Genomic DNA, 274,905 nt, shown 5'->3' with positions numbered 1-274,905 from the left:
AGCATCACATAAAGAACATGTTTCCACCGCAGAAGCCCTGCAGGCGCTGCTGTGTCTGCACCAACAGGTGAGATCAGAGACCAACCTGCCTGTTTACCTGCCGGTCTGTCAGCACCCACATGGGACAGCATGCACACACACATGCACAGTCACACGTACACACACACACACAGTTAAAGCACCCCAGGGGGTGCGTTAAAGGACCATTTGCAGAGATGGCTATTTAAAGAACCACTTGCTAAAACGTTCTTTGTGGAACTAAAAATGGTTCATCACTCCGAAGAACCATTTTTAGCACCTTTATTTTTCTGAGTGTTTATTTTTCTGCTAAGGCCAGTGCTAAAAAGGTCTACAGTGACTAAACCAGACTTCATATTGCACATATGTGTGCACACACACACAAACACACACACCTGCATTTGACTTCCTCCACACCTTCATTGTCATCTCCACCCCACTGGGCCACATATATATCATCAACACAGGAAGCTTCAGCACAGGCAGGTGAAGAAGAAACCATTTATTATCAGCTATTATAACAGGCTGGATTCACTGAGGAACCAGTCCTGGGTCAAAACCTGTGTATGCAAATAATTATTTGTGCTGTGGTTTGGCCTGCTGTTCCACTTAAAAGGGCTGAGTTTACCACACGGGACTATACAACAGAAAATTACTGAAATTCATATTTGAAAGTATCTAAATGTTTACTGTCTTTTTTTGATATGCTAAGCCATGCTGGGGAGAGTTGGCATGTCAGACTGCGGCTGCAGCATGTTTGTGCTGTGCTTCATTTGCAGCATTATTGTGCAATGTCAAGAATAAGGTCGTCACGCCCAGCACACATACACACATCAGCTGTTGTTATGGCAAAGTTTTTCTGTTACACTGGCAATTTCTTACACATGCAGACATTCACAAATCCAAACATGACAGTGTTACATGAATGCACATGAGAAAAATACTTTAATTATCTAAAATAGCAACTCAGAACAGGACATTAATAAAATGTGTGTCCTTTTTTAATAAAAGGGAGATGGAATAGAGAGAGAAAGAAGAGGAGAGAGTGACAGAGGGGTCATTTCATTCTGTAAAAGTGTGTCAGTGGCCCTCAGGCTGGATGGGACTGCTCCAGTTAGGACCCGTGTGACTAGTCTGTGTGTGTGTGTATGAGTTGTACTGTCACTACATAAGAGTTCCACTAGAGAGAAAAAAAAACGATAACGCAGGACAAAAGAATCTTCAGGTGCAACCTCCAAGCGACATAATCTGACTTGACCCATCTCATGTTTGTTGTCTTATCTGCTGCATTTCACAACAGGCAGAACTCGTACTGCTAAACCGCTGCATCGCCATTCTTCAGTGTGACCTCAGATACCACTGAAAGGGGGTGAACTGCCACTTTTCAGCGTGATTTTGCATTTAGGTATAACATGTGTTAGACTAATGTCTCAGAGGCCATGGGGGAAAACCACATGCCAGTTTCCTGCAATGAATGATGTTTCCCCTCAGCTGGTCTTCGAATCCGTTTGAGATTTTCAAGAAGTTAGCTGTAATTTGGACTTTCCAGCACTTATGTGCATCAAGTTAGTGCAAGTAAATCCCCTGCAGTTTGCTGTTTAGATGACATATTGCAAAAGTCATTCTCACATCTGGTGTAGCGCTCAACTGAACCCCCTCGCACCACCGACTACCCCTAAATACACACACACACACACTTTTGTCTCTTTCTTTTTCTAAACCCCCAGTATTTATTTATTTATTTATAAATTGATTTATTTATATGTGAACATGTGAAAGTGTGACATTTGGGCCATCTGTCTTTGATAGAACAAGAAAACAGCATGAGATCTCCTCCTTGTCTGACAAATTGTTGCTAAAGTCAGGATCAAACTACAACATGTCAGGCCAACAATGACCAAAACCAATAGAGGTGGGGCACTGAGAACTTAGATTAGTATCAGATATGACAATTTTATACCACTGTAGTGTGTCATAGTGGAAATAAACTCATTCTGTATCTACAGTATTGCTAAGAAAGCCCCAGAGGAAACATAAATATACCAATTTTTTTTGGCTTTCTTTTGCCAAGTTTGATCATCTTTACAACAAACTCTGTGATGATTTGGAAACAGTGATTGCCGGCATTCTCAATCAGAGAAGTCTGTTACTGTACCCTCCTGACTGATCACCTTGGTCTGTGAACTACAACTGGTCTCATCCATGTTACAGCAACACTATGATCACCTGATCTGACACAGTAGCCATCTGGAAATGCTAACACACTGTTTTCAGTCACTTTTACAATACTGTGTTTGGTTATGTATAATGTCTCAGTCACAAAACAGAAATATAGCACTGCAAAAGAGTCTCTTCATAGATGTTTATCCAGGTTACCAACCAAAATTAGTGAAAATTTTAATCCAATTTCCAGAAAACTAGCAAAAGAAAATGCAAATTAATGTGCATCTCGTGTGGATATTAGGAATTAGCCACATCAAGATAAACAGCTGGAGGCATTAATTCTCAGCTACTGCAGAAGAAGAGGGCACCGCAGATGATAAGTTCAGAGATGTAATTGCATTTTTTTTAACAGCATTTCCACTCTGGTAAATTGAAAATGTGCATAAAACCAGTTGGATGGAAATGCACTTAGAGACTTGGTTGCCTGTCTGCAGGTGACCGTGGAACAGGTTGATGATGGCAGTGAGAAGTGTGTTAAACATGTCTGCATGGGTTTAGGAAGTGTTCATAATGCTAGTCTGTAGGAATGTATGCTCGTATATGGGGCAGAAATGGCAAGTGCACGCTGTTTGGAAATGGAACCCCTGACATTTAGACCTGCAGACTGCAAAATCCTATCACCACACACCACACACACACACACACGCACACACATGCCCAGATGTAGAAACACACACAGTATCTCCTCCTCTACCCCCTCCTTTCTCCTCCTCTCTTTCCTCTGTGGAATTCAAAAGTAAAATGAACCAAAGTGTGACAGGACGGCTTCAGCTGCAGGAAAAACACACATTTCAACACTCAGGAAGTGGCACGCAAAGCAGGGAGGAGAGGCGCAGGAGCTGCTAGGACAGTTGGAGGAGGAGGAGAACAGGGAGCGAAGGAGGAGCGGTTGTTCAGGAATCTTAGAAGCTTGTCTGATTTAAAGTCCATGCGTGCTAAAATGGTCAATGAGAGGCTCAGTGTGTTTGAGCTACAACTGTAGATAAATCAAAAACATCTAGAAGTTTTTCAAGAATAATTGAATCTTTGATGGCTAACATCTAAATAGTTTTCCATTCCAGTATGTCAAAAATGAAAATGGTGGTAGTGGCACATGTTTTTTTATGGGACAAAATATTACTCAGTTCATGGCTTAAGCGATCCTTTGAGCCTGCGGAGGCGAGAGAGGAAGAAAGACAGAAAGAAGAGAAGAAAAGAGAGATTAGCCATGATTTTTAGTGCCGCAGTTGCCTGCCTACCAACAAGTCAGCCAGGCAGTCAGCCTGTCCACCATGAAGCCAGTCACCCAGCCAGCAAACAAGCCAACCGGTCCATTTCATTCAGCGGGGCCACTGGCATGGGACCAAGTAATGCCACAAAACAAAGAGCCACTGTCTTGCATCACTTCCCCTCAGAGAGGCCATCCAGGCCGCAGCCTCTTATCACCAGGCACTGCCAGTCTGCAGCACACCAAGGCCTCCACCGTGCAGGCCTCTTTACAGCTTTCTGTTGCAGCCCTCTCCCATTATACCACCATTATACTAACCCTGTACCCAGGGGGAGGGTTGTATGTCAACGACGGGGGCAGCACATAAAAAGACAAAACAAATTAAATCCATCAAACAGCATTTTTAACTGAATGCCATCCAACCTCCCAACATAAGGGAGAACAGTTTTCCACTTGGTTTTATTAGATATGTAGATTTTTGTACACTTCTAAAAACCCACATGCTGTTACACAATGTTCATACTGTATGTATTAAAAGTTTAGACAAATAACTTGTGCAATGGAATGCACAAGCCAAGTCTCCCACTTTTTGTCAGTGGACTTCTGCTTCAAGACCGCAGTCTTGGTTCTCAGATTTACAACTGATGGAGAAACATTTTAAAATATCTAAAACATAAAAATGTGGTATTCCACTGATTATTCTATTCTATTCTACTGTGATCCTATTATTTTCTTATTGCAGAAGTTAAGCAGTGAAAGTCTGGAATCTTAATGGGCAGCTTTGCTCCTCGGTCTTGATAAGTATTCTGCCGGTGTAGTTTGATACTTCCTTCCATTCCACAACCTCTGTGTTTGCATGTGTGTGTGTGTGTGTGTATGTGTGTGTGTCATGGATGCGTGTCTGTTTTCAACAGGCCCTGTGGCTGCCTAAGGGGGGTGGACATGTGTAAAGGAACAGTTGCATTCCTTTCAGATCCTCCTCTCAAAGGGAAAACACACACATACACACACACACACACACACACTCTTTCAAATCTATACAAACTGAGCTTACAAGAACACACAAACCTACACCCTCTCTCCCTGCTTTTTCTCCCTCTTTTCGCCCTTGTTCTCTCTCTTTTCGGAACAACAGTGGAGCAGGACGGTCCCCCGAGGCATCGGAGGGGCCAAAAACTGAACCAACCAAACTTGGCTTCCGACCCCAGAGCAGCGACACGCCCACTTGGCGGCGGCCTGCAGTGCATTCCTGGTGAGAGCATTGTCAAAGCCAAGCACTTCCTCTGGAGCAGGGCCAGCCCCACCACAATAACATTTCATACATTTATCTCTTGGCTTGAGTCTCTTACACTCACTGACACAAACAGCGAACACACACGCACACACACGTGTACACGCACAAGAAAGAAATTGCGTGTACGTGCATGCACACACGTACAGAGAGCAGTATTGCAAAACACTGTTTTGATTCCCATCTTTGCTTTCATATCTCTCCCTCTCCTCCTTTCAGTCCAAGTGTTCCTATCTATGTTCTTTCTCTAATCTTGTTTTCTCTTTTCTGAGGAGTGAAGTGAAGCTGTTACACCGATTTTTTCTCTCAATCACAGTTTCACCAGATAGTGAAAAACATCACCTTCAACCTGACCTCCACTTGTTACGAGATACAACTGATATCATACTGTAAACTCCTCGGCCTCATGGGTCTCCACGCATGGGCTCTCACACAAAAAGCTTGAGAAATTCACTCAATCCTATGTTTAAAAAAAAGTACACCAATAACTGTATAAAACTGCTCATGAGTCACAATCAGATTTAGTGTCTCTTTCTGGGGAAAAGGTTAGACACTCGGTTTGGACTCGTTTAGGTCTGGTAAAGCTTTTGACAAGATTTTGCTTTGGGTCAGCACCAACATTGAAGAGTGTAGACCAAAATTACCTCACAGACAACTGAATCAGTCTTTAGAAGCTGCATGGATTGGTCCATCTTCAAGTTACCACATTGTTTCAATTTTCAGCTGGATGTTTGTGATATCATATATGTATATATATGTGTATATATATATATATGTGTGTGTGTGTGTGTGTGTGTGTGTGTGTGTGTGTGTGTTGAGACTGGTTTCAAGTAATTACAAGAACTGACAATGGTGAACAAAAACAAAAAATACATACATTACAAATTTGTCTGGGGAGGAAAAGAAACAGACTTTCAGGGTCTTGTGAGCTATGAGGTAATTCTGTTAATAGTTGCTAATTATTTTTGACTTTTTCCTCTGCATGTAAATGGAATTTGGGAAAATAATGTGCTTGTCTCAATCAAGTAAAACCCAATTAGCTTGAGTTGAATCAAATCAACTGGGGATGCAACTAACAATTATTTCATTATCAATTAAGCTTCTGATGATTGATCAATTACTCATTTTGTCTATAAAATATTAGAGTACAGAGAAAGGTGCCTGCTATCATTTCCCAAGTTGATTTAAATTGCTTAATAATTGATTTTATTTGAATCCAAAATATTTGGTTTACAATCATACATGACAAAGAAAAGCAGCAAATCTTAACACTTGAGAAGCATTAACCAGCAAATATTGCTTGAAAAATGACTAAAGAAAATATCATTATTAATATTCTGTTGACAAGACTACTTGGCTAACCACTGCAGTTCAACAATCAGTCCAAACTGACTTGACTTGGAATTATATAAAATTTCCACAAATTTTGAATTGAAGTGAATTTGAAAGATGTAATAAAGATGATAAACAAAGCAAAAGTTATTCATAACTGTGCAACCACAGCGTCACATACTGTTTAACAGCTGTCCTCATGTCTTGCTTGGTTAAAAAAGACATGAATGTTTCAAGCCAATAAGGGTCATTCAATATCATGATCAACTTATAGAGTTAGAGCAAGTGGTGGAGTGGAATATAAAGACAATCTTAAATTTAGGTTAGTGTTTCCAAAATTACCATTATGTTCAAAGTCACCACTAGATGCTTATTCACACAGTTCTTATTTGAAGGTCAGATCTGCTTAATTCACATGTCTGCTTGCCTATCCATGCTCCAGTTTCTACTCTGTCAGAACAAACACAAAAGCAGCCAAACACACACAGAGAAAGAAAGAGAGAGAGGGGGAGAGGGAGGGGGAGAGGGAGACAGAAAGCGACTTATGTAACAAGTATGACTTCACAGGAAGTCAGCACAATTGTATGTATGTGTGTGTTTGTTTGTTTGTTTCTTCCCTGGCTTGTGTTGTCTTGTATGCATAAGTGTGAGTGTGATTTTAAATGTGTATGTGCATGTTTGTGTGTGAGTGCGTATGTGGGCAGATTGTGAGGGCTGAACCATGTATGTTATGTATGTGTTTGTGTGTATGTGTGTGTGTCAGCTTTGTGGTCCACAATGAGGCTCTGTTGCTGGACTCAGGAGGAGAGGAGACAGGAGGACAAATCAGTGTCCAGTTTGACTTGTGGTTTTCAGTTCCCTGCGCAAACCACAGCACTGATTGGACAACAGAGAGTCATGTTACTGTTCAAAGCACTAAATACATAATGTAGAAAATGGTCTTGATTTTTAGGTTGGTGTTATTATATTCTAAAATATTGGTGTTGGTCTTGAAATTTACTGAGAAATGGTGGAACATTTCTCTGCTGGCCTGTAATTTATGAGGTTTTTCCTTAAGTTTGTGGGTTAAAATGCTGTCAAACAAAATCCCCTGTTCTGAAACAAGACATATGGAAATCTGATGGACTGTTAGCAGTTGGTGCACATGAAATTCAGTCATGGCCAACTTTTTTTTTTTTTTTTTTGGTAACCGCCACTGAGGCGAAAACCAGAATAAAAAAATCCAGGTCCACACAAACACCCTGGGAGACTTGTAGAGTTGTGATGTGCTGTGATAAACTTGCAGCAGCTTTGTATTACAAATCCAACTGTGGTCATGCCAGAGACTGAAATAATGATGTTACACACATCTGTTACTCCACTGAATCTGCCAACTCACTCTCTGGCAGAGGAGGGGAGGAGAGGAGAGGAGAGGCACTTGTGAAACTTTCCTCTTGTGAATTTCACATGGTCACATCCTCCTCTTCAGTCGATCGCTAATGTAGCTCTACCCTGAGATGCCCTCCTTCCTTCCTGTTAACATACATCTGTTTAGTCAATATCATGAGCAACAAGGAAAATCACCATGGCAACCCATCAGAAACAACCAACAACTCCCCATCTCTCACATTAGCACACCTGTTGGCAAAAAGAAAAGAGGTCAAGTCATGTTTTCACAGATATGTGAGATTTGTGTGCACTGGTGCGTATGTGTGTTTGCATGCTTATGTGTGTGTGTGTGTGTGTGTGTGTGTGTGTGTGTGTGTGTGTGTGTGTGTGTTTGCATGTGCATGCTCAGGACCTCAGTGTGGGGTATCTTCGCATGTCTCACTGTGGTTCAATGTTTCCTTTTAGCTCTGTTGGCACTCTCATGCTCCTGTTGGCTGACCTTTTATCTTCCTGTGAAGTTCCTGTCATGCATTTTCTGTTCTTGAAGGTCTGAGATCTCGTAGCTGAAGCCATCTGTACTGTATAATAGTTTAGAAAGAGGTATATTATCCTAGATAATATAGATGAATATTTTAAGTATATGTTACAGTTAATGAATAAAAATTCTTTATCATGCCAATCTCAAGTCATGTCAAGGTTTGACAAGAAAATCTTTAAGGGAAATTCTGGTATTCTGGAGTCTTATTCTTATAATTGTAGCCATTATGAGTAAAGGGTCATCATTTGCACCTCATGTGTGCAGATTTAAGAAACACAAATCCAACACAACAACATGTACTGACACAATCAGTCTGGGGCTGGGGGAGGGGTAATGTGAAGGGGTAGAACCCTCAAGATACATTGTGTAGTTGGTCATTACCTGCCAGTGTGTGTGACCAACAACACAATGATAGCATGGTCAGTTCCCAGTGAGTTTAGTGACAAATCAACTACAGACTCATGGTACTGAACAGCAACACACCAGTTTATATTTAACATGTGTATCAGTGATGCTGCGATTTTAAGAGACTCTGCTTTACATGTGTAGTGGACCTGTGAGAGATCAACTTTGCATGGCGCACAGAGAATATAGGACCGCCAAAACTTTGGCATGTGCTCACGAATAATGCGAACAGCTGGTGTGTTCACTGTTGCTCGTTGACATGTAAGGCAACATGAAGCAGGAGGAGTTCAGTGAACATTTTTTGATTCAGTTTAACACTGAATATTGAGGGGAGAAAACCTTTTTTTTAGCTTCTAGAGACAATTGATGATTCATCATGACAAATACTAGAGGGGAGTAAAAGTACTTTCCACCATGGGAAAAAAAAGTGAGTAAGAGCTAAAGGGTAGGATGTTTCTGGTTCTATAGCAGTAATTTTGAGAGTTCTGGCTTTTTTTTTTTTTTAAGTTTGTATGTTGTTACCCTCTGACCTTAGATATATGCAACATTAAACTGAACCAATAGGCCTCACAGTGCATAACCTCTGAAAAGATGGAGAGAGGGAATGAATTCCCTGAATTCACTTCCTGCCAGCCATTGTGAAAAGTGATTTAGTTAATGGTTTCCAAGAAAGGGAATCTCTAGGAACTACAGGAACTAGTTTAGCTGAACCACATAGTTGCACGCTCACACACAACACACACACACACACACACACATTTGTGCACAGACATACAAATGTAGTTTAATGTATATTAGCATTAGATTTTGTGGCTGTAGTGTTGTCTGTGAGAAGTGGTGTGGCCTGTGAAGCCCTCTGGCCCATAATACTACTCCTGTGGCTGTGTGTGTGCATGTGTGTGTGTGGCTTAGTCAAGGATGTGGTTGGTCTCACTGAAATGCTTACGAGACAGATCCTTCAGACCCCCCCAGTACATATCTTGTGTGTGTGTGTGTGTGTGTGTGTGTGTGTGAGAGAGAAAGAGAGAGAGAAAGAGAGAAAGAGAAGCATCATTCAACAGCCGCTCCTCCATCCAGGAGCATCGGATATTGGATTAGTGCGTTAATCTCCCTCTCGTTCTTTTCTCACGTTCTTCTTTCCAGGGCGTGTGTGTGTGTGTGTGTATGTGCATGTATGAGTTTGCATGTGTGTGAGTGTGTGTGTGTGGTTGCGTACAATTGTCTTCTTCAACCCTTCCCCGCAGTTCTGGCCCATCCTTATCTGGCAATGGCCAACGATGCTGTAAACAGGAGGCCCGTACCTCCATGTACGTCTCACTATGAAGAATATAATTAAAATGCATGTAAGATTTTATCAGCTGGTTTTAAGTGAGGCCTCCACAGGAAAAATGGAGGAGCTTTTAAGTAATAAATTAGCTATTATTACTCTGATTTAATGACTTCAGAGGAGAATGTTGGCAAGTTTTATGGATATAAATGAAACCAAGTTATGATGACATGGCACCTGTAGCCTTTTTCATGCTCATAAAGTGATTGTTAAAATCACAAACATTTGAACTGATAGCAGCTGTTGTAGTGGATGGTGATTTGTCTCAGAATATGAAAGAAGATGCTCCATTATCTGTGGTTTAAAGTTACACCTAATAGGTTTCACATCAGGAAGATAATCCTTAATTGTTTGTAATTACATGTGTGAGGGGAAAAACAGTTAGAGATTTGGAGAGTGAGTGAGAGACAGACAGAGGCAGAGAAAAAAAGAGAGTGAGTGACTGAGAGACACTGAGGGAACAAAAACAGAGCACCTGTTCAGCGACCTCAGCCCAGACAAAGACACCTCTGTCCCGCAGTACAATGACGTCCGGGACACTGTAACTTCCTGTGTCTGGTGGGACGACCAAAACAGCACAGCAAGCTAGCTGTTTGTCCAGGCTGAATCTATTTACACACACACTCACACACACACACACACACACACATACACACACAAGCTAGCTTCAGTGGTCATTCTCTCTAGAGACAGACACTATGTCCTTTCAGTCATTTTAAACATTTTAAACTTATACTTCACGTGATTGAGCAGATAAGTCTGATTCTTAAAACATTTTCTGTCCTTTGAAGAATTCATGTTCATAATAAGCTATAAAAAATATATATATAAAAAAGAAAACAGGAGTCTGGTGCAAAAAAAGAGAAGAACTTAAACTTATTATGAGCCACAAAAGTTGGCCACCCGCCCTGTTCAGTGCTAACTTTCGGATGCTAAACTTGAGACTCCCATTGCCATGGAAACAGCTCAATGGCCATGATGAAATGTAGGTAGCGTTTCTCGAATACTGTAATTACCAGTAGGAGCTCAAAACCACAGAATAATAGGGAAAAGTTTAAAAAAAACAACAAAAAAAAAAAACCAACAGGGAGATTGCATTAAAGCTTACATCAAATGGATTTCCTCCTTTCGTTCCTTTCTTTTCTTTGGTCTCTTTGAATTCAGCTCAGCAAGTTCATAATATGCAGAGACTCAACCTTTTAAAATCAACAAACCAATCCTTGGATTTTTATTTTATTTTTATTTTTTTAGCTGCGCAGTTCAAGGAAATCAAAGCATAAAAATTCCTGAACTCCTTTTCCTGCTTATAGACTTAGAAACTAAAATATATTTTAGTTTTTAAACTGCTGCATCCGTAGCTTTAAATCATTTACTTTCAAAATGTATAAACCTTTAGTTTACTGGTTAGCTTAATCAATAACTGAGTCAAACATAAGATTTATTCCTTATTTCAGGTTGTAATTTAAGGCAGCCACAAGCAGCTTCTTTATTATAAGTAACTTTATGTAACTCTCTTTAAAATAGATACAGAGATGTACATAAACGTGGGTGGATAAACTATGACCATAAGGAAACAAAGCAGACAAATGTATTTCACAAATTTGAAACAATCTGTCTCAACTGTTTCCTCTATTCACTGTAACTTTAAACTCAATAAACATTAAATTTGTACTCATGATTTATGTTAGAAAAAAATAATGTTCCCCTAAAAGGCAGGTAAACAGATTTTTGGTGAGTTTAGCTTCCACTACAACAGTGAGTACATGTCAGTGATTACAACCTTGCAGATTTTTTTTTTTCTTAAATGCAACTTCTGTAAACCAATTACATACATTCCAACTCAACCAAACCCTGTAGTAGCAGAGCTGTGTCACAGTCATTATGGCACAAGATATATGGGAAAAGAACAGGGAGCGGAGCCTCGCCGATAGGACGGCATGATTGAAGTTTGATCCTGGTCACCAATTATGTGGTTGCTATGTTTCCTCTGTTGCTGCCCCGGTATCTTCCTTTCACATGACCGAGAGGAGGAGGAGGAGGGGAGAGGAATGGATTCTATAAACACATGTTGTATGTATAGGTGAAGAATACATTACTGGTGGGACTAAAAATAGAGCAGCCACATGAATTTACAAAATAGTTTTGTGAAGTACTGCTCTGAGAGATTCTAAGAGGCCACTATTGTGATATTTTTGTACAGCACTTTGCATTTATTGATGTCTTTTTCCTTCAAATTTTGTTTATGAATTTAAAAGTTGTGTATGTGTCAGCCCTATCTTTTTCTGTTGAAACACATACATAATAAAAACATAGTCACATGCACTGCAGGTAAGCAAATACTATAAATACTTCATCATGCTTAAGTGTTTGCTCACTTACACACCAATGAGATGACGGCCTGCTGCACTTTCTGTAAAAACAAAATCTTCATAACCTGACAACAAGAAAATAACGTGAGCAAAGGAGTTGATCTCTCTAATGAGGTATCCTTTATGAAGGGCCTCCTTATGTATGACTGATGTCTTTATTAAAGGATAACAAATCTAAATAAAGCTTTATAGATCAGTTATAAGCCATTATCAAGAACAACTTTTAGGTTGCAAAGTTGTGAAAAATTCAGTTGCAGGTGTTTATCCTTTCCACTGGGTAATTATGTAGTTATAAATGTTTGGAATCCATCAGTAAATGCTTGTGGATTTCCCACACTATCATCAACTCTACAGCTATGTATGTTAATAAATCATTAATAATGAGTTTTAGTCATGAAATCTGTGGTTGTAAGTGCCAAAAACCTGTGAATAAACAGATTTTGATCCAGACTGTGTTAAGTCCTTTTCTAGAAATATGTGTCCAAACAGTGAAAGGAGTTTTTCACAGTCTAACAACCTAAAGTTGTTCTTACTAATTATTAAGGATTTATAAAGCACCGGCTGATTATTCATTAATCATTAATAAAGTCATTAGTTTCAACTTATAAACCTTTATGAAGGTGGTCTTATTAGAAAGTGTTAGCTCTTATGAAGCGGTCCTGGGTTAAAACATAATATAACACAAAGGAGCATTATTCACATTTGTGTAAACAGGTGCCTGCTAATATATTTAAACATAACAACATGTCCACACAGGGGCAGTGTCAAATCTAACAAACTATGGATGTATTTTAAAAACTCTGATACATAAAAACAAATAAACGAATCCTTCTGTGTATACTCAACTTTTGGTTGTTTGTTTTAGTCCCATGTTGGGTGTTGGCGTGACCCCAGTGATACCACATGATCGTCTTCCCTGCACGACTTATCACAATTTGTTTGACACAGAGAACCACAGATTTGCACAACGAATATTTGACATTTTGGAGGCGCGCACGGTGGCTTGTTTGGAAGCCTATGGGAGCTATGGTTACCCAGAAACCACTTCTCTCAATCCAAACTCAGAAATGCTTACATCCAACTGTGCTGCCACAGTTTCGGTCTTAAACCAATATATACCCATTAAATCTTTGCTTTTGCCTTGTGGTTCATGTAGCTGACATGACAGCAATTCATTTTCTAAGACTTCTGTTATTTATAAAACACACATACCGTGGAGCCTATAGATAGTTGGGCAATGACATATAGTTTGATGTGTCATCTCTGTACTACATCCATCAGGTGAATGGGGGTGGTAAATTTAGCCTCTTTTATACTCAGTCTAGGCAAAAACGAACTAAACAAGTAAAAGACATAATTTGATATTTTTGGAAAAGACTTGCTTAGCTCCATCCAAAGGTTAATAACTCACTTACTTAAAGGCTTAAAGGATACCACATACTAATGCATGTATCATTAACTTTTTAAATGAGGAGTCTAACACTGTTATCATAAGTCATGATGAATTCATAATGATAAAAAATACTCCTAGTCTGACTATAGTAAAGGAAAACTTGCAGAGAATGGAAAAGAAGTTATGCAATTTCAGTACTTAATTGTAAGAAACACAGTCGGAGAAAGCCAAAAGAAAACTCATCCTCTCTCTCCACTCCTCTCTGTGACCTTAATCATCTTGTGGACACACAGTTTCCCTGATTTTCCAGATTTAACCTCTAAAATATGGGCATTAAATCTTTGCGGAATCGCTGGTTATCTCCTCTGATTCCACCGTTCCCTCTTCCTGTAACGGAAGGAGACGTTCACCCCTCAACTGTGGAAACCTCGGGACACCGAGTCCAAGCCCACAGGCCTCTCAGAGTGTCAGCTCGTAATATTGCGGCTTAATGAGGGAAGAAATAGCAGTGGTTACCCATTTGGTCTGAGTCCTCTTTCAGTCGCAGAGTGAGCTGTGTGTTTGTGTCCGCACATGCCTGAATGCTTGTGTGTGTGTTTGTGTGGGTCTGTGGGTATGTTTGCAGCACGGCTGTGCACGAATGAATGCTTTTGTGTGGTTGTGTGCGTGTGTGTGTGTGTGTGTGTGTGTGTGTAGGGGTAAATGAATGTGATTGTGTTTATTTGCTGGCTGTGTGTAGGATACAGGAAGCCTTGGGGGCCCGGGCTCTTGCTGTTTGTTATGGAGTGAGGAGGAGGTAGAGTGTGTGTGTGTGTGTGTGTGTGTGTGTGTGTGTGTGACAGACAGAGAGAGAGAGAGAGAGAGAGAGAGAGAGAGAGAGAGAGAGAGAGAGAGAGAGAGAGAGAGAGAGAGAGAGATGCAAGCAGTGGAAGTTATAGCCGTCTCTGCTGTCTGTAACTGCTGGGCATGGAGTCTCAGTGGAGCCAGAGCACGGTGCAAGGGCATGAACACATAAACGAACAAACACACACACATACACATACACACACACACACACACACACACAGTCACAAATGGTAACACTTTATTTGAAACATATAGCAGTGATTTATAGGGGCCTAATGAGCCACTGGGGCCTCGAGCTGATTCATCCCTCATGTCAACTCTCTCAGCGTTTTCATGTTACATCTTCCTCTTAAATGACATGAAACTGGAATCCTGCATCAGTTTAACAGGCAGCAATGTCAAAATAAAAGCACTCTTTTAAGACCAGCGCACTACCTCTGGTAGTGTCTTGTGACCAAAATGTTTTGTGAGTAAACTTTTCATAAATTAAAATGTACAGGGGTAAAAAGATTCCAAACGAGCAGCACCTCCAGCATACAGTATAGTGTGGTCTGCTGTTATGGGACATCCTGTAATGTCTGGACTCCATAAGCAGCAATCTCTGAGGAAGCTTTTTTTTTCTCATTACTGTCGCTGGAAGGCGACGCACTGTTGCACATTCCATGTTGAGACATTCAGTGTTTTTACCACTCAGTGCTGTGGAGCAGCAGAGGGAATTCATTGCTTGTCTTGTACAAGTGCATATGAACCAGTGACCAGTATTATTGTATTTATGCACAATTTCAGATAACCTGTCTCCTAGAAGTTACAATAATACGTACACTACTAAACTGCAACAGCACATATGTTTTGAAAGAAACATAATGCCACCTGAATTAGCTCTCATACCAACAATGAATGTTTGTTGCATATGTCGCAAAATGTTCATCCTCAGTTTGACATATCTGCAAAACTGACAACGTACAGTATTTCATTTGTTTTCTAACAATATCCAATCACAGCAACTTAAGTGTTTTTATGCAATGACAGCACTTGGTTAAGGGTAAAGAAAGGATTTAACTATTGAAAAAGTCAAAAAGTCAAAAGCATAGGACACAATGTGTTCACTTGATGATGTCTGAATGATAAGGAATGGAAACTCCAATCTTTCCATAACCTAAACCAAAGTATATTTTACTTTATATTATATTTTACTCATAAAATAATAATATAACATAATCTCTAGGAGACAGGGCTGCAAATGGATGTGGTCTCGTTAGGTTTCCTCTCTAAATAACTTCATTTTCTATGTAAAACTTAGACAAGCTTTTGTTGTGTTATTGTCACTGAGGTGCCAGCATTGTGATTGCATCATCATTAGAATTTATACCACTGCCACACTGATGTGGAGAATATCTGTGTATTCGACTCCCAATTTCAGGTAATAGACAATAAGATTTAATTTTTTTAACCTAAACCATTACCTAGAGATGAACACGTTTATATATTGAATGTGGCCTTAGTCTTTAAATTCATTTAAATAAATACCTTTTTGAAAGTGTTTAATGTATGAGTGTAAGTGTTTAATTCCCTTATTAGAGAGCTGACATGTCATCCGGTTGCAGAAGCAGAAACCAGGACACCAAAATAAATACTTTTTTCACTAAACTACAAATATTTTTGCAAAGTGATCTGGGTAAAGAAGGCTATTCTTATCGTCCATCCTAGTAATGGAAAATGAATACTGCAAGATATTGATGAAATAATGCTCTGTAACAGCCAGGCCTCCCCACTGACAACTTTTTTAAATCATAAATTCTTTTACAAATACCATTTTGCTTTGCTTGTTTTGCAACACACTGAAAAAAAGAAAAAAAAATCTCCTCTCCCTCTCTGTTTTTCGCCTCCTGAGGTTTTGCTGCAGTTTCCTTAAGTAATTTGACAGTTTCACCACATCCAGTTTGGTTTCTGGCTGGTGTCTTGGCTGGGAGCACCAGCAGAGCTTTTTCTGGAGCCTTCTTCGCCTTCTTCTTCTTCTACCCCCTGCTACAGCTCCAATGTGTGGTTTCATCTCTGAGGGCCTCCAAAGCACATGGCTCCTGGCCCAGGAGAGAGAGGCAGAGGGAGTTGGAAAGAGTGAAAGAGTGAAAAAGAGGGCAGGAGACAGAAGGAGAGAGATAGAAAAGAGAGAAAGAGTGAAATGACCACAGCGAGGGACATTTGTACTCTGAGCAAACAGGCTGCAGAAAGTAAAGGCCTCTCTTCTTTCTTCCAGGTCATCTTCACTTCCTTCCTACATCCCTCCATCACTCTTTTCTTGATCCAAGGACATAAACACCAGATAGGCAAAGAGCCTGACCTAAAGAAGACTAAATGTTTCATTTAGCAATTTGTCCTCGTGTTCCCTGACCTCCACTAACCTAACCCAACCCTGTGCTTTACAATTCAATGCTGGACTAGAGACAGAAAACACTCCCTGCGGCTCAAAGCTGAAACATTTCATTGTAACACACGTTGTTTTACTGTTTAAATGCAAAAACAACAAAGATTTCTCATAATCACAACTTAGTCTGGATATGTTTTTATAAGCTGAAGTTAAAAAAAAGTTAATCAGTGAGGTCTGCTTTTGTATGTAACATTTTTACTCCACTACATTCAACACTGCAGAAACTCATCAGACATTTGATGAAATCAGTCAAATGAAAAGTCTCACATTGATGAAGTTACATTAGTAAAAGTGTAACAATGGTGAGATGGAAAAATAATAATACCTGGATTCAAGTTATGTAATGTGCTTCTGATTATAACTGTTATGCAACTTCTTGGTAAAGCTCCATATGAACAGTACACAAATTACAAAAACAAATTGTAATGAGCAGAATTTGGATTGCAAGATCGGATGCTGTAGGAAAAATAAATTGGGTGAAAATTTTGCAAACTTGATACATTCTTTAAAAACCTATAGAAATGTAATTCAGGTGGCAGAACATTTCTCTCAAAATTTATTTCCTGTTGCAAATGAGTAATCTGCTGTATAAAGGTAATTTCTGGGAAACAGTGTTTGGCATTACCAAATAATGACTCATATGCTAAAGGATATCAATTAACTAGCAAATCTGATACTAACAACTGAGGATTTCAAAACTTTACAAAAAGTGAGAAGCAATATTTTTCCACTAGTTTCTTGCTGTTGCTATTTTTCTGAGCTGTTACACAACTGTCCACATATTTTCCCCCACATCTGATCAGCTGTAAAAAGCTCTTCTTCTGTTGTGCATCACATTGTGGAACACAAACTAAAAAATGGTCTATTCTAAGTATATAGCTATTTTTGTAATTTTTAATGGGTGAACATACTGCATAAGAGAACAGCATGCTATCAGGCTATGCAAATATAATCAGAAATATTTTGTCCATAAGTGACTCAGAAGAGATAGAGAAAGCGAGAGAGAGAGAGAGAGAGAGAGAAAGCGAGAGAGAGAGAGAGAGAGGCGGAGTGGGAGGGGGGAGGGGTGAGTAATTTACACCAGGAAGTAATTATGTAAATTCTAAGCTGGGTCTTCTAGTTTACAGTCCAGCAATAAACCCACTGTGATGTCTGGCTCGCAATAAACATTATTTATTTCTTTGTTTATTAATGCTTCAACTGCTAGTCCTCCCCCATGTCACAGTGTTATTTTTTAAAAGACAGAAACTAATACAAAACCTCACTGACTGGGAGGCACGACTAAGTGTACTGCTGAAATAGTGAGTCCACGTTTAAAAGCAAAGGAAAAAAATAGAAAGGGGGCATGTTAATGTAATTATTTTTTATGAAACAAACATGAGTTCTTGATGTGGGTTTGTTACATGTGGTTTGATATGTTTTGGGTTTGTGGAATGAAAAGCTGAACTTTTTCAAAGTGGGTATTAAACAGATTTAAAAGGCCTTGGGACAAAGAAAGTGAAATGTTAAAATAGGATGAGGTCAAACATTACCGAGTTGTGTGTTTACGTGTAGACCAATGTCTTGTAATGAGATGTTCAAAATGTTTTACTCAAAAATGGAAAAAAAGAAACATCCTGAATACATCAACTCTTTTCCCAATTTTGTAAAACAAGGGCAGCAAGGGCATCTACCCATGTTATCCCTGTTGCGTTTGACTCCAAACAAATCCAAATTCATCTTTTTCTCATAACACCCAAATCAGAGGGTTTTTTTTAATGGGTACAAATGAGAAAGCTGGGCTCACATTTAAGTTTGGATTGTTAAGAGAGCATTTGGAAAACACTGACGTAAGCCTGCTGTGTGGCAGTTAAGAGGACCGCTTCCTGTCGTTGTTTACTCATGACGTATTTACAGCCATGTTTACTCAACAAATAACAATACAAAGACTCTTGATTAAATTATTATTTTAGTAAGTTCAGGTCAAAGAAGGAGCATTTGCCTGCAGGCTACAATCCTGCACCACCATGCACTTGTTAACCTGGTTTAATACTTCATGTCCTATTTTCATAACATCTTGGTTGCCCTGTCACAACATCTGCAAACCTCAGTCGGGTGCTAATAAGCCACCTGCTGAAAAACACCCAGCAGAGGTTAAAGTCCGCCGAGAACCGGCAGCTTGTTTTCAACTGTCAGGGAGGCAGGATTCCTCAATGACATGTTGTATCCCATCCTAACTGTAACATCCTCCCCACAGGGTAAATAAAATCTTAAAGTTTATGTGTGTGTGTGTGTGTGTGTGTGTGTGTGTGTGTGTGTGTGTGTGTGTGTGTTTGTAATCAGAAAGAGATATATGATCTGTCCTCCTCAAAGGAAAGAGCCTCCGGTGACGTAGAGAAAGATAGAAAGAAATGTCCACATATATGAATCCATGTGCAGTGTACTGATGTGTGTGTGTTGGTGCACGTGTTCATGCACAGCAGATAGCCTCTGTGTTTATTTAGTTTGAGGTGACAGCAGGAAGGAAGGCAGGTTAACAAGCTGCCGGCTCCAGGCACCCAGGCACATGGTGATTACGCAACCCGAGCCAACTCCTCTTTCACTCACTCACTCACACACTCATACACACACACACACACACACACACACACACACACACACACACACACACACACACACACACACACACACACAGATAATGCACTCACCTGGATAGGGAAACACACACACTCACAAGTATGTAGGCACATTCTCAATAGGATTTTGACTCTGCACAATACTTAAGAAACAAAACAAAACAGCTTCACTTTTTCTGACACGGATGGTCACTCTAAAGGCTTTTGTCATGAAAAACAAAATGTACAGAATGGTGTTACTAAAGCTGGATTTATGCTGTTATGCCTGTTAACATGTTCGGGTGCCTCAGAAGTAAAAACAGATTTTTACCAGTAAAGGATTTGATGTAGCACTTATCTTGGCACTATCACAACTCTGGCAATGAGTTGGCAATGTTGGCTGCAATACAACATCATCTAGCGAGGTGCTGCACTGGCCAATCACATACATGAAACCGCATAGTCTTGATATATTACTTTATGACATGAGTGCTGAATTTCTGTTTATTACTGTTTATATCACAATCTTCCGATGAAAGATAAAACAGTCACCACCTATTGTTATCAATTCCCTGTTTAAGTATTTTTGTGTCTAATAAGTCTTTTAATGCATCCTGGATCATTTTTCATTGTCACGCCCCCACTAACGCACTGTTTTAACACAGGGCTGCTTCCAGTCTGAATCCCCGCCATCTTAAGGTTGCATTCAAGTCATAACGTACAGACCATTACAACAATGGACAATGAAAATAGTTAATTCCCTTTTCAGATATGAGGATTTGCAGCTTTTCTTTGTTTTATGCATAATCTTAATTTGAAAATCTTTGGATTTTGAACTGTTTGTTGAACATGGTGATGAGCACCATTCTGTATTTACTGACTTTTTAAATTTTAAATTATTATCCAATGAATCAAAATGTTTTCAACAGATTAAATGGTGATTAGTGATTACAAATTATTAGCTTCAGTCATGATATACTAAAAACATCTGTCATAACAATTCATATAACAGTGTAATATGCTTGTATGTATTAGTTTTAACAAGTCTAACAAGACTTATTTATGCAAAACCCACTGTACCAACAGAAATGAGACCAAATGTCCCTAGTACTTTATATTCAATTTGTATTGTTTTAGTTTTGTAACATAAGCATGGTTAGCATTACAGAGTCACTGGCTAACAGGCATGCACTAATACATTCTCACATGTACTACATGCACATGCTCACTAACATGTCTACCAGGTGCAGCGTCTGCATTTGTATTTTGTGCTGTGTTGAATTATCCAACCTGATTTACAGACCCAAAGTCAAAGCACAGAGAGAGAGGAGGACAGACACAGACAGAAAGAGGTGGTAGTGGAAAAGAATGGATTATTTGAGTATAATTCATAAATATATATGGTGCTTTATTTGTGTGTGCGTGTGTGTGTGTGTGTGTTTGCACGCACATGGCAGTGATGGTCAACCAAGCAGAAAAGACCCCCCACATCACCCATTAACACACTGTCACCTTTGACCCCCTCACCCAAACTCCACTGAATGGCTCTCTAATGGAGGCCAGACTTTTCTGTGTGTATGTGTGTGTTTCCACATGCTCTCATACTTGGTTGCATGTGTCCATCCGTATGTGCAAGAGAGAGACAGAGAGAGACAGACTGAAAGGAGAGTTTTTGAGTACAAAGAAAAAACAACTCCAGAAAGTGGAGGAAGTTTACACAGCCGACTCTGCAGAGCTCCAGGAGCTGCTCTATTTATAAAGACAGCAAACCCTCACTACATATGTGTGTGTACGTGTACACAAGAGTATGTTTTCATGCGCTGTTTGTGTTTGGGTGAGTGCAGTGCACAGCCATGAATGTCTGCGTAAGTGCATGTGTGTGTGTTAAAATTAATAAATACGCACAATTGAAGGCTTCCTGTTATTTGGCGGTGAGGCCAGAGGAAGTTATTTTGTGGTACACTGATAATTTTGGTCAGAACACCGGGCTATAAATACTGTCAGCACTACGCACTCTATCCCGCCTTCCACTCCTCGCTCCATCCCTCCATCCCTCCCAGAAATGAAAAACTGGTGTGCTGCAGGAAAACAAGAGCAAAATAAGCATGCGGGGAGTTGTTTTTAGATTTTTTACAACATCCCTCTCTCCAGACTGCTCTGGGGTCAGGTTCATTGTGAGGTACAGGCTTTGTGTGGCAACAGATATTTCCAAAAAGTTTCTAAAATGCAAAGATAGTTTCCACGTGAGCGCAAACCCACACATTTGTATTATTATTCTGGAGTGCTGTATGCATACTTACAGTACATTAACTCCTCCCTCAAGCTAATGCTAATTCTTAGTGGCCAAACCATAACTGAACCTTTATCTTTACTCTTACCCAATCCAAAACATAATTTTGACCCAAAATTCTAAATTCTAAGCCTGAATTTAATCCAAACCCAATCCTAATACTAACAAGTATTTCCTGTATAGCCAAAGCCTGATATAGCTTATTCCTCTATACCAGAGACCTCCATTGTTGCCCAGAAACAGTGCAGTTGCACTGGGCTGTAAGAAACATTATAAGGAACATGGACACTGTAGTGAATCTTGAGTTAGTCCCACATGCATCAGTCTGATACCATAAATACTCACCAGTTCACTAAAATGTGTATGTATCCACCACTAAAAATAGGGACACACAAATGCAAAGTGCCCAGATGTTTAAGGATATTACTGGGCCTTTTTAATAATGAAATTATATATCTGTGAGTTGTTTTGTTTTAAAAGACTTTCATTATGAGTAAGAACAAATGGCCTTGTTGTCACAAACATGGCAGGCTAGTGTACTGTTGGTTTTGGTCCTTTGTGAAATTTGTTAATAGTAATGAAAAATATAAAATGAATAGTGCTAGCCTTATCCTTGAAGGTAAAACAACTAAAACAACTGGGAAGAAAAGGTAGATCATTTAAACAAGAGTTAAAAATGACAAACTTTAAAGAGGCACTGTATGTGGTTGTCAAATACCCTCATAGTTGAGGGTTTTACAATAATGAGGACTTTGGCTCTGCACACGTAGCTAAATACCAGAATACATGCCGACACACACACAGTATACAACACAGGAACATTTTCACAAATATGTACACTCACACACATACACACAGTGGGACATGGCCTGCTACACATGCACACACTCGCACTAATATGGCACTCAAAGACACATGTGGTCACTGCATGAGGCATGCCAGGAAATTCTTTCAAGGGCATGTTAATATTCCAGATGCTTTTGGATAAAAACAAGCCTCCAAATCAGAGAGCGGAAATTCGATTTGAACGCAGTTCTGCATGGCGATACAGAGATGTTTATCTCTCCCTGCCTATCTCCGCAGTCGGATGGCTGAGTGGCCACTTAGTGTTTACCTATGATAAGGGCTTTCTGTTTGACTACCAGTTAAGCTGCAGTCAACAGAGAGGCCACACTGGGGAACACAGTTTTTATAAAAAACCTAATTGCAGTTCTTAGCTGAGTCCAGTTTGGAGCTCCACACTCCAGACCGGGGTCAAACAGGGTGGGCTAATAATTTCTATGATATCTTTTATTGTACTTTGGCACAGGATAGGTGTAGTGTTACACACAAGAAATTACAGAAAATTAATAAAGTTTAACATAAACCTTTAACTTGACCTGTTTATAGCCTACACATATTAAATCACATTCTAACAAATCGATGAATATATTACAACTACTATTTGATGTAGATCGAAAACACACATTATTTAAAACAAACATAAATGCACAACAGTGTCAGTATAACAGTAGAGTGCCCTCTCATGTTTGGCATGCACATCATATGCACATACAGAAACACATAAAAATAAAAAATAAAAACTGTGACATAAGACAAAAGCCACAGACCAAATAACAGGCAGCATGTAGTTTCAGTTTGTTACATTTCTATTCCACTTATACCAAATGGGCTGATTTCACTTTTTGTTAGAGAGTGGAATTGTTTGAATAAACTACTAACTACTACTAATGACCAAACTAACAATGCTCAAGGCAATGGTGACATTATTAAAAGTCACTTACTTAAGTACTTAACATGCAAAAGTAAGTATGTGGTACTGATGTATATAAAAAAAAAGTATCTATCTATAAATTGTAAACCAAGTGTCTTTATTATTTTGGCTACCCCAGTTATAAATAACACAAACACTCTCTACTCTCACAGCTTGAACAAAACCTAATAATTATAGCCCTCAGGAAGGGAGGTTTTATTGCAGGACTGTTGTATTAGACTGTATTAGCTTTAGCTAAGTGTACCTAATAAACTGCCAACTGAGTGTACACAGACAACTGCTGCAAGGTATATAATTATACAGATTTTTTTTTTTTTTTAAGAAAACATAGCTATCTGTGCATTAGTCGCTATGCCAACTGTTACAGTAACCAGTGTTTAGTAATTCTCAGGCCCTTGAAAATATCCATCAAAAACCTCTTACTAAACCCAACACTTACGTAGCATTACTTTTTTATTTTTTAGTTCTGAAATGTCTGTTTCTCTTCCTCCCTAGACATCAACAAACAGTAGTTGTAAATGACAAGGTTTCACTGTGCCATGTCAGTATCGTTCTTCTCAATCACTTCCTGGTTTGTCCCGGGACTTCATCCCCAGGCAATATCGGAACTCACTGTTTACTCATCCCATAATAAGGCTCATTCAGCTGAGGACATCTTGATTAGGTCTGCTGAACGTCTGGTTCTTATTTAGCACGGAGGATGGGACAGAGAGAGAGAGAGAAAGTTAGAAAGGGGGCTAGAGAGGGAGAAAGGGACAGAAAAAGAGAGGTGAGTGAAAAAGGAGAGGTGAGTGCCTAGCAAACAAATTGATAGATAAAAAAACAACAACAGATTTTTGGATTGCGAGCAAGATGGCTTCTTCTGATGAAATTGGGTTTATCCATACAGAATGAATGCTGATAGGAATTTCAGAGTGTCCCTATTTTTTTCTCCCCTGAGCTACTGAGCTGATTTGGGACTAGACTTTGACACAGAATGTATATTGATTTTTAGACCTTATGTCTGAGTTGACCTTATGTCTGAGTTGCCTCTGGAATATCCATGAAACACCTGCATGTCACCTGGCATATCATAATGCAAACAAGCAAAGGACAATAGTGGGAGGTTTCCAGAAAGATCAATCAGCCTCTCCTATCAAGCTACATACATCACGTTTTGTTTGCCTGTACATTTGCTTTGATTCTATTTTGCATACATGTTGTAGGCTCTGGGCAGTGGTACAGATAAACGGCGTTCCTATACTGAAAACAGAAAGTTCCCCTCACTGTCAGTGTGGTTTAATAGAACATTCTGAGAGATTGATATTACTCCCACATCTGCCTGTTAAATATGAAGCTAAAGCCAAGAGATGTTTAGCCTAGCTTAGCATTAAGACTGTAGACACGGGGAAACAGTTATCATCGCTCTATCTAAATCTCCAAAGTTTAAAAAATGTGCCTGCCAGTGCCTATATGGCACACAAATGAACATGTTATATCATTACATGATTAATTGTGGTTTTACAGGTGGTGATGTGATAGTGCTTATGGGAGCTTTACGGAGCTTTAAAAGTGCTGGTAGGTGGATAAAACTAGCTGGTTAGCTTAATTTTTAATGGACAGAGTATGGGAGGGCAGGGGTGTAGAGTCCTGAGTGGAAGAAACTACAAAAGAATGACAGTGAAGTATCACAAAAAACATTCAACTGAAATAATTCTTAATTTTGGAGAGAGAGAAAAAAAATGCTAACTGAACGAGACAACAATGACATAAAAGTGAAATGCAGCAAATCTCATATTTGAGTTGCTGGGTCCAGAATGTTTTGCATTTTTCTTGATAAACAATTTAAGTCAATCAACCACCAGATTGTTGTCAGGTAAATATGTCTCAGTATGCTACAAGTATACATGATATTCTGCAGGTGAATCTCCCTTTCATAGGAAAAGATAGTGGCCATGACAAACAACAAACAAAAGTGAATCCAGCAGCATTGTTGCATCAGAAAATGCTGGTGTCACATTCACATGTCCTGTAGTATTCATTCAACCCCAGCAGAACACACAGACACACCCGCCTACACAGAAACAAACACGCAAATATACACCGTACCACACTAATAGGCACCGAAACTCATTCAAACACACTTGCACACATGGACACACAATACATTTATATAATGTGTAGCTAAATATGCAACGAGTGGACCATACACACGCCCTCGCACACATACAGTTCCACTTGATCATTAAGTAAACAAAGGGCAGCGGAAGCTAGGGAACACTCTATCAGCAGGCTATCTACAGAACTGTTGACTCTACCATCCCTTATCTGTTACATGAACTCTACACTGTCACATAAACATGCTGTGTGTGTGTATGTGTGTGTGTGTTTTTATGTGTGTGTGTGCACGTATGAACACTTGAGGTTATATGGGTGTTTTCAAGCTTCCATTGTGACACAACCAGGGGCCCACATTATGAAGTGAGTTCAGATTAGTCTGGCTCTCTTAGGGTTATCAGGCCTCAGCAAACCAAACACCGGCCATCCTGGATAAACTGGTATCACAAAACTAGCTATCAGCTGACTCAGTTAACTCTGAGTTTACCAATCTACTAGCATGTTCATGTGAAAGAGGTGGGATTGTTGATGAGAGGCAACATTGTCAGAACCATGAATAAAGTACTAATATGATATGAGACAGCAATACCTGTTGTGCATTCGGTTATACCTCCCCTGATTTCACTGTGTGAGAAATACAGTAACAGAGATACATGCAGTCAAATAGACAAACAGGATAACAGAATACAGATAGACAAATTAAGTGGGTGAGACTCATCAGCAAAAAAGAAGAGTTCCAATAAAGTAGAAAGAGACAGACAGTCGGACAGACAGGCAGTTGTCGTACTTTTCCCTCTGCAGTCTCCGATTGAACACAGAGCGGAGGAGTCATGCATCAGCGGAGGAAATTGGGAATGTGAAACATGCCAGATTAGAGAAGAAATCTGAGGGCCTGCAGACAAGCTCAATAGTTTCAACCATGGGAAAAAACGCGCACACATACACACAAACATCCTCGTGCACGTACACACACAACCGCAAAACCCATTCAGATTTTGAACCACCTGCTGCATTCCACAGCCAATAAGTCAGCTACTTAAGGAGCCAGCTTTTAATCAGCCAGTCAGTCAAAGAGCCAGGCAGTAAAGCAACCATCCATTCCACCAGTTAATCTGAAAGACAACTAACCGGCCAATGTATAAGCCATCCACTCAGTTAGTAGGAGTTCACATTTGCTGCTAAAATAATCTACTAGCAAGCAGCCATTTGCAACATCAGTTTGTGACACAAAAAGACATCAGTACAGTGCAAGAAGCAAGGCAGCAGGGGGAAGAAATTCTGAGATTACTTGATAATTTCCTTTTTCATTACAATAGTCACCAGTGAAATGTGTATAATCTGCAGGTAATTAACTGATTAGACAGTGACATACTGCTAAAAATACAAACTATGACAGACCTTCACCTACAAGGACAAATTCTAGGAGACAATAGTGTCGTTTTTAGTGATACCGCAGATGCGAGCTGAGCATTGGTCAGCCTGTCAGGTGGCCAGCAAGCCACCCACACATCCAGCCAGGACAGGACAAGAGCAGAGGAAGCAGTCATTATGGAGGAAGCCAGGGCGTCTTAAAGCCATTATATGCCCCTCAGAGAGAGGCAGTCAGAGGCAACACAGCTGACTGGAGCGCTTCAAAGCAGGAAGGAGCCCAGCCACCACCACCACCTCCACCAGCCTGCATGTTCAAGGGGAAGTGAGGAGTTTACAGGGTGAGATGGAGGGTTACAGGGCAGGGTGGATGAGAAGAGATACAAGAGTATTTGAAAGGAAGGAGATGATTTTGTGGGACTTGTTTTGCAGGAAATGTGGTTTTGTGCAGGTTTAATGGTGTCTAGCCTTGCGAATAGTTTTGGTTTCTGATATCTGTTTCTGAGATTTCTGCCACCATCACAAAACAATGGAGCTGAATGGGTTTAGTTTGCGGTACTTATAACACTGAAAAATGAATGGAACTACTTTACTAATTAAAGTTGCACTAACATACATTTTTATATTAACAAAGGGTCAAATGATTCACCATGTTAAAAAAAAAACATGAAACCCCATGAATATCAAGAGACAGAAGGAAAGAGAGGGCCTTGAAGTTTAAAAAAACATACTGGATTGGCTTATGACTTCTAAAATCAATCAGGCATGTGCTGCAGCTAAGTCATAGAAACAACCCTGCAGTCACATTCATGCACATAATGTGAGTATTTCCTTTCAACTGTTTAGGTTAATTAAGTTTGAGTTGGGTCAGGTTTACACCGATGACTGATAACTACTGAAGTTGTTTTTTAAGTTATTTTATTTAAAAACTTAACACCACCTTTAAGAGCATAGAGTTATTTTTTTATTTTTTTTTTCTTTGAAGAATTAAATGAATGAGAAGGGATAGAAATGATCTGAAAGGATGACTGTGGTGGTTATGGGACGGAGCAGAAAGGAAGGAAGTGATGGTTGTGAATTATAGCAGAGCTTAAGGACGGAAAGTAGGAGGTGAAGGATGGGGAAAAGAGGTTTTGATGGATTGGAAAATGGCTTGGCTGTAGAATAGTAAAGCCATAAATAAGAGGAAGAGTTGAACTGTTGAAGGCTGTTGGGACAAAGTGGTGCAGAAACAGACCACTTCCTGCCCCATTTCCAAAACAAAACATTGTACTTTTGAATATTTAGGAAGCACCAGATATTTTTCAAGAATTCTTCCTTCCATGTCTTAACCATAATTTGGCTTACGCACAGACATGAAGCACCAAAGGGTGTTCTTTCCTTCTCTTATCTTCCCCAATAAGCTCAGCATCCTTGTGCCTATTACCTCTGTTTTGTTGGTTTTTCCATGCCTTTTTCCCTTACCTTATTTCCGAGACTGCCCTCCCATAAAAAACAGCCCCATAGGTTGTTTGTGGAAACAGCTTATTACAACCGATAGTAACGTTTTATTGTAACTATGACTTGTTTGAGACAGCATAAGTGGTTTCAGCAAATGCCCCAAAAACCAAATATGTTTATGTTCAAGTGACAAAGGGAGAGAGGAGGTCGGAGTAGATGGATGGATCAGTGATGACAACAAAAGTTTTCTAATCTTAATAAAGTACTTATCTTTATCCAAACCGTGATCTTATCCTAAACCTAAACAAACCCTAGCTATTGTATTGTCATATCATAAAATGATGATTATTTATGAGTGGTTTTTAAATATTTTTTTCTGTTGGATATCACCTGCCATCTATAGGGGCACTAATTTAGGAGATGCTCCCATGTGTCATAACAGAGGTGAGGGACAAACAACTTATGTGGATGTTTAGATTAGAAGACTTGTTATTTCCCCATCTTCCATATTTCCACTTCTCTCTCTAATCCTTCTCATCTGTCTCCCCTCTGTCTGTTTTTCTTTTATTCCCTTATGTTTCCTTCTTTACCCCCCTCCCTTTCCCTCTGTACCACTCGCCCTCACCCCCTCCTCCTCCTCCTCCTCCTCCTCTTCTCTCCAGCACCTGTGCCCCTGCGGAGGGGGAGTTCCGGAGAAGAGGAAACCCCCAGGGCAGCCAGGCACCTCACAGATGGTTAGCAAATTACACCTTCATTACCTCTCCTCTCCTCTTCCTCTCTTCTTCTGGCCAGTGCTTCACAATGACTCGCTGTTCCTGTGGCACTTCACATCTGTCAGCAGCTGACCTGTCTTCTCATAAAAGTAGCATCTATTTAGAAAAAATTAGAAAAAAAAATAAAGCTCAGATGTGTTTTTATCGTTTTCTTCTACTATTTTTCAAGTAAAACACAACATAGGCTCAGGAAAATATTTAATCTACAGTTACACTACTCCTATATAACCATAGTAGTGTTGAACACATCTTTGTTAGGACAAAGGACAACTTGCTTTATGGCAGTTAGTCACTAAATTGTTGTGCAAATGACATATAACACAAGTACAAAGACATGAACACGTAATGCCCAGGGGGCATTATGTAAGCTGCAGTTTGAAATCAATCATTATTAAGGGTGTGCTTATACAGTGGAAAAATTACAAGCCTGGCATGTAATTTTATCTTGCACCTTTTTCCATTGCATTACATTATTGTACAGAGACATAGTTTTGTTATTTCCAGCTATGTATCCAAGTCAGTTTTATTTATATAGCACCAATTCACAAAAGTAGTTATCTCGAGGCACAATATCAAAGCATGAATTTCAATTTCTTATTCATTTTGTATTTGATATAATTTCCCTAAAAAGAGTTACTTTATCTCAAATATATTGCATTTGTTGAAACCAGAAATATCGTGCAATCCTTCTAACACAAGTGACTAAACTATAAAATAAACTGAAATTAGCTTTATACCCAGATTTTTTTGCAGTGCACAGCATTAACCACAGAGACATGTTTTAATTGTGTGTGTTTTTTCTGCAAGGGAACACTGGAAACAGAAATGTGCTGCACAAATTAAAAAGGTAAATCATAATGGCAACTCTTGCAGGATTTTTACCAATAAATCACCACCATATTTGGTAATAATTTAAACAATATCACTTTACAAGTAGCAGAATGATCTATGAGAACAATGACCTGCCTTGAGCTTACTTTTGGCTCACTCTTGTGGGTTCAGGCTCCATTTCCAACAAGATTTTTACACATTACCTTCGTTGGACTGGAAAGTGAACGTGTCAAAATGAGTGGGGAGGTAAAATAATAAGACAGTCTGATAGAAAGCTGCTCATAGGAACTATAAAATGGAGCACTAATCATGATTCATTGGGGTCTGATATATGACAAAACATCAGCCTGAGAGGGCTGTTTTCTGTTATTTCATCGAGTCAGACGATGTGTATAAATCAGAGTTTCAAAGCTCTTAAAAGATTTCTGAAGAACTTTCAGACAACCCACAGTGCAATGTACATGACCTTCACTCCAAACACAAATAGGTAAAATAGACAAAAATGTGATTAGTGCTCTGTTGGTCAAATACTGTTATTCACGAACCACATTTCTTTCTGAAAACCACATTAGCTCCTCATTATGAGAACACTCCTGACAGTGATTATTGTACATATGAGCCATGGTTTGAATATTTGGCATAACAGACCATATTAGCACATACAGTACAGCACTGTTCTGGGACATTGTGGCTCACTGTTGAGCCCCTTTGAGGTGGTTATTTTACAAATGTTTACACTGTTTTCAAGTCAAAGACTGCACTAAATATCAAAATCTTAAAAGCTGCTTTTCTGCCAAAAAGTGAAAAATAACTTGCCAAAAGAGGTCACCAGAAAAGGTCAAATAACAACCACTGTAATGCTGTGAAAAAAATTATGATGCTAGTTAAATGAAAGGTTTAGCTTGTAAAAAGTGCCCTCTACATAGTACACTGACACTGTATTGTATACTAAAGCATGATTCCCTCATAGCTAATGATTAACAGTTCTGCACAGACATCATGAAAAACATGGGAACACAAGACTTTCCAAGTTCCCCTAATTAAAGAGTTTTTGGTTGCATACAGTGTGTAGGTTACCAGCTGTTTGTTAATTTGTAATGACCACTGACTGACTCGCACACCCTGTATCTTATTTCCATGCCTCCTCCAGCCCAGCGTGAAAGCACAGGGCCCAGTGCACCCATTAGTCAAGCCGAGGAAGGCATGGAATAATAATGAACACACCTCACACGCATGAGCAAGTTAAAGCCCCCCACCCAACTACCACCACCACTGCCAATGAGTTTCCAGGAGCTATTTCTATCATGTAAAATGTATGTCCCTCTCACCTCAGCAGATCTCTCCATCCTATATCAAGTGAGGAGACGTTCTGTTTTCAGCGCTATGACGTGGACCAACTGAAATGAAAGAAAAAAATCAATCACCTCTTGCATATTTCTGTCTCCCAAAGGTTGTTTATGTTACATCATGTAGCCATCATCTTGATCTATATTTGTCATCATCATCATTATTAATCATCATGGTCACATCACTGTATCTAATTGTAGTCTTGCATTTGGTTTGCTTATCTTCCTACATTCTGTTGATTTTGAGGTGAAAGGTTTTTATACATTCCTTGCTGCTGCTGTGTCAAGAGTTTTTAAGGTTTTATATTATTGTTTTCCACTACTGTATGACTATAATATGCATTGCTGTTTTGCAAACAAACTAATAAGACCAATATTGTAGCTATAGGGAGAAAACAGTTGTGCCTCCAGCCATTACATCTTTCCCCATGTCAAGCTGTGCTCCATGCTGCATCTGGCTTTTCCTTTTTGGATAAAATGTAAAAGAACAGTCCCGACTCTAAACTATCATTATTATTATTATTTAAAGCCAAAATAATAGCATTGGAAGACAGCTGCTGGACTGAGCAGCACATTTAAGAGAGCGGAAAATCAGAGGGAAATGATTTCCTCGCAGCTACGCTTGGCAGCTCTGCACAGTGGCAGCTCTAAACAGGAGCAAGTTAGTATGAGGGTTTTTTTTATCACTCAGCATTTATTTCATGTGATGTGAGGAAAGTGAAATGAAGTATATGCTAAGTTTCGCAACATCATGAGAACAGTTGCAATTTTGGATTTCACCTTTCATCACCAATGAAAGAAATGCCAAATGAGAGTCTGCAATGAGTTACTGAGACTAGCAACACAGAGGCTAGAAAACGCATCTGAAAACGACACTATGAAAGTGGTAAGTGTGGACCAGTGCAATAAATTTGCAAACTGGACGGCTGGACAATGAGCTGAAAACCTCTGCAGTTTTACACTACACTACGAGCAACCTCATTCACACTGTCACAGTTTTTACATTGTTGACTGATACATTGTAATTATGTATTGATTATGGCCACTTTAAGGTTGAAAAATGTATCCTCTATTTGACCGTATCTCTATCAGCTTGTTCCACTTCTTCATTGGAGCGGTGATGTTTGCTCTGAGTGAAATATTTAAACTCCAGACTCCATGTTTTTATGGCTGCACCATTCCATCAGACGGAAATGTTCTTGAAGTCTTCAAAGTTACCAAAATTAAGTCTGACATATTTGGTATATTTGGAAACTTTGGGATCTCCACTGGAATTTTAAATAAAGTTCTGTGGGTTTCGACGACGTTTAACAGCACAGCATGAGTTCGTACTGATGAGCTTGGGGTCAGTAGGTTTAAAAGTTTAAAAAGCTCCCTCATTACCTGGGACAGACATGCAGATGAGACAAAGTGACAATGCAGTACCAGAGAAGCAGTGGAGCAAATGCAGAGGCAGACGGGGAGATAGAGATAAAGGGGGGAGAGCCCACAGCAGGCCAGAAGTCCTCTGCTACTGCTACTGCAGTGGAGTGACAATGAGAGAGGAGAGAGTATGAGTCATACGCAGACCCCTCCTTCTCTGCTTTTCTCTTCCCCCCACCTCCGACAATGAAGCTGGGTTACGTCGAACCTGACTCATTCATTCACAGCCGAGTCTCAAGCCTACTTTTGTTATACAGATGAAATCGTGCTACTTAAGAGACCATCTCAGCTCTTATTATAGTGGTCTGACATACTTTACTGTGCTGGCTGCCTGAACTCCATTCATAAAAATTCTCCAGTCTCTGAGTATGTGCAGAAGACACATGTGCACAAATACACACACAGTTCCAATCCCTAAATTTGTTGTCTTGTCTTGTACAGCTGAATGGGTTGAGGACGAGTTGTGTGTCACTGCTAGGGGTTGCTGTTTAATGCTTCCTGGGGCCACCCATGCTGGGAGTGTGTTCATCCAAAGTACTATAACATACTTTGGATAAATTCCTCTGAATGTGCCTCATCTCTCCTGTATCATATGTGACTTTCCCTTCATGAAGATTCAACTCTATCTAGTTATTTTTCCCTCCTTACATTCCCACCCTCCCAACATTCTTCCTCCTCTGTCCTCCTCTTCCTCATCTCTCAGCGGAGCAGCATCTACCTCCATGTGGTTAGCTCATCTCCTTTCCTTCCTCTGCTTCTCTCTCTGGTTAGCTCATCTCATCTCTAGGCAGTGAGCTTTGCAGGCAGCTAATTATAGGCTACGCTGTGGAGCGCAGGGCCGGATGTGACAGCATGCTGTGTTTGTGTGTGCGTCTGTGCACGGTATGCATGCTTACGTGTGTTAAGTGCAGACATATATGTCACTGTTGTTGTTTGTCTCCTCGTATGTCTTTTGGCATATGAGGTGTGTGTGTGTGTGTGTGTATTGTATGTGTTCATATGCTCATGTGCGTTCTTGTACATCCATGTTTGGGAGGACCGGTTTGAGTTTTATACCCTCATTTTGGTTATCTTGCTGGTCCTCACTTCTCAAGGTTTGAGAATGTGTTCCATCACTGATGGTTCTCACAAGTGTAATAATACAAAAGTGCATGTGTATGTATGTGTGTGTGTGTGCGTGCGTGTGTGGACGAGCCACCAGCAGGATATCCAATCCCAGCCCCTCCCACACTGTACTGCAGCTCTGACTCATACAAGGTGGAGGCACAGACAACCAGGGTCTGATGACTGGCAATGTGCATGCGCGCGCGCGCACACACACACACACACACACACACACACACACACACACACACACACACACAGGTACATATACGCACATCCACTCATACATATGGTCTATTAGGAAAAGTTAATAGATATGAAAATAATATACATATGTACATGCATGCATACTACATATAGCGCTGTGCATACTTTACATAGACATGAATAGAGGCTAATCAGTGTACCCCGTTAACAGTATTACATATACATATTTATACCTATTTAGTGTAACTGATCAAGCTTCAACTGAACAGAAATAAGTAAACACAGCTGTCAAATAAAAAAATCTTATCAGTTGAGTTTTGGAGATTAAAATTCCTACTGGTCTGGGTCCAGTGAAACTCAAAAGATTTCAAAAGATTATTGGATAAACTTTTAATTGTTTCTTCAATGGCCACATAAAATATTCATCTCTGATTGGCTGGCAGGTGTCTGTTAAAATAATATCACATCAAGTGTAGTTCCAGTTAACAGTTTAAAACACTGTTTGAGTCACTATGAAAAGTAGATTAAATTGCAGGTAACCATAGAAACTGCACTTCTGTGTTGCACAACTCTTACTGGTGAAACAGACCTAACCATGAACTAAACTGACTTCATCTATTTCTACTGTTTAGAACACACATGCACCAAGGTGCAGACCAGTTTAAGCGTCACATGATTGCACCATTACATTATGGTAGGGTAATATGTTAAGAGGTTAACAAACAGCTGCAACTTTGCACGTATACACCAATTAGCCACAACATTAAAACCACTGACAGATGAAGTGAATAGCATTGATCATTTCCTTACAATATAATGTTCTGCTGGGAAACCTTGGGTCCTGGGATTCATCTAAATATTACTTTGACACGTACCACCCACCTAAACATTGTTGCGGACACCCCCCCAGTGGCAAAAGCACTCCCCAATGGCAGGAGCCTCCCTAAGCAGGACAATGCTCGCACCACACCTCCTCAGAAATGTCTAAAGGAACATAACAAAGAGCCCAAGGCATTGATCTGGCCTCTAAACTCCCCAGATCCCAATCTGATCCGGCATTTGTGGGATGGGTTGAAACAGGTCAGATCCATAGAGGCCCCACCCCGCAATCCACAGGACCCAAAGGATCTGCAACCAATGTCCCAGTGCCAGACAGGTGGGTGGCCCGTGTCAAAGTAACATCCAGATGAATCCCAGGACCCAAGGCTTCTCAGCAGAACATTGTATTGTACTGAGATGATCAATGTTTTTTACCTTACCAGTCAGTGGTTTTAATATTGTGGCTGATCAGTGTTTAGCAGAGATGGAGCAACATAAGCATTCTTTTGACACTGGGTGTCTGTCCACCTGGAAAATTTAAGTCAAACATTCATTTCTCTTTTTGGCTTTGCTTTGGTCTCCACCAACAACTGAGCGGCTGCCTGCTACGCCTGGAAATGAGGTTGAAAGAGACTGGGCCAAAACAGCACAAAGGTGTGGGCAGTAAAGATGCTAAAATGCTTTATAGAGCTAAGGGGACATGCAGATACAAGAAGCCAATAAACACGTATAGCTCAGGATATACAGAATAGTAATTCTCTGTGGGTTTGTCACTGTGAAACCTCTGACATTATCTGTAGTTATTTTTTTCTGTTTTGGTCTACGCCAACTTTTGAGGAAAATATCTGTCTCTTCAGCTGCTAAATGTTCGACTATGTTCACCAGCTAGCTACTAGCTTTGGCTGCCTGCTGAAAACTGCTGAAAGCTGCCTGATGCTGGAAATAAATTTGAGGAGTGGTGAGACTGGGTGAGACAGTCCAATTCCTGGTCATAAAACCATAACAATGAGATGAAAAATAATAAAATGCCCTGTAGACCTGAGGGAACCTACAAAGTCAGCTGATAATTCTTCATGGGTTCATCACTTCAAGGGCCACGTACATTTATATGAAAATACTGAACAGTGAAGTTTAAAATTTGATACACTACGGTTATTTCATTAAGGTGACAATCTCATTGTCATTTTCCCTTTCTCCTCTAGTAAGTGGCCATGATATAAGTGTGATAATGCATCATGTTTACTGATACAATAAATAATGAACTCAGCAGAAGAAAAATCTGCTTTGCATCACTGTGTTCTTCACCTCTGTCTTGTCCATTATTGTGTATCAGTGCACCTCATTGCGTATTACTGTTTATCTGGATCTTGGGTTTTAAAAAAATTCTACTGTCATATGAAAACCAAAAAAAACTTATTTGATAAAATTAAAAAGATACAGAAGTCAAGGCTATTTTTGCAGGTCTAACAATTCATCTATATTTACTTGGATGTACTGCCTACCGCCCTCTTTAATAGTCACATTTTAATAGTCACTAAGCACTGGTTTAGAAGAATAATTTGTTCTACCATGTGATCCTTTTACAGGAAAATCATGACATACATGTTGACAATGACCTAATTATCACCTAAGAACTGTGCATACGCTAAACACTGGGTGTGTATTAAATTTTTTACCTATATTCTTACACAGATCCAGTAAAGCAGATTAAGGTGACATGCAGAGGAAGTGTCCGAGTTAGAAGAGGCAGAGAATGTGCACAGATTTCTCAATGAAAGAAACAAGGTTGCATCCATTCATACATTACGCACATAGGCACGTATGCCTGCACAAACACATACATAGGCAGACAGACAATAGCAAGAGCACACGTAAAGGATGAGATCAGCAGTCAATGAGTTTCCGTCCAGATGCCATGGGAACTCTCTCTCCTCCTCCCTCTCTTTCTTCTTTATCACTCACTCTTTCTTCCTCTCCTGCTCTGCATCTGCCTCACAGCTTCCTGTGTCATCCCCTCCCCCCACGCAATAAAAGGAGAGAGGCCTGTTCATTCAAGCATTCTGCCAGTCAGCTGAGCAAGGAGAGAGGAAGGAGAGAAGGAAGGAGGGAGGGAGGGAGTAGGGGAAAAAAAGAGATAAAATGTGAGGAGAGGAGAGGAGGAAGGCTCCCTCCCTGTGATGAATAGGTCACCTGTATTACATCACTGATGGGGGATGGAGAAGGAAAAAAAACCAAAAGGTAGGACAAAAAAAAGACCAGACCCCTCCTTTCCCTTTTCTCTCTTCCTCATCCTCTTCCTCTCTGTCTCCTCCTCCTCCTCCTCCTCCCTCTGCCCTTCTCTGTCTCTCTCTCTCTTTCGCTCTCTCCCCTCACCATCACGCCCCCTCCCCTCCCTGATGGTATGAGTCACAGACAGACCAGTTCCCTTGATGCACTGCGGAAACGTAATGTGACGTAGCCTCCATCTCTCCCTCCCTCACCACACGCACCCCTCCATCTCTCCCATTCATCGGTTCGTCGCTCCCTCCCATTCATCCACCCTCTTGTCATAGCACAGCAAGTCTCCATTCACAAAAAGCCCTGGAAGACGGGAGGGAGACGGCAGGTAGATTCACAACACCAGAACCAACACAACCTGTGTCACACCGGTAGAATATTATACATTTTAGTAGAGTACAATAATACGATACAACACAATAAATTAAAATACAATACTGCAGCAGGAAGTAGAAGTATATTATCAGCACTTATTATTATGACTCTTTACCTAAAAATCCTGGCAAATGTAATGAGTATCTTTGGCTCAAAAGAGACGTTTCACCAACACTTGAGTTTAATGTTGTGCAAGGTTTATTGTTGCCATGGTTACAGCTTGTGCAGTCAAATATGAGCTTGACTGATAAGAGCACTGATGTGTAACAGTAATTAAACTGTTGACAGGAAGTATGTTTGAGGTGTCCCAATATATGATAAAAATGGACAATGCACAATCTTAAACTGTGAATAGGACAGACATGCAATTAAGTATAATACAATATGCAGTAGCACAGTGTGGTCCAGCTCAGCATGGCACATGTCCACCTGTTTGTGCATTTTCAGTATGTGTCTATAGCTAAAAGCAAAATGTGTAGGTGTGCAATGGAAGGTTAGTGAATAAATCATGAGGTACATGAGGTATGTAGCTTAAACGTGCACTAAACCTTTCACTCTATTGAGAAGAACACATCAGATCAGTGTGGAGTGATGAGGAGAGTGTAACCCTCCTCAGTTTTTGAGAATAACATAAATGCCATATTTCCATAATATTCTCTACATTGTTGTTTTTTTTTCCCCAATGTTGGACTGGAGCTCTTCTAATTGCATCATCTCTTTGCACCCTCAGCTGCTTATTTTGACAACACCAGCTCGCAATTTTCACATTATGGTAGCAGATGGAAACGCACATTTTCTTTTGCAGACTTTATCATCACAGCCTCTAACCAATTGTTTCAAACAACATGTAGAACTGATAAGCAGCTTAAAGACAAAAAAGCCAGGTGACTTCACACTCTCGTCTCTGACATCACTACAGGATGAGGTCATGGATAATCTCATCTTTCTGGGTCTGATACAGCAGCATGTCATTTAATCAGTGGCATTCACAGACACTCTCCCGGGTAATACACATAATACACATGACGGATTTGTGTTTTATGACATTCAGAAATGTCTGCAGAACTTAACTCGTCAGCAGTCTGTGGAGGTAAGCAGTAAAGTGAGAAACAAGGGTCATTTTTCATATATAGACTAAATAATGCCACCCAGCAAGAAAAATAGAGGGAGAGATGTGATGACATTACAGTATTGCCAATGGATGATTACCAGAAATGCACTGAAGGAACAGTAAACCATTTATTGGAAGGCGGCAGAATCTGGATATGATACATTAACAATGAACAATATCAGGGAAAAAGAGTCACAGCAGCCAGGAAAAATGTCTCAGTAGGGTTAAAATTATAACATGATACTAAATTAAGAAAGACAGACATAACTAAAATGTCATTCAATATTTCTTACTTCTTCATTATTGTTTTTTTAAAAAAACAAATATGGTCAATTAGCTGAACAATTAGAGACTGTCAGCTTGAAAACACTGCTCAGTAGTGTTACCAGTGGTCAGAAACTATACAGGGTACCTTTAGACTGGTCATCTCATCCATCTTTGGACATGTTTAACTTTTGGTTGCTCTTCCCTTACAGCTTCAGATTTTATAGACCTCCAATAAAACAGCTTATCTTTTCATGAAGTGTACTTTTAACACAGAGATGTTTTCATGACTATTTATGATGATATGTGAAAAAGCATAATAAGGCTGTTTAAATAAGAACAACGGCATTTCATCTGTGGTCGAGTTACTGTGTTTGTATGAAAGGCCCTGAACGCATTATTACATTGCTATGTTATAATGGATGACATCACTAAGGTAACCCACCTACCTAACAGTCACAGTCGTCAGAGACAAGTGCTTCAGCTACTTGAGTCTGATTTTACGAATGAACGGCTGACATTCAGGTTTGCCCTGCTGGTTGGCTGAAGACAGGAGCAGAGAAAATCTCAATGTACAGTATGATTCACCACAACAAAGTGTTAGGGAGGGGGTAGTGATGTCATTGGTGGTGGTGGTGGGGGAGTCAGCTGTGAGTCAGAGAGGAAAAAGAGGAGGAGGAGATGGAGGAGGAGGAGGAGGAAGAGGATAAGGAAGAGAGGTGGGTAAGGGAAAAAAAGGAGCACATGGGGAGGTGGGGTACCTGCTGTGTGTGACCCATGGTAACAGGCAGTGCTGGCCTGCGGATGACTCACTACTGCTTTACCAACCTCACTCACACACACACGCACGCACGCACACACACACAATACACAGGGATGCTCACGCCATACGCCATGACACACAAACATGTAAAACCATATCATGCATGAACACATAGCTTGTTTTATGGCATTAAAGACAAGAAGACTTCCACACAACATAAACATGTCGCCTACAGGATACTTGCACACACACACACACACACACACACACACACACACACACACACACATACATACATGCACGCACCACATGAAGTGCAGGGAGAGGAGGGGAGGGTCAGGATGACTCACACATCAATGATAACACCCCTCCCTCTGCCCAATCACTCACTCTCACACACACAGAAGGACATATCATTTGGATGCAACCCACATCCTCCCCACATCCTGGGGAACCTCCCATCTGAAACTCAGACTGACAGCGGGAGGCTCTGACCAAATGCAGTTTGTCTAAGGTGATGGAAATTCTCTGGCTGGGTATTCTACCCTTAAATAATTAAGGATAAAGTCAAAATGAGATGTTTGCAGTATGTCTCTTGAGGCCTTAAGGTTTCTTTTCTTGAAGATTGTCTATAAATATCAATATAAAAATCAGAAGCAATTTGTGATTCTGAAGAACTCTACAAAGTGATGTGTCCTGTTTACTGCTGTGCTATTTCGGTTGCTCTGTTTTTGAGTCTGCACCGTGAATTTATTTCTCTTTGAAATACTAAAAAACCATAAGTACCATGTGCCATATTTATAAGGTACCACAGCTCTAGCAGTTGGACACATCTGATCCAGAGGTGAGGTACATAATGTGAAAAGTAGTGGCAGCTGGTGGAGTCTGCCAGTTGGCCATATGCTTTTGACAGTTGCACAAATGGTCTTATAATTCATTGATTTTTGAAATGCAAATTGGGATTTCTAATTTTATGAATCCCATATGTTCTGTGTGAAGGTGGGATCTCATTTGTATCCTGTCTTTATTCATCCTCCTTTTTTTCCTTGTCTTTTTCCTTTTTTAAAAAAACCATAGAAGCAGTAGTTTAAGATATGGCAACTGCTCAATATGGCCAATATGGTGCCACTCACCACACCCTTAATTAAGAGTAGTTCAAGGATTTGGCAACTACACAGATGCCACAATCACATCTGAAACATAGCTGGTTAGCTTTAGCTTGGTAAAAATACTGGAAACTGGGGAAACAGCTGGTTCTGTTCAAAGATGACTAAATACAACTTCCAGCACCTCTAGAGCTCACAAATTAATGCAATATATCTTGTTAGTTTAATTCATACTTTAACCAAAGTGTAAAAATTATAATTGGTCGTAGCTCAACACAGAGCCATGCTAGCTGCTTATGGTTTTTGAGCTAAGCTAACCAGCTTGCGGCGGGTTGATATGTAACACAGACACAGCAATGGTATTAATCTACTCATTTAACGCTCAGCAAGAAGTGAATACGTCTACTTCCCGAAATGTCGGGAACTAGTCTAAACAAGATTCAAAGGTGCTAGCTAGTTAAGTGTTAGCATTAGTAGCCGTTTACTTACAAGTCTAGAGGGAACGTGCGAGTTCATTCCTCTACCCGCCACGAGCTGTCTCCAAGCGTGGAAAGTATCGCTAGTGTTAACTCTTGATTTGCTTCTGTTTCTTTCACTTATTTTCTTCTACTATTTAGCGCATTAATAACTAGCTTTGGCCGAACCCGTCTCGTGACATCACTTTGCGGTAGTAACTCACTGTAGCGTCTGGTCTGCTCCCAGGCCATGAGAGGATGAAGAAGTAGCGCTGCCTAGAGGACGTATTGTAACGTCTTGTGTTGTAAACGTAACGAGGGCAACTAAGCTAACAGTTACTAATGCTAACTTTGGCTCTGTTGTGATAGCAAAAATTTGCACAGGCCTAGTACCTTTGCTAAAAAATGAATAATTCTTCTCGTATCACTGAAAGGGAAATAATCATCAAAAGGCAAGTTGGAAAAGCACAGATGTAACCAATAAAATTAATGATGACTGAATTCCATTTAGCTGTTTCAGTTCCAGTGGCCTGGTGTTGTACAGGCTGGCACTAGTTCTGATTTTTATAGGTAAAAACAGCTTGATAATTAGTGTCTTGTTCAGGCTTTTTGCCCTAAACAAATCATATGACTTTATCAGCTATTGTAAATTCAAGTCTAACAGAAGCCAGAAAAGTTAAGCATGTTTTTTTTTTTTGTTTTTTTGAGAAATATGGCTTACTCCTAGGTTCTCTAAATCAAAAAACTCTCCTCTTATCTTTTGATAGCTAAAACATGCAAGCAGTGCAGGCAAGCACTTGGCAAGCACACATATTTCCCATCAATTACTCCAAGAAATACTTCGATCTCTGTAAATCGGGGGCAGCTGACAAGACACAGACAGCTCTTGGCACAATGGAGTTGTTTTATGAATGACATCTGGATAACAAGAACACCTGCACTGGGTGACCCTGCTGGAGCAGAGGAGGAATGACGTTACAGAGGGATTCAAGTGGACTGAGGCAGAATTTGTCTAAGATGTGGACGATAAGGAATTTTGTTGTTTGTGTGCTTTGCCAGAATTTACAGCTGAAAGACTGTCAGCGGTTAAACCCATCTGCACCTGGCAAAATGAAGTTTGTTTATCCAAGGTCATCTGGTGACGTGGTGGTTCAGTGGACTGGTGTTGACGGTCTGGCATATGACCTTTGCCATACTTGTCTTTCTCTTTCTCCCACTTTTATGGGCTATTTGTGCTGTGTAAAACATAAGAAATGAACGAGAGGCTATTCTAAAATATCCAAGTAATGAGTTTTCTAAAGCTTAGACAGTTCAGAGTTCACATTTTCAGCCCAGAGCTACTGAACATCTGTAAATTCTGACCAACAGCTGTTTCTGTTTTTCCAAAGGCACACTGCAGAAGAAAAAAAGACTTCAGGAAATCCGATTTTCAAGAAGTTCCAGTGGTAGAATCGCACAAACACACAAAAGGCAAAATCTATACTTCACGAGAGAAATATTTACTAAAAATGTCAACCAACAGTCAACAGTTGCTTTTCAGTCTGCAGTAAAGCTGTCAGATTCAGAGTTTCCTTTCATCAAATCTCTAATGATCTAAATAATACTAAAATACTAAATACTAATAAAGTATGGACCTCGTGGCATGAGTTTTTACAATTAATGTTCCCTGTAAACAGTTCCTGCCAAAGGGCTAAGCACGCCTTTAGAATTTTAAACTGCATGAAAATCTGATTTGCCTGACTTCTCCATTCTGCTCTTGGGAACAGTTCACATTCATATGCTGTAAAATAATCATTTCAGTGAATTGAGAGTGACATTTTACCCCTGTGAACTGTGAAAGATGAACTGAATGGAGCCAATATCACATCAACTGAGCACCACTTGAGGCCAATATCCAGCTACGATCAGGGGAGGCCTGCAAGATGATGATGTGACACACTGTGACAGTAAAAGTTTCCAGTGAAACCAAAGACTGTCTGAGCTGGTGTGACATGTCTTCCAGGTGGGGTGACCTTTACTTCCTGCTCCAACTGCAAGGAAAAACACTGCTGACATGTATAATTAGCCACCACCAGTAAATCATCTTGATTCTTGCGTGCATGCACGCACACACACGCACGTCTCGTGTGTTAAAATTAGCATGGCTAAAAGTACGTCTCATGTCAGTAACTGAACATCGTGGTCAGCAAGGCTTCCACTCCCTGTGGCTGGTTTTAACCTTTCAAAAGCCTCCACACACCAGCCACACCTTAAAATACTGAACATGGTAGATTATGTTTTTATCTAAGTAAGATCGGGTAAGATAATCAGGTTGAATTCAAATTTAACTTGATCAAAGTCTAAAACTACTTACTACTCATCGACAGAAAATTATTTTGCAAACTTCATGATACTGTTCTATTTAGGCATGTTGGACATAGAACTACTCTGGAATAACTGGACTGAAATGTTTATATGTCAATGAATATGTTCAATAAATCTTCAACTCTTAGTTTATATGACAGACAGAAGAAGTGGTATCCTACAACGTGAATAACTAACACATAATGAGATATTTTCACAGGAACTGTGATCAATTGTATAGCACCAAAATGTACTTTTACAGTTTAATTCCAAACATTTTCCAAGCCAGGTACTTAATATGATAACAATAAAAATAACCATTCCACTTCCACTAGAATGAGGTTAAAAATAAAAACAACTCTTAATATTTCACTTATGTCAAAGAAAATAAAAGTCTCTGCTCTGAATAAAAATATTCCTTAATCTTCTCAGGTCAAGGTCTCCAAATCACATCGACAAAATAGTTTTTTCTCCTTGGAAACCAATTGGGTGCCAGTGACTAAGACAGAGCGTTGAAATCATTTATTTGACCAAAGTCGTCCGATTGCACATATAAATCCAGTGACAGACTATCAACTTATTCCATCTTTATCACTGTGCCCTTGAGCAAGGCAGTGACCCCCAGCATACCCCAGAAGTTCTGCTCCTGGCTAAACCTGGACATACATCTCCTGCACCTTTAACCCACTAATGAAATACATGTATGGTCAATAGGGAAAAAGCATTCCTGATTACACTGAGTGCATAGACAAATACACAAGAAAAAGATGCTTGGGGGGGGCTGATCTTCTACACAAGTGGTCCTCAACCTTTTTTAGCCCCAGAACCCCAAGAATGAATGATTTTCCCTTTTTAGCCTTATATTACCTGAATTATATACTATTTCACAAGGAGCAAAAAGTGTTTGTCAGAAAGGTTAAAAACACATTAAATTGATATACAGTATTTAGCATAGTGAAAATCAACCTGTTTCCCCAAAACTACCCCCTGGCCCTTGGGCTGAAGACCACCTTTTTCTAGACAAATGGTTTCATCAGATTGAAGACTAGTGGAAAAAATAACAAAAACAAGCCTGCCCTCTGGTGGCTAAACAGGAGGACAGTGCATGCTGCTGCTACCAACAGTAAAATAGTAAATAAGGCATTAATTTATACATCACACACTTCATAACTGCAAATAGCACTTGACAGTTCACCACTAACAACTGAAGGGTTTTACAGATTTCTCTGTGTTCACTATTTTACACCAAAATGGGACAAGAGTTGTATTGTCCAAATTGTGTCAAGAGGAGGGGGAAAAAAATCCTTTCTGCTGTTTTGATTGAATAAAGCCAGACAGTATGCCTTACTGAAAGAGAGAGAGAGAAAGAAAATGATGGACACTGAGGGTTTGCAGGCTCAGTAGATAAAGAGGACTCGGGTGCGGGGCAGGGTGGAGAAAGTGTCAGCCATCTTGCGAATTCTGGCGTAGTTGATGAATCCTCGCAAGAAGAGCAAAAAGCCTGAAGAAGAAAAAAATGGGACCATGAGACTGACAGTACTGACTAGGTAACAAACACACACTGGCACTCTGACTGGGTTTTTAGATTGAAATTATAAACCCAAATAAAAGGAATATAAGAAAAAGAAAAATGCATAACTGGTCATACCAACTGAAGTCCAAGAATAATACATACAGGAGTTTTGAACCGCTCACACCCAAATACAGAGTAAACAGAGTCACATCTGGCTGATATGAACTGAACTCAGTGAACTGGTTTGGCAACATGTGAATGAATGAGTAATAACCAGGACACACAACAGAACACACAACACAAAAATAGTCTGAGGTTAAGAAAGACTGTCAGGGACATGAAGCTCACCCACTTGAATCAACATTACAAAAGATCAACTACATTATAAAATATCTGTCTCTTTGATAAAAATTTATACAAGACTGTTGAGGACAAACATTAAGTTGAAATTAATAAAACTGATCAAATAAAACCAACAGCACTGCTAAACCTCCATTAACCGATTTCTCAGCCATTTGGAGGGAATTCAATCAACTGTAAACAAAACACTGACCTGTTGCAACATTATAAATTTGATAAGGTACACGTGTAAGCAAACAGTTCTCTAATTACATGTCCACCAGATACAGAGCAACATTAGCATTTATGTTTCTGTCCACCCAACAAATCCCTTTTAGCTCTGTTTGGTTTTCACTACCTCCTGCAGGACATATCTGGCTCCTTACAAAAAAACTTACAAAATGCTCCACTATGTTGAAAAGCTAGTCGCTAGCTTATATGTCTGTTATATCACTGAAACTGTTCTATAAACACAGTATATATACACAACATATGATGCCTCAACACTGTTACAATGGAGTTCCAGAGAGTCTCACAAGCAAAACAGAACCATTTGATTCCCTGTTTGATTCATTTAAATGCAGAGGTTGGCTACTTACCCAACACCAGGAACACCCACCACAGCCAGTACTGTCCATCAAAGTAACCAGGGAAGTATGTGGAGAACTAGAAACCCAACAGAACGACAGAAATGAATGGTTAGAATAAGTATGGCCTGCGCTGGTTTCACTCAAATGAGTCCTGCATTTTAAAAGTGAATGAAGAGAGCGGCAGAGTTCTTAAGAAAAAAATCTTTGAGGATACAGCACAGTGCCAACAAGCCAACCACTACAGACACAACATTAAAATACCAGAGTGGTGTTTGGGGCTTTTGAGTTGTTTGTGTGTACATAAAACCACATTTTATGTGTTTGTATGTGTGGTGTGTAATGTGTGTGTGTGTGTGTGTTTGGGGGTGGGGGGGCTCATACCCGCACTATGAGGATCCATTTGATGAGGGAGAGGCCAAAGCCTGAGATGGCTCCATAGCGGCCAGCTGCAGAGGTGGTCAGACAGAAAGACAGGAAGAAACCAATCCAATTGAAGAGGAATGCCACTGGAAGGAAAAGAGAGGGTGTTAGACATGTCATCATTAAAAAAAAAAACATGAAAAGGCAGGAAATATAATTTTACTAATTTGCGGCTCAAAGAGGGAGACATTTCTGCGCAAATGTTGGAAGAGAACAGACAAGCTGGAGATAAAAACAACATGTGAAATGCGAGAGAGAAAAACAGAGGAGATTGGGTGACTAACTGAAGAAAGTGAGCATGAAGATGCCGTCGTTTCCTATCCTCAGCTGATCAGCATCCTCAAAGTCATCTCTGGTCACAAAGTCTTCATCCTGTGATGGAGGAAGCAAGAGAGGGGAAAAACAAAAACAGAAAAGTGAGCTATTTAAGCACTCAAACAGTCTTTCCACAGTCAAGCAAGGAATTAGCAAAGCTTTCCAGGGCTTTACCTTTAATTAATTTGAAAGTATCTACAATCTTTATCTATTTGATAAAGTTTGTCTTATTTTAACCAATTTACAATGATGTATATAAAATTGTGCCACTACAACACAGTGATCGAGATCAAAGTGAACGTGGTTAAGCATGGGCAAGCACCTGCTAGGGGAAACCAAGCTCTGCTGGCAACAGACAGTAAATACAACACAAACAACCACAGAAACATCACAACACAGCAAGTGATAATGACTATCACTGTCACTTTACCCAAAGGTCTGGAGTCAGTCAAATACAATCTCTTGATTTTGTATATCTATCAGCTAAGCACTAGCTAGCACTATATATATATATATATATATACACAAACATACAAGAAAGGTGGGGTACTGAATACATAAACACTGTAGGTACATCTGTGTCTTCACACACCAAACCAAATACACTTCCTCTCATCATACACTCTCCTCCCATCCCTCCCAGTTACCTCCAGTGAACTGCGAATTACATCATCAAAAGTCTCCAGGCGTTCCCTGTGCTGAGGCTGCTGCTGAGCGCAAGGCAGTGAGTGGCAGAGAAACACAACACCAGCAATCAAACAGGGTGGCCCCACATGCAGTAAGGTGCAATGCATCACAGTGACCACTAGAGGTCAGAGATTAGCTGTCATTTTCCAGCAAGATAAGATGGTTTTGTTTCACGATTCAACTCTAACAGAAACTGCAGTTTTCAGGACAAGTCTGCTGCAAAGCATGTATGACTCTCTGCTGCTTCTAACAGAGAGATGGCATTTGTGCATGAGCTGTATCTGGCAAGCCTGCACATGGGAGGTTAGGAGTTATTGGCATGCTGTACAGGATGAGGTGTGCACTGCCTTTTGTAAATAAAAGGTCAACTACACAATTACTGGAGAGGAAACAGTTCCCAAATAGAGATTTTAATAACACAAAATTAAGAACACAAATGTTTGCTAGCACAACTGTGTCATTAAAGCTTTGGCAACTGTTAATGTGTCTAATTTCAAATACAATATATCAACAAACATTACCTAATGCAATTTTTAAAAGATATCAGTAAAGATGGCTCTTTAGTAATATGGCTCAATGGGAAACTAAAACATGAACAGCTGATAGAGAGATAAATCCTAAGGTATTTCATAACCATTTTCAGAGTGCCTATCCAACACTGCTACTAACTAGCAGTCTCACTAGCTAGCCAAACAAAAAATAATTAGTGTGCCACTGGAAATATTTGTTTATGTGGCTAACGTTAGCTACATATCTGGTTCAATATCTGTACAAAACATGTAATCAGTACCGATTTTACCACATAGAACTCAATTTAATACCCCTTTCATGTTTTTACCAGTTAAAGCATGATGTACAACTATAAGCAACAATGAGGCCTACAGTTATTTATTGACTGAGTTCAGTGATTTTACCTACAGACACCCTATTTTATTCTGTAATTTTCTAGTCAGTGCATTGTGCACACAGTGGTGCTGGGAAACTGAAGCATTTAACAAAACACCTGGCACTGTGACATAGACTGTGCTTATTACGTGCAAAATCGCCTTTAATATGAGTGATGACAGAGGTTTTTCTCAACCTCTGAGAATCCACAGGTGTTCAAACCATCAGTTCATGCAGGAAAGACAAAGAGTCACAATCAGATAAGTGAAGTACACAACAGAACTTTTTGTGGTGGCATGCTTAGCACTTCCTGCCTTGCAGAGAACATAAGAAACCTTTGAGCACAAGCTACAGTGAGTGTTTATATACACAGTGAATGTTATCACAGACGTATAGGAAAAAAAAGTGAGACACTCACTCTTCCGGTTACCAGGGGAACAGTAGTCTCAGCTTTGCTTCTTTCTGCTTCATCATAGGATGGTAGCGTAGTTGCTACGTTGTATGATGGAGGCTTGGGGAAAACACAGTCTTCTTTGTAGTCAAAGTAGGCTGAAGAAGAAACAGCTTGGTAACAAACACAAAGACAGCAGTCTTTCCAATACAAAGTCTATTTCAAATTGACAGATAGCTGTTTAGTAACTACGTTACATATTTACACTCAGTGGCCACTTAATCAGGTCCAATTCAACTGTTCTGCCATAAAGTTTACTTTTATGATATCTACAGTGTTAATGTTTTTTTGGCACAGATGTGTTGATTAAATTTTATGTTTTAGAATTTCGGCCATAGTTAGTGTAGGTAGTGATGTTCTGCCCTGCTTATGTCCTGTTCATCTATACATATATACATACACAGAGTATATATTCACCTTTCAGCCACAACCTTAGAACTGATTTTAGTGTTGTGATATTTTCAATGATAAAACTAAAGCCAGTGTTTAATGTGATCTAATGTGTTCACATAAAGTCAGCCTGTGAAGTGTGAGGCGGAAACACACTTGACAAATGGAGAATTATTAGCCACAGTTTCCTACTAATCACCACTGACAACAAAACAACCTCATAGAGTTTGTTAGATTACACCAACAGTGCCGTTTATGCAAACTCTGATATAGTTCACAGACCAAATGTTTGACAGCCCCAACAGTGTTAATATAACTTAGAACTAGCAATTATTTTTGTTATCAATTAATCTGCTGATTGTGTTCTCTCTGATCATTTTGTCTATATAATGAAAATACATATTAAGTTGGAACCAGAAAAAGTTTCTAGGCTGCTTTCTAGGCTTCAAACATGACTAAAATAATTATGTGGTTATCAGAACAGAATAATCATTAACTTTCTGTTGATTGACTAACCAATAAATTGACAAAATTATATTGATAAAATTAAATTGGAACTGGTTAATTAGGAATTGGAGTAATCAATACAATTATGAGGTCCACATAGGGTGCACATTACTGAGTTATTTATTTATCCTTCTGGAGCTATAAAACAGTCATGTTTCCTCAGGTTGTCTCTGTGCAACCAGACACAAATATGATTCCCCAGTGTGCCACCATTACATATGACCTCAGCACCATTGAAACATCTGGATGAGTCATGGTCTTACCAGCATTGTCCACTGCGATGCTGCTGTACGGTGGTGGAGCATCAGCTGCTACCTGTGGACTCTCTTCTGGGTCCTCCTCATTGGGCAACTGCGGGAGGTAAGAAAACCACTTCCCCATTTATTTAAGGTTACTAGCATATGTGTCAGCACTAGCTGCCTCTTATTTTAAATAGATAATTTTAGATCCCCAAGAACTTTCACACTGCCTGTCTGGAGTTAAATGACACTGTAACACCCTAAATGAAGTTGCACATGAAGCATCAGTTGACCAGAGAAGGGGAATGGAAACTGTCCATACATCAAAAAAGGTTCTCAAGTACACATGAACAAGAAGAAGAAGAAAATTAAAAGGAAGCCACAACATGTTTCTCACTCTATAGCTCATTAAAAGCAGGAAACAAATTAGCAGCTCAATCAATTAAAAAAAAAGCCCTGACCACAGTTTGGTCAGTCACTTCAAACACAGAACAAGCCAGACTCAGCTACTTCTTACTCCTGACTCAGCTAAACAAGAATTTAAAAACCAAGCACTTTTTGTCAATTAACACCTACTGTCTGTTTCCTGGGAAGGTCACTGAGGTGGTACTGAATACCAAGTAACAGTCTGCACCAGTGGGCTTAAAGAGGTGTAAATTACAAGCTAATTAACAACACCTTCATTTTCCTTTGGTAAGGTTAATACTTTATTTTACAGGTCCCATAGTTTGCTACAAAGGAACTTATATCCAGCTGTAAACTCATAGGATTACATTACAGGAAAATGGGGACAATGGTGACTGACAACTAGTACACTTTCAAGTAATTAATCTTAATTACTTGCTACTGTAACCGTATGAGTCCTGTTCTCACCTGAACATACAAAGATATTGAATCTGACTGTGGGCATGTTTCAACGTTCTGAATGAATTTAATATTTGGTTGGGTTAAAATAAAGGAAGTTCAAAATAAACACTGTGCATGACCCAACCCCAGGAACTTGTTCCTCTTCAAGAAGCACTAAATAAAGTAGTACTTTTCAGAAAACTTTACAGGAAATAATCAAGAAGGTTCATTCCCTTGGATAAAGCACTAACTACCCATTTGTACACTCCTCTCCTGAAGCCGTTTTAGGCACTCACCTCTTAGTCAAGTTTGATAGTGTGTTTATGTGTTGCCAAACAGGTTTTTAGACAGCCACATTTCTAATCAGCCACAGAACTTAACTGGCTTTCTACCAGAGCTGTCTCTAATGCGTCTGCACATTAATTATTACTGCAATCAACCACATGAGTAGGCTTATAATAAAGACTGTCTGCCCCAGTAAGCAGGTCAGCTGGCAGATTTGGCAGTTAAGCTAGATGACCAACAAACACACCCACTGCTGCTGGTCATGTGCTCTCTAGACATTAACATTTAACAGCAGTGATAAATTTCATTTCTAATTTGTACTCGTTCAGTGACATGCTTCACACTTCTTGTTACAAGATACAGACTGATTCATTAAAAACAGACAGATGAAATACACTTAGATTTGTTTTAGGAACCTGGTTTTGGGGTCCCAGTTATAGCCAGAATTATCTCTATAAACCTGGGGCTTGTGCACTGTTAAAGATGGGACTGGCCAAAAGAACATAAAGTAGTTATAACAACAACCAGCCACAACAGTAAAAAAAAACACCACTTACACATTAACGCACCAGTAACATTAATCCAGTGATATAACACACTGAACGAGAGCATTCTTCAGTACTTTCACTATCGATACTCTGAATAAATGGTTTTTACTTGTAACAGAGTATTTTCACACATAGTTTTTATTACTTTTATTTAACTAGTGGGCACCGACATTATTATACACAAAGGGTTTTTAAAAGCGTTTGCTAGCACAATTCATCACTAGCTAAACGCTCACAATCAGAAAACGCCCGAACAGACACTCAAGTTCATATTCACATTCAATTTATCATTTAGTATGTGAACAACTGAAAAGCTAGCCAGCACGATGTCGTTAGCGTCAGTGTAGCTAGCATGCTAACATCTGCAGATGAAAATAACGAGGTTCACGGCAACATCACTGACCTAATTGACACCAATATTGACACTCCGCTTCCCCGAAAAGGAAACCGTCATGTTTAGCAGGGTGCCACCAACCCAAAGCGACACACCTGTACGGCTTCCTTAATCAGCTTTATTAACGCGTGATGTTAAATCTTTAACGTGTTGGCTCGCTACCGCTTTGTCGTACCTGCTGATATCTGGCGCTCGGTTCGGCCATTCCGGTTTGAACGGCTCCTAAACAACGACAGGAGAAACACGCCGCCGACAAAACCCAGCAAACACGAAATTATATAACAGTACAAACTGTAAACTCAGTCCTCGCCACAATGAACAGCTGCTTCTCCCTCGACTGCTCACACTACTGTCAAGCTATAGTAAGAAGTCAACATAAAACACTAGGCTTCCTGTTTGCTTTTTCAAATATTATCCATACTGAGGAGGAGTGCTGCACCTGTATTACCTTATTGGAAAAACACTATCATTAAAAACGCTAAAATAAAAAAGGAGAGAGAAAAAAAAACTGACTGTTCTGTTGAGGTAGGCTAGATTTAGCTGAACCCAGTTTACCAACTTTATCCTGTTTCACAGAATTTAAAAAAATAATAACTTTGATGCGAGCACACCTTATTAATTGAAGACGTTTCTACCACACCAATTTGACAGTGGCTACTGAAAAAAATGACCTTGTAACATTTGTGCCTCAAACACTAGTCTAATAGACTAATTTTTTAGACAGATACAACGTTATTAACACTTTACTGGGGTTTTTCCAATAAAGTAATGCGCAGGCTCCATTGTTATAACTTTGTTGTATTTTCGTTGTCATGAGGAACCGCTCATTTCTTGTGCTTTTATTTTGAAAACAATACCTACCAAGTTCCGACTTATTTCCGTTAGCGTGACGCAGCTCTTGCTTTCCGAGCGATTGACGTCATTGGCCACAACAAACCCTGCACTGCCCCCTTTTGAAATTAAGTGAAACAACCATGATGATTAGTACAAATGTTAATCTTAAATGTTAAGACACAGCTTCAGCCAGGAAAATTAAAATAAGACAAAGTAAAAATGAGCTGTAACCCGAAGATAATCGGGTAAAGTATTTTTTTCTCATTTACTTTATCTGCTAGGACAATTTAAAATAATAAAAATAATAATAATAAAATTGTTCTGCTTTTCAGCTCTCTGACTTGAGGATGCCTGTGAACTGGACACGGGCCACTGGACAACTCCATCATCAATTAGAATGACAGCTTAACTATGTTATGAAGCTGCCACTCATACTTGCTACTACTCTTATCAATTTGCAGACACAGACTAGGTGGGGAAATAACTGCACAAATATTAGAGATAGGTGTATTTTATTGTTTGTGCCTGGGAGACTCCATCTGAACTGACACTGACTGACATCAGTACCCATCTTCAGACTCATCATACATTTTTTTCAGAGTGGGCAACAAAAACAGAGAAATGCAAGTGGGTCTTGTAAGGTTTTATTGTATCTTTATCTAAAATAAAAAGGCAACAACAATACCTATGACACTTTGGATGCAAGCTTAAGTGTTGAAGAGGTTTTATATCTCAATTTGACACCTAGTCAGGTTACTCAGGGTTCTGGTACCTGAGGAGCACAGGGTAAGTGGTGCCTATGTGCTTTTGGTTGTAGTGGTGGCAAACAATCTCCACATCGTAGAAACTGAACTGGACTTTGACACGCTCATTGGGCGAGGTGAGGAAACAGAGAGTGTAGAGGGCAAACTCGAACTCGGGACTGACACCGATGAAGATGCTGCCCTTGGGTTTTATACCGTTCTTCCAGCTGAACTGTAGTGCCAGGATGTGTTTGTTCTCGTCTGGCTGCAGGGAGAGAAAAAGAAAAACCAAACAAATGGCAAGCAATGAAAGAGAGGAGGAGGACGAGGAGAGGATGGTGACAGATGGAGAGACGAGTAGGACTGTTTGACAATAGCAGCTGTGGGCTTGGTCTCATCAGCATGAAGAGAGGAGACAGGGAGGAAAATGTGAGGCTGAAACAGGCTTGTGCCGTTTACAGCGTCAGCAAGTCATTATCAGTTGTTATAAAGAAAATATGAAAATAGTATGAACAGGTGCTGAAAATGACACTACAAATTAGACTTAGAGAAATGAGGAAAAATAGAAAACTACTTAAATGCACTACCTGAGCATGGAAATACTGTATAGAAGCCCATTTTTGCCAAGAAAAAAAAAGATTAAAAATTGTAATTACAATTTCTGAGATAGTATCAGTCAGAATTTTGACTTAAATCAAGCTTTTGACTATGGATCTCATAATTTTGAGTTAGTATCCCATAGTAATTCATGAGTAAATTAAACTTTTGACTTACCATCTCATGATTTTTACTTTTTGTCCCACAATTTTGACTTAGCAGGTCAAAATCTTTAACTTATCTCATACTTTTGACTTAGCATCTCATATTTATTACTTAATCCCATAGTTTTTTTTATGACTTTTATGACTTTTTCATAAGTCTACTCAGTTAATGGGCATCCATGAAGACTTAACTGGAAGAGATACACAACTTCTGGTAAGACTGCCCTGCTGGTGAACTCAGCCATCCAATGATTTGAACATAATCGAGTTCCTTAGATCCAGTGTTCTATGAAAATATGTTGACATGGAGTATGCAGCATAATACTTGGAAACTACATGGGGGATCTGTGACACTTATGAAAAACAGGATATGCAAAAATAGAAGACCTTTTTAAATGAAATGTGTGTAAACTCACCTCAAAGAGTGAACACAAACCTGGCTATACTCAATAAAGACTTCACATAAAAAAATTAAGTGCAGATAATTCAACTAAGTTTGTAGTTTACTAAGACGTCTATAACTCCTGCCCCTCATCGTAAGCATGGGGCATACACAGATGACCTGGCATATATCCTACAATTCAAAGATTTAACCGACCCACAGGCCCAAAAGGAGGTGAGAGACCATAACATGACCGTAGCAGGATGTGAGCTTTCTCATCAATGCGCAAGAAGGACGATGAGAGCAAGATAAGAGTGCAAGACAACGTGGGTGAATAGAAAAAGTGAGAAAAAAAGGAAGAGTGATATGTCAACTATGGATGCTTGTGTTAGTGGAAAATTACAAATTTAGCTGTTGTAAGGAACACTGGAGGATCAAAGAAGAGACAGAAAACAGTCAACAGTCTTTCTCACACACATTATATACATATATATATACATATATATACATATATGTATAATATAGCCAGAAACACACAATAACAGTATACCTGGGGTGAATTTGCATTGACGCTGTAGCCTTTGTAATCAATGTGTCCCAGCTTCTCTTGTAGGTAGAGCTGGATCCAGTTGTGAAAGCCGATTACAGTCCGCCCTCCTCTCGTTTCCCCAACAAACACATGTTCAAACCCTGAGGAGTCTGGCCTAGTGGGGGGCAGAGAGGAGAACATCACACCACTTACACATTTGCTGATATGTTGTTGTGCTAACATACTGTATGTATATTGTCAGTAATTTGTCCTGTGGTACTTGTTAATACATGAAGAAACAGATTTTTAAAAAGTGTCATTTCACCAGCTCGTGGTCACACCCCGATAAGGTGTTAATTGGCTGTCTCCATACTGAACATGCTACAAAAAAACATCCTCGCTGACAATATGTTCCATTCAGAGCAATGCTCACTGGCACGTGTTACACAGAGCCACTTTCTCACAGTCAGTTACTATAAGAGCGCCAGATTCCACCGGTGAAGTTAGTGTACATTTAGGCACTGTGCCAGAATCCACCCACCTGCTGGACCCTCTCCTCGCATAAAGCTCAAACCAGATCCTGTACAGCTGCTCCTTGAACTGGGTCTCATCCTCTGGAGAGAGGTGCTTCTCTACCAGGTATTTATGGGCTATCTGCAAACAAACAAGGACAAAACTGGTTTCGGATCTTGTTCTGCGGTTGTTTTCATTCACTGATGCCACTATTAGATGTTTATGAGACAGTATATTAGGCTTACACCTAAAGGATAATATGAAAAACCATTCAGAAAATGAACCAGACCCAATCTAATAGAGTTATGAGTAATAAAAGTAACAATTCAGTCTTTGTGAGAGTCAGTTTAAATGTATTGTATGACTATTTAACAACTGAGGAACTTCTGATTAGTTCTCATTAATTCTTTAGTAGAAATGGACCTTTATGAGGCACAGGAAAATAAGACAAGTTTATTTCCCAAAGTCTCCACAGGTACCTTCATAGTCGGAGTCTGAATGATGGAGTCCAGGAACTTGTGGTTCTCTGCCACCTCCTCAGGGGTTACAATTTCTGGCTCACCAGCGTCACTCTCGTAGTTATCCAACAGGGAGATAAAGGCTGCAGAAACAAACACAGACATTCCTCAAAAAAAGTGATTTTGACCAGTCTGGGACAATAAATAATAAACAATTTTTGTCTGACAACCTTTTTATGTCTCTAGAATTAGAGACATTAGATCACAGTTTTATGCATGGAATATTCTTTTTGCATTTTTAGAGCCTGTTTTACTTATTTTTTTAATCAGCATGTTGTTAGTTTTTCTATTAATGTGACTGTTGATTTTGGCACACACCTGACACTTTATTTTGAAAAGCCTGGATTCAAGAGTACAATCATTGTTGCAGTTCATGAAAAGAAGGCACCTGCTGTTTAACCAGGTCAGTGGACAGTGACGCAAGTTGCTAGAGACTGTGGACAAACTAAGTACAAAAATAGCAGAGAGGGAGGAATTCTCCTTTTTTTCAGTGGGACATCAGCCTCAGACTGACCTCTTAATACCAACTGTTACATAACTCAGTTCTCTATGGAGCTCTGTATGAAGGCGCTGCTTTCTCTAACAAGCTGCACAACATGAATGTGTGACAAGAATCATCAGAGCGACGTGTGCCTCAGCAGATATCATGCAGGGGAAGACTTGAATGAAATGCCTATAGTTGTAGTTGGAGCATCTTTCTGCATCCAGCACAGTGAACTCTGTCTGCTCTGTGGTTACGCAATGTGCCACCGTTTGTCATAAGGAGATTATGAGTTGGTGAAAAAGCTGTACTCTGAAGGGAGGAGACGGGGGGGGGGGCATCAGACTAGCAAATGGGGCAGTGGAATGTGTGAAGAGATCATGTCAATTCAAACATTTTTTGGCAGTGCAGTTGCATAAGAGGCAGCCACAGACGAGTGCCACATTCAGAAATAAACAGTTGGAGGTTGCTTCATCCCTCAGACATAAGGGGAAAACACAAAAGAAATATAGCTCACTCTGGGCTAAAACACAGTCAAATGATTGTGTTAGAAAAACAACTCTAAACATTCCTCTATCTTCACACACTTACCTAAAAACGTCTCCTTTTTGAAAATGTTCTCGTCGACAAATGTAAAAAGAGGATATCCAGCCCCATCATTGTTGTCGTTGATGGCCATGCTGTCTCCAGCTTTGCCCTACAGCACGGAGAGCAAAACAAACTTTCAAATCGGATTTGTGCAAATAGGTTATGTAGGCTCACTGCTCTCTGTTTTTCCATAAAGATCATAAATCACTGTTCAACAGATGATCTTCTTGTGTGCCTCCAATGACATTATGCACTCAGTCAGAGCTAATTTCTCAAAATGTATGTTGCCACTGACTACAACTAAACCAATTAAAATATAAAAATGGAGCAAAATATATACTCTCCAGAAACCATAAAATGGTTCTGCCACCTAATTGGAGATGGCAGATTTCCTGTAATCTCCATTGTTTCCTGTCACTTAGAGGTTCTATATTAATATCTTAAAATGAGTGTTGTGGCTGTTTATTGAAGTTGCATGTGATAAGATGGCACATAAAACCAAGATAAGGCCTTTAAAGTAAAGATCACTAACTATACATCAACTGCAGATGTGTTTAAGGACCACATGGGATGTTAAAGGTCAAACATGTAGGCAGCAACTGCAAATAATAATATGTCTTAAGTCATGTGTGTGTTTGGTGCACCTGCAGAGAGATCCTGTAATCTTTTCCAGGCTTGAGTCTGTTGATATCATTGTCCCATAGCTCCTGCACCATGGCCGACAGCTCTCTGTCACTCTCAATCATGATATGACTGCTCGCTCTTGTTCTTGGCCCCGCAGTGGATGAGCTGTGGATTGTTTAGTCTCACAGTAACACTTGTCTAACAGGAGAGAGAGGAAAAAGTTAAAAGAAGTGTCTGCTAGGTTTTCACTTTACCTTGGCTAAAAATGTAAGGGTTTCTCAATGAAAATTTGATATAACATATTTGCACTCATTATAACAGTTGTGACATTTTACAAAGTTAATACTACAAGACGAATAGTAGCTTACTTAGTTCTTACTGTCCACTTTACTCTCTTTTGAGATTATATTAGGTTATATTGACACCCTGTGGACAAAATTTTGTAAATGTAATTAACTGAATCTGTCATGTTGTTATATTGTACATAGAGATTATAAAAAATATTTTTATTTTATTATAAACTCCACAGTCACGTCTACCAAGAGATCTCAAACATCACACACTTGTTCCCTGATACAAGTATAATAGATACAAGTTAACATAGGCCTACGACAGTCCGAAATACTGTAAAAACACAACATGCTCCACATCCAGGCAGAGTTTATCCATCCAACTTGACACTTGTGCACCAGCACACCACAGCCACCACTGCATTCCAAACACACACACAAAAAAAACAGCACAGACAACAGACCACACATCCATAACAGTGAGATCTGGGAACTTCATCATCGCCATCCAAGCCACTCGGGGCCCCCCCATCATGGAACCACATCAAAATCCACTGACCTTTTCACTTGGTAAAAAGTCTAGCCTCGTCCCGTTTCTATGGCTCAGTGAGGTGGAAACGGTGGTGGTTAAAAAGGGTCAGTGAAGTTCCTCAGCGCTGGTCAGGTGCTGCTGGTGCCACTCTCCTGTGTTTGTGAGAGCAGGTGTCTTTAGGGGCATAGTAACAGTCGAGCCGGTCCTGTCAGTCAGTGTGTATTGGAGAAAGACAGGCAGGGGCTGGCGGGGGAGAACAGAGAGCACGAGGCAGGGGATGGGACAGGACAGGAGAGAGGGGCCATTTTAAAGGGTTATCCCCTGTCAGCAACTCTAGCCAAAGGGATTACACCATGTTGTCGTCTCTTTTCAATCTCAGGCTAAAACGTGGGCTCTTTGTTTCTTTAGTATTTCATTGTTTCTCTCTGTCACAGCATAACCTCTGGATTACACGGTAAATGTGGGTCATGTTTCAGGTAACAAGATGTTGTAAAGGAGAGAATACTTAAAGCGCTACAGAGACCAAGTGTTTTTTAATCAAACAGAAAAGAGTTTTATATATGCATACATTCATTAATAATTGTATTTTTAAACTTTTTGCACTGACGGCCATCTTTACACAACCATTAAAAGAGCAGGGTTTTCCTTTTCTTACATAAATAATGTATTATTTGTGTGAAAATAAACATTTACATATCATCATTTTACAGCAGTGCATAGGAAGTGGAACTCCTAAGTCTTGGTGCTCTAATTCACCCCTTATCCCCCACCCCCTGCTGACTCATACAGGTTTAATACGTGGATGAGTCAGCAGTGTATTTGTGCGTTTGTTTAAGACACAATACCAACTCTCTGCAGGTGAAAAAACTGCGATACACAGGAAAAGTGAACCTCTGCATGACTGGAACAAGATCACTGTTAATGTAACCAGTAGTCACCAAACTGTGGAAAAACCTGGGTGAAATTATAGTAATGTTATATGCAAAGCCTACATGTGGTCTTTCAGTATGGTTCAATAGCAACTTAACTGACATTGTTACATCCACTATTTTGGCTGACAGACTGTAGATTACTAGATTAATTAGTGCTGTTCTTTCTATGAGATCTTAACATAGATCTTTCACTGTTTTTTCTTCCAGGCATGAAACACAATGTAACTAATTTGACAGTTACCATTAGTCACTTCTGTGAATCCAGTTTCCATTTTTTAACACCTTTCTTGTAACTCTTTTTAATGGAGTCTCATATTTTTCTGCTTCGTAATCACAGTCAAGTGTGAATTTGTTGTCCAATATTGTTTTTACCATTTCACAAGCTTTTCTAGTAAAAACCTCAGAGCCCAATTACTACCGTCAACCTTTATTTGAAGTGTGTTAAGCTTGCTAAATAGCATCTATACCCACAGTGAGAGCAGAAGAGCTGTGCTAGCACCAAAGGAGCATTTTTCAGATTCAGATCCAGAGAGTAAAACAGCCAACATGTTAACTGGTAACATTTATTTTGAGGAACAGTATGCTGAATGCATCTTGACAGGAATCTGCAGGTCCTGTACTCAAACATTTTTTTCTATGGGAAAGTGAATCCATATGCAATTCAAGACTGAACCACAGATTGTCCTTTTCCAGTCCAGACCAGCATCAGTTCTCAAAGTATTCTGTACTTTTGAACAGTGAGGAGCAAATGATCCAGTGTTGAAAAAGAACTGATTTGATGCAGGGTTCAATTTCAAACAGAACTGCTTGCATGAGATAGTCCTTTTGAATTTGAAAAAAAAAGAAAAAAAGTTAACATTATACAAAATTATTTTTGTATCTAGACATTATCAAGGTTCTGTGGCCTCTCTTTGACACTAATATTTGGCAAAATTAAAAGAACAGTTGTACAAAGGAGGTTGTAAATAAATCTAGTCAAAATCATTCCTCAAAAAATTCCTTTTAACCCCACAATCCCTAAATGACTTTCCAACACACACAATCTCAGTGACCCATTCAGAGGACCTACTGTCATGAATAACTGCAGCCTCAATATTACATTCTGTATGGACAAATACATGCGACTCTTAAAAAAAAAAAAAAAAGTAAAAAAAAACCTATTCCCCACAACCGATCTCATTAAAGTCCTCTTTCCAACCACCTGACTTTCATCACAGGGTGTGCAAAAACATGTTTCTGTAAATCTAAACACAATTTTCAGTTGAGAAAAAAAAAAGCATCCCAGGAAAAGATGACCTCTCTACATAGCACATAGTGTCTGTCTGAGGGAAATGTGTTTCCCCACTCTGGTAGTCAACCAAAGCCTGAAAAAAGGAAGAAAAAAAACTAACTCTGTCTTGGCATTTTGTCTGGGTGATGAAACCCCAGTTTCCCTCCATTGCTTTAATCATGTATCATTGTGTTTGTATAAGAGTGGTGGTTAGATCATAACATTCACTTACACCTTGAAGTTTGACTGAAGAAGTTAGCTGTGTCATCATTTTGACAAGTGACAAAAAGCTAGCCAGAGGGTAGATACTTTATAGAGCGAGCAGGGTATTAAATATGACAAAGAAGAACAAACGCAGCATCCTTCTTTTTCCCTGTAACACTCACAGGGGGTAGTTCGATAGCTGTTTAAAAGCAAACGCAATTTACCACACTGAGCTTAGTCAGTGGCTCCTGGGTTGTAAGCCTGCAAGATGAGATGTATGTCCAATTAAGGAGAGTGAAAGTAGATCTGTGGACATAATCTACAGTAAAATAAAGAGAAATCCAACCGATTAGTCTTGAATTAAAAGTTCAGCCCTATGACACTGTCATATTTAAAGGGTCTGAAAGAAATACTGTATGGTCGCTAACCACAACTCTGTGTGTCTATCCTTGACGGTTATACCCAAAAGAGTGAATTGAATTTCTAAGATTACCAGAATTACCACAGCTTTCTCTCTTCGGGAAAAAAAGCTAAAATTGTTCTTGCTATTCTTGACTAAATACTTCTGACATCTGTCATATATTAAGTAAAGATGAACAATTTTGATCCAGGCTTTGAATGTTTTATACCCAAGATGCAACATAAATGATGGTACCGATGCAAATGGCTGTAGGGGCACCCTTGTGCTAATCCAGACATAATGTGTGCCATAGGTGAAGTGATGGTTAAGTGAGTTAAAGTGCATTCAAATGGAGCATACAGCTGCGAAAGCACTGATCTGGTGTCAGTCCTCCTCATCACTCCAGAAGGCATCTTCTTCATCAAGATCCACACCGTGGAAGAGTCTGCAACAAGAAGGAAAGGACACGTTCAACCACTGTCTTTACAGATAGACAGGAAGTGTCAGTGACTAAATGGCTGAAAAAAGAAACAAATCACTCACTGGTTGTAACAGGGCGAGTGTGGGTTGTTAAAGTGACTGTATGGGTTGACTCTGCTGAGGAGGCCCAGGCACAGCCAACAGAAGTATTGTTTACACGAGGTACAGGTCATCTTGTTACAGCCATCCACTTTCTAGAGGGACACAGAGACAAGGCATCAGAGGGAGAGGACTCAGCAAACATGAGTAGTAACTGACATATTCTGGGACTGAATATTAGCTACAGTTCAGAATAGGTTATAACAATTTAGAGAGAGTTAGTGCAGTTTAACAGAGGTACTAAACATGGCTTCTGGAAAAGCTAAGGGCTACTTTGAACTGAGCTGTGCATCAAACACAGGTTACAGTTATATTTGTGTTATGCTCTGTTTATTTCATATCTAAAACTGATGGCAGTAAACACGGATCCCTAATGATAACGTTCAAAGCCTGTTCTAATGCACTGTTACCAGCAGGGGGAGCCGGACCTGTATATTAGTTCCACAGCGAGGGCAGCATTTGCAGTTCTCATTGAGCCAGTCTCTGCTAAAGGACTCTTCCACTGCTTTCTGGATCACCCTCTTCCCATAGCGCTGCTCCATGAACTTTTTCCCCTCAGCCGTGGCTGACAGGTACTCATCTTTGAGGTTACGCAATTCATCTGTGGCACAAGACAGAAAGCAGGGTTATAACCTGGTAAAATGTGGTAGTAACTGATTCCTCTTTAAAAGCTTAACCATTCCTTTGTTGGTATATTTGACCATTACAGCACCTAAAATTATTATTATTCACAATGTTTCGACGCCACAAGAAACTTCATGATGCATGCTTAGCATTCAAAACCAACCATTAACCTCCACCACTATAGAACACTTAACAAAATAACTACTAACTACACTTTTTGTTGTAACCCTTGAAAACCAAGTGACTGTATTCCCAGTAACATTACCTGCATTGATTTTACAGTGGGAAAGACCATGATAGCCCAACTTGCACAATGTGCAAAAAGCATACTGGCAGGCCGAGCAAATGCCCATGGTTGTGTCTGGCTCCACCATAACAGCGGTGCCACAGTGCTGGCGGGGACAGTAGACCACGTCGGCCATGAGGTCCAGAGTGGACTGGAGCAGTAAACGGTCATAACGGGCAAACAGCTCCTCATCCACCAGCTGCTTCACCTGAAAGAAGACAACAACTGTAAAGTGACTTCTGAACTACAAAAAGATACACACACACAAACACACTCAATCTACTGTACAGCTCTCTTACCTGCAGTGGTGTGGCTATGGAGGTACATTTGGGCTCAGGGCAATTAAGGCACTGAACGTTGCCGTCCCGTATTTGGATCTGGAAGTATTCAGTCATACAGGCCTTGCAGTAGACGTGCTGGCACTCCTTAAAGCAGAGGCAGTCTGAGCCCAGCTTCTCCACAAAGCAGATCCCACAGCAGAACACCTTGCCATCGAACACCCTCTGGCGCTGCACCTCATCAAAGTCCAGGAGCTGAGGTAGGAGGTCGACACGCGGGTCCATCAGCAGGATGGCCCGCGGGTCCAGTTGAGAAGTCAGCGGTTCAGACTTCTCCTTCTTCACTTCTCTTTTCTTGTCCTCAGCATTTTCAGAGTGACTCCCACACTGCGTCAGAGCTGAACATAATGGGCAAATGTAACAGTGAATCCCAAAAAATAACCAAAACAATGGTGTTTTACATACATTTCTATTTTTGTAAAACTAAGCAAACTTAGTAGTATCACAATTCACAGGACAACAGTAGTAAGAGAAAAGTGGAAGAGCATAAATGTCCTTGTGCTGACCTACTTCTCCTTTCAGCTTAACTCTAAATGAAATGAGATTACAAAATATAACGTGATCAATTTTTACATATAATTTGCTCCTTATATTAGCTAATGCAGATGTACCCACACCTTCATTCATGTAACAAAGCACATACTGTACCTGTGGCTGCGGGGTCCATTTTCCTGCGTTCACTACCTGCCTTACTTCCTCCCCTGATCACTTCAAGAGGAGACTTGATGCCCAGAAAGTCCAGGGCTTCTTCTTTGAGGAACTGGATCCATGTGAAAAGAATCACACAGCCTTGGTTCTCTTCCCACAACTCATCCAGGCGTCTGCAGACAAAGCTCATCTGAGGGGGTAAAATGGAAAACAGCAGGGAGCAGGTATTGAGAATAATGCACACAGTAATTAACAGTCATCCACAAAAAATGTGGTATTGTGTGTTTGTAGCCTTCATGTTGCTTGGCTAGTGTGTGTTTTCAAGTCCATTTATATGGAGTCTTTTGTGAATCTGTCAGACATTAAAGTTGTGCGTTAGTCCAGTTTAACCAGCTGGAATTTTGTATGGCTCATGTAACACCTTTTGCTGCCACAAAGGAAATAAATGCATGGCGATGCTCTCCTGACGTCAGCAGAAATGAACCACAGAGAAAATCTTAAAGAATTACAGCAATCACAGCTGCCTGAAAAAATTACTTTGACCACCTCCACGTTTCCTACCCTCAACGGTCTCCTGTCCTCAGAAAGTCTTTTTCACAAAAACAGATGATGGAGAAGGGGTGGGGGGTCAAATTGTCACTCAATATTCAGGCCAATTCTCACCTGTGCTCTCGTCATCCATTTAGAGCTGACGGTGAAGATTGGTGCAGATGTGGATGGATAGTCTGCAGGAAGCTCAAAGTTGAGCACCAAAGGAGGTAAGAAGCAGACATTATAATCTGTTTGCTTCTCTCCTGCAACAGACAGAGGAGATATCATTACATTCCTCATTAGAGCGTGTCAAACAAATTGCAAGATTAGGACAGAGGAACTTTATGAAAATCATCTACAGTACTGTGTAAAAGTTTCAGATATTAAAAGTGCCTAAAATGAGGAGGCCATGAACAGTTTTTATTTATCAATTAACTTCACATAAAGTGCACCCTTTGCCTTTAGAACAGCATTAACTCTCCTTGACACACTTGTGTACAGTTTTTCAAACTACTTGGCAGGAAGGTTGTTCCAAACATCCTGGAAAACTTGCCACAGTTCTTCTGTGGTTTTACGCTGTCTCAGTGTCTTCATGTATCCCACGCTGAGTCCATGATGTTGTGTTGAGCAGACCATCTGCTGCAGAACTCCTTGCTCTTCTTGTGGCTGAAGGTAGTTCTTTTTGACTGTGGCTATGTGCTTGGGGTCATTGTCATGCTACCGAATGAATGTGTGACCAACCAGCAACTCCTAAATGGTACTGCGTGATGGATAAGAATATGAACATCTAATATGACTGAAACTTTTGCACAGTACTGCACATTGCAGACTTAAATCACTACTGCAAAACAAGCTGTGAATGAGTTGTAGGCCTTGCTTTTATGGCTTTTTACACAGCTTCCCTGACAGCTCTACCTTTAACAACAATTTTGAAATCAGGAGGAAGCTCCAGACAGAGTTGGATCTCTCCCCCCTGTGCCGAGTCTGCTCTGCGGAATACCTCCTCATCATAGATACTTGCTAAAGCAAGCAGCTCATCCTCCTGGGCTTCCTTGTCCTCAGACATTTACATTCCTGCAATAACAATAACACACGCGACATAGATCCACTGTTATAAAAGTGCAGCCATAGCAACTAACTACAACTACCAGACTACCAGAGAGCTGTAGCTTATTGTATCAGCACAAAAACAAAAGCAGCATTTGACATTTGTACATTTGTAACACACTTTCATACATTGATTTTTAGATCAAATGTTGGCTAAATATTAACCTGGAGACACTCGTAAAAGTGGACCATACCGTTTCTACCATTTAGCCCAACCTCACTGATGTAAGTGGAGTAAACAAAACAATACTCTGTTTGTATAACGCAATACCTTGCAACAGCACCGCAAACTATAACCTTCAATGAAGTTGAATCAACACCTGTCTAAATCAGTTTCAACACAAACTTAACATTACAACTGTTATGAAAATATGATTTACTGCAGGACTGCTGTTTTAGACTGCTTTAGCTGTAGTTCTGTATTTAATAACCTGACAACGAAGTGTACGTACATGTAACTAACGTAGCTTCGTTGTGACATAACATCAGTTAGCCTTCGCTGCCACTGGGCTAACGCGGTAGCACGCTAGCTAACATAAGTTAACTTTATCCATGTAAGACGCGATCGTCGTTTACTGACAATTTAACAGTCTCTCAGATCACGTTGAGTGCTGTTGCGGTCAAGGGTGAGCTGGCAAACTTCACGCCAGGAGGACAGTTAAGTTAGCGAAGTAGGTAGGTAACATTAAGGGAAAGCGTTCAAGCTAACTAGCATGTTAGCTAATGTAAACAGCGGCTATGGCTACAGTCGGAGCTCGGCCCTGCTGTAACTTTTCCTCAGCCGCAGCAACCAACACTGCCACTTCTCTGTTACTGCTGAGTTACTGCTAACACGATAATAAAGTGAAAATAACACGTTTCTTACCTTCTTACCGACCCACACACTACTGACTCTTGCCCTCTGACTGGGTCATGGCTGTGGAGGCAATTTGCAGCGGTGTTGCCAGGTTTGACAAACGAAAAGCAGTCCAATCAGAGCTCAGACCCGACCCAGTCGTCATAGAAGGAGCCCGATTTGTACTTCTCATCTGGTGGAAGGGGATTTTTGTTATGGGACGTACTGATAACTGTCAATGAATAACTGTGACACTGAAGAATTTTTTTAAACGTGACGATTTTCAGTCAAATCCTTAATTTACAGGAGCGACTTTTCCCCATGATTTTTAAGCGGATTTATGGGTAATATAAAAATATGTGTATCATGCATGCATGTACTTTATATCATGTATGTATCAGATGCGGCTGACTTGACTATATCGCGACTGCTCTCAGCTATTACAACGCGATAAATATGTATGTCGTATGAACGTTAAATTATGTTTTGTTAAATCATGACAGTATATGGTTAGAACGGGAAAAACATATATCAACACATTATATTTTTAGATTAAATTGCTCAATGGCAGTATTTAAAATTACCTCCACCTACATTAAATGCCGCTTACATGATAACGCATCAATTATAACATCCCAGTAATACAGCAGTTTATATATAATAAATAAGCAGTCTGAATGTGGCCATTGAGAATAAGTACTTTGACTTTTGATACTTCAAGTGTATTTGCCTAATAAAACGTTGTATTCTTATGTAAGTACAATTTTGAATACAGGACTCTGACTTGTGTACACCACAGCACTTCTGAAATGAATGACAAAGATTTGTTTTTCTTAGGTATTTTGCTAATGAAGGATTGGGCAACTAACCCTTCAGCATATTTTGATTATTGCCCATTTATTTTTCCTGAGTAATCATGTGTAAGGATTTTTTTTCCTGAATTAATTATTTCTATAATTGAGGACTTAGAAAACAAGGATGTATTCTCATTTGAAAAACTGAAAAACATTTTTTTGCAGGTACAATGCCAAAAGCAAATGTCTACAGTTTCCAAAGTTACATGGTGTTACAGGTAATTCACAAAACAGGAGGCAGGTGACAGCCACTGTGTTCACTTATAACAAATAACTATTCCTGGTCAATAAGCCTTTTCTCACATCATATGCTTTTTTTTTGTCAAGATTTATTTTTGCTTTTTTGGTGATGTGGCAACCACAGCAGCACCTGGGAAGGTGATTTGTTTCACCAGCATTCACACTGTTAAGTAGAAAAAAAAAAACAATACAAAGCTACCAGAGAACAATCAACGGACCAATGCTTTTGAATGAGAAAAGCCAAACAATGAAATACTGCATGACAGTAACTTGTAGTATCTAGTTTCAACATACAGTATGAGTAAACTCAAAAACTCCATCCACCTTTTTAAACTAAATACATAATAATCCAGCTGTTACAATTATCTGTAGTGAAAAAAATGCACTATTTGTCATGTACAATTTGGAACAATCCATGTTCGTTTACAAGTGCCACTGTATCTATACCGTATTTAGACATACTGCAATATTTTACATTTCCATGAATCCTGTGTTTGTTACTAGTTTTCTTTCTGCGGATCCACTTTGCCTACAGCTCTTCAAATCTGACATTCTTAGCTTAGAGATGTGCTCAGGAGCGGCTGAATAAAAACAATCTTTAACGTAATGGCCATTAAAGAAAACAGAGAAAGCAGTTTCCCATCCCACACTTACAACTTTTATGTCATAAAGTAGTCCATTCAATATTAATATTATGCAAGATTTTTTGTATTCATCAAAGAAAGTGAGAAATGACATGCCAAGGAGGCCGACTGACGAACAGTACTGATAAGGTATGCTGCTGTCTGTGTCTTCAAGAGAGAGAGAGGCTACCGTCACCAATAACAATCTCAGAAGAGCGACAGAATTGAAGGGCGAGTAGCGGGACAGACAGAGGTGAAAGCTCAGGGGCAACAGCTGCAAAAGTTAGTCAATGTCCATCTCAGGGAGTTTGTTCTCTGCTGTTTCCTGTTCCGTTCCTGCAGGCATGGCTTTGTCTGGGTTACATGGCTGGTTCTCTGTTCCCTCCTGCCCATTGACTGGTCCGTTCTCTGTCTTCTCCTCCTTAGGAGGCTCCACCTTGGGCTTGGGTTTGGACACCACGGGGTTGCAGGCTGAATAAATCTCCTGAGCAGGGAAAAAGAAAGCATTTGTTAGAAGAAGGGTGAAAAAGTAACTTTCTCCAGAGACCATTTTTGCTAAATTGATCAGAGATTTAAAAGTGAGATTAATTTCTACAACCAATTTGTACAATAAAGACCTGTTTGACTATTTCACACTTGCTTGTTGCTACAACAAAATTTCAGCAGGGCTTTTGGTGTATTCATTTAAAAAGCTTGGACAGTGACAGCTGCTGTTCATTGTGAATGAGACCTGGGTTTGCAGCCCTATACCCCCCCTCTCTGATTATGAGTCTCTGGCTTCCAAATTCTCTACAACATGTCTTTAGAATTTGCTGCTGGGGTATAAAAATGAAAAATGCCATGTGGAAACAAATTGCAGACATTGTTAATGTGTCTGGCAGCAGCAGAGACACTAGAAAACAGCTGTCAACTCATCAGGGCCACAGATTCATGAGAGGCCAGGTACTGCCCTCCACTTTGTATCAGTATGTGTGTGAACCAACCATTAAGAGGAGGAAGTGGTTTGTGTGGGGTCAGCAGCTGTGAGGTGTTAACATTTTCTGCTGCTTTGTGCAAAACATAAGAAAACAATACTACAGTTGTACATTGCCCTAATTACTTCACGTGGAATTGCGTGCACACACGAAGCATTCTCATGTACAAACATGACAACACAATACAATGTTCTAATCGTGGTCCTACTGAACAAGTACAATCAGTACCTTAGTCTTGGCCTTGATCTCCTCAACTTTAACCACTGGGTCCAGGGTGAGGTCCTGACTGTTCTGCTGGTTCATCTTGCTGTTCATCCAGACCATGGCATCGTTGACGTGCTTGTCCACCCGAGTCACCTCCAGTTCATCCAGGTGATCATACTGCTCATCCTGTTGGGAGAGGCACAGGTCATTTATGACACCTGTTTTAGTGTGGTTACACATAGAAGTGGTGATGATCTAACCTACCATCACTTAAAAATGCTTTAAAGCAATATTAGTTCCTCTACATATTAACATTTCACCCACAAGACATCTAAGTACAATTAATACAGTGGATGAGAACTGCCGCTGTAATATATCACCAACAAAATCTGACTTAACAGTCACTTTGTAGGTCAACAAAGTTGCTCTCTGTGCCAGATTACCTTTGCCTTGTAAGCTTCAATGATTTTCATGTACATCTGGATTTGTCTGCCAAGATCCTCAAATGCTTTTGGCCTCTCCTCAGCTTCCATGTATCTCTCGTGGATAGGCTGGCCCATTTTCTGCAGAGAGGAACATCATGTTTAGTCAGCCAGTAATCCAGCAAGACTGAACAAACAAGATTTAGCCCATATTTTTTTCCCAAGTTAGTGACAAAATTAGCAAGTTATGAGAGACTATTTCTTACATTGTTAGCTGTTTAAGATGTAAAGTAACTGTCTAATTTTAAATACTGAATTATGAATGCAGAAGTACAGCAGATAAACATTTATCACACACCCCAGAAAGACTGCTAAAAGCCCCCACAAATAGTTAACTTCATGTTTAAACCTTTACAAATCAGTTAATAAGTGCCTACAACTTTGCTACTGTTACTGCCAAAATCTGTACAAAAAACATTTAATGTCTTGTTAAAATCTGAAAGTACCCTTTTAAATGGAAATATTACAATTTCACTTAGTAAAAACTGCCCAGTCATACAATGCATGCCTGGTTACCTTCAGTTCGGCCAGTTTGTCAATGTAAACTTGTTTCTGTTGGTCCTCTCCGTCCTCATACAGCCAGTTCTCTGTGTCCTCCAGTTTTAATGAGAACGTATCACGATCCTACAGGTTGCAGGAAAAGGGTAGATTAAATTCACATTTTGCAAACATCAACAGTACAAACAAGAAAGCCTGAGATACATGAGCTAGTATTTTGGCATTTAAGGTCTAAATCAACTGAAAGTTAAAAGTGCTGCTATTTCTACTGAGAGGATTAGTGTCTGTTTAACTTGTGTTATATTGCCATCTAGAGGACTGAGTGATCTATACTCACAGCTTCATTCACAAACTTCTCCAAGACACCGTGCAGTTTGTCTCTCATGTCGTAAACGTACTCCTCTACATTGTTCTTTGCGTCGTTCCTCTCCTTCTCCAGCTTATCCTGCATGATCATCTTACCCTGGAAGAGTCACAGTGAAGGTCAGTCAGCTTAAGTGTTGCATTGCAAACAAAGACAGGACATCAGCTGAGGAATTACTACTTGGGTCATATGCAGATCTAGAACGTAACTTACTACTCAAAATCTTCACAAGTATAAGAGCAAGATTTTACATATTAATGGTTTTAGAGAATTATTATTAGCTTATTATATCATCAGATAATATACAGTTAATATATTTTGACTAAAAATTATAGAGTGAGCAACAGTCATTCCTCATTTATTCTAAATAAAAAGGATAAGTAAATCTCTCTAAAACACTGCTTGGACAAATACTGTGTGTGCCTGCTAGACATTCCTTGTGAGTTTAGAGCATTACCTCATTCTCTACAAACATATTTAGCACTTCACTGGACAGCTGCCAGTCCAAGTTGTTCTCTATGGGCAGCTCCACTGTCTTCGTTTTCACTTTGGGTTTCTTGGCCTGAGGGGGCTGGTCGTTCTTCTTCTCCTGCTTGGCATCCTCTGTTGTTGTCTGAAAAAGAAGAGATGAAAATGATTTCAGTCTGGGTAAATACTGCTGCTTTAGTGTGGGGAAAAACATACGACTATGACATACCTCAACGGCATGTTAAACATGAAAGCTGCATGCGTTTTAGGTGATTGGTTACGCAATTTATCTGAGGACACATGTTTAAAAAGCTCAGTGCCCAATCTGACTGAGCTTGGAATTCTCAAAAGATGCGTTTTTATTTCACAGTCATTTGTCAAGAAGTAACATGTTAAAATACAATACATTCCTCCTGTAACGTATGTGTGTGATATTGCACAATATCCTTTGCTGATTGCTAATCAACCAGTGTGACACATTATGTTAATATAAATGCTAGTATTCTTAATGCACCGGTCACCTTTGTGCTGGGCGATATGGCTGAAAATGCTACCATGATAAAAAATTTCCATATCATGCCAGAACAATATTTATCACAACGTACGCTTCCTCTATTAAATGTTTATATTCTCAAATTAAAAACTGGACATATGTCGTGTAATGTTAAAAAAGTTTTAAAAACTACACAGATTTAGAAAAAGCACTTCCCTGCCCAAATTATCAATATAAAACCTTTTTACTATATTTTAATTTTCTGATTAGAAGAACTTGCTGTTTCTGTCCTAAACCTAAAAAAAGATTTAGAGCCTTGAGTTTCCCCACACTTTTAACTTATTTTTGCTGAATCTGCAGACAATACACTTTTGATGATTGTTTAAATTATATCCTACTCGGTTTACACTGTTACATAATATATAAATGTTTTATTGCCTCTTTCACTGGCAGAGCTCGGTTTTAGAACACTTAAATGTCCTCAGTGTCTCAAAATGCATTATCAAGACTTGTTAGAGTGGCTTATTTTGTAATGCGTATTTCGAATGAAACACTAAAAACACTGACACACTGGAATATTTTTTCTGTCTACAAAGACATCAAGGTTTGTTGAACCTGCTTGTTAATGGTGACACTGATGTTATCTCTACATTTTCACTTAACTGGCAACTGCACTACACTTTCACTTTAAAATATGCCAGCTCTCCTTGACTTTGTAGTGTGCATTTGTTTACACTTAAAGTAAGTGGACTTCCTTTCGCAGATGGCTTTTGAGGTTTTGGGTTGCCACTTGCCTAAGTACTTGTACAAAGCAGTGTAATTTTGCTACATATAATATCATATTAAGAGTAATCTGCCATCTAGTCAAGTTGCAAGAAATATGGCCACAATTTCCCCCTCTCTTCCTGAGTTATGGTTTTGAATAATAGCCAGAAAAGTGTTTTGCAGAACATCATGATGTCATAGTGAAGTTGACCTTTGACCTTTTGGATATAAAACGTCATCACTTCATCATTTTGTCCTATTAAGACATTCAATTAAAACATAGTCATAATAAACTTATGAATCCTTGAGTTATGGCCAAAAACATGTTTTGTGAGATCACAGTGATCTTGAACCTTTGACTTTTAACGACCAAATTCTAATCAGTTCATCCTTAAGTCCAAGTGGACGTTTGTGCCAGATGTAATTAAATTTCCTCTAGGCATTCCTTGGATATTGATTTCACAAGAACAGGATGGACATGAGGTCAATTTGATGAAATACCCTCAAGGTTAGGGTTGAATGATTTATCGGATTTTAACCAAAATCGCGATTTGAACTAATGTGTTTTTTCCCGCTAAAACTGCGATAGAGTTTGATACTTAATGAAAACAGAGGGCACAACAACAGTGTGATGCAGGCAGTGTGAGTCGCTCGATTCTGTCAGCGGAGTTCTACCTGCCTGCTGAGAGCTGCATGCTAGTCGTGAAAACAGCCACAGCTAAAGCTGTAACTACTGGTGTTAAAACAAATTAAAACTGGCTGACAGTGTCAGCAGTCCAGCAACAAAGATAACTGAGCATTGACAAAGACACCATCTTTATGCCTGCAGACGGCCGGACAGACAACCCAAAGAACATAATGCCTCTGGCCATGGCTGTAACTGTCGTGGAGGCATTAAAAAAAAAAAAGATTGCTGTATCGCCCAGCACAAGGTTACCTCCATCTCCTCGGACTCTGATTTCTTGTCTCCGTTGTCTCCAGCCTGAAGTTTCTGTTCATCCTGGTCCACCTGCATTTTGTTCTGACACACGGTAACACAAGAGAGGACATACAGAGATGATATTACATGTGTGCCATTTTGTGGCTGTTGTTTTCCTGCAGACTCTGGGTTCAGACGGTTTGAGCATGAGTCAAAACCAAATGCAACTGAGAAATGCCGCATTTGTTACAACACTGACACAGACTTGATGTGATTCAGTGCATTTGTGCAAATCATTCTGGTTGTCCATTTCTCTTTGAGCCATGTTCAAAATATTATGCTGTTTTCCTTCTATTCAGAAAAGGCTGCCTTTTGTGTTGGCTGCCTTTCATCACACCACAAACTCCCAAATGAATTAAAACCTCTTGGACTCCCAGATAGCATTGTTGCAGATGTATTGTGTCTGACAGCATTAATTCTCATGAGTTTATACTCATGGTTTTTAGAGTCACATCCAATCAAATAAACAGTTATTACACAGTATTTTGAGGGAAAAAAACAAATGAGCACAAATGTGGTTCAACAGTTGGCTCTGCAGCACAGATGGTGACAAACAACCCAAAATAAAATGCCACACAAACTGCAAAGAGGCATTAGAGAGAGATAAATACAACCCCTTGAAGCTGTCTTAAGCTTGTTAAGGCAAGACATCTAAATTCCACCACGATGACAAGACTGGCTATTAAAAACCAAGGTGTGGCCAGACCGACATACTGTGTGAAAGTGATCTCTGATGGGAGACAAAGCAAACAGCACACAACAAGGCAGGAATATCTCTCATTTCTGTCATACACCCAGTGCATAAACACACAATACACACACCTCCTCTTCCTTCGGCGTCTGGTCCGTCTCCATCGGCTCCTCGCCCTCAGCCGTTTTTAGGACTTCTACCAGCGACGCGCTCGATACACTGAACACACCATGAACATTAACCCGAACTTTCACCTTGACCTTTGCGCTCTCCCCAGATGCCTGAGGAACCACGTTCTGGATCAGGAACCGGCCTGCAGGGCGAAGGAAAGGGCCAAAGGTTAGAATAGGTGAGAATATCTATAAATCTATTACTGAGGACGGGCACAGAAGTCCAATACATGAGAATAAAAATATGCAAATATGATCAGGAAGCTACAGTGAATCACAGGAAAAGATACTCAAATTGTTTTCCAGAAAAATGAATAATTACAGTTAACATATTGAAGCAATCAACATGATATTGAACATCTTGTCATTAAAAGCTGAATACAGGTGGTAAAGTACAACATATACGTTACATACATTACATATAACTGGCACCTTTCAGACCATTTCTCAGTTACAGCTTTTTCATTAAGTGTAGATTTTTGATATTACCAAAGTAAATCAAAAAGGACCTGTTCCATACTTCATATCCACTTATTTCTTACAAGTAATACATTTCTGCTGAGGCTCATCTTGCAGTACCTATAGTGGCGCTGGGGTAGGGCAGCTCCTTGGGGCTGTTGTAGTAAGCTTCGAGGGTGAAGGGCTCTTTCCGGTAGAAGGTCAAAACTTTGGAGAAAGGAGCTGCATGGTTCTTTGGGAAAACTTCACAATCACTGTGAAAACACAGCAGCAGGAAGGTAAATGAGATTCGTAAAGTTCCATATACAGAATCTTACAAGATCAGCATTTTATATCGATGTGGAAATCATCATTAGTGGAATGCATGGAGCGGGGGCTGGCTCATAGGTTGGCAGCAAATGATACTCAAGCTTATTTTTAGCAACGGTTAATGAAAGTCTCTTTCAGACTCATAAAAGATTTATTTTCCAGAGCTGAACAGCAGTCAGGATTTAGACTGTGAATGCAACTGAGGTGTCAAAAAGTGGGTTTGTGTGGTACAAATGAACTATAGGTGTGGGCAGTTGTGGAAGAAAATCCTACAGGTACCGATAAATGTGCCTGAAACAACAGTGAGAGTAGGGAGGTGTTTCCCATTATTTGAACCTCTGATCTTGTCGTTTCTGCAGGCAAATTATTTTGATATTGGTTTGTTTCTACAATCTACAGTAAAGCAGTCTGTAAAGTCTAACGCTCCCCACTTTTTCTGTATGATCCAAACATGGAGTAAAACAGAGTCCCAACTGCATTTCCTCATTAGATGTTTGTCAGGTGACACTGACAGAGATCGTACCTCAGTCCTTCTTCTGCAGCTGAATTCCATTTTAGCGAGATGGAGTAGGGGACAACATCTGTGATGGAGAACTCCCTGACTTTGAATGCCGGTGACAAGATAGCACACTGAGGTGGAGAGAAAGAAAATACAAAAGTTATCAAAGCTCAAAGTTTTGTCTTGAAGCCGCTTTCTTACTCTGACCAACGGCAAAATATTTTGTTGTGTATTTGTCAAGCTACTACCAGAGAATGTTTGGTATTTCTTTCACTTGATAAATTGAATGAATTGGGAAAACTTTTTTGGACTACCCAAACACTGCATCCAACTACAAATCAATATGTGTATATGTATAGATGTATGGGATCTTTCTCCCACGGAAAGTGAGTGTGCTGCGTGAGTCACTAAGCGTTGGTCATAACAGGTGAGCTGTACCTGCAGAGCGCAGCCTCTGGCCACGGCCTCATCTGCGTTCAGGGTGGTGCTCAGCTCTTTGCCAAAGAATTTGCTGATTCGCTCTTTGATGGCGGGGATTCTGGAGGCACCGCCGACAATCTCCACTGCATAGATATCTTCCTTTTTCAGCTCTGGATACAGGAAGCAGGAGATAAGGATGACACAAAACAGCCACAGCTTCTCTTTCCAAAACACTCTCAATAAATACAGTAAATAAATACTAAATACAGTAACATTTAGTACCTATTTAAATCTGCAATCCTGATGTAATCGGATATATTTTTGCTACTTTGGCTATATCACTGCTTAGAATGGACAAGAAAGGGCAAGCTGAGATACAGAGCAAGCAAGGAAGGATTAAAAGGAGCCAGGCGTGCTGCCAGTGTTTGGAGGGAAGGGCTGTCTCAGCAAATGACATACGACAGTACCTACATGAGTGTGCACGTGCTTACAGGGATAGTCCAGCTGCTATTAAAGTCATATGTACTCACTGGTTTGTTCCATGACGCTGCGCAGGGGACCCTCTACTTTGGCCAGCAGCCCCGCACACATCTCCTCAAACTGACCTCTGGGGACACATGGTCATAGATTATTAATAGATGCAGACTCACACACACAAACGCACTCAAGAGAAATTCACATGTGCAGAGAAACTGTGTCTGGCAGGGAAATGGATGCTGAGTACTTCTACAAGCAACTTCTAATTTTATCAACACAATTTTTAATTCATGCCGGCTCAAACAGCAAACTTTAACATTCTTACACTAGTCCAATGAAAAGAAAACTGCACAATTTCATCTATAAACACAGCAGATAATTATTTTCACTTTTTAATATAAAACAACAATGCCACAAGCAACCCAAATAACATAGTGGTTCTCAGACCTCATCAATGATTTTTGTTTTGGCTTTTCCAAAGCAGGCTTTGTCCTCTAAATTCTTACAGTAACTTTGCAGCTCACCTGTTAAGTTTACTGGAAACATCGATGTCGTTCATGAAGCACTCAATGTTGAGAGGCAGGTCAGATGAGTTGGCACTCATCAGCTTCTTGAGCTTCTCACACTCTTGGTAGAGCCGCACCAGTGCCCGGGGCTTGGACTTGACGTCCAGCTTGTACTTCTTCCCGAACTCCTCGCAAAAGTGGTTGACCAGGATGTCATCGAAGTCCTTCCCGCCGAGCTCCGAATCAAACGCTGTGGCCAGGATCTGATGGCGGAGGGAGAGAAAGGTGCAAACATGTGGGTTTAATGTCTTTGACTTATGATCAAATGTTTTAAACTCATAGCCAACTTGTCAAACCTGACTGACAAGAATCTACAGCATTGCTATATCCTCCTAACCTGCCCTAACACCCTCCACCCCACCCCCACAGTATTGCTTTTCAAAATGGGCACAAATTATTTATTACTCACCTTGAGCTTTCCCTTGTTAAAGGCACAAACTGACACCTGGTAACCGGAGTGGCCCAGGTCCACAAACACCACTATCCTGGGCTTCTCTTCTGGAGCTGGCAGGTCCTGCTTGTAGATGCCATATGCCAGAGTCACTGCAACAAACAGGCATAAGACAAGCTTAGTTTGCATTCGCCACTGTACCAATGTACTAGTTAGTGTGCTGCATTTCAACTGTACTATACTGAACTAAATTTGACCTACAGAAAACAAACAAATGACTAAAATGTAAGCCTAGTTTTAAGACATCCATCTATTCCACTGTATCTGATGGGAAAGTAACTAAAATTCACAGGGTTTCTGCATGTTTATAAAAATATGCTGTAGCACCAATGTGATATGTGCATGGATTTAGAGCTGTAGCACAGTTCAAACTTCTACACACTCATAATTTATAGACTACATTCCACCATAACATATCTCATACAACACAGCACCTAAATGTTATTTCACAGCACAGTGTTACAATTCCCTTGCGTGGCTAAAAAAGACCAATAAGGGAAAGCTACTCAAAATGATTCAGATGCTGCCTGTCCACCACAGAGTTTACTGTGCTTCCATGTACCTGCAGTGGTCTCATTCATTAGTCGTAGACAGTTGAGGCCGGCGATCTGAGCTGCATCCATGACAGATCTCCTCTCTGCATCAGTGAAATAGCTTGGAACCTGGGGGGGAATACAGTGAGGAATGAATGAGTTTGACAGTCCCCGAATCAGGCATCTGACTCAAGCCACCAATAATTAAAAGTGATACACATGGTATTACTGTATGGCACTGATAACACATCCATTATGTCCACAAGCAATAACATATCCTTCATTTCCTTAACATGAATTATCACTTTGAACACTAATGATGCATGATTCCCCTGCATCACAAGATGTCTGGGTAACATTACCGTGTTAGTTACTCCGGGTGCCAAAACAAAACATCTCCTTGTGGAAAAGCTCAAGGGCTAAAATTAGCCATTGGCCACAGTAATAATAACATGTTATCCATCGCTAGGGCTGATGTAAACTGTAGATTTAGGCCCAGTGAAAAGTAACAGCCTCACTGTGCGAGATCTGTAACATTACATAACAGATGCTGCTGGTTTCATATACTGAGCACAGCAAGGAACACACACTTCCCACTCTTCACCAACAAGGTGCAAGAGAGGAAATAAAGCCTTCAGACAAGACATCTGGTTAAGTGCTTAGAGCTCAACATGTCACATGAACAGGTGGTAATACATTTATACACCTTGAAGAAAGATTTCACTGGTCTTTTTTTCCCATCCAAAGTGCTTGAAAATACAACAGGATGACATTAATAGCTGACAATCAAAGGCAATGCAGTTCTCTATTTAAGTGCAGAAAAGGGCATAAGGTGCGGTACGTAAAGTGAGTCATAGGTCTCTTGAAGCCAGGGCAATGTCACATCTTTAAATAAGCTGTGTGCAAGGATCCAACAAGTAAATTAATACCTCCTTAGACATTTAAAGGGAGTTAGATAAGATATATTGCCATATACAAAAGCCTAAAAAAAACAATCCAGTTGGACCTGGAGAAGCAGACAGATTTTCAAAAGAAAACGCACAGTAAGAGTCAAAATCGATTTGAGGGCTTTTATTGATTTTCAGACACCCTGCTGAAGCCGTGAAACGGTCACACTTGTCTGCAGGAATGCTTACCGAGATGACACAGTCTGCAACCGGTTTCTTCAGTGCACTTTCAGCAGTCTCCTTCAGTTTGGTCAGCAGCATGCCGGTGACCTGTTCAATGCTGAACACTCTCTCCTCCTCCATGTACATCACCTGGAGTTGACAGGAATAAGAGGATGATTACTCAAATAGACAAATGGTTCAAATAGCTAAGAGGATTAAAAAAAAACGTGCACTTACATGTATACACATTTTTAAAAACAGGTAATACATTTAAAGGAGGCTACCCCCCCCCCCCCCCCCCCCCCCAAAAGGACCTTTCATTTCTTGAGCACTATGAAAAATATGTAAATGTAATAAAACATGTAAATATGTGACCTGACAACTCTTTAATGCGAGGAGTGATTGTTGCGGGCAACAACAGGTTGATGCAGACTTCTTTGATTTGACATTTCTTCTACTCTGATTTGCTCCGAGGACTCTCATTAATTATCTCCACAGGGACATAACAACATGCCGGGCTGTGTGTTCGCACAGCGTGTGAGCCACTAACTGTCATCTGTGTCCTTGGGAGAACTTTTGGGTATGCTTTGTATCTTACACTAGTTACCTGATGGCACCAGAAGTTACTAAACTTTTGATACTTAAGCATTCAGCTCAGTGCAAGGTTCAGAAGGATAATGCAATGATCGTTTTTTTAACCACAGAATATTGTCAGAAGAGACAAAAGTTAATAAATATAAAAACTTAATAGAGATGTAGAAGAGGCCATTTCAAAAGCATAAAAGCATGGGTAGAATGGGGAGATAAAGTAGAAGAGCTATGATTCAGAGGACAGAGCATTACGTGAGGCACTTCTTGGAGCACAGCAGGTAATAATGGATAGAGCAATGTTGTCAGGAAAAAGCTGTTGTGTTTCCTATGTTTTCACTCTGTTAACATTTCTTATGACTATCCCTATTTCATTTTTTTTCATTTTTACTGCATACAGTACAGCTGATAAATTCAGAACAACATCCCTGTTATTAAGAGTTACTGTGACATTCTGCTATAAATGACTGCATCTCTTACTCCTGCTATTTATGTTTATCTATGCAGTCTCTAATAAAGAAGAAGCATCTTAACATCCTTAATCTTACTTTTATACCGGTGGATCCAGAAGGCATCTGTGCCAGGTCATACACCAAGTTGGACTTGGCTGACTGGACGTAGGAGTCTGAAAATGCCCTGCCATGGAATTGTTTGAAGCTCTGCACTGTGTTCTTACAGTTAGTCACCACCTAGATGAATGAACAAGGCAAAATACAGGGGAAATAAAATAAATCTAGGTCACAATAATGAGCATTAACCTTGGTGTAGTTTCCACTTTTTGCAGTTTAATTGTGAAGAACTGTAAAGAAGGTGGCAGGGTGACTGAACCAGTTTTACCTGGCTCTTTGCAGCTGCTCCTATCGATCGATTTCGCGGCCCAAACGATACAAATGACCTGGAAGACAACAAAACAGTTAAACCACACAACTGACATGCTTTTACAAGCAAGCACACTAAGCTCTTTTCTGTAATCCATCTGTTTGTGAATACACCCCAAAATCTAGACAGATTTGCTTGCCAGTTTATCACATGACATCATTCTCATACCTACACATGGCATGACATTTCAGTGCCCAACCCACATAAAACTGGACAGACCATTTTCTTTGCAGCAGCATCACTAGCAGCTTGTCTTGATTGGCATAAAAGTAAAATACAAGAAGTTATATGATCAAGGTTTAAGATATCTGTTAACAGTAGCAAATGTAAAAGTGAAATCTTTCACAATCAAGACAAATATGTTTTTGCTGTTGTTTGTTTGTACCCAATTTTGATCCCAGCATTTTCTTATGAAACCCTTGTTGAAACAAAATAGTGGCTGCACACAAGCTTGTTAAGATTCATCTCTCACAGTTCACACGATACTGTATAAACACAGTCTGAAGTGCTGTGGTAAGTCCACTTGTGTCCCAGCAGGTTGTGGTCTAAACATGCCTGTTATCGTCATCCCTGTTTAACACAGATGTCAGAGCTACAGTCGCTGTCAACACACAAAGTGCAGTTGGTGATGTCAAAGACAGGTCAACACATCATGTCTCTGAGGAACTTGACTCAACAGGCAATGGGCCACAACTTGACTCAGGAACAGAGTAGTAAGTTGTACAATGTGATGTTTTTGGCACATTTCTAGTGTCGTATTAAGTATTCAGATATAATATTAAGAAACTGAGAGAAGCTGCTGTAGTCAGAGAGAGTTTGGCACTGCATAAAAAATGATTTGAATTATTATTTAATTTAATTGTTTCAGCATAAATGTCAAAGATACCAAATATCACTGATTAAGACCCAGGAGATCTAAGTATTTATTAATACATACAGCCAAAGGACCTCTCTCTCTTCTCTAACAGAGTCACCATATTATAAATTGAAAAACAGGTATCATTTTATTTTCTGTTTGTTTTTAACTTCTTTTCTCAACAGGGAACAAAAATCTAAAACTTTGATCAGTGTTTATACATCAGATAATTCTGTTTTTAAAGATGTTTTAATGACAGGGGTACCTAAATATTAACTTAGCATTTTTTGAGCAAAGCTTGTGCGTTCCTTTCTGTTTGTATAATTGTAAATTGCTTTAGAAGAACGACAAGACCTTAAATTGTATTAATTATGATTAATTTTCATTACATATAATGACAAGACCTACAACTACTGTAGGTACAAAGTGTGCTGTGTCAGCCAAATGAGTTGAACCTAGGACAAACACTTTAATGAAAACATTCTTTAAAAAAAAAAAATATATATATATATATATATATATATATATATATATATATATATATATATATATATATTTGTAAGTCAATATAAACAATCTAAATCTTTGGGACAAGTCATTAAACTTTTGAAGGGACTACAAAATTTGCTAGAATGTTCCAACAAGCAATTGGCTGCTGTTGTCATCGAGAACGTCACGCAAGACGCACACTTTGCCACACGGGACACACCGGTTGGTCGGAGCTGAACAACAGTGACTACAACGGTGGTGGGAGGGAAACACCGCCCGCTCGTGTTTGCCGGGCAACAAAACCCCGTCTACAAATCGCACAGTAACGTTAGTTATAAACTAATCTTAGCTAACTGACTAGCCGCTGGGTGAACAAGCTGTCTAGGTTAAGGTTTAATTCTAGATTATACCACATTCGGTATTGAACTATTAACAAATGTTTCGCTATTTTTTACTGAGAAATTCAGATTAATTAGCCGACACAACACACAAGTTACGCTAACAGCAGCTAGTCAGTAAAGCTGCATTCACGTGCATTACCCCAACACCGGCGAGACAACAACTGTTAAAATAACACCACTGTTCTCTGCAGCTGTTTCCTCACAAGTTCAGTAAATAACATCTGTATTTTAGGTACTTACGGTGTACATCTGTCGCTGTATTCGTTAGCGACTGTCTCGATCCCTCCGGCTCGGGCAACAGCTACATAGCAGCTTTGAAAGCCCAAGTCAAATCCCACCACTGACATCTTCTGCGATACGTCTGTCTTCTAGCTTTAACGTTATCTACAGTACGGCGTAGATAAATAAAAACAAAGGTAGAACTACAGCTTTAAATTCAGGCGGAGTAGTAAGTTGTTTAGCGCCGGTGTTAAGTAGGTACACTTCTTGTCATAATCCACACCGCTGACTATTACCGGTGTCTCTGATCTGTGCTGGCAGGCTGCAGTATCAAGGTGGTCTTACTGACTTCTCGCCGGGAGTCATCGCGAGATTTGCGTTGTTCTAGATATCTCTGGACCTTTCTATAACCATGTGAGAGATACTTCTCCAATAATCGAGGTTTTGGTGGAAATATCGGGAGGTTTCTTAACATTTCGAGATCATTTTATTACTGAAGACGTACTCTCAGAGCACACTATGTTGTATGTATGTCCAGGATAAATAATGTAACGATGCCTGGGATCAACTGTAGGTGGGAAAACAAAAATAGACTGTGCTGCATAAGGATGTTGAAAGTATGAAGTCATAATGTAAAAAGCCTGCCACACGACTGAGTGAGCGAACCAAAGCTACACATGCATTTCTCACAATATATTTATCAAAATAATATTTGATATATTTTTTTTTCAAACCAATGATAAGTATAATTCATCATTTAGAGTATTTAATTTGGTTTCTGTCATAAAAACACCATTAAATACACTTGTCCACAACAATGGCTGAAAGTAGGAAAAAAAGACTATGGTGACACTTAAGACCACCTATTTATAAGCAGCATTTAAACATCTGATAATTTTTTTTAACACACTATAATATAGTTATGCATCATGTTTATTAGTACTTTTTTAATGTAAACTGTCTACAATTACAACTTATATATTTAATATTTTACAGGTGTTTTTGCCACATTCTCATTTATTTAAGTTTATGTAACAGCCTCCATTTGTGGGTGACAATGAGGTATAACTGCTGCCTACAAATACATTAATACACACTTACATCTACATTGCAACTGCATTAAAAAAGTGTCATACACCATTTATCACCTGCTCATATACTGCTTATAAATGGTAAATATGGAGGTTTAAAGTAAACTTTGTCTGTGTTCTGCGATTACTAGGTAAGGATTGAACATGTTTTTTTTGGTGGCATGAAAATTCTGTTTGAGAACCCTTGAAATAGAAATGAGAGATGATCACATGTAAATGCAGCTCTGACAAGAAGTAAATATGGGTGGGTGTAATGACAGTTGAATAGTGGGAGGGTGCACTGCATTGGTGACACAGATAACCAAATGCTCAACCTCAGCAACTGTTTGCCCAGTATCTGAATATATGGAATTAAAACCAAGAAGGGGAAAAAAACAATATTATATACTATACTAATCTAGTACAATATTATCAATGTGTTCATTGTAACTAATAGTGGTAACACTTGAAAACACTACCCTCTTGTTTCTTTCAAAGAATATCCGCTTACTAAAATTAAATTCTGGGAAAAAAGTGTCCTCAATTAGATTTTTATTATTTTCACTGTAGTGACAACAAATGGATAAAAACCAACTGAGTCTCATGTAGCCAAAAGTATGGAGAGGGCCAAGCCTTGATGTATCCAGTTTACAGTGAGGATTATGGGTTTTAAATAGGCTGTCCTAAAAACCTCTGCAGCCTTAGCAAACTGTGATCAATATGCAGATCAAATGTGTAAATCCCATCAAATCTGCTGCCTGCTACTGCTGGCTTCTGTGCTGCAACTAAACCCATCCATATGTTTTTGAATAGGGCTATGAATTTCTATAGTAGTGTGCACCAAACACTGTGCCCTGTTACTGACCTGGCAAATGGCTGGAGGATACAGTAAACACCAATGGGCTGTTTATTTTTACAAATCAATATGGGTTAGTGTGAAGTTTGTGTTAACTGATATACACTGAATGAACACTAATACTCCTGTGCTCCTGAAGTGAAATCCATTACAGTTCTGTAATCAATATCCTGTAAAGCAAGGATCACTGCTGATAAAATGTTTGTGGCTATAGTTTGTGGCATTATAATCAATAGTTTGCATTTTATAAAATGGTGACTCTACTATTTAGACTCAGAATGTTGATGGTTTGGTAGATTAAACACCTTTTTAATATAAGGCAGTCCTCTGTAACATGAGTAAAGTTATATATAATATACATATCTCAACAACACCGAACAAGAAAGGCAGCATTTTAACTTTTAACTGCCCTGCATTGTAAAACGTTATCTAATAGGCTTATACACACGTGCAGTGGACCATCTTGGCCAACAGGGGGCGCCGGATACGTTAAAGTTGCCGGAAATACAGACTGATTAGTTACCGACGAAGGAGAAAAAAAGTAAACTGCAGCATGGCGACTCCCATGCATAGAATAATAGCCAGGAGGCAAGCGTGAGTATAATTTAGTTAATTAAATATAACTGCTTCGTTTTCATATTCTGCGAATACCGCTGTTTTTATAAAAAATTAACACACAGTCACATTGAGTTTCGTCGAGCTTCGTGTCATATATATGATGTAAACAATGAACGATGAAAGGGCTGAATGGCAACACAAACGCGCCGCTGTCTTTCACAACAAAACTGAATTATCGTTCAACTTTAGGATTCTTTTCTGTTATTTAGCCTTTGAGCTCATGACTTATGTGTTTCAATACAAAAATGACCGACAAGTATTCCGTTTACGTGCGATTACAGTAAGCTATGTTAAGTTTTAGTAATAGTCAATCAGTGTGGGTTATTGTTCAGTCGAAGTGACTTTTTAGACTATAATGTTTGTCTTGTTTACGTTTGGCTGTCAAAGTATTAGTTTAAGTTATACAGCTACTGCTAACCAGAGCAGGAAGAAGGGCTTTACTGTTTACTATATTTTGGAAATAACAAAAGCAGATAGACCCTTTCCTAAAACCTCTACAGAAATGACAACTCCATGCTTTGATTTGTATATTAAAATGAAAAATTCCGCCGATTGAAAATGAGTTTAGAGTGGTTTATGGACCATTTTTTACTGCATACATTAATTCGTTTCTTTTGGTACATTCAGGCCCAGAGAATAAATGAATTAACTCTCGATCTTTGGAAATTACTCCCTTCCTCAATGGGATTAGGAGAACTGCAGAGCTATCCGTATTATTAGTGTTATATAATGTATTTAATCAGGTAATCTCTTTGAGATCAAGGAATCTTTTACAAGAGAAACCTGAGTATGGCAGAGCAGATAAGGCACACAAACACAGCATCACCAAAATATGAGACATCAGTTTGAGGAGGTTGGGGTGGTTACATGGCAAACACAAAAATATTTGAGTTTGGATCCTCATGGAAGGCACTGCAATCAGATTTGTTTGCTATATTACACACAGAGAGGCGAACAAACAACATGTGCGATGCCAGAAGTGTTTGGAGATGGGACACTGGACCTACGAATGCACAGGGAAGCGGAAATATGTGCACAGACCATCAAGAACAGTTGAGTTGAAAAAGAAACTCAAGGAGAATGAAAACAAACCCCTCAGCATCACTGGGTAAGGCGTCTGCATTGGTTCATCACCAGTGGGAGAAGGGCAGGTCTCTGCAGATTGTGCTTTATGCTGCTTAAATTACACGTTTAAGATTTTTTATATACATGTGCATTGTTAGCATTTGCTAAACATTTGCTGGTTGGCTTTGTGTTTTTGGGCTGTTAGTCTCACAAAACAAAGGCATTTGAAGATGTCATACTGGGCTGCGGCAGTGAATTGGCAGTGAAAATAACCTCGCAGCCCTGATTTTTCACAACTCCAGAAGAGTCTAAAATGCCTGTGAGATTCCTCTAAACCTCCCGTGCAGCAGCATTCAAGTGATATGTAGGCAGAAGGGCACAGGATGGGGGCTGCTTTGGTTGCACATACACCCAGCAGTGCTCTCACAGAGGCATTTGAAACAGAACTGTGTCACTGTGGAAGATGTAGAAAATGATAAGATAAACATTAGTTCTTTAGCTCAAGGCACAGCCATTTAGCAATCACTAACTTACGTGAGGATGTCCCCATAAAGGCTGGAGTTTCATTTAAGGGTGTACAGTTTAGTATTTGAGGAAGTACACAAGCCTCATTTGACAACTCCTATTACCTAATCTTTTGTGTATGTGAGAAAGAGAACCATTTTGGCTCAGTAATCATGGGGCCATAATTCAGAAGCCTTTGGATAGAGAGAGGAGCTGGTGTTCACACCTTTTTGGCTTTACAGTCACCTGCTCACTGCCCTGGTGGGCGGTCAGGCTGAAATAGTTTTCATGGTCGTTTTAGTCAGCAAGGGAATTTGGCTTGTCAGAACGGCGAGGGTGTGAAACTAAGCTTAGATGTCATGTTGTGAGAGACTGTACCATGGTGCGGTTAAAGACACTCAGCATTTTCTGTCTCATGTTGAGGGAAACTTAGTCTGTGGATTAAATGGAGCTGCTGTTGCGTTTAGTAAATGACACATAGGTAGTAAAGGAGTCTTTACTATGGAAACATCACTGTGCAAAAACCGACCAACCAAAATGCTACAGATTTTTACTGCCATCTAGAGAATGTAGTGATAAATACAATGTACTGTGTTAAGATCTCTAAAATATCAGAATTGATTTTTTTCCAGTCACATTGATTTAATAATTATTACTGGTGCTTAGGTTGGGCTCTGTGAGGATTCAGGCTAAGCTTATTGTCAAAGAAGTGTCACTAAATCTGTTGCTTTTTTTCTCTTTACAGACCAGGAAGAGAAGGCTCCAGTGAGAAGAAAATTAAAAAGAAGTATGTAAATAACCATATTTTTGACATGCAATAAATGTTTTGACACAGTTATTAGGATGTAAGATGAAATTTCCTCAGAAGCAGCTAGGTTGAAAGTTTTAGTCTTGACGATGTTGCACCAAATTCCCTTGGCATGTCAGTTAGTTTGGATCATTCATCCATCGTTGCATGAGTTGTGGTAGTCATATGAATTAAAGTTTGGAGTCAGGATGGCACTGTGATCAAGCTGTGTCGTGATGACCTCTCCAGCATTACTCTTCCACTATTGTTTCAAAGCATTAACTGTAGATATCTATCTGAGCTTTGAGGACAGAAACGGGATACAACAGCTCCCTCTAGTGGAGGCTTTTGATGATCTTGTAGAAATAATAATGTCTGTAGAAATAGTGACGTTTTCAAATGTCTAAAGATTAAGCTGTTCTAAATCAGTCCATTCAGATATAGAAGTCATATTATGGCTGTGTTGGTTGGACATATTCCAAAAAATATGTGTACTGATATTAATTCTTAGTCATGCTTAAGATAAGATAGACTTTATTTATCCCACTTGTGGGAAATTTATAACAGCTTAATTGTTCTGGGAAAGTGTAGGTCACATCACATCTAAATATTTAAGGTGTTGGCAGTATTCCTTTTTCACAGCAGACATGTTGACTTGACATAGCACAGGTGGAAGTAATAACCTTAACGATGGCTCTGCTCTGCTCAAGTGTCCCAGTGAACCATGACAGTGAGCCAACATATGGAATACAATATGATGCACAGTACCAGGGCACTGAGACTGTGGTGGCTAAACGAAACTGAGTCATCATTAATAATGTGACACGTCAAATTGTCTCCCAGGAAAACTACATTTTTCTCCCCCACTCATCTTTTTCTTTTCTTTGAGTCAGATGCTTAAGTCTTTTTTCACAGCATATATTTTTTGACTTGTTGTTGTAGGAAAAGCACAGGTGGAACCAATAACCTTAACAATGGCTCTGTTCCTGCAGTTACCGCAATGCTATGCAGCCAGTAATAATGTTATTAGTTACACCTGCCTCTGCCAAGTCAAAATGTCTGCTGTGACAAAAGGTCTGGTTAACTCAGGGTTCACTCCCCCCTGGATTGTTGTCACAATAATAAAACCAAAGTGGTGTCGAAGATTATACACCCATTTATTTAGTGTGGAATTTACCTCTGTGTGGATTTTTAAAATCTTTTTTTTAGAGTGGCGAGGCCATGCTTGCCTGTTGGTGGGTGGGAGGGGCAGATGCCATCAGTCAAGAGATATCAGAGGGCTGGTGGCTGCTGGGAATTGATGTGCGGGACAGCACATCAGTGACTGTTTAGCACTAAAAGTGTCGCTCCCTCCTCACAGGAGACACTGATGAAGCCCTGATGGGTGAAACTAATCTGATTGCTTTTCCGATGATGTGACCACTGGTTTATGCAAAGTCCAAATTAGAGAACAAGTATGTATGTAATTTTCCCCGTTTTATCAGGTCTTCCAAAGTAAAACAAGAAAAGAAAATCCTTGCAGAACCTTGCAAACACCTTTTTGTTTCACTCAAAGGAGGCAAACTGAGCGTGTTGAACAGTCAAGATAAAAAGCAATTCAAAATCTTCTTTTCACCTTTGCTAAGCCACACCACAACAGCCACCACAGCCCACAGTGACAGGTACAGCATGAGGCTTAACAACTACAAGAGCCGCTCTGTTTTCTGCATTCACGTTTTTGTCCTTTGTGCTCTGCCCACTTCACCTCTCAGGGCTAAAGACTCGAGTGACAGCAGCAGCGATTCAGACGGCTCCTCCAGTGACTCATCGTCAGACAGCAGCGACTCCTCCAGCTCCTCTTCAGATGACAGCGACAGCAGCAGTGACAGCGACGATGACAGCTCCTCCTCATCCCCCTCCTCCTCCTCCTCTTCATCTTCAGACAGCTCAGACTCAGGAAGCAGCAGCGATTCAGATCAAGGACCTCCAAGGAAGAAGAAAAAGAAGAAATAAATAACTAAGTGGGTTCTCTTGGTGTTATTTTCCCTGAGTTAATTTTAGCTGTCTGCTTTTTTTTTCTCAAACCTATCACAGTTGGTTGGATCTGCATGGATAGGACACAGTTTTAATGGACTAGGATGAGAGGAGAAGAGATTATTTTGAGTTGATTGTTGTGTTATACAGTACGTTCTGTTTTCAAAACACTTTTCCCCTGTTACTTCTACTAATGAGAGATTTTCTCAAGATTGTAGGTCTACTGAGGAGGATATACATCTTAAATATCTGACAAAAAGTAGTGTGCTTATTCATGTTGAATCTTGTGATTTTGTACTAAAGTATATTTTTAGTCAAACTGAATATGTACAGCTCAGAACCTTAATAAAGCAACACCATATTTAGTAATGAAAAGACATTAGAATGAGACCTTTTAAAGGACACTGAAAAAATACAGTTTGTTAAATTTTAAATTTGTTTGAAGTTAAATTGTCTTGTTATGAAATTGCAGTTGCTTGTTTCACTGTAAAATAAACTTGGCTTGTTTTTGCTTTCAAAGCTCTTGTGTATTTGCTGTATTTGATTTATTTTGTGTCAGTGATACAGATTATAATGGCTTTAAGTATATGAAATTGAGAATAAAACAGTACTGAATAGTATTTTCTGGTAACTGTTTTACATATAGGATATTTTCAAAAACAGCATCTCACAGTGACAGACAAGGTTGGTAGACAGAATAATATACATTTAAAGTGTTTTTAAATGCTTTGTTGTTATTTTCAGTCATTAAAATGCAAAAGTGAATAATACTCATTAAGCCTGAAATGCAAGTTTTGTTCAAAAGAGTCAAATTTATTCCCAGGATATAGGATAATTTTCATAACTGTTTAAGTTTTTAGGTGTGGCATAAAACACAACAGCATTATGCCACAGCTTAGTCATCAAATATACATGCATGATATTTTATGCATCAGGAGCCAAAATTGCAGAAACCAATTTCAATTTATACTAATAAAAGTCACTCAGCTGTCAAGGTTTTTAAAACTTTTGTTTTAAACCATTGTGTCAAATGTGCCTGAAAGCCATAAAATGCGAGGTTCTGGTGTCACCTGAGCATGCAATATGCTGACTCCAAGTCCCCCCTAAGTCCTTATGCAAACAACCCTCCTGTGCTGGAACAATACTCGGTATGTTTAATCAAGTCATTTATTACTGATTCATTTATTGGCTTAAAAATACATGACAACTGAATTTAGTGGTGCATTTGTGTATGTAAAATTCCATATCAATCTACAGGAGGGAACAATGAAACGCTGTTCTGAACGTCAAGTATGAGCAACCTGTGCGTCACAGAAATGTTGCATTCACAGTATGCTGGAATTATTCTTATCATACAATATTGTATGTCTGTTGATACATGATCGTGCTGTTACTGTGAAACTGAAAAATCAAAATGATTCATTACATTTGACTCAGCTTTCTTATCGGTGGTTTAGGAATATGAATAAACTGAGAATATGTTCGCTGTCAAAATAATGATTTCGCTTAAGTTGAATAAATCCGCATAAAAGCTAAAGTATGTGGTGTTTTTGAACCTTTTATATTGCTTCAAAGGCCATCTACTTTCCCTGTCACGTCTATAAAACATTAACTCCCTTCTCATGTTTACTCGGTTTGGTGGTTGGGTTTAGATTTTTCCGACAGCAGCTGAAAGTAGCACCGCTTGCTGCCATCCATGCATCCAGTCCTGTATGTGGTACCTGCTGGCTACTTAACTTAGCTAGCAGCTTTACCTATTAGTCACTTCTGTTTAGGAATAATAAAATGAACGAGAGACAAAATGATTTCCTTTCGTTTTCCGCTCGGTGTGCAGATGCGTTTTAAGGAAAACATGGAGACCATCCATTTGATTTTAGTATTTTAGCTGTTACGGCGTCTTGCTGAGTCCATTTTGCGTGTAACTGGAAGTGGAAAAGACAAAGAGAAAAGAGCTTTCCAATAGCTAGAATGGTTTGGGCCTAAAAAGAAGACAAGAGGTAAGGATGCTCAATGTCACAAAAGATGCTATTTGGGGATTGGTTATTCATGATGATTATCTGACATTTGGAGTGACTGTTAATTTAAATCTCCGCAGAAAAATTAAGTGGTTTCGAGGCTAGCTAGCCGCTAGCCTAGCCTTTAGCAGATTCAGCTAGCTAACGTTATGCTAAACCGAAGATGCAGGTAGTCCCCTAGGTAGCGTGTTAGCCTTTTGCTAAATTGATAGACACTGTAGCCACTTTTGAGTTTCGATGACAGTAAACTTTACTAATAGTTGAAATGATAATAAAGGTTAATGTTCATTTCATTGGAGCGGAGGCTTTCGGTTCCTGAAAAGTAAGTCAGACACCGTAGTGATAGCGATCGTGTTTTTGTTCCTGTAATGTTAGCTAACAGGTCATGACGTCTGGTGTTTGTGTTTTTTTTCTGTTAAGCCATGGTTGACATAACTTACACATCTAAGTTTGTCAACTAGTACTACTTTGTGTTATGGACAAGGGGATGTTTATTATGGGATGGCACGAAGTTGAATAAAAAACAGAAGCTGCTCACAGTTTGTTTATCATGTATATATACAGTTTAGTCTAGTACATTAAACTCTCTAAACTGGGAAATTGAAGTATAAGCAGTAATTGTTTTATTTGCTTGCAGTTTCTCTACCGTAAACAGATTATTTTTTAATAATCCAGTGCCCACATCAGTCGTCAGTTTGCTCACAGTGGCTAGCAGAAACTTTGGGTTTGTTGTCTTGCAACCAGCGCACATCGTATTCTGCATTTATTATGCTCACGAGATTAGTCTCGGTGCCACTCCTAGCTGTCCCAAGCTTAAATCCTAACCATTTACCTCAAAAATTACCACTGCGTAGGAAGGCAACACAATAGCCGATGTGTCTAGCTTAGATTTAGCAAAGGGACAGCTGATGTGCTTTTCTAGGAAGCCATTTTACGTGCCACAGTTGGGGGGGAAGGGCCAGTAAATACATCACAAGTCCAGAGTAACTCTCAACAGTTATCACCAGTGCACGTATACATTTAGCAAGACACATTTGGTGCATAGAGACAAGGGAAGAGCAATCAACTTGTTTATCTTGGCTGACACATCTTGGTGGGGAAGGCCTAAGGTCATGAACTCATTTATGGCAGGTAGCTGTTAACTGGTGCAGCAACTGTAGTCAGGTGGTAGATGGAGGTTTTAGGCTGTTTGAGTTGTGGGTGCAGTTGTTTACGTAGTACACTGTGTATTCCAAGAGTGTTTTCTTTTCACGTAGACATACAGTAGCAACGATATTGCTTTCATGTTTAACTTAGACAGAGAAAACACTTCCCTCCTCTCTTAGACAGTGACGCTAACTGCAGCTTACTTACCAGACTAAAACATTACTTTGTATAAGAAATTGCTTAGCAACACAATTTCTTGATACACTTGGCTCCTAGACATGCTTAATATTCTAACTTAATAATTTTCACATATGTTTTTTTTAAACGATTAAGGTGATATTTCATCTTTTTGTGGCATGTGGAGATGTTGAAGTGTGAGATGACCAGGTGTTGTATATTTGGATTAGGGCTAACACAGAAGCACCAAGGGAAATCTTAAGTAGCCATGTGAGAAACTAACAGTTATGTGATTCTATAATGTCAGTATTGTTAAAATGTGAGGATACTAATAAAACAACTTTTTTAAAGCAACCAGATGAATAGGTTATTTCCTGAAATATTGTTTGTCGTTCCATAATAAAAGTCCTTATTCAAGCTAATGCAGTCCATGCAAACATGGTCAGTGTGTTTTGGCAGATAAAAGGTTTTTACTGCGTCTTGTGCTCCCTGTGACGCAGCACACTGTGAAATCCTCTTCACTTCCTGTTTAGGTTTTGCTCTATGACTTTTAGTATAACTGCTTCCTCTGCAGCCAAGCAAAGGGCACATGCACATGTTTCTGCTGAGATGTTATGCTGACTTGTTTGTCCGTTCCAGACAGAAGAGTGGGTGCTTGTTTTCTTTGGCTTTGACACATCCATTGTACATTGCGGTAGTGGTACAGTAGGATTTTGCAGGCTGGATATTTGGGAAATGGGCAGTCGCTAGTTTCAGAGTGTTCAATAACAAGTGCTTGTACAAGATGGTTGAGCTGGCCTCCACAAACTGGGTAGCTCTTGTCTGATTTAACCAAAGTTTCAAGATTACTCCTGTATCTAGTCTCACCATCTTTGTCTTTAGCTTTCTTTGATACCTAATGTGAAGTCAAAAACTAATCATTGTAATCATAGGGTTTGTTTATTGTTCACATGCTGCTGTTTTTTTCAGTTCTGTTCTTTAACACTACCCACAGTAAGAACTAATTGTATTTCTCAGCTAAGGTCTGTAAGTTTATAATCAAATCTTATTTCCTTTACAAAGAGAAGCTTGTGGAAAGAAAGTTGTTTGAAGGCTGCCAGTTTAATTAGCTCAAATCTAATCAGACATCAGCAGCTCTTTTTTTTTTTTTTTTTGTCCCTCGCTGCTGTTGCTCACACAGCAGAAAAATATGCTACTCACTGTGTCCTGACCTCATGCATCTGTTCTTCAGCTTTTGTTCTCTAGTATGTGAGTTAAGCTCTCATGTGGCTGTATAGTCCGGTGGAGGTGAAGCTCATTAAGGCCATTTCATTTCACAGATATGTCATAGATCTGCAACCTGCAGTACTGCTTCGTCATATTAGTCTTGTAATTATAACATCAGTCATAGTTTATTGTAGCAGTAGTGCTTCTGATGAACCACAATGAAATTCATTGGCACAACTTTTTTTAGAGCAAGTTAAGTGCTTTGCAGTAACAAATGGATCAGTGACATGAACAGTAAAAATATGACACAATGAGAAGTACAGGAAGTACAGCAAGTGGTAATATATACAAACATGCATAAAACATTAGTTATGTAAGTATATAAGTGTTTCAAAAGACACTAGTGTTGCTAACTTAAGTCACTTCTGCAGAAATGTTTGGTCACAGCATGTATCAAAGCGTCAAGGGGATGTAGACATGTATTTTGAGGTTCAGCGTAGTAAGCTACAGTTGAGCATGTTTCTATTTGTGGGTAGGCAGATACTCCAGTGTCAAATTTAGTCCAGACTGTTCTCAGAGTAATAAGATTGTGAGTGATTTATGGAAAGCTATACCACATTACAGAAGTACCTGTGGCTCCTAATATAAAGTTGGGGTAATGTTTGACCTTTGTTGTTGTTGTCGTATGTGATACTCAGCGCAACATGGATTTGTATGATGCCTGCAGTTTTAAATTGCTTAGGTTGTGTTTCAGCTGGGTAATTGTGGTTTCCAGAAGGTAAAATTACCATAACTAAGGAATGGGTTTCAAATGTTTCAATTAGGTAAACGTTACTGTCACAGGCTAAGCCTGAAGTTTAGGGTAGATCTGTATGACTAAGCCAAGGTTAGTCTTACAGATCTACTAAGGTTAAGGAAGGAAGGAAGTAAGGTTTATTTAGTATAGCACTGAGTATTTCACAGAGCAAAGTCACAAAGTGCTTAACACCATAAAAGTAGTAAAGAAAGAAAACAAACAAAAAAATATAAAAAACAGACACAAAATTACAAACAGCAGTCTCCACAAGGTGAGACAAGTGTACTGAACATCCTAGAAACTGCTGAATTTAAACTGTATCACATGGTGTATACACCATGGTATGGTGAATCAATATTTACTTAGGGCCAAGGGTGGGGTTGTAAATTTAAACCCTAGTTCAGATATGGATGTAGTCAGTATCATGCCCAAAAAAAAAAAAAAAACACTTCTTGACAAGCTTGGTGTGCACATAGAAGGGCTTGAATGACGCAGGTTCTTAGGAAATGTTGCCAAGATAGTTGAGGGTAGTGTGTCATGTTCCATGAACAATGTGTCAGAAAAAAATCTGAGCGTTGTGTTCCTTGTGTCAAAGCTGATATCGAGAGCCTTTTCCTTCTGAGCTCAGCTGATGTTATTTTGAAGATTATTGTTTAAGTTCTATTTTATGATCTTTGTGTGAAGACGTAACCATCCTGGGGGATTGTAGTGTAGTCTTTGAAATTTACATATACATGATACATCAGCATCAGAGTTTTGTGTTGACTGAGAACAATCCCTCTCGCAGCTCAGTAAAGAGGTTTGCTGGATATCAGATGTAAAAAGGCTCCTAAGTGAATATGATTAATTAGTTTGTAAATGCTGAGCAGTGACAGTGCTCGGCTCTGATTGGTAAATGCTACCAGCTCCCCCTGATTCAGATAATGCACGCCTGCTGAGTGGAGCCATTCTAGACAATGACTCGGTTCAAATGCTTCAAACCTGCCTGAATGAAAGGATATAAGCAGTTGTTTAGAGAACATGCCAATCAAGACTTTTGATATGTTAATTGGAGCTAATCTGAAGCTGTGTAGAAATATTAAAGGGCTTTTTTTTTTACTGCGGAATGAAGCAGGAACTAAAGAATTCTCAACAGCCAGCCTTAATCCTAATTTTCACATTGTCTTCTTCAAACATCCTAAACACAGAAAGTCTTATTCACTATACCCTGTGGTTTGAATGAGACAAAGTTTCTGCTGTACTGATACAGGAATATATCTTTGCACTTGCAGAAACTTTAAAAATTATAATACATTGTAGTTTCTGTTTATTTTAACGTCCCTGCATTTCCAACAATCATAATTTTTTGTCAATTTCTGACTAAGTCCTTGTTTGAGTTGCTTGTGTTCTTGACAGCATTCCTTGCCAAACAGCTGCTTATATGAGGCAGGTTTACAGCATTTGAATGGACACTCCCTCGGGAATTCCTGCCGTCAGCAGGTTTGCTTCAAAAAGCACCAGGGGTGGTGGCACTGGCTGCCCATCTGTACCCGCTACTGAGATCTTGTTGTTCTCTTTGTAAACTGCATTTATGAGACACAGGAAACCATTTATAACAAGGTGGTAGTTTTGGGTTTGTTGTATGAATACATTTGACTCAACATTTTTTTTACATCCACAATTCTCATGTGAAAAACTTTGAGTGAAAAGGTTTTATGAGCTGTTAATGCAAAAGTGGGACTATTTGTGATCCTCATAGATGGTGCTGAGTGTCAGAAACCTGCGGCTGTTGTTGAGATGTTTAGATTCCATACCAGATCAGTTGTTTCACATAGCTTCTAAAGTGCCAAGTTATGTTTTCTACTTCATGGGCCTTATTATTGATTAATCAACCAAGAGTATTAGCTTGCTTCTATTTATAAAGTTAAATGGTTTATATGATTGATGTTCTGAAAATAACTGACTACTCCATGCAAGTAAACCGAGAGAGAGGTAGAGATAATAAAATGCTTTTGCTGTGTTTTTGATTAAGTATTGAATTAAAATGATTCAGAACTGTACAGGTTTCCAAGAACATCTGCCCTGATCATAAAGACCTGATACGCATTTCAAAATTTCACAATAAAGTGATTATAAACTGAGTCAAAGGGAGTTTCCCTGACTTTGGACATTTTAGGTCAGGTTTTTCTTGTTTTCAGGATTGTTTTTCTGTTATTCACTTATCTGGTAAATGACACCATGATTAATTAATACATCAAAAAGATGAAAATGATCTGGAAGAATCACTATGCGTGGAATATTTGTCATATTTGAAACAATGATAATCGTTATTACTTCATACTTTGAGCCGTTAAGTTTATAAAGAATTCCTTAGTGACCAAATTAAAGCAAACATTCATATATCAAAGCAAGTGCAAGAGAGATTAAACTAGAAGACCAAGATATTGGGGAGAGAACTAGACCATAAGAAGAAATGATAACATCACAGATTTAAAAGAATACACAAAAATATGTTTTTCAAAGAGATTTAAAAGGTGGTATGGACTCGGGTAAGTGATTCCAGAGATTGTAAAAAACTGGTCATTAGAGCTGAAACGATTTATTGGTTAGTTATCTATGTGTATCTAACTGTGTTAGTCATTTTTCAAGTGAAACAGCATGTTTACACAAGTCTGTTTATTTGTATAACCCAAATTCACAAATTACATTGACAGCTTTAAAGTCTGGACAGCATTCAGTTCAGCCTATCCTTTTATAATCCTTAGGAACTGTGTTTCCGGCTAGCATCTGAAACCGCTTGTGTCGGACTATTTCTGTAATTTTCCAAAACTGATAATTCGACATATATGCACACTTCACATGCCACGATTGGTCAGCTATGTGTAGATGGGAGAGCGTCTCTCCTCTCTCTATCAAGGCCAGAGTTTTGTTGTGCCTTTCAGTGCAGCCTTTCAGAACAACTTTAAATACATTGGATTTCCAACTTGGTCAGACTGCATGTCTCAAGCTAGTTCTGAAAAACCATAAACCAACGACTGCTGCCTTGATCTGGACATGGGAAAAACTCCACAAAAGAAAAAAACACTTTAATGGATGAAAAAGGGAGTAACAGAGGAACAGAGGAAGTCTGTTCCTCTGTTGCTCTTCTTCCAGGACTGACAGACATTGTACACACAGCAGATAAAAGTAGCATTAGTAACATTACAATAATATTTTTTGAAGAAAAAAACTGCTAACATATAATGGTGGGTAAATATAATAGAAATACGTCAAAGAGTTTCAGACAAAGTGTATAAGATGTTATCCATGCTGTTTTTGTACCAGATAAAAACCCTTGCGACACGTGATAACATATTTGTCAGCATGTGTCATCATCATATGTGGCTGATGAAAATGTCTCTGGTTTGTTAACAACCAGCACGCCGGAAACTGCGCGCTGTGTCTTTAACAGTGTTGCTTTGCCCTGTGCTCAGGGCATATTGGGGGGAGGGAGGGAGGGAGGGAAGGAGGTTGTTGATGGAAAGGCGGGCTCTCATTGGCTGGGCTTTACTGAGGGCAGTGACATCACTTCGGAGGAGAGGCCCTGTGGTGTAAAATAACATCTCCTTTTATGGGACGAGGCAGACCGTTCCATTCTCGGAGAGAGGGGAGATTAATTCCGTCAATGCTGCTTTGCTCCCCAATGAACCTCTCCCTAATTGACTGTTTTGTAAATTAATATTTACTAAAACCAATCTAATTTTTAATGACTTTAATTTTGAGTTTAAGTTGAAGGTGCACTAAATTATATCTTTTCTCAAAGTATCCTCAACACCCTGAAAAAGGGTTTTACAGTTTTAGGCTGGATGGCAATTGTTTAACAGATAGAGATGATATAGTGCTTTCATTTAATGTGTTTTTAGGCTGAATTTATCCCCTAAAAATTATTCCCACTGAACCAAGATGTTTTCCCTCAGCTTTCTTTTCTATTTTAACTAGTTTGTGTTACCTTATAGTCCATAGCTTAAAGGAATGAAGTGTTTATGGGTTTGGTTTCTGCACAAGTTTCTATCTGTCCAAGCACTATTAATATCTATAGTCAAGCTGATATTATATATTAATTTACAACTTAATATATTAAAGAATGTTCAAAACAGCTCAGATTGGTTATATTAAAGTAGATAACCACACCAAATCACATGAATTTCACTAGAGCCAAAAAATGAAATGGCAGCTTTAGCAGGACTTCATCTGTTTTGGTTCCCTTCTCCATCATGAACTGATTTAGCTGCTGCCTTATTTACTTATGTGGATTAACAGACTGAGTAACCAAAATGTCATTTCATCAAAATGGATCATTTTCATTCACAGATTAAAATTAGAGGAACCACACCCAGCCAAAGTACAGACACTGCATTTTGGTTTTCAGCTTTGCCAGATAATTATTAACTCTGTTTTTACCAAATTATGTAACTCCTCTGTTTTGCCTTTGTAGTGCAGCAATAGTGCTTTGACAGTTTTTACAAATGCCTCATCCTCAAAACTATGCTCATTTTCCCTGTGCTGCTTTCCAATAATTCATAGGTTTAATTAATTGTGATTAAAGATTCTTCTACTCCTCACTGAGCAGTTTTTCTCATACCTGAATCTTAAAATTGGCACAAAGTCACTCATGGATAGGAGACAAGCCAGATCTCTCTTGTTCTCTTACATTCACTGTTTACATTTACACACCACACACACAAACACAAACCCTTACACTCCCTGAGCTTGCTTTAACCTCACAGCACCGCACAGATAGAAAGAAAAGTTAAGGCCGCCTCTTGACTTCACTTAGCATGTGACTACCCCTGCTGTTAGCGGACATGGTATCTCCCGAGAAGGAGCAGTCACCTCCCCTCCCTAAGTCAGATTTGTCTCCACTCCAAGGAAATACACTGTACCATCGAGTGGAGTAAAGGAACTGTAGTTACACTCTTCCAGCTGGACGCCCACAGATACATTTAGAAAAGGGCCAGGTTGTCTTCACTGAAGGAGGTTGGCACAGAAATTTAGGCTGACAAGTCATGACGAGAGTACTTCTGAATCCCTGGGAGATCCTCTGAACCCTCCTCCCCTCCTCCTTCCAATGTTTCAGTGGTTGGGGCCATGGCCTCTCAGTCAGGGTAAGAAATGCACAACTAGTTGGCTGCTTTACTTATTTCCTTTGGTGTCTGGTAGAAATAAAGCACTTCGTTTTCTGTCTCACTCTATGTATATATACACATAAGTCATTTTACAAAGTCATATTAAAATGTTTTTGGTTGACTTTACATAATGGTTGTGTCACAGAAGCCCAGTCCTGTATTCATGGTGCTCAGATAACCATCAGTTCTTCCCCTTTTTTTTTTTTTTTTTTTTTGCCTGTGTTGAAGACGTGGCCTGGCTGTTTTGTTGTTATGTGACTGAGAAAGAGGCAGATGAGCTGGTTAATTTAGGTACAGAGTGAACTGCCTTTTCAACCCAGCAGACTTTGACCTTTTCAGTCTGGCACACACTGTTGAATGATTACAATAGACGTAGCTGGCTGGTACTCTTTGATAATAATAAATGTCATTTAGAATCATGTTGTCTAAGAAGAGATTTGCTTAGGCAAGATTTTCTTTGTTTTGAAGCAATCTCCTTTGCCTTCCTTACCATATTGGCAACTTATGGTTTCGCTCCAGGTGTATCCCACATGGTCCTGATATTGGGATTAGACATGAGTGTGTGGTTTTCTCAAAGGCCACAGGTAGATAGTGGTTCAACTTGCGGTTATTGAGTCACATTTTGTTTTTAGAGCCCACCGCTTCAGCTACAACCCTCACAAAGAAATAAAACAATATGGGCAAGGGGAAAACCCCAATACTTAGCTTAGGAAATTAAAGATTAAATTTGAAACTAAGGTAGACGTGCTGTCTGGCATTTGGCATTAAGTGATTCTGGGGTGTTATGACACCCTGGGGGACATCCCATCCACCATGCTGCAGCAGTTACTTATCCATTGCGTAAGATTGTTCTCGCGCAGTGACGCTGTCTTTTTTGACAATAAGCTACACATGCACATGTCAGCGCCTATGCACCATATTGTTGGTGTGTTGAAAACCAGCGATGTATACAGAAGTGCATTTTTCAACCTGTTTCAGAAACTGTTCTTTATGCCCAACTACACTAAAAAGGTTTATATCAGTCCACTGTAGCAAAACAAGGTCCACTGTCATATTTCACTACTATTGCCTTCTTTAGCTCTGTTCATATTTACCTATCTTCAGAGACACATGATTTCTACAGTTAGTCAAAAGGGATCTCTTAATTTTTTGGCCTTACTAATTAATGCAGAAACTCTTCTTTAGAGTGGACATATTTACAGAAAGGCATATGGTCCTCTTGTAACTTTTTGAACTTTGTTTTGGTTTGCTTCTCCACATAACCTAGTTTAAATTTTGTTGCTGGTCTGAAGCCAACTTCAAAACAGGTCAATCTCAGAGGTTTGCTCCATATTCACACAGTCACATCATAACACCAACATGACTTTTTTTTACAGTCTTTCTTTGATTCGGGTACTTGGTGTACTTCCTTTTTTATTTATTCAAAAACAAAAGCACACTTAGTTTTTTTTCCCACACAGAGAACAAGAGTGACCTTTTAAAAAAAACACAACATAGGAGAGGAAGCCTGCATTTTGTTTTTCATTTTCACTAAGCCGGATTACTTGAAAGAGGCAGAGGTACTTGTCAGTGAAGTTATTTTGATGTTTGGAATAGCACAAAATAAAACTGACTGTTGGCTGGTAAATACTAACATTTATGCTCCAGTATTGTTGAAATTATCAACAAGCAACTGAGCCTTTCCATTGACAATTCCTTTAAGTGCTTTACTACAGTGTCACAGGGTGTAACCTCCTGTTCAACTAATAAAAGCCAATAGATCGGTCAATTAGCTGGCCAGAATGGACATGGGCAGTGTTTACAAACGACTCTGGGCCTGGGGCATTAGCTCATATAGCACCGTGCTAACAGTGACCCATTCACACATGCAGTCCCACTCCAAAACTGACATCCAAAGGCTCATTTATATGTACATTTGGTACCAGCATACTAAAAGCACCCTTGGCACATCATTCAGTTTCATTATTTGTCTGACCAATGAACATGTAGAGAGCTTTATTTCCAGGGCATGAAACTGGCCTTTTCTTTGAACAGTTTTACAGCATTTATAGCATGAAAGACCTTCAAATGATAGTTGGTACTCAGCTATGACTAATTCACTAGCATGTGGTTGGAATCACTCTTCCACACTGTTAGCTGTAGCAGACACTTGAGTTGTTGCAGGTTTGTTATCATTGTTACTCCAAAAGTGTGTCTTGTTTAGTTTTTGACAGTGTAATGTCTGGGTTTGGTTCTTTACTGTGCTTTAAGTCATGTAAAAGCCAGAGGTGATAACAGTGGGGTGTTGATGGATGTTTGTGTGATGGATACACCCAAACAATGTTTTTTTCTTCACTTTACACATCTGCTGATAAGAGTAATAGTGTCTCATATGGCCTTGATCACTTCCTGAGCTTTTGTGTAATGTAGCCCAGTGATAGTATGTAAATCACCTTGTCTGTTATATGTAATGACTCATACTGTAGTTTGGTGGTGTTGATGATGTAAAACGGGCAAAGGCTTACTAAAGAGGTTAGTTGGGAAATTACTGGTAAGCTTTCTGTCTGATGTTGTAAAAAAGTTTGAACTGTTTTGCTGAAGTGCTGGTAAGATTTAGTCTACGACACTACCTGCTGATTGGTCGACTGATGTGGTGGCGATATGCGTTGGTGGACTTTTTATGTGGGAGCTGTGTGAATTCTTCTAGGAACCTGTCATCATCCCATATATGCAATGTAGTTTATCTATCTTAGTTTTGTTTGACTTCCCTGTGTGTAGTGTTTCCCCCCCCCCCCTACTCTAGAATCCGTTTCCCATCTGCTTCTTTTCATCTTTTCAGTCATACTTAGTAAGGATTGAAAAACACCCTTGTGTGTTGTGTTTATAATCTAGGAGGGGGCCGTGTGGTTGATGCATAATCACACTCTGTCAACAGCCTTAAAATCACTGTTGTCACTGGCAGAGCCTGAAGCTTTCGGCTTAGAGCAAGAGGCGACACGCCTGGCTGATAATTTGCTTCTTTCTAGTTTCAAAGCTCTGTAGTTGCTTTCTGTTAAACAAGGTGCACAGCAGACACATTTTGTTCTTTGTCAGGGTGGCTGTTCCTAATGAACGCACACTTGTTCTGTTCAAATGTCTGTATTTTGAAATTCCAGGTGGCAGACAGCAGAACATTTTTATCTCAGTGCTTAAACAGTATACACAGTTGTATTTAATGTTCATGCTGTTGGCGTTGTTTGTCCCCCTGGTGTCAATCCATACATCCATTTATGAGGACGCTGCCCTAAAATAGCTCTCTACTTTTATGTTTGCACTACAAATATTATGCTCAGACAGACAATAAGGGCACAGATGTATGTTTAGCTAACCGTGGTGGAGTCAGTGGCTTGAAGCAGCAGTTTGATAGCAGTGGGATATTACTTAATCCTGATTACACTGTGCATTTGCCTTCATGCTATTCCTGAGAAGACTTTTCTGTTCTTTGCAGATGGTGTCAATGAGCGTCCAGGATGCTTTTAAAGTCAATTCCAAATACTTTTCTGTTTGATTACTGTAGTTGGTGAGGTAGCAGCTGTGCAGATTGTATTGAATAAACCTGCCATAGCACAAGAATATTGAAAAATCGCTATTAATTGTTTCAGATGGGGTACAAATTTACACTGACCATCTGTGCAAGGAGATTATTTGCAAGAGAAGTAGGCTGCGGCATAGTGTCTAGACTAGCCTAAGCCTATTAGAGACTACTTTCTCCACAGGTCATCTCTGTGATGCCCCCTGTTTATGATGTGTGGGGTTTCACTAATGATAGTGCTATTTGTGGTTTACCCAAAAAACTGCGACTCAGAGTAGAGAGTAGGTGGTGGCAGCCTGACAGTATGATTTGCAGTGAACAGTTGGAAACTTGAGCTTGTTGGTATTATTCTAAGAACAGAATTATCATAGCATAAAAAAGACAACTGAAGGGCTGATGGTGTTTCGTTATGCTGCTTCACTTCTGACCGAGACTTAGTTTTAGGTAAATTCTCACAGACTCGTCAGGTGTTTCCTCTATGACCGTCTGCTTCTTTCCTATCCATCCTTGTGAAGCCATGTGATGAGAAGTCACTTTATTTTCCCTCTGCTACATGTTTTTTTATGTTGACTTTTTTGTTGTTGTGCTTGTGTGCCATCAGCAACATGAACCGTGAGGACCGGAATGTGCTCCGAATGAAAGAAAGAGAAAGGAGAAATCAAGAAATCCAGCAGGGAGGAGGAGAGGCTTTTCCAGCAAATTCACCTCTCTTTCCTGAACCTTACAAAGTGGTAAGTTTATTTACCTCCCGCTCACCTTGGGCATGCGATCAATTAGTCAGTTTAGAGGAATTTGCAACAGTGACAGGAAGTGAGCACTGAACATACCATGCTACCAGGAGCATTCATGTCAACACAGCATTGTCGTCACTCACGTCTGTGCCTCTGCTGAGAGGAATGCTTAGCTTCAGGCTTCCGTGGAAAAAAGGAAACCCTCTTCTTTTTTTTTTTTTTTGGTGTCTTCCAACAGGTGTGTGTTCACGTTTTGTATAGTATTTATTACATTGCTTCAGTCTGAAAAAAATCTTTTAGTTGTTAAGGCAGTTAGTTAATCCCATGAAAATACCTACCTTTTACTAGACTTAAGAAAAAGATTTTGTTGCTGTCTAATGAATGAATAGTGCGATTTGGGGTTTTTTGTTGTTTTTTTACAATGACCTTCCTGCAGTCTGAGTTTTGTTTACTGTTGGTGTGGTGAAAGCTAAATAGGGCAAGATGTGCTTTAATATCCATACAGGTTGTCTGAACAAGACCCTCTTACAATGAGAGTCCACCTTCTTTTAATTGAGATGATCTCACACAGATTTTAACAACATGCATGTAGCACAGTATGTGGTTGTGTTGATAATGGGATAACAGTATCAGATGCTTGAATTAGATGATCGTTTGTTGTCAGATAGTCAGCTGTTGACTAACTCTGCAGAAAATACACAATGAGTCGGTTGAATTGACAACACCTGTTCTTGCTTAGCTGTTTTGTAGTGCAGCTGTAGAGGGTAAATGGAGGAACCCACCAGCTTCCCCTCCTCCTGCTCTTCCTGCGCCTTCATCCTATGCTCACAGACACATATATAGATGTAGGCCAGCCAGCTCCCCAGCTCCTGCCCAGCCAGTATAATTGTAAAGAGGATTTGAGTTCTCTGTACTGGTCTAATCTTTGCCACTAACCAGATTTGAGCAGGGCTAAGTGGCTCCTCTCCTTAGCTAAAGCTAGCCATCAAAGCAGCAGTGAGGAATGTGTCCTGACAGGTTGGGGATAGAAAGGGTACCGGAGGTGAGTGATGAGTGCTGGCCTGTGTGTTTTGGACCACAACAAAGTGAAAGGTAAAAAGCTGACATTGGAGAAGGAGAAGTCCTTGACCTTTTCAGAGGAAGAACGGCATTTGTAGCAAATAATTCTGTTGTACGTGTTGGTTCTCATGTTTTTAGAAACTGATTTAACAAAAAAAGGAGGTGACATGTTGGAAAAATAGCCAACTGTTTAAGTCACTGGCTTTTCTACACTTTTTACCTCTTGTCTCCTGCTTGCCTGAGTCTTATGTAAGCCTCAGTTTGACTTCTTTTTTTCCCTCTCTGTCATGCTCCGCTAAGTGGAAGTTTACTGTGTTCTGCATTAAAGGCCATGTGTGCGCGCAGCTGCAGCTGTGGCCTCCCAGATGTAGACCAGCAGAGCAGTAACATTTTTATGGTGCAGAGTTCACGCACTTGTAACTTAGCTGCACAGAATCAAGAGCACAAAATTATTTATTGAATTATTATCATCAAATAGGCCCTTTTAACCAAATTGTGCCAAGATTTAACTAGCTCCAGAAACCAAGCAAAGTTCAGAACTCAGGAAATCAAAAGTTAGTTGAGCACATTTATGCTTTTATGCTTTTTGACTGTATCATAAGAAGCACAAAGACTAGGCAAATAAGACAGTTTAAGAACTGATGACATGGTTTCATTTTTGCGTGTGAAAAAATAGCGGGAGAAAATTAGCAAGAGATGGCAATCCGTGTTTTTTTTCTGTTTCTGTTCTGTTTTTTTCTGTTGTTGAAATGCAATGTTTGAAGTGATGTTTGTAAGGATAGTTCCTGGCTGGCAGGAAAGTACTGCCTCAGGACCGGAGGCTTTTTTGTGGTGCCGGAACCAAAACTTGGAACAATGTCTCTCTAGCCAACATGGAGGTAAAGTTCCTGAGTTCCTAAAAAGGTTCCTGAGAAAGTTTCTATGGATGAAAAGAGCGAAAGAGAGATTCTGAGACAGGATTTTTGTTACAGATATGCAATACACTACACAGTGTACAGCACAGTGTGTATATATTGTGCATGTAATACAATATTTACAGTACAATACAACGTTCTTGTCTTTACAGAATGGTTTTATTCTGCCAACACATTGCAGTGTTGAAATCAATGTCTTTGTAAACAGTGAGTTTGTTGAACAAACTGTGTAATGATTCAGCTGTTCCTAATTTACCTCAAGCACTTTCTGTTTAGTCTTTCTTTTAAGCATTCCCAGCCAAAGTACATGCCAACATCAGTATATGTGATAAACCATTACATCAGCCTTTGGAAATACTCGTACTGAATACTTATAATAATTAAAAAAAAAACAATGGTAGAATGTGTACTGTTCCACTGGAGGTTTGATACAGTCATAATAAAACATGTAATTTGTGCTCGGACTACAAAGTGAAACCGGCCTCCCCTAAGAAAATGCATATTGCTACAGTTCACCAGCTGCACACATGTGAGCCAGGCCGTGCTTAGCAGGAGGTAGTGGAGAGCACATTATGACCAAGCTAGTTACATTTCCTGCCAGCAGATAACGGCTTGCATTTCCTCACCTTCTGTGTGAATCTGTCAAATAAAACCGAGGTCTGAGGCCACATGTGAAACTGGATATTCTGCACAGACTCTTGTCACGGGCAGATTGCAAACAGGTTGGCTGGAACCTGTGGCCTCAAAGTGATTGATTAACCTCTGTGTTGGGACTATTGGGTAGACTCTTATCTGTGTACACAGATGGGTGTGGACTGATCTGGTCTGATCTGTGTGGACTGTTTGATTGGCTGATTAGGCCTCTCTCTATGTTCTGTTAATTATTTCAAATACAGAACTGGTGACTCACAGGATTAAGATGTAATTTGTTTCATCTCATTTTGCTGGTTTTACTGATTTAGCATGTTTTTATGTAGGAGCTATACTTTGTTTCTCTCCATATTCAGTGTTTTTGATTGAAAGCAGTTAACCCAAGTGCTGAACTTGTGCCCATAATGACTGTTTTTTTTTCTCCCCACTCTTCTCTCCTTTCTGCTGTCCCTCTGTTCATTTTTCTCTCATTTATTTTCTGTCTCTTCCCTCTCTGTGACTATCCTTTTTCTGTTTTTTTTCTTCATCATCACACTGTCCTCTGCCCAACCTCTCCTTTTCCCATCCTCTACTTCTCTCTCCAGTCCAGCAAGGAAGATAAACTGTCCAGCCGTATTCAGAGCATGCTGGGCAATTACGACGAGATGAAAGAACCGATTGGTGACACACTCCCAAAGCTTGGCGGTAAACCTTCTAACAGCTCGTCTTCCTCTGAGGAGAAATCAGGCGCACCTTTGTTTGGCGGGGACCAGCGCGGCGTCAGTAGCGGTGGCAGCAGCCAGAGCAGTAAGTGGACTCCCGTTGGTCCCGCGCCAGGTGGATCTTCATCCCAGTCCCAGAAACGCTCAGGACTCCAGGGGGGGCACGGCAGCCAGAGGGGCAACGGAGGCAGTAGCGGCAGCAGCAGTAGCCAAAGACACGGAGGAGAGGTGCGGGAAAAGAAATCAAGTAAACACAGCGTAGGGTCAGAGCACTCAAAGTCACACACATCGAGTCCAGCCAAGGGCTCTCTAAGTTCCTCTAGCAGCAACAGCCACTCACGGAGCTCCTTGTCTGCTGAGCAGCATCACAGCAAGGAGCGGTACCGCTCCAAGTCCCCGCGAGACAGAGAGGCCAACTGGGACTCTCCCTCAAGGGTTCACACCTCTTTCACCAGTGGACAGCACTCGAGTCAGGCCTTTCCCCCATCTCTCATGTCCAAGCCCGGCTCCATGCAGCAGAAACCCACGGCCTATGTGCGGCCTATGGACGGCCAAGAAACGGCAGAACCCAAGAGCTCGCAAGCAGAAAGCTATAGCGGACAGTCGCACAGCAGCACCATGGGAGAGATGAAGTCCAACAGCAAAGCCTCACTTTCCAAACTCAAGATCCCCTCACAACCTGTGGAGGTAAGGCTTCATCTACAGGCCTTCAATTTCATTCTATTTTTAATGTATTCTAAATCCTGCAGCCTATGTTCACCACAAGGGCGTACTGTGTATTTATGTGGCACTTACGATATAAATCTAAAGTAGTGGAGGTTGTATGATGAATAGAAGAAGAGCACTGTTTATGTATGGTGCATACATTCATAATGATGTAATAACTGTATTAAATAACCTCACAACCTAATACACATGGTCTGGTTTGAGTGAACTCATAGTTCTCATAAAACGCATATAGAATGACTCATGGTACTCAAAATGGAAGCCACCCCTCACCTGCTGCACTGACATCATGTTGTTTATGAGCCCATGTGCTGAGCATGATGTTTCTGTCTTTAGGGCTCCGGTGACGCCAACTGTGTCGATGAAATTCTGAAGGTAGGTACAAGATGATGTTTTGCACTAAGCTCTCTCTCTGAGGCGAGCAGTTCATCATGGGTATTCAGAAAATTCACTGCCTCAAGTCAGTGAAAGAGCATTTTGGATTACTCACACCTTACAACTCATTTGCACATTTTTCCCTCTGTGTGTGTGTGCGTGTTTTTTCTATTTTCCACTTTCTTTCAGGAAATGACTCAGTCGTGGCCCCCTCCACTGACAGCCATCCACACCCCCTGCAAAACAGAGCCCTCCAAGTTTCCATTCCCTACCAAGGTCAGCATTGCACCAGTGCCTGTGTTGACAGTTTGATTCAAATGATTGTGTCATGATGAGTTAATGAGGCTTAACTATTTGTTTCTTTCACAGCCAATGCAGAAATATATATAGAGATGGAATTTATTATTGATAAATATGTAAAGTACTCACAGCCAGTTTTGTTTTTTTTTCATTAATGTGTATGTAAACATGCATTCCCACAAACACAGGAAGGAAAAACCCTCATTGATTAATTTCACTTATTCTTAAACTGTTATTAAATTTCTGAAGGATGAAAAAACAAACAGATTCATGAATTTATTATTATTATTTTTTTACTTCAGGACTCTCATCCTTTTCCAAGTGGACACAGTGAGTATTGCACACATCACAGATCCAAACTTTGACACACACAAGTGTTTCCCAAAAATATGTTTACAGCACATATGTTTACATTTTTCTCATTAATATTTTTGTGTGTTTCTTAGAGCGAGGCAGTTCTTCCAAGAGCTCCAGCAGCCACCAGTCCAAAGCTTGCGATGACCAGCCCACGTAAGTACTTCATCCGTTTCCTCTTTACCACCTCTTTCATCCACTGTTTTTCCTAGTATTGATTCAGACACCAGAGAGCAGGATATTAAAACAAATATTTATGATGAGGAAAGAAACCTCACGTAACCAGACATGCATATCTGGCCTCTCTATGTAGACGCATCCAGCACTCCTGACCTGCAGTAGTTACTCTGCTCTAATAAAATACAAAGATTTAATTATGTTTCGTTCCTGTATCTCAGTATGCTGGAGGATGACCTGAAGCTAAGCAGCAGCGAAGATAGTGATGTAGAACAGGACTCTGCCAAGAATGCCTCAAGGAACACGTCAGCAAGGTAAAGCACAGAGCATAGTAAATTCACTTTTGAGAAATTTAAATGCTGAGTTTTTGTTATGACAGTTTAAAGTTTTGAGGCTGCAGTGGTATTTTGGCTTTAATTTTATTAAGTGGTGCTTATTACATTCTGTTGCTCATCTTGATAGAGATGTTGCACTGGTAGGTAACATACCACCCACTGTAAAAATGGAAAGGATAGTAGTATTGTAGGGATATTGGATTATCTTATATTGACAGTGGATCTGCTTATATATATCAAATAATCAATCAGCTTATGTTTAACTGTTGTGTCCTTTTTTTATCATAAGAATGGGAATATATTAAAGAAAGACAATAGTGTTTCAAAGTCTGCTGCCCTTTGAAAAACTATACAAAGTTTTAGACTGTAGGTTTTTTGTTTGATCAGAAGTAGAGTTTAGAGGCTTTCTCCATAGCTGTCGAGGGACCTTAAGTGTGAAAAATGAAGTCAGCAATTTGCATATGTTGACAGTTTTAGAAAGTGGGTCCTTGTTGCTGCAGTAGGTGGTTTGACAGGGTGTCTGTGTAGAATTGTGTGGGATCTCTTGAATGTTTCCCCTGATAGAAAATGTGCTGTTTAATATTGAGTTGATCAAAACATGACTGAAAGTGCATTGTAACTGTTTTGCACACAATATAATATTATCTGACTCCCTCTTCCTGTAACAACAGCAATAACAGTGAAGGAGCGGAGCAATCGAGGGATGACTCCAGCAGCCACAGCGGCTCCGAGAGCAGCTCAGGCTCCGACAGTGAGAGTGAAAGCAGCACGACGGACAGCGAAGCCAACGAGCACCCACGGCCTGCCTCTCCTGAAGTAATGATTTAACTGTAACTTTGTACAAAGCTATAGTGCTGCTTAATATTAATTAGGCCCTGTAATAATCTTTTTTTCAGTGGCACTAACTATTGTTATGTCCACCTGTATTTTGGGTTGAGATAATTTTGAGACATTGTTCTTTCTTCTGCCCAAAATGCCATATTTATTTTTAGATTTTTCTATGATTGACTTTGTTTCATACATGATTTTTGCTCACCAAGGCAGTTTCTTTTCTCTGCCTGTTCTTCTGCACCCATTCAGCCTGAACAACCCATGGCCAACAAGTGGCAGCTGGACAACTGGTTCAAGAAGGCCAAGCAGTTCTCCCCAGCTTCTCCAGTTGACAACAGTAATGTTCCAACCAAGTGCAAGAAAGAGGGCAGAGAGAACAGCTCAGGACGCGGCTATGGTAGCCAGGGAGGGGGGTCAAAAGACTCAGTGGCACCCACCCCAAGTAGGGACCTACGGGCAGCGCAAAAGGGCACAGAGGGTGGCCGTGGCCGGCAAAAATCCCCTGCCCAGAGCGAGGGTGGTGCTAATCCTCGAATCCGCGTGGGTAAAAAACAGCCCAAAAAGTCTGAGAAGCCCCCAGTGGTGGAGGAACCCAAGGGAGGTCTGCGGGTGGAGAGCGAGCCGGCTCCAGAGATACCTCCTCATCGGCCCAAAGCCGCTACTAAGGGTTCCCGCAAACCAAGCATTAAAAAAGAACCCAAATCCTCTCCGAGGCCTACCACCGCCGCTGTCACCACAACTACAGATAAACGCAAGGCCAAGGCACCCACGAAGACTTCACAGCAGAAGTCTCGCGAGTTTGTCGACACGGAGTCTTCGTCGTCCGACTCCGAGGGGAACGACAGCATCCCGTCCTCGTCACAGACGCCCAAGTACACAGAGAGCATCAGGACGCCTGTGTGTGTTTTTTCTCCGATGGAAGAGAAAGAGCTGTTGTCTCCACTGAGCGACCCTGAGGAGCGCTACCCTGCCAGGCCGCCTCAGCAGCAGGTTTTACTAGTGAAGATAGGTCAGTTGACACTGCTCATAAGGATCAGAAGTCTTAGAATAATGCAATGCAAATACTCACTTCACTCTGTGCATTTGTTTTACACTCATGTAGATGGAGTGTACACTCCTGAAGCTTCTCTTTACTTTTTAACTACCAAGTTAAACCATGCATCACCCTTCCCTTCCCTTCTTATTTCCTGCAGATCTCAGTTTGCTGTCCAGGATCCCAGGGCGGCCCTACAAGGAGCCTGCAGAGATAAAAGTGGAGAGGGATGACTCTCTAGACAGGGACAGCAAAGACTTCAGCAAGCAGAACTCTGAGAAGAGCTCTAGCAAGGCTAAGAGGAAACACAAGGTAGAGGATCCATTTGATTTTATTTCTTGCTTTAAGGAGGGTAAAATGTCAATATAAAATGTTCCTTTCACGTAAACATCACAGAATGTTTTTCCAGTTATCCGAAACAGTTATGTTTTATGTATGACCTTGCATCTTGAATGGTGATTTATTTTGAAGGAAGTTGTAAACTTGGGATAGCATCTTCTGCCAGCAGGAAATGTCTTACAGTAAACTGCAAACAAATTTCCATCAAAGCAAGAAACTGCTTTGAGCCAAGGAACAATTGATTCAAATTTGGTGATGATCCAGACCTGGAATTTTTGCCATTAGATGATTGTGCCTTTTTTTTTTTTTTTTTTATAAAAAAATGGCTATGGCTTTTTTTTTTAGCTGTGAAGCTACCAGGGAAAGAGGTTCAGAATTCATTTGATGTTTCCACGTGTAACAGCGATGTTGAAGAACACTGCGCACTAGCAGAGGGTTGTACTGTGCCTCCTGAGAGTTTAAATGCTTGGCTGCAATTTTCTATACGTCTACAGATTAGGTCCTACGGAGGCATTTTACACACACCTATAAATCTTGAGTATCCTTTTAATGTGTCTTTGCTTTTAATTTTCTGTGATCTTTGTATCTTTAGAATGATGAAGATGGCACCAAGCCAGAGAGCAAGCGATGCAAGCTGGAGGAGAAGTCTCTATCTAATCATAAAAACAGCAGTAAAGAGTGAGTATTCTTCCTTTTCCTCCAGGTTGTCATTCACAGTAAACCCTTCTGCACACCAGGAACACTTGGCATACTTGATGTGACAGTAGTTCTTGCCAGATGTCTTCTTTATTCTTATAATTCGCAAAATAAACCCAATAAACTCTGATGAGAGTCATAAAATCGAAGTGTAATAGCTCAGTGACACAGCTTGTTTATTACATTGCAGTCTCTTTAAGCTGCACCTGTTAACCTTTTTTCCATTGACATCTCTGCTATATTGTTAGTGTTGAATTACTTGGAATGTTAATCATTTTAATAACAACAATATTGATTCATATCCATTCAGGTCTAAGAGGTCATTGGAGAAGAAAGAGGAGCCGGTCCCCTCTCCTTCCATGTCAGGTCTGCAGCGGACGCCCAAGGCAGAGCATCCGAGTCGGAAGAGGACAGTCAGCCAGTCATCCACCTCTTTGTCCAGCGGGACCGGAAGTGGAAAGGAGGGGAGCCACAGCACCAAGGGCAGCTCCACCTCCAAACACAGAAAAGGAGAGGACAAGGGACGCAGCACACGCGACGGCAAGGTGGGTGCGGGGTAACCTTACCGCAGGGCATTTGCTGTCCCTGTGAATACCTGGCAAACGCTTTGGAGGCTGTGAAGCACGAGCGCAGTCTTTCATCATGTTTGCCAACTGTGCATTATGTTTACCGGGGGGGGGCACTCAAATAACATAACAAAGCAAGCATGAAAAGAAGTTGTGGGGAGAAGGTTGCGAACATAGCTTGATGGGTTTCGGTGTATATGCTTCAGGTGTATGTTTGCGCATAACATTTAAACATGATGATGAGTATGAGTATAATAAGTATTTACCCTGTGTCTACCCAGCAGCTAGTTATGGAATTATTTTGGTCAATATGTTGTATACGTCCAATATCCAAAGACAGCAGTATATTTCAACCCTCTGACTATTTCACAGTCACCCTTTTCTCCATTTTATCCTCCACTTCAAACACCAGGCCCCCCCTTTTTTTCCTGAAACTTTATTCCCTCTCTCGCTTGCTGTCTCTACAGGAGAAATCCTCAAAGGCCTGCGATAACCAGCTGGCTGTGCCACCGCTCTCAACGGACGGCTCCAAGTCTCAGAGATCCAAGCTGGTGTTTGAGGACAGGTAAGAGGAGCTCTTTCCACTGTGGATAACCCCACAGTGGGACATGCAGAAAGAACTGCTGTGGGGATCTAGGGTTGCCTTTGATGCGTAAAGCTGTAGAGGGTTGGGGAGGTCATGAATAGATGTGCCTGCATGCAGGAAAGATGATGTAAATTTCCATTTTAAAAGGGTCTCTGCTGGGAATCTCTGTCCTTTTCACGCTAGTAAAGAAACAACATAGTCTTGCTTCTTATTTTTGTGTCTTTTTTTCAATGGTTCTATGTAAAGGAAGAATCAATGATTAAGGAGATGAGAAATGTTTTTATGTGCACTTTTCAGATTCTGGGCAGTTTCATGAAAGTATTTGTTAAATGGCTGGGCTTTTTAAAATATATTTCAGAGAAGTAATCAGATTTATTTAACATCTTCATCTTTGTTTCAGGGTCCATTCTGCTGATCACTACTTACAAGAGGCCAAGAAACTCAAACACAATGCAGATGCACTGGTAAGAGTGAGAGCCTTAAGGCTATTTACATGTGTAATTGAGATGTCATGGTATCAGCTGCAGCATGGGAGGAGTAGAAAACAACAAAGCCTAATGTAAAGCCAAACACACCCTGGTGAGATTTTGCATGGAGCTTAATGCTGACTTGACTAGGAAATGTACCTCAGTTTCTATGGCCCTTTGTCCCCCCCCGTGTGTTCTCACAGTTTGTGAGCGAAAACATACATGCTTTTGTTACCTGGTCACTGTAACTTGAGTTGGTGGCTATATTTAACTGTAGGTCTGCTATCAGGTACTTACCTCGGGATAATGAGATACCTGATTGTGCTGCTGAAACAGATGGGAAAAGAAATGTAATGTGATTTCATTTTTGCTGTCCCTGTTCCTTCTTTTACAGTTGGACCGTTTTCAGAAGGCAATTTACTACCTGGACGCTGTGGTGTCTTTCGTTGAATGTGGTAATGCTCTGGAGAAGAGCGCCCAAGAGGCCAAGTCTCCCTTCCCCATGTATGCCGAAACTGTGGAGCTTATCAAGTAAGTAAGAATGAATGAATGAATACCTTCAACCATAGCTGTAGCCCAGCTGAAGGCTAGATTAGCCACTATTAACGTAACACTTTCAAATCTCTGAATAAAACTGACAGCGGTCGAGTTTTATTGTGGGTAATATAGGTGCCAGGTTATAATAAGGAAGATGGATGTTTGGGGAAAAAGCTGTTCAGTTTTGATCTGTGTATTTAATGTAGCTATTGCTGAAATAAAATGTTTCCACAGTGACTTGAATGTTTGTTCTGTCTGTGTGTACAGATACACTATGAAGTTAAAAAGCTATATGGCCCCAGATGCTACTTCAGCAGACAAGAGGCTAGCTGTGCTTTGGTACGTATGCTGACTGACATCAGGTGGTGGATTTCCTTTCAATGTGGTAAAGGTCTTTCATCTCAGAATCCTTGATTTTTGAAGAACTGTGTATTTAAGTGGTCCACATATCTCTTGATTATTGCTTTCATTTTGGAAAGTTTTAGATCAATAATCACCCATTTCTTTTTTCAGCCTACGATGCCAGTCCCTCCTCTACCTGCGGTTGTTCAAGCTGAGGAAAGACAGTGCACTAAAATACTCCAAAACACTCACTGAACACTTAAAGGTACATATGTTTCCCAGAAACTGACATCTTGTTTTTCTTGGCAAACCTTCAAAACCACAGGAACCCAATATAAATTCCATGAATCCAGTTATCCTCTGTGAATGCGTAACCTGCTTCCCCTCATTTTGTTTGACAGAATTCTCTGAGTAACACCCAGGCTCCCTCTCCTGGAATGGGAAAGTAAGTCATATCCTCCTTTTGCTAGGAGATTAAAATTAAGTAACTCAAATGAAAACCACTGGAAATACAGTTTATTATATTATCTATACATATACTTCAACCTGTTGTCAAATATTTTTTGCATCTTGTTGTGAGGAACATTTTGAAGTTCCTTAGTCCTATTGGGCAGCAATTAGATACATGAAATAAACTGGATAAATACTGCTATCGATGATTTTTCATTTTGTGCTCAAGTTTGCTTAAATATCAATGCCACGTCTGTCTGTTTCTGTTTCCCGATGCAGTAAGGCAGCGGGTATGCCCTCTCCAGTGTCTCCCAAACTGTCCCCGGGCACGGCCGGTGGCTACTCGTCAGTCAGCAACAGCAGCAGCGCCAGCTCGTCTGTGACCATACCTCAGCGTATCCACCAGATGGCTGCCAGCTACGTCCAAGTCACCTCCAACTTCCTTTACGCCACCGAGGTTTGGGACCAGGCTGAGCAGCTGTCCAAAGAGCAGAAAGGTAAACCTAAAAAACTAGGTTTCACATAAGATTTTGTTATTGTTAGGTTTTTTTTGTTTGTTTGTTTGTTTTGTTTTGTTTTTTTTCTCCTTCAAATGTTAATGCCCAGTTACTTGTATTTCATTAATTTAAAAAATAAAACTGTAATGGTGGCATGTGCCCCCCAGACACGTCCATGTGACTGTTACTATAGCAGAATGCACTGTATAGCATGCAGCAGGACTGTGTATCAAGAACCTGTTCTGAATCAGCTGAACTGGCTCCAGATATAACACTTAACACCATAAACATTTACTGTGATGTCTTGTCAGGAATGTCCGAACAACTCTGCAACAGCTGCTGCATTTCCACAGGGGTTTAAACTATACTCAGTTACATTTGAACAAACTATGTTAAAACAGACTGTTTCAGGAAGAATCAGTAATTCATTTCAATATTTGCAGCATCTTGTTGTAGGGAGACCATCTCATCTTGTATCATATAATTATTATCAATATTACTTTAACTGAGGATATGATTTGAAATACTGTGATATAAATCTTCTATCTTAAACCGCCCTGAGCTTGCCTCATAGTTACTGGCTTTTAAACTGACACTGCTCCCTGTCGCTGTGTCTTTTGTTTTACCAGACTTCTTCTTGGAGTTGGACAAGGTGATGGGTCCTCTGATCTTCAACACCAGCAGCATGACAGAACTGGTGCGTTACACACGGCAGGGCCTCCACTGGCTGCGCTTGGACGCAAAGCTTATTCCCTAACGAGGACTCCCCTCACCACCACCACCACCACCACCACCACCCCCACCCCCTCCCCTCCCTCCCCTCCCCGCCTGCTGCTTCCACACAAACACCCACCACCTCAGCCTCTTGTGCTCAGCAACATGTGCTCAAAGACGCATATCCTCAACAACACACAAACACACACAGGCACACAGATAAACAATGTACTGTATGCACACACACACACACACACACACACACACACACACACACACACACACAGTCCACCTCTGGTCCTCCATGTACACACAGGTGATGAACCTCTCAGACATATCTCCAACACTGTGTCCATTTTCTACACCAGCTTGCCAAAAACACTGAGCAATCTAGAAAACATCTCACACCTTCGACGGCACCACACAGGGAGAAGCATCGAAAACAGCACCACAGGAATCAAAAGAGCTTATCGCCATACTTCATATATTGGCATTCTTACAAAATCTTTGAAGGCCATGTTTTTAATCTCTTTGGCATGGAAGCTCTGGATGAATTATTTATTATGAATACACTAAAACTGGGGTTTGGTTTATAGGCTACTTTGGCTTTTAACTTTTTCTTTTACTTTGTTTCACCAAAGTACCTCCCATGAACACCAAAGGTGCTTTAAAATGAAGGTTTCTCTTTATCATTTTTGTGCCTTGTATGTGAGCTACAGGAAAACAAACATCATATCTGAATAAATTATTTTTCTTTTCCTCCTTTTTTTCGTTGCTACAGCCACAGTTGTCATTTTATGCTTTTTTCCAAACATTTAGCAATTAATGGAAGCTGGCAACAATTATGTGTTTTATTGCACTCTGCAAGTCAAGTCCTCTTAACACATTTGACATTTTAGAGCAAAGATGGTGTGGGCCACTACTAATTAATCTTCATTGGTCTTTCCTTCAAGTCTCTAGGCAGGTTAATCTTGGAGCATGCCCACAAGGTTTAAGGACTGTAGGAAGGGCTACTGTGCACAGCAGATTAATACTTCTGACACACACGTAAATATATATATGCGCTTCTAGAAGTTATATTGACCAGTGTATGTTTTTAAACAGTGTCATTTTATATTTCTGAATCATGAACTTCTATTTCACCCTGCTAGAACATGAAATGTTGGTCAGTTTGTTCAAATCACTTTGGTCCAGTTGGATGTAAGGAGCAGCTTGGCCTCTAGGGGCTGCTAGCGGGGGCTTTTAGACTCTCAGCCTTAAAGAAATTGATCATGTTAACATTCAATGTAAGAGATTTGCTGCTTCTTTGAAGCCTCAAAATACAAGTCTCTTCTTATGAAATGTTTTTACCTGCGTAGCTACATTGTTCACTGAGCAGTTTTCTCAAGGAACAGTCACTTCCAGTCAGTGTTATTCTTTTTTTTTTCTCTTTTGTCTTTTTTTTTTTTAGATTCCCTTGTTTGCTCTGAGTGCATTTTTCTAAGGAACAGCAGGGAGTGTCTTAAGTATTGAAGATCGTATCCAGTTACGTATACAGTGCAGTTATTTACATCACAGTTTATAGAAACTAGGCCTGTGTGACCACTAATTTGGCACAACAAAAGTAAATTCATCTGAAGAGAAAAGAAGTTCTTCAGAGAGACAAACTTGCCAGTGATGCAGATTAGCAGTGTTGCAGTTATATAACAAAGACTTTTAAATCTATGATTATATATTTCAAATAAGAAGTATAACGGCCAATATAGATTTTATTTATATACCAAGCAGTCTTTTTTTTTCTTCTGGCCAAGCATAAGTATAACGTTTCAAATAAAGTTTAAAACAGGGTTGAACAGGGGTCATAAGATGCAAAGTATTTGTATATGTAATTGTTCCTATTTAAATATTAACACCTTAATCATACTTGTATTACAAGACAGTAGATTTAAAATGTTTAAGCTAGTTGTTGTTAATATGGTTCAGCAGGCAGCAGGGGAGAAATGACAGTAACTGTTGTATGTCAGCTGTCCAGATATGAACATTTTTCTGTTATTTAAAATCACTGGTTGTCATCAAATCAAATGGTGGATGTCTGTGGTTTTGAATGAAGACTTTTCAGTTGACATTTTGGTATTTGGTCATGGTCAGTGACACGATGGACTTTCTGGTTTATGGTTATTTTAAGCCCACTTCCTATTAAAACATGCTGGAAATTAAAGCCTGGACCAAGTAGTATCCATAGAAACTATTACTGGCTGATTTTGTTATGGAAGATGAGTTTGGATAAGACTAAAGTGCCAGACAGTTAAAGAGCTGTCTAGTCTTTAACTTTATTGCACTTTCCCTGTGTTTTAAAACTTAAATTTGGTAAATTTGGTGGTTGACGCCACCACTTTCATCTCAGCGAAACTAATCTTTAGGATTACTATGTGGCCCAGGTTTTATCTTTTTTGTTGTGTTTTGTATTTTCTTTCCTTCACTGGCTCCCTGGCCTTTACTGTAGGAGGGGATACTGTTATTTCCTCTTGCACTTGAAAAAGAGAAAGTCAGAGGAGGTATTATTTTAATCTATGCAGGATTTTTACAAAAAAAAGGATCTGTTTCTGTGGAAAAAATTTAATTTTTAGGCTTTGGGATTTTTTTCCCCCACTTTTTTTTTCGCCTCAGCGAGAAACCTGTTTAACTCAAGTGTCCAATGCCTTTAGCTTTTGCAATTTTTGTGTACTGGTTTAGTATATATGTGTATATAGATCTGTTTTTATAACCAAACACCAATGGCTTGAGCCATTTTGTACTTAAAGCTGGAGGACACTTTTCTCATAGGAAATCCTCTGTGGGTTTTGCCAGCCCAGTCAATGTCTTCATACACTGGTACACTTTGTAAGTACAGGTCCGCGCCTCTTGTAGTCAAATGTAAAAAATTTAGCATTAGAATAATTTTTAACTGTTTGCTACTCACACTTATTTATTTTTCTGCCCCTTTGCTTAATATTTTTTTTCTATTTTGCCTTTTTAAGGAGTACCATTTTATGAAATAGGAAGATGTAAATGTATTGGGGTTGTTCATGATGAGATTTCATTGTAAGTAGTAATTAATATTAATTCTAACTTTAAAGAATCCAGGGTAAGATGAGGTTTTTTTGACATTCAGTAGGATGATGTTAACACTTGCATGTTTCTATTTAAATACAATTGTATAAATTGTAAATATAACATTTCTTTAAGGGTGAATTTCTACTACAGGTTGACATTTTTATTAAATTTAAAAATCTTGTAAATACATTTGTGAGATACTTTATGCACATTTTTTTTCTCTGTGGGCTTTTCTGTTTTTTCCTCTTCTTCTTCCAAGCTGTTACAGATGACATCTCAGTCTCTTTAACACTGTATATCAAATTGATTTCTCAGTCTTTTTCTTCCCGTGCTCGTATACATGTCTTCTGCTTCACTGTCTCTCAGTATCATGTCTCCACATAATCATTAATGTCTCTAGATCCAAGTGCGAATATTTTGTCTTCTCTGTATTTGATATGGAGGCGCGTACTTTTCATGAAATGTATATTGTTGATCTCATGGGATGGATGGATGGCGTGTACAGTCCTGTTATGTAAAACCACGTCTGTTTCTTCCTCGAGAGAGAGAGAGATGTATTTACTATATGTCCCTTTTGAACAATTGGTCCAACATGTCTTTTGAAACAGAGGTATTTCTCTACACATCAAAACAGTTGTAGCAGTTTATACAGTATGTTGTATAACACCTTTTTTTCTAAAAGTCGTCTCTAAAGTGAGACCCGCAGCATACACTATGTACAATAGTCTAAATTGGATTAGTTTTAAGAGAACTGATGATAGAGATACTATATATGATGGATGCAATATGATTAAAGGTACTCATTGAGTTTGATCTTCAAACTTAGGTTATGTAATTTAAAGCATTCTTGTGAAGTGAGTATTAATTGTGACTAATGAGAGTCTGTCCTGAATATTCTTTGTATTTTGCCGTATTGAGAATAAAATATATATGGATATGTTTAATGGAGCTTGTTTTATTTTAGCACCATGAGATCGCCTGCTTGAAGCAACTGATGCTTTCATTTCGTGATTTATCACTTTGTGTTATTACTGTATGCAAGGACATAAAACCTTTTAAAAACTGATATTTCTTAACTTGAAAGTCATTGAAAATGAAAAATAAACTTAGAAAGCTTAGAAAGAAGTAGGTACGTGAAAAGAAGTAAGCCTAACTCTTTGACTGCCTAATAAAGACTACAGACTTTCTGTGGTTTTCTATGATTTACTTAACAATAAACTTGTTTGTTGTTGTTGTCATTACAATCACTTTGGCTATTAGTGGCAGTCGGAGCACTGTGGTAGAAGAATAAGCAATAATGACATTATGAACAGGGAGGAGTGACTTTTACATGTTTTAACTGGGATATTATGAAGGCTTCCAGCTATCCAGCACTTTGTGTTTGTTTGTGTATATATATATATATATATATATATATATATATATATATATGTATGTATGTCATATACAGTATGTGCATGTAACACATAAGAGATCTCAGTTGTGTAAGATGTGAATATACCCCATTACAAGTAAAGGCCCCAAATTTTTACTGAAGTAAAAGTATGTTATGAGAAAAATGTAAAAAAGTAATTCAAGTATAAAGGTTCAATCACAATCATTTTGACTGTTAATGGTGGAGTAGTGTGGTGTATATATTGTACTGTATTATTACTAATGCATTAACATATAGGCAGCATTTTAATAATAGTAATAATAGCTGTGGTTGACCTAAAATGGAGTTTTTATTTAGTGTATGAAAAAATATATTTTCACTAGCTCCATACAGGTTTTTAAACTAGTCCTGTGTAAAGTAACTAACGATACTAACAATAGTTGTCAAATAAACAGAGTAAAAGTACATTTTCAAGTATAAAGAAAATTAAAAGTACAAGTATCTCAGGACTGTACTTGAGTAACTGTACTTGGTTATGTCAACTACTGCTTCCCCAGGTATGATAGTCATGATAGTTGGTGTTTCAACAAGAAATAGATGTTGCTGAGTTAATCTTTCTGTGCATGAAACAAAGGTATTCAAAGTAGTTTATATAGCTTTGCATTGCAGAGCCTCTTAGAAATGATTAGCTGCTTTCAATCCACATTGCGCTGCCCTGAGAACATTAACTCTTGTGTGGACTGATATTTTTTCATTGTCACTTTGTCTTTTCACATTTTCAAATTTTTCATTTTATTCTGAGTGTTTTTCTCTCTGTCTCTGTATTTATAGTTTATGGTTCTGACATTTAAAAGAAAGGCATTTCTTTAGTATTGCTCACAAAGCAGTGGTGGAAAGTAACTAAATATGTTCTCTCATGTACTGTATGTAGTTACTATTAGTAATATAGTCCACCTCAACCAACTACAACATTAAAGTACAGTTATGTAGGCTGTAATTACATCAGTAATAATGATCCATTAATAAATACTCCAATGATATATGAACGATTATGCACATTTTCTCGATTACAATTTCACACGTTTATTCAAGTAACATTTTTAATGCAGGACTTATATTTGCATTCTTGCAAATTATATAAATTTTAAACTCACATTGTGAAATAACGTGCCACCCATCACTAGTCAAATACAAATACTCGCAGACTGTATATACTGCACAAAGACATGTATATTGTGCATAACCACCTTCATATTGTAATTTCTTACGTTACTTCCATAATTACTTCTACTTAGGTAACTGATTCAAGTACTCCCTCCACCGCTGACTATAACTTCTCCGTCTCTGCCGTAGCCTGTAGAACATCAAAACAATACAGAGAAATTCCAGCTTTCACTGCTCCTCCATTAACACGGACTGACCAATAGGATGTCGTGTATTCCCAAAGTGCCCGCCTCCCGCCGCATCTGATTGGTGTACTTGCTCCTCAATTACCTTTCATCCGCTTGTCTCTCTCCAGGGAACAAGGTAAGCTAACTTCGAGCGGAGGAAAAGGAAAGCTCATTACCGGCGGGAGGGGGTTTTGTGAGACACGCCAGCCATCGATAGATAAAAGTGAATTCTGCCTGTCAGTGTATGTCAGTGTATATTTTGTTTTTAGCGTTATTCATTCGAGATGAGGACTCAAAGATTCCGAGAGGACTACAAGTTGAAAACCGCGAAGTGACCGGGAATCATCAGGTACGTGAAGGGGACTTTGGTAGCAGCAGGTGCATCTAGTATCGCTGTGGTAGCCCGGTTTCGGTTGTCAACTGTCAACCTGTTGCTCACTATTTCTATGGATGGTCATAGGGATAGCTTTATTAAACATATAACAAACATCTATAACAAACTTTTTTTAAAAAATATATAATTTGTAACACGTCTCATGGGGTGAAACAGACGATGTTACGGCTGTTCTCAGTTCAGTTGTGTTAGGAGCTAACGTTAGATAGCAAAAACCCCTTGTCACTGAGTGATATAACTTGACCCCTCTCTTACTGAATTATTTATTTGATATCGTTTTATAACTAAGCAGGTCTTTTGTAAGTGTTGTTATTATTCTTATACCATCCTAAGATTTCCTACTGGTGCAATGATTGGTGAAATGAGGTCGATTAATCGCTCACGACATAAAATGACTCGGCAGCAATTTTGATAATCGCTTCATCACTGGAGTGATTTTTAAATGTGCCAGAACTTTACTTGTTCACACGCCATATTAGGTTTCTCTGTTCTTAAACTGAGTATTTTTGGAGTGTCGATCAGACAAAAAACGATGTTTGTGATTTTACAATTAATCACTTAATTAATAAACCACTGGGAGATCAATTGATAATGGAAATAATTGTTAGTTGCAGCCGTAGGTGCACAATTTCACATTTACTCTTATGGTGTAATGTTGTTTTTTTAATACCAGGTCTGTTCTCAACAGTTAATAATGGATTGCAAAATTGTGTTGCTTTATTGATGACGAATACACAAAAATGGTATCATCTGTTAATCTTTTAAGTCATTTATCTTGTAAAATTAAAAAAAAATCTGTTTTTACCTGAAATATTTTGGGTGTTTTGGACTTGTAGTGGGACAAAACAAACTATTTTTAGACATTACCTTGTGCTCTCGGCAATACAACTGACAAATCAAGCAATGATGAAAATTATGTTTAGTTGCAGCACTGTAATGGATACTTTGGACAGGAGGGAGACAAACAGCAACCCAAATTACTGTTATCACCACATTTAATTGCCATTGGCATACTTTTTGTGTTGCACATTACTTATGCAATGCCTGTTGTATGCCAGAGTTGTGAGAACAACATAGTATTGTCCTTCCCTAACCTTACCTCTGTGCCTCAAATTGATACCTGGCCCTGAATTATGCACAGGAGGGCCTCTCTTCCTAATGACTGAACTATGTTTTATTTAAAGTGGGAACAAAAGGCGCCACGGCCGTGGCAGGGTTGCTTTGGGGGAAACCAGACACTGGTGTTTTGTGCTGTGGCTGAAACTGAAGCACTCATGCAGTGCGTTGGTCAGATGGTGGGAGCAGGAGGAGCACACTGGCCTCTCTGTGTGCTGCTGCTGGATGCCGTGCTCCGGCCGTTGACCTGACTCAACTCTGCTGCACCCACAGAGTCTGACCTGGAGGCTGCAAAGAGAGAGACTTTTAAACAGAAGTCAGTGTGGAGTAGACGTGCATGTGGGTGTAAAGCATGCCCATGTACACACATAGCAAAGACAAGAGACTCATATGTGCACTGAGGGAGGAAGAAACACAAGAACCCAAAGGCCGCCATTCACCTTCTATACACAGGCACCCTCATAAACACCTGTTGATCCGAAACTCATCTTATGTTGCACTGCTTAGATAGTTATGCACCAGTGGATGTCAGATACAGTACTGACTCAGCGACACACTGCATAACTTGGCTTGAAACTAAAACATACAGACGTGGCAAAATACACATTTGGTAATAGTTGCATACAGGTGGTATGTATGCTTGAATAGGTGGTGTGTGTGTGTGTGTGTGTGTGTGTGTGTGTGTGTGTGTGTGTGTGTGTGTGTGTGTGTTTGTGTTTGCAGGAAGATTAGAGAGGAAAGGAAGCCAGAAACAAAAGATGGAAGCAAATAGAAGGGCAAGGCTATAAAATAGAGTAGGGTCACAAAGCCATGGGCCATACATGTAAACTTACCCTGGGTGTTGAAACATGAGCTCTTTCTGTCTCTGTCTTTCCTCCTCCTCAGGAAACAAAAAATGTGTGCTTGGTATTGGAAAAAGCAGAACAGATTCGTATAGTGCAGTTATTTTGGACATACTTTTGCATGCTGCTGTAACCATACCCAATTTTCAGACACAGAACAGCACTACTCAGAGTGTGGGGATCTGATATTGTGTGTTGTCGTTTGACTTGATGGAACTGGTCGTCTTTTTAACAGTGGAAAATTACTCATACAGTGCTCGAGTGTGTGGTTTTGACTCGGATGTTTACATTCTTGCTGTGACCTTTTGCACAGCCCACCTCTGAAAGGATGAACTAACTGGTTTGGCTATGGGGGTTAGATTAAGTTCAGATAGGTTTGCAGAATTGCTGCAGCAATAAGAAACCAAAACTTCTTTTGCAAAATTGTGGCTGAATTTGGTCCAAATGAAATGGTTGGATTGCACAAAGCTGATATTTGATTTCAGATTAAAAACAACCAATGAAACCCTAGAAATAAAGCAGCAAATAATTGAAGGTCTTTATTAAATGACCTAATGCAGCTGTAATTAAATCATTATCATTCTTTATGGTTTCACTTTGAACTCTAGTGAAAGTGTCAGTGACATAATAGAGAAGGATGTAGCAGGAACGTGTCAGAGGTATAAATCAGTTAACAGCTCATTGGTTTCCGTTATTCTTATCTGTATTGTTTACATATTCCCGTAACATAAGTGTGATGTTGTAGTAATTCCACCTCTCCCTTTGTACCTGGCATTATTACCTGCATGTGAGGCTTTCACTGGCATTGTTGGTTCCAGGAAAATAAATCTTTATGAAGGAAGAAGTGGATGTCTTGAATCACTAAGGGATGAGGAATTCACTGGTGTGTTTTTTTTTTAAATGGTGACATGATTGTCTCAGACTGGCTATAATCAGGTATAAGAAAGGATTTGTAATGATGATATTATGTGGAAATTACTAGCATGTGATTTAGCACAGTTTGAATATGAATATGCTGTAATTAAGCACTATCAGTTACAGTGTATTTTTTAATAATTTGATTAACAGGAATGAAAAGAGGGAGACATTTCAGTACCACAAGAATGAATTTTTCCTTGCAAGATAGAGCTACAAAAAAAAAAAAAAAAACTACTTGGCTGGACAAAGTCCATCAGACTTGTTATTACCCAGGTTTAATAGGTAATAAAGTTCAGGGTGACCTATTGGTGATACTGAAGATAAGACATGAACATTATGTCATGCAGGAGTAAGTGTATATTTTAGAACTTTTTTTAAAATCATTTTCATACTATAACAATAATTAAACCCTAGTTAGCATGGTGGCTAGTTTGCACAAGGTGTGTGTTGCATAGTTCCTGAGAGTCATCATGCTGTCATGCTCTTTTTGAAAATGATGTCCTTGGAAAGGCTGATAACACGATGAATGCATGTTTTAGAGTACATTGTAATGTACAGGTGTTCAGGTACACTTAACGTAGTATGACATCATTGCAGACATCGTATCAGGAAGGTAACTACTTCAAACTGATAAGGAGATCAGGGTGAATTGATTCTCTAGAAAAAGAGCACAGAGGAGGAAGAGAGAACAATATTGTTTAAGATGCCAGATTCAAGTTAAAATTTCCCCTCAGGGATTAATAAGTAACAGGAAATAACAGAAGGGAATTCTGAGATTGTTATAACCAGCAGGCATGTTAAAAGGAGAATGTTAAATAGCATGATTGATAATCGGGATGAAAGTGGCAGTAAGTAAATATTGCTTTAACATTACATTAATATGGCTGACCTTCAGCTAATCGAAGAGTGTGTATATGTGATCTTTCTGGTTGCTTTGACAGAAATCAACCAGTTCAGGTGTGTGTTTTTGATGGTCTTGGAGAGTGAATGTGATGTGCCTTGCTTAGAAATACACTGTACCATACTGTGGAGGTGACCACTACATTTGCATTATCTGAAAAGATTTCTCTCAGGTCTATAAAAATGATAATGGGGAGAAAGATTGCTGGTTACCACATAAGTAGGTCTGAAATGGCTACTTGTAAGGTTAAAGGTGAACGCACAAAAAACCTACAAAGAAAGATGTGTTGCGTTTTAGCATCTTTCAGCTCATTGTTTTGGTTTTGTGCTCCACAAATGTATTGTTTTTGTTCACTCTCACTGCTCTGTTTCCAGCTATTTAAATTAGAAAGCTCTAAAAACTGACCTGCAGCATACAGCAGACAGACAAAGCTATTTAGCAGCTAAAGAGCTAGACATTTCCTTTAGGGGTTTGTGAACAGCAAGACAAGGGTTAAAAGGGGAGTAAATATTGGACTCAATTTCCTCAGGTGTCCAGAAACATAATTCCAAATGAATGTAAATGTTGCTCGGTGTCTCCTGGATGTGCGCGCATGCAACTTTTTTGAAAAGTATGTCACTGTTGTGTTTACAGCTCGTTTCTGCTCCCCTTGAATAGGTAATTGTTAATGCTTTTTGCTGTGAGCTGTCACACCCTCATTGCACACACCCAGTTGTAAAAAAATGTACAACACAGAGTTCCTGTTAATTATTTGAAAGATGCAAATATATTCCTCCACTTTTACCGCATGGACCAGGCTGAATGTGTGTTCGCAGTTTTCCTCCTCCTCGTGCATGACTAATATTTCTGCCACCGCAAGGGTCCTCCTTGGAGAGGACAGCCAAATCACATGGCGTAATTTTCAGAGTCTTCTGTGTTCAAGGACCTAGCGAGAACAATCTCCTACACCAACTACCAGACTCAGACATTCACAGCCTTTCCATGTCTCCTTCCCCACCCTCAGTCTGGTCTCCTCTCCTCATTTATCATTTCAGAGCTCTTCTCCTCAGGCAGAGGCTGGGGATGTTTTATTTTTTACCTGGGTTTGACCACTCACTTGTCTGGAGTCGTGAGTTACTGTCAGATCCTCCTTCTATTGTCAGAGGAACAGAAAGCCCTCTTCAGGTCCTATAGAGCAGATGGATGTGAAGGAAACAAATGGCTGCCAAAGGTTATCACTGGTTAATACGAGACCCCCTGAGGGCAGGCGGGAAAGCGTGTATGGTTATGTGTGTCTGTCTGCCTATTCTGGTTATCTGACAGGACCACACCTATGCTATTGTATGGCCCTGTAGGACCCTCATTGTGACATGAAAGTGTCATATGTCATGTGGGTAGATGTGCGTGTGTGTTAGTAACTTACCTGAAATATAGTTAGATAGGAAATAGCAGAAACAATGAACAAAACTCTTTATTTTAGCAAATATAAATACATCCTTATACAGTCGTCAAAGGTGCCCTGTGGAATTTTTTTTTGAACAAACGAAAGCTCTGTTTACATTTTGCATTACTCAACAAAATGTATTGTGTGTATTCTTGAGCTCATAATACACTTGCAAAACCAGTTTTTTAACCAGTTTTTAAACCTGCATTGTTTATATCTGTGTTTACGAGCTAGAAGTTTTCTTCTCCCCTGCTTTTGTTGGCATATTGCAGTGTATTTTGATGCATTACTGCCACCTGTTGATCAGTAGAATAATGTGAAACTACTGTGTATCGCGTCACTTGTATACTTGTGTGCTTTCCTGTGTGCATGCTAAGAAAATGCTTTAGCTTTTCTAGCTTTAAGAAAATACACATAATGATTATCTGGTATTGTGGTATTTTACACTCCCACCACTGGTTAAGGTTCTCCTGTACTGGTGAAAAGAAACTAATGCTGTATATTTTCGTGCAGCAGCTACAACAATTTCTGTAGTTAAAAATTAATATAATGCCGCCTGCAGAACAAAGTCCATCAGGGAAAAATGGTAATGTTGGGATAATCAAGGGCTTTGGATGCATCAGAAAAGTCTATACAGAGAGGCAGAGAGGGGGAATAAAACTGGGCCTGAGACTGTTGCTGTTTCACCATAGTTTGGACAACAGAGCATCCCTTCATCCTTTGTGTGCTTTTGAAGGGGAAATGTGGACAGGCAGACAGACTTTGGGGTGTGTGTGTGTGTGTGTGTGTGTGTGCGCTGTACCGCCATAATACACCATGCCACTGGTGTTGCCGGAGGGCTGTCTCAGGTTTCATACCCCCTGATGAAAAGGTGTGGGTGAGGGGCTGTCACTGAGGCTTGAGCCGACCACAGACGCAGTAATATGGCTGTGATATTGACTAATAAAAGAGGCATTTACAGCTGTCTGACATGGCTGGTAGTAGAGGCTTGATGTCTTCTTTTTTTGTGTCTGTGTGTGTCCAGTGGGAGCTGTCTTCGACACCTGGGTTGTGACTCAGGCATATTGGGATTTGTCTAGAAAGAAAACGGCTTAATAATTGAATATTGGTGAAAAGCAGTGGATCAGTTAAGTAGATGAAATTACACAATTCTATGTAATTTAGTGCTATCTGCAAATATTTTTTCAGTTGACTAATTGTTGCAATGATTCAAGCAATTATAGTGAAAACTTGTCAAACATTTAGGGGGAAAATAAGAAGGAAGTTACTGTTTGCATTTTAACACTATTTTTTGACATTTAATAGACTAACAACTGAAAAAAAATCGTCAGGTTAATTGATAATAAGTTAAGTCATTTCAGACACACGTTTTATATTCTGTCTGCAAATAATGGTGCCATTTAACATGTATTTTTTTTCCAATTGGACCTTTGAAACCAATAATTTATCACTGGACTGGAACAAGCCAAACAGCCACAGACAGATGTAAAACAAATGTTAAACTTGCATGCAGCCAACAAAAACAGTTATATGTTATAGTGCAGTGTAGAAAAAGCAAAGTAATAGTGGAAGAACATTTTCCTATTATATTATGAGAAAGAGTAATGATCCCCCTCAATAATCCCATCAAGGCTTCCTCAGGCAGCACCACATCTGACTACCATGCTACATTTTTCTTTCCCAGGTTACAAAGTCCAGTGTGTTGCACTGTTTTCTGGTGAAGTTTAATCTCTGCGTGATTTGTTTTACAGCCTTACCACCACCACTGCCACTTCCCCTCCTCCTCCTCAATTCTCTAAAGTAGGAAACCTGCACTGCCAGCAGTAAAAGGAGCCCATTGTGATCAGCTCCCCAAAATTAACCACGGTGGCACACAAGGTGCTGGGAAACACAATGGAGATAGAAATCACTTGACTCCTTAGCATGATGATCGGTACTATTAGGTTACTGTATATGTTTCAAAAGCAGGACAATTAAAAGTTAACACTGACTGTTTCGTCTCAGAGGCGTCAGTACAATAGGAGATCATCTGCAGCCTGTAGTCTATAGCCTGAGGTGGAGGTGGGACTCTGTAATTATCAGCACATTAGACACACATTTGTTCTTTGGAAGTGGGCTAAATGCAAAAACCAATCCACCAATCCATGTTGTAATGCAGTTGCGAGCTAACAAAGAACCACTGTATCCGGGATAAAATAATATTTTTTGTATTCATTGTTACATTATTTTCATTATATAGCTTTCTGCAGCATAAAGCAAGCTTCTCAGGGGAAAATTGCTTATCCAGGATTACTCAGTTTGAGAGACTTATCAGCCTGCTCTTGGTAAAAACTGTTGGCTGTGTACCTTTGATCATCTGCTTCATAACGGCCTGAGGAATGACAAACTAGCTAAATGCTAACTCAGTGTGTCCACCTGGAACAGATTAATTAAATGTCAAAAGCTGTCAGTGCTTTAATGCCAGAAAAATCTGAGTTTTGTTTTCATGTCTACAGCAAGGCTGAAGGAAGTAGATATTATTTTAATGTGGTGTGATTTTAAAAAATGTAGCAGGGTTAGTTTGTACAGCATCTGGCCATGGAAAAGCAATTGAGGAACATGTTGAGAGCCAAGATCTTTGCACTTAAAACGGCAGTTTTGCTTTTCTAGCGCTAAGCTATCCACTAAATCAAATTTATTCTAGATTTATTTTACAGGAAAATTCCCCCAGTAGACTTGATTGAGAGAGTGAGAAACAGGAGAGAGGAGGTGAATTCATGCTTTGCCAGATGTTTGGCTCTTAATCAAACTTTCCCTTTGGTTTTTTATTTAGACTTTATATAGTTATGATAAGTAATACAAAGGCTCGGTTGCAATACATGTTCATTTGTTACTAACATCTGGTCAGGGATCATGTTGAGTAATTTTCTTGACTAAGGTTTTGAGCTGATTGTTATTTCCTTGATAACTTTTGGATAACATTTGATTGTTTTTTCCCAGTGATCAACAAACGTGTCTAAAAATGCATCAAAACAAGAACCAAGTCTGCCAAAAATGTGTAACAACAAATTTTTAAGTGAATGCAAGCTATGCATTGAACTTGAACCAGCAAAGTCCGCTTCAGTGCAGATATTAATGCCAGGCTTGGTGAAATCAGATACCTTGAGAGATGTGATAGGTCAGCTGTTATTTTGTGTGCTTTGGGCTTTTTCCATATCAGATTTTGCCTTGCAAAACAGGGAGAAAAATGTTTGCTGTGGTATGCTCTCGACCAGTCAATACCTAAAGTCTATATGAACAAAAGCACAAACTTGTGTAGGAAAATAAAAACCCAAAGTCGAACTTAAAGTGATCTCTGACCAGTAACTGTGATACTATGAAAACAGCCAGTGATTTGCCCCAGTTTTTTTTTTGTGTATGTGACTGTGATATTTCACAAGAAACTAAACCAGGTAAATGAATGCAAAGTAAATATTTCTCTCAAGTATTTAATTCAGGATGACAGTCTGCTCCAGTCTCAAATGCTGAAATTCATCTTTCTGTATAGGAAAGCTGTGAGCATTCCCCTGACCTATGTTAACCTCAAGTGGGTGTCTGAGGAATGAGTGGGAGGCAGAAGTGTTAATAGAGGAGAAAGAGATGAGAGAGTGGGATTTGATCCTGGGCTGTGCAGGGCAGTAAATTACTGGGTTTGGAGGAGTAGTAATGCGAGAAAGAAACATTCTGCATGTCAGACACCTTAGATATCCCTGTCTTCCATCTGCTTAATTATGGATCTTCACTTCCACTTAGGTTAACCTGGTCGCCAGGGTAATTGTGCAAAAAAAAAAAAAAAACATGCAGAGAATGTTAAGAATCATTTTAATTTGCTTAATTTCACCTGACATTGAGTTTTGTTAAATTGACTGGGCAAGTACGCTATCCTCAAGTGTATTTTTTTTTAAAAAGAGGAACAAATTCATAATCTCAAAAATATTGCTTGGCTCCGGTCTGCTGTTGACTTCATCGGCAGCCATGATGAGGTCAGTGGGTGGGGGGAGTGAATATTAACCACTGGCCCTCACACAGCGTCTCTATCTGTCTGGCGGGTTAGTTTGCAATTCAGATCTCTGGTGCAACACTGAGCAAATGTTCCCTTGTTGTCCTGCTGCCGCTGCTGCTCCACAAGGCGTATCGTGTATCTGGACTGTCCCTTTCATGCTTCTTAAAGCATCCTGGCAGGTATAAAAAAGGGAAGATTAGAGGGATGTCTGTTCGCTGTCATCATGCCATATTAGATAATGGACAGCAACCCGGTTTCTCACACCTTCTTCTTTTTATCCTCATATTTCTCTTTGTTTTCTGGCGTTTTTTGCTTCTTTTACCAGACATGATGTCACTGACTTGCCTGTGTAACAGCAGGAGCTCCATGTGTGAATGACTCCTGCTGCCAGTAAGCCTCTGACGTTAGTGACTCTACAATTTGTGTGGAGAGTAAGTCACCTAAATTAGGGCAAGCAAGAGACGTGTTATTCTACCGGCCATCCATTGAAATGATTGAAATTCACTCCACTCTTAGGTTAAAATTTATGTTTGAGTCAAAACAGGTTTGCTCATATTTTACGTCAATGGACCTACATAGTCAGGCAGGTGTTTTCACTTATTCTGGTTAATTAGAGCACTGCGCAGGTTCAGGTTGGCGTGGCGGGAGGAATTGCACAAGCTTGCCAAACTCAGCACACCAATCAGAACGATAAAGGTGCAACGGAAGATCAAGCACAAACGTCCACAGTGTCCCAAGACAACGTCTAATCAGGCAGAATAAGCACAAACGCCTGCGGGGATGCACTATGGGTGTGAAGAGCTGAAAACTGGCGTGACCTTAGCATTATTAGTGCATGGGTGGAGCCCTATAACCTTGTATGATTTCCAGCATAACTCCACCTACAGTACCTTCAACCTGATCAGAACTCTAATCAATGAGAGCAAGGGAAAACACCTGTAGGGCTGTGTCGGGGAGTGCAAGACCCTTAGTAAAAGCAAAGAACAATGGTTTTAACAAGTGTAGTTGTCACTTTACCTGATGTCCAAATCTGTGCAGTGTGTAGTATTTTTTTGGTAGCAGTGGGGGAGTGCCCCCCCAATATTAGTCCATGTGTAGCTTGGATTACTCTCTATGGTCTGCAACCGTCCATCCACTGACTGTAATTGCCTCATATTAGATGGGTCTCAGACGAGGAATGCTGTTGTCTTGGAGCTCAGCAGGTCATTTAGTACTGTAACCTGACTTTAGCCACTCCAGGAGGTCGAACGATTACTGGAGGGGAGAACACCCAGTTCTAATTATGTCGTCTGAGTGTCTTAAGGTGAATAGGATAGTGTGTTGATGTGGAGACTTAGGATTTGTGTGGCTGCAGAAGGATGGGGATAAAGTTTTGTGTGTTTTCCCACGAAAGAAGCTGGTGTGCAATATCTGAATAACTCAAGGCTATAGCCAGGGTACATCCATCTGTTGCAGTTAAATAATTGTCTGCAGAGGGCCTGGCAGAGTCAGAATAGTCTGACTATTCTATTTAGTCTGTCATTCAGTGCCGTTGCTAAACACTTAATGGCAAATCATTCCTTCATGATTGTTGCTAAGGCGTCTCTACAAAAAATCGCCCTTGGCGTGTTATTAGCTTGGCACTTTTTCCATTGCATATTCCCCTCAAGACAGGATTAAATATCTAATATCATTATGTAATGGGTATTGAAACAAAAACTTTGTCCATATGATCTAACAAAGTCTCATGATATGAAATAATCAGGATGTCTTACTGAATAACACCCCGGCCTGTTTTTCCTGTCTCGATGTGAAAAAGGCAAGACAAAATAGAGCAGCGTTCAAAAAGTTAAACAGAAAGAAGGTAGTTAACTCTGATACCTTTGAGCTTGTTTCTCTCCAAGTATGCTTGTAGGTAGAACCACAATTAGCTGATTGATAGATGAGGAAATGTATCCTATTTTAATAAGAAAATTAATCAAGGGCTTTAGGTTCTCATGCAGGAATATTTTCTTAGCCCTCTATGATAGTAATACTGTTAATTACAAGAAGAAACATTTGAAGATAGCACCTTGGACCTTGGAAAAGTTGTGATGGACATTTTCCTCAATTTTCTAACATTTCTCAGACCAAATGGTTATTAGATTTAATCAAGTAGGTAAGCAACAATTGAATACATAATGAAAATGTCACTCTTGAACAAGCCACCGCGTTGCTTTATTGCATGTGTCCCCACAGGTTTATATCCCTGTGATCCTCTGTGTGCACAGCTGTTTGTTCTACCAGGAAGTGTCCAGCACACTATCCTCTTATCAGGTATAGTCACCTGCCGTCTGCAGAGGCTATAATAGATGACTGGTGAGATCATTGCAGATAAATGTCATCAGTTATGTAAGAGATAACTTGAATAGAGCAGTGTACTCGACAACATTATATTTTCAAAAAATAGTGCAGAATTTGAGATCAGATAGACTTAGCATTATTTGTGAACAAGGGCTGAAAAATAGAGGACTGTTCCATTGCGTAACAACTAATTACCCAACTGATAACTGAATACTGAATACTACTGGACTGAGGTATGGATGTGTCAGATAAACATAGCATTAAGCAAGTAGCTAAAAATTTGAATCTTTGAATAAGGTTTGCATATTTAACTTTGAGCCATCAAACTGAGGGCTGTGTCCTGCAACCTGTTTGCTTTGTTCACTGTACCTGCCAAGCTGCTTATCAAACACATTCCTTTCCACGTGTTTCTGTCAAGCACCCAAACCAACCAAACCCTCAGTGATAAGTTGTCGAGGGTCATAGCGCCATTCTGCCATAAAGTGTCAGGTGTTCGTGCTGCTGATAGATATTGTCACCATGCTTACCCAGTACAGACACTAGACTGTTTTACTGAATGGTCTTTATATTCTCAGTTGTTGAAATTGCCACCAGATAAACACTTTTTCTTCTCTCTTGAGGACCAGAAAGGCCGGAGGACCGCCACACTTTTAACTAAGACTAAGTGTCACAGCCATGCAGTGTGGAGTTCTGTAAAGTTGTACTTTGGTACAGTGGTGCTCTGCGCTGAGTACTAACATCACTATGCTAACATGCTGATGTTTAGCAGGTATAATTGCCACCATCATAATTTAGCTTGTTAGTATGCCAACCTGTGCTGATTAGCACTAAACACAAAGTACAGCTGAGGCTGAGAGAAATGTCAAGTAGAATATTTGGTCATAAACCAAAGTATATGATGGTGTAAAATTGTGACCTGGTGATGTGCTAGATGAAAAGTTAATGGGTCCCCAAAGTTATTACATTTCATCCCGAGGGGAACGTGTGTACTCATTTTTATTGTTGAGATGTTTCACTACAAACCCAAAATGTTACCTGTAAGGTGCAGCTAGACAAAAAGTCAGGGGGTCACCAAAATCATTAGGATTTATCATCTGGAAACCACGAACGTCTGCACTAAATTTTGTCCCAGTACATCCAGTTGATGTTGAGATATTTCACTAAAAAAATAATTATTACCAGGGCAAACAAGAACAGCAGAACACACAGCCACTTCCTGCTAATTGTAAGAATCATGACAAAGAACCAGGTTGTATCGTATGGCCTTAATGCCACACTACTCTTGTATAAGGTGTGATAAGTCCATTAACAGCTTTTGCATTGGGTTTTACTAGCATTAATACATTCCATTACTAACACAATGAATACTTGAAAGGGTCACTGGGACATTTTATGAAACACAAATTGATGCTCATTTGTGTGTTCCCATTAACAGTTGTTGTGGTCTTTCCTATAACCAGTGTTTTATATGATATTAGTGTCTGCAGCATTTTTTTTTTTGTTTGTTTTTTTTGTTTGCCCTATTCATTGGTTCAGATAATAAAAAATTCAAACTCAGTCTTGAGTCAGAAATTGCAGTGACACTAATTAATGAATATATTACATGAACAATACATGCACTGTGGAGTCAGTGTCTCTGTGGCAAGTCGATGATAAACCTCATGCGTTCTTGGTGAAGTCACGCAGTGCGTCATGGCTGTCACAGTACCAGCTCAGGGGCCACTGTGGGTGCATTCCTGCATCTGTTATGTGTCTGTGGTCAGCTGGTCAGACCATGGCTCATTATATAACAGGACAGAGATGGTTGTTGCAGCCTGCCAGGGCAGAGACAACTATAGGCAGGAGCTGCCACAGGCTGAGCTAACTGGTCGGGATGATGAAGTGCCACAGTGCTCTCTGGCACACAGTGGACACTACAAGTTTTAAACCATAATGGGGTATTGAGTGACAGATGTTGTCCAAAGAAAAAGCAGGTTGGATTTCAGGTAAAGGCCAAACTGAGCTCCATATGATCTATCCTGCTTTAACCGTTGACAGTGTGTCTTTAGGGACTGTTGAGAGATGAGTGCTGAGCTATATAAGAGACACTTGGGACACAAGAACAATAGATGTTTTTTCTTCAAGGATAGTAATTTTCCATTATGATGAAGTCATTGAGACTTTTCCCACCTTTGAACAGGAAGTGGGTCATTTATCATTGTGTGTTTTTTTTTTCCTGTGGTGTTTGTGCACAGCTTCCTGGCGGGCTGGATCTCTTCTTTCTCACTTTCAGTGCCTTTTTTTTTCCACCTTTCACGCATTCCTCACCTTGGCCCTCTATTGTCACTGTGGCTCTCTTCTTGTTGTTGGCGGTGTCACACATTTGCTCTAAATAAGGTAATCCCCTATTTTGTAGAGATCCTCTAAGATGCTGTCACTGTTTGGATCCAGTGAAACATGTTATCCTCAAGCTCTGACAGTTACCACCTTTGCTTCAAGAAAAGTTTGTTGACTTCTGCAGAAGTGGATGGTATTTCTTCTGCAAGGTTATTTGTTGCGCCACTTTTTATTTCATGTATAAAAAGAAGTGTTTCCATAATTGCCCTTTTTATAATCACTTCACGTCTGACTTTGGCCCAGGTTAGCATGTTCTCAGATTTTAATACACACACCAAAGAGCAAAAACAATATGTTGCAGTAATGATGAATTTGCACGGCCCATTTTTAGACTAAAGTCGCACAGCTTTGTGCTGTTCTAGTGTGGAGGAATTCCTACAGTATCCTGTTTAACTCACCGTGACTAGATCATATTGCAGCCCCCCGGGGGGTCCTTAATACAAAAGTAATTGTCTTCTCCAAAGCCACTTGGAAGGCAATAAGAAGTTTATCATTTGCAGAGGCCTGTGTTTATTTTTAAACCTAATGCAGCTGCCAACATTTCCTGGTCAACCAGTTCCTGGTTAATGGTTGACCAGGGAGGATACAGAATGCCTCACTGTTTTGTTTTTCATAGCAGAAAATGTTTTTAAATATACTCTCGCTGACCTTACTGGATTTTGTGTTTGTGCGTGCGTGTGTGTGTGTGCCATTATATAAGCATTAATTGTAAAAAAAAAAAAAAAAAAAGCCACATACGCAGGTGGTAGGGCTGTTAGGAATTTGCATCCCTGCAAATACAGAAGAAGCAGTGTTGTAGCTAAAGTTGTACATACATGCTTTTAATATTCAGTGGTGAAATCAAGTACACTAAATGTTAATATTGTCAAGTTAAGTATTTAGGCCAGATCAGCGCAGGAATGCAGAGCTTATTTGAGTGTGACAGCTTGTCTTGGTCAGCTAAGATTTTAGACACTGGTGTGAGCACTGCCCAGCAACACAGCAGCCACAGTTCCTTTCTCCAGCACACACGGACGCAGTTAAATCTCTCTTGTCTTTTTCTGTGTTTGACATACACATACAGGAGGAGTTACACCGCAGGCGCTGGTGATAACACTGCATGGCAACACTGCTTTCCCTTTCCCGCTACTGGATGCTTTGCTCTGTCACTGCTCAACACCCGACCACTTCCACCTTTTCAAAAACAGCTTCCTCTCTGTTTCTGTTTGATCGGAGACAATGGGAATGATGTCTTTCAGGTCCTGTGGGAACCTGAGAGTCCAGAAGTGAAGTCATAGCCGAGCATTTGCACTGTTGTGATGCCTACCTCATCCGTTTTATGCTCCCAGATTTGAAAAGATGTCAAACAATGTAGTGGTTTATGTTCTGACGAAGGTCTTCATGAACCAAAAGGTTTCTTTTAGTCAGACCTCTGCACTATGAATGTCTAATCTGCTTTTCCTTGAGTTAAATATTAGTATCATGTCTGTTATAGCTCTAGTTAACACAGTATAAGACACACAGTCATCCTAGATCTGATTTGCTGTTTGGGTTTTGATTCGTCGTAGCAGAAAAAGCATAGGTGCAATTATTAATGTTACCAATGGCACCATGGAAGCACAGTACTGGGAAAATAAACAGACATTTTCCTGGGAAAAGTTAGCAAAGAGTGTAACGGGGCCAAAAAACTTGTAGCAGCAAGAGTACAACTGCTAGGTCATTAGTCAAGTCATTAGATAATTAACACATGATAGTTGCTGTCTCTGTGCTCGCTCCACAACTTTGTTAGGAAACCACAAGTTATGACATGTTTTTTTTTTTTGTTTGTTTGTTTGTTTGGTACTGGTGTTCAGCAGGTGTCATTAATTGTTTCCATAGAAACGCAACTCTTGTTTCTGAGTTAGCCTGGGGGTTGGGTAGCTAACTTTAAAATGAGCCAGTCTTTATTTGTATGAAACTGTCGAACTTGCATTAGACTAATCTGAGAACACAAATTAAGACTAAGACCAGTCTAAGATCTCTCTATGAAAACAGCCCTCCTGTCACACTAAATGCCATGATGCAGCCATTATTAATCCTTTTAATTACACCTGTTTTTGACATGTAAATGTGTCTGCAATAAAAATTGTTTTCAGGATTTTAGAGCAGGTTTAAAGTCGTGCTTCTCATCATCTTCTGATTCTTCTGATTGGACAGTCTTAGCAGTAGATTTTTGAGGACACAGCCAATCCATTTAGCTCTTCAGTCACACGTCCGGAGGTCTGTCAACCCATCATCATCTATAACAGCAGATGTAGCAGGGCCAGTGGGGTTAACAAGATTATAGGTTTTGGCTTGCTAGTTGGCTGGCAGGCAACTGTGGTATCAGCGACTACAAGTCCTCAAATTCCCTGCCTCTTTCTTCCTCTCTCATCTTTGTCTTCCCCATTTCTTATTTTACCTGTTTGGTACTGTGGTACCTTTTTTTCATCCGGCCCTCCCCGGTGTCAGTCTCTCCTTCTCTATTCATGTATCTGTATCTGCCTTCTGCTTCTCAGACGCCTGGTGGTCCAGTCTCGTGGCTGCATGGTGAAGGTCATGCGGGAACACATAATCACCAATGAAAGAAAAAAAAATTCTACAAGAATTTCACCCCCCCCCAATCCTTCCTTCCTCCCTCTCTCCATCAGTCTCACACTGTGTTCACTCTCTCTCATTCATCGGTTTAATAAATGCAATCTTCTTTAAGGAAATGTGTCCTTGCCTGACACTTTCTGACTAAGTTGTATTTAGTTGTTTCAAATACTCTTTAAATTCTTTTGATTCTTACGGCTCACTCTTTCCTCGGTCCGCTGGAGCTTTTAGCTCCGTTGCCAGGCAGGAAGTGGTCATGAGCTTATCCTTGTTTACACATCTGTATTTAATGTTGACCACTGATCTCCTGCAATCATGTGTAGAGATGATGAAAACTAAAATTTAATTGTTCAGCTCCTAAATTCCACAGCATTCAGACATCAGTCATCAAAACATAGATAAGACACACATCTAAGTGTCTGGTGTGTATTCAGCTTGATATTTACACGGACATTAAACTAGGCCTAGACATTTTTTCAAAGTGATAGCAGATAAAATCTATAAAACAAGTCTCTGGCTGTAATTAAATCAACAAGTTTCACCTCAGATTCTCTTTAGTTTTGCACCTTGAAAAATAAAATCAAGGCCACACCTGCAGATATTAATCTCACAGTGTGTTTAAAATGCTTCTCGCTGCCTCTCAGTCCCATAAACATCTGTCAGTGACTTAGAAAAGTCATGTTATCATCAGGTGGAGTCAGTAAGAGCAGCAGTGAAACCAACAACAGAACCTGGATGCAGTTCTTTGCTCCACTTTGACTAATACTGTTCAAACAGTAACAGAAACTCTGCATAGCTGAGTGCCAGCGCTACCAGCCACAATAGAAGACAATAGAGAAGGCAGCGAGGGTCTTTGTCTGACAATAGACAATCACACAGGAGTTTAGAAAGCTGATGGTGTCATTAAGAGCGAGTTTGACCCAAGCAACAGACAGATCAGTGTTAAAATAATGTGTTTGAATGTTTGTTGTGGTTTATGGCATGGCTAATTGGTGTGAATTTAGTACATCCTCATGATGTAGTAAACCAATAAGTTTGTTCATTCATGTTCACGCAAAGTTTTTAAAATAGATTACAGTAATGATGAGCTTCAGATCAGTCTGCTGTGTAGTAATTACCAGTGGATTTCTGCAGTGGGTTAATGATCAGCTGTGTAACTTCTGTCAGCTTATTAACGGTACTGATAAATGTTACAAATGAGAGAGAAAAGGGAAAATGAGGGTAATGGTGGGGGATAGTTGGTCTTTGTGGCTAGGGTTTTTTTTTTTTTTTGGGTGGAGGCTGGGAGGTCACCCATCCAACCACCACTACCCCCTCCCCTCCTCCGTTCTCTCCCTCCTGCCTTGGCTAGTCTCCATGTGCCGGGCTCAGGGCCTTGGGAATGAATGGCGCCCAGGCTGTGCTCCGTCTTTGAAGCCAGCCAGGAATGCGAGGCCTCTTTTTTTTTCGCTCCTCTCTCTCTCTCTCTGTTGTTCAGGCGGCCGGCAGCACTAGCAGCTATCTGCAGCAGTGAAATATTCCCTCCGCTGCGCTCATTGTGCATCGGAGAGCCGGACGTCATAGGCTGGCCAATCAGTGGCTCCCACTAGGCAGCCTCGGGTCTTGGTGGGGGGAGAAGGGACTCACTAGAAGTCTTCCCTCTAATATCTGGCTCTCCTGGTTACTTGGTCTGGTCCCTCTTCAGAGGAAGAAAGATGTTCTGAATGAGAAAAGGACGGAAATCATTTGGCTAAACCTTATTTAAGTTGAAACTTAGGAAATATAGTTCTTTCTCAGATGGAAATCCGGAAGGTCAGCGACTTAGCCTCAAAGTTTAGGTGAGTTTTTCAACTTTTTTCTCGCTAACTCTTTTTGTTAGAGTTCATAATCTTTCCTGCAAGCCAGTCAGCAAGTAGCTGACCACTAAGTAGTTCCCAGTCTGTCCCGCTATTGTGACTGTTGATCCAGTCTTCCCCAACTTTGTGTTCAGTTTTCCTGCTGTCATTGTTCACTTCTCTTGTCTCTTGTTGTTGTGGTTTGCGTGTGAGGGTATTTGTCTGGGCCGGTCACCCTCTGCCTCACCCTCCCTCCCTCACCCCCTACCCTCCCACCCTCCCTCCTCTCTGTACATTTTGTCACTGCCTGTCCCCTCCATCACTTCCACTTGAACGCTCCCCTGTTTGGGAGCCTCTCTCTGTTAGCGGAGGGAAGAGGAGGGCTGGAAACCACACACACACACTCACACAGAAACACACACACGGACACACCACAGATCAGAAGGCCCTTCATAAACACATGGAATCCCCCTTAATACTGTAGTTTGAAAGGCTCTTGGGAGGTGGGTTTTGTGTGTATGCAAAACGACCACCTAGGATCATCTTTGATTCAGGTTTTTCAGCTCAGCCAACAAACTTGGCAATACTGAGAATATTTTGCTCATTGGATTTAATTATAAGGGAGTTTTCAGTTGTCAGTCTAATTTACTAAGTAGTCATTCACTGTAGGATTTGTATATTTGTTGGATAAGATTGCTTTTGGTTGGTAAAAGCCTTAAAAGAAAAGAGGCATAACGGGCACAGTACCTCTTGCATTTCCCATCAACGGTGAGGCCCAGTTTTAATACTGCAGTGTCAGAGCTGATGAACTGGTTGGATTGTCTTTGTTTTATTGGCAACACTGGCCTGTCTTTATGCATGACAGGTCTGTAACTTCAACTTGATGACAAAGTCAACAAAAGGCATGCAGGTCACAGGAGATAGAGGCCATTTGCTCTGTCATACTCCGTCCGCAGTAAAACCTAAACCTGTCATTAACTTGCAGGGCTTCATTGAGGATGAGTTGAGTCCTCAGGATAAGTGATGATGACAGGTTTCCGTGCATTACTGGACTGCAGGAATTTTATACCTGCAGGTTATTAAATTCTGTGTATTTTTACAGTGAGTAAGGACACTGTTATGAAGAATCTGCTGTCATCCTGATGAGGGAACTGAAAAAAGGACTGAGGTTAATTGGTATATGGTCATTAAAAGATTTCTCGAAGTCTAAATGAATGCCCTGCCCAGTATGATTGTGCTTCAGCAAATTCAGATTGAAAGGCCCTAAAGATTATTGATCATGTGGTGTTTGCAAGTATTTTATGGGTTTATTTTACTTGGCTGTGTCTCAGTTGGAAATAAATTGGGTTTACAGCAAAAGAAAACATGATGGATGCTTGTGTAGTGAAGAGAAAGTTTAATCTTGCTTGAAGTGATACATTTTAGTTAATTATTTAACAAAAAATAGACAAAGCAAATACTTACATGTCCTAATAATAATAAGGGAATAGTCTTTATGGGCCTCAGTGCTGTATAACAAGGCATTATACATCTGTCACCTGACTAATCTTCCCTTATTTCCGTAATTCCATATGGAATTCCTGACATTTTTTCATGTGTGTGGTGCAACGTGCACCACCGACCTCAAGGCCCTTAATTAGAGGCCTTGATGGTGCAAAACAGCAGACAGACTTCTTCAGCAGGTGGTTAACTGTACTGACCTACAAAACCGAGCTGCAGTAAACCGTGTCAGCCATGAAACAAACAAATGGTGTAAAACTTTATATCTTGCTCACATGATAATCTTAGCATTGACTTTGTAGCGTGAGGGGAGGTGATGACCTTTAAACCAGTCAGGCGTAGTTATTGTTGTGTTGGGGAATGTACTTTAAATCCCCTACCTTCATTGCTTTTAAATTACTATTTTGACACAGCCTTGTCAAACATTACACATTTGTTTTCAAACAGCCTTAAAGCTATAAAATTCTTTGGCTTTTAATAACAAAATGTGATTTAAAAAATACCTTTGAAATTACCCTATGGCTATGGTATGTGTTATGTGTATCAACAAAGTAAAATTCTAAATGAAAGAAGAATAAAGGGTAAAATACGTTTCATACAAATCTTAATAAGTAGAATTTAACCCCCCCCCGGCAGTGCTGCCATGTACCAGCATCTCTACTCTGCTGGGTATCAGCATTTTTTAACCTGCTTCTCTTAAGTTGTCTACTGGAAAAAAGAAAAATGAACAAATTTTCAGCGAAGGGGTACATGATTTGTCTTTACAACTTATAACAAATGGAGCAAAATCTCTCACCAAAGGAATTTGACCTACAAATGCCAGGCAAAGCTTTTTTTAGTGGTGACTTACTGCTTTCTGGCAACCACCCTGCAAAATAGCTGCTTTTTTCTCCATGGACATTTTCACAAACAGGTGGCTGATACAGAATTTTCTTATATGCGCACAGTGTAGATGAGGTATGAAGGTGTTTTGATGTGGCAGGATGGCTGTGTGTGCCTAGTGGATATGCCAAGCTGACAATTTAATACAAACATAGGTGTTTGTGTAACATATCGTAATGTGCGGTTTTGTGTAACCTACTCAAAGCCATGTCCTATATTGAGTATTTTCAGTTGCTGTTTGGACCCACATATTTTGGCTATAGCGTGATTCCTGAGTTAAGATTTTAGGCTGATAACCAGTCTGTGTTGTGTTTTTGTTCTCCCCCCTCAGGACCTACTGAGCAGGCCATCTCAAGAGGCTTTAAATAAACAAAAACGAGGCAGGAAAATGACCTAGTTATCAACAAGCGTGACGGACAACCTGGTGCAAATGTGTTGGTGGTAATTCCCCCAGTTTCACCCGCAAGGCAGACACATGCATCAGCGCGCATACACGCACGACACACTAACAAACCCTGCCCTTCCCTTCCTGCCGTCCGCCCTGGTCCTCCATGGATACCTACAACTTCCACTTTGAGAGAATGAGCAACGTGGACCTGCATCCTCTGAGCCTGCCTGTCAGCCGGCTTTCTCCAGCCAAGTCCAACAGCAGCATCGTCGACCAACTCACTCACCACCAACACGGCAAAGGAGACTCCGCCTATAGCTCCTTCTCTGGTGGGTCCACTGCCCCAGACTACCCCTCACCCTTCCTCCCAGATGACCTACAGTCCAGCTCCTTCAGCCACTATGCTGATCTTAAGTACGTAAGGTCCATTTACCATCCCACCCAGGTTCTGCAGTCTGATTCAAAGACCATGGACCAGCTCTATCGCTCTGTGGAAGCGATCTCTCAGCACTATCGCAACAGTGCCAGCACCAATGCAAACCACCACAACCACAATGGCAATGACAGTTTCCATACCAACAACAAAGCACTCTCTAAACAAGAGGTGCCTATGGGGGCTCCATCCCAAAGTGCTTACCCTCCTGTCCATCCTCCTCCAGTCCCAGCAAGGTTGGATAGTTTCATAGCCACAAAAAACCTGGAGAACAGCAGGGTCCACCACCACGGTACTGACTTTCAACCCCAGCAGCCGCAGCCTCAACAACAGCCCAGACCCTTCAATCGACTCCATCCACAGCACCATGGTGTGAATGCCCGGAGCCCTGAGAAGGCTAACCCAGATACGGGCTTCAATTCTGAGCCAGTGTATTCAGTTTGGAGGGGCTCTCAACAGCAGCAACCACAGGCCCAGCAGCCATCTAGCTACCGCACTCACCTACAGCCTCATGATCAGACCAGGGTGCCGCTGAACCAAGAATACCTATACATCACGGATAACAAAGCTGCCTCTGAGCTGCAGAAATCTACAAACATCCTAAGCAGATCACCTCCCAGAGGCACAAGCCAGCCCGAGCACCTGAAATCTAGACAGCTCTCAACCAGCGGTGGATGTAATGGAGATCATTACAACAAGTCCAGTGGTAGCCATTTTGAGAGCAAGGGCAAAAGGGCACACTCAGCTCACGATTGGGTCGGGTCAGAGCCGCCCCGAGCTGCCAGCCCCTGGAATGCTGGTCAGAGTTTTATCAACAGCAGCATCCAGCATAAGGGTCAGTTCTACTTTGTCACGGGAGTGTGTAAGCTGTCTGACTCTGGCGTGAGGACGTATTCTGCATCTGTTTGTGGGTCTGACGCCGGGAGTGAGAGCTCCTCTGTGGTGGAGAGGCCCCGTATGACAGAAAAAGAAAGAAGACACAGCACAATGGATCATTTGTTTCGACCTCTTCAGGAGAGTTCTCGCAGTTCCAGCGGTACGATTCCAGATGAGAGCGAGGTTTTCACTTCCTCCAGGAGTCAGGATCAAGAGAATCACAGACCGTCCCTCATTGCGACACAGTCCTCGCGAAGCTTCGATGCCTTAGAGGAAATCGACATTATCCAGAGTCGAGAGATCAGCCGCCACACTGCCAACAACCCTATATTCTACTGTGGACCTGACAGAAACTGCCCTCAAACAAAGGAGGTCGCCTCACTAACAAGCAATGAACAGCCCAACCACCACAAGAGAGAGGAGCAGGGAAAAAGGGGGAAACGGCAGCCTTTGGGGGATGTAGCTAGTGAGAGGATAAACAAAGAAACAACCCCGCTTCTCTATCACCTCACTGAAGCCAACAGGGTGGTGTTACAGCCCAAAAAGGATGCTGATTTTAGTATAAAAGGCAAAGAGGCAATCCTAAACAAAACAGGTCATGGAGATGTGGTAGTAAACGACAATGAGAGACTTTCTCAAGGTGACATGAGCAAGAGCGACAGAGGGGACATCATCTCTGTTGCCTGTAACACACTGGATGACTCATTTAAAAAGTACTATAAGGAGAAGCTGAAGGATGCCCAGTCTAAAGTCCTGCGGGAAACTTCATTTAAAAGGAGGGACCTGCAGCTGTCATGGCCGCACCGTATTAGGCAAAAACCTGAGCTGAGGCCTTCAGTGATTCACTCTTTTACCCCATCACAGGACTCTGAGACTTCCACAGAAACACTCACTCCGTCTGTGACCTCTGAGGAGACAGAGAGGGGGAGCATAAAGGAAGAGGTGAGGGAGAATCAGAAAGAGTTGGGCAAAGAGACTGAAAAGGAAAACGGGAGACCAGCAAATGTGGCTCAGCCCCAGGTTGCACGCATTGGAGGCAGGAAGCGATTGACTCCAGAGCAGAAGAAGATGTGCTACTCTGAACCCGAGAAACTCAACCAGCTCGGCAGCACCCCCAGCCACTCCACTTGCCGCTCCTTCGGAAATGAAAGCGAAAACCCATTTGCAGCCGAATGCGAAAAAGAGGAACGTGAGCAGCAAGGAGAGCAGGGACTGGTCGCAGCACGGAGGAAGATATTTGAGACAAGAGGTCGAGCCCTTTCAGCTTCTAGCGCCTCAAAGACGAACCTAAAACATCTGCAACACAAGGCCCTGGTGGAGTACATGGAGCGTAAAACAGGCCAGAAAGTGGCTGAGCCACAGCAACCTGTGCCTCAGTTACCACCCCCACCCAGACAGAGGCACTCTCTGGGGGAGAAACCATTTGACTGGGGTCCCAGGCCTCTATCAGGAAATCATGACAGCAAAAATACCAAGAGGAAGCTCCACAGACCCCATTCTGCAGGCCGCATCCTTGACTCCTCCACCAGCTCCATCAGGTAAGAAAGAGAAACAAACACAAAAAACAAGAAAAAACTTTTGATGCAGTTTTTTTCTTGTACGGATAAAAGCATGCATTTTAAGTAATCTTTTTTTATTATTTTCACAAAACAGGTATGCACAGTTCTTCTCAGCACAGTCTTGTTCCAGCCAGTCAAGTCAGCCCAGATGGAGGGAGAGCCAAGGTCCATCTCAGGGGAAGTCTGTCTCAGTGGAGAGTCTCTTGGACCAGTCAGAACCACCTAGTTTCTTCAGGAACAGATCCACATCCACGCCACATGCATTTCAGGTAAGCCATCGCAAAAGATTCTTATATAGACAGAAAAATCTGATCTGGGATTTATTTCATCAGTTAAAGTTTTGTTCAAAGAAAAGATATTTTTGACACACATCTGACTGTTATTGTAGTATTTCAGTCTCATTTTACATAATCTGCTACTAAACTCAGAGGAAAACTTGTATCTACCTTTTTGCACTTCTTCTGGGTCTGCAGGCACAAGACTACAAGAAGGATCCATTACCAGTTAACACTATGGAAACCTGGAGGTATGTAGCAACACTGCAGACAAATTGGGACATTTTTATTGGTTTTAGGTCAGGAGAGTATTAGGTCAGTGATGTGTGCGCTGTGGCACAGACTGTAAATCTCAAACTGTGGCACTGGAAAGTCAACACCCACCTGCTCTAGCAAACCAGCATTCCTTTTGAAAGATTTATGCATGGACCATAACAGAAGAATTATTGACTGAACCATTTTCAAGGAGTTGGCCTATTTTCTCTAAACTATGATGTCATTTGTAGGAATATCAAATTATTATTGCTGGTGTTGAGATGAAATTGTGCTGAGTCCTCCTATAATGTAGTTTTTGTTTTCATTTCAAAGCCAAGACTTTTTTCCTAAAGTAATCATCATTGTTTATGTGAATTGTTTGGTACACATTTGACATTGAATGTCAATTATAGTCCCCAGAAAAATTCCTCCAAGGATTCCTTGGTAAAGCCAGTCTCCGAGGGCCGGCAGCATGTCCGTGTGGTTGCACAGAGGGGGAAGTCCATGGAGGAGCTTGGGGCTTCAAAATTAACAAGACCATCAGCCTTGAGTAAAAGTTCTGAGCAGCTGGATCAACTGTGGAGATGTTCGACTGGACCTGGAGGACCGGAGGGAGACCAGAAGAGTGTTTCGTTCATTGCCGAAGTCAGAGAAGCCCAGGGACAGGAAAGAGGGAGGAAGAAACAGTATCTAATGGAGCAAGTGGGAAAAGAGCCAGAGATTGTTGGTCAGAAGAGCACTCAGGGACAGATACAAAACCAAACCCAGAAAAAGCCCTCGTTGAAGCAGAACTCAGAACCAGGGGAGGATGCGACAGTAGGAATGAGGAATTCCAGTAGGTCCACTTCCCCGGCTTCTTCCTCCTCTTCCCGAGCCAGGCTTCGCTCTCGATCTCCTGGATCTCACGGCCCTGTCACAGATGAGTTCAAGTCTAGCAGACCACCCAGTGAGACTTCATCAAACCCACCTTCCCCCAGAGGTCTGGAGAGCAGTGAGAGGGAGATCAAATCCACATTGTCCACTCCTCCTCAGACAAAGCTTCCCTGTGAAAACAGGCCCTGCTTCAGGTAAGAGTAGACTACTCGCTAGATTAGGCAACTCACTAGACTAGAACAAACTCCTGCAGGTGTTTGTGAAATATGATTTTGCACAGCTGTGATTCTGAACCATAATTTGTTTCACTTCTCAGTAGAGCGAGGACTTCTCCTTCTGTGACTGGATCAGAGAGAGAGCAGTCAGTGGATGAACCGAGCGATGACGCCCTACTGCCTGATTCAAACCATGAAGTGTCTTTGAGCTGCGGCGTCACAACAGATCCATCACTGTGGATTCTCCAACCAGAAGAAGAGATCAAAGAGGAAGGCCAGAATCCACCATTGACAGACAGCGTTTTTGATGACGAGTCCGCCTGCCCAGCCCCTCAGACGCAGACAAGCGAAACCTCTGTGTCTCCCCGCACCTCAGTCTCCAACACGGACATCACTCAGCGGGTGGAGGAGGAGAAAAATCCTGAAACGGAAGATGAGACGTCAGGAGAAGACCACGAGTTGGAGGAGAGGGGCGCACCAGAGGGAGAGACGGAGAGCCTGGAGGGCCCCAGTGAGAGACCACAGTGGGAGGAGCTTGTGGAAGCAGTGGTCAAGACCGACCAATCGCTGGCCAGAGTGCTCTACCCGCTGGCCAATCGGAAGACGGCGCTGATGCTGATGGAGCAGCTGCTGTCGGAGGACACGCTGCTGATGGAGGAGCACTACAAGAAGAAACAGGAGCAGAAAGGAGCTGCACAAAGGTAAATGTTAATGTTGTGGAATATTACACCAGCCGCGGCTGTCATACATAAATATTAGTTAGTGGTCTACTGAGAGCGTTTTACTGCCTGAGTAAGAGAAGACGGCAGACAGCTGAGAAAACTTAGTCTGACATGATTCATGTGACTTATTCAGAGAAAATTGGTGTGAAATAATGGAAACTGGCAAAGAAACTGAAGACTAGGCTTGCTTTATAAACTTTCCATTCTTTCAAGTGACAACATAACCCTTTATCTTGTGCACACCTGCATAGATGGAAAGAATAATCCATCTCACTCACACCTTTCAGACCATTTTAGATTTGACGTGGTGCTGGTGAGGACAAAGCCAAGTTAATTAGGATTCCTAGTTTAATGTTCCTCTAGGAAACTTGATGCTGGTTTCTAATTGCCAAAGAACAGAGCTCCGCCAGTGTTGTGTTACCTCTCGTTGCATCATATGTACAGACACACCTGACTATCTGCTTGCTGCTGTACATGCACTCAGAGTTCTGCTACTGTAAGCATACTTCAGATAGAGAGATAGAGAATGTGCAATTGCACTTTAGTGTTTTCTAATAAGTCAATAACACTAGGGTGTTGCTCAGAGGGCACTGCATGTGAAGATACTACTGTATATGTGGCACAGCTGTAACCAGAATTACATTTGAGTATGTCTGTTCTGTGTTGTGTAGAATGATTGGTTATATCAACAGGGTGCAATAAAGTTAGCCTGACCTAAACACGTTTCTTTTCCTAGTCCTGAAGCGGTTGAAGGGGCCGAACCATCTCCTTGTCTTCCTGCTCCTGACACCCTTAAACCTCAGTATACAGACCTTCAGAGCAAAACGGATGTCACTGAGAAGAAGGTAATAATTAAATTAGGCATTTTTTTTTTTGTCCAGAGCTCCTCACAGCACATGTAATGTGTGTATTTTAATCCTTTTAACAATGAAATCCTGTCCAGTTACTTATGACGGAGAAGGGGACATGTTATTTCACAATCAGAACAGAAATTACAAAGATATTACAAAACAAAAGGAGACCACTGTGTAACTTTACTGATAAGAGACATGTCGAAAATTTTTGCACTTACAATAAAAATGATGACTCTCTGCATGGGACAGCAGAACAAAAAAAACTTTTAACTACACGTCATGAACTGTGGTCTCATTGTGTTTTCTTTTTAAAATCCAAACTTGGTGGTGATTTCATATTGATACCATCTGGATGCTATTTGGTCCTAAGTGGACTCTTTTCAAGCTGAGATAGCCGTGTCTTTCTTATCACATGATGTACTGTCTGCCTCTTATCAGTGTCTCCCATTTGTCTAATGTTTGGCTCAGCAAACAGCCTCCCCCTTCTTCCTTACTGCCTTTTTTTTGTTGTCTTTTACAGTATACTTTTTATCATGATTTTATCAATATTTTGTAGCCGTTTTGTAGCCTAAAATCTCTCAAACATTTCTCTTCTCTGCTTTAATCAACAGCGATTGTTAGTGTCCTATATCGAAGAGCGTCTGCATTCGCTGGAAGAGATGCGTGGCACCCTCCAGACAGAGATTCAGGAGAATGTGGCCTGCGGGGAGGCACTGGAGGTACTGGTGCGTGAGCGCTGTCTGCCCGTGGAGCTGGAGAGGTACAACCTGTTCATAGGAGACCTGGAGAGGGTGGTCAGTCTGCTGCTGTGCCTCTCTGCCCGGCTGGCCAGGGTGCAGAACGCCCTGAGCACTGTGGACCAGCACACTGATGCTGAGGAGAAGGTGAGGGACCAACACTTTTTTGTTCAGCCCCTTTTTTGGGGGGAACAAGTTGCTTCATAAATTAGGTCTTGAGGTCCTGTAGCAGAGGTGTTGTCATTTCTGTATGTGATAAGAAACAGGTTGCAAAAAGTTGAAATTTACCCAGGATGAGTAGTTCACTGCTGTGAAGAATTTATTTCTTAAATCTTTTGTCAAGCTGCATTAACTTGCCAGGAGCGATTGTTTTGTACAGTCTTCTTGTTGGTGCATTCAGTGGCCCTCCAAAATCTGACATTTCTGGCCTAAAAAAACCCACTGATGTTAATGAATGTGAGGCATACACCAAATCGTATTTAGGGTTAAGGATCAACTGAAACAGTGAAATAAAATATGCTAAAAATGTAATGATGCACTGCCATATCCTCTGTGTATTATATAATCCCAATTATGCTCCTGCCTCTTACCTCTGTGGTTGTTTACACACACACAGTAATGCATGTGAGTAAAAGCATACTGTCAGCGAGTGCTCCTGGGGGATTATAATGTCATGTAACCTTGCGGATCTCATGATTCACCGCGGCTCATTTAGTGCTTCGGGCAGAAAGACAACCATTAGCTTTGGAAGTGTGCGACTGCTCCCATGCCCTCAGCTACACTCCTGCTCTGTTTACTTTAGAACAGCAAACATCCCACTTGGGAAAAGTTGAAGGGGCACTTTAATGGATTCAGGGTTTTCTCACTGTGTGGAATTCAAAAAATTCTGTCAGGTTTATGTGAGTTTAACTGGCCATTTCTAGCTTATCTGTGTTTGAACTACAGGATTTATCAGATATTTGAAAATTATTTTTGATATAATGCAGTTTGATAAGGCGGCACTTTATGAATTTGTTTGATATCTTGATAAATAATGAATTTCAAAATGCGTCTGAGGTAGCTGCATTTCATTAAAACTTTACTGTTTACTGTCAGTCACATAGGTTTTTATTTCAAATATCATTTTATTTACTTCCTGTTGAATTTATCAAAGTCTCTAAGATCATTATGAGTTGTGTCACAGGATCTGACCTGAGCTCTGTGCCATGCTTTGTTTTCCCTCTGAATATCCTGTTTGATTATGCGTTCCAGTATTTTCAGCATCAGTTTTATGTTTGCATGGATGCATTAGATTTCTAGATTTACCTCTGAAAGGTCTCTTTGTTAGTTTGTCCATCTGTGGAAGTCCGGCTGAACGTGCAGCATACTGAGGGCTTGTTAGAGGCTCGTTTGTTTTCTTGCTGTTATCAGCAACACTGGTATTTACACTGACTCACCGAAACTCCAGCCCAGTTTCGATGACATTTGTATCTACCCTGCCCTCTGCTGACATAAGGAAACACTGCGCCTCCTGACCTGTGGCAGTTTGAAACATGATCATGCAACTTTCACAGCTTGAGTGACATATTACCTCTCAATTAAAACAAAAATATAACTCCCAAACAGTGCTGGAAAGTAACTAAGTACATTTACTTAAGTACATTTTAAGGTACTTGTAATATACTTGAGTATTTCCATTTTATGCTACTTAATATTTTACAACCTCTTCGGCTTCTCAGGTTTTACAAAAAGCAGCCTGTAGTCAGGGTCACAATTCAGATGTCTATGAGTTGTTATTAACAGCTCCACCATGTTGTGATTTTTCCCTCCAAACTTCTTTCATGCTTTAATTTCAATAAATGTTCAAATGATCCAGTATCTCAGCAAAAATCAAAGATAAAAAAAAAAAAAAATCCCAAAAATGAAAGCAAATTTGTAAATCAGAACAACCTCTTCCCTTATCCCAGGACCCCTCAGATTTATCTGGTGTCCCTGCATGTAAAAATAGTTCAAACTAGCTCCATCTCCAGCAGCTACCACAGTCACATGCTGCTGTAATGTCCTCTATGATAATACATCAGTCATGATCAGTCATGGCTTCTTGACATGATTCATTTTCATATTTTCTATTAGATATCTTGATATTCTGTCCTTGTTTAAGCACGTTGCATATTATAATCAGAATAAGGTTAAAAATTCAGTTCAACAGACCTAACATATTTCTCTGTCCCCAGCTTAAGCTATTATCTCTATCAGGTGTAATTTATCTTCCCTGTCCTCTGTCTTCATCTCTCCACTCAGCAATCTCTGGACAGCCGCCACCGTCTGCTCTGCAAACAGAGGGAGGACGCCAAAGATCTGAAGGATAACCTGGACCGGAGAGAGAACGTGGTCTCCACCTTCCTGTCGCGCCAGCTGTCCGCCGAGCAGCTGCAGGACTACCGGCGCTTCGTCCAGACCAAGGCCTCGCTGCTCATCAGGCAGAAGGACCTGGAGGAGAAGCAGAGGCTGGGAGAGGAGCAGCTGGAGGCACTTTCCAATAGTCTAAATCTGTGAGGGGAGAAGAAGAGAGGCGAAAAAAAAAAAAAGCTCTGGATTTCTCCTTTTTGTCTTTTACTTTGCCTTGAAAGAGGGACGTGTAGAGAGTTTCATCTGTGCTTTGCTGGCTCGGTTTGCCACATACAGGCCATGGATTATCCAGCTGGTCCAGTTGATGTGTCTAAGCCTTTGCACTCTGTCATGACTTTTCTTTTGTCCTTTAAAAGAGTTTGACAGAACCACAGGGGAACCCATCATGCCATTCTGCTCTTCTCTCATAACTATAAGCCATACATGATCTGAGCAGTAAAGACTTTTGAGACTGAAGTCCGTTGCCTTTCTGTCGTCTACCGCGGGTGCTCGGAAGGCTTACCCACTCTCCGCCCGACACCGTTCACAGTCTGCGCATTCTACAGTGTGTGGCTGAAGACTCATCCCCTTATGTTGTACATTTTTCCTTTGACTTCAAACAGAAGAGTGAACTTTTTCTGTTTTTTGCGTGTGCCTTGGTATTCGTGTTGCCGTGGACCATTCTCTGTTAGAGCTGCTGTGTGGAAACTTTGCGTCCCCTGTTAGCAATTCAATAACTGTCCTTCTTTTTTCAGTAAGATGGTAGCGCTATAGCCCTTTTATCTGCACCTGTGGAAACCTATTATAAGCTTTAAGATTGTATTTTGACCAGTGAGAAGGCTTCAGTGAAAGAAAGTAGAGAGGCAGTGTACTGTATCATGTCAGTAAAATGTACAATAGATGTAGTAGATTTAATCTTTTGTTTTTTTAATGTTCTTATTTTTTAATATGTTTCAAATTAAGGCACTAAAAACCAAAAAAGGTGAATGAAAAAAAAGCACTTTGTAATGATACACAAATGCACATTTCTTCAAATCAAGATTTGTTTTCGAAATAATTTCAAGTGAAAGCCTTACTCCATCCATCTTAACAATACTTTTATTTGTACTTATTTTCTTTGTTGTGTCATTCATTTTAAATAGGAATGTTGAAATTATGTTTTATAAAAGGTACATGAGCACACCCAGCAAACGTTAAGGATTGTGTACAAATACTTTTCCAACTAATTTCATGATGATTTCATGCTGGAACAGTTCCTCACATGGAGGTGCTAAACTTCTACAAAGCGGATTATCAGTAAACAACAATTACATCACTGGGTCCTAATGTCCCTTTGTCACAGAAGTGACACGTGATACTTGAAATACTTTATTTTTTTTCTTATAAGAGGAAAGTCCACAAGCTTCACTTCAGGTGTCTTAATCTAATTTTCTATTCACTACCTCCACAACATAGCCCCCTTAAGACACGTGTAACCTATGAGTTTATTTAAATGCACACATTAGTATCTAGTTAAAAAGCTCTTATTGATAGCCCTGAATGAAAACACACTTTTAAGTCAAATTACATTCCCCTCAAACAAATCTCACATTTTCAAAGGATACCTGTGTTTCCTTGTTAATATTTGTCATTAGTTTTGTTAGTTGTATTAATTTCTTTTGTACTGAATCTTCAACTGGACTTTGCACACATTGCACAGTCGTTAAAGAGCGATGAGAGCTGTTGCTTTTCATCAGAATATTTGCAGCGAGCGTGTGTACGTGTGTGCGTTCGCTTGGGATTGTGAATGTCTTACATTTCTGTGCGTAGAGGTTAAGTCGTCGAACAGAAAGACAGAGCTTTCTCTCGGTGTTTGCTGTGTTAGTTAGCAACAGAACTCCTATGAAGTCGTAATATGATCAAAATGTTGAAGTGATCCAATGTATGGGGTTGACTGTGTGTGTGTGATATTTATGTAATAATGACCACAAAGAGGCAGAGCATCATTAGCAGCCTCCATATACAAAAAAAAAAAATCATTTACTGACTAACATAAAATGTCAAACAAGTGGACAAGTAAACAGCTAAAAGCAGGTTTTCCTCAGAACCCGTGAAGATATTTTCATGGTTCGCCACCGACCCCCCTAAAACATTTCTCTGGAGATTTACAACTCTGCCTGTCTCAGTTTGCTAAACAAATGTATGTTTGTTTTGGCCTTTGTGCTGACGCAGGGCTGAGGGGTTAGAAAGACTCTTGCGTTGTTCCCTTGCAGGCTGCTGGAATTCCTAAAGTATGCAAAAGACCAACATTTTGGAGAAAGAGAAGACTCCCACAGAGGAGCAAGCACATGGAAAAACGCTCATTTTTAGTTGTTGCTGTTTGTGCGTATGACAAACATTTGACAACAACAGAGGTCACAGAGAAGGGGCCTGTTTTTGAAGTAGGGACTGGGAGATTTTGTTTCAAGTACTGGAGGTGTGTGATACTGATGTGAACAGAATCTGCTTGCAACCCAAGAAGGAAAGACATATTTCAGTGAGTTCCAGCTGGTGGGATGACAGCAGAGACATTTCTAGATCTACTTTTTTTTCCTGTTATATTTCACAGTGGTTTTCTGAGATTTTGAGTTTTGTTTTTCGTGCCTGTTTGGAGTTGTAAATACCACAATGTTTGTAATATTGTGAATAAATTAAGCTCTCCCTCTCCTAGTGTTTTACATTTCTTCTTTTTCAAAGGACACAAATCAGACACATATGCCCAGCCTGAATAGTAGAAAGCAATTGGTACAGGAATCACATCACGTTCAACACATGACAGACTATACATAAAAGTGCAAATACAGTCTACATGACCTATGTATGGCAAAAGTGATTTAGGTTTGGTGCTAATATTGCAGTAGTCAGAGTGTAAGAACTGTGAAGTTTGGATATTTTGTTGCATCATTTCATTTAAACCTGTGAAATAGTTACTTGCTGTTACATTCTGGCTTTCCTCTTCCTCAGTAGTTGAAGCTCTCCAGGTTTGGTCGTTCGTCTCAGAGTTCGTCTCTGCCCTCTGCAGGCACATCAACACAATGCCTCTGAGAAATATCTGATTCACTGTCACTGAGTTCTCCTGGCAGCCAGAATACTGGTGCAATCAGTTCCCTACATTTTAATTTATGTTTTAAGTTGGGAAAATAACAACCAGGTAATGCATCTTAATAATACATCTTTAACACAATTGGTTTTTTTTTATATATTATACACAAATAGGTTGAATATATGTATATGGAAGAAGGAGAAAGGTTTTAGAGGTCTTAGGTGCTTTTTTGCTGAACTGGTTTATATTTATTTAAACTGAATATCGTGAACGTTGCTCCTACAGTAATCCTAATTATGTTTTATATAAATTGGGAAATTTTGTCATATAATTGAATGCTGCATTGCACTCAGTGTCAGTCAGTCTCACATTCAATGCTGACATGTTCCATCACAAGGCAATTGCTGGGCATAAACGTACCTGCATCTTGAATCAAGGTGAAATAAAGCTAGATAGATGCTACTAGCTTTAAAGGAATAATCTGACATTTTGGGGAAATGCACTTATTCACTGTCTGAGATGAGAAGACTGACACCACGCTCATGTTTTCAGGGGTAAATATCAAGCTACTGGCAACACTTGGTTAGCTTTACTTAGCATAAGGTCTGAAAACATTGGAGGTAATAGCCTTCTCTCTCCTAAAGTAACTAAATCTACCTTCCAGCACCTCTAAGGCTCTACGTATACCGACAAAGCTAAGCTAGCTGTTTCCTCCTATCAGTTTTTATGCTAAGATAAGCCAATCAGCTGTAGGAATCTAGCACCATTTTGAGCAGACATGACTACGGTATCAATCTGCTCATCTCATTCTCTGCTGGAAGGCATGTAAGCTTATTTCACAAAGTGTCTACCACTACTGTAAGAAGAACTGGTGCTCAGGACTATGACATATTGAGAGGGATATATTTTCACTAACCACTCTGTGTGTCCCATCCCTCTTATCTCTTTCATGCCTCCCTGCCCTTGTTTGTTCAGCCTCACAGTGGAGGACTGTTCAGTCTGTTTGTCAGCAACAACAAATGCTTATTAAAAGAATGAACAGAATGGACTGAGAAGGAGAAAAAAAAGATTTCATCTTGGCAAGTGGAAGAGGAAAACCCCAGGAGGGCAGTGAGAGACACTAGACAGCACTTAGCGCACTTTACCAAGTAACAAAACACTTTCAATCATGTTCTCACTGAAGGCAGCAGGGACGTAAAAACACGACTCAGGGAATTCTTAACAAGAAAGATCTTTGTCAGACACTAATTGCATGGTAATTAGGTTTTCGCGTCGTCACAAAGGCAGTGGGAGCGATGTAGCATTTGGTGTGAGCACGCTGCAGACAACAAACAGGAGGGAACAGGATGGCCTGAACACTTCAGCAGCAGTTCTGTCACACTGCTGGATAATGAGGAGCTTTGCCGCTGATAATCACTGACTGTGTCTTTCTGTCTCGACATGCGATGCAGGGAAACAGAAAATGGTGGATGAAACATACAATTCAGCAGGGAATCTCCATCTCCACCATTTTTTATTGCTCCGTGCCACCAGATAACTGTGTTAAATTGGTAATAACACACAGTGCCTGGAGGAGGTCAGGAGAGTGATTTATCAACACCGATGACTCAGTGATTACTCTGCCAGGTGCTCAGATTGGTGGCTTCAAAGCTCACTTTTCAACCTGAACTCTGAACTCTCCGCCCGCAGGAATGTCAGCATACCTTCGGTCTCCTCCACCAACTTTCTCATTACACACAGCTCAGTTATGAAGACTAACAAAACCAAAAAAAATGTTGTACCAGTTTTATACCACAGTGATTTATTGGCTCTATTGGCAGACGTTTCTGTTGGAGTTCTGCTCTAATTAAGCTATTTTAAGGCCTGTGTATAACTATCTGACACACTCACACACACACACACAGGATAATAGTTTACAGTGAAAATGCGTCCCAGACCTCATGATACTCAGTTATTTTGACATTGTCATTTAAGTGTTATTTAAGTCATGATTTACCACTGAGATCAATGTTAGTGGTGGATTGTGCTGCACAAAGGCATTTCTAATATTCTGCCCTCCCACATCTATGTAAATGAGAGGGACATAACAATTTACAAATACACACATACTACACTTTTAACTATGACCTTAATAATAAACATATAATTGAATTTACACATTTCCAACAATGTCACTAAAAACAGAATATTAGGATCTGTAAAGGCAAATGTTATGGCAAGATTGTTGTATTGGAAATACTTAAGTACCCAGTAAAGGAGCCAGAGAGCATGTATTTCATGACAGGCCAGAGATCAGAAGTTTGTGCGGACTTGAGTGGAGTACATGGGGACTTCCTTCTTCATCATAATAAAGCTGTCAGGACTAATTTGTGTTGCATTGTTACAGTAATTTCACTTTACAGACATTACAGATTTACACTGGATTGTGTCCAGTACTCGAGTAGGAGGAGACAAGTTTAATCAAATCTTACTCAGCATCAACAGACAGTGATGATATTACCTTTAAAGGGATAGTTACCCCATTTTGGAAAAATGAACTCATTCACCTTCTTCAAGAGTTAGAAGAGTGCTACCACTCTAAATATGAAGCTACAGCTAGGCTAGCAACCAGTTAGTGTAGCTTAGCGCAACGACTGGTAGCAGGGGGATATAGCTAGCCTGGCTCTGTCCAGTAGCTTACAAATTAAATACTAATTCATATACAAAAAAATGAAAGGCCAAGAAATTGTTACAGCATGTAACTCTTTGTAAAACCACTAACTGCTTTTATATTTCTGTCTGTGTGTGGCTTAACTTAACAAGATACAACATGTTTCTTGACAGGTGTTTAAAGGTGGCTGTAGTTTAGTGCTTACAGTCAGAATTAGCTCCCACATGGAAAACACAGGATGTACAGTTTAAACAAGCCAACAGTATGTGAACAGCTTACTGCATGAACACTCATAAATGGACCAGTTTCAAAACAAATATCTCTACTTTAGTGGAATTTACTGCTCATACTTCATAAGTAACAGAAACAGTAATATGGTGTTCCTGCCTCTTTTATCCGAAGGATTGGCGTATTCTTTCCACCACTCTGGCTCTTGTTCTTGACCTTGTGTTAGCCTCTCTGCTCGCAGCAGCAGCAGCAGCAGTAGCAGCAGAAAAGAACCCTTACTTAATAAAACCCCGAGGCTTGGAGATGAAACATCGTCTTGACGTAAAGACAAATGTATGCTGCTGGGGAAGTGACATCATGTGACACGGGCAGATGACCACAGGACACATGCCATTACTAAATACCGCTTCTTCTTTTCCTCTGATTTTCTTTTTCTTTTTCCAACAAGCTGCAGCTGAGCATGTCGTCCTCTGCATCTTGATGACTCCTAGTTAGTAGGACCGTTTGTCACAGCTGTTGGAGAAAATGAATCAGGACAGACAGGAAATAAGACGGCAAAGTTCAGTTCTAGACATGAATGCTGCTCTTCTTCCTCTGCCACAGCCTGCCGGGGTCCAGCAATGATATAAGCTCACACTTTCAGCCACACACGTGCAAACACACGCTCATCCCCAGACAGCTGCTTATCTGACTGAATCACAGCTGTCTCAACAAGCTAGAAGGTGGATCCCAGCCACATTTCAGAGATGTTTTGGCATGTACAGGGAGTGTAATGATTTATGGCGCACCTGCACACACCTTTATGAGTAAAACACCTTCTATGTTTTCTAATAAAAATGTATTGTAATTCAATTAAATCCAGTGTTTGTTTTCAGGGCACTGCAGTGGACCTTTGCTTCCCCTTCATGCTTCACACTGTTTAATTATTAATCTGTTATAAAGTGAAGCGAGAGGCGAGAGTCCTCTAAATCCTCCTCAGAGGCACAAACACTGATTTTCATTCTTATTTATTAATTCATTTTGTTGCCACTACATGTTTGACTCACCCGCAAGTCAGCACATCTACACTTTTTTTTTTTTTTTTTTTGGGTGCATGTTTGGCCTCTGGAAATTGAGAACATGACCACTTCACCAGTCTCAGTTCAGCTCTTAGTCAGAGATGAAATCACAGAGGGGAACGAGTCAAGTCTCAATCTGTCTGTTTAATCAGTAACAAAATGTCTTTGTTGTAGGTTGAATTTCTTGTAAGTACTAATTCAGTCTTTATCAGAAATAAACTGAGGGAGGATATTTTGAAGAGAAAAATCACTTGTTCTGCGAACTGTTGGTTTAAGTGCTTGGTACAGTGGAGGTTTTTTGTCTGAACTGGAACGCTACAGTAATAAAAAACTCTTAATTTAGATGAATACAAACGGAAAAAACTCACCATAAAATGAACATATTACAATGTAATATTTTCTCAGTTATGCTTGATTCACACTAGGAAACAAAATCTTATGATACAACTCATACAGGTGGCATAAAAGACTAAGATTCAGGCTAAGAAAGCCAGTGAACGAGGCTGTCACCTGGTGGCATCATCAACAAGATGGTGCATCTGTGTTACTCACCACACAACCAATGAACCAGAAAATAACATAAACACAAAAAAAGGAGTCATTGATTATTTTTCAGTTTGGGTCATTGCTGAAGAAGGCCCCAACAATCAGAGGACTGTCAGGTTCTTGTTCCATTTTCACACTGTTCCCTCATGAAAATAAGTCAAGAAAGAGTTCACCCTTTACATAAAAACATCTGATACAACTCTATGTCTGAGGCCAGGGCTGCTGCTGCTGTCCTCCCTCTCCTCGCTGGGGTCCTCACTCAGGGAATAAAATCCCGGCCTCTGCTTGTGCTTCTTCTTGTGGCCCGTCATGTGCGGCTGGAAGAGACGGCTTATTGAATACAGTCCCTTGGAGAGATCCGGGAACAGGTCCAGCTCATCTTTCTCGTTCAGGGCCCTGTTCCCGGCCTGTCTGGCTTTGGGCTCGCCCAGCATCTCCCTCATGGTCTCTGTAATGCCTTTGTGCAGATAGTGGTAGGCCTTCTTCCCGCAGTTGTCCCTGATGCTCACGTCGGCCCCGAATTCCTTCACCAGCATGGTCATGATGTACTGCTGGTCGTGCAGGGCGGCGATGTGCAAGGGAGTGTACCCGCCGTGTGCTTTGGCATTGATGTCGACGTCGACCCCTCCCTGCCTCGACAGGTCAATGATCTTCACAAGCATTTCACTGTTCCCACACTTGGCTGCCCAGTGCAGAGCGGTGAACCCTGACATGAAGTCCCTCTTCTCGGCCAGCTGGCTGTCTCTCAGCAGCAGGCCATAAACCTGGCTCCAGTGGCCAGCGGCGCACTTGACCAGCCATTCATGTTCTGACTGCTCCAGGGGAACCACTGAGGGAATCCTTGTGTCTTTGTGCTCTTCTGATGCCTTGGTACTCTTCGCCGCTGCCCTCCTCAGCTGGGGTGAGCTGATGCTGCCGCTGCTTCCTGCCTCCACTGAAGGGGGTCTCCTCTTGTTCCTGGAGGCCTCCAGTTTTGGACTCTCAGGAGCATCATCAGGGTCCGTCTTCAGTTTGCGGATCTCCACCATGGTGGCACTGGGTGGCATTCTCAGGGGCAAAGCATAAGGTTTGCTCTGGGTGGTGCTGGCCTCATTTATGGCACCCCTTCTTGGGCAGTCACCTCCATTTGAGTCCTGCTTCTGGATCTCAAAATTCAGGGTCCTTTTAACTCTAATACTATATTTGCTCCTCTGCAGTGCCAGCTGTATAGGAGACAGTAATTCCGCAGGATTCTCACCACTTTCCTTTGCATGTTCTTGATCAGGTTGGTAGGCAGCTGACCCCCCTCCTCCTGAATCCACAGAGGTCTCAGTCTCCTCGCACCGCGCAGGTGGGCGCTGCTGCTCACCCGTCTGCTGAGTCTTTTCCTCGCGGCTCTCCGCACTCTCCAGCAAGTGCTGATACATTTTCTTGATGACAACATACCGGACACCGTCGATTTCTCTGACGAACGCGACGTTGTTGACGAAAGTCTTGAAAAGCTCCCTGTTCCGCTCTCTCTCCGCCGGGTCACCGCAGTCTACAGAACCTTTAAACTTACCCACCAAGTCGGACTTCTTCACTCTGCCCCCCTCCGCTATAAGGAAAGACAGGATGGATTCCTGCGTCAGAACCATTGTTAAAACTGTTGCTTTTAGGCTTTAGACGCGGATTACTATTAAAAACTCCTCAGCTCCCAACAGGCGCACTGTATCCTGTTACACCTTTGTCCTGGTGTTGGTGCGGTAGCCCTCACCTGGCCGTTCACTTCTCTCCTCCCCACCTGGAGGTGTCTTTTTCCGGGAAAAGCGCAGACGTGGATACAATTTGAATAATATATGCAGATGTTTCCCTGTAGGCAAAGTAGCTTTTTAGACTTTTAAATCGAAGGCTGCGAGACATCAAGTTGTTTTAGTTTATTTCCTGGTCTCTGAATGAAAAGTACCCTAAAAGAAACTGCAACTCTCATTTTTACACCACACAGCAACACTCTACTCCTGTAACACACACGCACACACACACAAGATAGAGAAAAGTGATAACATAAAATTTCTGTTAAATATCCTTCTCAGTTTATGTAAAAAAAAAAAAAAAAAAGATAATTACCAATTACTAATTACCAATTAAAGGATTATAAAACACATTTCTTTGGCCTGGTTATATTTATAACTTTAGTTAAGTAATCTAGTACAACCAGACTAGTGTACCAAACCACAAAGATGTCAGTATGTGTGTTTCTCTTCCCTCCTATTTTGTAGGCTAGGTGTACATATGTGAGTTTATTTCTTGTAGGTATACCAATAAGTGAAGTGATCTTTGTCTGTCTAAACCGTCAAAAACCGGTTTAGACAACCGTGTTTAAACCGTCAATACAACGGTCGTTAAAGAGGAAGGTTTGTTTGTTTTATCAATATCATTTTCAGCCTTAAGATCCAGCACTACTGGTCGGGCCATAAAACACACACACAGTTTATAAATGTTTAATGTAAACTGGATGCCAGCATAAAGCTGCAAAGTAGGCCATAAGTCCCCAGGGCACCAAGGCTACATGCACTTACAAACAATACAATACACACAATACAAGACTGGTTTTTAATTGGAGAAAATGAGACATAGTAATAATGATAACATAGTTCGTTCTGATTGGCTGAGTCACAGTGTAGTATAATCAACCTGTGACCTCATTAATTCATTTAAATATGAATGCACTCTCTTGAAAAGGACACATCCATAGCTGACTACACTAAGGTGATGGTTAGGTGTTTTATCATCTCCACCGTTGACACACATACTTCTAAGCACCCTCCTCCATCCCCACCGTCGCTCTGCGGCGCTGCTCACTCCTGTCCTGGCTTGCAGTGAGTGCAGCATGACATTCCTGGAGTGAATGGGAGTTCCTAAGAAGTGGCCATATTGGAGCCTATCTGTCCCGCCCAAAGATGTCACCGGGACGTCAAGATAGTTCACCCCCTTCTTTAAAGGGCGTAGAGACACTGACCGTTAAACCGCCTGGAAACACTTCAAGGAATTTTAAACTGCCCCAAATTCTGAATTTGCAAACCTCCATTCAAGCGAGCACTCTTGATAATTAATGAGAGGAGAAACGACTTTTAAAATTTGCGAGTATTCGTTAAATTTACGGCGCACCGCGAGAGTACCTATTATACCTATCCGCTGTTGTAATCTCTGTCTACCAACTTCCTTTTCTACAATACAACGTTTAGCTAAATTAACAGTAAATTAGCAGTTCTTTTTTACTCGTGCTGACTGTCAGTCCAAGTCAAAACGAAGAGAAGAAATTATTTAATCCGCATGAACGAACGAACGAAGGAGAAGCGAAGTAGTAGGGAGTCCTCTTGACGCTTAGCTGGTAGCCTCCCTGCCCAGTTACCAGCTCTCCTCCGTCTTATGTCCCTCTCTCCTCCCGTCTCTCTCTGTCAGCTCAGTTCAGTCAGTTAGTTTTTAGCAGACTAGCACGGAGAGACGAGGGCTGCTCCCTTTCGCCTCTGCTCTGTCTGCTCAGCGCACCAACACCATACATTCCGCTCACCATGGCTGCCACGGACGTTGACGTGTTTTCGGTGAGTGAAAAACCACGGCGCCTCTTGCTTTTTTTCTGTACCTCTATTTTTTTGGAAGCGAAAACATTGTGATTAGTAAAAGTGTGGGTGTTAGCTGCTGTGTGCGGGTATGTAGCTAACCAAGCCTCCCCCTTTGCTTTTGAAGCCTGTGATGTGGGCTCTGCCGAGATGGTGGAAGTAATTTCTGTGGTGGTTTCTTTCAGTTAAGACAAATTAAGACAACGCTGCTATTGTTGATTGTTAAAGTGTCGTGTCTTCTAACATGTATGCGTTGCTAAACATGTGGGTGTAGCGTATGGCTACATTAAACTGCTTACTCTTGACGTTATTTGAAGTGGCTATGAGCACAACATATTCAAGAAATGAGCGTCACTGTGTCAATACAACAAAAAATGAGGTGGTTAGCTAGCAGATATGAATACTATAAAATGGCATGCAGTTGCTTTAAAGTCACTATTGGGCACCTCAGACACATTTGAAGTCCCTACGAGATATATCGATTGCAGTTTTGTTTTGTGGAACTGCGGTATGGTTTTGAAATACCAGATAGCACCAACTGTATGATGAGCCTCAGTCCTAACAATGAGTTGACATGTGGTTTCATTTTAACTTCCTGTTCATGGGACTCACAATATTATATTTAATACTATGTCAGTTGTCAGTTTCATCACCCAGATGCTAAACAGACTGTGGCTGCTTTACTGATGGCCTTATTTCTCAATGCAGTACCTTTGCATATCACAGTAGGTTGGGCATACCAGTAAATGAGAGAGGAATGCATCTAGCATTATTTTCATAGTTGTCAGGCAGGTGTCACCCTGTAGAGACAGTATGGTGGTGCAGTAGAGAATAAAGAAAAAAGCAATGATACAAAATAAGATAGCTTGCTCTTTATGTCAACATTTCACAGGCAAAGTATGTGTTATGGAAAACTATTATTATAGTGACAACGCAAATGCACAGGAGGAAATTTAAAGAGGGTGATTAAGTTTTTGGCAGATGCCTGAAGAGACATCCTTGCGGTGGTGAATTGGACACTAGGCAGCACTGAGCTGCAAGGGATAAAGAGATTAAGAACACACTCCAGGCCACTCCTTCCACTTACTGGTGCAACACATGTCTGCAAAGAAAGGAAATGATCCAAAAAGAGGATGCAGAGGATATTGCACAGTTGGCATTTCTTAAATCAGGAACATGTCCAAGAGGGGATACAGGTTGCAGAAGATATTGCAGACCAGCGATTTCTAAAATCTCTCTTTTGGAATACGAAATTAGAGGATTGATGAGAAAAATGCTGAGAATGCGGTGACACAGGCCAGCGTTAGCAGCAAGCATAGTTGCCTGACTGCCTAACTTCCTGTCTAACTTTTTGAACTAAGTGAGACCATATTGAACAAACTGATGCTTGGCAGTTTGTGGAAAGGGCACGCTGTTAATTATGTGCAGCTATTGATAGGGATGTGTGGTTGGTTGCGTTGTTGGCCCACATCAATCCCATCCAGTGCAAGCTGTAGCTTTGGGTTAACTTTCTAGGTCAGACCTACATGAGGCAATCAATGTAGTCAACAAATGCTATTGTTTTCTTTTCACTTGCTGATTGCATTGGAATGGGTAGCATAAAAAGGGATGCTGTCCATTTAAATGGTTATGTAATGAAATGGCCTATACCATATTTAGCATGTACAGTGCTTACTGACCCTGAAGAGTATGTCTCTCCCGTGAGGCCTGCATGCATAAAATTGAATTAGCTTCATAAAGTGCTTAAAGGCAAGAGACGTGGAGTGACGAATTATGTGACAAGACACTTGTACTTTGTTGAGAGAGTTGCTCCGCTTATTTGTGCTGAGTGAGTTAATTTGTGCATACCTTATTCACACATGTGCTCTACTTACATTTATTTACTGAATAATCAGAATCAGTCTGCATTTGTTTAATTTAAGCATCCTAAGACTTAAAACACCTTATTTCAAAGCTACTGCCAGGCACAGCATTTCCCATGCTGTTCATGTATATGTTGATCAGGTCAGATTGTAGGTCAGGTTTATTGACTGTTGTGTGTCATCCATGTTGTTAGCTTCTCATAGAACATACAGGCCAGAACTGCCTCGAGGCGAACTTGTCAAACCCAGTATCGTAGATGAATAATGACAGCCAGGCTGCAGCTTCTGTGGTGATGAGTCAATAGCCATCTATAGAATAGGTTTGAGTCCTCTATATGGCCATTGTTGAGCTCAAAATTGCGATGCTCTAAGATTAAAATAGCCTTCCAAATAATTTTGGCAAAAGCTGAGTGAAGATTGTGAGCCAGTAATGTTTGTTTTGATGCCGTAACATACTATTAGTGTTCTTTTTGTTTGAATGAAGGAAGGAAACTATAACATTTAAAAAAAAGTGTAAAGCATTTATTTTCTGGATAGACTGGAGGTTAGAGAGTGTCTCATAATATCTGACATCTTGTGTCTGAAAATAGTGTGTCTGTTGCAAATTCAGTTGGTTGTGATACCCGTAAATGTCACAGAGAAAGCCAGAAAAAGATAAAAGTGCATCAGTTTACTGTTTTCTGAAGTCAAAACTATTTGTGTCATTAACAGAACAAAATTTACTGCATCTAATGTTTTGGATTTCACTTTCAAATGTGCAGTCTGTGATTAAATCAGGCTCACCCTCATGTTGTCTTCTCCAACAGCATTCAGTAACATGCACAACATGTCTGGATCTTGAAACAAGAATGTTTGTTTATCCTGCTCAGCAATGTGTGAAAGCTTTACATGCATGTGTGAGAGAGCTTACCAGCAAAAGTTTTAGCTCTAATCCATAAAGATTTTTAGCTTGTGGCTAATAGCATAACTTACAGAACCATAATCACGCTTTTTATTTGTCAGCTCAGTAATGGCAAGGAAACAACTTAGTCTTATTCGTACATCTTTACAGGGAAAAGGCCCTGTAAAGATGAGCATGCTGTACATCTGTCTCGTAAAATGGTTCCTGTCTCCCCTCCCGTCTGTGTCACTTTTATTTTTTGTGTGTCTCTCCTGTTGGTCATAGATGAGTGATAAAGCTGAGCAGTAATGTGGACATACAGTTGTTGTGCATGAATGAGAGACAAGAAAGGCAGAGCAAATGCATTTGATAAGACAATAACAGGAGAAAAACTAGTTTGTGTTTCTGCGTTTGTGGATTCCTAATTGCGCACGTCATCTGCATCTCAACCGTCAACATTTTTACCATTACAACATCATTGCCTGCACAAGTAGCAGCAGGAGAACGGCTATTGCAGCACACAAGGGCAAAATCTGTGGGTGTGGTTAATGACAATGACAATGTTGCAAAAAACATCATCATCACTGGATGAGCTGTAAAATCCTTTCTGCTGTAATTCATGATGAGCACTCTGTACATGGTGAAACGTTAGAGGACATTAAGCTACATTTTTATAAATCTACATGACTGTCCTTGGACAGGAAGTACCATAAACAGCCATCTCTTAAAGAGTACTGAATGTGCATGTGGGTTTGCCATTGAGGTTATCATGTGGCCTCCTCCCCTCACAGATGCTAAGAAGCCCCCAAACCAACATCCGCTTGTGACACCAACTAAAGCTTTTTTTGTTTGCTTGCACACAATTGTACACAATTACACCGAGGCTCAGTTGCCCAACCACAACAGGCTGATGACACAACTCATCCTTAAGCCTAGCTTGGAGTACATGCCTTATACAGCTTTCAGTTTAAAGGCAGATTTCAATCCAGTCAAGTCTAGGATGCAAAGGCAAGTCAGTGCCATTACTGTCCTGTATTAGAGTGTCAAGTTCAAATATATAAAAAAGACAAGCCAGAACAATAACAGAAAGGCAGAATTTAACAAAAAAATCCAAAACCATTATACCAGAAACATATATATATATATATTGCAGCCAGACTCCATTGACAAAAACAATAATTTTACCTCGCAGAACACGGGAGCTGCTTGAATACAGCTGCCTCAATAACCTATTTGTTTGTGTAATGTGTATGGTACTTTTACTCATGTAAAGCATCTGATTAGTTCTTCCACAACTGCAAGTCACACAATAACACAGATGTACTAACCAGTCAAGAGAGTGGCCTGTCTGCAGCTCCCGTGTCCTGCAAGGTAAAATGACAGTTTTTGTCAGTGGAGTCTGGTAGTGATATATAGTGATGTTTCTGGTAAATATTGTAGTAAATACCTCTTCTACTGAGAAAGATTTTCACACAAAGTAGGCAGAATGCAGTAGTGTCAGTTTCTTGCATGCTACAATTTCTGTTTTGTAAATTATTCAGAATTATGTCTCAGTATATATAGAGTGTATATAAATATATAAATAATAAATACAAATAAAATATATAGGAAGTGGGAATTGCCCAGTTAAGAGATCAGAGGGAAAAAATAATTTTGTGAAAATATGGAATACTATCTGGCATTTGATCTTACCTCTTTAAAATTGAATGCGAAAACACAACATTTAAGGCAAACCAGTTCTACACAAAGTTACTGTAAATATTTGATACTTCCCACACACACACACACACACACACACACACACACACAAGCTTCAGCTGCAGCAGTGTGTGTGTGTCTCTCAACCTGTCAGGTTGCTGCTGTCTGTCAAGTGGAGGTTCACTGGGGCAGACACAAGCTGCAAAACACAAGTCAGACATAAGTCAGGTGGGGATGGAGGCCAGAAGGCTGAAGAGGGGATAGTCAGACAACAGTGGTGTCTAGTGAAAGAGACAGTGACTGATAGGAGAATTTCAGGTCACATCAGGGCCATTCACTGAAAAGGTTTCTCGCTGGCGTGAATTGGTCTTGGTTTTGTCCTCAGTTATGTCAGGTTGAATATGTGTCACATATTTATTTATCCTTTCTTGAGCTTACTTTCTGGCTTATCTTTGTGAAGTTTGTGATACTTGTTTATAGTTTTGAGTTGTAGTTTTAAGATAGGACTAGTGCTGAAAAGATAAGTTTTTATTAATTAATAATTTAAGTAACTGGTGTTGGTTTCAAACAACAAGGATTTTTAACTGCCAGGGCTGGGAAATTGTGGCCATTTCCCCTATTTTCTGACATTCAATCACACGTGTCTGCTTTTTATGACATAGTAGGCCTTTTTCAGGTAAAATTAATAATGTCTCTGCTCTGTTCAAGTGTCCCAGCGAGCCATGAAAGTAAGCTAGCATGAACAATACCAAGAACCTTAAACTGAAGCAGCTGAATGGAGTTCAGCCATCATTAACTTTATTATTTACACCACTGCTTTCAACTCTGTTACAAGTCAAAATGTCCTTTGTTTAAAAAAAAAAAGGACTCTTGCTGACAAGCTGCTCACATCAGGCAGCTACAAACAGCCTATATGATTTACGCCTCATTTCACTCTCTGTGCAGCCATTTCCTGTCGGCCTGGTGATATGGTGGCCTGGGGACTGTGTTGTTTCCTCACCCTGGGATAGTTACTCAGAAGCTTTTCATTCCTGTCATACTTTATGCTGCTGCTCTTCTCTTTTCTCAACTGGCTCAAGTGGGTGGACAGACACATGCCTCACAGTTACCCTAATTGCCCTGGTCCGTTGGTTATACATCCTGTATTTGCTGATGGGTGCATGTATGTTCTTGTCAATGAATTTAAATGGATTAGGAACTAAGAAAAGTTTATATAGAGTGGTTTATGCATTGTTGATGAAATTCATACAGAATATATGATCTGCTACATTGTTCAGCTCATCTGTCTTTACCAAGCTCATAATGTTGATTTTTTTTTTTTTTTTGGTGACACTGTTGGGAATGAGTAATTTCAATTGTTTGTTTATTATTGAGGTCATAGTTAAATGTGGTTGTACTGCACTACATTATGTTGAGTGGTGTTTTTTTTTTTTTTTTTTGCAGTCCATTACAACAGCACCGCTAGCTATGACGACAGCATAGCTAGCGGTGGCAACAGAAGGCAATTTAATTAACACCTCTATGAATGTGTCAACAAAAACTGAACATTATAGACATCATAAAAAAAGACATGATGGCCAAGCAGTTATATTGGTTTGCATTAAATACAAGTGGACACACAAAGGAAATTTACTTTGAGTACTTTCACATTGTTGTATTACTACTTGTAATTCAAGAAAGGCTTGGAGTACGTCCTCCACCACCAGGCCCAGTGCACACACACACACTCACACATTCAGTCAGTGAAGTCACAGCTTGGGGAGTATGTGTCCACGTCTGCAGTTCTTTTCTGTCTGATGCTTAAAGATAACACTGTTGGTCAGGTCTGTGTGCTGTTTTCGTCGCCCTCAGTCATAGATCCATCTGCCTCTTATATTTCCACACACACACAAAGATTATGTGCTACTGACAACTTAGTAGCGCAGGAGGTTAACCCACAATTATCTCATAAGTCAGGATCTTTGTTATTTTTCTGAACCTGAGAGTTTCATCTTTGTGGTTTGGTAAGTTTGGAACAATTTCCAAACAAACAAGCTTTACAAGGTCAGAGTACTCTTTAAGACTGATTATGACGTGAGCTTGCCCCTGACATTGGCCATACTTCTCTAGGGACCAGATATGTTTTTAGGCACAACGGGCTTCCAGCAATAAGCTTATGACCTGAAGTGTAAATTCCAAGACTTGAGGCATAAGACAGAAAAATTTCCCACTTGCACAAAAAATGTTGTCAAGATGCCCTTGAACAAGAAACCTATCCACCAACTGTGTGCAAACTATGCAGCTGCCACATGTGAAACCAGATACGAAATAGGGTGTTGATGGAAAATGAGCAAGACCTTTATTTATCTTTGCCTGGATAAATAAAGGCAACTATAGCCTCTCGAATTTTAAACAGATCTCAGTAAGTCAGCAAGATGAATACCACAGGGAAGCATTAATGTTGTTTAACAAGCTCTGAGTTTTGCAGTGAATAACAAACAAAGACTGGCCACTGCCTCTTCCTCTTCCTCATCCCTGTAAACCTGCTACTGTGAAACACAAACATTACATTCATTTGGCAGACGCTTTTGTCCAAAGTGACTTACAATAAGTGTATTCAATTACAAAAGGAACAAAAGCTAGATATCATCTCAAATTGGAAGTGAAACCCTACCAAATAAGCAGCTAAAAGTGTGCCAGATATCTACATCGCAGCACTGAACTGCAGCCTTATCCCTCATTTTAGCATCTTAGCATCTTCATGCTTCATCTTAGCATCTGTCATGGAGTTTTTGACAGTGGCTGTGCTGCTACACATTTCTTTGTGTTGCTTGGTGTTTTGCAAACACACTGCACAGCTTGTATAGATTTTTATTGAAGTTGGACATGTGCGTTAATTTAGTGTGATAAACTCGCAGTGTGCTGCAGCTCGGCTCAGTATTACCTAGCTCAGCTCATGTCAGATTACTTCAGCCTTGTTGCCTGACATATTAAGCTCTATTTATTTTTCCTCTCATACTTACACACACACACACGCACATACATATATATATACATACATACATACACACACACACACACACATAGTGCACATCCTGGATTGTGCAGTTCAGTCAGGTTTATAACTCATCTGCTGTGTATGCAGAGCCTGCCTCCGCCCCTCAGCTCAATATGGTCGGGCTGTGTTCAGCTGAGCCCTGCTCTGCTCTCAGACTGCCTGCGCTCGGTGACATCAGCCTTCAAATATGCAGTCCTTCGTGGCCGAGCCAGACGAGCTCGGGTGGCCCCATTCATCTCAAGATGCTGTCTGTTCCCCTCCTCTACAGCTTTAACTCGCTCTCTCCTCTCACTGTCTCTCCCCTCTGTCAAGGTGGCTTAGATAAGCGAGATCAAAGGTGAAAACGCTTACAACCCAATAGTGTCTTTCTGTCTTTGGTCTGTTGTAGCTCTATCGGTAATCTTTGTGCTTTTAGTTCCAGGATGCTCTCCCCCAAATGCAGATTCATTGTACAGTGTTTGTGCAAGGTCTCTGCAATAATTTATGGTAGCAGTGGTGATTGGAGATCATGTTTGGTTTTATTTGCAGGTTTGAGTTGTGCAGCTTGTCATACTCAGTTTGATTGTATTGGAAAACATGGTAAATGGGCTAAATTAAGATAAATGTTTCATAGCCTATATTCACATTGGTTGTTCTGTGTGGCTGTGGTGACCCATCAGTGTTGAAATTAAAGAAAGGAATAGCTTTGAACTGTTTGACTGATGTGTAAAAACCTTGCAGAACATTTTTTTACAACTTGCAACTTTATAAATGACTTTTATTCCCAGCTGAAGATATTCTCATTCTTCATATTCTATATTAAATCACCCAATTAGCTCATTTCCCTGCTTGTTTCTTTTAAAGTGCATGTTTGTGTGGTTTTGTCTTTAGTTGCACATGCTTGTGTGGGATTCTTCTTGAAGCTCATCCTCACTGCAGGTCCTGAATACCCAACTCATAATGTTATCTAATGGGTTTAACATCTGCAGAATGAACAGAGGGTCTCTAATGTTAATTTACATAGGAATGTGAAGGTTTCAGCCTCTCTACCACCCAGCGCTTCCTATCGCTGACTAATGTCTTCCCCTTGTGTGTTTTCCTCACATGCAGCCAGACTTTTGATTTTTTTTCTTTGGTTTGGTTTGTGTCCCTCAGAATGAAGAGAAGCGTAACCTGAGTTTAGGCGGCCATGTTGGATTTGACAGCCTCCCTGACCAACTGGTCAGTAAGTCGGTCACACAGGGATTTTGTTTTAACATTCTCTGTGTAGGTGAGTATCAAACCACGCTGTGTGTGCAGATGTGTTTGTGATGTATATAATTAGCAACTCATGGAAAACATTTCTCTTCTTGTTTTGTTTCCCTCCACTTACAGTGCAGTAAAAATCCATGTCTGAAAGCTGATCAATTACTCCCCGGTGACTGAGTAATTTAACCTTTGCTCTCTTTCTGTCTTGTCTCTCTCTACTTCCTACCATCCACAGGGGAGACTGGTATTGGCAAGTCGACGTTAATGAACACGCTTTTCAACACCATGTTTGAGAATGAAGAGGCAAGCCATTATCAGAATGGCGTGTATCTGCGGCCGCGAACTTATGACTTGCAAGAAAGCAACGTCCACCTCAAACTGACGATTGTCGATACCGTTGGTTTCGGTGATCAGATCAACAAGGAGGATAGGTGAGCACAGCAAAATGATAATAGATGATGTCAAGAGAGCGACAGAACTAGATGGTTGATAGTTCCCTGTAATCATGGTTTTTGGTGATGTGCAATTTGCTGAAAAGCAGAAGTAAGAACCAAAACCATACTGTCTATGGTTTGAATCAAGCCATAGCAATATTTAGATGATTGTTTAGAAAACCAAACCATGGTAAATGTTACCGTCAGTCCCATTTACTGCATCACAACTGTTTTGATAAATTCCGATAAACAATGCTCGTTATATCGTCCCATAAGGCAAATTCTATTCATATGATACTCAGAGCATCTGACTCAGAACCGGTGTAATGACAGATTTTCCTGTCAATTCTTATCCAAACCCTACTTTTCTATTTGCAAGAAGACAACGCCATAGTTTTGCCCAAATTAGTCTGCGTTGCCTAGGGATACAAATGAGAGAAACAGACACAAACTAATATCAGTCCAGATTTCCTGCACATTTTGCTTTTCTCAGTAGGATGGAAATAGGACAAAGTGGGACAGCATTTAAGAGGAAATAGTTGATTTTTTTTTTTCCTAACATTCAGCTGTGGAATGGAGTGTTCTTGTTGTGACCTAGTCAGCAAGCATCACTCTCACGCCCTTTGATAGCAGCTTTCTCTGTTGGTTGTATAAACCAACATGCCGAAGGACAGACTCCTGCAGCAGACTGTAAATGCACACTGAGGGAGCTTCAAAAGGTCAGTGTTGGTGCATTCCACAGAGAAGATTGAAGATAGATGTGAAGGGAGAGGACAGATGACTATAAACATGGCTGTAGCTGAGGATACAGAATAGATTTTTAAAAATTTAAATCTCACTCTGAGCTGTAAGGTAGAATGTGAGAAGGTCTTGTTTTACCAGTATAGTAGATTACAGATGTAGTTAACTGTTAATTTAGGTAATTGTCAACAATGTGCATAAAAATGACAATGGTTAACAAGAAGACATGTAGGATTTTGCTTGTAAGCAATAATTTTGGTTTGCTGGTATCACAAGGTATTTGTTTATAGGGCAAAGATCTGTCTGATTCATGCCTATAACATAATGAATTCTGTTATTGTTGATGCTATTTTCCATTCCTGGTGTTCACACTATACTAGAACACACAAAGAAACAGCTGTAAATGTCAGTCTACTGTATGTTGGGCTTGTTTCTTGTAGGTGGCTCAAAGTAAGGCAAATAGGCACTTGTATTGTAACAGGCACTTCTTGTAGACATGAGCCATGAGGCAATTCAGATGTTTGACATTGCTCGATGAACAGTTGTTATCAAACATGTTTGCTTGTGAATCTTGCCAGTGGGAGCTGGAGGAAATGTGAAAGCAGAGGTGACCCCAGCTGGAACCAGTGAGGCTGAGGTGGTTGTGTAGCACCCAGGTGTAGCAACATAACATAAGCAATGCACGTTTGTGTGGGAGCTACAGCAGTGTCTGTTCAAAACATAATTCAGAGCCTGGGCTGGTGGAACTGTGGATACTTATAGCAAATAAGTTTATTGAATATCTCAAACACAGATGCACAGAGCTAAACTATGGCTGTGAGACTTAGATCTGTGATGACTAATAAACCACAAGCAGTTCACTTGAAAGAGACTTGCATTTCAGGCAGCTATGATGCAGTTCATTAAGCATGTGTTGTCCTTTTTCTCATCCCAAAATTAACTGAACTGAATGAGTTAAAGCTGCAGACTTCTCTAAGTAAGCTTGGTGTGAATATGGTCTAAAACATCTTTGAACTGTCCCATGACCCCTCACCCCACCATCCCCAGTTAGGCTGGTGACTGTTGTGGGAAAGCTTGCAGAGACAAATTGTCCTGCTGCAGTAACTAACATAATTTATTATTTGTAATTAAAAGAACATTTATTATTTCTTGACATTTTAACTTGATAATTGCTGCAGTGAGAAAGAAGAGCAGAATCAGACAAAGATTCCATTCTGCCCTTACTGATTTGTGTGTCTAGTTTTGATTCTTCATTGCTACTGGAAGTGTTACAGTGCGTCCCACTGGAAAAACTGAAGATAATCACTATGAAACACCAGCAAGTGACAGTGTGTTAGGTAATGTTGGACAATAGTTTCCATTTCAGTAATCCTAGTATATCTCTAAAAGGTGAAATTTATTTTAGATTTTTTATTTATGCTCTGTCATAAGTTCAGCAAATCTGCTTTAGAAAAATAAACAGTGGTATCTGAAAAACATTATTTTCCTTTCCCTCTAGTCCACATCAGAGTTGGTATACTGTTGCAGTGCAAGTCATATACAGCGTTGTGGATAGCCAAAAAAACATTTAACTGTCTGTCTACACATGCAAAGCACTCACAAACTAATACTACAAAAAATGTTTTTTTTGCTGCTTATTCTGGATTTTCATTGATTTACTGTTGACACTGCTTGCTCCAAAGGCCATCACAGTTAGAGCAGACAGGATGTTTTTCAGCCTCTGTGATTAGTTTCAACCAGATTCCCATAAGCCAAACACAAATTTCATGCAGCACTAAGCTGCACAGCTCTAAGCTGAGATCTTGGCATAGAATCAGATCACACAGTTACTGAAAACATAACTCAGCTCATTTCCCTAGCGACAAGTCCATATTTCCTTTTGTATTCATTACCAATGCACAAATAAGGGGACAGATATTTTGCTTTTATCCAGAGACATCCATAAATCCTCACAGTTTCTCTTTGTCTGTCTCCACAGTTACAAGCCCATTGTCGACTACATTGACACCCAGTTCGAAAACTATCTCCAGGAGGAGCTGAAGATCAAACGCTCACTGTTTAACTACCACGACACCAGGATCCACATCTGTCTTTATTTCATTGCCCCAACAGGACACTCCCTCAAGTCTCTGGACCTCGTCACTATGAAAAAACTGGACAGCAAGGTACACACAATCAATGCACAAACACACACCCACATATATGCTGTGGTTTTCCCCCTTGGCAAAACGCACACTCACACTCTCCTGGTCCTTTCCCATTGTCTGTGAATAATATCAGTGTTGCTGAAATCCGACCTCCCTTTCACTGTGACTGGTGTGCATTTCGTTGAGGCGTGGAGATCCCTGATCTTTTTGCAGGGGTGCGTCCCAAAAGAATAAAATAGAAAAAAGAAAGAGTGCTGCAGAAAGCTTGCAAGCTTCCATTTCAGGGTATAGGATTTCAAGAAAAGTTCACATGCCATTCTTTGAGAGTTAACTTGTTTGGCCATTTCTGTGGAAAAAATTGGGGTTTAGATTCTTAACAGCCCCAGATTTTTGGAAAGACCTGCCCTATATGAACAGATTAACACTTTGCTGTGTTAAGGAAACAGGCTTGTCACATTTTCTGAAGTTTATCCATATCCATAAAATAGAAATGTATATGAGATAAAACAAATCGGTTGGTCTTGAAATATGTCCTCATTATGCTAATCTTACTAATTCTGTGATCCAATTTGACATGTTAATAGGTCAACACACAGCTGTATACCAGTCAATAGTCACATTCAGAGCTACATTGATTTTTGGCTTTTTCATTGCTCTTGTGCGAGTTTTACTATACAGATTATTGGTCGGTGGTTCCATGTTTTGCCATACATCCAATGAGTGCAGCTCACTGGAGACACAATCACAGGCTTGCCCTCAATTAGGCAACTGGTGGAAAAAATCTCATCACAACAACACTCGGAGTGTCAAAGAAGGGAGGGGGGAGATAGAGAGGTTTATAGGGGAAGGACAGAGTCATGAAAGTAAGCAAGTCAATTTTTCGGGGAAAGCTGGAGCCATTTTGTATTTGTCAAGATTTTATTGTTTTCATTTTGTAGAAATCTTTGGTCATAAGTGGTAATTGAAAGGGTTTTCCTTGAATTTAGTGAATCTAGTGTGGGCTGAGTTGCTGTAGCTTGCTTTGCCATTGCAGCTATTGCTACTCATAGAACCTACCAGATCCCTTTCTTTGTAATCTAAAGAAATACTTGGGCATGAGCATTAAACAAAGAATTTGCTTACATGTATGGTACTGTTTTCTTTCGACTTTATAATACACTTGAATAAATTCAACATGTTGACATTTTGATAAAATGTTTTCAAGAACTGCTCAGTATGATATACACAGCTTAAAACCATTCAGAGTGGTTTTTGATCTTCAATCATGGTCTCATAGTGTGGTAAGTGTGGAATTTCAGAAAGGGAAAAGATCCTCAAAACATCTCAGAGCACATGTTCACAAAGCACAGAGGAGAGTGAGCAAAGAGAAGGAGAAGATTTGTGTGTCTTTGGTTCTGTATGCACTTGTTTGACTTAAGGCAATAGTGAGAGAAAAGCTGTCATTCAGGATTTTGTTGACTGTTGTATGTTGGGAAGGTGTGAAATATTTTACTGATCTGCAAATATCTACGTTTCAGCCTGTTTAGCTTTGACCCCCAAAGGTTGTATTTACTACCACCACAGTCTTTCACTGATAACACTGCTGTAGGAATGACAAAGTGGCAGCTTCGGTCCTGTTTGTGTCCATTGATGCAATGATAATAAATCCAGAACAAAGCAGATGGTCAGCTTGTGACCAAAACCTGCTGGCTTACCTCTGCCAGCTATCATCAACGCACGGCTGCGCATCTCTGCCAAATGTGTGATGCTATTCTAAACAATGACTGGCTACCACAGCCAACTGTCACTCCCAAGGGACAGCTAACAGTTTAATGATGAATTCAGAAAAAATATTTATAATTTATTACACAGTGGATCATAATCAGGCATTGTAGTTCTCGGTGATGTTTAAACTCACTAATTGCATTGCACTAACATGCATTTTTCAAATGTACTTTTTGATTCATCCAGATTTAATCTTACTACTTAGGACACCAAAACTTTACCTGAGTGCAGTGCATGTTTCCAAGGCCAAACCCATGGTCAACAACAATGACTAAGTACCTCTACTGTTATCTCCACAAGACAGCCAGAGTACTGTTCTGACCTAAGAAAAAACCTACATAAACTTCAGAGGGAAGGTCTGAGATCCAAATTCAGGACTTGTCTTGCTGTGAGGCGCCAGTGCTGACCACTGAGCCTCTGTACTGTCTTTACCAGCCAACAGAGTGATCAAAACCTGCCACCCTGTGTTTGCCAACTGTCTCCTGATACCATCCAAACCATGACCGTATACGCAGCAAACTCTCTGTACCCCTCACTTTGAACCAAGCCATGGTACCTTACCTGAGCTAAATATATTACTTATCCCTTCATATGAACCACAGCAAAGCAGTGAACTTGAGCTACATGTGTCTGCTATCGTATAGCAGCTTACCTGCTATACTCGCCCCTAATATGAATGAGAGCAAAGCAGCTTACCACAGCTAAATCACCCCGTCCTTTCACATGAACCACACTCTTTTGCTTGTGAACCTCCAGCATGGTTATGCGGGGACATTTTAGTTATTCAAAGGCTTTTTTCAGTTGCACAACACCAGAAAGTGTTGATGGTGTAAAAGAAGAGCAATGTTGGCAGCGGGCACTTTTATCCAAAGTGATTTACAGCAATGTCAGTGCAACAATGGACACAGTTTTAGCCTGTGTGGGTGGCCACGGTGAACACCAGTCTGACCTCAGTGGCTCTGTCCCAGCAATCTCTCCACCATGTGCAATATGACCACTGTTTTATCTGAAAATAAGTCAGTGCTGAGTGACCACAGTGTGGATGTGACACTGTTTTGTTTTACAGGCTTGATGGGGTTTATGCAGTGGTCTTTTCCACATAGAATAAATGTGTTTTAGGAAATATTTTCAGCAGCTGTGCACCACATCAGCCTTTTCATATTTTGCAGTTTTATTTCTGTAATTTCAGAGCTCTAGTTGGCTACAGGTGGACCACAGAAAGTAGCTTTGCCCAACCAAGTACGGCTTCAAAAAGTGGTTATTTTTAAATTATCTGATTCACTGTTTTGTCTGTAAAATGTCTGCAGTATGGAAAATGCCTTTCATGTGTTCACAGACCCCAAAGTCACATCTTAAAATACAAAAACTAAAACCGAACCTGCAGATTTAAAACTGAGAAAATCAGTAAATCCTCACATTTCAGAGGAAAGCAGATTGAAGACAGTCAATTAATCAATGGATTGTCTTTGCACTAAAATTAATGATATAATACAAGTGAAGATTAGTGTCCATTTCATTGCCATGAGAAGTATTTCAAGACTGTCTCCATCTTTGCCTTGCTTTCTGTGATGAATTACAGTCTCGTCAGTGTAAGCATTTCTGTGTGTGAATATTAGCTTTTATCTGAAAAGTAAAGATAAATGGACAGAGCTGCCCTGTCTGCCAGATAGCCCTGTCACAGGAAAAGCCAGGGAAGCTGACCAGAAACAGCTTTTCCCTCAGACTGTAGATTTTGTTGTTAGGGCTAGACAATGGTGTTTTTCTTGCACACGGGGTGCGAATGACCCCCTCCCTACAGAGGGTGGTTGAAGGCCCAGCAGAGCAAGTGGGGTTTGTGGTGGATGAAGGCAGGAAGAGAGATAAGAGTCTGCAGGAGGTGTCCTTTGTTTTAAACGAATATTTTTTTTTTAAAAAAAAAGGAGGAAACCGTTGCCAGATAATTATCCAATATTAGGATGCAAAGGATTCAGTTGAGGTCATTTGGCAAACAAGGGGTGATATATCCTGTAATTTCAAATTCAGCATGACACTTCATAAGGATGCTGTTATCTTGAAAAATGAATGTCCACAAAGTCATTGAAAAGAAGAGAAATGAAAAGAAGATTTTAACTCTCATTAAGGTTTTAACTCACTAAAACTTGCCTGAGAGTCATCACACTTAATCATCACACTTTACGTTGCAGACAGGAACTCCGTAATAGCTCATTTGGCATACTTTTAATGGTGCCAATTTCCCAAAAAGTAAAGAAATATTGGCAAAAAATGTGGATCAAGTTGTAACTCACGGCTAACTGACTCCATGAAACTGAAGTAAGAAAACAACTGAAAATAAGACTTACAAAATGAATTAGTATAAATTTTTTCATGTTGCATTATACATATTTTTGAGAAAGTACCAGAATTATCAGGCTACTTCAGTGTATGTGAATTTCTTTTTTTCAGTGATTATCTAAAGTGAACTGCTTTGATGTGGTTACAGCTACCCGTCTGGTGTTCCTAGCTGTTCAGAACAAACACTGAAAACTATTTGGGAATACTCTTTGGCCAGCTGGGAAAACCCAGTTGTGGGAAATGAACAAATATCATGGTCCCCTCCCTCCTCACTGACCGTTTCAAGACACTTTACTCCCATCTGCTTCAGAGGCCAGACAAGGCAGCATTGAAAAGCGATTAATGAAGTTAGTCTGTTAAATAAGGGTTAAAACATGATACTGGCCGCCCTGATGCAAATTAATGATTCAATAAAGTATGATGAGCCTGTAATTTGACTCCTAACAAGCTCTGGCTCTTGCTCTCAGGCACACTATGGAATTGATGAGTGAATCTGCAGGAATCCTCCCCATTCCTCCCGGTTAGTGATTTGGTTAATGCAGCCATACAGAGGAATGCAGATAAACAGTGTTTATTTCTGCACATCTGCTGCTGATTGGAGATGGAGCCTAGTTTGTTTTCATAATCACTGTTTGTTTTATTTATCTGTCAGGGTTCTGCCTGAGCTTATTTGCTGTACAGTTTTGCTGCATATGGTCTTGTATGCTTCCCCAGACATGTTTAGCAATGTACTTAGCTTGGTTTATGTTTTTAATTAGATCTTTAGCATGTTTAATTTAGCTTTTTCACAGTGTTTGTTTATGACCTGGTGACAAATGGAAGTTAATTGCTTTAATCTTAAATTCAGTGAAAACACTCTCTGTGCATATTCTGTCATTATATTAAACTTGACAAGTATGTTTTGTCCTGTCATGAAGATGCAGGTTAAACCAAACTACTGAAATTCTATGTACATTTATGTCCCTCTGTTTTTCTGATCCTTTCCTCAGGTCAACATCATTCCCATCATTGCCAAAGCGGACACAATCTCTAAGAGTGAGCTCCATAAATTCAAAATAAAGATTATGAGTGAGCTGGTGAGCAATGGTGTCCAGATATATCAGTTCCCAACAGACGATGAAGCAGTCAGTGAGATCAATGCCTCCATGAATGTAAGTCATGTTGTGACACTCCAACAAACACAACAAACACACTCAAAAATTCTCATACACTCAATCTTCTATGTGTTTTTAATTAAAAAAAATAATAATTTCAATGTTTTTACCATATGTGCTTTGTTCCGATGAAAAAAAATGTGTTGATTGAGAAAAATTCCTAGTTTTTTATAGACCTTTGACAGTTTGTCTCAAAATTGTTGGATTAAAGAGGCTTAAACCATCATGTCTTTAGCACCACATGTGTTACACATCTGGTAACAGCGGCATATGTTGACACCATTTTATTTGCTTTTAACACATGTGCTGAGAAGTAATGTTTCTCTTATCTAGGCACTTTGAAATCCCACAAATCTGTGACTGTATACACAGGAAAACACTCAAAATATTTGCAAATACTAGCTGACCCTGGGCATGTGCTTGTAGTATATACAAATGTTATGCGTAGTTTAACACAGAATTGTGTTAATATTAGGTCTGTTTAACTGCACCAGTCTTTCCATAATAAAGAGAAGTCATAAATTAATGGCAGCACATGCTTTCCTTCAACTGGATTTACATGTCCATTTGTACATTTTCCACTGTCAAAATAAAACAGTTACTTAGAGGTACTGAAACTGTGAGTACCTGTATAATTGAACATAAGCTAATGGCTGCTCAGGCGGCAAGCACAAATACATTTTCTGCAGAGAATATTGGTCTTTTGCATTTCCAATTTTATAATGGGAGTGATGTATAATCACTCTCTGCTCAAACACACACCCACACATGCACAAATGCTCAAACAGTAAATTCTCTCATGGATAAATAAGACTGTGTTTGGTTCTCCCAGGCATAGTCCTTGTACAGTATCCCCATCTATTCATAGTCGGTTACATCAGCGCCCACACTCACCAGCTTGTTCCTCTGAGTTGCAACCAGCCAGCTGGTTTCAACTCGCCACCTAATTTTTGAGGTTGCTATCGGGCATGTTTTCCCCATGATGCCTCCCTGTCGATCCTAATGAGGCATAGTAGCTCTTGTAGCAATAAGAAACTGTGTGTGTGTGAGTGAGTGTGTTTAATCACTTTAACAAAATAGGCCTCAGAGCCCCAGCGGAGCCACATGTTAAACTTAAAACAGAGCTCTGGTGCATGTCAACATTGTTACATTTCACTCTGGTGTGGTCTGGTTGTGAAAGATAAGAGAGATGACGGCCACAGTGAAACAAGTTTTATTTGAAATTAAGCACTCAATTTTCATTCAGCCATTTTGTTGTTTTATTATTGCTGCACAACAACATGGTTGTGTCTGGTAAAATTCAACTTGTAAAACGGTTGCTGTGCTGTATGCCAGTATAAGAATACTGGCATGAATCTGAGAAAGTATGTAACCCAAAACACAGAGGGAGCCAGGAATTATTCTCTGGTTATGTCTCCAGTTACCCCTGTGACCTCTTGATCTTTTTAATACCCTAACATCTTTTCCTGTGTAGGCCCATCTGCCGTTTGCTGTGGTCGGGAGTGTGGAAGAGGTCAAAGTGGGGAACAAAACAGTGAGAGCCAGACAGTACCCCTGGGGTGTTGTGCAAGGTGAGAACCATTTACAAGCAAGTTAATCGGGGTGTGTGTGTGTGGGTGTGTGAGTGTGTGGATGTTTGTGTTTCTCAAGCAAATGCAACAGTGTGTACATGAAGGGTCAGCTGATGCTTAACTCCTTCCTCCAGACCATAATAATGCAAATGATTGTCACTTGTTGGTTGATCCAAACTTAATTGGACTACTATGAAAAAAATTGTGATTACACAGAGAAACCATTGGAAAAAAGGTTGATTTTATTAAGGTGACAATTAATCATTACTCAAGTCACTTCCTGTGATTCATCTGTAACTGTTTTGCTGATCTGTCCAATACTAGTCAGGATGCAACACGATGAAGCAACAGAAAGACCTGACCTGTTGTTCTGATGATGCTGGTTAGTTTGTATCTGAGATATTATAAGAGGGCTTTTTTATATATGCTAGCTGTTGGTTGGTTGCTAGGTTACAGGTATTAAATAAGCAAATGTCAAAATGTGGGAAGAGTGATGTGTCATGAAATAATGGAATTTATTCAAATACCTCTCAACCAATCAAGGCAGGATGTCTGTACTAGAACTGGAGTCTTTATTGCACCATCATCTGAGTGTGCATGTGTAGTGATTCTTCAGGGATTTTATTGCACTGTGAACGTGTCTGGAAGTGGTCATGGGTGGATCATTTTGGAGGAAGTACATGGCTCAGTCTCTTTCCAGTCCCTGCAGGCTTGCTCTGTTCATTCCACCTCTGTTGGCGTGTTCATGTGTATATAAAGGGCCATTCCAAAGTTTTAAGTGTGGATTTGAAGTGCACAATAAAAACTAGACTATACTTTTTAAAGAAAGAAGTAGAAAGTATTTACAGGATCTTCCTTTTTGAATGTATAAGTACAACATGCTAGTAGTTATGCAGATGTTTTGCACATATGGGAAAACGACACATAATATAACTCAACAGCCGAATGAGCAAGCCTGCTATCAGTATCCATGGTGAGAGATGTTTCCTGCTTGTGGCAGAGTGGCGAGTGCGTCCCACCGTTTTCCTGTTTATTTATACCCTCCCTCTCAATGTGGAGTGCCCTGCACAGCTGTGAGTGTGACTTCATGCGGAGTGACACTGTGAAATCAAGGGCGAGTGGGCAGAGATTGTTTTGGGGAATTGCCAGTGTGTGTCTGTGTGTGTCTTGTGATGGGTATGGTGTCTCTCTTGGCATGCATATACCCTATGCCACTCAGGCTCTGTATGTCTGCGTGCATGCGTTGCCCCTGGAGACGTCACCTATAGTGTCGTGGGGTCTTGGGATCTTTGTTTCCCAAGGCTCATTCCTCTGTGCTCATCAATGAGGGTAAACAGTTTAATTTAATAATGTCAGGCAGAGTTGTGCTGTGAGAATATTACTGCTCGGATGGGAGTTATACTCTCAGGGAAGCTTTCTCCCTCTCTCTCTCCTTCCCTCCCTCCATGTCTCTCTTCATTCCTCTTCTCGGTTTACTGTTCTTGTGTCCTCACTCTTTCTTCCTTTCCTCTCTCCATTATCCACTGACCACTCTCATTCCCCAACCCTCAGAGGACACTCTATGGTTATTTATAAAGCCTGCTGTGTGTCTCCTGGGGGACAGATTCCTCTGGACTGCATCAGTCACTCTGAACCTATAGTCCAACAGACAGAATAGAGCCATCTGCAAAAAGTTATCTCTATGGGAACTTATTTCTGTGGGATTTATTTGCAAAAGATGTATTCCTTATTTTATCATTATACAGCAACAATTAAGAAGTGGTAGATGTAAGTAGGAAACAGGTTTTCATGCTGATATTAATACTGCAAAATGCTGAATTAATCGAATAACATCTGTGTCATTAGAAGGACATGAGACTATATCTACGTTTGTATTTTTTTTTTTTTTTTTTTTAATGAAAAGATTTCCTTACCCAAGTAAACTTTGGAGTAAAACCAAACTATCTTTAAAATTTTGTTTAGTTAGAAAAAATACTGATTGTGCCTTTAATTAATGAGGCTATGGGATGATGCTGTTGTGCTTCCATGTGCATCTTAAGATATACATGTGATTTCTAAAGGAAAAACTGACATTGTATGTTTAAACAACTGAACAACCCTGAAAAAAACTTTTTTTGTTGTTTTTTTTGTTATTGTCTGTATCAAATAATCTTAGCAAGCTTGTCCATCTCTGCCTGACAACGCAAATCAGGGCTAATGAGATGTAATACAAGAAAACTACTCGGCTCATAGTCAGGCACACTTACAAACTGATGGCTCACTATTCATACAGTGCACTTTGTCATAGTATCTGAAGACAGGGGCAGAAGAGGACAGAAGTCTCTGTGTTCTATGACACTCGACTGAAAGGAGGGTCTGTGTCAGTGGAAACAGTTTGTAGATGCCAGATGTCATATAGATGGGTTATGGTAACCTCTGGAAGAGCCATGGGAAATTTCCAACGACTTGAAGGAAGACAGAGGGAGGACTGTCTACTGACAAAAAGAGTAATTGAGCGGGGCTCAGTGTGTGTATGTGTGTGTGTGTTTATCTTCCCTCAGGATCTTGATGCTCTGTTATCTCTGAACTCCAGACATCTGTGTTATTTAACAGACCCCAGTATTTCTTATCTGCAAAGCTACTGTGTGTTTGTTGTTCTGTGCACATGAATTGTAGTGGATGTTTCTATGTGAACATGGATGTTGTTCATCACTTATTTTGCATTTCACTCTCATGCTGTTTTGGGGAAGTTAGGGCTGGGCAATATGGTTAAAAACACAAAACATTACTCAAGTTTCTATCCAAATTTAATTTAATCATATTTACAGAAAGCTAGAATTAACAGGTTGTGGCTCCAAATCTCCAGCTGGATGCCATAACACTATGGCAGAAGAAGAGGGCACAACAAGATGACATAATCAAAGGAGCACCAGTCAAACCTTAAATGATGGAAAACCATGAGGAAAATGTAATAGAAATACAGCATTTGTCTCAGACTAATTTGAAGGTCTACATGGGTAAAAACAGACATATAGAAATAATAAATGTCTTAATTGTAAAAGAAGGTGTAATTCAAGATATTGAGCTCCACTGTGACAAAGTATTGAATGTAAAAGCTTTCCCTAATCTGTAGTATTCAGTTTTTGGATCATATTTTCTGTAAATTTGCCACAACTAACATAAAACTACCAGATATGCTAACATCTGTGTACCATGTAGTTTTAGATAAAGTTGTTTGTTTACTGCTCAAAACATGCTAAAATCCCATCAAAACCACAGGAGCTGATGATCAGCCTGGGACTCAGTGTTCCTCTCAGTGTTCAGTTTGTGAACATGGTGTTTTCATGTAATTTAATTTTGCTTATTTGTCTAATTTCATTAATTTTTAATAACCACAGATTTAGATTTGCAGCCATGTGTCTGTTCTCCTCTATTTGTATGTTTCTGTTCTCATACTGGTGTGTATGTGTGTGTGTGTGTGTGTGTGTGTGTGTGTGCAGAGCCCCGTGCTCAGATAACTTGAGGGCTCAGTGCTGCAGTCAGTCAGAGCTTTGGCCCTCATTCAGCGCTCAGCAGGGGGACCAGTACAGAGAGACTATTAGATGCCAAATGAACAGGCAATTTCAGTAGCCTGGATACTTGCCCTAGAGAACAGCTCATTTCTGTTTTTAACTTGTATTCTCTCAATGATGATGTGTGGTTAACCAGCACATTTAAGTAAAAAATAAGAGTGAGTGATTCATACCACTACTGTTTCACATCTTTTACAAATTTATTTTGGGTCTAAAAGCGTTAAAGTAGAAGAGAGTGAGTTGGTGGTTATTCACTTGCTTTTTTGTCCAAGTCCAATGAAGGAAAGCCATGTTTCTTTGAGTGCGGTGTTTGTGTTGTTTAGGCACTTTAACTGTGTTATTTTGCATTTTGTATGCTGCATTGTGGTTTGCTATCATACACTGCATGCTACACTCCCAGCACTCTCCATCAGGAGAAGCTTAATGCCACACTAATTGGACATTTTCAATATCATTATTGCTCTCTTTACATCCACAGAGCTCACAGCAGTGGTGGTATTTAAGCACAGCATACATCCCATCCTCCACCACTGCTACCCCAGGGTTCAGCCCCTGAAAGGCCACGTAACTTCCCTCTTCACGTGCCCCCAGCATCCACACACTTCACATCTGAAACAACAGAAAAACTCTTCATAGTGTTTTCTGAAGCAGGTCGAGGCAGATGGCCGCCCACCCTGAGTCCGGTTCTGCTCGAGGTTTCTGTCTCTTAAAAGGAAGTTTTTCCTTGCCACTGTTGCCTAGTGCTTGATCATGGTGGGATTTGTTGGGTCTCTCTCTGTAAATACCTATTTTAAAGAGTATGGTCTAGACCTGCTCTATATGAAAAGTGCCTTGAGATGACTGTTGTTGTGATATGGCGCTATATAAATAAAATTGAATTGAATTGAATTGAACTGAAGCTTGCTAACAGGTTGATCGCATTTACTTCCTGAAAGGGGAAAGTTATTTTTCCTTTGACATCACATGTCCGTTTTAACAGGCCACTCTTTTTGTGTTTTTCCAAGATAAGTTTGGCCGATGTATCAAGTTATGCACTGGACCACATCTGCTCCAGGTTTTTAGCAGAAATATGGCCTTCATTTAAAAATTGGTAGTGATTGAGCATATCAAATAATTACGAGTTTTTCAAGTTTCCACAGTGACTCTGAAGGCATTATCGAGTCTGTAAATGGGGAAAAAATAACATCAAGTAGGAAAAACTTTATTTTCAAAGGGAGGAGTTATTTGACAAGAACAGTGCATCATTGGAGAATCAATATATTCTAGGCGTTATTGTCCTTAAAGGGTTTCCCTCATACTTTAATACTGTGGCTGTTACGATTGTGAAACAGGCACCGAATTGCATATAATGTGGCATTGAAAAGGTCTTAAAAAGACTTAAATTTAACTTGGCAAACCCTGCAGACACCCTGTGGCTGACTATTAGCAGTATATGCATTGCTATATCATTACCCTCCTTTTTATCCAGACTGCATTTTCAAAGACTAGAAATTGATTCACAGATCGGTTCAGTCCACTTTCAGGCACCACTACCCATTTCATCTTCCAATACTGACCTCTGCTCTGGCCTCTAACAAAACAAAAAAATGTAACTTTTTAATTTCCAGTACAGTTCATATTGTTGCAATGGAGTTAAATGAGGTGACCTATTAGTAAAAAGGCTTCATCGGAATAGAAACGACGCCCACGGCACATTCCCCCTCTCTGCTGTCAGTCTGTGAGGCAGGAAATACTTCCTGCCCTTTCCCCACCATGAATTCATTTCACTGTGAGAGTCACTCGGACATGAAACTAAAGTGAAGTTGTTAGAGTTCCTCCAGAAGAAAAAATGAACTTGGAAAAATGTAGAATGTCTCAAATCTATCCACTCCAGTTTGTTGGCAAAATGCGATAGATTTGGTTTAATTTAATGGATGCCAAATGTGATTTATGTAGTGTATTCTGTGCAGAAAAGCTCACATCTCTCTCTAAAAAGACTTCCTGCTTTCGAAAAAGAGATGGAGAGGGAGGGAGGAGAACAGGGTGACAGATGGAGTGTTAAAATAAGTTTAAAGCAGTGAAATAGGCAGCTAGGCACAGAATGAAATGTGAGAAGCAAAGACTCAGAACTTGAAAACAAGGCATGACTGTACATTTGTAGCTCTGATGCTGTCAAAGCAGAATTTGTCAGAGCCTATCATGTATCGGAAATAACTGAAGATGATCACCTGAATCACCTGCTACTGCTTTCCTAATTATGGTGTATGTGCTTTTTTCCCCTCTCAGTTGAGAATGAGAGCCACTGCGACTTCGTAAAACTCAGAGAGATGCTGATCAGGGTCAACATGGAGGATCTGAGGGAACAGACCCACGCCCGCCACTACGAGCTGTACCGACGCTGCAAGCTCGAGGAGATGGGCTTCAAAGACACAGACCCTGACAGCCAGCCATTCAGGTAGAGAGGGGGAGAGTGGACTCACAGTTAACACATACACTGTCATCAGGGAGAGTGAAAACAAACACAGTCCAAAACCACAGAGATACTCAAGTGTCAGCGGCAGGGAGAGTTTCTATTGTTTACAGACAATACCTAATCTATTCTTGTCTGCCGTGTTTTCACTCCTTCCTTTGTTCTGTCTTCTCTCCAGCCTCCAAGAGACGTATGAGGCCAAAAGGAAAGAGTTCTTGGGCGACCTGCAGCGCAAAGAGGAAGAAATGCGGCAAATGTTTGTCAACAAAGTAAAAGAGACGGAAGCAGAACTGAAAGAAAAGGAGAGAGAGGTCAGTCTGGGCAAGAGAAGCTAGAACTATTTACACTTTATAGACTTTTGTCCTTAGAATCTTGAATCGGATAAGGAAAAACTCCCCTGGTAGAAAAATGGAAGAAACCTCAAGAAGTGCAACAGAGGAGGGATCCCTCTTCCATGTGTTGTGATGTCATTAGACAAAAAACAACCTTGTGCTGTCTGGAACACACAGATCACTATGTATTGAGATATACACTTTTATCGTTGCTGTTCAGTAAGCACAAAAACATCCTGTATAGCACCACAGTTTCGGAGCCTTGCAGTCAATGTCAGCAGTACAGGATAATACATGACAAGGTGCCCTCACATAAAATAATGGACGAGGTGGAGGCGAGGAACTGTCCCAGTGTCACACATGTTTAGCTCCATTTATAATGTATATTGTATATTGTAATAATAGTACACTTTTTATACAGTAATAAGCTCAAATCATAGAAAAAATGGATTGTGTGTAATGTGATAACTCCACTGTCACACATCCAAACACCTGCAGTCAAATGTTGGTTTGTCAGGCTGCTGTGGTATAAAGTGTCACATTTTCTTCCAGCTCTGACAGTCCGTCACGCTTAATGTTGGAATATAATACTGCTCAGATACATGATTAAATATGTAGGAGTAAAGTGCTTCCTTGGCAGCCTCTAAATGATCATACAGTTAAATGAAGCTGCATTCTTCACCAGCTAGTCCTAACTGTGTGTTCAGTGCTGATCAGGTAGTGAGCAGGGGGGGTTTTAGAGCTGTTCAGCTGGAAATAGCTGCAGTTTATTGACATTTTTACATGATACATTGATCTATTGTTAATAAAAAGAAAATATTGATGAGTGCCACTCATCTGTTCTCACATCTTTTGTCTCATCTGTCCTCCTCCTGTCGTCCTTATCCTCGTCTCCTCCCTCTCAGCTGCATGACAAGTTCGAGCAGCTGAAGCGGATGCATCAGGAGGAGAAGAGGAAGGTGGAAGAGAAGCGGAGAGACCTGGAGGAGGAGATGAACGCTTTCAACAGGAAGAAGGTGGCAGCTGAGACGCTCTCCTTATCTCAGCCCCTCAAGAAAGACAAGGACAAGAAAAAGTAAGCCAATCCCTCCTGTCTGTCACTCACTCACCTTGTTTTTCTTTCCACAACAGGAAGCTTCTTTTTCCAGCTCTTCTCCTTTCTTTTAACTAATCCTGTTGTCTTTTTAATTTGTGCCTTAAATCCTGAAATAATTTCCTTTTTGTATACAGCCGTCTGTTGCTTTTCTCATCCCTTCTCTTTTTTGCTCTGTTACAAGTCTTTAAGCTGGAGGTTTTTTCATTCTGCCAAGTCCTGTGGCACAAGCGTCACATTAATAAGCCTTAAATTGAATGTGCTGTGCTGTTGTCGACCTGTCTCCAATACACAAGCATTTCAGCTATTATAAAAGGCCTGGCATGTGTTAAGGAAACTTCCTCCCCTTTTTGTCCTGCCCAAGCTTAACATTTCCTGTCCTTTCACTCTTTCCCTTTGCCTCACTCTAATTATTCAGGATATTCAGGGAGGAGGCAGTAAACTCACTCGCTGAAACAATTGAAAGCTTGGCTTATAAATAGGTGATGCAGAATACAGATCATTTTCAATAGGGGCATGCTTATGGTGCATACTATATATTGATGATGGCACAAGTATAACTACAATACAGGTTCCGCATCTTTTAGCTCCTTAACTACACATACTGTATATTTCACTGCGCTGCAAACCATATTCCAAAGTAAAAGTTTTATTTTTTAACCTCCAGACAGCAATCAGTTTCTGTTCATTTCAGTACAGAATGACTTGCAGAGACACGTAGCAGATGTATTATTCAGTCACCCACTGTAGTGAACACTGTGTCACATTTACTTCCCTGTCAAAGTTCTGTTTTTATTGCTCAGAGATGCAGCTGACAGCAGGGATTGTTTTATAAATTCTTTCCCTGAAGGTGCATTCAGGGAACCTTCAGCATCTCCAGGTTTATGTGGCAAAAAAGTATGTGATGTGAGGCTGTTTTTCCTGGAACTGTGGAGGCTAAGCTCCTTAGTTCCAGTTAAAGGAAATCTCAGTGCTACAGCAAACAATGATATTTTAGACAATAGTTTACTTCCAAATTGTTGCAGCAGTTTGTGTTTGGCTGTTTCTTGTTTCCTCGTGACAGTGCTGCTGCACACAAAGTGAGCTTCATAGAGAAATGTTTTTTTCCAAGTTTGATGTGGAATAACTTGACTGGCGTGCACAGTGTCCTGACCTCAACCCTGTCCAACACCTTTGGGATGAATCGAAACACTGACTGTGAGCCAGGCCTCAGTAATGCTGCTCTGGCTGAATGGGAGCAAATCCCTGCAGCCAGGTTTCAAAATCCTTTGGAAAACCTTCTCAGAAGAGTGGAGGCTGCTACAGCTGCAGATTAATGCCTGTGGTTGAGGAATGAGATGTTCAACAATCACATGTGGGTGTAATGTTCAGGTGTCCACATACTTTTTCCTATTTAGCGTAGCTTATGAATCCAGTGCAATCTCTTAAATCTTGGATGTTGGAGGTCCCTTAAACTCAACAGCACAGAAAAATGTACTACTACTTAAACATAAGAAGGAGACTAGATATATGATCTTGATGGATTACATATCAATAGTGGGTTTTTAAGTCTCTGCAAGTTAATTTTCAAACTGCACTGAGAAGAGCTGAAGCTAAAGTCTGTCTGGGAGATTTGAAATCATTTGAAAACACTTGTTATTTATATAGAACGTGTAGCTCACATAGTCTGCTGGCAACACAGACACACTCTCTGAGGCTGAGAATCTATGTGAGGGCATGTGGCTCCATCTTGTGGTTGCTCTTAGGCTTTTCTGTCAGTGCCGCTGCAGGAGACTGATCTTCCCATTTTGTAGTTTTGTGAAAGAGATTCCATGCATTCTCAGTTTCCTATTTTGTGTTTTATGCCATCCAACCTTTTGTTACACTTGGGGAAACATATTGATAGTGAAACATTGTTGTTTATAACAGATAAAATTGAGCGTTTCAGAGATTCAGGAACGATGCTTGAAAAGGAAAATGTAGCAATGGCTCATACTAATGTTTTCTGTTTACTAACACAAGTAGTGGCACTTATTTAAACGCAAACATCTGTAGAATTTCAGTCTTTATTATTCATTTATCATTTCCTTAAAGTAGCTGTTTATTCATTCAATTTATTTTGTTTATTGTTTGTCATTGTTTTTCAGTTAATTTATGGGCGCTGTACACACGACCATGGATTTGTCCTCCATCACCATAGCAACGACAACACCTGTTTATTTTTGTTTGGGTTTTTTGTTTGTTCGTTTTTTGTTTGTTTGTTTATTTTTGACATTCCATCTTGACATTGTGCACATGGACCAAAGACACTGAGGATGATGATCAGGATGAAGCCACAGGGGAGAAAGAGTGAAAAGATGGTGAGAGATAATAAGGAATAATGTTCACTTGCCAACAGTGGCCATCTCATTTATTCAGGATCTTTTATTCTGTGTTTGTTTTGGACACTTTATATGTGTGTGTGTGTGTGTGTGTGTGTGTGTGTGTGTATGTGTATGTGTATACACACACACACACACACACACACACACACACACACACATATATATATATATATATATGCATTTTGTTTTTCTATGTTTATTTTCTATTTTACCATCAACTATTCACACAGAAATGAGAGGTTATAACCCTTCAGTCAGTTTGACTTTTTGGTACTAGTGTCACATACCAGAGTAAAACATTTGAAACTGTCCAATGTGCATTTAAAAAAAACATTAGGCTGAGCTTGATTTTGAAAGACTGGCGTTTAAATCAAAGATGGCATTAAAATCAAGTCTTTCCTAAAGGTTTTTTTTTTTTAATATCTTGAACCGTTTCAAATGTTTCTAGGTGTGGTGCATCTGTTGACCTTTCTATAATCATGAGACTTATAGATTAAACACATTTCACAGTAGAAAAAATCCCTATAGTAAATGAGCCCAAATAATACATTTAAATCGCATTATGTCAAGCAATAAAACTGAGTACCTGTATACTGTATATATTATTGCATATACATAGGTACTGACAACCTAAAAGTTAGTCTTAAATATTAATAAAAACTTATGCAATATTCTGGTGCTGTTTCATATTAACGCAATAAATGTATGTGAATATTTTCTAGAGCTTACCCAGCTTAATTATGCAAAATGTACTAATTTTTGAATTTGATATTATTGTAAGAAGCACATATGACGGTGTACATTGTCCATAAGTGATGTAACTTTTTTGTAAACCATGAGTTGATTATGATGTGACAGTGGACACACACAGAAACATGAAGCCAGTATACACACACACACACACACACACACACACACACCCACACACCACACACAGGATTCAGGAAAACATACAAGCCTCAGCTCGCTGTAGAAGAGTTTACACTCAGATGGAGACGAGAGCAGCTGTATTTACTGTCTGTCGTTGGAAATAAATGCAACCCCCCCCCCACCTCCCACTCCCTGCCTCCCAGCTTTGATGTCTCTCTCTCACCATGATTTGTTTGATGATATTCAAGCGGGCGGCAGATGAAAGCGAAACACAGGCAGGTGATGACACTTATTCCCTCACGTGCACACAAAGACGACATGTAGCGTTTCCTGTTTAGCGATCCCTGGCTGAAGAGCTGAGTGATGTTTGCTCAGCCTGCACATAATCCTCCCTGCTTTCGCCACTGTGCTTGCTGACCTCAGCTGGGTGTGTGTGTGTGTGTGTGTATATATACGCACAACATGGCACGTTTACAGTGTGTGTGGAAAAGGGGAAACATGTGACACTTGTCTGTGGAGGAAGTGTGTGTGCATATGTGATTGGGAGATAATGTTGGTTAACAGTATGCCTGTGTATGGAAAGATGAATGGGGTGTGTGTGTTTGTGCATGTGTGTACAGTATGTGCTAACACAAACTGCAGCTGGTTGTTGCTCTGTTTAGAAACCACGTCTGCATCTCGGCGCTCAAGAACAGCTTTTGCAATTCATCTCCCTCTCAGCTTTTCCTCTTTCTAGTCTGAAAACAGATCAGACATTTTGCTACATCAACTGGAAAGTGTAAGCTGTGTTAGGATTTCCAGCCAAGGTCTTGCTAGTTTTAGAAGGCTTGATTTTTAAGTTATAATTGGTGATGGATAGTAATTAGTGAAGAACAATAATTTTTGAACAGACATGTACTACAGACAAGTAAAGTTCCTAAAATTTATTTAAAAGATAATTTATTACCTTTAAAAGTGATTTCTTGGTCCAAAACCACTATATTGTTGTACAACCACTGCGAGTTTCTTCGTTTATTGTCATTTCCTGTATTAGTATTTGTTTAACTGCACAGAATGTATGAGTGATTAATTGAAAATAAGATGGGGGAAGTCACAGCACAGTACTGAGATCTTCCCATAGTAATAGTTCTCTGTTTACTGTGAAAGCTCTGCCAGCACTGTTATTATTCTGTCCACCACCTGCTGGGCTCACTGGATCTAATCCAGCAGTGCAATCTGTTCAGAGCTCTTTGTTCTGTCTAACCCATAGTACACCAACACACTCTGCTGACAAAGCTGAGTGACTATGGCTCTCTGACACTCGGTTCTACAACACTGTACATACAGGACAAGATGATAGCACACAAGTACTAAAGCTGACTAGATAGACTTTAAGAACAGGAGAAAATTAAGGGTTAGGAATGATGAAAACAGAAATACTCATGGTAATTAAAAATATAAATCAAACAGTACTGTCTTGTGCTTAATTTGAATTTAGTATCAAATAATTTCAAACTAGTATATCAATTTTGAAGCTCAAAATTGTCAAATTTTAACATAGGTTTAACTTAGAGAAGCATAAACTTAATGTAATAATGTTAGAACTGCTCTTTTGCTTTTTCCGTATTTTACCATAGTGTTTTTGAGTGTTTTACAGACAGCAGTGTCTTGTAATCCCATGTGGGTTTGCTTAATGTTTGACATGTCACAGAATTCTAAAACACTAACAGCACTCTACCAAGTACTCTGCACATAAGACAGCAAAGGAAAAGCTTCTAAATCAAGTCAGCACAACCAGAGATGTGTGTGTGCACTGTAGCTTTGTAAGGGCTTAAACACTCAAAATAAAATCCATTAGTATTAAACATGACTTCAAGTTAAAACACAAATCATGTTGGTATAATTTTATCTTTATAGAGCAACACATGCAAAGTGAAATATGGATTTTAGTATCTTGCTCAAGGACACTTTGTCTCCAGACAATTAAACTTAATCTGTTTTATTTTCTCTCTGACGCAGGACTAAACATGGCAACCTCTGAATCGTAGGAAGGCTTCTCCAACCTGCTGCTGCTGCTTTAAACTGACAAACCACAAAATCACACTTTCAGACTTTTGAAGTCATAGCTTTATTTCTGTGGTCGACAAAACAATAAGATATAGCTGCCTCGGTAGAAGGAATATGGAAAAAAAAAACCTTTATATTTTCACTGGTGTAGCATCCACTCAGTCCTTGACTGCAGCAGACTGAGCTGACTCTACAGCTGAGAGGACAGACAGTAACCAGTTCACACTGAGGATAGTAACGCTGGCTTCCCTCTGAACACAGTAAACCGTTTCAGCAGCCTGAAGTCAAAGAATGAAGATCAAAGTCTGTTCGATGTCTGTAGGCTTTGACTGTTTGGCAGTGGAGATAAAGCCCCTGTGGACACACTGCATGTTCATGTATCAGCAAACATGATGTAACTTATAATATATAATGTCAGTAACGTGAGAAAACTGACTGACAGCTCTGACAAAGCAAAATGAAACTGGTTACTTTTATCCAAATACTTCAATATCAAGAATGTGACAGTATTTTAGGTATAATTATTGGTTCTCTCATACAGTATGTCAAAATAAGAAAAATATATATTGAAAATTTAAACAGGAACATTGATGCTGGATCAGATAATCTCATGTCATAATGTCAAAATGACCATTTTTTGTCATTCTGCTCTAGTGTTGAACTAATCTCCCAAAAGGTGCTCTTGTTTGATAGGTAACAGTTGCATAAAGTAAAAATCGACACAGGCTGACGCGTTAAAGAAATGAAAACATTTGCAGCATTTAGTCACGAAATTAAAGCTTTTTTTTTTCCAGTGAAATGTAACTTTTGTAGATAACTGGTAAATAAAACAGCACAGAAATGTTTAGTACAAGTAAGTTAAAGATTAAAATAATAATAAAAAAGGTTGTGAAAAAATATAATTATTTGCATTTTTTTAAAAAAGCTCATCTTTTTCTCAAAGTGCTATGTGGCTCTGGGGAGGAACCTGAGCACCAACCTGCCTCACGAACAAACAGAAACAGGATCAACTTTCAAACATAAAAAAAAAAAAAGCCATTCATGGCCTCAACCACACTTAAAATAAAACACACACAACTGTCTAACTCTTATCCTTTACCTCCAACCTGTGAAACAAAACAATTTGTGGTGGATGTAAAGGACAGGAACCTTAAAAAGTAGAAAATAACGTGGCATTAATAATAGTAATTATAATAATATTAATAGGTAGAGAACTTAAATGGACCAATAACTCAAATTTCAATTCACTCAGAGACACCCAACGATTTCTCCTCAACTGCCCTCGCTGTCAACACACAGAACGAGTTATGGCATCAGAATAAGAGCTGGACTTGTACACTGATCCACACACACCTCCAGATTCACATTTGGTTGACGACAAGTGCACAGAGGAGACTAAAACAGTTACTTCATTTGACCTTTACCAAGCCCTAAGGAAAGAATCTCTACCTTTATTTTCTCTAGTCTTTTAAATCAATGAGGTGAGTAAGACTGGGGTTTAAATCTATCGCCTTAGTACCCTATGAAACGTATGACTGATGCTCTAAATGGAAGATACAGGGCACGGTGCACTTGTAAAAAGATTGATGGTGTGAATAAACCTCCTTCTAGTTGACAGCGGGGTGCAGTGGCGGGCAGGGGGAGATGTCTTTCAGCTGGGGATCGAACAAACCCTCAACGTCGCTTCCGTCCGCTGCCGGGTTCACCTCCTCGTTATACAAACACAGAAAACCATCATAATACTCGTCCGAGTCCCCCTGTTCCCCACCGCCTATGCCCGCGCCGCCCCGACCCATCCTGGCTGCCCCGAGGTGCTGCGTGAGACTCCAGACCCGCTCCTCCTCCTGGATCTGGGCGCTGTCGAAGATGTAGACGGCGTTGGCCGGCAGGGAGAACTCCAGGCTGTGTAGGTACTCGTCCACCATCTCTTTGCAGTGGATGAACTCGGCACTGTCGATCTGAAAGAGGGTCAAATACTCAAAGCCGGAACCACGACTAAGCACTTTCCTGACGTGCAGGTCTGCACACAAGCATTTTAAATTGTACACTTCTGCGTGCAACTAAAACACCCTCTTCCCTTGGTTTCCAAATGACTACTTCATACAAAGATGCGTGTCGGTTTTTGCCAATAAAGACGCATCATTTGTTCACCTGAATGTGCCAACATGTGCCTTTAAATGCTGTGCCTTCATCCAAAGCATCCTCTGGTGTGAAGCTGCACTTTCAGAAGGTGCACATTTGTATAGTGAAATGGGGAAGAACATTTTTTTGAAATGTGGGATATCTACAGATAAAAACAAGAACTGGTGGCTTACAGAAAAATTGCACATCTGTGATGAACTGGCAGAAGAGTGTAACTCCTCTATGTAAACTTAAACACCCTTTCTAGCCAGTGATTGGAGGCACAGTGATCTATTATGCATTGACAAGTATCTGTGAGCTGTTCAGTCATTTGTTTCAACCAGATGTACTGGGTTTTTGAGACAATATAAATATTGAGATTTTATGATTTTTTTCTTTAAACTACTGTAAAGATTGCTGATTATAATTACTTAAATTTGGTTATGAAAGAACTGTGAACAATTCCTCAAACTGATCTTTAGCATTTCTGTGCTGCAGTCTCTAGTTATTTATCATAAATGCTGGTTCTAGTATATCTGCTGTCAGCCAATAATATCAACACATGCTGAAGTATAGATCGGGCTCTAATGTACATTTTCCTTTACTCAAACGCCAACTAATCAGGAAAAGCTCCTCCCCCGTGCATTTCTCTTACTTGTGCTTTCTTCAGCAGGTCAGTGAAGACAGAGAACCAGTCAGGTGTGAGCGCCTCCAGCTCCAAGGTGATGATGGCCAAGGCCAATGTGGAGCCCTTGAACTGCCAAAGCTGGTGGCAGGCCATACAGTGCTGCACCTGCCTGGTCCACAGCGCCGCCTGGAAGCCCGAAGGCCTCTTCTGATGCCCAGGCCCGGCGGGGAGCACACCGGGGTCTGTCGCCAAGTCCCAGCCGACGCCGGAGCCGAGCCCGATGGACGGAATGAGGTGGGGGTGGCCGGAGACGAGCAGGGCGTGGAACTAGGACAGAGAGGAGCGGAGGAATGAAGAGGAACGAGACCAAAACGTTAGCATAATGATGTCATTGTTGTCTCATTGTCCATCCCTCCATTGCCTTCCCCTTACATCAACTACTCCATATTAACATGAAATATACCATTCATTCATCCCTTCATTCTCATCCATCCAGAACTGTCTCTGCAGCCTGTGATTCTCTTCTGTTCTCAAGTGTTCATCGCTCATCATTACTGTGTAAGGTTCAGACCTGCAGCTCTGTGCAGGACGACGCAGATAGAGAATCTCACTATCAGGTTTTACCCCCTCCCCCCGCCTGAGGAATCATAGTAATCTTGTTCGTATTGTATCGTACGTGCAGTGCTTTTCTGTGTTCCTGTTTGTAGGCAGGAACTGTAAATCACAACCTGAGAGGGGGCTCAATGTAAAAAAAAAAAAAAAAAAAAAAAGGAAAAAAAAATTGTAATTTGACTCTTAAAGAACTTCTTCATAGTTTGCAAAATACTGACATGTGGCTAGTGAAAAAAAAACATCCACTAGATTTCAAAATATCAACACATTCTTGTGATGTTTGTTTGCTCTAGTCAAATGTCTTTTTGTGTTTAGCTCATTTGCTTTGTTTGTCTCTTACTCTGTAGCAAAAATAAGCCATGGGTTTTAAAGAGAGTGGAAATCGCTGAGAGGTGGATTCAGCAATGTGGTGCCAAAGTCAAAAAGTCACCCGCTAAAACGGTTGCTCTTGACTATTTCTTCTTTCTAAATTCCCCCTCCTCCTCATCTTTTCCCTTATCACTCCATTTTGTTAACATACGTAATTCAGGGTAATGTAGCAAGCAAAGAAAAGCAGATGTTTAATCTCAGACGGTCAAAGCTTTGAGCGTCACATGGCTGACTCTGCCTTTCAAAAGAGTTTCACTTGGATGTTGGAGCATATTGAGAGGTAATGACAAGGCATCTCTGTAAATCCTCTTATTTATTCATATCAAAGTGTCAAGGTGGAGAGTCTGTGACAAATTACTGATAGATTTTATTGATTGCTGTTTTATAGACAATGGAGAGTAACACTTTATTTAGGGAAAGGGAATGCAGAGTGATTTCTTCAGGGCAGGGGGAATGTAATTGTGAGATATTAACAGTATAGTTAAAGTATTTATTTGAAAAATATTTATTTGAATAGTATAAAAAAAGAAAAAATGTCTTTATTTTATTACAGCTTTTATTAATACATTATGTCTCTTTATTTTAAAAGTCTTGGATTTTGTATTACTTAAAAGTGAAGTGCTAGGACAATAATAGATTCACAACAATAACTCCAACACACTGTAAACCTGTGACACCAATATTAGTCAACCTGTAATATTAAAGGGAAAGTGCCATTTTCTTTTTGTTTTTGGTGAAGACACTGAATCGATCCAATTCAGTTCAAATGTGCCAAGATGCTTTTTAGTGACAATTTATGGTTTGTGGCTTTAAGAAAATGTCCCTGTCCTCCTACAACTTCACTATCACGAACCAATCTAGTGCTATTATTTATTCCTTGAGGTAATGTGTTGTCCCTTTGGTCCAGGATGAGGTTATTGACTCGCAAAATGCACAACAAGACCTCACAAAATCAACTGGGGATGTGTTTCCAGGGCATGTAATCAATGTCTTCTAAATATTTTCTCAACAACCGTCCAATAGAGCAGATCAATACAGTGTGTAAACTATTTATGTAGAGGAAATTACGGGCTGTATTCATAAAGTGTCCAACTGCTGGCACTAAAGCACTTTCATCTGCTCTAGAAAACACAGTTGGGACATCTGCGTTTTGAAACCTCCAGAATGTCCCACTTCTTCATATAGATCATATTACAATGGATTGTTTTGTAAATCTCTGCCTAAATGCATGATACCAAGTAAACTGTAGATGAAACTAAGATGGAAATTAAACTTTTTACAAGTCACCCTGACAGGAACATGAATCTCTCGATCAAATTTCCCTTTTATAGTTGTTGCCAGGGGATCACCAAAGTCTGTAAGCTTCACTGTCTGAGAGACATCTGTAACAAATATCATGGCGATCCACCCAATAGTTGTTGAGGTATATCAGCTAGGAGCTAAATTTAAATATGGATCTTTAATCGTTACATCCTGTGGGACTTCTTGTTGCGAAGTGTTATGAATACAGCCCTGGGCCCCAACTGCATGAAGGGACCTAAATGATGTTGTGCGTGTTTGTCAACAGTTCATTCAGTGGTTACTGCCTGCAGTGATTTGTGAGGGTTAACAATTAAACTACTGTCTACAGATTCAGAGCGTGAAACAGTACCGCGCTGTAAACTAAGTAACACAGCATGGGATTTCTGAAAAACGACAAACCCGTTCTTGACATTACAAACGGTCTCAACAGTCCATAGCATGTTATTGGTGCGCTAACCCGCCCAAATCATCTTTTGTTGCTTGTTTCTTGAGGTTTGACAGCATAGGTGACTGTCTACATGCGCAAACTCCCTCTGGTGGTAGCAGGGTTTGGGTTTCCAGTGTAGGGCTTTGGGTAAGAGTTTAAGTCAGAAGTGCCTTGGCCTGACATGCAACACGCCTGTTGTTTTGCTGGCAGCTTGCAAATGCAGTCTTAATACGGTTAGAGGAATCTCACATGGCTCTGTTCGGACCTCGCTAAAACGTGTCTCTGTTGCTTTTTGTCCACACACATTCAATTAGGGTAACTGGCCCGGGTTACAACTTGGGTTTACAGAATACAGGACTGTCAGTTTTGCAGTGAAGCTGCAGATAGCCGACGATGAAATCTGTTAAGAGTGGGGAAAAAACTTTTACCTCGGCATTTAGGCAAAGATGTGACGATTAAGCAGTGATTTTAGGGTTAGAAGTTATTCAATGGAAATGTATCCATTAGATTAGACCTAAACCAACTGAGTAAAGTGTGCACATTTAGCACTAGCTGAGGTCAGGCAGCAACTATATATATTATATTACTGGTAAATAAAAATCAGCTGTCAGACAGTCACTACTTAATTACATTTTAGTTTTATTTTATTTTTATTCTAATATTCTGGAAAACCAAATGTAAATCTAACTTCTCCTCTAATCAGATCCTCTGATTTTGTTATTTGCATGTGTGAGAAACACAATATAATTTTTTTGTTCTTGGCTACAGTGATTATTAAAGAAGGGGAGGACACACTCCAACCAGGACTTTATGCAGTTTATAATAATCATGGGCACAATGAGTGAAATCCAATAAATGCACAATCTCTAACAGGACCAATTCTTTACTGCAGGGGCAGGGGGAGGTGGGTGGGGGTTTGTTGAGGGTACGTGAACACAACCTTGAAGGAAGCATGATGGTTCAATGTGTGCTTTTGTACTGCTGTGTTTTTTAAAGGGCAAGACCAGGACCTGAATTCACAATGCATTTCAAAGTCCAGCCAGCTCCCTGTGAGGTGCTCTGACAGTTCAGGTCCAGTAAAAAAAAAAAAAACCAACAAAAAAAAAAAAAACCAACAAAAAAAACAGAAAAAACTGTTCTGTTTGCTTGTCTATCTGCTGAAGTCTAACTTACTATGTGAATGAAGTCGACAGGTGTTGCGGTGTACAAGTCCCAGTGCAGCTTGTCTAGAATGATCCTCTCCATGCGAAGAATCTCCGCTGTTGAAAAGTTGCATCCGCTCTGCACAACCAGGTCTTTGACAGAACCTATTACCTGTTAAAACAGACACCAACAAAGGGAAGCAAATAAACATATTGTTTTGAAATAGCACTGAAGTCGCTTATTTGAGTGAGTGTGTGTGTATGAGTGTGTGTTTCTAAGCTGACATTATTGTTTCTGTGTGTCCTTTAGGGAGATCTTACCTCATCTTCCTCATTGATTTTGGCAGCTAGGACCAGGGAGGTAAAAGCAATGCATTTCAGGTATTTTGTTTGGGCCTAAAAAAGATAAAGACTTCAATTAGTTTGTCCTAATAGCCAGAAAAGATCTAGGAGTGTGAAAATAAACATCAGGAAAAAAAATGCAATGCTTTGTTGTTGCTTTTACAGATCCTAACCATCAGTAAGTGAATTTGGGAAATGAGGACATTTAAGCTGGCCTCTCTCTGGAGGTGATGAGGGTTATGAGCGCTTTAATGGGACTTAATGGGACAATTACACTTGTGTCTCTTTTTTTAGGTTGCACGGAGTGGACAGATCTGCCCCACTATCATGTCTTCCTCCCTTCAACAAAGCGGGGACAAACCATTATCTCAGTTCAGGCCTGATAAAGATATGTAAATATCACAGTAACAGTAAAGAAATGTTTAGCTGTATGTTGTGCATCAGTGGTCGCAAAAGGTCTGAGACGCTCACGCGAGTTTGATTCTAGAGAGTGGCGGCTATTTTAAGTCAAGCTTAATTTAAGCAGACTTTATACAGTCAAAATGGGAAGTTAATGGCCCTTAGTAAAGATGTGATTGTTGCAGATTCACTGCAGCCCTATTCAGAGCACAAACTGATGACAAAATGTACTGCTTGTTTTAAATGAAGATCTTTAGCTTGGGAAAAGAAGACTAAGATGGACTTTGGACTGTTAAATGCTGGCATTTGTGTGGGTTTTTATAAATGGGGAAATTCTCAGTTACTTTAACCTGAAAGAGTACATTTTAGATGCTGGACAAATGGGCCTGTGGACAAAAGAGCTTGTGGTCTACCTTGACAGTGGACAGCAGGCGGTTGAGGACACAGACTCCCAGTGCAAAGGTCTCTGGACAGAACTGGAACAGCCGGCTCATTTCTCCAAGCCAAACGATCATTTCTCGGTGCTGGGATAAAGAGATGTCAGCGCCCTGAGCAGTCAAACGAGACGACACGTGGTTAATAATGTACCTTTAAAACGAACTGAGGAAGCAAGTGCAGGCCTCGGGTCTCACCTGGATGCATCCATTCTTGAAGACGGGCACCTTCCAGAGGCGAGTCTCTCTGACCAGAGCGCCCTCCAGCAGCTCGACCAGCCGACGGCTCTCGGCGGCTCCTGGGTTTTTCATCGCCACCACAGCACAGGCCAGGCTGCACCCAGGGCACACACACCTGATAGAGGGGGAGGAGGAAAAGCAAGAGATAAGAGATGACAATGGGAGCAGATTGGCAAATGCAAAACAAAACGTCCTTTAAAAGAGCTGTGGTCTCTTATTCTGTGAACATATCCTTCATATAAACTAAGAATCCCTTAAATTGTGCTCATTGCTTTCATCCAGAGGTCAAACAACAATAATTATCTACTCACTTAGCATTATTTCCTGCACATTTCACCTTCAATTTTCTTACCATTTTCATATGAAAGGTTAGATAATGGTGCAAGGAATATAACTGAGGAGAAAGTAAGGTAAAAGAAAATAAAAAGGTGGGACAATACAAATGTTTTAATGATCAGAAAAACCCACAGCTCAAAAACAACAACTAGATCAACTCCTCTCAATTTCGGGCGGGTTTGAACAAGTCCTACTGTCCATATTTTTGTCAGTTTTGAGCGCCAGTTATTATGATCTGGTAAACACCTCATCAGCACTCTGTTCAAAGAGCCAAGTATGCAGCAGGAAACAGGCTGCGCGCTCAGTTTGATAAACATCGCCATTTTCAGACTCTGTAAGCAGGCAGCGCAGGATCGAGAGGAGACTGGCCTTAAATGCAAAATGCAAAGTTGAAATCACTGGTATGTGACTATTTTAATCAGCTGTGGGTGATAAGCAACGTAGACAGACAGGGTCCGGGCGGGATAATGGGCTGCAGCTGCTGCAGCCCTCTTGCACAGTTGCTGCTGCAGACAAAAACATTTGTCTTCCTCTTTTGTTTTTCTTTTTCTCTCTTTTTGCTAGAGCAGTCTTACCTCTTCGATTTCAAACGCAGGGTATCTCTTCGACGGCAGGCGCATTTATACGGCTTTTCTTGTTATATTCAGTCCATATTCACCGTAAGCAACAACCAGACAAACACCAGTAAGATCCTGCTAGAGAAAACAATCTTGGGACAAAACCTGTTTTGCGATGAATATACGGGAGGCAGCCGCATTATATAAAAAGAGCAAATAATACAAACGGCGCGAAGTATTTCAAATAACTGCAGCAATGGCAAAGAAAATAAGCGCAAAACAAGGCAGGAAGCAGAGAATCAGTGAGGATTGAGGGCAGCCTGTGTTTTGAACGCCCCCAGACTCCGCCCCTCCATGACGTCACCCCGTCTATTAAACAGAAATGTGTTAGTGGGTCAGACATACGGGACCCATCACACAAAATGGTCGAGCTTTCACTGGAAATGGAAGATTTTCACTCTGCTCCCCATGAACGTGTTTGATCAGGTGCCGAGATACAAAAGGCTGCTTTGGGTTTGTCCTTATTTTTGGTGAATTAATGCTGCTGAGATTGAATGTACCACAGCAGCTCCTGCTCTGCTGCATGCTGGTTGATTCTATTTCATCACCTGTGTTATTCAAATACAGTAATATAAATATATAAAAATATATAATATATGTATTAATATATAAAAATTGATCATGTCTGGAAGGAATTTGAATCAGGCTGATTCACTCGTCACTCCAAAGACAGTTAAGATTTCTTTTCAGTAATTTAATCAAATTACTTCCAAGGAGATACAAACTAACTACAAAGCGTCACAAAACAACTTCAAAGAGACTCAAAATATTTACAGAGACACTCAAAATGGCTACAAAGAGACAAAGAGCAACTACAAAGACATGTAAACTGACTTCAGAGACACAAAATTACTCAAAACAACTACAAAGAGACTCAAAATGACCACAAACAATGTGGGTGCGCTGTATACAGTTAGGGGTGGAAGCTGGGGGGAGGGTGTTTTGTTTTGTCTGAAAATTACTCAACAGATTCCTTGATAAACAAATTGTTGACAATTAATTTTCTGCTAGCTGACTAATCAATGGCTTGTCTAATCACTACAGCTCTACACCAAAAGGAAGACCAACTCTGGCCAACATTGGCATCAAAGAACCAGAACTGCATGCACTTGAATCACCTACAGTGGAAAGTAAACATAAGGTAACCTCTCACAATCACATAATTTACCACGTAATATATCATGCACCATGAAGTAATAGAATACTCTTGCTGTCTTTACTGATAATAGTATTTGACATGAGTATTATCAGGGCATCACAGCGTTGACCCTAACTGGATGTTTGTACTGCAGTGTGGTGACCTGCTGCACCTGGTCTCTCTGAGTGTTGCTGTCCAGCCATTACACATTTAAATTCAATTAAATGCCATCTCAGCTGATCGTGAAACTAAACACCATACTTTCACCATCTGCAAAATAACAAAATAAACACCCTGGCTGAGATTGCAACTGCACTGGAAAATGTTGCAATCCTCACTCAGTATTGCTCAATGTCATTTTTTTTTAGCTTGTTTTCCTTTTTGCTTCACAAAATCTGTAAGAGTTCACAGAGAAATTAGCTTTTTCACTCTCCTATATAGCAACTGAAAATATGAGACCATTTATCAATATGTCGCTTTAGCTGCAGCCAGGAAGCATTTCACATGGTGATGAATGACCAGTTAACCTGTTAACTCCTGCTTAGTCTGATCTAGTGGTTTCTGAACACCAACAACAACTAACAACTCAAGGACTTTATCTTGTGTCCCTGTGTCCCTGAATCCTTAGCAGTGTGGCATCTGGATGTTTCTGACCCTGACCTCTGACCTTCTCTTGGAAATAAGTGAGTGAACAAAGAATTTTCCAAAAGAAATCAATTAAAACTCAATAATGACAGTGATCTGATCAAAGTATTATAATTATTGGAAAGCTTGTAGGTAATTTGAAGGCTAGAAAAGTAAGTTTAAGGTGCTACAAATACTGATCTACAGCAAGTGATCATAACACACAATGCAGTATAATAATAGTGAAATGTTTTTGTGTGTGTTTCTTAGCTAGATTATTGTTTTTAATATGATAGTACCTGCATCCACATGAGATGAACAATGTCAGGGATTACATATTAAAGTGTTTTCTGTGCTGGTGGAGCTTTGTCTTTTTGCCCTCAGGCTGGTCTTCAGTGATTGAAAGACTTGATGGTTTGAGGGTTTGAGTGCAGTCAGGGGCCCGACTTAACCAGTCAGGAACATTCCACTTCTTGGTTGTTTTGGCAGTATGTTTATTATTCTGGGACACTACGAGTCCCACACAGTTCAGCCAATATGGATGTGAATACCCTCAAAACACCCATAAAGCTTAAAGTCAGCACATCACTATGAATATATATATGGACATTTAGCACTAAATAAGTAAATCAGACTCTTGCCTTTTTGGTCACTGAGGTTATCAAAAAGAACCCACTCATGTAAAAATAATCCAGGTACGATGCAGGGTAGATTGTGCAACTGATATGTTGTCTCCTTGCCTTCAAAACAGTCTGGCTTTCCAACGGGGTAATAAATATTTGTAAATTCATCGCAAGAGTCCAAATTCACACAGTCATGCATAGTCCTTATGATTTATTATATATGTAATCCAAATGTAGATACTGTCAAAAGAACCCAACATTACATAAGCCAGGCCAGCAAAGATTGACAGATACAGATTTCTAAACTGATATATTTAGGCATGTTATCTATGGAGAGCACCCCCAAAAAGGATAGGTATTAAAGAGGTAGTACTTTTTCATTTTAAAATGAGTCTACTGGAGTAATGCCAAAATAATGGAAAATGTATCACTGTCCAAATACTTACTTACTAGCATAGTGTTTTAATAAGATCTTAAGTAATCATTCATGTTGGATCTTTGCTTTATTTAGCTCTTTCTAACTCATTGTTATCACTGAAATATGAATGAGTTATTTGTGTCAGTTAGAGGCCATTGAGCTGTGCCAGAGACCTGTTAGAGTCCTAGTTTCTCAGTCTCTGATGGGGAGATTGGACAGCTTGTTGTACAGATTTCAGACTACACAACAGTCCATTAGTAACATCGCAATGATTGTTTCACCACTGAGGAAAAAAACACACGTTTGTGCTTCACAGTTTCCTGGTAGTTTCTCTGCTTGTGGTTTCTGTCTGGAAACCTCAGAAATGACCCTCTGAGGCGCTGGACCCTCTCGGTCCATACGTACCAGTCAACAGAGTTTTTCTAACACCAGCAAATAGACGTCAGCTTCTCACACAAGGATTTGCTTATCACTCTCAGTCACCTCGCACAGCTGACTGATAAAAAACAAAGTTGACCGGTGTGCCTGAGCCGAGGTCACGGCAGGAATGACGGTTGTGGCGGAGCGGCATATCTGCATATCTGCATGTTGACAGAGTGTAACAGCCAGTGGGAACACACTGGTTGTGTACTGTATCAAGGCTGTGTTTGACTTAGACACACTGTGCTTGAGGTGAGGATGGTGAGTTTATTTGATATCAAAAGGTTATTCTCACACGTTTTGGGGCTTGAGTCCTCGCATATCTCTGTCCTTCTCTTTATCCTCCTGTCTCATGGAGAGTCTCTTGCTCTCCTCATTTGTCTCCATTCCCAGCAGTCTGAACTGTATCTCACACAGAATGTCGTGCTTGATTACTGCTTCTGCTGATTGGCTGCTTTGCGTGTTTACACAGCGTTGTGTGTGTGTTTACATTCCATCGCTCTCCAATCACCGGGGGGAATCGGGCTGGGCGGAAAACTGTTGATATTCATGGTTGAGTGTAAGGCTGCTACCTGATGGTACACAGTAGCAACACAAGCATCTGTATCACTCAGGTCAGGGTGTTTTTAGGGTGGGTTTGTATAGCTCTGAGAGAGAGACAGGGCATGGCAATAACACTACTTATTCCCATAAGAGCCAGAGCCAAGCTAAAAATGAATACGCTACACTACTGTACATTATACAGTGCTTAGAGGAAAAAACAAAAACTTCAACTAAAACATTCAAGCAAAGAAACTTTTTTCCTCAAATGAACAAACAAACTTGTTTTTTATCACTGAAGAACACCTATTGATTAAAGGATGAGGCTGGTGATATTTTATAATTTTATCATTCTATAAAACAACCAAAACCAACAATGTATTAGTCAGTCTTTGAATACTTCATTACCCTGTCTGTGGCTCTCTGCTCTAAGCCCATTTGCTCCCACTCAAGACATAAATCTATAGAAACAAGTCTCAAATATATGCTTTCATTAAATAAATAAAAAAGTTTTTGAAGATCCATACATAAATCAACCTATCATGTGAGAGAGAGCTTTTACATACAAAAAGCTTTACATTTATGTTGATATGATATCATTAGTTACACTGTTTATTTTAGTGTATTGCAATATTACAACGGCAGGCAAAAAAATGTAGTAAGTGGGCTGTGATTATTAATTTAATTAATTAATAAGTTTGTTAATTAATCTGGTTTGGCAAGAAAAACATCAAGTATCTGCTGGACACAGCTTGAAATTGACTTCATTTCTCTGTTTCTTATCATTGTAAAATGAATACTGTTTTCTGGGCTCCTGGTCAGATGAAGTAAGAAATTTTAAGGCATCACTTGTGCTTCCAGTAACATATGATGCTACATAAAATTTTTTACATGCTAAATAATTTCTTTGAACTAAATGAAATAGATGAAATTGATTAAACATTTTGAAATCATGAATGTTAGGGGGGCATGTGTGCAGTGAACTCATATTAGGAACAACAGTTTTTCAAAGAGATACAGTAACATGCTGCACATAATCCTCCTGTTGTATGAAATACTAATGAGAAATCCAGTCAGAAAATCTACATGTATGAAGTTTAAAAGGTTGTTAAACACTGAATTATCCAAAAGGAATATGTATATACATGTAGTTATTTACATTTCTACAGTAGCCTACATTCACAAAGGAGCTAAGCTGAACTGCTTGTACAAGAGAATAAAACACTTACAGAGCCTCGGGGATACACTGGCCTCAGCTTCTTGGATCCTAAGTATGAAACAGAGAAGGAGACTCTACATGTTTAGTTTGATGTCTCAGTGATGGTTTGAGCAGTGTCTGCTCTGATCAGTTTAACAAGAATTTACAATGTGTCTGCAGACCTCCTGTGTCTTCTCTCCACTCCCATAGACAAAGAATGCTCCACACCACACCGTAAATCAATGTCAACCCTGAACCAACTTTGTCCTGTCAGGAAAGCTTTGCACACTTGGCTGAGCACATTATGTTCCTAAAGTCACATCTGATCTCTGACTTTGATCACTGTGTGTTGGGGCCAAACCGAGATGGTCTTTCTTTTCTTTTTATCTTTTGAGGCCCCTCTCCAGCGCTGTCGCCTCGGCATTGGCTTAGTTAAACTTACATACATGTATCCCTGCAGTTCATGGAGGGCTGTTCAGATTTCCAGGAATTCACTGTTAGGACAAAATGTACTGTCTACATTACCCTTAGTACAAATCCCTATAGAGGAGATCACATGTTCTTAGAGTACATCCTATGGTATTTTTATACTGTCAGTGTACCAAATCAATCAATCAATCAATCAATCAAGCAAGCAAGCAATCTATCTATCTATCTATCTATCTATCTATCTATCTATCTATCTATCTATCTATCTATCTATAGGCTCTTTATACAGGCATGCAGCCAGGTTGTTAGCCATATCAATTCATAATTATGTATTTTTACCTTACATTGAACAAAAATGTTTAACATGCAATCATATAACAGAGAGAGCAGCAAATACTCAATTTTTTGTTGATGATTAACATTCTAATGATCAGCCATTGCTAAAATCAATAATTTTTCCAAACCATAACCAACACATAATGGTTTGCTCATGAAGGCACCCAGTAAGTAATGATCTGGTGACTTACAGGTCAAAAGATGAAGTCTATGTTAAAATTGGGTTGAAAAGTACAAGTTTTTTAGCCACCATGGCTGCATAAATCCATTATTTCAACAGGATTGTAATGAATATGTAGTCACATTAAAGTGTTTATGCTACCAGATTTAGCCTGGTTTTAATTCATAATGCGGTGTAATCTTTTGACCAGAAAATCACCAAATGGGTCCTTACTGAGCAGTTTTCACAAACAGTGAAAGAAGTGATTGAATAGAATGAAAACTACAAGGCTCAAAATGAAATCTTGTCATAGCTCTTAGGGGGAAAAGTGTGAGCCCATGATGTTTTTAACCACAAAGGTTGCATATTATCCGTCACTTTGTGTCTATAAGTGACTTCTAATCGGGATATTGTAGCAGGGCAGAGTCGTGTTTTAAATATTTAACCTTCCTGCTCAGCTGGAAGCATCTGCTGTACAAATACACTAAAAAGTATTTAAGCAGATTAGCATATGGTTCCTGGCCAACAGACCTGACTGTGTATTCTGCATTTATCCATCGACCACCCCCCCACCACCACCACCCCCCATACACCTAATGCAGATATACAGGAAGAGTGACTGGAAGCTGGCCATCAAACTGCTGCTGGAATCATCAGAAGCAGACAGGCTGACTTCCTGCCAGCTGACATAGTAGTGATCAACATAAGTCTTTAAAAATAGATCTCCCGCCTACCACTGGAGGGAGACACAGGCCAGTTCATAGATGTTCAGACGGGTACTGACTGTTCAGCAGCATCCCTTAACCCCTGTCGTGTTTTGTTCTTCCTTTTTTCATCATCCCTGTGATATGGGGATGAAATACTGAACTTCACACCCATTCCCCTCTCATTCTTTTTTTTTTTTTAAAAAAAGCTCCTTTTATTCTTCCTCTGAAGCACCCCCACATTGCCCCTGCCTGCCTTGAAAAGCTCTAGCTGTGAATATCCAGAGGGAGAGACTTCACATCATTAGAGTTAGAGAAGAAAGAGAGCTGTGAAGAGGTGGGAGCAGGGAGAGCAGGCCATAACTTGACCGCCGTCACTAAGTGGGTCTGAATAATACAAATACACGGTGTTCCTTTCTCCTTGCCTTCATGTCATTATTAAATGTTGTACGCTGAAAGTGGAAAACATCAAGATAATAACACTGAGGCCAGCTCAGTCAATTTCATGGTCTGTTTAATGGAAAGGTGGCAGGTTGTCCTATTACTTTGTATAGTCGGTGTGTCGGATGTGGCATAATGGATGGAAATAAAACAGTGGAAGGTAACATCACCTATCCACATGTCTTATTAAATCCTGAGTGTGAAAGACTAAGGAATAAATTTAAATCTCAGCATAAAATAGACAAGTCATCAGATGGGATTTCAGCTCTTTTTTTATGGGGAATGGTTAATTTGACTGAGAAAAACAAATCAAAGCTATTTGAAGTATTAATTGCATTATTAATATTATTAATCTGCAAAAGTACAAGATGCAAGCATCTTAAATGATACAGCTTATGAAAGCTGCTTCTGTTAAACCGGACATTTGTACTCTTGTGTGGGTGTTTTGTGAGCTCCTTTTACACTCTTCACTCTTATTCCCTTTTCACTTCAAGTGGATGGAAAATGCTGAATAGTTGAAACATTATTAAATATTCTGTTAACTGTATTCAGTTTGCTGTTTAGTCAGAGGAACTCCAAGAGTGATACTGGGGTTGTCTTTTATCAGTAGGGGGCAGTATAGTTACACAGGAGCCGGGCTGCTTTCAATATCCCCAGCACAAAAGCTCTCTTGAGTACAAAGAGAGAAAAATATTATATAATAAAATCATCTTGGAAGCAGAGCAGCAATCGCCTAGGAATTTCTGGAAACTCAATATCTTCCATTGTCTGCGTTAGAGTTTCTGACAGTCTCCTGTTTGCCTTTCATATTAAAACTATCTTAATGCTGGCAAAAAACTTTTCATCTCAGTATGGATATTGAGTTTGGTTTGTGTTTGCTGTCTCTCTCCTGGCATTTGATTCAGTAATTGGAGCGTAGACCTTGGATGTTTACCTTTAGTTTTTGATCGTAACCTTGTACAAATACTTCCCAAGTTCATTAAACACACTTCTCTTGCTGTTTGAATTGAAGCACAAGCAGTCAATAATCTATTCTGTGAAAGCAGTTTGTTTAATATCCACTGTCACATGCACTCACATGTATAATTCCAGCGTAAATTATTTGGTTCCAGTTCCAGTTCTGATTGGCTGAGCCACACTTTTGTAAAAATACCTGTTAACTTTGAAATTAAATTCTAATCACCAGTCTCACGCAAGTGCTTAAAATGGAATAAGCAAATTTCCATTTAAATCACTTCTCTGTCGTATAGCACCTTGGGTGAAGACTTAAATTTAGAGCTAATCAGTATTGAGTGTGGGTTTACTTCAGGCATTAAACAAATTAAAATTTATGGCATTAGATTACTTGGCTGAAACCACCCACTGTATAATAATCATTATTACACAGCTAATTGTCCACCATTGTACATATCATTACAGCAGTAATACCTGCGAGGGTATTCTTTACTGTTATCCTGAGTTCACTGAAGATTAGAGAGGAAATTCTGCTCATTATGGGACTTATTAGCAGTTTTATAATCTACGCTGAACAATGAAACCGTGTGGTCAAAATGACCTGGTAATGTATGAAATCTATGTCATCGAGCCCCCAGAGCACATTGCTGCATAAAGTATTTTCCCTTCAAGAAACCAGCTGTAAATCCATGTTGAAATATCAAAGTACCCTCTGATCTAATTTCACCAAGGTGAAGGAGGAGTTGCAGCTGCTGAATTTTCATGCTGCACCACAACTCCTCTCCAACTGTTTTTCATCTGCTTGCTTTGCCTGGCTGTCTTACATAAGGAGTCAACTGCACTCCTCAGTCACAGCCCTGGAAATGTGAGAAACAGCTTCTTGGTTGTGGGGGGTTGTTTCTGGAAGTAGAATTTCATGAGTCTTTAGCCATGTTAGCGGCATGGCTGCAGGGATGGTAATACACGTCAATCAATTGGTTTGTCAAGCAGTACTACTTCTGGTACTGACTGAAACATCTCAACAACTATTGGACGGACTGCCATGAAATTTGGTGCACACATTTGTGTCCTCCTGAGGAGGAATTGCAATAACTTTACTTTTCATCAAGTACCATCATAGGGGTCAAAATTTGAAATTGAAGACCTGCAAAACATGACATTCCATCAGCTTCCACTGCACCTTTGTGTTAAGTGCTAATTAGCAAATGTTAGCATGCTAACATACTAAACTAAGATGGTGAACACTGTAAATATTACACCATGAGCATCTTAGTATCATCATTTTATAACCACATTAGCACGCTGACATTGGCATTTAACTCAAACCACAACTGCGCCTAAGCAGAGCTTCACAGAGCCACTATTGTGGCTGTAGACACGTAGACTTATTTTCATTTTAAAATACTAACTACTTGTTGTTTCCTGCTTCATTGTGTAAAGTTTGGAGCAGTGGTCTTAATTTTTTGGCTTTTAACCACTTGAGAGACAGTGTCTGCTTTTGATTTGTGATTCTTTGATTTGAAGGATTTTCAGACACTCATAGATGGAAAGGTCTTTAGAATTTTACATAAAACATTTGACAAAAGTCAGAAAAGAATGACCATTTTATACTTTTCTTACCCCTTTAATCATGTTGTAATCTCTCTGTTTCATTTTTGGACCCTTTGGGGAGTCCCTGACCCTGTGTTGGAAAACACTGGTTTAAAAGGTGGGGATTCAGCTCCTCACAAGGCTCCATATACAAACAGTATCCATTCATTGCAGTGTAATGTGCTCCCACCAAAGTGCGCGTCATATTGTCCTGAGAACATTAAAATGTTTTATTCTTGGTGGGTATCTACAGGAATATTCAGTACTACACAACACGCAAACATCCTCCCACATGCATTTTAAAAGAATAGCTTGGACAGCATCTCAAAGTCTCATTGCTACAGTTTAATAACCATGACAACCCATTGGTGATGTCATTACTTCTTGAAAAAAAAAGTCAGTGAGGGATCTGTGCTGAAGAGAGCGGTCAGTGTGTAGGTGGAAGAGGAGGAGGAGGAGGAGGAAGAAGCGAAACATAAAACACATGAAAAACAAAAAAATGAAAATTACAGGAAGATCCAGGTTTTTCTCCTCAGAGGCATTAAGCTGTGAGAGACATATGAACGGCTGGTTTGTTAGGCCCACTTTATAATTAGACTTTGGGCTGCCACCATCATTTCTCATCTCTGTGGAAAGGAGAGCACTAGTCCTCATCACAGCAACCTGCCTGGAAGGTGCTCATTAATGAAATGACGGACACACGCGTGCACACACACACACACACACACACATACACACACACACACACACACACACACACACACACACACACACACACACACACACACACACACATACATACCCACATCGCCACTCAGGAGCCCTTTCTACTTTATTTACTCCAGTAGCTCAAATAATTGTTTTTCATCACATTGTAAAATGAGGATACGTTTTGAACAGCTGTGAGATAACGCCTGCCCCAGCTATCTGAGCATGATGGGACACAGACACACACACACACGCTGTAAAGAGGAAAGTTAGACATCTTAATTATCATGTTGAAGTCAGTTTTAAGGATGCTATCATCCATTTCATTTTCCTCTCTTCATCATCTTCATACTCGTCCAGACAGACTGTCACAAACAAACCTTTAAAATTATATTTTAATGTTTAATTCTTAGGCACAGATACACAGCATTGTGTATTCACTGTGTAGCCCAATGCCACTGTTATCACTGTGTCTTCTTGCGTGTAATATGGTTATTGAAAGTTCCTTCATCACTCATGCCTGCATGCCCGATTACTATAAAGAAATGGTTTAAAGCTGGATTTTGGTTCCTTGAACTGAGAAAGCTGAGCTTTACAGTTCCCAATAGATACACCCACAGTAACACTGTGTCTTCATGGGAGGTAAAACAGGAGCGTAGCCGTAGCTTCAGGCCTCTGTCTGTGTCTAGGCAGGATTCAGGTATAGTATTGAGTGTAGGTCACTTGTATTTTGGCAGTGCTCAGAGTTCTCACCACACCTAAAAATACTCCTCAGGTCGAGTTTGCACATATATAGTGTGAATAAAACTCAAGTTATTATGTGGCTTGTGTGACAGCTGGATTGATTAAAATAGGAGCGTATCAGTTACATCAGATATGAGTGAGATGGATGACTGAAAATGTGTCTGGAACACTTCCCGTGCAGATGTGCCTGAACTGCGGGAGAAGAGTGCAAGGTTTTATCATGTCACTGTGTACCTTAGCAAAGCAGAGGGGCTGTGTAGACATTTAAATTTAACATTGCCAGTGCTGCAACAGTTGTGCAGAAACAGTAAACAGTTCTATTAAATAGATAAACAAAGATATCGTCAGCAAACAATACCTGCTCTTTGACAAAACTGTGGTAGATCATCCATGTATGAACTGAAGACAGGTGGACCAGTGAACCAGAATCCTGTTAGATATGACATTATTTTTCATTGGCAGTAATGTTACACACTGTGCACAGCTGAAAAGAGGACACATGCTAGCCTGTACAAGCCCAGTTAATTGCTCTTAGTTTAAAAACTATAACTGTCAAAAGCTTCCATCCTCTGGGTAAAACTCCCAATGGTAGAGAGATGATGTAAAATGTCATGATCAATGGTGTCTATCACTGCAAAAACTTATGCTGGATTAGTTTCTCATGATGTAAACAAAAAGTGCTTTCATTTTTTCTTTCAACCTGTTTCTTTCAACCATATTAGCATTAGGTTTGTTATTGCTAATCATACACAAATTCCACAACACATCCTCTGTCATTTAATGAAATTATATCATGCTGTAATGCTCCTCTGAATTATTTTGTTTCTTGCATCTTGTGTCATATTAATGTTGGAGCAGCTTCTCACTGCAGTTTATGTCATATTAGATAATCAACAAGTTATATTAGATCATAGAAAAAGATCACCCACATTTCCTGTGGAAGGCATATTTTTCTATTTTATTGCGTAATATTAAATATTAGTTTTTCATTTTCCTCTGTTAATGTAAATTATCCACAGTTTAAGGTACAGCATATTAGAAACATCCATAATGTGGATATTCTTGCACATTTTCTCATACCTGTCAGTGTAACAATTAATAGAATACCTTCACATTTTGGATATTGTCTGGCTGTGTCACCTGCCACTGGGAATGGAAGTATTGTACTTAAGTACAGTTTTGGTACTTTCAATTCACTTAAGTATTTATGTTTAGGATGAAACCCTGCTCTGTGTGTGTGTGTGTGTGTGTAATCTTCTTGTAGTTTTGTGTATATTAATTAGAATGTGTGGTGCAGGATTGGCTCCTTAACTTGTATCAGAGTATTTCACATTTTAGTATTTAAAATGATGCTGACAAAAGTACTTCTTCAACCACTACATTGTGCACTATTGTGTTGGATGCTTTTATGTGACAGTATTGCTTTATACACTTAAAAACAAAATCTTATGTGATAATTTCCTCCAATGATACAGGTCAGTTGTGAAAATAGGACGTGAAAAACTTGCTGCCTGTTTAAATTGAATCATTTGATATTACAGGGTCGTATAAATGACACATTAACGGCCAAAAGATCAGAAGTTATTACACACATCCTCTGCATTTCTTTGACAAGCTTCTCAAATAGACCTAGAATATCTTATTAAAATCAAGCACATCATTGATTTTGCTGAAGCTACATCATCCTTTTACAGTCCCATCAGATCAGCACCGGTATCAAATTACCACGCATAGATTTTCAGCTCATAGGCCAGCTGATGCCTTTGAACTGAGTCATAAAACATACAATGCCCAGTAGTGTACACAGCACGTTATGGTTATAGATTTTCTACACTGATCACCTATAGTACATATGCCTTCATCATGAACATTTATAGCTCTTACAAAGGTTTCCTGTAACAGTTATAACTTAGCATATTTCACAAATAGAATTCATAAAATGTTCTTCTTGTCCCACTTAAAAAAACTTTCAGTAGAGCTCTTGCTCTTGAGACAAATGTAAAAAAGAGTTGTCAAAATTGATGCAGCAGAAGCTGAGACATGACTTTTTGTCCCTAATATGGTTCAAGCTCCCAAGTTTACCCAACTGGTAAACTTATTGTTTTTTCACGCTCCAGACCCACAGTTTGTAAAATAGGCAGATGACACCTTTATGTGTGATATACCTGTGTATCTTCACTGAAAGGCCTCTTGCTCTCCTCTCCCCTGATCAGCCTGTTGTAATGTCTTTAAGGTGGTGGTGGACCTCAGTCGATCGATGCCTGCGCCATGTGATGGACGACAAATGAACAAGGGGTCCGGGATGCATAAATGGAGAGGACGGCATGCTGTCAGAGAGAGACATGGGGACTGAGAGTGAGCAAGGCTAACAGGGAGTTAATGGGACATGTGTTTGATGGTGGTCACATGGACTGGGGAATTACCTGTGGTAATTGGGAAACAGGGAAGGCTGCAGACAGATTGTATTACCTGGAGGACTTACACACATAGATGCACACACACAGACTTAAGACAACTCAGACTAGCACTAGTGGGATTTTTAGATCAAGCAGCTTTGTCTATGTGTTTGTGTGACAGGTTATCCTAATTTGATTCATTCAGGTTAAATAGTGGATGGATTGTATATCCTATGGGACTACTGACAAGACTTTGAGATTCAGGTCCTATAGAGCTTTCCAAAACCTGGGTTGATTGACTCATTAAACATTACTCATTGAAAAAGTAATTACATAACATAATTACATAATAAAGGTGCCCTTAAATAACTCACTCAACCCACATATTACATCCTTTGTCTTTAACACATGCAGGGACAGAAAACAAGACACTGCAGTTGCAACTCAGATGTCAACGTAACTGGTTATTACTGGGATTTGTAGCTGTAATTTAATTATTGAATTGCAAATTGTAATACCCTACACAACTTGTTACTGAAGAAAGAAGACAAAAACTTCACTGTAACATGTCACTAAGTAATGCTTTACTGCCCAACACAGTAATTAAGAGCTCATGGCTGAATATTGTGTTACAAATGTGTTATTTTTTGGCCCTTTAAACAAACTGGACTGTTGAGGTAAATCCAGGTAAAAACAACTTTTCCTTACTGACTTTTTATATTAAATCTGTAGCAATTACAAAGCAGGAGATGTAGATAAGGATAGACAGCAATGATGAAAAGGCAGTATTAAAGTTTGCAATTAAAATGACTTTATGCTTTGAGACAACAGAGAAAATGGGAAACAAGGCCACCATGCTGCAGAGTATACAGGTTGTTCCCACACAGCCTGTGTTTAGGCTGTGCCATAATGTGTACATTAGAATTAAAAGACTCCAGCATTACTGTTTAATGGCTCTGAACCAAATTAAACATTTAAAAGGCTCCACCATCAAAGTGATGTAAAGGGAAATAAATATTAATGAATGAACTAACACTTGGTTCAAAGGGCTGGAAGCTGGGAAAATTAAAAGGGAGCAAGGGTCTGCATAAGGAAGGGTGCTCAGTGGAAGGGAACGCTGTACTGCGGGGGGTTGATTCCTGTGAGACCACACATGCAGTATAACCAAATGCATGAATTCATGTTGCTGAGAGGCATGTTGGTTTAAATACATCTGTTACAGTGCACCAAACTGTATAAAATGTATATGTTCACAATCTGTTGGGATCACGTGAGGCATTAAGTCATAGATACATAACAATATCGTGTCTTATGTTTTTTTTTTTCTTAGTCTGTTTCTCTTTTGCAAAAACACTCATGAGCAATGAGCAAACGTACCCTCATATGCAGGCAAATTCAGTCCTATTGATTTTCAAGTTGACCAGGGCCCACTAGAGAACAGATATTTTACTGAGGGTTTATTGAGCTTTTTTCATTTTCTGCTCCTTTGTCTGTCACTAAAAATAGCAATGCGATCATACAAAGACAATTTTCAGGCTCAGGCTTGGCCACAACTGAGCAAACTGCAGGCCTCCCTTACAGGGGTAAGAAATTTGGTTTGCTCAAACACTTCCTTAAGTTAAACTCAGATAAATCACAAGTTATCATCGTCAGTCCAGAGTGTGTGTGTGTGCGTGTGTGTTTGTCCATGACGTAGGATGTGCAGGTCACTAAACATGTGACAGAAATAGCAAGGTCAAAAACAAGGAGTGACAATAGCATCACTTTTCCTCTCGAAGGTTCCCTTCTCCAACACTTGTGGCAGCTTTAAGGATACCGCAGGCGAGGTAGACAGCTCATCACAATGGATGACAAGTGTGGGGGCGTGAACTTGACCAAATGAGGGGAAGAGGTGATGACTAATGATTCATTTTCCTGACTCGAGGCAGAAAAAGTTACATTTTTGTGTGCGAGGCCTTCCATGTTTCATGCAGGCAAAAATAGAGATATGCTCCGTGAGTCAGAAAAGAGCTAGAAGTATTCAGTGACAAAGTGTCAAAAAGTTTCATTTAACCTGCGCATTCTTGTCATTGTGTTAAACTGTCTGGGTTTGGTAATCTTATCCCCCATTAATTCCTGTCTATCAGGTCTACACAGTGCAAAAGTTAGGTTTAATTAAGAAAATGCTTCATTTGATCTGCACACCAGATCTATTTGTTGTATTTTGCTCAGAGCACACCCAATTACTCACTCTGTAGTATGCATGAGTGGCCATGTTTTTTTTATGTGTGACAAACATAATCAGATGTGAAGCATTAACACAGATGGACTGTGAAAATTCACCACACAGATCCTTACATTTTGGCATTAACACCGGAAGCTGTGTCAAAACAGTGTCCGAGGTTGCATGTTAACATGCTTTTCCCCACTGGGATGCAGCATAGGCACTTTTGATAATGCTTGCATCTGATGACTAATGTCTGTGGGCACAGAAATTTTGCAAGCATACTCTTCATCAAAACAGCCTCTCAGTACATCTCTTAAGTAGTTTATTTGATTTAAATTTGCAAATCCCTTTTGGTAAAAGTTTAATTCACCCTTTGCCTCAAAGTTTCAGTTGAGTTAAGGATATGCAAATGAACTCACAGTGACTTCCCTGCCCATTAACTCACATCGCCCTCCTGCTGGATTTGTCCTCACGCTAACCCCGTGTGAGGTGACTGGGAAAATATCCGTCCCAGGTTGTATCCTCTGACGACCCACTATTTTGCTCCCATCTTAGCTTGAACAGAAGGACCTCCTGTTTCTCTTTCTTGGTAGAGATGTGAGGAGGGTCTGTTTCTTCAGTTACAGATGCGACATCCTTGAAATAATTTATGCTTTTTAAGGGGTGATCATTAAGAACACTGTGAAGATTTTGAGAATAAATTTTAGGAATTGCCTTGAGAGATTTAACCATTTGCTGACTCACTTTTTCAAATAGAAGTTTCGCTAATTTTAAATTTTCTGGATTTATTGAATAAAATAAGCACTGTTTGTACAAGCTTGTCAGATTTGAGCATCATTACACAAGCAAATCCTAGAGGTTATGTTTGTATAGTATTCATTTGTTTTCCTAAATATGTTAAACAAATATAATTGCTATATTATGCTCATACAGTACGCATTGTTTCCTAGTTTAGGCAGTACTACATTTTTGTACTGCAGAGAAGTTGTCTAGAAGTGGAGGGGGTGGCTATAATCAATATTTCTTTATTATCATTATAATCATTATAATGCATCCTGGCTGCAGTAGATGGCTATTTTCAGTAAAAAAAACAAAAAAACCCTCTAAAATCTGACTTTTAGTTTTGTAACTGAGGCATTTTACCTTCCAACAATATGTAGGATGTATTCTGTCTCAGAGAAACATATTCAAGGTCAAAGTTCACACTGTAGTAATAACATTAAGAGCAAGAAATGGGACATTGCACAAGCCCAATGTAGTGTAATCTCCAGAGGGAAAAAAAACATAACCAGTGAACATAATTTCAGCTTCATGAGGCGGAATACATTATTGAACAGCACTGGCTAAACTGCATTTCATGTCAGTAGTGCCTCATCTGTTCTATGTACACTTGTTTGATGATTTATTCACTTGGTGCTGGCCTGTTAGTCTGACACATCTGTAATCGTCCATGCATGGCATCTGACTTGTGTGGAGGTTGTTGGGGGTGGAGGGGGGCATAGTGCAGACGAGAGGTGAGAAAAGTGCGTGGGCTCCATCGTGACCTCGTGAACAGGCATTTTGTTTTCCTGTTAGAACCACAAGTGTTGTCAGTGTACTCCGGAATTGAGGTTAGAAGCCCTTTCATCGGCCAAATCTCAATATTTAATGACCTTGAGAGCACGATTAAAGCCTTGGCCGTTTTTCTGCAGGCCTCTTGTGATCAAATAAATTTTTTGATGAAGTAAAAACTACTCTTTTCTATGTTTTTTTTTTTTTTTTCAGCGGAGAAGATGTCACACAAGATTCACGTTATAGCTCAAAATAATAAGATGACTTGGGATATGGGGCTTTAAAACAAGTTATTACAGTGCAGATTACCAATATTACATTTGGCTTGATAAAATAAATTAGGTTTCTTAATTACAGGCACTTTCCCCATGTTAGGCTGGTTGGCATAATCATCCTCAAGATCAGTATTCTCTCTCTGTCTCATTTCCATTCTCTCTCTGTCCTTCTGTCTTCCTCCCTGAGCTCGCTGTTGTCATTGCTTAGGATTTAGAAAGTATCTGCCAACTATCCAGCAAGTGAGCTCCAGCCAGCCTCCTATGTGCCTGCGTTTTAAATAGTCCATGGTTTAAACTGCTCCCTCTGTCTGTCTCCACGGTCCCTGAAAAGTGCCTGCAGAGACGCTGTGTTATTCTAAAAACCAACCAGGGAGTATTTGTGCAGAAGGAACGCTCTGTTGCCATTTAATGAAGGTTTATATCATGACATAGTTTCAAAATGAGACATGCACAGCCTAATTTGAGGATCTCAAGTAGGGGTTCAGTTGCTTAAGGTCAGCATAGTCATGTTTTTGTATACTCAGAGTTGGGATTTAAAACCATTTCTCTGCTTTCAGCCAGCATTTGACTGGCGTGTTTCTGTTTGTCTGCTGTTGGAGAAGCATTTGTTATTGTATTCATGAGTGTTTGCCATCACTGCAATTTTCCCAATTACCTGACAGAACAATTGAAAACAGAAAAATACAAAGAAAATGACACACCTGGGATGAATGCTCAATGAGTGAGAAAAAAAAAAACGTAATCATAATATTGTTTGTTTGAAATCATTACCTGCAAACACCAGCACCATCATTAAAGTTAGCGTAAGGAGAGAATGAGGAGCCTGGAGACGCCTGCCACTTCTCAGAATATTAAAGAACAGATGATCACCTTTGAATAAATAATGAAGAAGAAATGTCTGAAGAATGAACAGACTGCTGACGTGCAGTTGTTAACTGCTGTGAGTGGCAGTGTGTGAGTGTGTGTGTGTTCTGGTTTTAATCCCTGCACCATGGGAAGAAGTGAAAGCTCTTCCCTCTCTCTTATTACTATTAAGTTGCCTTGAGTGAGATGCTAGAGACCTGTTCAGGAGGAGGGGGAAAAAAAAGGTTTGCTCCAGTCCAAAATTAATGAGGCTTAAGGAAAAAATGTCCTTGAAACATTATGAATGTCTGTGAATTTAACAACCAGGGGACGGCAATGTCCCAAATGTTTGAGGGCAGCCTTTTACTAGTGTACCCTGATTTATGAAAGTTGTGAGCTGTCATTTAAGCAGACTTTCTGTTGATGCATCATGAATCCCTGTAGCAAGCTTGTATCCTGATACTTGTCTGTTCAATTCCTGACAAAGGTTTTTGTTGTATGTTAAAGAAAAACAAAAGCCAGACACCATTACACCTCCCACAAAGCATAAATGGTGACTGCAAAATAGTGGTAGTATAATAATAATAGTGAAGATATTATAAGTGATCTTGTGTCTTTTAAGTTTCGTGTTACAGAGGAGATTTTTTTAATTGAGTTTTGCTCATCCTGAAGAATTTTTGTGCTAAAGATATTTGGTATACAAACATAAATGAAACTGTATGATACCTGCTAATATGTTATGAATTATAGACACTAAAATACTCTACAAAAGGTGCATCAGTGTTACTGTGTTACATGTAAATAATTTAGTTCAGGAGCAGGACCACACTACAAACACTTCCTGCCCTGCATGCCTATTTGCCCCCACTTCTTCATCCCCCTTTCTCTTTCTCTCCTCTCTTACAGCATCCCTCAGGGGTCTGCTGGGCCCAGGGGCCACGTTGGCGAAGCCTTCCCTGCAGCTGTCTTCCTGCTCTATCCGCTTCTCACTTCTCATATGTTTCATAGTCAGTAATCCTTGTCAGTATCCAGCAGTGAGAGAGGAGTTGTACAGACCGATGGCTACTGGGTGAGGGGGGGGGTCTCCTGTGGTGTTTAGGGGGTGCCCTGTGGTGGTATCATTCTATTGCTAAAGGTGCTACAGTGTTTATCCAGAAAGACATGAAGGGGGTGAGAGGTATTGTACTCCCTGTATTTGTACCTCAACCACCCCTACATCTGTATCTTTGATGATGACAGGGTGACTGGGGACTCTTCCCTCTACTGAAGTCCAACACTAACTCCTTTTCCACAGTGATGTTGAGCTGCAGGTGGTTCAGCTTACGCCACTCCTCAAACATATCCGCAACACCTCTGTATTCAGCCCTTTGGTACCTGCTGATACACCCCGCGATAGCAGCCATGCGAGAACTGAGTGTTAAACCTGACATTTGAGGCGTAGAGCGTGAACAGGAAGGGAGACAGGGGACTGTCCCCTGAGGAGCTTTGGAGCAGCTCGCTACACTGTCTGATGTACATATCTGTGGCTGACCAGTCAGAGTGTATGTCATCTAGGTTATGTGTCCAAAAGAAGAAGAAAAGATGCTTCAGCTACACAAAATTGTAGATATTATTCAGTCTTTTCTCAAATCTTTGTGAAATATTTGAGTCCTCAGGACCTTGGAACCTGTGGGTTAGATTATAAAGACCATCTTATATGGATAATCTACAATATCATCACACTTTCATTTAGAGATGTTTACCATTATACAGGTGAATTCAACCCATGGATCACAGATCACAGATTTATCATACAACATCAGAGCTAACAATCTGGGCTGTGCATGCTGATGACATCCACTTTAACACAGAGTGGGTTTTCTATCCATTTCCCCTTCTTTCTTTCTTTCAGTATCACAGCTTGCTAAATCTGCTATAACAAGCTTGATTCAGTCTCCTCTGATAAAAAAACCTCCCCTGTAGGGTATTTAGTATGTTTTGTTTTTATATTTACCTTCATATTTTAAAGAAAGATTAAAAATAGATGAGACATTGCTTCATTGACAAAATTAACATTCCCACATCCCACCTGCGTCATCTCCGTCCATGTCTCTGCCATAACAAAGCTCGCCTGTGTCACCCTCCCTCGGAGCTTTGCAGCATTTAAAAGCTGTGTCTATTCTCTAAATCAATGCAGTATAGTCCCATATGTGAAATAATGTGGCGCTTGATGTATTTGCCTGAGGAACACAGTTACTTCACAAATGGAAAATATGCTAATTACTACACACACTGCAGAGATGTAATTTCTTTTTAAATGGAAATGACTGACAGTCACAAGCGTGTGCGCACCCACACACAACTGGTGGGGGGGTCTACTCTGGAAGTTAGGAAAATATACATGCACACACACATATAGAGTAAACAAACACGAAGAATTATGCAGTTCCCTCTCTGCCCCCTTTTCACCTTCCTCTTTTTTATTGATCACACCAATATTTTTGCTTCAGTAGTATGAGCAGTGCCTACAGGGAAGTTCTGCCCTTTGGAAAACTCCTGCAAAGCTTTCTCAGCAGCCCTTTTCAGTTTAGATGTAGAAAGTTTCCTGTTGTCCAATATCTACAATTCCTATTATCCATTCTTTATGGATAACACATACTCAGCCCTACAGCTATATATGCTGTTTGTGCATTTGTCCACGCATGCGTTACATGCATGTACGGCATATTGAAGCTTACAGAGTGGAGAGGCTGCCATTCAGTGGCTGTTCAAACATCAGTCACCACCTTGCTGATGCACCTTTGGGAGGTCTGCATACAGATAAATCCTTTACCAACTTGCCGGGGGCCGGCATTTTGCAACTGAGCCAATCTGACCTCACTGTGGAAGCAACAAGTGACAGGAAATAAAAGGTAGGTAATCAGTACAGTATCACACATGCCCACTCCCACTCAAATGATTGATGAGTAGCTCAGTGAAGGAGAGAAGGAGAGGAGGAAAAATAAGGCAAAGTTTCACCTGTTGAATACTTTGATAGGGGTGCAACAAAAACACAGAGGTGATTATGTGTATCTAGGATGTCTGAATAAATCAGTTGATATGGGAGAAAACAGACTTCCGAGCAAAAGTCCCCAGAAACAAATCTGGCATTTCAGGTATCTAATGCTCTGCAAAAAGAGGAAACGCTGCCAACTGTCTTCCCCCATTAATTTCATCTGGCCGTTTTGTCTCTTGATAGTCTGTTTTACTCAATTTTATTCTAATAAAGAACCACATAAAAGATGTAATAGCCTCTATATTTAATAAATTACACCCACCTGACACAACTGATCTTTTATGACCTTCAAATGTATTGTTAAAAAACAATTTGACATACTGGTTGTGTATAAATATTTCACAACGTTCTAATAACACTCAACAATTGAGTGTATAATCCTCTTAAGGCCAGACAGAGGTGATATTTGAACATATTGAACCAAATAATAAAGGTCGATTGTTTCCCCATTTACTCTTTATGTGGGACCCCCATACAGGACTAAAAAAACTGGAATGAAAATTATTGAGACATCAAGTGTTTTTCCAATATCTTGAGATAAAACAAAAGTTTCAGTGTTTATTTTTATGCTTAAGACTGAAAAAGTGCAGATGACCCAGCTGGCTAAGCTGTAAGGATGAAAAATGGGGTAAACCCTGCAACTTGGATCGGGCAAACATCTCAGGTGCACATGTACCTTCGTCTGCGACGTAAATCGAACGCACCTTCGCAGTAAGGCGGACTGTTTAACCTGCCAGTGCCCTGCCCATTATTTGCCTCCGTTGGCCTGGCAGTTTCACGGCCCATTAAGAAATTAGCTCATTGTTTCTGGGCTTCATCTCTTTAGCTGTCCGCCTAAAAAAAACGCAGTTTTTCGGTATGTTGTGGACATGGACTTCTCCCAAAGAAGGACTGAACTTTTCTTGAGAAGACACCGGCAACACGACGTCTACTTTTTCAGTCTGTTTTGGGCATGAACTTCTGCCAAATAAGGATGCAACTTCTGAGAGGGCACTGGCATCGCCACTTCACCAAGCTGCTCCTGTAAGTGTTTGCTACCTTTGCTAACAGGCTTACGAGTTGTTGTCTTGGCTCTGGTTAGTCTTTGTTTGTTTACTTGCTGATATCAGAAGGCTATTAGCTGCTGATTGTAGTTTTTTTCCTGCTAGCTTCTAATTTGTGCGTTTTTGTGGTTAAACTGCATGTACGTTGCTAGGAACTGTTTTTTTCAGTTGACATTTTGACTAGTTATAGCAGGACCGGCACAGGTGTGCTGAATTTGGACTTAATTATTGCTTTGATCTGTTTAAGTGTAAGAAAGTAACAGAGTACATTTACATACAAATACATTTTACAATTTTGAGTATTCCAGTTTTATGCTGCTTTATACTATACTACTACTGTACTTTTTTACTCCACTACATTTTTCTGACAGCTGCAGTTACTTTTCAGTTTAAGCTTAAACATAAAAAATTTATTAAAACTATAAAACAGTCTACACTACAAAAAAACACAGGTTTCAGGTCGTTGGCAGCTACACCAAAGCATGACTTCCCCTCTAACCTTCTCACATGGTTTCTTTTAAATTGTTCAAATTATCCCAAACTTTCACAAAACAAAAACTTAAGCAAAACCATTGTTAGTAGTAACCATGGTCGTGTTAGTGAGGGTGGAAACTTGGTTGTGTTTGGCCCGTGAGCCCAGTCCAGTCTCGTGGATGGATTATTTAGCAGTCCACTGGCCTGCCAGTACAGTGGTCCACCAGTATTTGTCCTGGTATGCCATGTTGCCAGTTCGACCAGACTTTGTGTGGTTCTGCTATGATCAGAAAGGAAAAAAGGGAATTGTGGAGCTGTAGAAATGACAGATCCACTGAGACACTCCCGCCCAGCTGTCAGGTCTACTTTTTTAGTCACAACATATAATAACACCGTTCCACTAATATTAAAAAATAGCATGCTGCAGTTTGTATTGGATCTTTTGACAGCAGCCATGTGGGAAATTGGAAATGCTCAAGCTGTAAGATACCTGACCAAATTTTCCAATTTAAAATCCAACCAGTGGTCCAAGAACCAGATTATTGATCGTTCAGGTGTCGTGACCTCCCTCAAACTGCAACTCTACAACGACAACCAATCATTAGTTGGGGGGCTTAATCTTACAGCATCTGCCCGGCTTTAACCTGGTGCTGCTTATCACGTGGATCACTGGCTTTAGATTTACCCATTTCAGTACACTAGATACTTCCTACAAATGTTGGAGGTGCTTTTATTGGGAATGGCCACACTGTGGCTGGTGTTCATGATTGGTGCGTTGCGATGGTGTGTTGGATGATGAGGTCAGGGCCCCAATACCACATACCTTTTTACATATTTTACAATCTTAAATTCCAGTTAGTTGTTGGAATGCGATAATAATATAAAATGTGATAGCTCTCACATCTTAATAATTTACCTTGTAGGTGGTTACATTAATTTGAACAAACTTCTTGACGTGAAAACCAATATAAGACAAATGATAATTTCTTTATGGGCCCAGCTGTTCCAAGTCTTCCAAAAAATCTAAAAAGTCTCTCTGTTTTCTAGACAATTAAACGAAAAGGTTTCCATCCCCAGGTTCAGTGCTCATTTAACCAAATTAGAGAACAAATTACATTAGTAATGAAAAGTAATTGAGCATCCTGTAATTAAAACCAAGACAAACGGGCTTGTCAGCCTCACTTTTATTCAGCATTTGGCCATATTTAAGTTTTAATTCCTCCATTTGTCAAATCTTCAAGGCCAATCCACAGTGCAGAATATGTGCAGGCCATACAAAGAGCAGAGGATCAGGATTATTGGCACGATCAGCTAATTAAATGGATGTCTGGATGGCTGAATTAAGAAATGACTGACTGCTTGATCAGCATGGTGATCTATCTTACTCGTGTGTGTGTGTGTGTCTGTCTGTTTGTGTGTGTGTGTGTTTTTTTTAATTAAGTTTTCTGTGTTTGTTTTGTGGCACTTACCTGTCTCGTTCACGTGTAGACTTGCTGTCTCGGCACTTCGGTGACCTGATTTCTGACTGGCTTCACAGCAGTTTATCTGTGTAAATGACTGACTGACTGCCTGACTGATTGGCATGATCAAATCAAGTGTCTGCGTGCCAGATGTGGCAGCTAGCACTGGGAAAAATATAGCTTAATTTTGATAGCCACGCTCACAGATGCTAATTCGCCCCCTATGACCTGCATATAATTAAGGAATTCAGGAAAAATTGCTTGTAATACCCTAAAAGCTTAAATGTGATTGATTGCCAGTTGTGGGAGTGTGGCAGTTGTATATTTATGACACTGAGTTTAATAACCTGAAAGTTGACAATTTACTGTTGTATCCCTCTCTCCGTGGAGCTATTTAGTTGAGCTGTGCGTGCTTTTTGCCTCTAGAACAGCGTGAGAGGAAAGCAAACTGCATCAACGGCTCTCTTCCCCTTAAGATTGTGATGAATTCCCTGCACTCTGATTAGGCTGTTGCTGGTTTGACTGGCCATTGCTCTCGAAAAAGACAATGGGCCCTAATAGGCTTTGCTAAATGGCCAGGACCTAGTGAGCAGGGAACGACAAGGGACAAGGTAGGAAAAAAACTGTCATAAAACAACCGAGAGTGGTAGAGATAGCGAGAGACTGAACGAGTCAGTGACAGAGTGAGGTACAGGAGAGGTGGAGAGAGAGAGAGAGAGAGAGAGAGAGGGAGTGAGGGAGATGTTTCCTGTACTAAGTGGCTTTAAATGGCTGTGGAATACAGTTAACGAGTCTGACCCTGGCGGGGAACCAGAGGGTAGGCGGCTGTCAGGTCAGGCCCAGCAGTCTGGACATCTGTGTGTATATGTGTAAGTGCATGCTTGCCTGTGTGTGCCTGTTTATATTTATTTGTTTAACTCTGATAGCCAGCAGTCAAAATAATAAAGAGTTTACCTGTCGATTAAGTCTCCAAACAGGAACTCCACTGTGTCAGTCACACCTTGGCCATAACAACCTTAATAATTGCTTCAGGCAACCCTGCGGATGGTAAACTGTGTGTGTGTGTGTGTGTGTATGTGTTTATATTAGGAGAAGGACATACACTCAAATGTCAATTTTACTTACAATTGGACATTAATTGTGACGCTGATTTGGTGTGACAGGCATATGCACACACAAACACGCACTAACCACCTGCAAGTACACTGTGGTTACAAAACAACTTGTGTCTGCCCCAGATTGCAATTAACTTTCAGCAGAACCAATGCGATTTGGACGTGTAATACTGAACATGGAGTACCTAGCCTCCACTCTGTTCAGCACATTTTTGGTTTTTCATCACATTTCGTCGTCTTCTGGGGAGATTTGTGAAATGAATATCACTGTACAGTATGTAAAACGCCATTTAATCTGGTAGCACCACAGACTTTTTCATTTCCTTATGATAACACAACGCCAAAAGGCTACTAACTCACCCAGGGAAATTGAAGGTGTTATATTATTTATAGCTGAAATAAACATTTTTTTCACATGTAAGGCAGTTAGCTTTCAGTGGTTTTCATTATTAAGCATGACTTTCTCCTCACATACTGTATACTGCCCTCAGGCTGTGTAGCACCTATGGACCTCCTTTCATTTCCTGTAATGTGCAGGCTTTTCATTTCTGTATATTAGAGTGTTTGTTAACATGTCTCGAGGAAATCAAGTGACCTAGAGGTGGTTGATTAGAGGGTGAGTGTTGGGTGAATGGGGATACTGCATGAAATGCTACATCTCTATATTGAAAAGACAGAAATCATCACATAAAGTTGAGCACTATTTAAATAATAAGTAGATATCTCTCTATTCACAACCATGTTAGTCTTTCTGTAATACAAGAGGAAAACAACTTTCTGAAGGGGGTAGAAGTGGTGGCATCACTCCTTGCCTAAATAATATCTTATAGAAAAAAAATGCTAATGCCAAACTGCAAACTCCTTAATCCACTGAGTCTTTAAATGCCCCTCCATTATAAAGCAATTACAAGTTTTGGCTGTAACACACAAAAATTAATTTGTGTACATAATTAGTTTACTGGAAAATCTTCAGGGTATATACTGTATGTAATAAACACAATTTGGCTTCTTTGGGAACAGGAACTTAAGGCCTCCAGTTTCTTCAGTTCATTTGATAAAGTTATCAGGAAGACTGGGATTTTAACAGGTGTAATTTTGCAAACAGTTGTGTATGAGATGTTGTGTTCATCTCATATTCATAGTTCATAGGTTTTAGACAGAAAAAGTCTCCTCTCAGTCTTCTACAGAGATGTCTATCTGAAGAGCATTCTTTCCTGTGGATAATTAAGACAGAGCCTGATTTACTAAGGCTTTTGTGATGATTTTTTTGTGCAGATTTGAACACATATTAGTCAAACAGATGCAGTGGGCTGGAGTTACAGTATTTTTTATTTGTGCTGGTCTCATAGCTTCCACTGGCTACCTGCAATATTTTACCAACATGGAATTGGATCCAAAATGGAACCGGCTACTGAGACTTCCACCTGCTCTGAGATTAGTGATTTTATGAAATTCCACTGCTGAACTCTGCCAATGACCTCTTTCACTCACAGTGACTCACAGAATGAGTCTGGAGGTCAGTCCCAGACGCAGTGCTGGAGCTGTCTGTGTAATCAGCTGCTGCTCTAGTAAATCAGAAGCCATACATGCAGGCTGTGGCTGCAAGCTGAGCACTATTTACTTATATGAGGCATGAGAGTTTTCTTCAGAACCTGCCAGTAATATGTCATAAAACACAGACAACTGCTATATGCATATAGATGGTGAGGGTCCAAAGCAGTTTTGATTTGGGAATGAAGAAGCAACCAGAGAATTTTTGTGTTTATGCTTAAAAAATTACTCTGCTGAATAATATTCTGTTAATCTATTAACTGTTGCAGCTGCATACACTATAATATATTTAAGCACAGACAAACTGTTGCTAATATTTTAATAACATTTTATTTGCCTGGTGGGCTCATGAATTTAACATGCAGGTAGCTGTCAAGTCAGCTTGGCAGAGTATTTATGTGAGTGGACAAACGGTTTCAAATTTTAGTCTCTAACCTGGAGATTCTCACCATTGGTGTGACACTGGCCACTTCTGATGCATATATATATTTTTTTCCTATTTGTGCATCTCCATTTGACTGATTGACGTGGATTGATTGTTTATTCATGCAAAAACACAGTTGAGCGTTTACTTACAGAATGCATTTGTGTGTGCGTTTTTGACACTGTGTATATATTCACAAGAGGTGGGTAAACATACGGGCGCCTGTTTTATTTACAATTTGACATTAATTGTGATGCTGATTTGGTGTGACAGTGGTAGACGTGTACACAAACACACCCGCAGACACACACAAACATGTACCAACAGCTGCATGAACATGCTACTTACAAGCCATTTGCGTCTGCCCTAGAAAACAATTAACCTTGAGCAGAACGAATGGGATTCGAAAGCAGGGTATTGAGCGGCGCATGCAGAGTGGGGAGTTCCTGCTGTTGCTTATTAGTGACGTGCAAGACACGGTGTAGAGATATGGAACTGTGCCACATGTTTGCATAAACATGAAGGCTTGTACTGTTCGAGAAAATTGGCTGTGCTTCTATACTTATCCAGTGTTATGTATGAGTCATATGCTGATAGATGGCCTCTATCAATGTGTTTTGTTACAGATGAATATATATCATGATGGCTACACCTGTATTTTGCATTTTGCATTTTAAAACTGCGCTTGACTGGCATCTCAGTTATCCTTTGTGATTGATTGTTGCTCCTGTCAGGATGGAATAATTTAACACATGCTCAAGATCATTCTTGTTAGTATATGAGAACTATTAGTATATTAGTACAAATTATTTGTAATAGAAATTATAATAATGATAACAATTTAGAGTTGTTGGTTTGAATGAGCTGCATTATTAGTTGATATGATTTTTATGTAATTGGATTAAATATTGTTACATCCTCATATAAATTATACTGTAAATGAATGCAAGTATTTTGTGGCATTTATGATTAGTCACATTTTTAGTGATTATGAAATTATGTGGTGGTTATTAGTTGCTGTCTCTATACTATGCTATCTGTGTGACCATTTGTGCTTGGGTGAGTGTGTGTTTTGGAAATTTCAAAGCTGTCTATCATACAAACTAAATAGCTGACATCATGTGGTTCAGACTGGGCTTTCACAGGAGGAGGGACATGAGTTTAATTGCAGTTTTGACTCTCAACCTTGTCACTGTGGTATTTTCATTTCCCCCCCATGTTGCTCCCACAGACTTAATTGCCCACAGGTGTGAATGAGCTTTTTAATGGTGTTGACCCTGCAACTGTCCAGCAACCGGTCTGCGGCGTGATCCCACCTTCTGCTGAGTTCATGCTGGGATGTGTCCATCCTTGATCCTGAAAAGGAATAAATTGGTAAAAACATAAGAAAATAGTTTGGGCAGTGAGTAATTTTTTGATTTTATATTTGAATTAATTCAAACAACTGCATCCACCAGTGAATACACTGGTCTGTACAATCTGGTTTCAGTTACTTGGGAATCACAGCAGTACTTTGGATTTCAGCATTAAGTATAAATCTATTTTTCAGAGAATGATGAAGCAATGTTTTCCCAGCCCTCCCCTGCAAGCTTAGTCACTTTCAAAGAGCAGATGAAAGCTGCATGCAGTTGACTGCCTACGATTGTTCTTCTTTTTCTGCAAACACGTGGATTAGGCATCAGTGAATGTGTAGGTGAAGTTAAGCACCTGAATCAGATTAATATGCAACAGCAGTTATGACTTCATTTCTCTGAACTCATTATTCATTGTTCACGTAATTATTTCTCAATGTAAAGAAATACTACATGCCTCACAATTGTGAAGGACAACACAGCATATAAATATGTCAACAATATAGACATTAACATCATATTAAATCACTAGAGCTGCTGCATTGTTCATAGCTGTATGAAATGGATTTTCTTTTGTTGGCTTCATCAAGTCAATCATGTAAGCACGTGTTAAGCTAAAGCCTGACATTGGAAATAACATTAACTGATTGTTTTCAGTCTTCAGAAATCAGCAGTAATTACTGAGTTATGGTAGATGATTATGCTTCTCAGAAAGTCAATCAAGAGGTCCAAATTATAGCCTTGCATGACGAGAGAGAAATATATACTTGCTGTGTTGCACAGAAATAGTAGTTTTGTGTTGTAACCCTGATTTTCAACAGGAGCCCAGTTGTTAGCCAACCATCTTTGTCTGTCCTTTTAGGGTGTGCCATCAGTGGCAAAAGGTTTAAAGATTGTATGTGTGTGTGTGTATGCTAATTGGGTAAGCAATGCCTGAGAGCCACACTATAACCCCTGCATATATATAGTCTGTTGACATGTTAATCATGACCGATTCAGTTTCAAATTGGCAGACTACAATTTTTAACTGTATACTCTGATCAGTCTTTGTCTTGTGTTGGTGTGGTATGTCATATTTTAACAGGTAATAATACAGTACAGTACAATACAGTTTATGGTTAGCATTTTTCCAGCAATTAGCCATTAAAGGTATTTACATTATGTAACCGAAACTGATTACTTGATCCACGGAAAATTGGTTGACAACTGTTTTAGATAATCAAATAATCCTTTTAATTTATTTTTAAAGGAGATTCCAGCTTCTCAAATGTCAATCCTGGTTTATATACAACTTCACTGCAAAAGCAAATAAGTTTATTTTAAGAGGAAATGTTTTTTTTTTTTTTAACTTAACGAAGCCTCACATTTATTAATGGCAGCAAAGGAGTTGGCTGTAGTGGATGGTGGATGTACAAAGCCCATGACTGTCACACCAGACACTGTTCACATCCTAACTGTCTGGGGTTAGGTTAAGGCAACAAAAGCACTTTGGTTAAAGTTTTGGAAATACTATAGTTGTATAGAAATGTAATTTCAAATCAATTTCAGATATTGCAGAGAATGATGAAATAAAAAGTACCAACCAGCTGCAAAACAATGTAACAAACTGCTATCACAGTGTCCCGCTGTTGTACTTGCAGCACGAGTAGCATGAGATCAGATCGCATTATGGTTGCTTTTATTATTTTCTGACTGATGCATTACTTACTTTTTCACCAGTTGCTCCTCTGTATTCCTGATGAAGTGGCTGCTAAAGGAGTTTGCTGTGGTATTAAACCACACTTTTTGTTACCATGGTAACCATGGGTATTGCCAGATCAACCAGGACTATAATCTAGAATTATGTCTGTAGCAGATCGTTACACATTCACTTTGGGTTGAGTATGGGCAGAAACATTTTGTAAGGATTCATGTTCTAGTTGACTGGCTGAGCTAAGGCCTGAATGAATGAGGGCAGATTGGGCTGCTTGGGCTACATCTAAAGCCCTTTGTGGTGTTCTATATATATATATGTTATATAGAAATCCCTTACTGATTTTACTAGGAATGTAATGGTGTCGTCAATTTCACGATATCCTGAGAACAAAAGTGTGTCGATACCATTGTGGATCTGGATGGTAATAAATGATAGGACGTCCAGGCAAAACTGTAGTTTTGTTACAGCTGCAGTGGAGTATAGGGAAAGGAAATGAGAACTACAGGGACCATTGTTTTATGCATGCCCATCATCCTTTGTGCTCTGCTCACTTTATCTGGTTAATTCAAAGAATTAAATACATGAAAAATCAAGGAACTGCATCACATTGATGTAATGATCCTGTAAGTCTCTGCTCACTGATTTCCTCATGCTTTCCCTCCCTCCTGCAACGGTCTAAAACAATCAGCGACATCGTCATAATGCTCAATCTGCACAGTTGGAACAAGCCTGTCTCTCAAATGAGGCAGGATTTTCAAAGTGTGAAACATGGACCTGGGGAGAGGCAAAACTGTCTTACAATGTACGCCAAACCCAGCCTGCCAGCATAGACACAGGTGGGAGAAAGTGACAACACACACAACCCAACCTCTAAACTGGCAGCACTCTGCTGCAACAGCTGTGCCAGGAGATTGATTCATCACAGCCAAGAGCAAAACTAGTGCCTCAGGGAGGTTTGAATGGTTGAAAGGAGCAAACATGAGTCTCAAGCCTCACTTCTTGTTGCCCCATCCACCTGCACAAAAATGCTGCGGAAAATTACAGATTAAATGTCTAGATGGTCATTGATTGAACTGTGTGAATGACATTACATCAAAGGACAGGGGATGTGATGTGTGTCTCTGTGGGCAAACTATGTTATTATATACCACAGCCATCAGTCAAAATTTTAATAATTGACCTTTCCATCCATCTGGCTCTCTATAATGTCCACATGTCACACCAACCCCATTCTCATTTTCTAATGAAATGCCCTTGGGCCAAACCACAAGAGCTGTCTTCTGCACTGCTGTATTATGGTCTCTGTGGAGTGGATTTCACATTGTTTGCACAGCACTTTCACAGGTTTAAACATGTCCAAAACTGTTCAATATGGAGATCTGTGAGCTTGTGAATGTGCAGGAGGAAATTAAGTTTTATTTTTTTCATAAATTGATTGGGTTGAACATCATTTGTGTCACCATGCTTTGTTCACTGAGAGTTGCCAGGTTACCAGACAGCTATTGCTTATGCACTGCATGAGAAAGTCTTGGCTTCAGGACTACAAGTCCACAACCCCTATGGGGAAAGTGAAGTCCAGAAGTGAATTTTAAAAGGGCTATCTGCGTGTGTGTGTGCTGTATATGTAGAATGAATAATCAGAGTGTGGTACTGGTATTTTCCTAATATTCTGCTCTTTATCTATTATACTTTTTGTTCTCAAATATGTATAAGATGTAAAATAAAAAGCAGCTGCAAATGCTGTAATTCAGTTTCACTTTCATAGGCCCCATTCTTTGCTACGTACTTGCTCCACTGTGATGTTCAGGCCTGAAAAAGGACTGTGATTAACCAGTTCAAGGCAGAAACCTTTCAAACACTTTTTGTAGCTTAATCCACTGCTCACACCTCTGTACGCTCAATATGCTCTATACAAGTAAGCATACATGGCTTCTTTTTGTCGTGTGTGAGAATGGTTAGTGGTTTATGTCCTACATGCTACATTCCCATCATATCTTGATCTTAACTTTAGGTCTCAGTTTTAAAAAGAGCCTGCTGCTGAGAGGTGGCATCTGTAAGGTTGGTATGCCATTTATTTATGGCTGGTAAAACATTAGTGGCACACCAATGGCCAGTTTTCAATCTGAAATTTAGTCCTTTAAGCTACTTTACCTGCATTCCTTATTTCTGACATACAACACCCGACTTTATCGCACTTTAACGCTCCCTGTCTCATCTTTCTCTTCCCACCACTCTTCACTGCATCAGAGGTGACTCAGGCTCCCAGCTCTATGTGCTGTGTCTGTAGGGAATCTCGTCAGTCACCCAGACCTAGGACACCTCCTGACAAGGTCACAGAGGTCTGCCATTTTGAGATTAAAACAGCTCCATCCATCCAGCAAGTTCCCCCTCCGGGCAGCCATTATCATAGCAGATCGCCATGCCAAAAAGCTCAAATGGATGTGTAGTGCACAGGCTGTGACCTTCCAACAGGCTGTTGTCATTTTCAGGTCTCTCTTTCTTGTGAGATGGTGATGGTTGGTGGTTATCGTGCTTCCCTATTTTCTGTTCACAGGGGATGATGGTGTTTTAAGTAGGAGAAAAGTTCATAATTTTATGTTTGTCCACAGTTTTGGTGTGTGGTTGAAAACGGGAGGTCGCCTGAAAAATAGATTCTTTCTCTGCCAATTCTCATGTTTTGTGCTGTTTTTAGTGTTAATGTTATTATTTATGTACATGTGTGTGTCGCATTAGCTTGAGCCAGGCCAACAGCAGGGATGGGCAGGCAGCCTGTTTAGGGTCTCAGTGCCCAAAGGTTTCACACAAACACAGCTGTCAAAACTGGCACACAACCCTTATTAGTGCTTACTAGTGCGCACACGTTCGCTTGTGTGAATTTTGTTTGACTCATGGTTCGCCATGGGAATAAGAGGGCAGTCTGGCAAGGACCTCAGAGCACTCAAGCATCCATCCATTATTTCTTTCTTGAGGTTAAAAACGAACTCTGTTTGGCATCAATTTTTTTTTCCTGTGCAGACGTGAGAGAGAAATATTCCAGACACAACAGTACCACTTTATTGCAATTTATCATCTCTTCTTGAACAACGATGAACGTTAAATGCTGCTACTCATCAACCCCTCCATTTAACTGCTGTTATACTAACTGCTGTTTTTTGAAGAGGACAAAGATAGATAACAGTTGAGCAGCACATGATAACAGCAAATGTGCAGCCAATCAGTATGGAAAAAATAAAGTTAAGCCTCTCTTGTTAGAATACTGGAGGTGGAATAAAGTTGTACATTACTTGGAAAGTTCTATTTTGAAATGTAAAACAGTCTCTCTTGCAGCCATAAAGCAACCCTAACAGAGAATTCTGCAAAATCTGACCTGGTAGCATCCACTGTAAAATGCAGTGCACAGGTCTGCAAACAGAACCCATCTGTTTGTTTCTAGTAAGTGCGCTAATTACTGTGATTATGCTAATGTCTCCTGATGTGATGGGGTTATAGTTTATTGATATTGAAATGTAACACAAAGCACCTTTGAAGAGATATGCTATTTATTTGGATAAATTAATTCATTGATTAGCTTATTGTGTGGTGAGACAGCTTCAAGTAGTTTTACCTCTGTATACACAGTTGTATTTTGCAGTGTCAGTTTTAGCTGTTTGCACAACAGACCTCTTTTTCAGCTTTGTCATTTGGGCTTGTCATGTAGGGAAGGGGGGACAACTGCTTTACATAAGAACTGATTTTTCTACAATTCTGAATAAGCTCCTAAAAAATCATATTTTCCCTCTTTTGAATGTCATGGTTTCCCATTGCTGTGTTGACAGAATGGAAAAGATGGTGCTGTCTCACAGTCGGCTTACAGATGGTGTTAGGGTCATGATCTAGAAGTACATATTTACTAAGGGAAACTATTGCATTCTGAATTTAATACCTTTGAAAGATGCTGGTTAAGTATTATTAATTTGTTGTTTGCCATCATCCAGACACTAATGTTAATGAAGTGAACCAGTCAACACACACTGCACCCAATCAGACTTCCAGCTTAGCCTGATTGGGAAAAGAAAATAACTCAGCCTATTTCATTTAGAAGAAAGCTGCACCTGTACAGTGTTATGAGTAATAATAGTTTTCCTTGCTACTCGTGTTTGAGGAGAGGATGGTTGTTAAGTCATCCCAATGTGTTGTCTTTTTCTGCAGTGGTTTAATGGCACCCAATGACCTATCTCAATGCATCCATCTATTAATGTTAATTAATGTAAGTGCACATTGATTAGCAGTTCCACATCTTTGAGATATGGAACTGTATAAAATTTGACCTGACTTCTACATAAGAACCTGGACACACAGGTTAATGAGGTCATTATTCTTATACAGGTGGAAAACAATAACAGTAACAATAACACACACTCATTCTTTTCTCTGCTTTTTTTTGTTCAGTCAAAAAACTGGCATAGGCCTGCAAATGGCACTCAGCACAAAGAAATACTCGAGGGCATTCTTTTGAGTTGACCAAGCAACCTTGGATATTCAAACATCTACCCGCACCTTATGATCAAAAACAAGACATCAATTTAACCTGTATTATCCAGCAAACCACTCGGTCTTCAGAACAGGCGTGATATCTGACACCAAGGGGACATCCGTGTTGTTTCTGGTGTGTGACATCACATGTTTACTGTTGTGCTGACATGAAATATCAATCTTTCACTGCTTTGTTCTCTTGAATTTTCAATAACATCTTAGCCCTCCTGCCTACTGTTCTTTCTCCCTTCATCTTCACCACAGCTTGTTCCATATTTAGATGGCATTAAATCTGAATTGATGAGAGAGGGAGTTTGTGTGTGTTTGTCTGCCCTAGAGCAACTCAGGGCCTAGTGGGGGCAGGGAGGGACATGGGCGTAGAGGGATTGGGGGGGATCTAATGTGAGTGAGAGGATGGTGTGTGTTTGTGTATGAACACTGTCGGGAGGGTTTCCAAGGCTCAGACAGCATGTGCCCAGAGGGTAAGGAGGACCGGAATGTATTTGTTTAGAGATGAATACACACACACATACAGACACACATACGATGCATCTAATTGGCAGAGGACAGCTGCTGCCAACCAGAAAACCCATCTGAAAGTACTCATCGTGCTTTGGCCCACAGGCAGCCACGCCACACTTAACAATTTACCCTCATCGTAATGAGCACAAATGTGCAGCAAATTCATTTCCTGTCTAAAGCGTTTTATTTACAAGTCATATAGCAGCACAAGAGCTAACAACCTTTGATTGTATTGATCTTCTCATCATAGTATGGAATATTGTCTTTGCTCTAAGTCAAAGACTCATTAGACTGGCATCAAGTTGACATACTTGGTACCTGAGTAGAGAGGAACCATAAACGATTATAGTTTATGGTTATGAGTTGTTTATTACCATTAAATAGTCAAGTGGTTTCTCAAAGTATACACATTTATATAATGCTTTCATAGTAGACATAATCGGTTATGGTCACTACCTGTGTGCTCTAAGAGCCCAAGTAGCCAGAAAATCTCATTTTACCAGCAAATTGTGTTGGTTCCCACATCCCAGCGATTAAGATTGCAAGTATAACCAACAGACAGTACATATTTGTTTGTGTGTGTATGTGCATGCATATGCACACAAATGGTGCGGTGTTTAATTCCAACAGGAGATTTTATGAAAACACTCAGTGCAGAGTAACCTCTCACAATAGTGTTATTCAAATCTGTGTAATTATTTTTGATTCTTTCAAAGAATATAAAATATAAAAACTCAATTAAATTCGATTCAGGCAACAGTAATAAAAAAGGCCAATGGTTAAATGACAGAAATTTATTTTCAAGGGAAAATTTTTAATTACAACATCTCAGTCTGTGGTACTGGCTAAAATGGTTACTGAACATGGGGTCAGAGGACCTCTAAGCAGTTAAACAGTGCTGTTGAATTATACTGAGAGGCATTTCTAATATTTTGTCCACCCCATTTTCTTCAGTAAGAGTAGAATAAATTTTAGAAACATCACTCAGAATATACAGTTCAATTCAACAGCATCACAAAATGCAGCCTCCAAAATGTCCCTACAGTTGAAACAATACCTTCTCTTAAATACTCATACACAAATGGAACATTATAAATGTCATTAAGGTAGGATTATTTCTGTACTGTTGTATTAGACTGCATTATTTTTAGCCAGTTGTACCTGACTGCCAACTTGAGTGTTTGTATGAATGTGTTAAAGTGCGCATGGGCACTGCAGTGACAGCCCAATAACAGCACTTCTGAAAACTGCATATTGTAGCCTCCTCCTTTCCTAAATTCCAAAATATGTCCATCATAGTTGTTGATAGTTAGCAGTTATGGTAACTGTGCTGTGCCAGGGTTGTACTAGAAAAAAGCAGAAACCACCGTAGTAGAAAGAGAGACCAAATATTATTAAAGATACTTTTTTGCAATGTGTGAGTCAATTAATTTCAAATCAACAATTGTAAATGTATAAAAATATCTTACAGACAATACTCGGTCATGCATGAGGAGAGCTTGAGAGTGCTGGGTTGGAAGGATCCCAGAGAAGAGCGAGAAGTGAGTAAAAGATGGTGAGGAGACAGATGGCTTGGTTGTTTACAGAACTCAGCACTAAGTGTCGTAAGTTAGTAACTCATTACAATGATCCTTTCACTGATTTGAAATAAACTCTCATTGACGCATGACACAGAAGCTGTCTCAGATTGTGTGTCTCACCCCCACCACCACCACCACCTCTGTCTCCCTGCAGTGTCCCCTCCACCCAGTAGATGGAAGCAAAGCTACACGGACTAATAGAGAATAAAAAAGTTGGGTGTGAGTTTCCCCAGATGGTGAGTGGCAGAGCAGGAGCGCTTCTGCCCTTCTTTCCCCAAGTAGGCAGACGGGTCTTTTCAACTCTCTTCCATCAAGATTCCATAAAGGCAGAAAGAGACCCAGTGCTCCTTACAGCGGGGGCTTTCGCGAGAGCTTCATTCCAAAATGACAGATACTGTCGTTTCAGATCCAAGCGACCTGTACCCTGACAGGGAGAGCAAGAGAGGAGAGAAAAATAGCATTGGAGAGATGAAAATGAGACTGAGGGCGCTGGCAAAGAGAAACTCCAGAGCTGAATAGCAAATGCAGTTTACAAGAGGCTGTGAGGTCTGGAAAACACAAACGAAATAAAAGCGGATGGTTGACTCAGGGATTCTGTATATCTCTCTCTCTCTGCTGGCCCTTTATCCAACTTTGAACCTGCAGTTTTAAAGCCTTGGGTGTATGTAACACTGGCTCTCTGCCGTTCTCTCGCCTGCTCCATCTCCCTCTCTAATTAATGCTCAGCTATGTGAAACCAGGATTAGATCAGAACAGGGAAATCAATGGCTGATAGCACAGGGCAAAGAAGAAGAGGAGGGCAGTAAGCAAGCCGTCACATTTTAATCAGGGTGGGTGAGGATCGGAAGTAATTGCAGTGGTTCCCCTTTGAGGTTGATTGAGGGTCTGTCTCAAGTCGCATGCTTGCACACATGTGCTTGCAGCATATGTGTCTACATGTGTAAGCCAGTGTCAAGGGTAGCTTATAAAGGAAGAGTGTGATATCTATGGGAGAGGTTGGACTCTGAAGTTCCCACAGAAGGACCAACCGATCCTTAGAAGTCTTGGAGACATGCACGGCTATGCAAGATTGCAACCTCAGCAGCAGCATTAGTCGTGGGAATATGAGCTACCCAGCAGCGTGTTTTTCACAAACTAGCCTCAAGTGGGAACACATCACACCCTTTCACCAGGGTGCTGAATGCTGCAAATAAGTGTGTAAAAAGAGAATCCAGGATAGCAGTTTGCTTAAAAAATATATATATATATATATAAAAAAATCTTGCCCTTACCAAAAACCCCACTCTTGAACCTTTTAATGAGAAAAACATTGAAGCAGCTCGAGATTCATATTAGTGTTAATCTTGGTGGCATGAGCAAGCGTTCCAGTGATCTTGCATTGATGTCTCCAGTATATAGCAGAACTGAGCTATATTAAAGTGCTCTGTTTATGCCTCACTAATAGCTGCAATAGACTGAACAGTGGGAAAGTGAATTAAGTTCAACTAGATTGTTTTATTACTTGCAGTTACTGTTCATTGTGATGCAGTGTTGAGATCTCAGATTGGTAAATGTTCAGGCAGTCAGTACACAACCTCCCTAGGTGTTATACTCTCTCTGTGGGGCCTAGTCAAGTTGAAATTGATAGATAATTTAAAGACAACCCATACAGTGTAATGCTCAGGCATGCGATGACATGTCACAGTCACATAAGAATAGTCTATATATTTTCCCTTGTGATGTCGTACAACTGCACAATGTGTCTTGATAATAAACTGTTTCTCCACTCTGTTCTGATATCTCTGCTGCCTTGCTTTGGTGTCAAGCCTAGGGGTGAGTCTTCAGATTTGTTGTGGTTGTAAAGTAAGGCATCTGCTTTTTACAAAGTTGGCAAACAGCCTCATCTTCGTCGGTAATTTCAACATCTACGGTGTAGAAAAGACACTTCCACATACTGCCTCTCTGATTCGGTGTTGTTATTATCCATTGAGCGTGGCTTTTTTCACTAGTGTTTTTACTTTATATTGTTAGCTTAGTTTACTGACACGTCAATAGGACGTGCAATAGGTGAGGCAAACTACTTCTGTTGTGCTTTAAGACTTAAATTTTGAACTCAGACAGATCAGATCAGGTCAGGTCTAGTTATAGAAAATTGCATTTTTTTCCCCACTTTTGAATGAAAGTTTGAATTTTGAATAAAAAGTGACAGAACTCCACCCTTATTGTAACAGTACATGCTCTGCCAACATAAATGTTGTCACTATAAACGTAATGAATGCTAAATCACAAGCCACCACTAATATCCATTGAGTTTCAGCTTTATTAGGTACAGTGAGCTATACAATGCAGTGGCCCTGTAAAGAATCCCACCTTTTTATATATATTTCAGTTTTGTTGAGTCACAGTTCGAAAGGCACTGGTCTTAACTATCATATTTTATAGTTCTGGACCAAACAAGAGGAGTATGTGTCCTTTGAGTCCACCTAGCTGGACTAAACTCAAGCTGTGCAATGTTTGTTGTACTGGGTGAACCAAACCACATCTAATGATTGCTCCATCTTCACCATTGGAGCCCTCTGTGGACCAGATGCTGTTGTTAAGGAGCATGACCACTAGGAAAGCTAGCAGACAAACTTCCCAGTATTCTGCTATTGTTCATTAAGGGACAAATTCTTGTATATCAGCAGTCAGAGCTATTAACTTTTGTCTGTTCTTTCTGTTCTTTAATGTTCTTAAACAGACTAATAGTGTTTTACGGTCTACTTCCTCAGACAGCTGAGGCATGGGCGAGACTCCATTTGCTGGGTTTAAATTTTTATTTTATATTCTGCAAGTAAAGGGTCACAATTGTTTAGAATTGTGAGGAACTTTTTAAAGCCTTTGCAGGGAGCAACAAACTGCCGTGTTCATCTTTTGTCCTCTCCTCAAGCCTTTTAATCTATGGTGCTGGCTCCACAAATACACAGAGAGATCAGATGTTTATTTTGTTTCCTCTAAAAAGAAGACAGCTGTCTTATTTCTCATCAGATTTTTTTGAAGGATTAGAGAAATGGCTGTTGTTGTCTTTGTGGGTGGACAAAATAATAGGAAGATATTGTGGCTAGGTACACCTAATAAACTGGCAACTCATCACACATTGCATTGCCCTACTCTTGGACCAACCAAAGCAGCTGCTACTTGAACTTCTGCCAACAAATACTCCACAGTAACAAGCAAAAATATACTAAAAAAAGGCAAAAACAGTGTTCCAGTTAGCTTCTGAGTTGTATTTGTGTGAATGTCCTTTGCCTCTCTTTGCTGTGTTCATTGCTGCCAACTCCAGTCCTAAGGGGAGGCTCCTGAGTAGAGCCACTGCTTTTACAATTAGCTTGCTAAGCTGTGTCCTTCCATTTACCATGTGGTTTAATGCAAACCAATACACGTAGCAATGCCCCTCAAGACATATTTCCCTAAGGCAGAACATTCTGCTGGAAAGACAACGGTGCACTTTTACATCAAAGATTTACATTGATTTTGTAAGGGTTTGCAAAGCAGATGATAGTGTATTTAAATGCAAGGAAGTTGCATAGACAGATGGGAAGTTGAGGTCAGGTCACTGGAAGTGACGGAAAATGCCCTCCTTCATAGTGCTTACTGGAATAACACAAGCCTCGGGAGCTTTTATGTTTCAAACATGTAGACGAGCTGATTGTGCAGATTGGAGCATAAAAAATACCTCACGTCTCCCTCATCAGCAGTTGGCACTCCATTTTTTATGCCTTCTGATGTTGGAACAGACAGCAACATTTGTCTCAGGTTAATGTAATTGTACATGTGAATGTGTAAAGCAGTACAAATGACTCATGCCTGAGATGATGACAGTGTAATGTTCATGTCTACAGTGACTCATTTTAGCAGACATACTATTACAGTAAAGTATGATGCATCTGCAAGCTTGCATTTACGTCTGTGTGTACTTGTGCATTGCATACAAACTGGCCCAGTTGTCTTTCACTGTTTTCAAGACAGGTGAAGGCAAATGGGATGTGTCGATTCCATCCCAGTGTGGATGAGAGAGTATGCACCTGGTTGTTTTTTTTTATTTTTTTTATTTTTTTTATTTTTTATTTTTTTGATTCATGAACCGTCAGTCCACTGCAGGTGATGCTGTGCTACCTACAACTCATTATGTGATGGCTCAGAGGGGGAGGGAGGAGATAAAGAATAGTGAAGAAGAAATGAAAAAAAAAAATACAAAAGAACAAGGAGAAAAAGACTGAGAGAAGATGATGGTAGAAATATTAGAATTCACCAGTGTTGTTTTTCCTGCTGTGCAGGTATAAGACTGAATTAAGAATACCACACAACTGAATGCAACTTTGCTGTAAAAGTTATCACACAGGTGAGACTTTACCATGATTCTGCAGGCACTCATTCAAATAAACAGTGCAACAAGTGACTGTGACATCTGGTGCAGCTTCAACCAGAGAGGAGCAACTGATCAGTAAAACTAAAACCTGCTGAATGTGGACCTTTTTATGAGCCCACACTGTCAGCCCCAAGTTTGGTGGACTTTAGACAAGACTGGTGTTGCAAGACTGATAATGATAGAGAAAGGTAGAGAAGGAGGGAATGGAATGGGAAAGGGAGGGAGCTATTGTCCTCTGAGTGTGAGAATAAACAGTTCTAGAGGTTCAAAATGCATGAAGACTTGAGACTAATGGCAAGTCAATTTAAACAAATGTCAATTTAAAAGTAACTTATGATACCTACAGGACTTACTTATTAGGCCTTACAAGCTGTCTCATATATTAATTCCTGAACAAGAGGTGACATACCAAAATTAAGTGTTTACAGGCAGCTGACAATGAGGTCTCTCCATGTTCTAGACACAACCCAGTCAAAAATAGGAGCACATTAGGGGAATTGGGAGGAAGAGCAAAATAAGTGGATTTAAATAAATTTGATTTGGATAACTATAGCCACAGGAGGTGTTTAACAGACATTTAGGATATACAGTTTTACAACAGTTACAACAGTTAGTTCTGTTTTTATGAGCAGCTCTTAAAAATTCAAACTAAAATGGAAAAATAAAACACAATGGGGTTGGGGCAAAAATCAGCAGAGAGATGTTTGAATATGTAAGTTAAAAAGTAAAAGTAAAAGTGTAGGAAGAGGCATAGTGGGAGTTAAAATGCACAGAGGAAAAGGAGCAGTGAGGAGAGGAAATGGAAAAAAGTGAGCGAAGAGCTGCATGGCAGAACATTAAAGAGGAGTGGGAAGACGAATACAGGATAGGTGCAGCAGAGGAACACGAGATGAAAAGTGCAAAAGCTTGACTGAGGGACTGAGAATGAGGATAACGCAATGTAGAGAAAGAAGCTGGGTGAGAAAGTAAGCATCTGAATAAAAAAAGCGTGCATTCTCAGCAGACTGACAAATTAAAATAAAACAAAATGACTTACTCATTAAGACTCGTTTTAGAGTGGCAGATGCATTCTCTGTGAAGTTGTTTGTAATAAATTAAGTACTGCAGTGATGGTATGGAGGAGGCCAACAGTTTATCTCCATATTTTTCTCAGAGATGTTTATTTGAGATGTGTTATGAGGTGAGCAAAGCCTCTTGTGAGTAAGTGAAGAATGACACATTCAAATGAAATGAATGATCCATAGAGATTATGTCTACATTGCATTCTATATTGTATCACTGCCAATTCTGCCTCCTGCTTAGAGCTCAGTTTTGCCTCTCTGCTCTCCTCCTAGCAGCCCTAATCTTTATCTACTTTACAAGAACCTTTTTTCCCCATTTCTTTTCCACTCCCTCCGTCTCACCTTCCCTTCAAACTGGCTCCTTAGTTCTAGCCTCTGTTCGGTGGCTGCCTTTTCCTTCTCCTACCTTACTTCACACTTACTTTTAATTGTACACTCATCAGACGGCTTGTCCAAAAGGGAATGGGCAGACGAAAAGATCTAAGCTCCACTGTCTGGGGGAAACAGTGTCACTGGCAGCTTTCAATCTCTTTCTCGGGATGGATCAATAAACTTCACACCCAGGGCTCAAGTTGACCCAGCCAAGCAAGAAAAACAATTCAAGATTGGAGGGCTGAGGGATGTCAACATTTTTACTTTGTGTTGTTGACAACACAGACACACATGTTTTTCTTTTGTTGGTGAAAGCTGCGGTAGTCAGAATGAACCCCTTTTCCAAATGAATCTCAAAAAGCACTAACAATTCAAAAGCAGAAGTACATCTTATAGGTATGTGATTTGTTCCACAAACCCTTGACTCTTAACCATAAATCCTTCTGGATTTATTGAGGCTGTGCAAATCAAGTAGACCAGAGGAAATAGAATAGAACATACCAAGTGTTGGCCGGGCAATTGACAAAACCTAGAACAGTACAGGTCTATACCCTGTGATGTATGATTTGAATACTCAACTGAATCAACCCATTTAACCTTAAAGCAAAGTTTGAAGGTTTCCCCTGCCCTGCTTGTGCGAAATTGCCGACATGGTAAAAGCTATCCTGCAAGAGTTTTATGCATTCAGCGAGTGAGGTTACTAATTTGACAGCAGTAATATGGGTCATATACTGTAGCCTCCAAAGACAGGTCCCTCTGGGCTGCGCAAAGTTGGTGCAATGATTAGAAATTCAACCAGCCACAGCAGTCCTATATCCTAGAGGAAAGGACAGACAATTCTAGTTGTTAAATAGTTCACAATAATTTGCTATGCTACAAAGTAAGCTGTTTTTGGCCTGCTATGCCACTGGGCAAACCTTCCAAAAATCCATATAATGTAGTGCAATTCACTGCATCCATTAATTATTCCGGTCTATGAAACTAAACTAAAACACTCATTGGGAGTATTAGAAATGAGTCATCTTACCCTTGTGAATCCCTGCTGAGTCAGCGCTCTCTTCATCATCTGAGGACTCACCTTCTTTTACATCTCCTGCCAACCTGCAGTCAATCCTCGGGTTAACTAGCGTACACAAGGAAGACTACTGACAGAACTCCTGGAATACACTTTTTGGTGTCTTTTTTTTTTGAAAAGGACTGCATTACTCCCCGCACTGTATTCATATAAAGAATAAAGCCAAGTAGAATAGTAGAATAGTAATGAATGAAGAAATACACATACACCAACCAAATAACAAACCAACACATTTCTGTAAATAAATATCAACCAACCAAGCAAATAATCAACAATGGGGGAAAAACGAATGATGCTGATACAGATTTTATGTTCACTTAACGGCACTTGCGCCAAGACACAAGGAGATACTCTTTATTATTAGGATTTAATTCCTAGAAATAAAAAATCTACTACATTAGGATTAGAATTAGAATTTTAATTCCTAATTTTAATGAATTAACAAATTAATACCAGGTGAACAACCAAATTACCAAATAATAATTGTATGTTAAAAATTTGAAATTCATTCATTCAGTCAGCCATAAAGGAAATGGACCAGTAGATTCTTCATACAAGTCTTAAAATTAATTGTTCATCACATTGACAATTGTGAATGAACCTGATGAATGTGACTTCCTCTTCATTGACCTCTGTGGAGAAATGCTCCTTTTGCCTAACTCTATAGTAAACACCACTCCTGGAGCCAATGAGGCTTTAGTGTCTTGCCCAAGGACACTTCAGTACAGGGAGGGATATTGGCTTTCACAGAAGGGTTGGGCACCCTCTACTCTCATTGCTCCTTAATGCCAGCTCCTTCTGAAAATGATTTGTTAAGATTGTGGTGCAGTTGAGTTGGGTCCAGGAAAATTCTGGCGGATCAAATGTTTATGGCGTAAACAAATGCCAAGCATGAGGTGATTAGTTACATTTGCTAGAGATTCCTTGGTGCCAAATTGCTTGGAGAAGGCGATTGCCCCCGTGATACGGCCAAGAAAAAGTCACCTCACTCTTCTGCTGAGTCAGAATTACCACCACAGTCTGAGATCTCCTCACACCTTTGGCCAACAATCAATCAATACATACTTCCATCATTGTTTGAACAGCACTACAGTTTAATCACCCAGTTCTGATTTCTCTAAAGATTCTCCTTTAAGTGTGCATAGATCAGCTCTTTTGGACTCAGACTTCCTTGATTCAGTTCAAGGGCCAAATTCAACTCCTTCTCCTTCGTGTACTGGTATTCTGAGACAAGGACAGTGACACGAAAATGAAGAACTTCAGTCCAGCTGAGGACATTTACCATGTCCTGATGAGTACCCTTGTAAAATGTGTACTGCTGTAAAAGTAGAACTTGGTACACCCAGTCTGGCTTGTGTAATAGTTCTGCAAATAGTTTTCGACAAACTATTTTCTACACTGTGGAACTTGATATGGTAATTTATGCAGTTGGCAATGGAAACAAGCAATTTTAGAATTAAATTCTTAAAAATGGATTATGTTTGCAAGTGAGTTTTTTTCCTCACATGGTCATTAAAACAGCTTTGAAATACCAAACCTGGAGGAAAATTATATCCCACATAAGATCTGTTCTCCTCGTTTACTTCTACTCTATCAGTTTCTTATGCAGAAGTTCTCCCCTTTTTACATTTATTTTTTTCCATCTTTTAATTTGCACTCATTCTGTTATAGTTCTCAAATGTGTCTTAGCGAAGCAAAATCTCAAATCTGTCATTCCTGAGGGGTAGCCATGTGCAAATGAGATACTTTGCTTATTGTATTTCCTAATGCAGATCGATATTCTCATGTTTATCTCTTTATTGCTGCTAATGAACGGGGAATAATTGAGATATCAATGATCCTGAATGAATATAATTTGAAGATATAATGTGTTTCTCTGAGGATGAAGCAAATGTGTTATCATGGAACTGATATTAACTGTGTGAATAGAACTATAGAAATAATGATGGGTATCATTTTTGTTATTTTTAACATAATTTACATAGGATTTAACTAACTCTGAGCCACATTATTGGAAAATTTGACAGTAGGAATTATGACTCTTGTGCATTGGGAGCAAAGAAAGACCTAGTGTGGCATTAAAATTAGTGTCCACAGAGTGAGGAGGTCAGAGGGTTTTTGGATGAGTGCTGTGATATTGGTTCTTATTTGTTTCCTACTAGTACTTAAGAGTCAAAGATGGTTTGCTGCAAAGATGGTTGTCTTTTAGACATCATGATGATCATTCCCTAACCTTAACCAAGTAGTAATTTTAACCCTTATGTGTCTAAATTTAGCTAAACCTAACCCATTATCTTTGAAACTATGATGTAGGGAAACTATGATACACACACACACACACACACACACACACACACACACACACATGCAATCTATATATATGGATATATATGTGTGTGTGTATCATTCACAGTGCCTGTGACTATCAGTCCAAAATAGTTGACTTCTAGTGTTAACAAAGAGATCAACAATTGTTTAATTTACTGAGAGGGCAACACTGCATGAAATAGATCTTAGTGACAGCATAAACACCACCCACTGGAGTACAAGAGACAGCCTGTTTCTCTCATCACTAGCTGAATGATTTCAAATTTCATATAAAAAGTGACAACCCCAGTATGGCGTGGTGTAATGATGTCATTGACCTCATGGAGCACACACACACATACATACAGATGTAGACCCACACAGCGGTAAGTGTAAAATATCAGTGTTTTTCCAAATCACACAGATGGTAAATAAACACTCTTTTCCCTTATCTGTAATAAATTTCAATGGCAACACATCCCTCCACATAGTCTAAAAATGCCTCTCACCCAAAGTCAGATGGTCTTCTTAATTAATTGGACTCATAAACACTGTAATTGGCTAGATGTCACTGCAGTGTGGGGCTAGCAGACCTTAACGATGTTCCCAGTAGTGACAATGAAATCTCCATTAAGAGTACATCAGTATTGCTCACTCTACAACCCTCAGTTACTGCTGAGTCTAATGGCCATTAGACTCCAGTGCAGGACTGGCTTGGACAACTGCTGCTGCCGATGACAGTTTAATCAAATGCTCCAAGCACCTTGGGGGTTTTTGTGCTTTTCTCTGTGTGTGTGTATATGTATTGATATAATGGGGTGTGGTGTGGTGTTTGTGCGTATCTGTTGTTTGTCCATGGTTAGTTATGGTGAATGTGTGTGCACTGGGACATCTAGGGACATGTTGGTGACATCAAGTTGCAGATATACTTTTTTTCACCTCATTAGTAAACTGAGGCGGAAAAAGTGTGGCTAACCTTTGCTATCCCATTGTGTTGAGTCAAAGTGTTACACTGTCCCAGTTGAAGTTACTTTACTTTCATATAAAGTGTGATATGTACGTGTTAGAGGCTGCAGAGCAATAATTGACTACCAGGCCCCCAGGAACCCCCTCACTCCTCCTTGGGAATATGCAACAGAAAATAGTGCAAGCCACATTACAAACAGGAAACTTTAGCTTTTGGGGCCACTGGATTTTTGTGGCCCAAGGGCAGTTGCCTGCTTTTCCCATTTGGCAATGCAGCCCTGAATAACTAGAGCAGTGGTTTTATTATATAGTGCTACAGTTCTGGTTGGATGCTAGCAGGAGTTGCTTATTTGTCTTCTCTTCATTGTATTCCCTCCATGCCAACAACTGCAGCAAATAGGTTAAAGAGGACATACATGTGCGTGGGTGCCTGCACTTGTGTATTTGTGTGCAACAGCCAGGGTGTTGACATGTCGTGATATGGTTGATTTATTGGCTGCAGGTTTGATGAATGCTTAAAGGCACAAAGTTGTTAAGATCGTGCAAGTGTGATAGGAAGTAAGGATGGAAAACAGTGACAAAGTTATTATAGATAGATGGTCTGTTTCTAACCTTCCTGTGACTTCTGATGACTTACATGGAATTCTCTCACAGCTAGCTTGGGATCTGTGACAACATGAATCTGAATCAAAATGAAGCAGAAAGCCTCACATTAGTGCATTAAGATGAATTCCCCAGTTCTAAAATAAATTGCTCCCTAATGACTAAAGTCTCTTTTGGAGGAATCTTTTACCCAGATTATATGAAAGCAGTTTTAAGTTGAGTAAAATGTTGAATTACTTCGTTGACACTCATTCTTGGGACTAACAATCCCAATTTACTGACCTCAGTCCCCATGTATTTTCCATAATAGAGGTCCACAAATAGTATACTCATACACTTTGAGCATTTTCCAGAAACTCTGCTTGGTAAAGGATCAAAGAGAGCGACAAGAGCTCTAGCTTTTATCTGCTACTGTCGCTCTGATGCATTTGACACAGACATGTTTGCTGAAGGAAGAAAAGTTCAGGAGATAATTACTTGCCAGTGTATCCACTTTCCCAGTGAAATGAAGTGTGGCTTCATGTATTTTTTTATCTGTTTGATTGGAGTTTCTTTTTGACCCTGATCTTGCCCATCTTATTGGGGGTTGCTTGTAATGTTAATGATCCAGAAATCTTCCTGTTTGCTCTCCTCTGGACAAGACTGTCAGCTGCTGTAATTGCCTAAAATGCAAATGTTGAGATAAGTTAAACACATCATGTGTCTGACTAGTGTATCGTGTTAAGGTGATATGATCTGCCACTATACTGTTTCTTAGGGATGACATTCTCCCTGTTATTCTTGGAGACGTGTTTTCTCTTCATCATGGACTTGCTCTGTGTTCTCTTAAGTACTGTTAAGTTTTCTGTACTTGACAATATTCGATCTACCACCATAATCCATCTATCCATTCCTGCAAAAGGGCAGACTTTTCATACTCTAGCACACAATATAATCGTACAAAATATTATGAAACTGTCAGAGAGGCATAAAATTCAAACTTGGGTGGTGGCACCTTTCTGCTCACCCTCCCATTTTGGGTCTCAGCCTCCCATGCCCCTCCTCCTTCCTCGCCCTTACACTCTCACCTCTGCCCCCATGTTCCCTCCCCACTCCTGCTTATCCTTGCTGTCTCCCCAAGGATAATGAGTTTAATTAAAACACTTCAGTTCCACAGGTCAGGACAGGGGGGAGAATAAGTGGAGGGGTGAGATAAAATGCTTAGGCAAATTCCTCACCCTCCCTCTCATTTCTTCTCTTTCACACACATCTTTCTTTTTTCCAATGGGTTAAACTACTCAGCCTTTTCTGTGACTCATAACCACAAGGTTAATCACAGCAGCAGCCATTGTGTCCATCTCCGTCAGTCTGTGTCATCGAGTCACTGAACCCTCAGGAGCTCTGCAATTGGCTGACTCTGGACTCCTTTGGTCCCCTCTGATGCACTGTATATCATGTATATTGTGAAGTATTAAAGTTGAAAGTACTGAAGAATTTAACCACAGTCTTTCTGCCTTGGCTTTGTCATGATGGTACTGTAATTTTGTCTTAGTTTGTATAGACTTTCGCTCTTTGCACAGGCATTTTCTGCTAATTTGTCACAGTGTTTTGTTCAGGTTTTGGGCAAGCTTAAATGTAAATATCCCTCCATTTAGGACTACTGATTGAGCGATGAATGCCAAGCACTATATCACTATGGTAGCTCTTAAGCAATTTTATGTTGTCAACATTAACAGTGCAAGCTGTAATTTCAGCAAACTGCAATCTTTATGCAAACATTCCAGGTCGGTGTTGTGTTTTCTTCTGATGTGTGTTTCAGAGTTAGGCAGGGAAAGAAGATGGAAAAAAGTAGTTACTTTTGAAAGTAACTACTGCAGGTTAGCATGGGCAGCAAGAGCATCCATGACTTGTGTCTGACTTTTTTTTTTTCCTTTCCTTTTTTTTTTTTTTTGCTAAAAGTGCATTTGAAACTGTTAAAGTTTGGGTTCATTTCAAGGTTTTAAGCTAGTTCTAATTATTTATTTGTCTCTTCCTAATTACAGCGAAACCCAGGTTTTGTGTTTATTAATTTTTAAGCAGAGTATATTTATATACTCTTGATTTTAAGAATTTTTTGAGCTTCTTTTCTGGATTACAGTCTGATATGACAGGTTTGGAATTCTAGGAGATAATGTAATATTTATGTCTGCTTCTATCAAACTTTTCTACAGAGTGTTTTTATTTATTTTTTTAGCACTTTTCATTTGATCTTTTTTTAAAGTTTAGCTTTGGGACTGCTGAAGAAAACTGAGGATAACAAAATTGCAGTTGACTATTTATATTAACTTAAAAAAGCCAAAAAATGTATATTATTAACCTCAGTAACTAATAAGTTTGGGGGAAATTTGGCCATATGCCAATGTACATATGCGAAAACAGATTTTTGTGTTCTCCTTACTTGCAAGGTCTTGGATGGCTCCATGTCTGACATCCTCAGTCACATACTTTTATAGAGGCGGCTCCTTACTTAGAATTACAGTGTTGGATTTTTCTTTAATTTGTCACCCATGTGTATGTGTGTACAATATACTCATCTTCATCTATCTTCACTGTTTATCTAATTCACATTTGAGGCCTTTGAGATTATAATGCACTCAAGCTTAACAAATTAAATCAAAATACATTTTCCCATTCACTTCTCTCCATTAGATTTCATGAGCCTATTTCCAGAAATTCAAACAAACCTCTTCCCTGATGTCACTCGAGATACTTATGTAAAATTGCGCATGGTGGAAAGATGTGCCAGACGTTGCTGATTTTCATATTTTCCATGTGTTCTCTTCTGCCTTGAGGCGCTCTGTTGGAAAACACCCTTTTGACAAGATCCCTTCTGTGTTTCTGTCTGCTGTAAGCTCCATGTCTAACAACGTAAAGATGTTTGGCTAAAGAGCATCCCTTCTTGACGATATACAACACGTGTCAAAATACAAATACATGCCCACATGCACCCTGTGTTTGTACAAGAGGTGATAGGAGCTCAAACAGGCACGTGCAAATGTGCAAAGATGACATGCTTGTAAGCAGGTAATGTAAACTGTATCTGTATGCATATTCACACACTGACAAACACAGGCAGACTCGCACACAGATGCGTTCACGCAGACGCACACACTCACTGCCACGTGAATCAGCATGTGAGTTCGGAGACACAGGGGAAGAGAAATGCAAATGCTCCTCTCTTCAAGTCAGTGACATGGCATCCATGGGGAGATGAATGTGTGTGCGAGAGAAAGAAGGCGATAGCGAAGGAGAGAGATTTACAGAGAGAGAGATGGCGCTGATTCACTGTGCATTCACTGTGTCTCTCCCTTCCCTGACGCACATCGCTGTGAAAGAACATGCTTGTCAGGCAGCCAAAATAGATGACACAGTCTCAGGAGGATGTGGAGTCGCCAACAAGCCCCTCTCTGTTTACTTATGTTTCTCATTTCTCTTTCCCTCTATCTCTCTCTTCCAACGTAACATGCCTGAGCCTCAGCCGTCCTCGAAGACGGCGAGCTATGCCGCATATTTTCCTTTTTTCTCAATTCCCCCTTTACCCTCCTCATCTCCCCGAGTCCCATGCTGCTTTTCTTGCATAGTCAGGTTGCAAGTCGTGTGAGAGCAGGATTTGTGGGAGCACATGCGCGCTGGCGAGATGCCGTGACTGACCTGATTGTTGAGAGGAAGAGACAGGCAGAAAGAGAAACAGATGGAGGTAAAGGCTGATGCAAGAATACTTTTTCCACACATTTTAAAGTTGCACCTGGTTTCCTGCATTGTTCTGCTTCAAGGGGGCAAGAGGCACTATTCACAGGTCATTATTTTGCTTGTTTAAATCACACACAACTGCAAAGATGTCTAAGGTAACACAATAAACTCCAGGACTTGTTCCATTGTGGTCCTCCATGTAAAAATAAAGAAAATACAGCAGTTCAGGTGTTTGGGTGACCTACCAACACAACTATTACTGATATCATCAAGTCAAATATCCAAAAATGTAATGATAAAAGATGACATAATTTCAACTGTGATGGCTCACCAATGAGTTACAACTGCCTAATATTGTGTACATCTCCCTTGTGCCACCAAAACAGCTTTAAGCCGTTGGGGCGTGAACACGGGACCTCTGGGGCTGTCCTATCACGTCTGGCAACTGGACTTTAGCAGTGGATACTTTGGCTCCTGGGTTTGTTTGATCCGACTGGGATCTGGGGAGTTTTTAGGCCAGGTAAATGCCTTTGTCGTGTTCCTCGAGCTATTTCTGAGCAGTTTTTGTGGCAAGGCCTCCTAAGTTTCTCACAAGTGAAACTTTTGAATACTACAAAGGTGGCTTTATTATTAGATAATACACTGAGCTTTATTTGTCAACGGGAGCTGTCCCAGCTACAGGAATTGCCGTTTGCCAGCATGTGCCCTTGGGTTCAAGCCCAACATAGCCCTGACAAACTTGTTCTTAGACATCTGTAGTGGTTGGTCAACAGTCTCAGACCGATTTTTGATATATTTTAAAGTTAAAAATCTAGTCTTCTTGTCTGTTTTCCTGTGTGTTTTTTTTTCAAATGCCACGCTCTACCACCCAGATAAGTGTTTAAAACACATCCTAGACAGCTTATCCTGCTCGCCTAAGTTTTAATCCAAATGAAATAAATTCTGTTAAGGCCAGGAATAGACAATGTATTGTCTACAAGCCATTCTTTATCTCACTGAATTACGCAACAACAATAAAAGCTTAAAAAATAAACTATTGCTGTTACTGCTAACAGTGGCAAAATCAAGCAGAAAACAAATATAACGTTTCAAGTCTAGGAAAAAATGTGTAGTGTGAAAGGCTCATCAAAGATGATAACAATCTTTCAGCCCACTACTTTAAAGAAGCGAAGTTATCTGTATTTGCTTATTCTTTTACAAATACAAAGGTCTTTCATGGCTTAAGAGAAGGTCATTTCAGTGTCATGAAGAAATGATTGAAACTTTTCACTATTATTGAATAAATGAACTATTTAATTGTGCATATTTCGTATTAGTCGTTTTAATTTGCAAGAGTCCCCTTTAATAAGGTACTGAAGAAGCAGTTGTTTCTTGAAAATACTTGCCTATTACTGGTCAATTTAACTTCTGTGAATATAAATGACTATGCATGCATCTTTAAAGGATATTGCAGCCAAAACATTAAGTCATTAAGTTAAGTTTTAATAAAGCGGCTATATCAGTCATACTCCAGAAGTAACTTTAATTGTTTTCATTCCTCACAATAACACCACCGCTTGTTCTCCTGCTACTGCTCTCGTATCACTTCTCCTTTCATTCCTGTGTTCCATTTATTACCAATTTCCAGCCTCTCATTCAGTCCCACATCAATAATTTACGACTCATAATTTGTGTGGTTGCTCCATTTCTCCCTGAGCTAGCCTTTGCCTTTTCTTATTGCAAAGAAGAAAGAGAAGTCCGATCCTTAATATTTCCTCTTTTATTTTTTTATACTGGGCCCGTAGCAAAAAATCAGACGAAGGTGGAGGGATTCAGGCCAAACTCATCAGGGATATAAGTGAGTCCCGAGGCAGCATCATTAAATATTATACTTTCTCAAGGCACTTACCTTCTATTACCCTGTCATCTTCTCTTCAAATCTGTCACCTTTCTTTTTTTCTCTTTTATTTTCCCGTATCCACATTACCTCTCACTTTCTCACTCTGTAAGACTCCCAATTTCTTTCCCTTCATTTCTTGTTCCACTTTTTCCTCTTTCTGTTATTGACCTAAGAAGATATCTGTCAAGCTGTGTTTGCACTCTCACTCTGACTCACTGTGGAGTCTTTTTTGAAGTTTTGTACATGCAGACACAATGAGATTGTAAATGGTGTAAATGTATGTGTAGAAAGCTACAACTGCAATGTCTTTGGTGATGCATGTGCATTGTGTTTTGAAGCAAGTTAGTAGAATTCTGAAGATACATTATGCATCAAAGATTTTGAGTGTTTCTTTCCATTTGCAGTGACATTTCTGATCAATGCTTGCTCTAAAAGACAACAACAAGGTGTGTTTGTGTTATATCTCAGACTCAGATGCTGACTGATTTCAAAACTTAGCATGAGCTCCAGTTGTTTCTTTTATTTTCCTTTAGACTCCTTTCTCCTTTTGTCTCTGTCAGTTCATGAAGTGGAATCATACAGCACACAGCTTCAGAGGAACCAGGAACTTTTCTGTCCTAGCAAGGTGAAACATTTTCAGCTTTGGCCTCAGTTCAGGCAGAAACTGTATTTAGTGGTAGAGAAAACATACTTTTTTTTCCGAGGCATTTGGACAGAACATGACAGATCAAATAGTACATTTTTCCCTTGTTCAAAAGGTAGTTTGAATTTCAGATAAAATCTGTCAGTCCTGATGTGCTCAAGTCTGTTCACTTTCTATCCTTCAGCACATCAGTAACCGTTTGTTGGTTTACCTCTCTATACTTGTGTTTGTGTGTGCACAGAGCTGTAGGCGTGCTTTTACACTTTCGTGATGCAGTTGCCTGTGAATGTTTGTGTGTGTTTCTCCCCAGATCAGGGGTTTGTTAGTTCAGTCAGCCTACTGCCTCACCTGTGGTACCATATATCTTGGCTCCTTAATCTGATTTGACTGCATTCCTCCAGCCTCTGTCTCTGCCAACTGCCCTCAGTGTGATTCTGTTGTCTGGCACAAAGTAATGAAAACACATAATGCTCTCATTACCCGCCAGTGGCTGTGGGACTGAGTGGTGGTAGACCTGTACTTTCACAGACACACACACACAGGAGAGAAGAGACACACATGAGGAGCATGCTCTCACATACTGTACAGTCATACACACATGTACGCACACACAACCACAGATACACGTGTGTGAGCCTGAGGCGGGCTGCAGTTTAAATTACCCAGCTGTCATCAGGCTCTGATTGATGGCTCCCTCTCTCATGGCTTCCACATGATAGGCTCTTATTGGCTGTGTAATTTTTCTATGGGCATCACTGGGAAAGCTGATTTGGTCACTGAAGCGCAATTTCACATTCAAATAGATTATAGCTGTTGTACATTTGCAGTAATGTGTCATTTTCAGTATATTCATGTAGCTTATGCATGCATAGGAGAGGAGTCAGGAAGTGTTCCTGACTGTAAAGACCCTTATGTGACATGTTAGTGCAGTGTGTTTTTTATTGTAACATGTACTGCCACAAATGATGGTTCCAAAGTGTCAGGCGTCACATGACTTTTAAATGAAATACTAATTAGCCTGAATTACCATTTTGTTTAATTTGTTCATTGAGCCTGACACTGTGTCACGATGTTGATGTTAGTCAATTTTGTTTTTCCCTTAGCAGTAACAGTTAACTTTAGATAATCTGATCTGAATGGTGAAGAAAGGGATAGATTTAAGAGTTTCTTAATCTGGCACTTCAGCCATATTGGTGGTCATTTTTCAGCCAGCTACATAGGAAGATGATGTTCCCCATTCTTAAACTCACCAACAAAACTCTGATTGGTTGATAGTTTCTCCAATAAACCATATGATAATCACATAGCACATCAGCAGTAATATGCTGTTGTTTTAGGCAACTAAAAGTACTTGGTTATTATTCGGTTCAGGAAGGATTGAGAGTCTTCAGGAAGTAGTAGTCATGATATAACATAATACGTTATTGGTAGTTAAACTTGGCTTTGACTGTTTCTTCAAATAGATTAAAATGAAAATTTTCTGGAGAGAACACCAGGTGTAATCAGAACCTTACACCTTTGGGAAATATAATAAATAGTAATGTAAGTTATTATTTCTATTTGACCAGTAGTGAAATTGGTTGGAATGAGGCTGAGATGGAATCATGGGGATTCGCTGGCTGTTTATTTGGTGGTTGCACAAACCTCAGCACATGATGACGGAGACTGTAAAAACGGTGTAAACTATTCCTTCAAGTTGTACCTGTGAGGATTTGTGTATGACTAAAAATGATGCAGACAGCATGGCCTGACTTTATTTTCTCATGCCACTTCACATTAGATATGTCATTTACATTTAGCTTTGTTTAGATTTATCCATCTGGACATAATCTGATGAATATGTGAGTACATACTGCTCTATTTTAATCTTTCCCTTATATTTCCCCACATATATTCTCTCATACACACACATTTTAGACACCTGGGACTTGGCCAATAGAGCCACAGTCTTTTACTTCTGGCCATTGTGTAGCACCATTGGAACAGTTTGAAGTTAATTAACTTCAGTAATGGTACTTTAAAGCAGCCATTGTGTGAGGTGGAACTTTTCCAGCCCTGAGTTCTCATGAATTTGAACCAACCACCTTCCTTTTACATGCCTGCTCTCAGTCGAGGTTCCTACCTTTTAATCCTTGGTTTATTCTTGGCCTGCTGGAAACCTCAAGTGTGACATTGTTGATGCAGGTTATTAGCCTTCGCATGGAAATAATTAAACATGCAGACAGCCATCCAGACACATGCACACAAGTAGACCTTACTTATTCACTCAAAGCCCACTCCACTAACATCATCCGTGTGGCCACACTCTTTAATGCTGCTGATATGATTCTGTAAAGGGCCCACAGGGGGAACAGAGAAAGGGTGGGGTTGAACTTTAATCACTCAGGAGGAGAAATTGGATTTATTGTAAAGGGATAAAAAGAGAGTGGGAGAGTAGAAAGGAAAGAGGGAGAGACACAAAAGGAAAGGCAGAGGAAGAAGTACTGTAGAGACTGTATAGATGTTACACTAACTGATCCTCAAATGCATTAAGCCACTGTGAGTCTACTTGTGAGTGATGGTGGGACTGGGGGATATGGGTAAACAAGTGAGGAATCCAATAAAGCAATTGTTGCAGTTTATATCTGGGTGAGCAGAAAATATGTTTTTGGCTCGAGATGTAGCCTTACCTCATATTCTGCTACAGAGACGTGACTGATCGGTATTTTGTGATACTGAATTGGCTACAGTACAAAGTACAACAATAGCATTTCTTGTATGAAAACAGATCATTAGGGAATGTCTTGGTGACACAGCCTGGACATTTGATAGGAATATAGTTTCATTGTTAAAAAGAAAGATCTTGAACATTTGACACACTACTCCCCACGAAGATGCTCATTTAATTTATGTCTGCCCCTTAGTCTTTTCATCTTAGACTTTCCCGACCATTAGTTCTAATCAGCATCCCCCCTTGGTGTCTGCCATCACCAACATCTGGCTGCATACCAGCTGCCTTCAATCAGCTACAATTACTCTATTCGTGCCCCCATCTTGTGTCAAAAACTAAAAGTAAAAGCCCTTTTTCTCTCCAAAGCTGTGAAACGTACTACCTCTGGCTTACTTAATCTGTACATGTCTCTCTCTGTCCTGTCTATCTTTTTCTTGACTTTGAAATGTTGCCCACTAGATGCTTCTTGCCACCTCTGCAGATCTGGGGATCTGCCAATGGTGCGCCCCTTGTGTTGCCACTTTGTTTCACAGTCTATCCTCTCAACTAGGCTCTACCATCTATACCTAGTGGTTTGTCCAAGTCACCACAATGCACAATATTTCCTGATGCTGCCAGGGCTGTGATACTCTGCTTTTTCTCTTGTCTGACACCAAGATTGAAGTTCACGTCTCCGTGCCCCTCAGTATCTGCAGCTGGAAATCTGCCCACCTTCACAACCTCAATCTAGCCAAGACTGAATGTTTTTTTTCTTGTTCTCCAGAAGACCTTTCCCTCACAAGTGACATGATTATTGCCCAGGCTCCTAAAATATACAACAGACTGTCATGTGAAGGTCAAACTGCAGTCACAACCTGATCCTGCAGGGTTTGAACTTGAAATCTTGCAGGTTTGCCGGATCGAAAGGAAATATTTTCTTACCATCATCTCGGTCCAGGTATTTCTTGACCTCCCTCCAGCTTACCTCATGACACCGTCTCTTACTTTTTCAAACTGTGGGCTTGCATTTTGAGTGGAGAGGTTGTCAGGTAAGGGGAAGTGACAGGTTTGATATCAGAGAAGATGAAATGTTACTGAGGAGTGCTTTCTTCCATCTTGAAACTTCATCTCAGTTTGAGCAGCATGCAAATTATTATTTAAATTCTTTATTAACCTACTGATAATTCTTTTGATTGTTCCATCCATGTCATCCAAAAATGGAAAAATGTAGATCATACATTTCCAGAGCCTAAGGTGAGGCGAAATTGGTGAAATTTTTGCAGCAAAATCAATTTATTCCAATGGAATTGCCTTGATCAGAGAATCCACTCAAGGAGGAAAAAGTAATCCGTATGAATGTTCAGGGTTGAACTGTGGTGAACTTTGGTTCAGTGCTGTTCTTTGAGGGGACATAGAGCCAAAGCGTTCCAGAGGACACTATCATAGCTAATTAACTGTGTTGCACCATTCATGTTTGTTTAACCACCCTTGTCAGAGTAGAAACTGTTCCACAAAAGGGCAGTGGTTTGCTGAATGTTATGAGACAGTGAATGGCACAAAGTGTCCTCTGAATAAACTGTATGAACTGTGTTAGGCTAAGCTAACGGCTTTTCTCTCATAAGTAACATAAGTAATTGCATGAAGTGATAATATGCAACATTTGCATTTTTTGCCTGATAAGGGACTTAAGTGATCCATAGATCATCGTCTGTCAATAATTAATTTCAGTGGTAACTATGGTAATTCATGTACATCTAAATAAGGCGGTGGCATTTATGCAGTTTTAACAGGTTAAGTGCAGCTGGGTCTCTGTAATGTAAATACTGTTTTTTATATATATCTAATACATGGCTGTTTATGCGTGCCTCAAGTGCATGTGTAATTGTGTGTATGGCTTAGTGAAGATTTCATTCATTTACTGTCATACATGAATGGGCAAAATCTAACAACTCCTACATCAAACTGTCATGGCCAAACAGCAGAGAACCCCCCCACCCCCTCCTCCCCTTCTTTCTGCTCTGTCTCTTTCTCTGCCTTATTCCCATATGGATGACACACATGGTGCAACAGCTGATGTACAGTACAGCATTTTGTAGTTTGCTGTTCACTGTGCGCTTCAGGTCATAAACTGAGGCAATAGATGTGCAACGGGGAAATGTACCATTTAAAAAAAATTGAGAAAATGCTCTTTCACTGTTGAGCAGGAAGTTAAATATGTGTGGGAAAACAAGGCCAGGAAAACAGCAGTGCTGTATTTGTGTGTACGGAGAGCAAGAGAATTGATTTCTCACTACTGCAACAACATGTTTAGCTAAGCCCTGATTAACTCTTTACTCATGTCTAGAGGTAAACACGTGGCTCCTACAGGAAGGTTTCTGGGCACAAATTAAGTGTTTTAGAGTGAGATCCCTAATTAAAAAGGTACTTTTGGCAGAAAAATATACCATCAGATGTTTGCTCTATCCACTGATTGACTTTCTAAATACCAATTCAGCAACTTTATAACATTCATACAGTCATCACTGCTTGTTTTTTTTTTTATTTATCTAAATAGTATTCTGTTTCTAGGATAATTATGAGAAACAATTACTAAACCAGGATGAACACTTCCAGTTCATTAGTGGATTTCTAGTGCTAACAGTTCTCATTATGACATTGTTTATCCACAGTTTAACTTGAGATATGTCTAGCAGGTGATGTATGAAATTGTTAGGAATAGATTTATTCAGCGTATTGCATTTAAGCATTTTATAAATTGGCATGCAAAAGCTTAGATATTCATGTATATCAAGGCTCCTAGTTTTGTTAAAATGTATAGTAACTCTCTTTTAAATATCTTAGTAATTGCTGCTTGTGAGATGGTTTACGCTAATATTACTTCGTACTTTTGGCCTGGGGCTGTTTTTTATAGCCCTTACCTCCAGTCAATACTACAACATAGACAATAATGTGCATCCAACTTTGTGGAAGTTTGGGGAAAGCCCTTTCTTGTTATAGGCCAAGAGTTCCCACCATAAAGAAATGGTAGTTTTCTGTGTTTGGTGTGGAGGAACTCAACTAGCCTTCCCCGAGCCCTGACCTCAACTCCAACGCCCTGACTACAAAGAGACACAGAATGTGTCTCTCACACAAAACAGGGACTAAGAGACATAAAACAACCATAAAGAGAGAAAAAAAATACTAAAAAGAGATGTGAAACAAGTACAAAGAGAGGTAATATGACCGTAAAGAGACAAAATGAATATGACTTGACGAAGAATGACTGCAAATCAAAATGCCCAAAATGGACTCAAGTGGACTCAAAATGACCACTCGTCATAATTGTATGTAGCAGGTAATGTAAATCTTAACCATAGTCTCATAATGATGAGCTTATCATCTTTTTGAGAATATCCGCTGAGTGCAGAGTGACACCACTCTGACACAGAGCTCTGTTCTTATCCAGACAATTTCCTCTCTTCTGCAGCTGCTCATTCTGCTCCTCTCTTTTGTTAAATTCTCTCAGCCTTCATCACGACTGTTTTGTGTTTATCATTTGCAACTTTAAATGTAGCAAAGTACACGACAAAAATACTTTAGAGCAAAATTACAGATTTCTAAAAATACTCAAAAAAGTACAAGTAAATAACCCACTTTGTTACAGTAACAAGAGCAAATGTAAGTCATTACTCTCTTGCGTCACTTCAGTGTAAACATCTGTGGTTTTGGTGCATTTGCTGTTGTTTTTCTTCGTCTGAGAGTTTCTGTAATTCACATGCTGATGACAAACTTGCAAAGGTAAATTAAGTCTCTTGAGTCTCCAGGTGGTTCCAAAATTTTTCATCAGTGGGCACAAACTTCTAAGTGAACTCCCGTTGTTACTTTAAAAACCCTTGGTGATTCATGTAAAACTTGTGAGAATGTAAATCTCCGCCAACTGTCAGTGCCTCTCTCTGATCATCCTTCCTTCCTCTGGGATGGCCCCCAGGGTCCTTCTTAATACTTCAGTGAAACTATCTATCGTCGCTTCCCCCTTTACCTCCTTCCTCCCCTCTGTCTTTCTATTTTGTTCTTCCCTTCCGTTGTTTCCCCTCTGCTTGTTATTCTCTCTCTTTTGATCAACATGCATCTGTGTTGCTGGATCCTCAAGCAAAATTATTTAACCTTTTCAATGCTTTCATGTAATTCTCTTTTTCTTTGCTTTCTTCTCTTGAATCATTTTCTCTGCCTCCTCAACTCTCCCTCCCCTTGGCCCTTTCCCTGAGGGTGTCATTTAAACCAGTGGTCAAATAATTTTTCCTTTCGCCACCCCCTCTTCCTCTCTTTCTCTTCTTCCAGTACTTTATCTCCTCCTGTTTTTATTCTTTCTTTGGTCAGTTTTCTTCTCTCTCACCCTGTCTTTTGGTCTTTCTTTTCAACTTCTTCCTCTGCCTCCTGAATTTCCCTTAGGGTTGCTTTTTATCCTCCAGCTAAAATATCCACCCCTCTGCCATCTCTTCATTTTATCTGTGGTTGGCATCCCTCTCTCTTCTGAAGTTTCTCTCTTTTCTTCAAAAGCATTTCTACCCCTTTGACTTTTTAGACATTTTTAGTCATCCTTCTCTCTACATAAACTCTGTGTACTACAGCATGTGTGTGTGAGCAAGTGTTTGTGTGTGTGCGCAGCTGGCATCTCACACCACCAAGCCCCTGTTCCCTTGACAAGAAATCCATTATCTTCATGATGTTCCTGAACTTAGAGGAAATTGAGTTACACAACCCTATCGACTTTCTAGGACTTGAAGTGCTTTTACCCTGAACCAACTTAAGTCTCTTTTTGCCTGTGTCTGTCTCTCTTTTGTGCCTCCTCTTTCATTTGGTGAGAATATCTAACAAAATCAGAGGTCATAGAAAAGACGTTTTGGTGAGATTGAAAAGCCTCTTCTGGTGAAATATGCATGAATCCACTTTGCTGAGAGTGGGGCATAAGTGATTAACAGCAGTGTGCATAAGAAAAAAAAATCCAAGCAAAGTGTTAAGTCAAAAGATACACCCTCATATACATTTGAGGCTTATTCGTAAGGTTTATAAATGCACATAATTCTGAGTTTATTACTCAGTTGCTTCTCTGTTTTTATTCGAAAAATGTGCATCTTGGTTGGTAAAGCAAGTCTTTATTCTCCTTCGACCAAACACATTAGCCATATACTTCTTACACCCTCATTCAATGAAAAACAGACAAAATAGATGACCAAGCCAAGAGATGGAAGGATTGATATAGGGAGTATGTGCAAGATTACAGTGAGTGAATGTCTGTCTTTTAGTAAAACCGGGCACACCCAATATTGCCATTAAAGGACCAGGCTTCACCAGGCTAATATTAAGAGCTTTAGGAAAGTTGAAGGCCAAAACCCAGTTTGTTTGGACAGAAGTGAATTGTGAGTGTGACCTGTGGGTGAGAGAACACCTTTAATATGCTTCACTAGTGTTTTTCCAAACTTTGGTGGAAAATATCTGTAGGTTTCTGTTGAGAGACCATTTTCTGTGGATTACTATATTCTTCTTCATGTCCTAGCTGTTGAGGTTAGCAGAACAAATGAAATTATAATCACCACCACTATTTCTTTGGCAGTAGGAATTTAGAGGTGGATGCTGCAAGACCTCCACACATAATTAAATCTCATTAGGAAAATATGTTTTTTTTGCAATTTGGGTGAATTGACCCTTTAAGGAACAGACATTAGAAAACTGAATACTTTGAGGCTCATTTTAAGACTTTGGGGAGCAAACTTCACTGACTCTTCCCCTCTGCATTGCTCAACCGGAGAGACTCATGATTGTTAACAACCAAAAGGTTAATGTTTTAAAATGATTAAAATCAGCCAATGTTTTCGTGACAAAGTCAAGGCTAATTTACTGATAAATTAATCTGAAAAACAGTAATTATATTCACAATCAAACCTCACAGGATGCATCCGAGCACCGGTGCTGTCAACTCACAGGAAGAGGATTTGCATAAAGCAGATCTTGACAAGTCATTCACAATGGATGACTTGTGAATGAACCATGATGACATGAACAGTGATGATTAAAATTATGGACTGCATGACTGTTAAGCTTGGCTAGATGTTTATAATTAATTTCTTCTGCCACAACAAGTTGCACCCGGCCCCCTGCTGGTATCATCTAATTGGTGATGTGCTGGGTTTGTTCTCACGTCTGTTAACAAAGAAGGTTTTGACAACTGGCAAACCTGAAACTAACAAATTGTCTGCAACAAGCTAACAAGCTCCTGTCCATGTTTCTCACTTGCTCTATGAGTCACCAGTATTGAGACAGAGCTTGGTTTTGAAAGAGAGGTAAAAAAGATGAGAGGACAGACATTCACACATGTGGTTTAAAAAGATGGAAATGTCAGTGCTTTATTCAGTCTGTTTCATTCCTGGATTTTTATCTCTGTGTGATGCATGGCTCAGTGAAAATAGAATATCCTCAAAGTCTCAACTGATTTCGCCACTGCTGCTCCATCATAGATGATTTTTCCAGTTGTCAGACTGATGATGGGTTTTATCATCGGTTCGTTTCAATCATTATGTCTGTTTCTCAGTGGTAATGGGTGAGAAAATGTTTGAAAGTAAGAAAAATGCACACAGGGTCCTTCATTTAGACCGTTTTCTTCTTCCAGCATGTATCCGTTTTGTTTTTTTCTCAACCATCTCCAGTTTGACACATTAAGATGTGTGGGGGCATCAAACTTTCTTCTTTGCACTTCAAAGATAAATGTGCACTTTTTGCATTATAGAAGACATGTAGGTATATTTTGAATAAGTCTTTTGCTGTATTTTGTCATCAAAACAGCATGTTACCTCACTGGGTAATTTACTCAAATGCAGACATTAGATATAGTGTAGGATTTTTGAAACACAGCATTTCAGTCAACAAAAGGCATTTTGTCATAGCTAAGCCTTTACAAGTTCTGTTCGCAGACTTTATTGCTTATAGCCTCAGGGTGTCTCTACTCATATTTACCCCTGTATCATCTCATCAATAGCCCAGTCATTACTGCCAAACAGATCTGTCAATATTAGTTGCCTGTAGCACTTTAGCCATGATAGCTTTGAGAAAGGGTTATAGAGGTCAAGAGAAAAATAGTCCCCACACTCTGCATTTTTAATGGTGTCACTTTGCTACCCTGTCATGTTTTATCACAGCACTTAAAATTATGGCTTGTCTGAGGTTAGTTTGTGGTGAAAGGCTACAAAAGAAAAGGCAGGCCTGCATGTTCAAGTTGTCACTGCTTCTTACAAGTGAACACAACAGCATCAAAATACGTTAATGTGTCTGATGCAAACTGTAAATCCCAAAGGTCTTTGTTAGAAATGCAGAGGCAACATAGACACCTTCCTTTTTGTGCCAGCGTATCTTGAAATTGCAAGGTTAAAAAAAAAAGAATCTGTCAAGACAATTACTATTTTGTGTGAAGTATCTTCTCGCGCAATTTGCAAAAGCTCAGGTCAATTAGTGGTGAGACCTTGAGGGCTCTCATTTAGCTTATTTCTGGCCCTTTGGGAAATGTTTGAATCCCCTGTCTTACTTGTCTGCTTCCCCTCACTTGAAAACACAAGCTTATTTTGGCAACTCTGATGAAAGAGTAATAAATGTGCTAATTTATGGCCTCTGCTCTGCTCTCTTCAGATATTATGAAGGCACCCATTTTATGATGAAACCACTTTGAAACTGAAGTAATGTTGTAGCAGGAGCATTCACAATGAGAGTTTGTGAAAACAGATGAGGCAGCTGTATTCCCAACAAAGTTTAGGTTAGATGTTCAGCAGTGTATCCTCAATCAAAGGACATGGTAACTTTCCTGAGATATGGATGGATTTTATGGATGGAGGTGTGGATGGATGGATAGATATACAGAGAGATAAAGGCAGAAGTGGAAGTGGTGGGAGAGAATGAAACTGTGATACAAAAGTTATGTGACAGCAGGCAGCAACTGACCTCAACAATGTGAAAGGAAATCTACCTTTTCAAGTTCAAAGAGCTAATGAATATAAATGAAAGGCATCGACAAAAATGAATCGGCTGTAGATTAAAGATCAGAGCCCTCTGTAATTGTGATTATGCATGCATTCACCCCATCGAACAGATGAAAGATATCAATCGATGGCAAGCATCAGCACTTTCTGCGTTTTAAAGGCCAATAACCTGTCCTCTTTTCCTCTCTCTCTTTTTGCAGACTTAGGAGTTCTTGGTGAGAGTGTATACGTGTGTGTGCCTGTTTTTGTGTGAAAAAATTGTGAGATGTGTAATATTTGTAAGATTTTGACACATGTGTGTGTGTGTGCATGTATGCACAAACATACGCAGAATATGTATACTGTAAAGTTTTTGACTTAGCTATGCTGTTGACTTTTTGGCTAGCTTGCATAGCGCAATCCCTGTGCTTGTGTGTGAGTGAATGTGTGTGTGTGTATATGAGCAATTCCAGTACATTTTTATGCATTTAAAATCTCTGCAAAATAAAAAATGGCTTTTCCCCATTTATTAGCATAATGTATTAGCTGGTAATGCATTTATTTCAATAAAATAATTTTTACATTTTCTACATTATGGGAAATCTCTTACAATAATGTCTTGTATACCAGTAATACATGATATTAGTTAAAAAAAGTAAAGATGTTGCAACAATTAAAATACATGAAAGATACATATATATCACAAGAAAGATGGATTGGTGTTTAAACATGTGGCAGATACATCTCTTATTGAGTGGCCGTCACTCTTATGTGCACTACCTCACTTTGCTGAGTCATACATGTAAACATCTGCATGCGTGTGTGTGTCTTGATGAATATCAGCCTCTGTCAGTCTGCCAGCAGGACTTCAGAAGGTGCTGATCAGCAGGACCAGTGATGGGTTAAATACCCCCATGTCTTGATACTTTGATCTCACTGCTGACAGAATGAGAGATGGTTGGATGGGGTGGAGGATGACAATGTGGGAGATGAAGGGAGAAAGGGCAGGGGGGAGGTAGATATGGAGGCTGATGAGAGGGAAAGCGGTGAGAAGAGACACAGGGCTTGGGGTGGAGGGAGGGAGAGTGTTGCAATGCAGATAAAGAGATGTGAAGGAGAGACTGAGTGATAGACCCATCGGAGAGACATTAATATGTACAAGGAGCACCTGCAGTTACAAAGTGCCATTGAATCGAGAGTAAGAGCAAGGCTTTAACTCACTACACACCAGACAACATGTGTTCGATGGATGAGATTTGGATGCAACTTCTTCTATTCCAAGATCAGTACCACTACAAATATAAAAAAAAGGTTTGACTAGACGGTGGGGCCAGAAGAAAGTCCATGTCATTTAATCTTTGTATTGTAGCATCTCATGACATCTTAGGCTCGGCATGCTCAGCTCTACATCGTCATGTTTGGATTAACAGTAATCAGTCTAAAATGTTAGCATCTAAACATGGTAACACTTCACCAGGGCTGTAATGAGCAATTACTTTCATTTTTTAATTATCTGTGATTATTTCCTCGATTAATCATTCAGTTTTCCCAGGGTCCAAGATGACGTCTTAAAATGTTGTTTTGTCTGACCAACAGCATAAAACCCAAAAATATTCAATTTACTATAATGTAGATGGAACTTGCTATTACTAAGATTACTCAGTTGTCAGTCGATTATTATCAATTAATCACTTAATTGTTGCACTTTACATGTTAACATGTTAATCTATCCTGCTACCATTAGGCATGTTGGTATGCTATAAGCATTAATCATAGTGTATATTTGAAGCTGATGGGAATTCACTCATTAGTTTTAGGGTTAGACAAGTAGAAATTTTAACTTGATGAAAATAACTGGGAACCTTAGATGTCTGTACCTAATTTGGCCATTCATTTACCACCAACAATATTGCAATTTCTAGATCCAAAGCGTACACACATCCTATAATTTCAAATCACAAAGTGCAGCAGAAGTGGAGAAAAGCGTTCCACTACTTGCCACAGAGAAGCTATATTAAATGTATTTTCCCCAAATTAAATTCTGTCGGTAGGTTCGGTCACTGACAGGAAATCATCTCTGTTCAGAGGAAGTGATCAATCAAAACCTGACAGTGAAATAAAAACTGTGTCCTATAAATGGTAACACATGAGCTCTCTGTCTACAGAAAGCTGCCTTCGCCAACGTGAAGTACTTGACCTCTGTCACTTTTGATATCCTCTGACAGGTTTGCTGTGCATATTACATATTTTTTTGTGAACAGAAAACAGTTACCTCTTGCCGCCAGTTTCATTCTCCAACACCCAAATACACACATGCTTCCATTTGAACCAAACAAGTTTTGGTAATTTTCATTTTAGCTTAAGCTTCTTACTGCTTTTTAGAAACCTCTCTAGTGTCTCAGGGTTAATAGCTCCTTTCAGACGTCCTTGGCATGGTATCATAAATAAAATGTTCATCCAGGTTTTTTTTTCTTGTTCCTGACAAGTTTTGGAAAAACAATTTTGATTTACAAGGTTTTCATTTGACAGCTCAGATAACTTTATACAATCCCAATTCATTGTACTCTGTTTTCATGTTTGTATTTCCCTCTGCTTTCTTCTGTGACTTTTGCTTCTGGAAAAGTTTCCACTGAGGATCATTAAAGATTCATCTTATCTTCATAGAGAAAAAGTCAGTCAGACAGAGCAGACAGAGAACAATACAGACAAAGACACTGAGAGAAATAGGACAAGACAGGAAAGGGAAAGAAATGTACAGACTGAGATGCAGGCACGCAGACAGACAGATAAAACAGCCCTGCAGACCAAACCAAAAAACAGATGCTTGCTCCCTGTTCTCCCTGTCCTATCTGGCTCTGTGCTCTCCAACCTCAGTCTTCAAAGCCACAGCAGGAGGTGCCACTCTCAGCTCTGCTCCCTGGCTTCTATATAAAACCTCCCCAGTCTATTTACCTTCTGCAGGGATTACACTCAACACTCATCTTTCACATGCAGCTCGTTTGGGCAAATCCCTCTTGTGTCTCTCTGGCTCAATCACTGTGTGCTTGCATGTTTGTGTATGTGTGAATGGGACTGAGGGGAGACGGTGTCATCAAGAGAACAATTGTGTTTGTCTGTGTGTATTTTTGTCATGGGGGTTTCATTTTCTACCTGTGAGGCTACTTTCATCCGTGGGAGTGTCTTATTTGGCATCGAAAGCCTTCTATTCCTCTTAGTGACTGCATGCTCTGTGATTGTCTTGGCAGGTACATCAAAAAGAGCAGGCCTGGTGTAGCCAGTGTTACAGGGTGCATTACAGGAAGACGTCAGCATGTGATGGTTTTGCTTTTATAAATCACTAGATTCATTCATCATTACTTATTCAGTTGAGTAAGTCAGTAAGAGTGAATTTCAACATATATATTATAACATATATAATAATTTTCTGCATTTCAGGTCAGAAAGGAAGATAAGATCCATCTGTGGTATAAATATTAATAAAATGGTGCTGATGATTGAATTTAGTGAATAACATAGCCATCACTGGAATCATACGTATTACGGTGCATGCTTACAGCAGAGCTGCGTGACAGATTCTGGGAGATTTCTGCAGTGGTACACCCTTGCGTAATGTACATTGCTATTTAACATCTTCTCTTAGATTCCCTTATCTATTTGAACATGACAGATACACCAACCTATTTGTAATTTGCCTGTATCAAACAATGTTTGTGTTGAGTAAACATGTCTGGCTGGCAGAGAAGTGAGCCCTTTTGTTGAAGCCAAAATGCTCATCTTTTAAATACAGCTGTGAAAGTGTTTTTGCCTCGGGCAACATAAAACCTTCATGTCAGGAATTCTGACTGAAAATGCTCGATGCACCTCATTTATATAATTCTTGCTACAGTGTGGAAAGATTTGAAATAACCTATGTTTATGCTTAAAAGTCACCCCTGCTATCTGACTTGCCTTCGTGCCAACCATGGTACCTCTGGGACTGAAGACCAGTTGTTAAATGCCAGGCTTCGTCATTGGCAAAATGGCAGCATTATTTGGAGTAGAGTTACAGTGTTGTCACAGTGAGGTGGAATGCGGTTATGCCTGCGCCATCACTGCTACCCACCTCCCGAGAGGCGGAGATTGATTTAATGCAACGTGGTTAAAATGAAGACAACACCCCACAGCAATAAGTCAGTATTGTATGCTCCTGTAATCCTAGCCTTTCCTCTCTAGGATGCCTTCAGTATGATGAAAATCCACTGTTGAGACCATCAGTATTCAGCTTCATTCTCTTGACTCTGTTTGTTGAACCAGTAATCTACTTGGGGGTACCTAAAGTGTGGGTGTGGCAGCAAAGCCAGTTTTCATTGCTCGATTGGTTGACAAAATATTGGGCTCTTTGGAGATCAGTATCCCTGTAGTGACAAACTCAATCATTAATTGCTGTTTCTGTCTCCTCCCTGTCTTAAAGGCATTTAAGAGAATTTATAGACAATATTTGGTTGTATAACTGTGTTTAACTGTGCGAAAGGCCTGATGGCCAGCTTGGGATTGCCTTTCAATGCTTCAGTGCACGTTTGTGCCTCTGGGATTGTGCGGAGGAACTGAGCAGACTAGCCAGGATGTGATCTCTTGGAGAACAGACAGTTGCCTTCCACTATTATTGTGTGCCTGTCAGCCATCACCCCATTGACGTGAAAGGTCAGGAGTGAGATTGGTTTTTGGACAATGTTTGACCTGAAGGGTTTCCTGCAGGGTATAAGCAGGAGATCTACAGTGAGTCCACTCAGTGACTATCATGCTTGGTTCTTGAGACTCTTTTTCAAGGATCATTTCAACCTCTTTTGGCAGATTGCATCAACATCATTTTCAACAGGGGGATGCTTTGACTTTGACTTTAACAATGAGTGATCTGCATGCCCTTCCAGTTTATCCCAATGGTATAATGATAAGAGAGTGTCTGTAACAAGCCCTACACTCAAAATCCGTTCTCCAAGCTTAAGAACATTAGAAGGTCATGGTCTTGGAAATGTTCTGTCATCGTCCCAGTGGGGAGATTGCATTGTTTTTGCCCCATGTCCATGTTGACTTTGGTGTGGCCATATTGAGGAACACAAAGAAGTGCTTTGCTATGGAGAGAGTGTTGTTGGTTAACCCCTGTTTAAGCTTCCCACTGACTTTGTGATGGCATATTGCTGTTGCAGCTATGGCTATAC

General features: G+C 40.0%; 10 protein-coding genes and 2 long non-coding RNA genes across 23 annotated transcripts; 6 read left to right on the top strand and 6 right to left on the bottom strand.

Annotated features, from left to right (window-relative positions):
- Window positions 1-43,750: 43,750 nt before the first annotated feature.
- LOC108893424 (NEDD4 family-interacting protein 1-like) lies at window positions 43,751-52,281 on the bottom strand. 2 transcript variants are annotated; one of them, XM_018691435.2, is made up of 8 exons: window positions 52,086-52,281; window positions 49,862-49,949; window positions 48,669-48,799; window positions 47,326-47,385; window positions 46,648-46,735; window positions 46,325-46,449; window positions 45,953-46,019; window positions 43,751-45,002 (listed from the first exon to the last, which is right to left on the bottom strand). In XM_018691435.2, exons 1-8 carry the CDS (start codon window positions 52,113-52,115, stop codon window positions 44,899-44,901), a joined length of 693 nt encoding a protein of 230 aa, XP_018546951.1. In that variant the 5' UTR covers window positions 52,116-52,281; the 3' UTR covers window positions 43,751-44,898. The 2 variants fall into 2 exon arrangements, with proteins under 2 accessions (XP_018546951.1, XP_018546952.1); XM_018691436.2 differs by lacking the exon at window positions 47,326-47,385 and having other exon boundaries at window positions 44,009-45,002; window positions 52,086-52,280.
- A 1,110-nt stretch (window positions 52,282-53,391) lies between these two features.
- endou2 (endonuclease, polyU-specific 2) lies at window positions 53,392-58,016 on the bottom strand. Its single transcript, XM_018691433.2, has 6 exons — window positions 57,904-58,016; window positions 57,263-57,368; window positions 56,152-56,273; window positions 55,701-55,813; window positions 55,181-55,334; window positions 53,392-53,752 (listed from the first exon to the last, which is right to left on the bottom strand). The coding sequence occupies exons 1-6, from the start codon at window positions 58,003-58,005 to the stop codon at window positions 53,498-53,500; spliced, it is 852 nt and encodes a 283-aa protein (XP_018546949.1). The 5' UTR covers window positions 58,006-58,016; the 3' UTR covers window positions 53,392-53,497.
- Window positions 58,017-60,186: 2,170 nt separating this feature from the next.
- On the bottom strand, window positions 60,187-66,654 carry rnf14 (ring finger protein 14). 2 transcript variants are annotated; one of them, XM_018691429.2, is made up of 9 exons: window positions 66,490-66,654; window positions 65,433-65,591; window positions 64,650-64,780; window positions 63,987-64,176; window positions 63,300-63,676; window positions 62,980-63,208; window positions 62,519-62,691; window positions 62,055-62,185; window positions 60,187-61,956 (listed from the first exon to the last, which is right to left on the bottom strand). In XM_018691429.2, the coding sequence occupies exons 2-9, from the start codon at window positions 65,581-65,583 to the stop codon at window positions 61,896-61,898; spliced, it is 1,443 nt and encodes a 480-aa protein (XP_018546945.1). In that variant the 5' UTR covers window positions 65,584-65,591; window positions 66,490-66,654; the 3' UTR covers window positions 60,187-61,895. The 2 variants fall into 2 exon arrangements, with proteins under 2 accessions (XP_018546945.1, XP_018546946.1); XM_018691430.2 differs by having other exon boundaries at window positions 65,518-65,591; window positions 66,490-66,567.
- A 968-nt stretch (window positions 66,655-67,622) lies between these two features.
- On the bottom strand, window positions 67,623-82,854 carry hspa4a (heat shock protein 4a). 2 transcript variants are annotated; one of them, XM_018691427.2, is made up of 19 exons: window positions 82,541-82,854; window positions 80,513-80,570; window positions 80,224-80,364; window positions 79,115-79,237; window positions 78,008-78,107; window positions 77,404-77,537; window positions 76,953-77,197; window positions 76,482-76,558; window positions 75,970-76,121; window positions 75,556-75,662; window positions 74,844-74,977; window positions 74,226-74,407; window positions 73,362-73,445; window positions 71,156-71,311; window positions 70,672-70,797; window positions 70,353-70,460; window positions 69,798-69,917; window positions 69,379-69,540; window positions 67,623-68,660 (listed from the first exon to the last, which is right to left on the bottom strand). In XM_018691427.2, the coding sequence occupies exons 1-19, from the start codon at window positions 82,645-82,647 to the stop codon at window positions 68,460-68,462; spliced, it is 2,517 nt and encodes an 838-aa protein (XP_018546943.1). In that variant the 5' UTR covers window positions 82,648-82,854; the 3' UTR covers window positions 67,623-68,459. The 2 variants fall into 2 exon arrangements, with proteins under 2 accessions (XP_018546943.1, XP_018546944.1); XM_018691428.2 differs by lacking the exon at window positions 73,362-73,445.
- On the top strand, window positions 80,629-89,951 carry zcchc10 (zinc finger, CCHC domain containing 10). 2 transcript variants are annotated; one of them, XM_051078826.1, is made up of 4 exons: window positions 80,629-81,267; window positions 86,010-86,171; window positions 87,378-87,419; window positions 89,171-89,951. In XM_051078826.1, the coding sequence occupies exons 2-4, from the start codon at window positions 86,053-86,055 to the stop codon at window positions 89,409-89,411; spliced, it is 402 nt and encodes a 133-aa protein (XP_050934783.1). In that variant the 5' UTR covers window positions 80,629-81,267; window positions 86,010-86,052; the 3' UTR covers window positions 89,412-89,951. The 2 variants fall into 2 exon arrangements, with proteins under 2 accessions (XP_050934783.1, XP_018546948.1); XM_018691432.2 differs by lacking the exon at window positions 80,629-81,267 and adding an exon at window positions 84,910-85,039.
- A 1,167-nt stretch (window positions 89,952-91,118) lies between these two features.
- On the top strand, window positions 91,119-120,863 carry aff4 (AF4/FMR2 family, member 4). Of its 2 annotated transcripts, none has more exons than XM_018691485.2 (21): window positions 91,119-91,429; window positions 104,068-104,197; window positions 107,406-108,209; window positions 108,585-108,623; window positions 108,813-108,899; window positions 109,226-109,253; window positions 109,370-109,433; window positions 109,676-109,768; window positions 110,461-110,605; window positions 110,870-111,629; window positions 111,814-111,965; window positions 112,585-112,670; window positions 112,999-113,233; window positions 113,722-113,819; window positions 114,241-114,304; window positions 114,702-114,838; window positions 115,112-115,183; window positions 115,358-115,451; window positions 115,588-115,631; window positions 115,916-116,133; window positions 116,763-120,863. In XM_018691485.2, the coding sequence occupies exons 2-21, from the start codon at window positions 104,072-104,074 to the stop codon at window positions 116,888-116,890; spliced, it is 3,474 nt and encodes a 1,157-aa protein (XP_018547001.1). In that variant the 5' UTR covers window positions 91,119-91,429; window positions 104,068-104,071; the 3' UTR covers window positions 116,891-120,863. The 2 variants fall into 2 exon arrangements, with proteins under 2 accessions (XP_018547001.1, XP_018547000.1); XM_018691484.2 differs by lacking the exon at window positions 91,119-91,429 and adding an exon at window positions 99,527-99,895.
- Window positions 120,864-122,809: 1,946 nt separating this feature from the next.
- On the top strand, window positions 122,810-156,025 carry shroom1 (shroom family member 1). 2 transcript variants are annotated; one of them, XM_018691483.2, is made up of 9 exons: window positions 122,810-123,034; window positions 144,118-147,021; window positions 147,137-147,311; window positions 147,516-147,568; window positions 147,986-148,639; window positions 148,765-149,361; window positions 150,119-150,227; window positions 150,848-151,120; window positions 153,254-156,025. In XM_018691483.2, exons 2-9 carry the CDS (start codon window positions 144,338-144,340, stop codon window positions 153,506-153,508), a joined length of 4,800 nt encoding a protein of 1,599 aa, XP_018546999.1. In that variant the 5' UTR covers window positions 122,810-123,034; window positions 144,118-144,337; the 3' UTR covers window positions 153,509-156,025. The 2 variants fall into 2 exon arrangements, with proteins under 2 accessions (XP_018546999.1, XP_018546997.1); XM_018691481.2 differs by having other exon boundaries at window positions 148,762-149,361.
- A 2,157-nt stretch (window positions 156,026-158,182) lies between these two features.
- On the bottom strand, window positions 158,183-162,634 carry LOC108893150 (ankyrin repeat domain-containing protein SOWAHA-like). Its single transcript, XM_018691002.2, has one exon. It carries the CDS (start codon window positions 162,497-162,499, stop codon window positions 161,060-161,062), a length of 1,440 nt encoding a protein of 479 aa, XP_018546518.1. The 5' UTR covers window positions 162,500-162,634; the 3' UTR covers window positions 158,183-161,059.
- Window positions 162,635-164,234: 1,600 nt separating this feature from the next.
- Window positions 164,235-202,581, top strand: septin8a (septin 8a). Of its 2 annotated transcripts, none has more exons than XM_018691683.2 (10): window positions 164,235-164,443; window positions 173,073-173,187; window positions 173,401-173,596; window positions 176,319-176,505; window positions 181,572-181,733; window positions 183,211-183,307; window positions 189,124-189,292; window positions 189,486-189,618; window positions 190,545-190,714; window positions 198,806-202,581. In XM_018691683.2, the coding sequence occupies exons 1-10, from the start codon at window positions 164,414-164,416 to the stop codon at window positions 198,969-198,971; spliced, it is 1,425 nt and encodes a 474-aa protein (XP_018547199.1). In that variant the 5' UTR covers window positions 164,235-164,413; the 3' UTR covers window positions 198,972-202,581. The 2 variants fall into 2 exon arrangements, with proteins under 2 accessions (XP_018547199.1, XP_018547200.1); XM_018691684.2 differs by lacking the exon at window positions 198,806-202,581 and adding an exon at window positions 192,859-194,153 and having other exon boundaries at window positions 164,245-164,443.
- ccni2 (cyclin I family, member 2) lies at window positions 202,274-205,223 on the bottom strand. Its single transcript, XM_018691685.2, has 5 exons — window positions 204,939-205,223; window positions 203,986-204,142; window positions 203,767-203,901; window positions 202,934-203,008; window positions 202,274-202,784 (listed from the first exon to the last, which is right to left on the bottom strand). The coding sequence occupies exons 2-5, from the start codon at window positions 204,097-204,099 to the stop codon at window positions 202,635-202,637; spliced, it is 474 nt and encodes a 157-aa protein (XP_018547201.1). The 5' UTR covers window positions 204,100-204,142; window positions 204,939-205,223; the 3' UTR covers window positions 202,274-202,634.
- On the top strand, window positions 204,149-222,342 carry LOC108893562 (uncharacterized). 5 transcript variants are annotated; one of them, XR_007815313.1, is made up of 4 exons: window positions 204,149-204,764; window positions 206,025-206,121; window positions 206,750-206,801; window positions 218,241-222,342. It is a non-coding gene; the product is annotated as an uncharacterized LOC108893562 (long non-coding RNA). The 5 variants fall into 5 exon arrangements; XR_001962693.2 differs by having other exon boundaries at window positions 206,747-206,801; XR_001962694.2 differs by lacking the exon at window positions 204,149-204,764 and adding an exon at window positions 205,300-205,406.
- A 4,671-nt stretch (window positions 222,343-227,013) lies between these two features.
- Window positions 227,014-243,252, top strand: LOC108893756 (uncharacterized). The gene is made up of 3 exons (XR_001962718.2): window positions 227,014-227,335; window positions 241,933-242,002; window positions 242,196-243,252. It is a non-coding gene; the product is annotated as an uncharacterized LOC108893756 (long non-coding RNA).
- Window positions 243,253-274,905: the final 31,653 nt, after the last annotated feature.

Source organism: Lates calcarifer, linkage group LG20, assembly GCF_001640805.2.
Source record: "Lates calcarifer isolate ASB-BC8 linkage group LG20, TLL_Latcal_v3, whole genome shotgun sequence".
NCBI classification, from domain to species: domain Eukaryota; kingdom Metazoa; phylum Chordata; class Actinopteri; family Centropomidae; genus Lates; species Lates calcarifer.
The sequence above is the reverse complement of the archived record's forward strand: the minus strand, read 5'-3'. Positions and strand labels throughout refer to the sequence as shown.

Bases quoted from the DNA above. Each gene is read 5' to 3' on its own strand.
- aff4 (XM_018691484.2), top strand. The intron at 108,210-108,584 runs GTAAGGCTTCAT...TTCTGTCTTTAG, and splicing joins TCCCCTCACAACCTGTGGAG to GGCTCCGGTGACGCCAACTG. The intron at 114,305-114,701 runs GTAAGAGTGAGA...CTTCTTTTACAG, and splicing joins AACACAATGCAGATGCACTG to TTGGACCGTTTTCAGAAGGC.
- rnf14 (XM_018691429.2), bottom strand. From the start codon at position 65,583: ATGTCTGAGGACAAGGAAGCCCAGGAGGATGAGCTGCTTGCTTTAGCA. The intron at 63,209-63,299 runs GTAAGAGAGCTG...GTCTTCTTTCAG, and splicing joins CCATAGCCACACCACTGCAG to GTGAAGCAGCTGGTGGATGA. The intron at 62,692-62,979 runs GTAATGTTACTG...CTTGTGCCACAG, and splicing joins CCACTGTAAAATCAATGCAG to ATGAATTGCGTAACCTCAAA.
- hspa4a (XM_018691427.2), bottom strand. From the start codon at position 82,647: ATGTCAGTGGTGGGATTTGACTTGGGCTTTCAAAGCTGCTATGTAGCT. The intron at 75,663-75,969 runs GTACAGCTCACC...TCTCCACCTCAG, and splicing joins CCAGAGGCTGCGCTCTGCAG to TGTGCTATCTTGTCACCGGC. The intron at 73,446-74,225 runs GTGTGTGTATTG...ACCGTGTGTCAG, and splicing joins AGACGCCGAAGGAAGAGGAG to AACAAAATGCAGGTGGACCA.
- zcchc10 (XM_018691432.2), top strand. From the start codon at position 84,999: ATGGCGACTCCCATGCATAGAATAATAGCCAGGAGGCAAGC. The intron at 85,040-86,009 runs GTGAGTATAATT...TATTACACACAG, and splicing joins ATAATAGCCAGGAGGCAAGC to AGAGGCGAACAAACAACATG. The intron at 87,420-89,170 runs GTATGTAAATAA...TTCACCTCTCAG, and splicing joins GAGAAGAAAATTAAAAAGAA to GGCTAAAGACTCGAGTGACA.
- ccni2 (XM_018691685.2), bottom strand. From the start codon at position 204,099: ATGAAAAACCCAGGAGCCGCCGAGAGCCGTCGGCTGGTCGAGCTGCTG. The intron at 203,009-203,766 runs GTAGACCACAAG...TATCTTTTTTAG, and splicing joins GCCTGCTGTCCACTGTCAAG to GCCCAAACAAAATACCTGAA. The intron at 202,785-202,933 runs GTAAGATCTCCC...CTGTTTTAACAG, and splicing joins AAATCAATGAGGAAGATGAG to GTAATAGGTTCTGTCAAAGA.
- endou2 (XM_018691433.2), bottom strand. From the start codon at position 58,005: ATGATTGAGAGTGACAGAGAGCTGTCGGCCATGGTGCAGGAGCTATGG. The intron at 55,814-56,151 runs GTACCTGTGGAG...GTTTGTTTGCAG, and splicing joins TTCAGACTCCGACTATGAAG to ATAGCCCATAAATACCTGGT. The intron at 53,753-55,180 runs GTATACTGTTAT...CTCTCCCTGCAG, and splicing joins TCAATGCAAATTCACCCCAG to CCAGACGAGAACAAACACAT.
- shroom1 (XM_018691481.2), top strand. From the start codon at position 144,338: ATGGATACCTACAACTTCCACTTTGAGAGAATGAGCAACGTGGACCTG. The intron at 149,362-150,118 runs GTAAATGTTAAT...TTCTTTTCCTAG, and splicing joins CAGAAAGGAGCTGCACAAAG to TCCTGAAGCGGTTGAAGGGG. The intron at 150,228-150,847 runs GTAATAATTAAA...TTTAATCAACAG, and splicing joins CGGATGTCACTGAGAAGAAG to CGATTGTTAGTGTCCTATAT.
- septin8a (XM_018691683.2), top strand. From the start codon at position 164,414: ATGGCTGCCACGGACGTTGACGTGTTTTCG. The intron at 183,308-189,123 runs GTGAGAACCATT...TTCCCCTCTCAG, and splicing joins CCCCTGGGGTGTTGTGCAAG to TTGAGAATGAGAGCCACTGC. The intron at 189,293-189,485 runs GTAGAGAGGGGG...TCTTCTCTCCAG, and splicing joins CCTGACAGCCAGCCATTCAG to CCTCCAAGAGACGTATGAGG.
- LOC108893150 (XM_018691002.2), bottom strand. From the start codon at position 162,499: ATGGTTCTGACGCAGGAATCCATCCTGTCTTTCCTTATAGCGGAGGGG.
- LOC108893424 (XM_018691435.2), bottom strand. From the start codon at position 52,115: ATGGCCGAACCGAGCGCCAGATATCAGCAG. The intron at 48,800-49,861 runs GTAAGACCATGA...TTTCTTCTTCAG, and splicing joins CATCGCAGTGGACAATGCTG to CCTACTTTGACTACAAAGAA. The intron at 45,003-45,952 runs GTAAGTAGCCAA...TTTCTTCTTCAG, and splicing joins GTGGGTGTTCCTGGTGTTGG to GCTTTTTGCTCTTCTTGCGA.